At 32.3% G+C, this 208,147-nt stretch overlaps 10 protein-coding genes across 16 annotated transcripts; 5 read left to right on the forward strand and 5 right to left on the reverse strand.

Annotated features, from left to right (window-relative positions):
* The first annotated feature begins 16,068 nt into the window (after positions 1-16,068).
* Positions 16,069-28,852, forward strand: LOC132721159 (uncharacterized). Its single transcript, XM_060705412.1, has 4 exons — positions 16,069-16,169; positions 21,315-21,453; positions 22,448-22,494; positions 26,734-28,852. Exons 3-4 carry the CDS (start codon positions 22,455-22,457, stop codon positions 27,489-27,491), a joined length of 798 nt encoding a protein of 265 aa, XP_060561395.1. The 5' UTR covers positions 16,069-16,169; positions 21,315-21,453; positions 22,448-22,454; the 3' UTR covers positions 27,492-28,852.
* An 18,806-nt stretch (positions 28,853-47,658) lies between these two features.
* LOC132721162 (uncharacterized protein F13E9.13, mitochondrial-like) lies at positions 47,659-57,568 on the reverse strand. 2 transcript variants are annotated; one of them, XM_060705417.1, is made up of 6 exons: positions 57,496-57,568; positions 52,992-53,074; positions 52,188-52,374; positions 51,229-51,379; positions 49,019-49,146; positions 47,659-48,077 (listed from the first exon to the last, which is right to left on the reverse strand). In XM_060705417.1, exons 1-6 carry the CDS (start codon positions 57,551-57,553, stop codon positions 47,863-47,865), a joined length of 822 nt encoding a protein of 273 aa, XP_060561400.1. In that variant the 5' UTR covers positions 57,554-57,568; the 3' UTR covers positions 47,659-47,862. The 2 variants fall into 2 exon arrangements, with proteins under 2 accessions (XP_060561400.1, XP_060561401.1); XM_060705418.1 differs by lacking the exon at positions 57,496-57,568 and adding an exon at positions 55,839-55,995 and having other exon boundaries at positions 47,662-48,077.
* LOC132721161 (G1/S-specific cyclin-E-like) lies at positions 53,964-71,054 on the forward strand. 3 transcript variants are annotated; one of them, XM_060705414.1, is made up of 11 exons: positions 53,964-54,117; positions 57,139-57,183; positions 57,301-57,382; positions 57,512-57,565; positions 60,841-61,158; positions 61,790-61,936; positions 62,503-62,598; positions 63,053-63,199; positions 63,578-63,689; positions 64,367-64,524; positions 65,060-71,054. In XM_060705414.1, exons 1-11 carry the CDS (start codon positions 54,077-54,079, stop codon positions 65,225-65,227), a joined length of 1,368 nt encoding a protein of 455 aa, XP_060561397.1. In that variant the 5' UTR covers positions 53,964-54,076; the 3' UTR covers positions 65,228-71,054. The 3 variants fall into 3 exon arrangements, with proteins under 3 accessions (XP_060561397.1, XP_060561398.1, XP_060561399.1); XM_060705415.1 differs by lacking the exon at positions 53,964-54,117 and adding an exon at positions 56,113-56,156; XM_060705416.1 differs by lacking the exon at positions 53,964-54,117 and adding an exon at positions 56,632-56,786.
* A 1,662-nt stretch (positions 71,055-72,716) lies between these two features.
* On the reverse strand, positions 72,717-83,341 carry LOC132721164 (unconventional prefoldin RPB5 interactor-like). Its single transcript, XM_060705419.1, has 9 exons — positions 83,184-83,341; positions 80,444-80,522; positions 79,635-79,770; positions 79,015-79,106; positions 78,228-78,291; positions 77,645-77,825; positions 75,627-75,864; positions 74,786-75,004; positions 72,717-73,019 (listed from the first exon to the last, which is right to left on the reverse strand). Exons 1-9 carry the CDS (start codon positions 83,273-83,275, stop codon positions 72,753-72,755), a joined length of 1,368 nt encoding a protein of 455 aa, XP_060561402.1. The 5' UTR covers positions 83,276-83,341; the 3' UTR covers positions 72,717-72,752.
* Positions 83,342-83,445: 104 nt separating this feature from the next.
* LOC132721165 (large ribosomal subunit protein uL3m-like) lies at positions 83,446-101,991 on the forward strand. Its single transcript, XM_060705420.1, has 9 exons — positions 83,446-83,600; positions 85,764-85,985; positions 87,641-87,731; positions 94,909-95,037; positions 95,929-96,028; positions 96,840-96,900; positions 98,888-98,996; positions 99,463-99,540; positions 100,858-101,991. Exons 1-9 carry the CDS (start codon positions 83,512-83,514, stop codon positions 101,113-101,115), a joined length of 1,137 nt encoding a protein of 378 aa, XP_060561403.1. The 5' UTR covers positions 83,446-83,511; the 3' UTR covers positions 101,116-101,991.
* A 7,998-nt stretch (positions 101,992-109,989) lies between these two features.
* On the reverse strand, positions 109,990-149,592 carry LOC132721166 (calcium-transporting ATPase type 2C member 1-like). 3 transcript variants are annotated; one of them, XM_060705423.1, is made up of 24 exons: positions 149,427-149,592; positions 146,139-146,327; positions 143,557-143,646; positions 142,435-142,470; positions 138,571-138,632; positions 135,698-135,806; positions 134,903-135,064; positions 134,369-134,437; positions 131,727-131,869; positions 130,113-130,237; positions 128,478-128,575; positions 126,332-126,517; positions 125,690-125,794; positions 124,005-124,019; positions 120,270-120,426; positions 119,694-119,864; positions 118,902-119,050; positions 116,283-116,449; positions 115,060-115,128; positions 114,452-114,568; positions 113,557-113,704; positions 112,858-112,953; positions 111,751-111,892; positions 109,990-110,201 (listed from the first exon to the last, which is right to left on the reverse strand). In XM_060705423.1, exons 1-24 carry the CDS (start codon positions 149,484-149,486, stop codon positions 110,074-110,076), a joined length of 2,793 nt encoding a protein of 930 aa, XP_060561406.1. In that variant the 5' UTR covers positions 149,487-149,592; the 3' UTR covers positions 109,990-110,073. The 3 variants fall into 3 exon arrangements, with proteins under 3 accessions (XP_060561406.1, XP_060561404.1, XP_060561407.1); XM_060705421.1 differs by having other exon boundaries at positions 146,139-146,330; XM_060705424.1 differs by lacking the exon at positions 124,005-124,019 and having other exon boundaries at positions 146,139-146,330.
* Positions 149,593-150,527: 935 nt separating this feature from the next.
* On the forward strand, positions 150,528-153,568 carry LOC132721167 (uncharacterized). Of its 2 annotated transcripts, none has more exons than XM_060705425.1 (3): positions 150,528-150,663; positions 151,480-151,646; positions 152,976-153,568. In XM_060705425.1, exons 2-3 carry the CDS (start codon positions 151,505-151,507, stop codon positions 153,551-153,553), a joined length of 720 nt encoding a protein of 239 aa, XP_060561408.1. In that variant the 5' UTR covers positions 150,528-150,663; positions 151,480-151,504; the 3' UTR covers positions 153,554-153,568. The 2 variants fall into 2 exon arrangements, with proteins under 2 accessions (XP_060561408.1, XP_060561409.1); XM_060705426.1 differs by having other exon boundaries at positions 150,651-150,786.
* Positions 153,569-154,076: 508 nt separating this feature from the next.
* LOC132721158 (uncharacterized) lies at positions 154,077-159,200 on the forward strand. The gene is made up of 4 exons (XM_060705411.1): positions 154,077-154,102; positions 156,701-156,825; positions 157,970-158,060; positions 158,826-159,200. Exons 1-4 carry the CDS (start codon positions 154,077-154,079, stop codon positions 158,923-158,925), a joined length of 342 nt encoding a protein of 113 aa, XP_060561394.1. The 3' UTR covers positions 158,926-159,200.
* A 10,373-nt stretch (positions 159,201-169,573) lies between these two features.
* Positions 169,574-175,621, reverse strand: LOC132721160 (uncharacterized). Its single transcript, XM_060705413.1, has 2 exons — positions 175,551-175,621; positions 169,574-171,218 (listed from the first exon to the last, which is right to left on the reverse strand). Exon 2 carries the CDS (start codon positions 171,215-171,217, stop codon positions 169,574-169,576), a length of 1,644 nt encoding a protein of 547 aa, XP_060561396.1. The 5' UTR covers position 171,218; positions 175,551-175,621.
* A 19,128-nt stretch (positions 175,622-194,749) lies between these two features.
* LOC132721168 (uncharacterized) lies at positions 194,750-201,882 on the reverse strand. The gene is made up of 2 exons (XM_060705427.1): positions 201,822-201,882; positions 194,750-197,808 (listed from the first exon to the last, which is right to left on the reverse strand). Exon 2 carries the CDS (start codon positions 197,805-197,807, stop codon positions 195,672-195,674), a length of 2,136 nt encoding a protein of 711 aa, XP_060561410.1. The 5' UTR covers position 197,808; positions 201,822-201,882; the 3' UTR covers positions 194,750-195,671.
* Positions 201,883-208,147: the final 6,265 nt, after the last annotated feature.

Here is a 208,147-nt window from a genome sequence, read left to right on the forward strand (position 1 = left end):
TTAAAACGTTATGAAATTCGGGTTGAAAACTTGTTTCCCAACGGTGTTAGACAGAGCTTAACCCGTGGTCATATAATTAAGCAAAAATTTAAAAAACTTTTCTTGTAATAGTAAACTTTTACTTTTTTATTATTCAAAGGGGCGGAAAGAAGGGCGGGGTCTAATACTCCAAGTGTCTTGTGCCAAAAGAAACTGAGCGCGCAAAAATTGTTGTAGAAAATTATGTTTTAAACCATTTTCAAGAGATTTTTTTCTAAACGTTGGGTTTGATAACATAATTTTTTTGGAAGATGTTTGCCTGGTACAGGGAATGATTTTTGTATTGAATAAATGAAAATTAAACCATTCTGCTCTTCTTCCTAGAAGGCTGGTCTAGCGGCCCTCCGTATGATTTAGAGGTTTTTGAAACAGTCAAAATCATTGAAACAAGATTTTGATAAGGGCCATGAAAAGCCCGCGAGGGAAACTGTATTCATTAAACCCAACCAGAAACAGCAGCGTCCTTCTTTAAATTAAAATGAAATAAAATTGGGGAAGAATGCAAATAGGGTTTTCAAACCAAATCAACGGAACATGAGTTGTGGAGATTTTTGATATTGTTTTTTACCCTCCTGAAATGCTTAGGGACAATACTGAAATAAATAGTTTTCCTTTCGGCTTTTTTTTTTTAACTGGCGCCCGTGGCGTTTTTCCTTTGGGAAAATTTGTTTTGGACTGGGAGAAATGAGAATTTAAGATATATTTGTTATCCGTCCATTTTCAAAAAAATCACTTGTTTGCAAAAGTGGTTAAATTACTGTTTCCAAAAAAATGGATGTTACAAAAAACATCAATGTTTAATCATTGTCTGTACAGTTTGCTATTGTAAGATATAATTGGGGCTGGTGCAACTGGTGAAAATTGCTTGATAATTTTTCTCACTTTTGAAGAAAGTATGAACATGGGTTAGTCACTAAAATGAAAAGAAAATACTCACGGGGTTTGGGTTACTTCAAAATTTTGAAGATTTTCCCATTTGGGTTGTTTTAAATTTTTTTCATTTTCGGGTTTCCAATCTTTTTGATTAAAAATTCCAGAGTTTAGAAATGGAGCAATAAGGTAATGCAACTTTAAATTTTGGTAAAGGGACATGGGAATTAATTTTTTTTTAGACTCCCTTTTAAAAACAGTTTCTTAAATTTCTGAAAAAAATTTCCCTTTGGGTTTTAATTCTTAAAATTTTTGGGCCAAAATTTAGAATCAAGTCATCAAAGGAAAAAATGGTTTAAATGTAAATTTCCTTAATTTTAAACTTCCCATTGTAAAATTAAAAATTGTACAAACGCTTGCCATTAAACCCTTATTGTCTTAGAAAATCTGGGAAATTTCGGGCCCGACATTGGGGGGAAATTTTCTCAAGAACAATTTGTGAACTGAAAATGAATATAAATTTGTAAAATCGACTACTAGTAGTCCAGGAGTCAATGTATTGGGCACTAAGTAAATGCACATAATCATGACACATCTATTTATTTGTTGCGTTTGGCCCTTTTTTTTCCCCCCCAAAAAATGAAAATTTTTATCTGAAAATTCAGCAAAATGTGGGTTTTTCCCATTTGGCTAATCGCCCAGAATAAACAGAGTTCCTACCTACTAGCTATAGCTTCAATATAATCTAGACATACCGTAGGTCAAGTCCTGAAGTCCTGAATAGTTTATGCATAAATTGAAGTGAAAATCAACTCAGTGTCTTGAGTAATTCTTAAAAATTTCTTGTTGTTTTTATTTTGATGTTTTTGGCTAAAGGATATTTCAAACCATTTTAATTAAAATTATGTGACAAAAAAGTTATCAGTGCAATGTTGGGAGTTTTGTCCCCTTGAAATAACTCCCCTTGACAATGCTTGGGGTTGTGTTTTCCCCCGATTTTTTTATTATTTGGGAGAAAATTGGAAATTTTTTTTTGACCTTGGGTTTTTAATTTTGGGACTTTTTAAAAATAACGTGTTTTTTGGGGATTTGTTAAATTTTAATCTTTCATTTTTACATTAGGTTTTGGGAAATTTTGTTCCTTGATTAACTATTTTTGAAAAATTTCCCTTTTTTTACGGTTCCCTTTTAAATTTTATTCCCCGATTTCTACTATTTAAATTTCCCCGTGGTCTTAAAAATTGTGTCCCCCCTTTAATTTTTCTAAAATTGCCCCGTGTTTTTTAAAAGTTTTTGTCCCCTTTAAATTTCTGCATTATTGAAAAACTATTCTTGGGCATGAAATTTAAAACAGTGTAAGATTTTTGAAATTTATTGGGTTTTTAAACTTTTAAAATTTTGAAACCTTTTTACCCCGATAAATTAACCCAAAATAAAACAGTTGTCAACAAATGTACAGCTTGAATGGGAAACTTCGAACCCCGGGGCCCTCAGAAATACTGTACCACAGCTCTACCACCAAATTTTGGCTGCTTTAACATATCCCTCTGCCCAAATAAGGTGAACAGTTTTTGAACTTGTGAACACATTGTCCCAAAAAGAAAATGAGAATCTTATAATAATTGCCAGCATGGAATTGTTTACTAAACTGTAATCAAGAAAAGAATTTTGACAAATTCAATAAACATGAAATCCCCACCATTGTGACTGGAAAAGATGTCAAAACATGCCCCCTTGATATTTAAAAACAGAAATTTGATTAAGATAATTTTTAAAATGTTTCTGATTTTCTTCCACTGTATTTTAATCTCTGGTTCTTGTAAAAAAAAATCAACAGAAATGTTAATGGGGAAACATCAAATTTGCATGGTATTTGCATTATTTTCCATAGTTATAAGGGTGTAATTAATTTAATTGAAAAAAAAATTTTTTGTTTTTTTTTTTCCCATTTCATACATTTCATGCATCAAGTCCCTTTTGTTGGGGAATTTTCCATAAATTTGAATAAGATTGGCCAGATTAAGAGAGTTGAATACATAAAATTTTACAAAATGTCCATTATTTTTTGTAATTAAATTACATTTCCGAAATGTTTTTATTACAAGTGTGTTGAAAGGACTATGAACTAGAAAAATGCACTTAAAGCAATTCCAAGTTCATAAAAGACGGCTTTAGAAATCAACACAAGCAATCTTTCCAATAACATTAGCTAAAGGTGATATTTACCCAGGGGAACAAAAAAAAAAAACCCACCACAAACTTGGATATTTTTCAAAACCGACAAATATTGCATAAATTATTTAGAATGGAATCTTTTCTTCATGCTCCTTGTTTTCAGTGCTCCCTTGTTTTGCCTTTCCCAAGATAACATCTCTGATAATATTAAATAAATTCTTTCCTTTATAGGGTTTTATAATCAATTATTGCACAGATTTAAAATGGGAAGAAAAATGCAAAAATGGTTTTCAAATGTTTCCTTTCAGGATTAAAGACGTATAATTGTTAAAAATAATGTGTGCTTTTTTTGTTGAGGTCTAAAAATGCATTACTCTGATTGATTAAAATTATATTATTGATTCATTTTAGTTTGATTTTAAAATTTTAACCCTTCAACGGTTTTCATCAGTATTGTAATGGTAATTGGAGTTGAAATATTTCAAATCAACAAAACCAGCCCCAATAGCTGAATATTGTATAAATTTTTATTTTTTGTTGTATAACGTGTATAATTGTAATAATTTGAATATTGTAAAAAAAACTGAAAGGGAAAGTTTAAATTTTTACTGTATTGAATGAAATTTTAATTTTGGGGAAAGGGTGGTTTTCTTACGTAAAGTCATTATGTAACAATTAAATATATAATTATATATTTAATCAAATTAACCTGCTTGAAATGAAAGTGATAATAACCTTTGCCATTCATGCAGTCTTATTTGAGGCTCTAAGTATACTGTTGGCAGGTAAACATTGCATTTGGTGGTGGTGTTGGTAGTTTTCACTCCAGGTCATGGTAGCAAGCCACATTGAATTTACCAGACCACAGTTCTGCCAACGCACTGTTCCTGGGCAGGTTGTCAAGCAGTTAACCAGCAATAGTTGCCTGACCACTTTCACAAGGAACTGCATCTGTACATGCCAGAATAGAGATACAGTGGGAATGACCGTGGTCAATCACAATAAATGTGACCAGCACCGTCCGGGAATCAAACCTTGGTCAACCTATTCACAGTCCAATGCTCTATCTGTTCAGCTTACCGGACGTCTTACTGTTGTGTTTTGATATTGAAATCACTTATATAAAACTCGACATGGACTGGCAAGGCAAATCCATTATAGAAATGCTGCAAGTTAAGCAACATGGTTTTTGAATTTTTATAATATAGCTGAAATTTATACTTAAAGACCTCTTCCAAAGTAGATATATATTTTTTTTTTGATAAGTCAAATTTTCCCAAAAATGTTTACTCACAGGTTTTCACTTTCCCAAATTAGCAATTTTAGAAATATTTTTTTGAATTTCCCAAAATCAAGAAGCTAAGGCATTTTCCCAATAAAGAGGGGGGGGGGGGGGACACCCTGAGTATTAAAGGCTATTTATTATACTCTTATCATGCCAGTGTTAAATTATTTGTTTCATTTTAATCTCTGCCTTTGCTGTATTTTCATTTATTATCGTTATTAACAATTATGAGTTTAAATTAATTGATGTAAAAGTGCCTTATTCCCATGTGATTCTGATGCAAACTTTCATGTGACAGTAACAGATCTGAAACTATTGAATTGCTGTTAAAATACATTATCAATCCCAATAGATTGAGTTTTGAATTCTATGTGCTGGAAGTGATTGTCTAATGGTAGTATAGAGTCTGGGAACCAAGTTAGTTAAATGAAAGCTAAGAGTGTTAATATCAAGTTAGTTAAATGGAAGTAGAGTGTGTGAACAAGGTAAAGTGAAATGAAAGTAGAGTGTTGGAACCAAGTTAGTTAAATAAAAGTAAGAGTGTGGGAACCAGGTTATTAAATTGAAAGTAGAGTGTGGGAACCAAGTGAAATGAAAGTAGAGTGTGGGAACCAAGTAAGTGCAATGAAAGTAGAGTGTGGGAACCAAGTAAAATAAAAGTAGAGTGTGGGAACAAAGTTAGTGAAATGAAAGTAGAGGGTGGGAACCAAGTAAAATAAGAGTGTGGAAACAAAGTTAAATTATTATGAACATAAAGCATTGGAAAAAAGTTGAGAGTAGAGTGTGGGAACCATATTAAATGAAAGTAGAGTGTGGGAACCAAGTAAAATAAAAGTAGAGTGTGGGAACAAAGTTAGTGAAATGAAAGTAGAGGGTGGGAACCAAGTAAAATAAGAGTGTGGAAACAAAGTTAAATTATTATGAACATAAAGCATTGGAACAAAGTTGAGAGTAGAGTGTGGGAACCATATTAAATGAAAGCAGAGAGTGGGAACCAAGTTAGATTGAAAGTAAATTGTCGGAACCAAATTAAATAAAAGTAGAGTGTAGGAACCAATGCTAAGAACATCCATTGCTCTGAGTTGACGTTACTTTTAATGTTTCCTGCATCCAATTTTACTAAAAAAAGAACCTATTTGATAAGCTTTTTTAATCTCTGTCATTTCTTACATTGAATGGCTGATTAGATTTCATATCTTTATGACAATTGTTTTGTTATTTTTTAATGTTGACAGTTAAGGTATTATTACATTACAATGTGCCTTTGTAACTTGATTTGACAGAGCATCAAGATGGCTGAAACATCTTTACAACAAGTTGATATAAATCATATTACATAAAACTTTAAAAAATTAAAAGGTAATTCTGTCTTGGTAATTTTAATACAATCAGATTTAAGAACAAACCTAATTTCCTTGGGAAGAAATTCAAGTATAAACCATGTTGATGGGTAGCATTTTCACTCGGAGAAGTTTTAATTTCCATGGTAGCGGGAATTTTAATCACATTGGGGAAAACAAACAGGGGAGATAAAGGATGAACAAAAAAACCTCTCTGAGGTTTTAACCCCCCAAGCCGCCTGGAGGGGTTAGTAAAATTTAAAACAAATTTTCTTTTTAAAATGCTCTTAAAAATTTACTCTGTTTATTTTTTTTTTTTTGAAAAATTAAAAGGAAAATTTTCCCGTTTTTTTTGTGGGGTTCCCGGGTTTTTGATTATTTTTGGGGAAAAAAAAATTTGAAGGGGGGCTTTGGGGTGTTAAAATTTCTGTGATTTTTTTTTTACAAAAAATTGAAAATTTAAAAAAAAAATTTAACCCAATTTTTTTTTCACAAATCAGACAAAAGTTAAAAAAAATTTTAATTTTTACCAAAAAATTTAAGCTTTTTACTGGGGTTTAGGATGGGTGGGATTATTTTAGTTATTTTAAACAGGTACCCAGTAGAACCACAGGGTGTCTGTTTGTTTTAAAGCAAAGGAAAAAATTATAGCCTTCCTTTATTTTTAAAAATAAATTTTAAATAACTAAGAAAATTCAAACAATTTTCTAAATATATTAACCCTTTTCAAAAACAAAAAATTTGGGAAATATTATTTTTTAAGATTAAGGGAATTTTCCAAACTTCAACCAAAAACGAAACGGTTAAAGGGTAAAAATTCAATGAATTGAAAAAATTTGGGAAGCCTAGGTCAAAAAAATCTTAGAAAAATCAATTTTTAGGTTTTGACCCCCCTAATTAAACCCTCCCAATATTAGCTTTACAAAATGAAAAAGATGTCTTTCCTCAAAATTAATCAAAAATAATAAAGAGCCGCGTCATGACAAAACCAACATAATGCGTTTGCGACCAGCATGGATCCAGACAGGCCTGCGCATCCGTGCAGTCTGATCAGGATCCATGCTGTTCGCTTACCAACCCTATTACAAGTAGAGAAACTGATAGCGAACAGCATGGATCCTGATCAGACTGCGCGGATGCGCAGACTGGTCTCGCAAAGGCATTACGTTGTGTTTTGTCCTGATGCCGCTCATATAATTTTAGAATACCAGTGACATTCACTTTATGATGCAAAACAATTTACAAAAATTATTCAAGTCTGCCAATTTATCAAATTATTTCTGTATTTTATTATTTTAATTCTAGAATTATTGTGATCATAATTATTATATACAGTAAATGCAGACTCCCTGAGGAAAGCAGCTTCAACATTATAGGGTTATAATATTAGAAAAGGATTTTGATTATTATAACTTAAGTGTACTGTTTTGTTCATGTGATATATTCGGAGGCACTGAGTTTGCTCTATTTTAGTAAAGTTCATGCAACTGATTTATTGAATACCTAAAGTGTCCTATTTTAACTATGATATATATTCACCTATAACATAAGGTCATCATACGTCAGCCACATCATGTATACAAATTGTACATTCGCTACAGATTATTTGCCCAAACTATGTAGGGGAGGGTTGGGGGACACATTTAGATTTTACCCTTTGCCTAGGACTGACAAAACAGTTAAATATGGGGATATTATATTCTTTTTTTTTTAAAGTGTTTGTTTTCAGTTTTAACAAAGTCAAATAATTCAGCAAGATTTTATAATATAAGTATAATAAAAGTATAATTAGATGCACTCAACCGCATTTCTCCTCAAAACAAAAAAAATGCACTAAAACAAAAAAAATGACAAATTAACGTCTTAATTATGCTGTATAACATGTATTTTCAGTCAGTAAAGATTGAAAAGGGATGAATTTTTGTTATTTTCAATGTCTGCCGAAATGCCACTTTGGCTTTTAAACTTTATTAACTTTAGATGAATGATGATTACAACTCTTTGTAAATTCTCTTATAATGGGTTTAAAATGAGCATTTTAAGATCGTTTTAAAGTCGTTCAAAAATGAGGGAAAAAAAGTTTTTCAAAAATTTTTCCCTCTTTTACCCCTTTTTATTTGGGAAAAAAGGTTTTTATTTTTTGGGCGGATAAAAAAAACCCGCGAGGAATCCCCTCCAAAAAACCCCAAAACATAGCAATAAAAAAATGCTTCCGTTTAACCGTAACTCAATGAGCAAGAACGCCACTTTAAATATAATTACATTATCCATGCACTTACTTTATTGGTTAAACGCATTACAGTATTTAACTTTTCACAATTTTCCAAACAGCTTAAATAATTATACCGAGAGTTTTAATAAGAAATATTGCATCGGGACCTAACATGTAAAATGTGCCATCTAGATTGACTGGTTCCGTATTTTACTAGATGGGTATACGAAGACTGTGTGACAGATAATTCATCAAGCTCGTGGTTTATTGTCTAGAAATTGGATTATTGTGAAACAAAGCCCACAAATGCTGGTAAATTATTTTATATGTCTCACCAAGTAATAGATGGTTTCCTTTCCTTATTGTTTCCAGCACCGAAAAGACTAATAAATACCTTACAAGTTTTCTTGTGCAAGATGTTGCTAAAATATATTTAAGGGAAATTTAAGTTTCAATTTTAATTATTATATATGTGTTGCTCATATAAGAGAAATGCTTTGTCAAAGTATTGTTGCGTTGCGATACACCTTGTCAGCAGAAGGAAATTTTAAATGGCAATACATTGCAATCATTAATGCAATACTGATCTCGCCTGGCAATACATCAATTCAGTTGACAAGAATTGTAATAATTTCTTATTAAAGAAAGATAAATAGAAAACGTGCAACAGTAAATATTGTGGCTTTGTCATAATATGGTAAAAGACTTGTTTGATAACTTCACAGGTTTTTGATATCACTGTATTTTTGTTTTGTTTTTGACTTTCACAATGATTTTATTTTATACTTGTGCTTTGAATCTGCAATAGATGATGCCATGTGTTTATATATAAATACCTATTGGTTGTACTATAATTTGTAAATCGAAAAGTAAGTAATAATAGTAATAAATGGCTCATTATGCATCGTTAATTCACAATTGTTTCTGCAATACATATCATCTGGATAAACAAAATGAATATTGTGATATGAAATGTGACAGATATAATGGCAATACACAGTTCTTATACTAATAAAGGTTACACAAACATGTAACAAGATTTTTCTGTCATATTTTGCCATGGAAGCAATTTGCTCTGAAGATTTTCACTCTTGTGATATGTCCCTGAGTCACACTTCCCAGATAATTGGTTTGTTCACAAATAAGTACAAATAATGCTCAAAGCAGTCTTACACTATGTAGCTATTACTATTTAGCAATTAACTTTACTAGTGATTATAGATTCCATCCTAATGGCTAATATGCATACTTATATGTCTTACACAAATGATAGCCAACTAATGACCATGAAATTTGTAGGAAGATCTGGTAATGAAGGAATTAGCAGCTGTAGATATGTTTACAGCCAATTCTTCATAAAATCTACATTGTTTCACCTATAATTGCCCAAACTCATTAACCTATGCTTCTTAGACACATAACTTTACATATATTAGGTTAGCAAATTAATGTGACTGAGAAGGTCATGTATTTAAGCAGAGCTCCAGATAGCGTGCGTATAAGCGTAAAATACGCATAGAAAATCTAAAATACGCATCACTTTCAAAATTCGTGCGTCACAGTTACGCACAACAAAATGAAAATACGCTCGTGTTTCAAAATTTATGCGTGGTAGAATAGAAGTGTAAACATTTGATATGTAGAAAGAAAATGTTTTGAGCATAAAAATACAATATATTTCCATTTTATTGCATTGAAAACTGTCAACAACGCATGTTAAAAACGAAAGTAGAAGGAAATACAGAAGGGAGGTAACTCCCGTAGATCAACCTGTGAAATTATTGATGAAATTTGTACCAGATAATCGTTGTAGGAGTTAACACAGTATTAAGTTTGTTTAGGCATCTATTGACATGCTAATGCCTCAATATAAACAAAAATATATTTTAATTTCTTTAACTTTTGTTGTTGGAACAAAATAACATGTTTTTCACTTGCAGTTTTGTACTCAATATTTTTGTACCCAGTCTACAGTTACGGACAATTTTCTCTCAGACCAATCCTTTTTTTAAGGAAAGATAAAAAAATCTTTTTTATGTTTCTTTAATTCTAATTTCAACTATAATTGTTCAAACTGGAGTACATGATAAGGTACATGCCAACAAAAATAAAAAATAAAAATATTGACTCCTAGAAAATAAAATAATTTCAGGGCTTCCACTAGTGGAAGTTTGGGAGTCATTTACTCCTTCATTTGGCCTGTGATTTCCGAAAATCAATACTTTTCCTTCTTTACCTATATAATGTGACTTCAAATATCAGAGATTTTGAAGTCTTTGACTTCCAAATTTTGAAAATGGAAGCCTTGATAATTTTGCTGTTTATCCTAAACTTGAGTTCCAGTATACTCTGGAAATCTGACTTTACATGGCATGTTTTGTATTGTTTCACATTAAATCAGTATTTAATTTGTAAAGGTTTTTCTAAAAAAAGAAAATAAACAAACAAACAAACAAACACAACAATAAGTTTAATTTGTTTATAAAAAATGCAAAATGCTTTTTTTTGACAGATTTTACCACTTAAGTTTTTCAGAATTTGCATTTTACCCCTCACTCTAAATTTTGAGGGGTAAAAACCCCTTGGCCCAAAAAATTATCTGGAGCTCTGTTTAAGAACAAATATATAGATGGCTGATTATCATGGATTTGAAGATTAAAGAAGGAATATATTGGGCTCATAGAAATGGCTGTCTTGCATTAAAGAAGGAATATATTAGGCTCATAGAAATGGCTGTCTTGCATTTAAGCAGGAATGAATTATGGGCTCATAGAAATGACTGTCATGCATTAAAGAAGAAATATATTGGGCTCATAGAAATGGCTGTCATGCATTAAAGAAGAAATATATTGGGCTCATAGAAATGGCTGTCATGCATTAAAGAAGAAATATATTGGGCTCATAGAAATGGCTGTCATGTATTAAAGAAGAAATATATTGGGCTCATAGAAATGGCTGTCATGCATTAAAGAAGGAATATATTCGGCTCATGGAAATGGCTGTCTTGCATTTAAGCAGGAATGAATTATGGGCTCATAGAAATGGCTGTCATGCATTAAAGAAGAAATATATTGGGCTCATAGAAATGGCTGTCATGCATTAAAGAAGAAATATATTGGGCTCACAGAATCGGCTGTCATGCATTTAAGGCTCATAGAAATGGCTGTCATGTAATTTTAAGAATAAATATATTGGATTCACTGTCCTGCATTTTAGAAGAAATGTACTGGCCCCAGAGGTGACTGTCATGCATTTAAACAGGAAGATATTGGGCTCACTGAGGTTATTGACCATGCCATACATTTAAGAAAGAATATATTGGGCTCGCAGAAATTGCTGACTGTCATGCATTTAAGAAGGAATATATAATTGGGCATTCATGCATTTTAGGAGGAATATGTTGGACTAAATGAGGTTGTTGCATGACTTATGCATTTAAGAAGGAAAATATTGGGCTGAATTTGGTGTTTGACTTCTATGCATGCATTTAAGAGGATTATTGGGCTGACAGAGGTGGCTCACTATCATGCATTTAAGAAGGAAAAGAGTGATAATTAATACCCAGTATTACTCAGTCAGTTACAGCCTAAAATATCAAATTTTACGGCAACACTTTAATGGAAATAGGGAGAATAAAGGAGTTGTATTTTGCTCTTGTCTGAGGTATCACACCAACAACATAATGTTATTAATAATTATCAGGGAAAATTTAATCAATACAATGCCATCTAACAAAATTAATGGAAATTCCTATCGCATGTCAGGCAGGCAGGCACATGAAAAATAATTACCAATAGGATTTCATGCCTAAATTCGTAGGAATTTATTTGTTTTAAGATATGATTTGTTTTCATTTGTTTTTTTGTATAGTTATCTGAGTTACTGGTTCCTTTGTTGTAATTAAAAGATTTCCAGTCTAGTTGGTGATGTTATTGAATTTTGTGGGAATAGTTATGATGTAAATAAAGAGGGCAGTGCCATTTAATGAAATATACATACTGGTTGGGGACCACCAAAACCGGACAACCACCTAACCCGGACGGCCCCGAAAATGCTTAATTTAGTATTTTCTTTGTTTAGTGGTTGTCAGTCACTTTTTTATCAACAATAAGTGCATGTTTCTTTTAAAATTAAGTAAATGAATTTATTTCAACCTCCGTAAATGGTAATATTTTAATGTCTATTTCAAGAATGTTAACGTTGCAATTCGGGGGTCAAGAAAGCAATTCCTGACCTCATATACCAGCTATAATCATTTACAGAGTGAATAATAGAATATCCAAAACTTCAGCATTTGTTGCTGACATATTGTATATCATGTTACAAATCAAAAATCAAAACACCCAGGCTTTTATCTGAATTAAATCACATCATGTACAGATCTGTCCGGACACATGGTACTGTAGTGTAGACAATTTAGGTCATTTTGATACCCTCCTTGTCGAGCCTCAGATATAAGTGTCAATACAATCAGAAATAAACAAACTAGTTTATTAGTTAGGAGAAGAACCTAGCTGAACTGTGTCAAATTTTTTGGTCTCTAGGTTTAAAATTATGAAATCTGTATGTAAAAATGTTCCAAAAGTGTCCGGTTGATGGTCTCCGACCAGTACAGAGTTTATTTAGAAATGTTGAGTTTTTGTGTTTCCTACATTAAATTTTGTCAGAGAAGAATTTTCAGTATGTGTAAATTTGACTGAATTGTAAATTTTAGGGCCAAGATTTTTATTTGGAAGAAATAAATAAGTATTGATAATAATAGCTGCATGTACATTTGTAAAATGCATGTTTATTATTTATGTGCAACACCTTGTTATCAGGGAATCTGTCAAGAGGATATGTGAGAATTTTGATTCTGCTTATAAAAAATTATGATTGTATCAATATCTGTTTCTCATCCCTGACATGCATTTGTCCAATAATTAACTGATCCAAGGTAGCATAAAGAGGGGACTGTGGCCTAAGTGGTTAATAAAGTGTCTGGAAGTCAACCAATAATTAGCTGCTGTTCAGCCAAGTATGAAATGTTTTCACAGCTGGTTAGTTCCAGGAAGTGAATTTAAGAGTTATTCAATTAAGCTTCATGCTGAAATAAACATGTTTAAAGTAATTTGGTATGTCTGTCCATGCAGTCCCACCTGAGACTTTGTGCTTTGAAAATAGTTTTTTTTTACTTGAATTATCTGCTGAAGGTAACTGTTAACAACATTACGAATCCATAGCACAAATGGAAATACAGTTAAACCTGTGGTAAAGACCACATCTGAATAAAGGTCATCCTGTAAATGCTTCAACAACCCTTCATACATTAGATATAACATATATGTAACCTCTAAATAAAGACCACTTGTCTATATTAAGATCATGTTTGTGTGACCTATGTTCACAGGTTTGTCTGTACATGTAGATATGATGTCATATAATATGATATCATATGTCAAATTTACTTTTTCATGGAAAGATTTACATTGTAATTATATCAACATTCTCTTTCTAATGTGAATTTTTGTAAGTACAGAAATATTTGATTTCAAATTTATGAATCAATCTGTAGAAATATCATTATTTAGATAAATTACGCATTAAATTGCACCACTCAAATTGACATCATTCTATAGATTTACTGATCATACTTTAGATGATGTATCTCCCTTAATTGGCTAATTACTGACCTGGTCACACGATTTTCTAGGAAAAAGTGATCAATGAGTGAATTCAATTGACCTGAACCTTGGACCCAAGTGATATTCAAGTAGATTTGATTAAGGTCAGTAAATTTCAAGCGTGCTGAACAAATGCTGTGGAGTTTTTGTTATATTTGGATAGTATCTGTTGCCACTTAATCATCGCACTCTAGTGTACTTTCATTTGTCTAACTTAATCGCAAATATTGTTTTAAATGTTTGAAAAGTTTCAACTTACAGGATGGTCTGTTGATTTAATGTTGAAAATGAGAGGAATATGCCATCGTTGATTTCAGGCTGATTTACTTTGTTGGCATAGATTTCCAGTGCCTGGCATGCCAGTGTTTACAAAATAAACATGGAATTTATAGGCAACAATCTTCCTGTCTAGCATTGTTTATTATAACATGAAAATATAACTCTGGATGGGAGGAAATCTCAGCTTAAGAGCTTCAGAAAAAATAACTTCTTTAATATGTAAACAATTCAAAAATGAATATATCAAGTAATTTTGGATATTGATAAATGAGAATAAATAATTCCTGAAATATTCGTATTTATTGAAAGTATGCATATGCGTGCTTTTGAGAATGGAATAAAAGCAAATATAATAGAGAAAATAGACCTAGAAATTTCATTCAGAGACTGTTTGTTTTGGCAAACATTTTGAGTTGGCATGCTCTTTGAAAAAAAATACAAATTTTAAAAATACATGTAATTTAACTCCATGTTATTGTTGTCTTCAAATGATCATAGCTTAGACAAGTGCATGTTAGCATAATGCAGCGGGAATCCAAATTAAACAAATTCACAAACTGGTGTTCAGAAATGCTCATATCTTTTTTACTTTCAAAATACTTTGAAAAATGTCAGACCTGGACGAATTTAACTAATTTTAGCATTTTACCTCTGTCTTGATTTTTACGACTTGTTTTTCATTTCTGTGGAAAAATAATCACAGCCTAGGTGCATCCAACATGAAAAGAATGCTTCCTGTAAACAGCTCAACATTTGCTTTCGATAGTTACAAAAGTTTGTAAGAATATTTTTTTTGTCTAGACAATGGAAATTTAATGTTTCTTTTTATACAGACACTGCAGTTGTGCATAAAGTTTTATCTTCTTATTTTCATCACGTTTTTTCAGTTTCGTGGTTCATTTTCAGAAAATTCATTTTATAAAGAGTATCACGCTTGTCAGAACTTGGCTCAAACTTTTCTTTACTTAAATTGCACCAAAAATCAGACATTCTAGTCTACAAGACTGGTTTATCAATCAAACAATGCTACTCTTTATTCTTGAATAACAAACTTGCCTTGTTTTGAATTTGAAAATTCAAGGTTTATCATTATGTTAAAATTAAAATATTGAGCATGTTGCCAACAGTTATATTTAATATTCATCGTAGACTTCCAGATTTGCTAAATCTCTCTTTCCCTCAGTATGTGTATGTAAGTATGTGCATATTTAGAGGCAAAGAGCATTTGAAGAAGAATTTTTAAAATTTATGATTTACAAAAATTAACCAAAACTTGTACATGAATTCTGCTGCTGTTGTACTGACGAAAGCTGAGAGGAGTTTTCCTGTAGAATATAAGCTAAGAGGAAGAGTACTAGGGTTTGTGAGCCCCTAGTACATAGTAGCATCTACAAAGGCAGTGTCTGCTTGGCAACAACGGCCCAACACATTTTATCATTATTGTCTCAGGTTACTGTACAATTAAGTGCTCATTGACTGTTGTACAAAGACATACCTGAGGATTATACAAAGACCTACCCTACATTAGGGTACCATCATAACCTTGACTGAAAACCCAGCCTACCTAATGCCCAGTACTGATGGCATCGTAGGTTTATCATGATTGATGCAAGCAGTTTAGTTTAAGATTCAAAGTTGCTGCCATTGAAATAACATTCAAGCAGACAACTGTATGAATGCAAATTAAACCAGTTCCAGCATGCATACCATAGGATTTTAAATAATTATAAAACTATGTAAAATAATGTTGTTATTTTATGTATTAATAAAAGAATGCAATGTTTGCTTGTTTCAAGTTGGTGTGTGTTTTTTATGGATTCTACTGTTATATACCTGCAGAAAGTTAATCATATTGGTTTTTTACCAGTATTTTGAATCTTCCTACTTCTCAAGTTACAGGCAACTTCCACACATCTATCAGTCAGGGGTTTCTGAGGTGTCTTCCTTCACCACTTAAGCTAGAATGTCATCATAATTATGACCTTTGCAGTGTCAATGTAACATAATACCTAACTAAACTGGAAAGTTGTCATAATAAAATTCACTGTGTCAATGTGTCCAAAAAATGAAAATTAAAAGAAGATATTGCAATAGATCTGAAATAGATTTATGTGCAGCCACTTCTGTAGAAGTTTTTCTGTGTTGTATATGCTGGACAGTGTTAATATTAAGACTAGAGTTACTACCAGTATTTTGATTATTGTCACATCAGGTCTCAATCTTGCTGTGTAATTATATTTTCAGACTGGACTATGTGGAGTTACCAAGTGCTGTACAGAAAGTGGATCAAAAGGACTGTGAAGAAGGTATAATTCTGGTCTTGTTGATTTCTACAATTTCTAAAATTTCTAATCACTTAGTAGGCTGTGGGTTTAAGTCCCGATGCAAGGGTTAATGAATTCTTTCTTGGATTGAAGCTTGCTTATAAAAGTTTAGTGGTACTACTGAGGTGTCAAGTTAGTCAACTTGTGCATGAAATAATACACAAAATTGGCACCAGAGTCAAATTGCTTTCAAAGACTTAGCCATATAAAAGTATGACTATCTAACATTCAATGTTATTTATTCTTCTGATACTGATGGGATCAAATTTTTTTTAGCGATTTAGTATTTTGTATGGTAGAGCAAGTACTACTTTGTTTACATTTTACTACTTTTTAGGACAAATTATTAACATTCAGCGCTACCTTCCTCAAATGATATACATGTAACATGCATTCTCTTTCTTATTAAAGCCAGGGTCCAAGGTTAATTAAACAAATTCTCTAAACTCAAACTTAAATCTCAAGGTGCAGAATGTTCTCTGACCAATGAAAACCCTGAGATTTGAGACAGAACTCAGAAAAAAAGTTTTATAACCTCAAGGCTAGATTTATTCCTTACTGATACATTCAGAGCTTTTTAAGCAATTCAAAATTTTGTCTTTGATTCTCTTACTGAAATACTTACTTTTATATTCATTATATATTGTCATATAATACTGTCATACAGGAGAGAAAGACCTTTATTGCAATGAAGTAAAATGAACATCATAAAAAACCTCTGATCCTTACTATGCTGACAGGTCTTTTAATACTTCTCACATTTTCTGAAGCTTAGAATTCCTTTAGTTGAAATAAAATATACTTACTTCGCTTGACTTGTCAGAACAGTCAGAACATAAGTTATCTGATGAATAAAGGTACATTTCAAAGAAGAAAATGTAAAGCAACTGGCATAACAATAAATAAAAGTGTCAGATTTATTACAGAGAAAATTTATGTGAAATTATACTCTTTACTTGTTATTAAAAACCACTGAATTTCCGATTACAGAGCTTTCAGTCCTCCCTTATTTATGTCTTTATTAGCTAAAAGGCTTTTAAATTGGAGAGGGTCTTTTTCAAATTAAGCAAAGTGTTTTCTTACCTTATATATATCTGATCAAGTTAATATTAACAGTTTGATATTCTCATTATTTTCTAAACGGCCAATCGAATTAAGAGTTTTATTTCAAAGTTTGAAAGTGTTTTTCTTTCCTGATTTATGTCTAATATCATCAGTTTAATATAATTATACACTTTATTTGCTTAATTGAAGAGTTGTATATCAAACAAGATGTTATATCTATATATCTTTATTTATTAATGGTTGAATAAACAGCAAGCTGACAGCTTCAGAAAAGAACATAATTGTCATCTAATTCTTAGTGCAATAACTGGTTAAGTCCTATGAAATTATGAAGGACTTAACCTGTTACTGCACATAAGGTATTAGCACCCTAATGCATTACCTCCGCTTTGAAGAGTATTCAAATAGGCTAGAACTACTGTTAACTACATTGAAAATGAGGGCCATGGGTTCAATCCCCAGAAGGGTCAACTTTTTTTTTCTTTCTTTTTTTCTTTTAACATTATTTATGTATCTCTCATGTCCCATTTGGAAAGAAAAAAGTGTTTAATTTTGATTTTTTTAATTTATATAGGTATTTATTGGCTAAATTATGCTAAATCTAGTAATAAATATGGAACCTGATATTTTCAAAGTGTAATATAATCAAAACTAGACGGTAAAAGTATTTCATATTTTACAAGATCAACCAATATACTTTTTTAAAAATTTAGGGAAACTTTGAAAACAGGCACTCATTTGAGTAAATTTTAAGAATTTTTTAAAATTAGGCTCCCTAAGTAGAAAAATGGTCAGACACGTGGTAAAAATGGGTGGGGTAGGGTAACATTTTTATACAGATTTCATAAATTTTAAGTAGAAACCATAATTTTGCTTATGTGGATTTAGCTGAATGGTACTATTTGTTTCTTACCAAAAATTAATGGGAAAACATTTTTCATGAGAATGTTATTGCAGATTATTTAAAGGTTCCTCATTTCTAAAAAAGGGCCCTCATAACATCCTAGCTTGAGTTCAGAAAAGTGGCCATAACTTGATTTCCGTACGGTAAACTTTGTTTAAATTTTGCATACAGGTGTACTTTAAGGTATACATCTGACCTATGATGTCAATTTTTTAGTTCCTGATAGTGCCCATTAGGGTCCTAATACCTTAAGGTGACGATATGTACCCCGGTAATAAATATCTGATGTAGACTCTCTAACAATATATGTTAGAAAATTGCCTTTGTATAATTGATTTAAACATTTAATTTATAATTTTACATTAAGAAACTGAAATTAACTTAGTCATACTAACTTAAGTCATTTACAATTCAGATGTTTGAGTTTGAATGATATGTTTTAAAAACATGCATATCAAACCTCGGATATTTATTAGTTTGAATGATATTACTCAAAAACATGAATCTTTAACACTTTCCTGCTGGCAGCAACTGATTCTACCCACCTGATCAGTGCACACCATGATAAGCTAGTTGAGTTTTTTTTTCTTTTCTTTTTTGACGAAATGAACTCCATGTGAAACATGTTTTGTCTGTATATTAAAACATTAATATCAATGAATGAATTTGAAACTGTTGTCATGTAGAAAGCTTACATATTAATGTTTTAGAACCTTAGTACTGTTATGGAACTTCTGAAATCTGAAAACTAATGAATGAAGTCTGTTTTCCGATTTTTTCCCTTCTCTTTTCGATGTAAAATATTCTTCTGAATTCTGGAACTTCAAAATTCAGAATACTGGACAATGTTTTTTTTAAAAATTTAGCTTCATATCAAGTTACCAACACAATTTCAAACTGCAACATCTGAAAATTAAAAAGATGTGACAGTTATGTTACTAAAATTGAGAAGGTAATTTTTTTCTCTCTCAAGAATCGGGATATTTTAAAAGCTACCATATTAATGTATTTTGCTCGATGTAAAATGTGCCAAAGATATCTTACCAAGCTGTGTTTATATTCTGTCATCTTATGATTTACCTTTTATCTCATAATTTGCTTGACAATACAGGAATATTATGTTCAAAATAGACATCATGACTTTATTAATATTTTCTGAAGATGTTTGGAAATCAATAACACAATTGGTCGACATGTAAAACTAAGCTCATATTATCTAATAATGGTCTCAATTTATTAATTTGTCTCATTTTAAAGATCATAGCATTCTAACAGATCAATCTGTATATTAATGAACACTGGATGTTACAGGCTTATGAAGTTATTGTATTTCCTTATTACTAAGATAACCCCAGGTTGCTATGTCTCCAAAAAAATTCTCATTAATATTAGAGTCTTATTAATACAGGAGCTTCTTAGAATTGCATTGAATTCTTGTTTTATAGCCATTTTAACGAATTTTGATAATTTAATACGATCATAAATTGAAGAACTGTAATATCTACTAATTGAAAACCCAATCCTCGGAAATGAAAATAAACCTATTAAAGTCTTTGCTGAAATTCTTTTCATTAGGCACATATTGTTTGGTTTATTTCTAATTTGGAAAAGTTCACTTTTCCCCATCTATAATAGATTGGAATGGATCTCAGGTGGCAAATGCAAATTGAAAACAATATCTTTTCATAAGAATTATGATTGTATATTATAAATATAAAGGTGTCCTAATCATAAAGCTTCCAGAAGACCGTGATTGATATGCCTGACAATATCGCAAGCTTTCAAAAGATGATGAATTGAAAAAATGAAAATGGCTTTCTGTCAGATAGGAATATTCAGTATGAATAGAGAATAATGAATGATGCATTGTTGCAAAAACAGTTTGGGTTATGATGAGATACCCATCAAAATTGATCTAGAAAAAAAAGACGGAAAAAGATACCGGCTTTAATGATTATAGTCGTCCCCGAGAGATTTCATCACAATTAAATTGATAACCCTAGTTGTTATTTTTCCATTCTGATATTTCTCTGAAATTTTCCTTTAATTTCAATTAAGCAGTAATAATCGTCTCCAAGCAGCCAGATTTTCACAAGTCTCCCATTAGACTAGGCAGTTTATTGCAGGCTTTATTTCGATTTTAATTTGTATGAAAATTAATATGTAAACTTATATTCTATGGAAAATTTATATATATTGCTTAGCGAATTTAATTGTTAAGGTTTGTAAATTATGATATATATTATAAATTCATCATGTTCCATGTTGAATCAGGAACACTTTGTTGGTAAATTGATTTATGAGAAGAATTTAACGTGGGTCGATCTGGTAAGAGCCAGTTTACATAAATCTTGGAATATTTCAAGATATATACAGGTCTATTTTTGTTTTAAATGACAATATTTTCTATCATAAACAATATCAGCAGGTGCTTTAATATCAATGGCTACATTGTTGATAATATTATAGGCTTTGACAATCTGGGAAATTAACAGAAGTTACCTACCTGCATATTAATTATAGCATGTCCCTATTTGTACCAGTTTTTGCCATCATGAGTGCATGTTCTTGGGGAAACACTGTCCATTTTATAAAAGAAAAATACCCAACTACTATCAATATGAAAAGATGTCATCCGGAACTCGTCAAACATGGGATTAGATGGAAAAAAACTCAAATTTGGTTTATACGGAATTTATTTTAGTTTGAATGTATAGGAAACTATAAGCTTAAAGACATTCCTGGAAGCAACCAGTACTGAGCAGTGAGTGTACAGTTACTTGCTCAAGGAATTTTTGGCTTGCCCTGAAAGGGGTTTGAACCCATGCGGCTAAGCTCAGCCATGCCGCCGCCTTCAAAAACCCACATTTGCCGAGTTTCGTAGTACATGTATCTCAGCTGTGTAATTCACAATGATTTATATGTGAATATAGAGAATAGTCTGGAGATATTGATAAAAATAGGTTGTTTTCTGTTTTATTTTCTCTTTAAAATTTCTTTAATTTCCTCCCTAATAATTATTTATCATCTCTTCATTCATTTTTGCATGGTAAGAAATTCAACTTTGCCCAGGATGAGTTAACTAATCTACTGCTATTGAAATGATTATAGATTTTTATTTAAAGTATATTATACATCATGTTATTGTCATTTTGTAGAGGTGTCAGCCAAGACGGAGACTGGACCTTTCAACAAGGCAGATGAGAGGGACCTTGCTATAGGGTTTGGTGTGGCTACAGTGGCTTTACTTATCCTTATAGTTATTATTGTGATCAATGTGTTCCGACGTGGAAATGGGTAATTTTTATTTTTATCCTATATCCTGTTTAATATTCCTTTTATTTCATCATAGAAACAATAAGGACAAGACTGTGCCACCAGTATAGGGGAAGCGAAAACAATTACCCATATTGCACAGGTTGTCCCACGGCCAGGTTGTCCCACGGCCAGTGTATGGACAAGTGAAAATTTTCCAGAATCTGAATTTACTTTATAAATATCATATAGGCTAGTAAAGATATGCTTCAGATAAAATGAACATAAGTAAGTCAAAATGCCAGCCCAGCAGTGCAGATCTCAGGCAGGCCAGCCTCTATACTGTTAACAATCCCTGAAACTCGCGATGGAACGTTCCAAACTCAAAATAGGATGAGTCCATTCAACAAATTCAGGGTTAATGTAAACATCTGTTCATCACCACAGCTAGGGTAGACTTTCTCTGACATGTTTATATTTACAGAGCATATTATACAGGTAGATAACAATAAAAATCAATATGTTAAACAATAACCAGCACATATGAATTAATATCTGAGAAATATGGAAACACATTAGTGGATGGTTTATACTCTTATTATTGAACAAATATTGCTTAAATTAAAACAGATCATCTTTCTGCTTTATATATGTAATGTTTTGTTACTTTATTATCTTCCTTAGAACCAAATTTCAGTAGTTTGAGACAGAAAGATTATCACAAACATGTGAAAAAAAATTGCCTCAATGAATTTAAAAATCATAACTTTTTATTACTAATATTTTAATGAGGGGTCTCTATGGCTGAGTTAAGTTATGGTCACTGATGAAGGGGGCATCTGAGGTCTTCTGTCACAAGTAAAGCTACTAAAGTCAGCTTATAATCTTCACAGTGTTGGCATGACTTAAAATGTCCAACAAAATAAACTAATATTATAGGAGCATATTTTCAGAAGATTTTTCATATTTATTATGTCTTGTAAATTTTAACAACATCAATATCTAACATTGAATGTTTCTGTTTTATATCATACAGGTGTAGGATGTGTTCATCAAGTCAACCAGGATACACTTTTGCTAATGGTAAGTCAAGTGTGATTGTTTATATAAACATGAAAACATATTCTTCATATTTCATTTTTAGATTGACTTTATAAAAAAAACTATTGGGGCTTTCATGCAAACCTGGTGTCAACATCAGCGTAAAGTTTTTACGTGTCACTTCTTGTACAACATCATATCTTGTATCTAAAATTTCAAAATGAGTACTGACGTGCCCAGTAACGTTGGTCTGCACTTGGTCATCATACAGTTAAGATATTTCATGATACATTTATAGAGATACTATAACTAGCCCGCTTGCTGCATAAAGACTTAGCCTGATTGCAAAGTACAAATTGGCTTGACTCTTAGCAACATATACCTTTTGTTATCATATCTATGATAGCCACTTTAATGCAGCATGCCTCCAGATTCATGCTAATTTTCATGAAAATTTTTGACAATGTATTTAGAAGTAAAATATTGTGAAAAGAACTATTACAAAGAAAGTAATTTTCACAAAGTAAAGGGCACTTACAATGCCAATTGCTAAAGGAGGTCAAAATATGAAAAAATCAGCCCTTACTGCATTATTCACACAGTAGAGATATGGTGATGAATACTGCAAAATTAATCATTAATTATATTTAACATGTAAATTATTACTCGGATCTTTATTCTTTTAAATCTTGGTGGAATCTTAGCACATTCTCTACTAGTTTGATTTTCTTGAAATATTTGGCTCATCTGGAGGCATGCAGCTTTAAGGACTAATAATTTATAATTTTAGACTTCAACATTAATAATACTAGATATTTGTTTTGCTGTAATTTGTTTATTCTGTGAATTGATTTTAATGAAATTATGCAGCTGTAATTGCTTAACGTTTATCTCTTCAAAGTTTTATTACTGTCTGCAAAGGAATCATTATTATGTGTGCATATTTATAAAAGATAGACTGAAAAGGCTTTTTATAGCACAATGCTAAAGTGCAGGTCTTAATTTCTCTACTTCAAAATGCAGATTAGTACTGATATTAATTTTGCTTTTGTATATCAAGACATATTGAATGTTAAATTAAACCTATTCAAACAATATTCCTGTATTGAATGTTGAACAAAAAGTTCTAAAGAAATAATATAAACACTAAACACAAGATATCGTCAGACATGTCCCAAGTACTTTTAAGACAATTCGACATTGTGTTTTGTGAATGTAAATGAAACAGAAAAAAGTCAAGACTGCCAAGAATTTAATTAGTTTTCTTTCCTACACAATTGGTTCTAATTTCAATTAGAGTTAACAGTAGTTACTTATTACCCATGTTAATACACTTAGGTTGACAATAATGTAGGAGTTAAAACATGGATTTAGGCGTAAATCACTTTACTAGAACGTTTCCCCGGTTCTCTCTAGATAATGGGAACAAAGCAGACCTTTCAGGAAACATTTTACTTTATAGAGCACTCACATTAAATCGCCTAGTGGTGATTATCGCAAACTTAAGTAATTATAATTATCTGGGTAAATTGGAAAATATCTAAATTTAGAAGGATGTGAGCTGATTTAGAGTATGGTTTGGAAAGGGTTTTTTTTTTGGTGCACTTTTCTTGGAATCACTTATTATGCCTTTTGTTGTGATCCTGGCTAAAAATTCTTAGGGAGAAGGAATTTTAAAGAGATGGCAATGATTTTAGATCTTCAAGAGTACCAGTTCTTTGATGACAGACTTGTTAATTTTGTATGTTATATAAGAGGTACTTTTTTGTACAAACCATCATAAAATAAAGATAATTTGTTCAAGGTCACAGTGTAGTCACATTTTAAATCATCAGTTACCCCAAACATGGTTGTGTATATCTTCAAGGTCATCTTTCTTCAATAGGGAGTCAGACCAATCTGCATATTGTTGTGTATCAGACTGGTGTTTCTTTTAAGTTTTACCCATGTTGGAAATTTCATCTAGCATGGTTGGGTGGGGGTCTTACCAGATGGGTCACATGCTCCATAATGACATCTTTTCAGGGCATTTTATGAATGAGTTGGGTTTATAGGATGACATCATTTCAGTTTACCATTATGAATGAAATGGTAAATTCATGAACTACTACAAGACAATACTAAAGGAGCCAATATGACATTAATTTCCTTGACAAATTAAATTATTGAGGTAAACCTTGGTAGAAATTGCAAGAAATAATATCGGACATGTGTTTGTGGTCCGGATTGGAATAATGGTCCCACAGGTACCTGCAGATCGGAATACCTGTCCGTGCGGTCCACCCTCCGGTACCTGATGTGGTGTGATGTTCTGATCTGAACGGCAACATATGACAGATATTAATAATACCGCAGTCTGACAAGGCTCTTTACTGTTGGCTGACCTTTTTGAAACTTTCATCTTATTATTTCCAAAATTCAAAGAAATTTATCGAGGGGAAATGTCAAAAAAAAGGAAAACGGACAAGTATATTCAATTAAATTTCTATGTCAGGGACTTATATACTTTTGAAAGGACAGGGACTTATATACATTTAAAAGTACATAGAACTTCCTACACAAAAGCACAGTCATTTATACAAGAAACCCATTTTAAACTGGTAGAATCTACATGGATTTTCACCGACTTTATTAGCAAACTCTTCTATCTGTACTAATACATAAAATTACCATGGGAGACACATCAAACCAGATTAAAGTTCAATGAGAGCAGTACACGCATCAACATTTAATGGAGATATCTCTGCAGTTGGTAATAAAAGCGAAATCAAGTAAATGCATTGAACGAGGAGAAATGTTGACTCACAAAGGATTTAAGACATTGTAGTTACATTATTATGGCATTAGTGCAGAGTATTTTGTAGTGTGTACAATGATTAACATGTACTTGTATTACTCAGTATTGGAATTCATGGGTAGGTCAAAAAGATTAAAATGATTGTCTGCATTGCTCAGGACTTGTTCCATAGTCTGAACTGAAAAGTGAATTTTTTCCATACTTTACCTTGTTAAAATTATGATACAGAGATATACTTCTGATAACATAGGCAAGTATGTCAAAATCTGATTTTGCTGGCCCTGTGGATAATATGGTTTGTCACTTAAGTACATGCAGCAATTAGTTAGCACCTCTTAAATTTTTTATTTTTCTCATTACTGCATAGCCAGCCCGCAGCTCAGTTGGTAAGAGTGCGAGACTTGTAATGTCGACATAATAAAAATAAATGTAGGTTTGATTCCTGGGCTGGCCAACTAAAATTACTAATCAGTCTTTCAGATGAGATGTTTATATAACACTGCACTGCTTGATTTCCATTAAAAGTGTAGGTTATTATCCAAATCCCAGATTTTATGCAAAGTCTAAATCAAACTGACCAAGTTCCTCAAAATAAGAAAGAAATGAAGAAATATAACGCTTCAACACTGGTGACCAAATTCCTGTTTAAGCCATGACCACTGAAATCCTGCTGTAGATCCTTGCATGAAATATCAAGAGAATGACAAAATGTCATCATTACAAAGGTTAATCACAACTTGAACCCTTTATTACCATGCCAAATATCTTAACTGAACCATTATTGATTTTAAGTACGTAATGATTAGTGAACAGTGCAGACCATGATCCGACAGTACACAGATGTGCTGACTGATCTTGGTGAATTTAGGGGTGTAACAATACAGCAAAAACCGTATTGCAATATATTGCCATTTTGCTGAAGCGTATTGCAATATATTGCAATACGTATTGTCGTGTATATGTTTTGATGTAAAGATGGAGTAACATTTATATATTATTATTATATGTATATATTTTTAGTAGAAACTTAATAAAAATGTAAGGAATAAATAGAAAGTAGTGTCACACAATTTGATAAACAAAACTAGTCGCGTGTAACCTTTCACATCTGGGCCGCTTATGTAAATTATGCGGCCGCTTATTGACTTTTAAGTGTACTGGTTGTCGAATACTTTTATCTTACGTTGGCGCCAACAAAATTTGCCAATTAAAGATTTTATGTGAAATTTGTACAAAATTAGAAGGCAATTAATTGAAAATTATGATTTTTATAAAATACCGGTTTTCCAAAAATCGTACCGCGGTTCGAAATTCATTTTTTCATATTGCAATATATCGGTATACCGGTAAACCGTTACACCCTTAGTATTCACTGGTCACATGGGCAGAATAAGTAAAAATGCCACCAGAAGGCAAAAGGTTATGGTAAGAAATCACTTTTGAGTTTCATGCACTGAATGATAGAGTTATTGTTTATATTTCAGCATCGGAAAGAGAACACTTGGATGCCAGTAACACAGCACGCAACGATTATGTGGATGATGAACTCAAACATATAGAACCAATGTACGAAGAGATTCACGATCGTACAAACGCGAAGAAAAATCTTGATTTTAATGAAGATATTCAACCGCCCAGCTATCAAAATTCACACGGAGAAGATTGTAGTGAAATGAATGGTACTAAAACCTTCCCAACAGATGGTGTCCATAGGCGACCAGTCACACCAAGTGCCCCATACGAGGAGGAACTACAAAAAACATCTTGTAAATCTGTGCCAAATGAATACAGCGTGTTCGGAGATAGTGCACAACAATGTCCACAACTAAGATCAGGAAATTGTGATACCATTGAGAAAAACTGTGACAATTCCATCTCAAGTGAACATGCAAATATCGAGGAATTAGATAAAGACATTACAAAAGACGAAGATCTAAAATCAGAGTTAGAGGATAAAAATGAACTTACAAAAGACAACAATGTGTTAAATGACACTGAACTGCCTTCTAACTCAAGTAAAACAATAGATAATTCAATGGCTAATGTAACAGCGGAGTCAGACGATATAGTGTCCAATAAATCTGTACATTCCTATGAAAATCTCAACAAAACTGGAGGATCCTCGGTTGAGGATTATGAACCTCTGACATATGATGATCGTGAGGTGTGTTTTAATACTTCTACTGATGTGTCAGATGATGTTAAAACATCTGTTAAAAGTTTACGCGAGGAAAATGCATGATCACTTAATTGCCAGTCAAACTGGTGTAGCCATGCCATATATATATGTAGTGAATATAGTATTGTAAATACTAAACTTGTTGACAGAGGCAGTGTAAGTGAATTTAGTGTGTGAATATAGTATGAAGACTTCGCAGATAGTGTCAAGGTTGATGGTCGTGGAAGTGTAAGTCCGACAAGGGGACTCAATTGGCCCTGTTTAAAATTTGGATTATTTACAGGTCAATTTACATTGAAAATTGATATACTTTGGACAATTATAGTTCATACAAGAAATATATATGTTATATATAGAGTTACTTTTTGAAAAATAATCAATATTATTTGTTTTTGTTCTTTTTTTTATATTTTTGTTCAAAACTGAAAAACATTTAGTTAGAGAATTTTTATATTTAATTGTTCCTTTCCTTAAAAACTATTGAAGTTGCATATGATTTAATGAAAAGTAAACTAAATATTATAATTCTGTATTAAGATGACAATTTATCTAAAGTGGCTTGATTTTCATAATATCAATCAAATTTATATATAAAAATATATACAGTTTTAGAAACTCAAATTCAAAGTGTGGTGGTGTGGCCGAGTGGTCAACATGTTGAACTAGTAATCTAGGGATTGCTGACCAGATATGGGTTCAAACCAAGTAAGGGGCAAGCCATTGTTTCCTTGAGCAAGAAACTTTACATTCATTGCTTAATACTGGTTGGTTCCAGGAACGGATTCGAGGGGTGTTTTAATAAGCTTAAAACTTCCAGCACAATCTTACTAAAATAAATTTGTATAAAATAAACTAAAGGGTACCCATCACAGCCATGTTTCTCTGATGTATTAGTACTAAAACTGGTTTACTTCTTACTGCCTGAAACATACTTGCTATTAATTCAAATTATGCTCAGAGCTTTCATCTCAAATTATTTATAAAAAAAACCCATAATAGTAACTTTATTCTACTATCTATTTTATAATGCCTTTATATACAGAGCAAAACAATATTGCCTTGTCCAATATTATACCATTTGCTATAAACCATGTATAGGCAGGCCTGTTAAAATATTTAAAGTATTGATCCCATAGTTTCGTGACAATAAAGTTTTATGTTGTATTGGCTATACATAATTCAAATGCATTTGCAAAAAACACACAAAAAGATGATATTGATTAACTGTAACATGAGGCCTTTGTCTGTTTTATCCCACATTATTTCTCTGTTCTGTTAGTCAGTAGGAAATAATAACTTTGAAAAAGGCGCTTTTCTCTATAATACATTGGAATTTCAAATCAAGGCATAGATCTGTATAAAGGGGATTTTATCATTTGTACCTTTAATCTGATGTAATATTGTATGTCCCGACCCCTCCCCAAACTCCCCCCCCCCCCCCAAAAAAAAAACAAAACAAAAAACAACAACAAAAAAGCCCTATTTAATCCCATAATGGGTATCGTACTTCAAGTACTAGAAGTATAATTTCAGTATTTCAAGTTTTTCTTTTTACAGTTTTGTTAAAAATATATATTTTATATTTCTTATTGAAGAGATTTAAGTGCAACTTCCATATTTTTATTCACAATTGAAATACTAATACAACAAATCCAAGATATTTCATTTTAAAGACCTTGGAAAATACTCAGTTTTGTTGTCTCAAAAAATTCAACTGAAAAATGAGGTTCTGTTGTTACTTAATTAGTTTAAGCATACATGTTAAAGATTTTTTGCTTCAAGTCTTGTTTTCTCCAAAATGTTTCAGCCATTGCAGTGTTTATTTATTTATTCATTTTTTAAAATTATTACTTTCTTATTAGATGGGTACAAAAATGCCAAGGACCATGCAACTTTTTTATGAGTCATAAAACACTGTTTATATGTATAAGTTTTTTACTTTTTTCAAAATTTTTATTTCATTTTCATTTTTTTGTTCTTCGGTTTTTGTTGCAGTGAAATAACTCGGAAACTGACAAACTGTACACTTACTGTCTTCTTAGTAGTTTTGTACAACTTACTGAAAACCAAGGGCTATAACTTTTGTTATATATTTTTGTCATGATGCTATAGGTAGGCCACAGGATTTTTTACTTACCGTATTGTTTCCAATTAATGTCCCCTTTCCAATTAGTGCCCTCTACCACATTTTGCAGAAGACATTTTGTTACCTTGTAGGTTGCTCACAGAAACTTTATTCCATAATTAGTGTTCAATTAAAAATAAAAATAAAAAACCCCCAAAAAACAACATTTTATTGAAATTTACAACTGATTAACATATATTTATTTACCATTTTTATCTACTAACATATTTAACAGCATAAATTTATAGCTCTTCAGAACGTCCCATTTTTAAACAAACGTATACCCATGGCATTAATTAGAAACAATATGGCACTTATTTTTGAGCACATGCTGAGGGTGGAAGATGGAAGAGCCTACAGGCTGTTCTTTCATTTGTGTTTTTTTTTCTTCTTAGTCTTCAAAGACACCAAAATGCTCATCCTGTATATATGATGGTAAATTGATTTTTCTTACTGTTAATATTTTCTTCTTTCTGAAAAAGGGTTCTCTCATTATAAACACGGTGGTTCTCAGTGGTTCTCGTTTTACATGTAAATGGTTTTCTCGAGCAGGAGATTGAAGAAATTTTTTTTATATACTTATGATGTCTGTATTTTCTTTTGTGATATCTCTCTTTGATGTATGTCATATATGTGTGATTGTAGTGATTAAATCTTTCTATAAGCTTATTTGGTGGTAAATGTTCATATTGAATGTTGATATTATTGCTTTAATGCTTTATGACCTAAGTGTAATCCGAGACTTTTGTTTCATGATACCCGTACGAAAACTTCCGCCCTGAAAAAAGCAGAAATTCCGCCTAGCTACTAGGCGTAATCCGTCTAAGGCATTTCAGGTTTACATATCACAGATTCCTCCTATAAGCAGGAATACGCTGCGAAATATGCAAATTTTCTTAGGAGGAAAACAGTTAGGGTAGCAGGAAAAAAATCCTCCTTAGAAAATTTAACCAGGAAAAAATTCAGCTTAAGGAAAGCACTAGCAGGAGAAAATTCCGCCTTAGGAAAATTCTTAGCCGGAAAAAATTCCGCCTAAAATATTTTTACCAGGAAAAAAATACCTACTTAGAAAATCACTAGCAGGAGAAAATTCTTCCTAAGGAATACTAGCAAAAAATCCGCCTAAGGAAATGAAGTTCTTCAATTTTGTGATAGTACACTAATAAAGCTGAATTATGGATGGATACAACATTATTATTTAGCTGCATAAGAATAATTGGAATCCAAAATTGCAGACAGACAATAGGTGATCACAATTACAAAGCTTTTAAGTTATTTTTGTGAGCTTTACCATAATGTATTCTACATTAGGGTGCATGTACAGTACGTAAAAGAGTCACACAAAAAACGTACAGAAACACGAGTTATATTTTTTATTGCACTGCTATTGTATTGTTTTAATCCATGGCAAATTATTTCATTTTATTTCACTGTAAATGTTTTTTGTTCAGCCAGTTGTTTTCATTTTTATTCCAAGCATAACTGATCTGCCTTTTAAGTTATGGCATCGTTAATATCCTTGTCCTTGAACTCCTCCTATCCCATTCTTTTTACACCAGCTTGAGACATATCCTGAAACACCAAACAGTCATCAGTAAAACACTGCCACCACTAATATCTTATATATTATTGTTTCTTGTCATTGTTTGCAGTTATAATTATACATGCATTTAAACTATAATTCATTACAACCAAACTTAGTGTTACAAATTTACTCTCAAACTTAATGCAAAATTATTTAATTTATTTGAAATATATTTTTATTGTTTAAAATGTATCCAAAAAGTTACTTACCTGAATTTTTATGATATTGGTATTTTATCTTCTTATCCAAGTCATAATGTAGCATTCAAAATTCATTTACAACTGAGCATATCCAGATTATTGTCATTTTCATTCACAAGGTTAAGTCTTATTTTTTTTTTTTTGAAAAATTCAAAAATACTCAATTCCTTACACTTTAAACAAAATATTATCTCAAAAATTGCTTATATATTATCACCACAATTTTTTAACTATCAATAAAATCCTTTGTTATTTGCTTTCTTTCCACTGTCTCAGCTTCTGCTGACCCATATTTCCTAGATTTCAAATTATGGACAAGTCCATGATATGATGGTATATAGGGATAATCCAACCCATCGTTTTATTTTCACAATTATATAAAAATACCAGAAAATAAATGGGAAAAGAATCCAAAATTCATAATAAATATCTTTAAAAAAAAACTTTGCAAAGTCCTTCTTTACAGACTCATCATATAAAATGTACAAAGTAACTGTTGCTTCCCCCCAAATAAATCACATGGAAAAGTCTGGACTGTAGCAGAATTTACGATCTGACCTGTGTGTTATCAGGTCTATGGTGTTTAAATCATAGTAGAGTGGTTACTAGAGGCAGTATTTATTTATTTATCCTGGTGATAAGAAATTTTCAGGGATATTACTCATTTAATTATATTACATTAAAGAGCTTAATATATGAGTTTAGTTCATACCCAAATTTAACACAGTGAAAATATATTCTATGCAAAAGTCATCACAACATCATTATATATGTTCTAAGTTTTAGTTTTGTTGTGGAGTTTTTTTTATCAATTAATGATTATGTATGTTTATGTTTGTACAAACAATATTTTTAGTTTTGAAAATTAACAATGAATAAAAGCAGCAAAATAATTGTTGATCACCTTTAATATTCGATTTATCATTTACCTGTCATCTGCAGAAATTTCTCCCAAATTCAGAAATCTGTCTAGTAAAATTTTCTAAGTTCAATTTCTGGTTAACAAAAAACTCTAAGTACATAATTCCTGTTAACAAATAACTGACAAAATTCTAAGTCCTAAAACCCGTCTAAATTATTGCTCATCCCATATTTTCCGCCTAAGCCTTAGGCAGAATATGAAATTGCTTAGCAGGATTTTTTACAAAATTCCGTGTCCGTCTTAAATTAGCAGGAAAATCTTATATACACGGAAATTTTAAGCGTTTTCCTGCTAATATTAGGCGGAATCCTGCTATCTTTTTCGTACGGGTAAGATTCACAAGGCTTATTATTTTGTTAACTGTGTTGCTAGATTTATTATTCCAATTAGATTTTTTTCTAATTTTAAAGTGTTTTCTGTATGAACGATATGTTTTAATGATACTCAGATTTCTGAATGAAGAAATTATAAAAATAAAGAATTGTAATATTAAGTGTTCCCATATGATAGATTTGTTAGGTAATATATACTGATTTCTGGATTTAGAAAATTAGTTAAACAGGATTTCTTTTTTTGTCAATTCATGATAGGAGAGTAATAGTTTCAAAGCATAACATGTTCTTTCCAAATACTCAGCCAAGAAAGGGACAAAAATCAAGTTGTGAAAGAGTAAGATCACATACCCCTGCTGCTTTTGTGACTCTATAAAAAATGGTATTGCATGGCAGTGCATATACAGTGAAAGTTGAGAAAACCGGACGGCTTTCGGACTGAGGATTTTGTCCGGTTTTCTCAGCGGTCCGGTATTCTCAATGTCCCCTTCAGCTGTTCAGGATTTTATATTATAACCGAGCAATGACCTACTAAGGATGCTGTATATTTGCATTTCAAGATCATGTGAACGTATATTGCTAAATAAAGAGATGATAAGAATACAAAAAAAATATGTTTTAATTGTTTTTGTCCCATTATTGCATATAAAGACATAAAAGTTTAACATATATATGAATAGCAGTAACTCTCATAACGATCAAGTCCGAGTACAGTACATCCGCATATGTTTACATTTGGGTAATGGGTAATGATTTAACGAATATAGTTTACTTTGTTTGTTTATAATAATGAAATATTGGTCAGATTTTTTAAAGTAGGTTTTCGGCAAAGCTTCACTGTCTTTAATTAATTTAACTTTGTCACTTGTAGACAGCTCTCGTCGAATTATTGTCGGCCCATGGAATAAAACTAAGCGCCGATAAATTTCGTTTCCGTTGCGAAACACAATAGAAAAATACTTTATTTTTTATTCATACTGATTTTAATTGATCAATATCTCGTGCATTTTGGCATTTATATAAAACGGTAACATCTATACCTTACAATAAATCAAACTGTGAAAAGAGACATTATAAACAAATCAGACAATTATTGTTCCGTTAGCCGCTTCAGTTAGCGTATTAGGACACAACCAATTGATAAGTACAAACAAGGTTTTTTCACACATTCGGCGTCCGGTATTGTCAGAGTAATTATCTATATAATTGACTTTGTAGTCCCCAATCAACTGTCCGGTATTCGGTTTTTACAGATTCCGGTATTGTCAATGTTTAATACAATAGTTTAAAGAAGGGAAAATTTGGGACTGAATTATTCGTCCGGTATTTAGAGAGTTCCGATTTTCTCAGCGTCCGGTTTTCTCAAATTTCACTGTATTATCATGTGATGTTATTTGCGTTATACAAACATAGCGTAAAGACACCCTATTTCATCTCATTTAAGTTTATTGTGTCGTCTTGAAAAGGTGACATATAGGGGTTACTTTTGTCGGCGGTGACGGCGGCGTCTGTGTCGGCGTCTACCACGTTGTCCCCTAAAGCTTGTCCGGAGCATAACTCAGGCACTATAAGTCTGATTGACTTCAAACTTGGTATGCATGCTTCTTTCAATAACCCGAAGTGCAGTGCACAAAGACCGGTACTCTGCAGTTCTTATTTTTTGAGTTATATGCCCTTTGTTAATTTTCATACTTTAATTTTGTCCGGACCATTTCTCTTCAACTAAAAAAGCTATGGACTTTGAAACTTCATAGGATGATAGATCTCATTATTAAGAAGTGCAGTGCACAAGAACCCAGTTACTCTGCAATTCCTAATTTTTGAGTTATTGCCTTTGTTAATTTTCTTACTTTATTTTTGTCCGGGCCATTTCTCCTAATGTATAAAAGCCATGGACTTGAAACTTCATAGGATGATAGGTCTCATTAAGAAGAAGTGCAGTGCACAAGAACCAGTACTCTGCATTTCTTATTTTTTGAGTTATTGCCCTTTGTTTATTTTCATACTTTAATTTTGTCCGGGCCATTTCTCCTTAAGTATAAAAGCTATGGACTTGAAACTTCTTAGGATGATAGATCTCATTATTAAGAAGTGCAGTGCACAAGAATCGGTACTCTGCATTTCTTAATTTTTGAGTTATGGCCCTTTGTTAATTTTCATACTTAATTTTTGTCCAGGCCATTTCTCCGAAAGTATAGAAGTTATGGACTTGAAACTTCATAGGATGATAGATCTCATTAAAAAGAAGTGCAGTGCATAAGAACTGATACTCTGCATTTCTTATTTTTGAGTTATTGCCCTTTGTTGATTTTCTTACTTTATTTTTGTCCTCATGGTCATTTCTCCTCAAGTATGAAAGCTATGGACTTGAAACATCATAGAATGATAGATCTTATTGATAAGAAGTGCAGTGTACAGAAACTGCTGCTCTGCACTTATTATTTTTTTAGTTATTGCCCTTTGTTATTTTTCATATTTCATTTTTGTCCTGGCCATTTCCCCTAAACTACATTGTTCACAAGGCGACACATCCGACTCGCGGAGTTCTAGTTGTATTACCAGTAGATTTGTTTTTAGGATTGCTGAATGTTTGATACAAGACTATTAGTATAGCTCCAGGAAAACCAGGTTTAGGTTCATTACCAGCCCCACTAAATATCTAAAATAGATTTGTCAATCTTTCAATCCGTGAGAGAAAAACCAATTACATTTTTACTTGAAGAATCACCTTGGCCGACAAACCTGAACAGCCAATGATAGCAGATCATGCCTCCAATTCCGTACGGGCAGCTCTGGATCTGGCCTGATCCTTGGTCTAGCACGTTGTAGCTTACAAAATCTTTGCTAGGCTAGCAAGGCCCTAAAAGTTTATTATGGACATTTATATTTGCAAGTTCTTAATTTTCACTAGGATCGAGCAAATGTTTGATGAAATTGTAACATTCCAAAAATTTAAAAATATGAAGGCTCATGTCCAGAAATCTATACTATGCCTATAGCGGTATAACAGTCAATTCGCGCCAAATAGAATCCCCAATGGTAACTCCCTTCCACATTTTCTAAGACGCAAATACGCGATATAAAAGATGTCACATGATAGTATTGCATGCGCAAACAGTCCTATAATAAAAGTTGCTCCAAAATACAAGTCATAAATCGTCAATGCTTGTGTTAAACATTAATAATATTAGTAACTTAATGTTTCACTATACACTTTCAGCCGTACTCTATTGACCGAGAGTACAATAAGAAGCAAAACACAAAAGTAAACTCAATCAGATGACAACGACTTTCAGGCGATATATAACAAGCCATTTAATTAACATGTCCCATAGCAACAGTATCCATATATCAGATATACAATATCCGAAGAGCAGTTAGTCTGCGAATAAAAACATGCAACATAATGTAATTAACTAAATGGCAAATGCTTGCTTTAATAAAAAACAATTAACAAATTTCAGGGTTCGAATTTAAGCTGGCATACTGGCAAAATGCCAGTTAAAATCTAATAATGCAAGTAAAAAATACTCTAGCTGGCATTAATTTGCAAGTGACTGTTCATTTTGGACCTTTACATAATTGATTATCTTCTGAGCTAATGACGATGCTTGGCAACTGCCCGCTGCAGAAACTGATAATGTTTACTGTGCCAGATGCAGCAACTGATAATATTTACCTTAATTCAATTTTTTGTTGCTTTATTTTTTTCTCTGGCCATATTTTGATGGACTTTTTATAACAGCCAAACACTATTGGTTAGAGCATTCATATTGTTTTATCAGGGTCCAATGTAAATGCATAGCACTCCTTTGTAAATTGTTTACTTTTAAGCTGAAATATCTATTTAAGTAGATCAGTACCTCTTGAGTTTCCAGGATGTTGGTGTCATAAAGTACAAAATATTGCTAAAATTAATGAATGTCCTACAGGAAAATGTACATTACTCGTGACATCAAGTTGCTATAACTGTACCACGCAGCAGTTCCACTTGGTACCGGTCAGGGTATCTCTCGGGGTGTATCTAATCGTGATCCTATTAAACCAATTGGATTTATCATTTAATAATAAGTGTGTCGAATTAATGTGGTTTGTTTCGTTACAAGAAGAGCATCTGTCGGCTTTATAGTGAAAAGGTGTTCTGACCATTCAATCGACCCACTTCAAGGCTTTACTTATCATTGTCAAAACCATCTGTTCAAATCAATACATCTGGTCATTGTTGATCATTATAATAATCAATAATGATAATAAAAGATAAAGTATCCAGGAAATGCCACGTTGACTACCTCATATTGCGCAGTTAAACATTGGTTATCACTTGCAAAAATCTGCAAGTAGAAAATATTTGCTGCTAAAATTCTAACCCTGAATTTGCATAATTTCTTGCAGCCATTCTTAAATAAGGCAATTATGTAATTGTTACATAATGTTACTCAACTTTTGTTTTCCTGGGCTGTTAACACATGTGTTTAGAACAGTTTACTTTCTAATTATGCCAACTTTATCACTGTATTTAACACACCATTTCCATTAACGAAAATACTTTACATTATTCTTTCCCACCTCATCCTATAGTTAAAAAATCACCTTCTGTTTCAAGAGATGATCCATCAAAACAGTTTATGATGAATAAAGAAACATGTGACGACGTGCTATGGATTTGGTATGTACGTGAACATTGTGTAAGGTCCATGATATATCTCTATTCATTCATATAAGTTTATGTAGACCATGCTATGGAAGAGTCATTGTTTCAAAACTTGCTGCCTTACTTTCTACTTATTACAAAACTGTCATATTTTAAAGCATGTTCATGTACAGTAAATAAGCACTAACAAGAATTATTTGGTACTTAGACATATAATACTAATGCGCCTTAGAGTCTACTTTGTATATACGATAATATTTGCGCCTTTTACTTAGGTCGACTCATTAGTTACATAATTGATTAAAATGCACATGTATCTCATTTGCTTTCATAGCGCACGTAAATTTTAATTTTCTAGAGATTCATGTAACTCATGGATACAAATTTAGCCCATAAAAATCGAATGTCTATGAATTAAAGTTTATTGCTATCTGTTCCTTTTGACTATTGCTCATTATTGTTAAGTATTACCAATGCACAATTAGCAAGAGACATCCACATTGAGCGTCCAAATAGCCCCTAACACATACATTAAACTTGAAATGTCTAAAAACTGGGAAACTTTCTTAAATCATGTCTTGGTGATGATATTCTACATATGAAAATTTTCAAGTTTATTCTGTACCGATTTCTAGCCTGAACTTGAAACATAATATACACTCTAGCCGCGAAAATCACATATTTCTGATTTATGGTACATTCTCTGCACCAAGCTAAAATTAGCATTATTCTCGGACGAGTGCAGCCGCAAGCACAATGCGTCAGAAACCTTTGCATGCCAAGTATATTTGTCCAATACTCACCGCGTACATTCAAATCTTAAAAAAATATTTGCTTTCCCTGCATGTCAAAAAAAACAAACAAAAAAAACAACAGTTGAGTCCCTTTGCTTGACAGTTTCATAGAACATTGTACTTTTTAGAACTTAAGTGCTTTAAACATATTCTAAGAGAACAACATTCAAAGGTTACACCAAGATCGAAGACACATCTGCATTAATTTTAACATTTTATCATTGTTAACATTAATAATTTTTGCAGACTGTGACTGTATGTTCATGAAAATTAGTCTGCAAATGCAAGTTAACTGTTAACGAAGGATATAACAGTGTCTATTATAATAATAATTATATCAATGTTACAATTTAATGGACACACTTGTCTGAATTTATGTTATAAAAGATACAAAGTTTTGTTTGCTAGTCTTTTTCTGTTCAAAATTGTGAAATTTATTCTGAAGATATTTGTATTTAACTCTTCTTAATTTAACAATTTAATACATGACTGTATTTGAATATATGTGCTTTTGAGAAAGCTAGTACACATCAGGGTCTTTCTATTTGAAAGACCCTGTACACATGGAATGCTAGAATGTTAAAAAGTATGAGAATACATGTACAAGCTGATATGAATGTGCAGAAGTCACTTACAAATATTCAATTTATTTTTGATATGTAAATTGTTTTTCTGTTGTTTCTTTAGGGTTTTTGACTATTGAAAGTTCGTTTTTTTACAATTCACTCCAAGTTTAGACATTTTTGTGCACATCTTCATTCAGAAAAGTTCATAGTTATTTCAGTATTTGTTTTATAGGTTTTTGTTTGTTTTTTGCTTTGTATTTTATTCTTTCCAGTTAGATGTAGATGTACCTGTCTTATGACTAAGTAATGTCTATGTAAATTAGCTTGTGGCAGAAAATTGTTCAAATAGCATAATTTTTGATTTTATTAAGTATGTCCTATTTTCAGTCCGATTCAGACACAAATGGCAGAGTTATTGCCCCTTTTATAATGTCTAGATAAGTTTGAGGGCATATATCAATATTAGTGATACATGATCTTTTTAAACTTGTAGTTTCTCTTGTCTAGTTTTTGAACTAGTTTTCTTTCATGATTGATAAGTTCAAATACACGCACATCTATATGAATGCTATGTTTTATTGTGTTACAGACTAGGCTCCATGTTCACTGAGAGAAAAAAATTAGATCAAGATCAAATGATCATGATTTTATTTTTATTGCTTTATGAAACTTGAATTGATCATATTATGCTAAATTTAAATGATACACTAACAAAATGTAAATGATTAGTGGTTTACAAAGAAACAATATCCTAGTCTTGGGAAAGATTATTATTTCAAGTGTTATTTTATTACTGGTCCATTGCAAAAATTAATTTTGATCTTGGATGAAAATTGTAAGAATCTCAAATTGTCAAGCAAACAATGTTGTAACTTGTTCATTACTGATCATTAAGTAAGGCATTGAAATCATTTCCACATTTATTTACAGTTACAGTCTGAAGATTCCTTATACATTTATTTATTGTAACAATACTCTAAAATCCTTTTACATTTATTTATAGTAACAGCGAGAACTAAAATGTTAACTCTCTGAAGTAATAAAGGGAAGTAATATGTTTGTTGAGCATAATTATGTTTATGCTTAAATGCAGGGCATTAGTGAAATGTTTATGTAATTATTATTTATGAAGCATAAGGCAATATGTATTTACTATTAGAGTTTAATTTAAGAAACAAGTATATACTTGTTCTTTTACTAACTTTTTATCATACTGACATAAATTTTAGTGTCTTAAACCTACTAACAAGTCACATTATTTCAGCGCAACAGCACTTGAGGAATACTTGAATAGCCCCTTGAGGAGGAATACTAGAATAGCCTTGTTAAATTTATGTCACAGATATAGAATCAGGCTAGCCTATATGTCTGGTCACATGATCTTTACAGGCACTCCATTTTAGTATTCTTAAGTTAATATAATACTCACAAAAACAGATGAAAATAATTTGAAGCAAGACAGGTACAAAGCACAATCAATGGTTTAAAAGGGGATTAAAATGTACATTTTCGAAACGTTACTCTTTTTTGCAATGGCAGATTCCAGTTTCTGGGAGAAGCTGCCTAATAATTATTCTTCGGTTCTACGTCATTTAGGATCTTTAAAGATATCACCGCGTTATCTGTTTTGATTCTTAATATTGTATACTTTGGTATGTTTTCTTGTTACTTATGATTGTGATTTAATTCCCAACAATTAATCTCTTTGTGCAATCCAATATAACAAATGTATGATTGCTATATCATGCTATGAGTATATAAATCTCTACAATAAAATTGTGAGTTTTCTCTTTTATTTGAATCTCCCAGATGCAAAACATCTTATACAACATTGTTACTAATCTGCAAAAATTACCGAATCGTTCATTTAGGTCTATTTTTTCACCTTGGAATAATTAAAACGGTGACATAGAGTTCCAATATTTATCTACATCCCAACCACATACGATGCGGGAGGGGGGCTACAGTGGTATCATTTTGTCTCGTTCGTCAGGCAATTTACCTGTCTTTCTCCACAGTTTACTCTTTTATGATTAATCTTATACCCCATAAAGGACTTTCTTCGAATTTGGTTCAAATGTTTATCTCAACAAGGCAATGTGCAGAACCAATAATGTTGCTGTGTCACAGAACCAATAATGTTCCTGTGCCAACTCGAGGTCAAGGTCACACTTGAAGGTCAAATGTTAAGGCAATTTAGGTCAGCTCTAAATCCTATACCACCTGAAAATTTTTCTTTCACTTGCGTAAACATGGCAATGTGCAGAACCTATGCTGGGGTTGTGGTGACTCTAGGTCAAGGCCATCCATAAAAGTCGAATGTCAGACAATTTTATGTCTCCAAATCCTCTACCCATCAAAGGATTTTCTTCAAACTTGGCTTTGATGTTCACTAGAAAAAGATGATATGCTGAACAGTAGTAGTGCATTATTTGGGATATGATAATGAAAAATTTGGTCAGCCAGCAGTATAGAGCCATGTTAGATTTGTTCTTGTGGTATAGGATTTGCAGTTTCACTTTTTATGCCCCCACTTATTAAGGTGGGGATAAACATAAATTTGCCCTTGTCCGTTCATCCCGCTGTCAATTGCCTTCTGCCCATGGACTGACAAAACAGTTGTATGGACACATTTCTTGTTAAAAGAATCAAGATATAAGCCTCTTAATTTATGTTCTGTGTGTATTTCTATTTTTGAATCACAATTAATGATGTACAAACAAAATCAGCAGTTATATATTCCACTTCACAATCTCTCTTTTCTGCCTCTTTTAAATAATAATCTGTTCTTGAAAAAGAATTGACTAACTTTTCCACATGAACAAAAGGCAAGTGATTAATGATTGCTGACAAAAATCTCCAGTTAATTTATAACTGAGAGAAATACTGCCCCTAATCCAATTAAATGGCCATTAAAAGTGTAGGAGTATTTGCTTTTCACACCACTCATTTTCTGTGTTTGCTGCCATAATGCAAGTGCACACATTCTGTTCTACATAAAGTGTTCATATTTTAGAGAATGTGAAAAAAGGCAAATATGTAATATTTCAATTACTTAATTGAAGTACAGCAAAAAATCTTGTAAAAAAACCCAAAAAACTGACGAAAATTAAGTTTAAAAAATGTAATAAGGCAAAACAACTTGTCCCTTCCAGCCAGGAACTTTGGATCCAGCTAGCTAATACAGAATGTCATTGGTTCTAATCATCAGCCTGTTTGTGCCTGAAAAAAAATGTACAGAGGGGCATCCAAGGTCTTTCTCCACCAGTAAAGCTGGAAAATAACTATATGACCCTTATAAAGTGTTTGATGTGACATAAAACTCAACCAAAACAGTTGTTGGTGGTTCTACTTAAGTGCCCTTTAGTGCCTGCAATAATGCACACCAGTAAATCTGGAAAGTCACCATATGACTTACAGTGTTTGGTGTGATATAAAACAAATAAAGTTATAACAATGGATCCTTGAAGTTGGAATTTTATAGGAAAATGATTTATAAAATAAAAGAAAATGTATAAACAAAACAATGAGGGCACATGTCACTATAACGAGGAGTCTGTGTTCATTTTCAAACTCAAGACATATAGCTTGAATGTAAAAGTCATCACTCCACCTAAAAAAATGTCAAATATATGCTGGTTGTGACCATTTAATCAAGAAAGAATTGGATTAACTGTTCATCATGATGAGACAAAGTAACTTACTGAATAATATATGCTTAACTGAACTATACAAAACTTGTCCATTGTAAAATCATGCTTTATTGCCATGATAATGTTATGTTATACAAAACAATTTGACCATTGTATCTAAGGGTTGCTTTTAAGGGTTAAAGCGTCAGAATTGCAGTCACCATTTAGTTTATTCATGCATGATCGTAAGAGGTGACTTAATGGGTTCAAATTACCGGAGTCTATGTATCTATGTTTTGACTCCTGATGTTGCTTTAAGTTTGTAACACCCTAGGTAAGCCAAAATCAGCTTTCCTGCTTTGGTGCCATATTTGGTGCTATTAAAAAACCAAACAAAACAAAATACAAAACAATCTGAGGACATTCTTCACTAAAACCTTTCAACTTGATATGAGCAGTTGGCTTTTTGCTCAGCAGCTTTGAAATTGTTGTTAGGTAACATTAGCAGAATATACAGTAATTTTACTATTATATTCATTCCACTCATTTAAATTTGCAGCTTTTAGTAACTCACACTATGTACATGTACTAGGTAAAAGAACTAAGTATAGTACAAAGGACCTAAATATTGTATAAATTAAGGAACTGTATATTGTATAAAAGACCTAAGTATAGAACAAACAACATAAGTATTGTACAAAGGACGTAAGTGTTGTTGTACAAAGGACCTGTGAATTGAAACAATGGAACTGTGTGGTATAAAGGACCTGAGGTTTGTACAAAGGACCTGAATAGTGCATATTGTACAAAGGACCTAAGTATAGTACAAAGGGCCGAAGTATAATGCAAAGGACATAAGTATAGTACAAAGAACCTAAGTATAGTACAAAGGACCCAAGTATAGTACAAAGGACCCAAGTATAGTACAAAGGACCTAAGTATAGTACAAAGGACCCAAGTATAGTACAAAGGACCTAAGTATAGTACAAAGGACCCCAAGTATAGTACAAAGGACCCAAGTATAGTACAAAGGACCCAAGTATAGTACAAAGGACCTAAGTATAGTACAAAGGACCCAAGTATAGTACATAGGACCCAAGTATAGTACAAAGGACCTAAGTATAGTACAAAGGACCCAAGTATAGTACAAAGGACCTAAGTATAATGCAAAGGACATACGTATAGTACAAAGGACCTAAGTATAGTACAAAGGACCCAAGTATAGTACAAAGGACCTAAGTATAGTACAAAGGACCCAAGTATAGTACAAAGGACCTAAGTATAATGCAAAGGACTTATTTAAAGTATAGTACAAAGGACCCAAGTATAGTACAAAGGACCTAAGTATAGTACAAAGGACCTGTGTATTGTTAGAAGGGCCCAAGTATTGTACAAAGGACCCAAGTATAATGCAAAGGACCTAAGTATAGCACAAAGGCGAAAGTATAGTACAAAGGACCCAAGTATTGTTAAAAGGACCCAAGTATTGTACAAAGCACCTAAGTATAGTACAAAGGACCCAAGTATAGTACAAAGGACCAAAGTATAGTACAAAGGACCCAAGTATAGTACAAAGGGCCTAAGTATAGTATAAAGGAACTGTGTACTGTACAAATGAGCTTAAAGAGTGTAGTACAAAGGACCTGTATATTGTACAAAGGACCTAAGTATTTTACAAATAACCTGTGTATTGTTAAAAGGACCCGAGTACTGTACAAGAGACCTGAGTAATGTACAAAGGACCAGAGTATTGTACAAGAAGTATGAGTATTGTGCAAAGGATCTGTATATTGAAACAATGGAACTGTCTTGTATAAGGGACCAGAGTAATGTACAGGGACCCGAGTTTTGTGCAGGGGACCAGTATATAGTATATAGGACCGGAGTATTGTCATAGGCCTGTGTATTGAACAAAGGACCTAAGTATTGTACAAAGGACATGGGTATTGCACAAAAACCTGTTTATTGTACAAAGGACCTGTTTATGATATAAAGGACCTCAGTATTGTAAAAAGGAACTAAGTATTCTATAACAGACCTGTGTGTTGTACAAAGGACCCGAGGATTGTGTAAAGGACCAGAGTATTTTATGGAACACCTTTGTATTGAACAAAAAACCTGTTTATTGTGCAAAGGACCCAAGAATTGTTCAACAGAATTGTGTATTATATTATATACAGGACTTGGATGTTATAATAATTAAAGGACATAGAAATTAAACAATAATTACACAACATCAAAGAGCTTAAGCTTTGTTGGTACTGTTTAATGTAAAACATCGTAGTTAAATCGTGCAATGTCTTGTTTAATGAAAATCTCTCTCCTGTACTTCCCATTCTGCATCAGTAAGCATTCCTAGACAAGAATATGACACCCTATAGGGAGGCAAAAGATGTTAAACTCTTTTTCGGAAGAAGAAATCTAATCTTGCCTAGTAACGATCGAGTGGGCTTTTGGTAATTGCAATTTGAGAAATTCAATTTCTCTTTCTAACATGATGATATTCCCTTGACAAAATTTGAAATAATTGTTATGACAGTTTTATCAGAAAGCTAAAGTTACAATGAAATGGTTTATGCCACATTTTACTCTAAGGAATATTTCCGTCTAATTAGGTTTTTGCCTTTTATGGAAGAAAACAGCTAGCTAGAATGTAAAACAACAACTTCATGAGACAAGTTTTATAAACGTAATAAAACATTTTCAATTCCCAAAACAAACAAAACAATTTGTAATCTTACGCGTACAGTACTTTATTCTCCCAAACACGTATAAATCCTTCGACTACCTTCTATAGCTTGCTTTAGGAATAGAACAGAATTGTACATGAGTGTTTTACAATGATTCACCTAAATGATATAGCCAATTTCCATGCTTAATTTCCCTATGGCCATTTCTTTATTGAAAGATGAAGATTTTTTAAGATTTTTTTACTTTAAGAGGAAACTTTTGATTGAAGTCAATTTTATATGCAGGATCTTGTTACCCTTTTAAAGCAGCATTTACTTAAAAATTAGTAAATAAATCTGGAAGAAAGCTGCTGTAAACAAATGAAAGTGGTAAAGAGCTTGATATTTAATTAACTACAATGTGTTTTAGTTGAATTTTAACCACTTTAATGTTAAATTTTAACTTTTCTAGACAAAATTTAACTATTTTTTAAGACAAATTTTAGCTGTTTTTAAGCTGGATTTAATATCTATATCATAATTTGCAAGATAAGCATGCTTAAATCATGTGGGGCCTACAGTAAGGACAGGGGCCATTACCTTGATAGTTCGTCGATTGAAAATTATCAAATTATCTGCATAACTCCCTTTCATGAATCATAAAAAAAAATTAAACAATCATGTACATTATTATAATAATTATTTTTTAATGTTTTCATAAATATGGATAATACTGGTACCACAATGAAAGTAGGAATATGTAGGAGTAAATTGATAAACTAACAAATGATTCTTTGCCTATTTTTTAATATTTTTATTTTTCCTTATTTCTATGTAATCAAAAACAATAGTCATAAGAAAATAGATAGAAAAAATTATATCATATTGCCGATCGCTACAAATAAAATCAGCAATAAACTACCTTTTATTATTCAATATTAAGAAAATTATTTTAACACAGAGACAATCACAAATCAGAATTGGAAAATTCTACCAATTTTGAATAAAAAAATCATTAATAATATGTCATTCATATAGTAACAATGGCCCGGTTTGAGCCGGGTGATGCTCCCCGAATAGGTTTTGGACACAGGAAAGTACACCTCTTGTAGTTTCAGAGTTATGTCCCAGGAAAAAGTTCAAAGTGCAATAATTCCAAAATTTGGCAAGGCAGAGTTACTGTTCTTTGCACTGCACTTTAAATCAATGTCATTTATCAACCTACAAAGTTTCTTGATGATATCTCTTATGATTTCAGAGTTATGTCCCGGACAACTTCAAAAAGTAAAAATAAACAAAGGGCAATAACTCCAGAATTAGGCTAGGCAGAGTTATGATTCTTGTGCACTGCACATCTACCCATTGAGATATATCTACCTACAAAGTTTCATGCTGATATCTCTTATAGTTTTACAGCTATGTCCTGGACAAGATTTTTCTAAAAGGGGAGATAATTCAAAAATGAGGCTTAACAGAGTTATGGTTCTTTTGCACTGCACCTCTACTCAATGAGATCTATCGACCTACAATGATTCATCTTGATATCTCTTATAGTTTTAGAGTTATGTTCCGGACAAAGTTCAAAGTGTTAAAATTAACAAAGGGCAATAACTCCAAAATTAGGACGAAAAGAGTTATTGTTCTTATGCACTGCACATCTACCCATTGAGATCTATTCACCTACAATTATTCATCTTGATATCTCTTATAGTTTTGGAGTTATGTTCTGGACAAAGTTTAAAGTGTTAAAATTAACAAAGGGCAATAACTCCAAAATTAGGACAAAAAGAGTTATTGTTCTTATGCACTGCACATCTACCCATTGAGATCTATTCACCTACAAAGTTTCATGTTGATATCTCTTATAGTTTTAGAGTTATGCCCCGGACAAGATTTTTCTATAAGGGGAGATAATTAAAAAACCGGGCAAAATAGAGTTATGGTTTTTGACACTGCACTCCCCCTCAATGCCCTCTACCACTGTATGAAGTTTCAACAAATTATCTCCATGGGTTTTCAAGTTATGCTCCGGACAAGACAACGGACGGACAGACGGACGTTAACTCAGGAGAGTTATTATGTGGCTACTCTATTGTTCTCTCTATTGTTCTTTTTAGCCACACAAAAGAAAATAGCCACATAAAAGCATTACGGAATGAATGACATCAAAGAGAAAGAACAGTTACCTATTGTCGCTCTAGCCACATAATTACTCTCCTGTGAGTGCAGACGGACGGACTGACGGACAAGGCGCCGACTATATGCTCCCCCGAAATTTTTCGGGGAGCATAAAAATTATAAGTATATCATGGCAATCACAAACATTTTGCATCATTTATATGCCTATTAGTATATAGAATTGCCGGAATGAATCCTTCTTAGGATTGTTGAATTCCTTTCTGTGGTGGACTCTTAACCCTTAACATGCTGGAACCGAAAGTGATTAATCTATGCCACTAGTATACAGCCAGGCCAGCTTGCACCTTGATACAGTGCGACCAAGTTCCATACTGTTGGTTTATACAGAATTTATTTTAGTTGTTTGTGTAGGAAACTATAAGCTTAAAGACACACTTTCAAATCTGTCCCTGGAATCAACCATTACTGAGCAGTGAGCAATGCGTGTAAAATTTCTTGCTTAATGTAACAACGACTTGCCTCTGACAGGGTTTGAACCCATGCAGCTTTCTGAAGAAGGAACTCCAAGCCCATACAGGATTCAAACTCACAATATTAGCGCAATTTCCTATTAACATTTCATGTAACAATGAATCAGCAAAACAAACAATTGAGCTACAACACCATTAACATAGTAATAAAAGCTAGAAAATATTATCTAAAAATCAATGAATTAAACAATTGGAATGTATATATATAATTACAGATAATATTCTGACTAGCTAAACACCTTTAATCACCGGGATTTTTGAAGTAAAAATACATATTAATATCATCCAATCATTTTTCTTCTTGGATATTTTCTGACGACCTGTCTTTTCTAACAATATCCATGAAGTCAGATAGAATCTTTTCATCAATATCACCATGCCAGCGATGTGCCATCTTGAAGTAAGAACCTATTATGAGGGCATGAGCCGACTTGAAGACAGGATAGTTGTCAGCCGTCACCCCGGAACCTATCAGCACCGGTATATCCACCGACTTCTGCACGACTGCAAATGAAAAAATAAAAATTTATGTTCATTAACAATACATGTTTATGATTAACAAGAACATTGTCAACACCATGCATTCTCCCATATAATTCTCTATGACAAAGCAAGCTTAAAGCATGAAAAGTAAGAAAAACTATTTTTAGCCCCAGTGACCTTGACCTGATTGATGTGAAGCTACACCATAATAATGATGCACTTCAAAAAGAGGATACTTAATAAAGATACTAAAACAACTTTTAGCTAAGATACAGTGTGATGGGCGGAAGGACAGATAGAAGACATAACCGAGTTGAATAAAATTATATAATGGGTTTTTATTTTAGTTCAATAAATTTAGTAATGAACTACATGAATATAATATTCTATATATCACATACCCAAAATAAAGACTGTTTAAACTTAAAAAGAATAATTTTTTATTGAAATGCCTACAGTATATTGTAATGCTAACATTTAGTGCGTCTTCACACTATGTTTGTATAACGTCAATGACATAAATACAAAAGTTTTCAATCTTTACCCACTATTGTTACTTAACCTGAGCTTTAGCAATTTCTCGTACTGACTGTGAAACAAGTCCTAACAACTTAATTTAATTACATTTGATTCCACTTTTTTAAAAGCACCTGTACTACGTACTAGTATTGAATGAATGTCATTACCGAGTCATGGCTCTATTCCATGATCCCTGACTTGAGAAGCAAACACCATAGCCACTAGGCCACCACTTACTGTACTCCTTTCTCTATAGCATATAACTATCTAATGACCTTGCTTTGCCTTGAAATTTCAACTTGTCCGTTGTTTTTTTAAAGCGATTTTAGAATTTAAGAGCAGAGCCTGTTCAGACTGCATCATGTGAAAGGTGAGCTGACTCTATACTGTTGATGTATGCAATTATTTGACTATAATTATATAAGTTAAGAACAGTTTTGTACCTTCAAGTTCCTGATGATTTACTGGTAGACCAGTGGAACTTCCTGTGAGAATAACACCATCAGTAAGAAAATACTGGGCAGCCTGTGCTGTATCTTCTATACTTACATCAGATGTTATACTGTGGGCACTGAAACACAGGGATAATAATATAATAGTACAAGGGTTGTTCAAAAAATAGTAGGACTTACGACTTGTGCTGTTTCATATTCCTATACATTTGAAATATTTTGAAATGTACAGCAATCTAATAGTCATTGAAGAAAGTTTTACTTCTAGTTTATTCATTATTTGATACTTGTTTTTCATTATGTTCGACCAAAATGTTTTGTTATATTCAATGACGTCATGTCCAAATTTGACATCATTTGGACATTAAATGGCAAAACAAACAAACAAACAGCAGCGGCCAAAGCATTAAATGTAGAGATGCCGCCATGTTGAAAAGCTATAAATGTGCTCTTGTTAAATTTTACCACCTGATGGGCGATACTCTTTTGAAGACGAGATCACAGACAAGAAAGGGCAAGGAAGAAAACAAGAAACTGATAGGATGTTTGTGATGTCAATTTTTAGACTAATCTATGCACTTATTTAATTTATGCTATAGGTCCATGCCTCATTGGGTGGCATCAATCAATACACATCTGAAGGGGCTAAATTTCAGCTCTACAGGAAAACTTAAAGCTACAACGGTGAACATCACCCAACAGTTAAGTTCAGAGAGGTCTAAGGATGAATAAAGACAATGGGTTCTTCAGCACCATAGAGGAGAGTACTTTCAGAAAGAATGAAGCTGGTGACACTTTGTACATCAATTTATTTTGCAACATTATTAAAATCTTTTTTTCATTTTTCTAATGCGCCATGTGTCGCATACCCCTTTTTATTTGTAATTAAAGCAGAATTGTTATTTGTACACATATTGTATTGATTTGTTTATTGAATGTAGAAGATATGTACCAATTAATATTTGTTGTTTGTAAAATTGTGTATGTAAACTAAATGATGCGAACACTGGGGCTGCAGTCCTAATAATTTTTTAACAACCCACTTATAAAAATGATAATAATGTGTATTTATCTGTTTATAGAATGTATGCATAGAGCATTTAGTTTACGAAAAGTAAAACATATTTCAAAAATGTAGTAGCAGTTTCTGACATTCAGCTAAAAAAAGCAAGGGAAATAACTTATACTATTTCTATTTCATTTTTTTGCATGTGTTTTCCAGTATGCTCCCCCACTCGAACCTTGTGAAGAAAGGGGGATAACTAATGCTAGCTTTATATATAGACAATCTGACATTTTATAGTAACCTCCCCTGTTTTATTGGAAATTTCTTACAGCAAATGTTTGAAAAGGGGCAATAAGTTGAACTAGTGCATTACTTTGGTACTAAAAGGACTTAAGGTCTTAATACATAGAATAATTATCAATCTATTGTACTTTATGTCAGTTTTGCTTACATTTGAATTTGGTGGCAATGTTAGTAGTAGCCCGGGGTTCTATGATATCATGGTACTTAACGTTTATCGGAAAATATCTATATATAAATATCATAAATGAATGAGATTTTTCTTCCATCTTTTAAATGAACCTTTTCCAGAACTGTTTGTCAAAAAATTATTTCAAAAGAACCAATAAAAATGACATTTTTTAGAATATTTTCAATGTCTGCCATTTTGGGTAATTTCAGAGGAGGTTACAACGGTATCAAGGTAATCCCCAAATAAGCAAGTATGGAAGGATAGATGGGTCAAAGCTTTCAAGTTAAGTTGTGAAAAACTTCCAACAGTTAACTTGCTATAAAATTAAAACTATATGTCAGTATATGTGTTTATAACATATTTTAACTGACTGTGTAAAAACCATTAAGGAAAATGGTAGTCAAATATGAAGGTTTTATAAAATAGTTTTCTTGTCACAAATACGGTCATTATTCACCAAATTAAATTTATTGGCAGATGAAAATGAATCTAGTGTGTAAGTTTTACAAATATTAGCATCATCATAAGTTGCTTTTACTAGCAGTCACAGAAAATTTAAATACCTTGATATCATAGAACCCTTGATATCATAGGAACCGAGTATTCTTCAGTTACAAATGTATATAAAAATGGCCGTTTAACCTCAATTAAAATATTCTAGGATAATTCTTTTATATACTTGTACAAAGATATTCACAGATATTATGAATGAATATATTTTACCTGTGCTTCTTTTTGATATCTGTAAATACTTGTATATGTTCTGCACCGATCATTTTGCGATATCTCAACAAGGGACCTGCACATGCGTTCATTAAACCCTCGTCAGCCACGTGACTAAACACAAATCCTTCAGCCCGAATATAATCCAGCTCTACATGATGTTAAAACAAAATACATTTAGTTTTATCTTAGCTGTATGAAAAGATATAATATTTTTATTATGTCCACTTAAACAACAAAATAGTTGAGTGGGTAATATATTATTTTCGTGTGCAATCAATTTTTCTTATTTCTTTTCAATTTTACATCACCATCCATCTTAATGTGAAAAAAACGCCTTATTCCGTGTCACAAATTGCCAAAAACTGCTTTGTTCATCTTTTTTAATCAGTTTCTGTTAAAATTACTGGTTGTGAAAATATTCAAATGTTTGCCATTTTACAACATACCAAAAAAAAATTGTCTCAATTGAATACAGGACTCTCCTACACTTTCTGATATTTGACTTGTAAAATTACAGTGACATTTCACATGTAAAATCACAATGAAATTTATCTTTTAAAATCACAATGAAATTTGATGTGTAAAATCAGAATGATATTTGATGTGTAAAATCACAATTATATTTGACATTTAAAATCACAATGAAATTTGATGTGTAGAAATTTGACGTGTAAAATCAAAATGATATTTGATGAGTAAAATCACAAAGATATTTGACATTTAAAATCACAATGAAATTTGATGTGTAAAATCACAATAATATTTGACATGTGAAATCACAATGAACTTTGAAATGTAAAATCACAATAATATTTTAACATGTAATACCACAATGATAATTGATGTGTAAAATCACAATGATATTTGATGCGTAAAATCACAATGATATTTAATGTTTAAAATCACAATGATATTTGACATGTGAATTATTGAAAATGTAAACCAATATAATCTACCTGCTGCCACAGCCACGGCTAAACCTTGTTTATTTGCACCTGCCAGTATCTGGACACCCACTGGTCCTGTATCAAACACTTGTCTAACCCTGGAACACGCCCTAGTCATAGTAGATACAACTTCCGGTCCAACTTCCTGTGTGTGGAGGTACGGGATATCGTGCATATTCTCCACCAATACACTGTCCTGTATGTTACAAGAAATTGTATTTAGTTTATAGAATTTAACATTGTTCAGAAAGTGTACAACGACAGTAGTTCTAAAAGTGGTATGTTATGCTGCTTTTTGTAGTTTACCCTCCAGATAACAACAGTAATTGAGCCACTTTGAATTCACCAGAGCACAGTCTAGCCACCGCTTTGTACCTCGGCAGTTTACCATCACTTTCTGCCTTCATTTTCCCAAGGATTTGATATTACCTCTGAACATGCCAGAGCAAAGGTAAAATGCGAATGACCATAGATCAATCACAACAAAAGTGACCCGATATTATTTCGGATTAATAATATTGGCTTCTTTATTTACAAATAATTCTTTAAGTGTGTAAAGTCATTTCTTCTGCCTGCAGTTTACAATTTTTGTTTGAATTTGAAAAACAAAGGATAATTCCAAAATGCATGTTTGAAAGAAATATGTTGGTATATTTCCTTTTTAATTCTCTAACCAGATTTCCAAATACATGTATTATGCAAATGATGCCAGGTTACTACTATACTGTTAAAGTGTTTAATATGTTCAGGTTTTTCAAGTTAACTGGGGCTAAGAAATTAGTCATTATTGCCCCCAAACGTTACTAGACTTACCACACCAGCCTCCTTATATATTTTGGCTTCATACTCAGCCTTCTCTATAATTTTCCTCACAGACCCTTGATATCTGGGTGTTCCTGAAAATACAATGACAGATACTGTTATTGAATTATGGCAATGCCACATCTTCCATCTAAATGTTACATATTTGATTTACAATATGATAAATTAAAAATCTATACAAATAATACATGTATCTGTAAACAGGAGCACTGCATATGTATCTGCACAATGACGACAAAAATTCAGCCATCATAATAGCTTGACTATTTCTGTAAAACAGACAAGCTTATAAATGACACAAAAGATGATACATGGTGCTATAAATTATGTTTAAAATGTTAAATCATGATCATAATTTGGTGGAAGAAAGTACAAAACTCCAATTTAAGTCAGTAAAATTATTGATACTATTTTTGGGCATCCTAAAATAAGCCACAAAGAGAATAACCCTTCAAATATTGTTAAAGAATTGTTTTGCATTTGAGATTAAGACAAACACAATAAAAATTGAGTTTTGGGCATTAAACTGGAAATAAGGCCTTGTCATGATAAATTTAGTAACATATACATTTTGTAACTGTATGTTTTCTCTTAACACATTGTGATCTATTTTTAACATGTTTCCGAGTCTTCAAATAAAAAAGCCATCAGCTTTGGTAAGGAATGTTTTTAGAAGGTGAGACTCTTAGGACGGTGTACACAACCAAAACATAAAGGGATGTTTGAGACAGTAATTACTACTTTCAAACAAACCAATCAATAAGTTATTATCTAGAAAAGCTACAAGTATCATGACAAATATTTCACAGCTTTTGTAATTGGACAATGCAGGCATTGTATACATATACTGTATCAGTAATTACTCTCACATGACCAAGGTGAGAAAATAGGGACTGATCTAACTGACCACTATGAAATAATCCAGTTATTTGTTCACAACACATTCTGTCACACAGAAGGCATTTGCTCAAGCAATAGGGCATAAAAACACAGATTAGATGGTTTCTTATTTGTATATTTAACAAAGAAACTCTGCAGTGAAAGTCAGTGTTAATACTTAATAGAAACCTAACAGAATGGTTACTCAAGAAAAACCTGGGAATGTATGCTTTCAAAGGTAACTTTTTAAATTATTTGTTTTTTAATACATTACTGGTATCAAGTAATTTACCCATTCAAGAAATGTCTTCATAATAAAATATTTACAAATTCAAAATGTATTTGTGCAGTAAATATCGTTAAAAGCAATTGTTTCTGAAAATGTTTTGAAAAAAAAGAATAAATTTTCTGCATGTATATTCATAGGATTTACTTGCCTTTCATTGGACATACTAATGTTTCCAAGTTCAAATTTCTGTAAACCCTAAATCTAGCATCAATTTAATTGGTTCAATGTAATAAAAAGTATAAAAAGCCTGAACTTCAGGCAAATGCCTGAAAACTTGTACCCATGCATACCTTAGATTATCTCATAAACCTGTTATACCTAAGGTCACCCCTTATCTGATCAAGATTACAGTATATCCATATCTCTCACAGAGGTGTGAAATGTTAGCTTTCTGATACATATCTTTCTTTTGTACTAGTGCAACATGTGTTATCTTATGCCATGCATATGTCAATCATTCTGCCACTGTTTGTTGTTAAGTACATGTATATAAATATGTGCATAAATTATATGCATCCTTGACTTGTTAACTTTCAAACAGGTGATAGTTCTTGTACAAGCCTTAATGTTTTTTTTTCCAATCTTTTGTAAACAGGCTGGAATGTGTTAATTAGCACATAATTGCCATTATTGATGTATATAGTTCTTTTTGTCCTGTTAAAATTCAGCAATAGATGTTACTTGGAACTAGGCAAATGTGGGTACAAACTAACTTTTACTGTTATATCTTTACAGTGCACTACCTGTCACAATAGATTAATCAACTGGCTTAGCTTATTTTCAAAGCTGTGACTGTAAACGTTTGTTTATACCTATGTTATTAGCTGGGAAAACCCCAAATATTCTTAATTCCAGAGTTAGTCTTTTTAACATCAAACAGGAAAAAAGTTCAAATCAGGTGTCAGAAAATGTCTTGACAATTACCATGAGCTCAAATGTAATTCGATATTGTGTAGAAGAAAATGTAATGATGAAATATTCAAAGGTTAAATTTCAGTAAGGTGTTATATAGTCAACACTTTATCAAAAAAGATTAAAAGTGAACAAATACTGTAAACAATTTGTCTATTGAAAGATACATAAATCAATCACAGTGTCCCAAAAAAAATGTGTTATTGCAAAATACAGAAATCTCTAAAATTTTGGCAATGCAATCTATCTTTGCAATGCTTGTAATATTTCGATCCTACTTTTGGCAACAGTACCTAATCATACACGTTAACTATCCCACTTTTAGCAGGAGACTCTCACTTTCTGCAGCCATCTTTTCAAAGATTTTTCTTATAATATGGGATATTTTCACAAATTAAAGATATCTCCCTATTTTTGATGTCAGAACTGAACTTCCTTCTTTATTTATTGCAAATCTCCCTCTTTTTGAAGGAAAATCTCCCACTTCGTCATCAAAAAAAGTTCACATTTATGCCTAATATGGCTTTTCTTAAAAAGGTAGGGTCATACAAGATTTATTGCGATCAAAAAGGCAACGATAACGCGACAAATAAGATGAAATTGCCAAACTGGTAAAATATCCGAATAACATTACACTTATAGTAATATTTGCAGGTGTGTATCGACTTTAAATACGTTTTGTACTGATTCTTTATAATGTCACAATTTATCATATTTGTTCTAGTGTAAACAAGAATCTAATAGACAAATCTGCCAACCAGGACACGCTGATAAGTGAATCATTCCGACAATATTTCCTCTAAATCTGCGAAATATTTTCAACCATGCCGTACAACTCGCGTCCATTTTCAGGCAATGTTTACATTTTGAAGTAGGCGTGTTTTCAATAGTACTATTGACCAATCATTGACGTTGAATTTGGGGGCATTTTGGGTTGCCGATTTGAAATTAGGTTGCGCATGCGTGACATACATACAATGTTTACAAAAACTGACAGATTAGAGAAAATAGGCACCTTTTGTTTTACCAAATATCTTTCTTAATATTATGCCGGACCAATGTGATGAAATTTTAAGGTTGTAAAGTAAATATTATATTTTGATTTGGTATACAAAATTCATTTGATCCATTAACAGTTGTTGGAGATTTTTTCAATCAACTTTTGACTTTTAATGGATTCATTAAATTATCTTCCGAGTTATAAATTTAAGATATTTAATGATACTAGTTTTCAATAAAATAATGAATACCCAGGAACATATCAATACACTTTTTAATGTATTTTTTCTAGTACTTGTTAAAAATTAATGTTTAATTTAATATGAAATCAAAATTCGGTCTTTGAAATGTGGCCGATTTCGCGGTTGTTTACGTCAAATGCCTTCAATACGGATTAGTTTGATCTTTGATAAATATGTAAGATATTTATTAAATTTCCGTGAATTTGACAATATAATGTATCAAAAATGCCTTTTAATCATAACTTTACTTAATCTTTATTATTATATATAAAAATGAAAAAATTAGTTCGCTTAAGTCCGTAGAATTTCGTGTTGGCGGGAGCTACGGTGAGTGGCCCTTGATTTTAGTGCTGATCCCACAAAGGAAACCTTAGTCAGTTGCAAAGAGAACGACAGTGTGTTCGCACTAACATTTGAGATAGAAACTAGAAAATGATTTGGATCAAGTGCTAGATTTTTAAAAAAGTATGGATAGAGCACCTATAAATTATTTTAAATGTGTTGGATAATGTTGCATTAATTTTGGTTTACATTTTTTTGTTAAAAAAAAATATTATTTTATTTAGCAGTTATCTCTTCATTTGCAAAAAGGTACACAAATAAAATTTGGAGGTGGATTTATTCAGTTTTAATTTCCTAACAAAAAAATCCGAGACTAGGTGTAACTGTTAATATTTGACCTACGGCAAGGTGTTAAAATCATTTGCCATACCACATCAGTAACGCGGACGGCCGGGGTAAGGAAGGGATCTGTTGCAAAGTTGCGCCAAAATGAACTGGACTTTATTTTGATTAAATTTCTATTTTTTCCTTACAGCACTCGTCGGATGTGTAAAGTGCGGAGCAAAATGTCCAGAAAAAGGTATTTATACTTGCATTTACGTTAATTTTAGTCGTTTATTAAGATTTACCGCCATTTTGGATTTAGCCGGTAGGCTACAATTTTCTTTAAAAATATAGGAATCTCGTTCTTTTACAGTTCCCGCATGAACACCAAAGCAAAAACCACAGAGCAACTTCCATTATGCACCAAAATCAGCCGTAAAAGGAAAGCAGAAGAGGTAAAAATTATGTTTTTAAAATGTCGGTCATGCAAAATGTCTGTTCCTTTGTTCGTTAAAACGAGTGGGTGGGGTACGAAAAAATGTCTGGTGTTGAAGAAAGAATTTATGACCTTTTTTGTTCTTCAGGATCCAGAAGAAGCGATGGCATGTGCTAAGAAACGTCAACATTATCGAATTGAGGTAAAGTCCTTTCATTTGCATTTAAAATTTTGCATATTTAGTTACGTTTCTTTATAAACAATTTGGCGCCATGACCTAGTTTTTTCTCTCTTTCATATGTGTCGTTTCTGACCACTATGCAAAGTACTAAATAGCATTATGTGAACAGATTGAAGTTGATTTTTATTGGAAATTTGTCTACTTTCTGTAAATCTTGTATAGCTTGAATATTTTTAGATAATAATTCTCTCTGGTAATTCATTTTGAGTGCATGTGGTTCAACAGGAAATATAATTCCTACAAACCAAAGATGCAATTACCTGTTTCCAACATTACTGCTTAATGCCTGAAAATAACTGGTACATGAAATATTCTCTGCTCGTCACATTCAGCATAAATAGGTTATACATTAACATGGCGGTTTCTTGGAGTGGGGGACATGCTATGATGATGAAATGGTTGTTTTTTTTTAAATCCTCATGCATATTACAGCAATGCCCATGGTCTAATAAATACTCTTGTTTTGTCGAACAATCCATCCTGCCCATTAAATGCAGGTGTTCTGTCTGGGGGGGGGGGTGTTAAAAATCATTACGTACAAAGTTAAAATTAAAAGTTCGCAGTGTGCATGGTTTAAGTAAGAACTGTAACATACAAAGGGGGACTAGAGAGAAGCTAGTCTATCCTCGCAGATATTTAGGCTGGTACTGGATTTGACCTGGTATGGGAGGTTATTCCAATGCCTTATAGTTCTAGAGAGGAATAATGGGTATGGGACTGAAGAATAGGAAGTTCATATTCTACTAGGTACAAGGTGGTTGTGCCCCACACAGTCAAGATCTTAAGTTTATAAAATATAAGAAAATATAAGAGAGGATTGGAAATATGCAGCTATCATGCATAGCAGCAGACTGGCGTTTCTATTAATTTTACCCATGCCAGAAATTTCATCTTGCATTGGGGGTGCCAGATGAGTTGCATGCCATACAGCAACATAATTTTAGCATATTTTATGAATGAACCGCGCTAAAATAATGTAATTTCGGATATCCTCATTTATTTTCTGCTTAACGTATTCACTTTAAACTTCAAACTTGTCATTTAGAGCGTTATTTTATTTATCACATGCCTGTGAAGCTTTTAGAACTGTCTGTAAGAAATGGTATGGCACAGCTGTGCTAATATTTTGATGTGACATCATTAATGATTTCCATTATACTAATATTAGGCACCCAAATGAAAAACTTTGTTGTTTCCTGTTTTACAACAAGGCTTTTGATTCTCAGTTGTTATTTCATTCTGGCAGGTTTCTTCCAATAATTTAAAGAAATATTCAAATAGTTCATACTTAGAACATTTCCCACTAAATTTGGAGTTTTGGAAAATTTTTGCTATTATTGCCTATTTGGGGAGTAAAAAGACTAGTGTAAGATTAGATTTATGCGAAAAAGTGCATGGTTTTATGAAAATTACGACTAGGATTTAAAAAAGTACAAAAAAATCACTGGTGAATGTTTCATAGACCAAGACTTGGGTTCTTAAAAATCGGTATTGACTTGTGTTGACAGTCATCCTAATTATCAGGTATATTGGTCTACTTCAAGGTCTGTTTCTAAAGGTTGTTTTGACCAAGACAATCCAATTTGATTTGAAATTTTAAAAAAAAATGACCATTAAATTTTACCTGTTATTATATAACATCAATTCTATCTATGCAACAAAATGTTTTAATTTTCAGAAAATTCAATATGAAAAAAAAACTAATAAAACCAAATGTTTTAAAATGAAATGCAGTCTGTATTTGGTTGTTGTGGAGATATTTCTAGCCTTAAGCTATTTAAAGAAAAAAGTGATAAAATAAAGTTGAGGTGTTATAGAGTCAAACTCCTACTTTAGCTATATATCTGACTCCATTTTGACAGTTCATTGCCTCAGGATAATTCTAAAAATGAAAAATTGTCATTGTGCAGTCTTTTGAACCATTGTAAATTTAAATTATTTTATTACCTTGTGTTTTTATCAGTCAATACTTCAAATTTTTACTGGTACTTTATTGGGTGATGTCGAAATGAAAAATGATATGTTCAGACTCTAAAAAAATGTTGTTTTTTACAATTTCAAGCTAAAATTAAGCCTTAGGCTATTTTATGCAATTGGAAATTTTATACATGAAAAAGAGTAGAACTCTAATACTAAATGAATTTGTTATGAATAACTTTCCAAACTTGTTTTTTTTTTTGCTCAGCAAAAGCAACAATCTGTGTCAATCTATATTATCTACAATGAAATGGTGTCAGACACCGTGGACCCCATGGCTTGGCTTACGTTTTTACACACCTTGTATCTAATTCTCACACCTTAATCTAAACATGGCATACACAGCAGTTGGATTGTTTGTTCAGACTAACTTACATAAAGTAATATGTTGTTCACAGTTTGGTGTACATTGATGATTGTTGGCTTTAGGTCTTTAATGTAACAAATCTACATAATACCCTTCTACTATCACAGCTTTTACTTTGGGTCATCGAATGTTTGTGCTGGCATCTTGTCTTAATCCGCAATAATTATCTTTAACAAAAGTTTTTCATGATTACCCTATCTACATCTAAAGTAGCAGCTTAGACAGGGATTTTTATGAAAAAGGAAAACATCTGGATTGTGATAAAATGGCTTTAAAACTACTTTCAGTAAGTAGGAAAACTTTCAGAGATGTTGTTTTAAGAGTTAAAGAAACAACTGTCTGATTTTTGATTTTTAGATTAGATAAAATGAAAAAGGTGTGTTTATGTTATATAAGTTTGCCAATAAAAGGGAAACTGCAGACATAATAATTTTTCTTTGATAAAAAAAATTCATTTTTTATATGTCCTGGGGGGGATGTCTTCAACTTTTTGAAAGAAGTTATAACTTGTAAATCAAATAAATACATACAAAGTGGTGTAAATGAAATTTCTTTAACAAAACAACAACAGTTTTTAATTTTGTCACATCTGTATATATACCGTATTTCAGTTTAATTTTGTAAAATTTGTTACTTTAAAGGTCCCTTTCCCCTATCTGTGAATTGAACTAATAATTACTCAAGACTTGAAGAAGGTGACTATCAATCAGGGAATGTAGTATGAAATAATGCTTTGAAGTGGCAAATGAATAACAGTATTAAGTTCATTTGAAATCCAATCTTTAATTTTAAAAAATCCAATCTGCAGTCTCAACCAAAATTTTTGAAATAATTTCAGGTTTTCTTTGGTGTCTTTTTTATGACTTATATGGTCTGAATTTCTGTTTTTCAGAATCAATGGGTCCCAATATCAGAAACAACGGCTATCACAACATGTTCCATAGTACCAAGCCCCGAGTCCTCTCCCGAGAGGTTACCCTTGACCTCCGAACTGATGTTAGGGTCAAAGTTCAGATTTCAGAATTATTACACCACCCCTGTAGAAGTGAGAAAATCGCCGTTACCACAGTTAGATTGGGCAGACTCCCAGGAAGTCTGGCACACAATGCTGAGGAAGGAACTGAACTATGTACGAGATCAGAATATGTTTGACAAACATCCTGCGTTACATGCAAGAATGAGAGCTATTTTACTAGATTGGTTAATAGAAGTAAGTTTAAAATTTTTATATTACAAAATTTTATTTACAAGCTCCAGAGGTTTTCATATTAAAACTTTTAATTCAATTTTAACTTAAATTTATTATCAGTGGTACTGGTTTGTTCAAGGAAGCGGACTCAAAAGTGATTACTTGCAAGAACTTGTTTAGGAAATGAGCTTAAACAAACATGTTGAACCAATCAGTGGTTCTACAAAGATCATGCTTTGGATGCATATAACACAATGGAGGGACATCTGACAACTTTACACAATTCAAAACTGGAATTGATCAATTTTTCCATAAAACAGTAGTATTTCCACCCAATTGGTAGAGTCTGCTCAAATGGGTCATTTCTGATATAATATAAATTTGGGGAAAACAATCAGATTTTCAAAAAGTACTGACACCATTTAGTAAAAAATAGATAACAGTGAGTTTACCAGATTCACATAAAGAATAGGCGGAAGAACACTTTGAAATTCCTGTATTTTTTAACTAATACAAAGAAAAATTATTTATAGATCTATTTAAGAATGTAGTGTACTATTTTATAATTTATATAGCTTTGTTGTACTTCTCCATTTTCCTCTGATTTATTTATATATAGTTGTAAAAAAACACTGTTATATTTTTGTTACAGGTATGTGAGGTTTACAGATTACACAGAGAGTCGTTCTATCTGGCTGTAGATTTTCTAGACAGATTTTTGTCGAAACAAAGCAATTTACAAAAACATCAATTACAACTTATAGGAATTACATGCTTATTTATTGCTGCTAAATTAGAGGTAAGAAATATTATACCACTAACTTTTAGTTAAGGATAGCACTTGCTTGTGTTACTAAAATATTTTAAGTTTCACATCTGTTAAATTTATCTCCTATATTTGTACCTTAATTTGATTCAATAGAAAATTACACAGGAAGTGCTGGCTCTTATTTATCAGTTCACCAATTTTGAGTTTGAAGCTATATCCATGCTAAATATATATAACTAAACTTGGAACAACTTGTATTCTTGAAAATATAATACACAGCACTAAGGGCTTCATAGCATTATAGTGACCTATCAGTCCAATGACATTAAACAGACTGAAGGCCGAGGTCGGTTCAATGATTTGGGCTGACAGGGAAGTATATAAATTTTTATTACTTTTTCCCTTTTTTAAGACTTTGGCGATTTTTTTTCACAATTCACTGTACAGAACCTATTCAAAATTTACAAAAATGCTGATAACATAGAATGAGAATAGTCATAGTCCACATTTTGATACAGGAAAATAATATTATTGACTTGTTAAGAAAAATACTTAAATTTGATTGAAATAATGTAAATGAAAATGTTTCATTTTAGGAAATATATCCACCAAAGTTAGCAGAGTTTGCATATGTTACTGATGGTGCTTGTACAGAAGATGAGATTCTAGATCAGGAACTTGTTATATTAAAGGTATGTATCCTTGTATATATAGCAGGCTTTTGATATTAAAGGTATAAAACCTTACTTGTACATGTATATGAATTTGTAGCATTTAATAAATCAAGTAAGAATGTCTATTAAAACTATAATAATCAGTAGCACAAACAAAGCAGTGAGATTTTAAGTTAAAACATGGTCAAGGTTGCAACAACAGGCAATACAAGAATAGGCCATTGATAATTTTTTCTAAACACAATTATGATAAAAAAATGGTACCTTTGAAATTGACTAAAGGCTTGTTTACAGGGCCTGTCTATTTAAAAAAAAAAAAGAGGGGAAAATTTAACGTTACTCTTTCTATGACAAGGAAATGGCTCATTGCAATTGGTTCTCTAGTCTACTATGAGATATAACCATGTGTTAAAGTGCTTTTGCCTGTCATCCTATTAGATTATTTTTGCAATTATTTTTCTCTTTTCTGTAGGCAATCAACTGGGATTTGTCACCAGTGACAGCAAATGGTTGGTTAAATATCTACCTCCAAGTGTCAAATGTTGAAAACATACACGGTGGTGAACATGGTTTTGTCTTTCCACAGTACTCTTCACATGTGTTTGTACAGATAGCACGGGTAAGTTTACAGGGAAAAAAAATTGAAAATTGTTTAAAAAAGTTGTAATTCAGCATGTATGTGATGGAACTTTAGATAAAAACTAAATCCTACTTAATTTCTTTAGCTGGACTTGGTCAGCTTCCATTTTTGGCAATATGAAAATTTGAATCATGTCAAGTTAAAAGTAGAGAATTGCAGGCTTGTCTGGTCATAAAGTGGTGTAACTGGTAGGTCATATATATATATATAGTTTCATTATTCTAGGGTTTAAAAGTGTAAAATAATTGCATGTTAAATGGTCAATTCATTGTTTGAATAATTGTTCAAAGTATTCAAAATATTTTGTTGGTAATATGTAAGATAAAGTTGCTAAATGTTTCTCTTTTTGTATTACAGTTGCTGGACCTGTGTATACTAGATATAGAAAGTTTACAGTTTCAGTACAGTGTGTTAGCGGCAGCGGCCTTGTTTCATCAATCATCACGGGATCTTGTACTCTCTGTCTCAGGTTTGTTAATAATAATGCTCATATTTATCTCCCTTTAATTGTTGGATGTAGTTGGGGGATGTAGTTAAAGTTACTTATGTTTCAACCATTTTTTCTTGAACCTTTCTGTGAATTTTGAGCTGAATTTGACCATTTTTCCTACCTCCAAAAAATATATCCCCCTGCCTTTGCCAATATTCCCACTTTAAAAGGAGAAGAAAAATTTATCTGAACTGAAAACTACAGTTCTTTCTGTAGTTCTTGATAATTTATGTTAAAGACGAAATTTTGTTGTTTTTCCGTCATTGTCATCAAAAGTAAATATAACTACCCATGTACTGCCTTCAGTTATGTTTACATTAATGATAGTTTCTATTAAAATTTCTCGCTTCAAAAGGGACAACCTGTCCTCCAATTCTGAGAAATATCACTGCTTTCTACCATACACCTCTTGCCTTTCATCATTGTCCTGAGTAAGAAATTTTCCCACCCTTTAATGTTATAAATTCTATATTGTATTGAAAATGACTTATCCCTGTAGCAAAGAGTCCTTTTTGTGTGCAATGCGAGTTTAATTATGTTTCTCTGAAACTAAACTTTATATGATTATCTTGTCATTTTATTCTGTCAAGTTGCTTGGGAAAACATTATTTATTGTGTTTTTGTATTGCAATATATATTTTGTTTTGATTTTACAGGTTATGAATGGAAAGATATTTTACCATGTGTTCAATGGATGGCACCTTATGCTGCGAGTGTAAAGGAGCTTGGACCGCTTGCAGTGAAATTTTTCCCCAATATACAGTCTGAAGATTCTCATACCATTCAAACCCATGTTGTTGATCTTAATTTATTGGTAGGTCTATTTATAAACAAGCTTTCTAATGAAAGATTGGTGGTTTTTCTCAGGTGCTAGTCACCAGTTGGTGACACAATTTGCAGAGGAGCACCTAAATTTCTCTTCCACCACTCTAGCTGGAAAGCTGTTGTATTGCCTTAAATGTTGTTAGAATGACTTATAACACTACCAAAAATATATATTTTAAATGTTTACATGATTATTAAAAAATATTTGAAAGTGACTTCTATTAGAATTTATATAAACAGTTCGATAAAAGAACAAAAGAAACAATACTTTTCTAGCTTTCAACATTTAGTCTAAATGACGTTGATATTAAAAAAAAAAGACTTCATGTCCGTGTAAATAAACAGAACATGACTAAAGCTATGACCGGTGTCAGCATTAAAAATGGAATTGCTATCAATCTTCTCAACTGAAGACTATGAAAATAATGATTTTCACTATTTAATAATTATATTTTTTTTTCTAAAAACTATTGTATATTTGTTTTTTCTTACTAAATCATACATTGATCTTTTGTGTTCTACAGGAGAAAGCTCAGTTACGTAGAGACGAGGCCATTTACGTGGATCATGGTAGTCCTCCAGATCAGCAGGCTCAGATTATTACACAGTTAACCCCGCCCCAGAGTGACAAGAAAAATCATATAGTGAACTCACCAGAAACTCCTTCTGTGACCCCTGTGACCTGCAGCTGATAGTGCTTTCCATTGTTCATATATCTATCTATATATATAAATTAACGAGCCATAGTTTATATGGAAGTATGTGAAGACGTATCGAGCCCTCACTTTGACCTTAAAATGAGTACTAGGGGAACCGACGGTGAATCGAAGGGGGAAGTGCGTCATAAATGATGAAATGACCTTATATGGAAGTTGTTGACGGTGTAATAAGATAATGCAAATACCTCACTATGCAATGTGGAATGCTCAGTTACAAAGGACGGGATATTATAAGAGAGAGGACCAAGTAAAATTATGGGGACCAGTTTTACATTCAAGTGCCTTTGTTTTTATTCCTAGTGCCTTTTTTGTTTATATTTTATGAACAGCATTTGAAAATGGGACCAAACGGTGATGTTGTTTTTTTTAAGTGCGGTGCTTTTACAATAGTGGTTTCAGTTTTATAATACACGAGAAATATCTTAACGAAGACATTGATAGAAAGATAAATTGGTAGCAACTTGAACTCTTATGTATACAGTGCCACTTTTGTGGAATTAGTTGTTCTTAAGTTTAGGGTTCATTAGAAGAAAGAATTGTGTTTTAAAAGCTGGTTTTTGTTTTAAGGTACAGACTTTAATATTTTAAAGACGAAAATCTGTGAAATATAGAATGCTTTTTACATTTAGGTGACTAAAGTAATGAAGTAATGTTATTTTATTAGTTTTGATATTTGATAATTTTTAAATTGTGATTACACAATAATTGAGAAGAAGTTCAGTGAACATAATGCTGAAGAAAGCCAAAGATAACAAGTGTGTTTTATTTATGAAACTTTTTATTTATTTATATGCATGTTAATGATATATGCAGGAGATGAAACATTATATGCATATGTCCTTATAATAAGGGCTTACATGCTTGTCTCAAAGGAAAAGTAAAGGCATATTATTGATTTTTTTATCGATATGCAAATTTAGGCATGTCCGACAAAATTTATGTTAAAATGCAGATGTACAATGTATTTTTACAGTCACATTTTAAGCATTTAATGCTTTTAATGCATCAATATTATTTTGTTCTTTTTATATATATAAATTTGTATGAATAAATTTTATTTAATACTTAATTTTAGCCCTCAAATGGTCGTAACCACCATAGGTGTTCAAATCAAGATTTTTGTTCATTATTTTTTTATGTTTGTAAATTTTGATCTTTCATTGCATTACTGCAGACATATTTATTGTGAATTTAAATGCATCAATTTATTTATTCGCACCCCTGATGTTAACTGTAATGAAGTTTTGTTTGTATGTAAGATGCCTGAATCCCGATTTATGTGATTTTCTTTGAAGAATATGATGATGCAAGTTTATGAGATATCGGTATGCAAAATATGTCATATATATACCGGTATTCAGAATCTGTCATATACCGGTATTCAGAATCTTGAATTAATCAGAATGCAAAGTCTGTAATACCTGCATGCAAGTTATGTCTAATATCGGTAAGCAAAAACCAGTATGCAAATTGTCTGATGTCTGTGCAAAATTTCTGATACTGGTATGCAAAATAAATTCTTGTTTAGTGACTTTGAATTTCTCAATATCTTCAAGTTAACCTATGTTTTTCAGGCTCTAGAAAATGTGTTACTGTGATGTCAGATTCATAATTAATACTTCATATGTATACCTATATTTTTTTGTTACACCTCTCCTTTTCCAAGGTACTGTAATTCTACATTGTTTCCTTTTTCAATTTATCATAACTAAAGACTTGTTTTCTTGATCAAATTTAAACTATCAAAACTCAAACCTTTGTGTTCTTCAATTATTTTTTCTTGTCAGTATTTGCTGTGTGGTGAAAGTATTTTAATATATGCTTGATAAATTTGCTGAGTGATAGATGTTCTTCAGAATTGTAGAAGTTTAGATTTACACTGTATGGGTAGTTACAGATTTAGATCTGTATGGGTAGTGTTTTAAACTGTATGAGAAGTGTTTTAGATTGAAATGGTATGGGAAGTGTTTAACAACATATAGCTAACAGTCATAGTCGACTTATTTAAAAACCTCACTTTGTGCAATAATCAACATGTATAAAAGTCTATTAATGTTAAAATGTTAAAAAAAAACTTTATTTCGGATTACTTGGTATTTGGTGTGCAAGTGTTGAGTTGGTTGTATGTAGAATTAGTTATAAATCAGTCAGGATTGTTTTGTTAGATATTTTTTTGTTGTCACTGTATATTGAATGGTTGAAAAGGAAAATAAATGTTTGACTGACATGATTGTGCATATAAAAGAGTTAAAACATTACCTCATTAAATTATATGTCCCATTTTGAAATAGATTTTTTTCATTTTAATTGGTGTGTTGTCTTGTATTTGAAACTTGGGGTATGAAATCTGTGGTTTTCAGACTCGACTAAGTAAATTTATATCTTGAAAAGTTTGTGAAAATATATTTAGAATATATAGAAACAAATTCTTGAACATCATAATTTATTTGAGTAAAAATACCAATTAAATACAACAAATACCAATTAAATATGAAATGACAATACCAATTAAATAGGAACTGAAAATACCAATTTAATTAAAAAAAATTATAGTTGCACATTGAAAATACATTGTAAACAAAAATGTTTTAAAATTCAATAAACATTAGTTTATTAGTTTAATATTAAACTTTCTGAAATTACCAAGAGGATAAATAAAAATTGCATTTACATATAGTATGTTAACATTTGAAGAAAAAAAAAGGTAAAAATGTTTTAAATGTTTAAAAAAATATTTAAGTGTATAAAAGGAATAAGTTCAATTTAAGTGTGTATTGGTTTATGTTATCTTCAGTGAAATTTTCTTATTTTCATTGACAAAAAAGTGGTTCTTTTTGTTATTATGTATTGCAATTATAATGTTAAATGACACTGGTGACTAAATTATTGTAGATAATATGTTTGTTATTTTATTTCTAATTAAGTAGTACAAATTTGACTGTGAATTAATTTAAATAATGTATAATAAGATTTGATCAAAATGTAAAAATGTTGATTAATCGGGTATATATGATACAGATATTGATTAAATTTTGTTTATTGTGTTAAATAATGAAAATGACTTGAACTATATGAATGTGACCAAATGGTTTACCTTAAAGTGTCCATCCTGAACCTTGGATCCTTCTAAGGTCATTAATTAAAAAAATTGAAATTTACTTCATACTGGTACTGGTTGGTGATACAAAAACCAAGTAATACTGTATTAGTGATATTCATATAAATTTTAATGTACATGTCATTAAATATGAACCAAGGCTATAAGAAAATTAAGATAAAAATGAGATCTTTTCATTATCAGATGGCCCAGTCATAAAGGTTATTAACTATGACTCACTTGTGGTTTTCGGTTCTTACGCTGACATGTGATGATGTTGTCATTAACTCTACTGCCCTTCTCATGCCAAAATTACTGCATAGAGGGGCACATAAGGTCTCCTTTACACAAAAAAGGAAGAAAAAAAGAAGAAAAATAAAAATGCTTGAAAATAACCCAATTGTAATATAATGGCTGGGTTGGTTTTTCTTTAAGATTGCATGGTGTTTGCATTTGCTCAACTTTATTAAAGGATGGTAGATAATTAATATGCAATCTTCAAGAATTTGTCTGTTAACTCACTGAAACCATCGGATATTTTATGTATATAATAGAAAGAATAGTAAAGTGAATTTTCAAAATGTATTTGAAGATCAGGATTTTTTTTTTTTTTTTTTTGATTTTTTTTTGGTCTCGCTCAACATAAGATATTGTTTCTAAACATTTTGATGTGATTTTCACAAGTTATTACATGTTCTGGTATGTTAAAGTAATGCTTATTGCATATTGTAATAAGAAATCAGGAAAATTTGTTGTATGCTTGCGTAATGTATCAAATAATTATACCACAAAGTGTTCATATTTGTGTTATGCAAATTTACATTGATAATCAGATAATGTAGAAAAATAGTTTAAGATAATTTTTAAACTGCCAATGTTCAAAAAAAAAAATGCATGAATTTGTTCAGAAATCATACCTGTGTGTTAAAATATATCATAACCAATGTGTTCAAATTTTTCATAGTCAATGTGTTCACATTCGATTAATGGTGTGTTCAAATATGATAAATGGTGTGTTCAAATATATGATATTCAATGTGTTCAAATCTTATGATTTCCGGTTGATGTGTTCAAATACAATGATAACCAATGTGTTCAAATACAATGATAACCAATGTGTTCAAATACGATGATAACCAATGTGTTCAAATACAATGATAACCAATGTGTTCAAATTTGATAAATGATGTGTTCAGATATTATTCAATATGTTTTCCAGTCATAATTTTTTGTATTTTTTTATTATCATTTTAATATTTTTTTTATATAAATACCATACTTAGATTTAACCAGAGGCTCTCTAATCATACTGTTTTAGTTGATTTAACTTAGTATCTACATATATAAAATATAAGTAGCACCGTTTTTTTCGTACACAAAATGGTGCCTCTTACATCAGTTCTTCATATCTTTTTGTTGTCACAAATTCATATATTTTTGTACATTTTTTTTTATATTCATTCACAAAGTTGTTGCAGAAAAATGGAATATATCAAAAAAACTATGTGCACAAATATGTTCTGTTCAGCTATTTTAAAACCAGTGATTGAGGTTATTCATTTTCATAGAATAATGTTAGATTTATTTTCATTATTTCATTTTCTAATCTCCAATCTTTCGGGTAAATAAAGGCATGAAATCATGAGAGAAAAAAACCCATCTGATTAGTTCCTAGGTTTCAATGCAAAAATTGTAGAACTATGCATTCTGAGGCATTATATGTATTTTATTTTATTTGCACATAAACTTATACGAGTCGTGTCACGACAAAACCAACATAATGGGTTTGCGACCAGCATGGATCCAGACCAGTCTGCGCATCCGCGCAGTCTGATCAGGATCCATGCTGTTCGCTATCAGATTCTCTACTTGTCATAAAGTTTGTAAGCGAACAGCATGGATCCTGATCAGACTTTGCGGATGCGCAGACTGGTCTGGATCCATGCTGGTCACAAACACACTATGTTGGTTTTGTCGTGACATGGCTCATATTAATTTGAATGAAAAACTGATCAATGCACTTAATTAATCTTGTTATAGTTATACCAAAAACCAATAAGTAAGAGACAACTTTAAATCTCTTGTGCTTTTTCATTCAAATGAAAAGTTTAACTAGTTACTCCTCATTTTCGAAGTATTTCAGTAATTGGTTAAAAATAGAAACAAGAATATATTTAAAATCTTTCAGTTAAAGTAGTATAGTATGAAATAACAGGCAACATTTGAATTTTCATTTATTTTCTTGTTAATCTCTGCAATATTCATAAGTTTTTTAAGGAAATGTTTCATTTCAATGAATTTTTGTAACCTACTTTAATGACTAATTTAATGTACAGATTCATTATGCTCTAGAATATACTATTGTATTTATTAGTCAGAAATTACTAACGTCTTTCTCTAGTGTCAACTAAACTTAGCCAACAATATTAGTAATTTTCACTTAAAACACAAATATTACCCAATTATTCTCTTTCAAGTTCTATAGTCAGTTTTAAACTTACATGGTAGTAAACTTTTTATTTTCCTTCTTATCACATAATTATAGTCTTTTTCAAAGTATGTTGTGTGGTTTGAAGTTTTAGATGAAATAATTTTAGGTTGTTTGCTGTTGACTGATTCTTAACAATAAATGATTTTGTTTTTAATTATTTTTAAATGTAATATATTGTCAGCAAAAATAAAACAAAACAACGAAATGCTCAATTGACTTTTATTTTTCTTCTAGACCTAACTTTTCACCTAAGAAAAGAAGCGTTTTGCCCCTTTCAGAGTATATCAATGCCCTTTAACTGGCCCCTTTCGACACATATCAACCTTGCCCTTAAGCTGCCCCCTTTCAGCACATATCAACCTTGCCCTTAAGCTGGCCCCTTTCTCTTAAGCCAGCCCCTTTCAGCGCATATCAACCTTTCCCTATAGCTGGTCACTTTTCATCACATATCCATCTTGTGCTAAAGCCAGCCCTTTCAGCATGCCCTAAAGTCAGCCCCTTTCAGCACATATATAACTTATGTCAAGGCTGTGGTGAGTGGTATGTAAATTTTCAATGCACACATGACATACAGTGCCTGTCTGTAAAATTTCAAAACTACTTTCATACCAAAATACCATGTTTTATGTCTTAAATGTTGTTAAAAGATCTGGGTAACTACATGTATTGTGAAAATGAGTGGATTTAATTTAGATGTGCAATATTACTACTAAGCATGGTTCCTTCCAGCTGTATGACGTGGAACCATCATGTGTTACCAGTATATACAGAATGATATTTAATAACTTGATTCAACTTCCAAATAATATGGCAGCAACATGGAAAGAAAAGAATATATTCTGTTATCAAAACATCAGCAAATTATTGTTTTTGCAAAAAGGATTTCAATGCTCTTTACAGACATTTGCATATTTTTGTCGTTAACATCATTTATCCTTGAAAGTACATGGGAATGATAATGTACACCCGATTGACTGGAATGGATAATATTAAATACAACTTAATATATACTACTCAGTTTGCTTAGCACCAAAGTTTTCTACATAGCATTATGCATTCTTGTACATCATATAATGTTATGATATTTACATTGTAAATTGTGTAGTAATGTATCGAGAGTGTACCATGTGTACACATAACCTATAATGACAGGCCATTTCCACATGCAAGTAGTGCAATATAAGGTGACCCTGTATTTTGATAGTCTTTATTAGACATAGCATACACATACCGACACATGTAGGGTGTTCATTCTTCATTTTCCATTGAAATATTGAACATATAAGATTGAATAATGGCAAATGCAAATGTTAGAAGTTATTTATCAGAAGCAGAGTTGTGGCGGGCAGTTGGTATGCTGGAGCAGGGGGCTCGACATCGTGAGGTTGGTGAGGTATTTGGTGTGGACCTTACAGTTTTCCACAGTAAATACTAGTAACATATTAACTATAAAATGTACCAAAACAGGGTAAAGAATAAAGTAGAGAATAAAAGTAACTAATTGCTTAATATTGTTCTTGTTATTCATAGCAAACTTACCACAACTTTGGAGGTAGTGACATGGGCCTTAGACGTGACACATCCTCTTGATGTGGTAGACATTTGTGCCAAGTTATATTAAAATATTTTCATGCATGACAAAATTGCAGTCTGGAAATGAATGTGTAAGTGGGGACACACGGACAGAAAGACAGACAGTGCATAAAAAGTCTGCTATTTCTAGTGATAAGCTCTTTTTCAAATGCCTTAACCATATGAAGAGAATTGTATAGTGATAAGCTCTTTTTCAAATGCCTTAACCATATGAAGAGAATTGTAAGAAAACAATTTACATTGTATTTTCTCAATGAACAAATAAAACAAGAACATATATATAGAATGTTTTATTTTAATGAAATGAAATCTCAATGTTATCTCCTAGTCATCTGTCTCTGAGCTTTAAATTTTGAAACAGGTTTTATGTTGGAAGAATCAGTCTGATTGGTTAACTGTGAAACACTCTCAATCTTATCTCTGTTTTGATTGGCTGACATTGCCTTAAACTTTGATACAGGTTTCTGTGGCGCCGCCTGGTTTGATTTTGGAGGTAACTCTTGTGTGTTTTTTCCTAAAACAGATTTTTCAACAACTGTTCCTGAGAAAGCTGGTTCAAGTGAACTTTGCTGTACAGCTGTGTTCTGAAATATACAAACAGTATTGAAAATATAAAACTAAACAAAAATTAGACTTCAAATATGGTTGATTACATAGCAATTTCTGCAATTTATTTGACACATTTTCAATCATATCATGAACTTAAGTTTTCTTCTCGTCATGCTAAGCAATAGGTAAAGCAGGGGCATCTCTGGCCGAGTGGTTAAGGTTGTTGACTACTTACCACCCTCCCTTTACCACTGTGGGTTCGAATCCCAACAGGGCCTTTGGATTCTTTGATGTGAGAAAGCTATCCAGCTAGCTTATGGAATGTTCTACTCGGAACCTAGGACGTTCCATATGCTAGCTGGATAGCTTCCCCACATGTAGAACCCGACAACGCTTGTGATGCAAGTGGTTTGAAGTTAACAATCTTAGTCGTCAACTACAAACCTACCTCCCCTAAAACATCCCTCCCCTAACCCATGTGGGTTCAAATCCCGACAGGGTCTTCAGATTCTTCTGCTTAGAGCCTACAACGTTCCATATGCTAGCTGGATAGTTTTCTCATATGAAGAATCTGAGGACTACGCTTGTGCGGCTCCAACCTACAGCAATGACAGGCAAGTGTTTTGAAGTCAATGGCCTTTACCACTCTGCCATGGATACAGAAATATCTTTTTGGAAAGAAGCTATACTATACTACTGTAAAATCATTATTATTCGTGGGGCACGAATTTTCGTGGTTTTCGTGGGTAGGTCAATCCACGAATTTAAGATCCAACGAAACTTTATCCCTAGAATTACTTCTAACCATGTCTCTATTCTTAACATGCATCGACGCTTTTTCCGACCGATTATTGTGTTATGATGGTAAACAGATAATCAAGTAAGTGAACGATTAAATCTATAAATAGTTTAGGTTTGCAATATTTAAGAAACTTGGAAAGAAAACACGATTATATGTCCTTAATTTGCTGTCACAAATGTCGGTCGTATATACACATCAAGAGACTGCTCGATTGTTGTAGGCTACTCGATTGTGTTACCCAGAATACTTTACATAATCGAGTAAATACGGAAAACCAGTGCAATAATAGCGCTAATGAAAATTGCCTGCTTGCTCTTATTAATTGCTTATAGAATTGAAGAAATCTTTGATATTAATGTCGTAAGTTAAGTACACTATACAATAAAAAAAAAAAATCGCTAAAACGGATGAATTGTCTTCTTTAAAAGATCAAGTTTAAATGAATTGTAATCTGTATTTGTTCGACTGCTATTCCGTAAACATTCAACACACTGCCGACGTCTAGATCCGCACAACCCGTGTTATTTACTCATATTAATTAATGTCGATGTGATGTTGAGTGTAGTAACTGTTAAATATGGTAGGACAAATTCATGGTGTAAACTTTTTAAACTCGCTTGTTAAAACGTGTCAGGTGTCATATAAATTATGCAATGTTTACATCGGCGAATCACAGGGACATGGTGTACAGTAGAGCTGCATATCATGTCACAAACATGTGTTAATTGCAGTCAATTATCGGCAGTAACTGCTATCTTTATGTTATGCCCAGAGGCAAGGATTAGATTATTGACAAGTGCTGTGTGAAACGTCAAGATATGTACATGCGGTTAGTAAAAATACGCGGCGATTTAGTGAGATTATTTTTTCTTTAGGTTATTTTTTTTTTTTTTACAAGAAAATGAAAATCCACGAATTAAGAACCCACGAAAATGCCCGTTTTGATAAAACCACGAAATTTCATGCCAACGAATTTAAGTGAATTCGCAGTATATTAACCTGTTTGACATCCCTCTCATCTTCAGAACCCGTATCAAATGATACCACGGTTTTCTTTGTTTTATGTTTCACCTTCTTCCTCTGTTCACTGGGAGATTTCTTTAATATACCAGAAGTTTGTGCTTTCACACAATCTACATATTTAGCATAGATGTCCCCTGGGCCACTCATAGTTGTAGTTTGATCAGTAGAACCTGCAGACTGCCCCATTTCTGTATTCTGAAAAGATTCATATCAAAATATACAATGTAGTGTAAAGAAAGTACAGAAATACATTTTAAGCAAACATAAAATCAATATCAATGGAGCCATTGTTTCAAGTAACAAATAAAAATTTGTGTACAAATTGAATTTACATAAATTAACATTAATTTAAATGCAATTGTACAATCAACAGTTGAACACTATGTCATCTATTGTTTTTAGTCTCAAATAGCAAGTACGTAGTATACTTTCCAATCACAGAATAACAATATCTGTCATATGTTACGGTTTGGATCGGATTATCCTTCCCAACGGGACCCACCCATATTCAACCATATTCTAAAATATATGTCAATAAATTAATATTTCATAAAAATAAATGTCATTTTATCTATTATTATTTTCTTACAATAATGTATTAATCATAACTGCAAAATGATGTCATCCTAAGCATGCAGTTTCATTCTTAAATATGCCAAAATGACATCATTTTAATGCATCTCATTCATAAAATTCAATAGCAAATAGTCCTGGAATGGGGGGGGGGGGTTCTAGATGGAATTTCAAGCATGGATAAAACTAACTGAAACACCAGTCTGATACGCAAGAAATGTAAAATCTCATTAAACACTCATACCTGACTATGAGAGAATGTAATGAGTGTTCCTTTGCTCTCTAGTTGTTCCTCTTCCTCCTGTTTTACATCATCATCATCATAATCATCGGAATCAAGTTCATCCGAAGCTGTGTACGACGATTCTTCCTCATCATGACTATTTGACTGGTCAGAGTCAGGATAATTATCTTCAACTGTTTGTCTATTGTGGTGAAAGTCTGGGAATTTGTAGCCTTCCAATCTCTTCTCAGCATGTGTACTAAAATGGTGAACAACATCAAACTTAAGTAATTTCCTGTCAGTAAGTATACGCTACATTCTTATGATTTATTCTTATTTCACTTTTCTAATCACTATAGCCTTAAAGTGGAAATAAGGTGTGTGTTTTTCACCAGCTGTTTTCTAGTTTACTAAAAAAATTAATTTTCTAATATGTATCATATAAGTTTTAATCCTGGGAAACATAATCCCTGTGGACATCTAACTCATAGGGGTTAAGGATAAGTGCTTCCTGGAGATCTTTGACACCCTGTTTACAATGTACATATGTAGTATTTTAAGTCAAATCTGTAACTATGTGTTCACATAAACAAGAGGGCCATGATGGCCCTGAAGTCGCTCACCTGTATAAAGGCCCCCAGAGCGGAGCCAGTTTAAACCCAAGGGCTTTTATTTGAACAAACTTCGTAGACACCCATTAGAAGATGTTTCATGCTAAACATCTAAGGTCTAGCTTGTTGAGTTTTTAAAAAAAGATTTTTTAAGTTTTAACTTTACACACATAGTTTAAAGCAATGACACCCGCGGGGCGGGGCCAGTTTTGACCTAAGGGCTTTTATTTGAACAACTTTGAAGACACTCACTAGAAGATGTTTCTTGCTTAATATCTAAACTCTAGCTATTTGGGTTTTTCAAAGAAGATTTTTTTTAAAGTTTTTGCTAATTTACAAATATAAGGAAAATCAATGACCCCCCGGGGCAGGGCCAATTTTGACCCCAGGGCTCTTATTTGAACAAATTTGGTAGACACCCATTAGAAGATGTTTCATGCTAAATATCTTAGCTCTAGCTCTTTGGGTTCTTTAAAAGAAGATTTTATAAGTTTTTACTATATGCATATAGGGAAAATCAATGACCCCCTGGGGCGGAGCCAATTTTGACCCCAGGGCTTTTATTTGAACAAACTTGATAGACACTCATTAGAACATGTTTCATGCTAAATATCTTAGCTCTAGCTCTTTGGGTACTTTAAAAGAAGATTTCATAAGTTTTTACTATATGCATATAGGGAAAGTCAATGACCCCCTGGGGCGGGGCCAATTTTGACCCCAGGGCTTTTATTTGAACAAACTTGGTAGACACCCATTAGAAGATGTTTCATGCTAAATATCTTAGCTCTAGCTTTTTGGGTTCTTTAAAAGAAGATTTTATAAGTTTTTACTATATGCATATAGGGAAAATCATTGACCCCCTGGGGCGGGGCCAATTTTGACCCCAGGGCTTTTATCTGAACAAACTTGATAGACACTCACTAGAATATTTTTCATGCCAAATATCTTAGCTCTACCTCTTTGGGTTTTTTAAAAGAAGATATTATAAGTTTTTTCTATTGGTTGCCATGGCAACCAGAGTTCTGCATGGAATTAACTTCTTTGAACAATTTTTAAAGGTGACCACCAAAGGAACATTCATGTGAAGTTTAGATGAAATTGGCTCAGCGGTTTATGAGGAGATGTCATTTAAAGTAAAAGTTTATGGACGCCGGCCGGACGCCGGACGAAAAGCATTCACAAAAGCTCACTCTGTCACTTTGTGACAGGTGAGCTAAAAAGTTAACCAGTTACAGATTATATGATTAAATTGTTCAATCTATCAAACTGTGGGTACTATACATTGATTGAATGGTTTGATGATGTCCTTTAAAATAAACCAGAATACATCTGCATAGATTATCAAATGCTAGTACCCCATGTGTGGAACTAACTTTCAAGTACAGTCAAACCAGTTTACCTAATATATCAACAATTTATTAAACATACCCAATTCTTTGTATTTCCTTCCTTTCACTCTCTATGCTCTCAAGTTGGTCCAGTCTGGCCCAGAGTTCTTCATCAGTGAGTCCAGAAGAACCAGTCTGCTCAGGTTGTTGTCTGATTTGCTGTCTTTCTTCTTCCTTTTTCAGTCTGCTTCTATATTCTTTAACATGTTTTTTATGAGTATCTGTTTATGAAAATTAATATCTAATGCAAAGTGTAAAGCTAACCATAATATAAAGTTAGTCAATATATCAGTAGGTAGTGATTTTTTATTTCTTAAGAGAAAATCAATAGCTTTTCTCTTAAATCAGCCGCACAACAGGAGAGAAATATTCCAATAGTCAAAACTAAAATAACAATGTATATGTATACATAAATATGTGCTAATTTTAATATCTGTAAGTCACAGAAAATGTTGACATCTATTGATGGTTTGTTGTGAAGTGGTTGTAACTTTTGTGACATGACATAAATGAGTTTCAACACTTCCACACAAAAGTCTAGATATATCCACACAAAAATCTAGATATATCCCCTTGAATACAGTTTGTTTATAAGTTGATAATAACCAGGTTAAATGACCTACCTTTCCATTGTTTTTCCTTCTCTTCATCATACTTCTCTCGTATGTCCACCATTTCTCCTCCTTCCTACAATATACATTTCATTATTTCCTTATTAAACAAATACTAACTTGCCAAAAGTGTAAATACATGTACATGATATACATGTATACATAGTTTTAAATGCCAGGAATATTGACAGGTCATATGACATAAGATATATTGATTAAGTAAGTCATTTATGTTATTCTTTTCAAGTAAACATATTTCACAGTTTTAAATATATTTGAAAAGTTTTATCAGAAGTTACAGGAATTTTTTTATATTATACAGTCAAGACTGCATTTCCGACCCCCTGATTTCAATGACTCCCTGTCTTATCCGACCTTGTTTCAGACCTCCCAACATATTTTCCTTTATAATACTGCAAGTTTGTAATGTCGCTTTTCACTTGATAATCTTGACGTTTATTTAGTTTTATATACACGGCTGCTGTCGATTCATAAAGAAATCTTACATTTTCTCTAAAAAATGATGCTTGCTGTATTATAAATTCGTTATAAAGATTGTTGACAGGTTATATGGCCATATATAAACGGCTGTTTGCAATATAACCCTCGGCTAGCGGCTCAGGTTATATTTACAAATAGCCATTTATATAGGGCCATATAACCTGTCAACAATCTTTATAACTAATAATATAAATGGCCTGAATTATATGGCTCCCTGTCATATGTGACAAGCGACCATACAGTCTCAACAGTATTCTTTACAATAGTTTGTTTTATCCTCAAGCTTGAGAGGTTTTACCTTTGACAATTCCTGAAGTTCCAATGTAAACTGTTTTCTCGGCTCTAACAGCTGCATCTGCTTGTTTAACTCCTTTAATTGTTTATCCACAGCTGAAGTGGAAGAAATAACATCATACAAAATTTATTACATTGATAGTTTAGCAGTTTGTTTGGGCCTCTGTCGCATTTGTGGTAAAGTACTATGAATCTGCTATGTTTATTATTTCTGTATAGGTATATTACAGTACAACATTGTCAGAGCAAAATCATACGGGATTAAAATATTTTGGCTGCTGCTGAGAGGTGTTGTCCTATAAATGTTATGTTTATTGTCATGTCTTACTTTGGTTTGCTGTTAAGAGGTAATAACTCTGAAGAGGGCCACTCTCACAAGATTGTACTGTACGTTAATATTTTTGTTAATGTATGCAAATACTTGTAAGCTAAGTTCAGATAAAGCAGGGATTATTCTAGGCATTGTTATAGACTTAAATAATGTTTAATGTTTAAGCAAAAATAATGTTTAAGAGTATTTTATGTTCAAAAATTACAATAAAAAACATGACTAATAACTTTAAGAAGCTATTTAAAACATGTCGAATAAATAATCATCATTATTAATTCAATGTTGAAACTAACCTTCAATTCTCCGATCAACAATCTCTGACGCTTGTTTGGCAGATCTTTCAACAAACCAATTATCACCTAGCAATACTAAAATCTCATTTGTATGGACCAGCTGTCCTGGCATAAATGCCATTTTACCAAATGGAACCTGAAATATCAATACCTAGTTTTTAAAAAAATTTCATTTTTAACAAATCTCCAACATATTACTAGGATTTTTTTGGCATCCGGAAAATGGTGGAAAGTCATTGTTGTTGTTGTTGTTGGGGGGGGGGACTCTGTCATAAGTATAACTTTGCTCTTTTTATAATAATAAGAACTAAAGAAAGTACTAAGTTTTTGATTTAGTAATACATGTATATCTTAATCTATTGCAGATTGACCATATATAAGGACCAAATCTGAGCCTTCTCCAAAAAGTATGTTTTACACTCCCTATGGAAAAAAATCCCATTCAAATAAATAATAAATAGAGGATATTCAAAATAAAAATTCAGAATATTCATAACAAAACATATCTTGAATATTTTCCTTACAACTCTCTTTGGAAAAAAAGTATCTTGAATATTTTCCTCCTGACAATGAGAGCTGTCAGTGGTAAGAAAAATTGGTAGAATGCTTAAATAAATTTATACAATTATATTATAATAAACATAAATTAAGCCATATCAAACAACTGCCCTTAGGTATAACCTCTTCTAGATAGCTGAATAGCTTCCTCACATAATAGTCTGTTGTGGGATTTATATCCAGGTTCGCAGCATTAACATGATATCCCTGACATAATAATAAAGATGCATTTTAATATTTTTCTTACATACCATGACATCATGTGTTACTTGATCAGGCAAGGTTTCAAGTCTTGTCTTCAGAGCTTCATAATCTGATTTAAACTTTAACCTGAAAAATATGTGAAATGTTTTTATCATAATTTTTGCTTTTTTCAGTGTCAGTTCTAGTTATAATGTAACTCAATGACTGAACAATCACAACTTTTCTGATTGATAATCATCGAGTGTTCCAAGTGAAAACGGGACCGGTGCATGAAATACCAATGCACCTTTAAAACGGAATTTTTTTTTTTGAACCGGCTTCCCCATTCATAGGCTTTGCCTAATTCCACATTTCTCCTTTCAAGCCAGTATAATATATTGGGCTGACAATAAAACAATTTTAGCTTCTTTATCAGCCTGAAGTCTTGAATGAAATCAGCTGCAAATAGGGATGAAGTCTGAGGCAAATGTCAACTGTTCATGTCTGGCCAGCCTCAAACCAAGATTGACCCATTGTCAATAGCTCAGACTGGTCTGACTTTTTTCTTATTTTTTCAACTGCTAATATACCCAACATCTGGCTACTACAGAAACCAATGATGAATATTATGAGCCAACATCAAAATTAAATTGTCCCATTCTGGTATACCATCTGCTGAGGACATGATTAAAAATAAATGAATGATGGGGACGTACACATGGGCAACATGTCACGCCAGAAGACTGCTTCAAGGTTTTCAAGGATTTCATTACCATAAATCACACCATATGGATTGTAGAAGTTGAGAGTGAATTTCACAACTATTGGGATTTGAACCCAGAAACACAATTTTAGGAGTCTGATGCTCTACTTTTACAACAATCATCCTCCTATGATTATATTTTGCCAAAAAGACATGAAAAAGATCATCAAGCGTAATTTAACACAGAATTTGGAGGTACCATGGACAAAAGGTACCACTACATAAATTTCCATTTTTGGAGGTTATGTACCACATATACAGAAATAGTTAATAAAGGGATAGTAAGGGATAATGGCAAAAATTTTATTCTTCGAATTTGTGCATTAATAAATTGATCTATTGTATATATATAATGAGATTACAATTATGATATGATAACAATAATAGTGTTTCATAGTTTGTAATTTGATTGCTATTTGTTTAATTACTCAATCTGACTGTGTGATAATCATATACAGGTTAAACTATTGCCATTTGATATTGCTTTGATATGACTGCTTTTTAAGTAATAAGTAATAATAAAGTAATAATTCCTTAATTTACTTTTTTATTAAAATTATTAAGCTAAATATATCAATGGTACGTATACTTCAAAATATATAAGTGGTATGTGAACTCCAAAAATGGTATGTAACCTCCAGGTACGTTTCCTCCATGGTACGTAACCTCCAGTAATCATTTAATACTATTCAACAATCATTTAAAGAAAGGACCAGTCTGAGCTATTGATACAAAAGTTCTAGCTGTATGTGAGTCACGTACGGCTAGACAGGACACACTGTATTGGCTACCCATACAGCACTTTTCGAAATTACATGAAAGTCAAAAATGCACATGTTATTTTATTACTTTAAGCAATGATTTTAACCAAGAAAAGCAAATGTCTTCTTACATTTACTTTTTAGAGATTAATCGCCGTGTTGGCTACAGTAAAGAAAGTATGAATATCCAGATGGCGAGAAAAAAGAACATTAGGTTGCAGTTGAATACCGTCAAGTGAAATAGTTTCCAAAATTGTGATAATAATCCTTTTTTGTTTCAAAAAGTTTAATTTTCAACACCTTTAAAATGAAAAAAGCACCGAAAATAATTGTTGTTTGGCTCTGATAATTGCGTCAATTACCGACAGTAGAAGTTTGTCCATCATTAAGGAAAGTTTGCATGTTCCGTGAAACGCATTCTAAAATTCTATTGTCATTCCCTGAATAGGCTTTAATTAAGTTTTATTGATTGTGCTTTTATGTTCGATATTTATCCACTGCATTCTAAAATTATACAATTATTTTTGCTTTTCGCCTTTTTTTTTCAATGTTCTTTTTATAAATCAATTTATTTATTTATTCCACACTGATCATGCCGTTATGAAAAAGCTTATTTTGCCGTTATGATTATTTATTCGATCCATTGTGCTTAATTAACAAACATTATTTAATAATTCATCTTTCATACAAATAAAACAACAAATCATAAGCATGAAAAACAACGATGTTATAATTTATAACATGCAACTTTGACATTTTTATTCAGATTATAATGCTTGCATTACCTTCATATTCATTGTTTTTACAAAATGGCGGAGCATCTTTATTAAAGTGAACACACAAGGACAAATGCGGGGGCTTGGTTAAAATGCTTGTTTAAAGACACAAAATAACATATCCATTTTCAACTTTCATATAATTTCGAAATGTGCCGTACGGCTAGACGAAACAGTATGTCCTGGCTAGTAGTACGTGACTTACGTACGGCTAGAACTTTTGGCTAGCCGTACGGGCCCGTATGGCTGGCCACTTCCTTAAAGAAAAGACAATTAAAAATATCGCAACTTTAAAACATTCATGGAATAGGACAAAACTATATTACAACACCAAGCTGCATGTTGAATAAACTACAACTTGCTATAATATATCAGTAAAAAATGATATTGTCATACTAATAAAACGAAAATGACTAAGTAATTTATCCGAATTAAATGTATCCGAATAGTAGCAGGGTTAGAAAATAAAATCATATAATTTGTTACAAGAACGATGACAGCTAATTACCACTGCTCTATTTGGTCGCTAGTGTCTTTAATTGCCCTTTTATGTTCTTCTTGAAGCCGTAGCAATTGTTCAGGATATATTTTTTGAGCCATTCTTCGATCAGTTCGTTTTGCAATTTGTTGTTGTTGTAGTATTTTACAATACCTCTTACGTCGTTGAACAGATTAAAAATGAAACTTGCTTTAAAAACACATTTGAATACTGATGACTTTACAATTTATGTAATAGGGCCTAGTAATTTTTTATTATTACACACAATTTGTTAATTTTACCTTAGAATAGTTAATCTTATAATTTTATATTTTTGCATGTTGTAAGTAAGTCAAGCATGGCTACTAGAGGTCTTCTGCATTTAGGAAATACTCAACTTTTGTCGAATTTTAGCTTTTGTCTGGAACAGACATCAGTTGCAGTTAGGTTTGCCAAAATTTTATTTTGTAAACATTTATATGATTGGCTTTAAAATGCAACAGATGTCGCGAAAAGTGGCTGAATGTCAAGTTTGTTTTTCTTATTTTTTTTGTACACAAATATATTCGACCTCAGCAATGTTTATTTTATAGTGTCTGGTATACAACATATGATAACTTGACTGATGAAACTCAATGACTGCTGATGATTGACTACACCGTTAACACAACTTATAGGCTTTAATATGAAGTTAGGCTAAGCCTTTCTACGGGGAAGTCGGTTTAAAAAATAGTTTATTTTTCCGTTTTAAAGGTGTCATTTGGTAATTATACACTGCTTCTGTTTTCACTCAGAACGCTCGATGTTTATTACTCATCTAAAAAGTTGCGATTGTCCGTTATCGGAATACCTCGCCTATTACCAGAGCTACAGATAAGCTTTTGAGTTAATTGGGTATTTACCCCTGGACTTGACAAGCAATTGGGTAACACAGAAACAAAATTGGGTATCATTGAAAAATTTATTGGTTTGCATAGATTTGCATCGGTCAAAATATTGTCCAGGATCTCGGAAACAATATACACAAAGACTGTAAACAAACATTGTCTAAAAAGTTCATTTAACAATTTTTTTACAACATCTGGCTCGGTGAAATAACCAAATATTTTGTTAGACTGCATTGAAATAATTAATTTTTATCAGCCCCGTTTCGCCATTTTGTTGAAGCAGAAAGTAAATAAACCTCAGTCTGGACTGCTATTTAGTTATCTCTCATAAGTATATAAAGCTTTTCCGCGAAAAAATATCTTTAATATAACCAGTCTACTCAATTGTTCCCAGTTAACAAATGGAAAACGAAAGTACAGAAAGGGAAACAGGCTATTTTCGGATTTGTTTGGCAGTTTTTGCTAGGTGAATTATGGTCCAAGATATTGAAAATACGCTAGAGTATCAAAACAAATTGGGTACTGATATTTTGATTTGCGTTTTTATTACGCAAAGATTTTATTTTATTTGGGTAAATTGGTCAAAATTATTGGGTAATTACGCAGATACGCTGCTTATCTGTAGCACTGTATTACCATTGAGTTACTTTGACTTCCCGTATTATAAAGGCCTATTCAGGCTATTGGCCCCTGTAATTTGCAGATGTTAACATTCCAATTAACTGTGCAAGGAGTTAAAAGGGTATACACCCTGATTGGCTCTAACCATATAAATGAATTTGTTAGTATGTAGTACAAGCAATGTCACATTGACCAGTAAATTAAAATGCATGCATTAATGCCAACATTATGTGCATCTTGTTAAAGTCTGCGGCTTCTTTGATGTTCTTTTAGTAGCTGTCACACAGTTACAAATTAACAGAGATGGCAAATTCATATATATATACTGGTTCATTTAAATAACTGTTTAAATTAGGGTCCTCACTTGGATTTTCAAACACCCAAGTCAGAAAAAGTCTTCATCCGATACAATATTGTAAACACTTTCAAATATTGATACAAGCTAAGATTTATTTATTTCTGTTATAGAATATACCTTTCTTTTTTGCCTGATAAGAGAAGTCACTTTTTCCCAGTATTCTTGGCAAACTTTAATTTAAAACTCCGTTTTCAATTGTTAGTGGCAAAAAAAACCCCAGAAAAAACAAACTTTATGTTGGTTTGTAGTATTTGTAATGTCTAATACAAGCATGCATTACACCAATTTGATCCCAATTTATAACACATATTTAAATGTTTTTCATTGTATCTACTGCCAAAGTAGATATATTGTCTCTATTTGTCTCTCGATATATCTGATTGATACAAAATTTTCCATCAATGACAGCCCTACTCCACACACCCTCCTCCCATTAGAAAATATTTAATACTGTGTCAGCATTTGAATTATCTCAACCTGCACTAGGCACAAACTAATTTAGGTTCAGTGCTAAATGCCACAGGACACCAGACTTTGTGTACTGTCAAAAAGTGCTGATTTGATTATCGTAGGCTTTAATCCATTACCACAATCCTTTTACCTGTTTAACCATAAGCCTGCTATCAATGCGCCTAATACAAACCAAGAAACTGGATAAACATTACTCTCTTATCACGGTCGGCACCTTTCGCTTTCCGGTCAATACATGAAGTTATTTTCAAAGAGATTTTTTTTTATTTCCAGGCCATTGTTATGTTATCAGCAGACTAGAGGTAAACGCAGTCACAAACCAAGAGTGAAAAATGAAACTTGCCCGTGGCTTGTAAAGAAAAGAACATCAGACCATTTTCAGTATGTGTCCACGGAGAATAAAGAATTTCTAGATGAGGCAGTACATGATTACTACAAAGATCTTTCAAGTCCCCTCAAGGATGGACCATGGCCAAGGAATGAATGGGACATAAGGTAAGAGAAATACTTGTTGCCCTAAATGTGTGAGATTAAAAAAAAAGGATTGGAGCACCAGTCACCACACTAAGTACCAAATTCCGGTACATAACAGACAAGACACTTGAATGATTAAATGATAAAATCTAACCTTTTCACCTCATGGAATGAACTTTATAACTTCTAATTCATCTTTTCACATCGATTTATATACGTTAATGAAAAATGTAAGAATCTGCAAAATAAAAAAATATTTGTGTATTTTGTGATCATGATTTCTGCAAGCGTCTAGAGGTACTGCTCCAATCCTGTATTGAGTTGAATCCACCCTAGAAGTGAAAGAATTTTTTTTATTTACCCCCTCCTCCATTTACTTAAATGAAAAATTTGATTAATTGATCACAGTAAATTTAGATACTTGTTAATTTCATGTAAAAAAGCTGGTTCTCTTGGGTACTGGGGTACTAAATATTTGTGTAACTTTGTATAATAAAGACAAAGAATTACTTAAGTGCCTCTGTTATTAACTATTGTATCTAAAAAAGTAAATACACAAGTGCTCAAATGTGTAAGTCAATGATAAAAAAGTAAGATTTAGGTCAATCTGCAAATGTGAATAGGTGGCAACATAATTATCAAAATTTTTAATAGCATGTTCTGATTACCATGATGCCAGCAGAGATGCAGTACCCATGCAGAGTATTGTATGTAGAAATTTGTTTAAGTATACTACTCAGAGCAACAGATAAGGTGCGTATTTATGCAATTAATTTTATAAAATACGCAATTGATTTTTTAAGAATGCATATCAAAACCCATTAAAAAAAATAATATACACAAATTGTCTTAAAAACCCTTGCATATTGTCATTTTTCATCACCGCAAAATTAATTTGTCGTACGCTTGTAGTTTTGGACAAATTATATTGATATGCATGCTATCAGAATATTCCCGAATCAATGCTAACTAATCAACGGTCTCCGGTCTTCGACGGTCCCTGGTCTCAAAAGACGACTAAGCCATATCAATAAAGCATGAGACCGTGGATTTGTCTACTCAGGTTGCAAATTTTTATTAGCATGTTCCGATTACCATGATGTCAGCAGGGATGCAGTACCCATAGGCAGAGACCGTTGATTTTGCAGAGACTGTCAATAAGTAGGTCCCAGCTGTATCAATAGACACTTTGAAAGCAATATGGCGTCGTACAAAAGGAAAAATGATTTGAAACAAAATAGTCGTAAATAATCAAAAATCAGTCAGAAAACGAACTTGTTAAAAATATTATGAAATATAACATGAGCATTTTATATAAAAAATAAAACAATTGTGAAAAGTTCTAGTAAATTGTTAATCCTATTTTCTTTTTGAAATTGTTTAAATTTTATTGATAGAAACCATAAAATTCATATCTTCATAATTGAATACCCAATTGATCTTGAAATCATAGGGTATCGAGTTTTGGAATACCCAATTAAATGGAGCCGATACCCAATTCCAGAGGAAATGATGGAGTAATACCCAATTCACTTTTACAGCTTATCTGTTGCTCTGACTACTGTTTGTTTAATTGAGATGAAAGCTTTATTTAGGCCACTTTAAAGTATACTTTCTTGAACCATCACTGGTTCATTTGGACATATGTGTTTATAAATATTTATATTTGATTACAGAACAAAGAGGACAGGGCTACTTGGTGTCAAGATTGGAGTACATGCACAATGGAAAAAAGACGGAACAAAATTCTTATGTGAACTTATACAAGTAAGTAAATGTTACCTAATTAAGCCATACTGGCATGCGAGCAGTTCCTGTACAAAAATCGTAGTTACTTAAACATTATTTTTTATTACGCTCACTCACCAAAATTTGAATGTTACACATCAATATTCGGCTCGTCACACAAATCATGGAAATTCCATCATGTTCTAAACATAGAATAACCCTTCGTTATGAGGCTTCATATGGGGTACAGAAATTATCCATTATTTTGTATGAAGAGAAGTAGTTCCCGTACATAAAATTTAACCCATTATAATTATACAATTTTATTATATCGGTCCTTTTTTAGCTCACCTGACCACGAAGTGGTCATGGTGAGGTATAGTGATGGGGCTATGTCCGGCGTCCGTCGTCGTGCGTTGTGCGTCGTGCGTCGTGCGTCGTGCGTTGTGCGTCGTTCGTCGTCAACAATTGGGTTGTTAACAGTCTAGCAGTCACAGTTTTGATTGGATCATCATCAAACTTTGTCAGAATGTTTGTCTCAATGAAATACAGATCGAGTTCGAAGATGGGTTATCTCGGGTCAAAAACTAGGTCACAGGAGCTAAAAATAGAAAAAGCTTGTTAACACTCTAGAGGCTGCAGTTTTCATCCAAATATTCTGGAAATTTGTCAGGAAGGTTGTTTTGATGATATCTAGGTCAAGTTCGAAGATGGGTCATCTCTGGTCAAAAACTAGGTCACGAGCTAAAAATAGAAAAAGCTTGTTAACACTCTAACAATTGGGTTGTTAACAGTCTAGCAGTCACAGTTTTGATTGGATCATCATCAAACTTTGTCAGAATGTTTGTCTCAATGAAATACAGATCGAGTTCGAAGATGGGTTATCTCGGGTCAAAAACTAGGTCACAGGAGCTAAAAATAGAAAAAGCTTGTTAACACTCTAGAGGCTGCAGTTTTCATCCAAATATTCTGGAAATTTGTCAGGAAGGTTGTTTTGATGATATCTAGGTCAAGTTCGAAGATGGGTCATCTCTGGTCAAAAACTAGGTCACGAGCTAAAAATAGAAAAAGCTTGTTAACACTCTAATAATTGGGTTGTTAACAGTCTAGCAGTCACAGTTTTGATTGGATCATCATCAAACTTTGTCAGAATGTTTGTCTCAATGAAATACAGATCGAGTTCGAAGATGGGTTATCTCGGGTCAAAAACTAGGTCACAGGAGCTAAAAATAGAAAAAGCTTGTTAACACTCTAGAGGCTGCAGTTTTCATACAAATATTCTGGAAATTTGTCAGGAAGGTTGTTTTAATGATATCTAGGTCAAGTTCGAAGATGGGTCATCTCCGGTCAAAAACTAGGTCACAGGAGCTAAAAATAGAAAAAGCTTGTTAACACTCTAGTGGCTGCAGTTTTCATCCAAATATTTTGGAAATTTGTCAGGAAGGTTGTTTTGATGATATCTAGGTCAAGTTCGAAGATGGGTCATCTCCGGTCAAAAACTAGGTCACAGGAGCTAAAAATAGAAAAAGCTTGTTAACACTCTAGTGGCCGCAGTTTTCATCCAAATATTCTGGAAATTTGTCAGGAAAGTTGTTTTGATGGTTTCTAGGTCAAGTTCAAAGATGGGTCATCTCCGGTCAAAAACTAGGTCACAGGAGCTAAAAATAGAAAAAGCTTGTTAACACTCTATAGGCTGCAGTTTTCATCCAAATATTCTGGAAATTTGTCAGGAAGGTTGTTTAGATGATATCTAGGTCAAGTTTGAAGATGGATCATGTCTGGTCAAAAACTAGGTCACAGGAGCTAAAAATGGAAAAAGCTTGTTAACACTCTAGTGGCTGCAATTTTCATCCAAATATTTTGGAAATTTGTCAGGAAGGTTGTTTTGATTTTATCTAGGTCAAGTTCGAAGATGGGTCATGTCTGGTCAAAAACTAGGTCACAGGAGCTAAAAATAGAAAAAGCTTGTTAACACTCTATAGGCTGCAGTTTTCATCCAAATATTCTGGAAATTTGTCAGGAAGGTTGTTTAGATGATATCTAGGTCAAGTTTGAAGATGGATCATGTCTGGTCAAAAACTAGGTCACAGGAGCTAAAAATAGAAAAAGCTTGTTAACACTCTAGTGGCTGCAGTTTTCATCCAAATATTCTGGAAATTTGTCAGGAAGGTTGCTTAGATAATATCTAGGTCAAGTTCGAAGATGGGTCATCTCCGGTCAAAAACTAGGTCACAGGAGCTAAAAATAGAAAAAGTTTGTTAACACTCTAGTGGCTGCAGTTTTCATCCAAATATTCTGGAAATTTGTCAGGAAGGTTGTTTTGATGATATCTAGGTCAAGTTGGAAGATGGGTAATGTCCGGTCAAAAACTAGGTCAAAGGAGCTAAAAATAGAAAAAGCTTGTTAACACTCTAGTGGCTGCAGTTCTCATCCAAATATTCTGGAAATTTGTCAGGAAGGTTGTTTTGATGATATCTAGGTCAAGTTGGAAGATGGGTCATGTCCGGTCAAAAACTAGGTCACAGGTGCTAAAAATAGAAAAAGCTTGTTAACACTCTAGTGGCTGCAGTTTTCATCCAAATATTTTGGAAATTTGTCAGGAAGGTTGTTTTGATGATTTTCAGGTCAAGTTCGAAGATGGGTTATCACCGGTCAAAAACTAGGTCACAGGAGCTAAAAATAGAAAAAGCTTGTTAACACTCTAGTGGCTGCAGTTTTCATCCAAATATTTTGGAAATTTGTCAGGAAGGTTGTTTTGATGATTTTCAGGTCAAGTTCGAAGATGGGTTATCACCGGTCAAAAACTAGGTCACAGGAGCTAAAAATAGAAAAAGCTTGTTAACACTCTAGTGGCTGCAGTTTTGATTAAAATATTCTGGAAATTTGTCAGGAAGGTTGTTTTAATGATTTCTAGGTCAAGTTCGAAGATGGGTCATGTCTGGTCAAAAACTAGGTCACAGGAGCTAAAAATAGAAAAAGCTTGTTAACACTCTAATGGTTGCAGTTATCATCCAAATATTCTAGAAATTTGTCAGAAAGGTTGTTTTGATGATTTTCTAGGTCAAGTTCGAAGATGGGTCATCTCAGGTCAAAAACTAGGTCACAGGAGCTAAAAATAGAAAAAGCTTGTTAACACTCTAATGGCTGCAGTTTTCATCTAAATGTTCTGGAAATTTGTCAAGAAGGTTGTTTTGATGATATCTAAGTCAAGTTCGAAGATGGGTCATCTCCGGTCAAAAACTAGGTCACAGGAGCTAAAAATAGAAAAGCTTGTTAACACTTCTAGTGGCTGCAGTTTAGATAATAAATATTCTGGAAATTCGTCAAGAAGGTTGTTTTGATGATTTCTGGGTCAAGTTCGATTATGGGTTATCTCCGGTCAAAAACTAGGTCACAGGAGCTAAAAATAGAAAAATCTTCTTAACACTTTAGTGGCTGCAGTTTTGATCAAAATATCCTTGAAATTGGTCAGGAAGGTTGTTTTGATGATTTCAAGTCAAGTTTGAATATGGGCCATCTCTGGTCAAAAACTAGGTCCCAGGAGCATAAAATATAAAAAATCTTGTCAACACTCTAGTGGCTGCAGTTTTTATCCAAATATCCTGGAAATTTGTCAGGAAGGTTGTTTTGATGATATCTAGGTCAAGTTGGAAGATGGGTAATGTCCGGTCAAAAACTAGGTCACAGGAGCTAAAAATAGAAAAAGCTTGTTAACACTCTAGTGGCTGCAGTTTTCATCCAAATATTCTGGAAATTTGTCAGGAAGGTTGTTTTGATGATATCTAGGTCAAGTTCGAAGATGGGTCATGTCCGGTCAAAAACTAGGTCACAGGAGCTAAAAATAGAAAAAGCTTGTTAACACTCTAGTGGCTGCAGTTTTCATCCAAATATTCTGGAAATTTGTCAGGAAGGTTGTTTTGATGATTTCTAGGTCAAGTTCGAAGATGGGTTATCTCCGGTCAAAAACTAGGTCACAGGAGCTAAAAATAGAAAAAGCTTGTTAACACTCTAGTGGCTGCAGTTTTCATCCAAATATTCTGGAAATTTGTCAGGAAGGTTGTTTTGATGATTTCTAGGTCAAGTTCGAAGATGGGTTATCTCCGGTCAAAAACTAGGTCACAGGAGCTAAAAATAGAAAAAGCTTGTTAACACTCTAGTGGCTGCAGTTTTGATTAAAATATTCTGGAAATTTGTCAGGAAGGTTGTTTTAATGATTTCTAGGTCAAGTTCGAAGATGGGTCATGTCTGGTCAAAAACTAGGTCACAGGAGCTAAAAATAGAAAAAGCTTGTTAACACTCTAATGGTTGCAGTTTTCATCCAAACATTCTGGAAATTTGTCAGAAAGGTTGTTTTGATGATTTCTAGGTCAAGTTCGAAGATGGGTCATCTCAGGTCAAAAACTAGGTCACAGGAGCTAAAAATAGAAAAAGCTTGTTAACACTCTAGTGGCTGCAGTTTTCATCCAAATATTCTGGAAATTTGTCAGGAAGGTTGTTTTGATGATATCTAGGTCAAGTTCGAAGATGGGTCATCTCCGGTCAAAAACTAGGTCACAGGAGCTAAAAATAGAAAAAGCTTGTTAACACTCTAGGGGCTGCAGTTTTCATCCAAATATTCTGGAAATTTGTCAGGAAGGTTGTTTTGATGATATCTAGGTCAAGTTCGAAGATGGGTCATCTCCGGTCAAAAACTAGGTCACAGGAGCTAAAAATAGAAAAAGCTTGTTAACACTCTAGTGGCTGCAGTTTTCATCCAAATATTCTGGAAATTTGTCAGGAAGGTTGTTTTGATGATTTCTAGGTCAAGTTCGAAGATGGGTTATCTCCGGTCAAAAACTAGGTCACAGGAGCTAAAAATAGAAAAAGCTTGTTTACACTCTAGTGGCTGCAGTTTTTATCCAAATATTCTGGAAATTTGTCAAGAATGTTGTTTTGATGTTTTCTGGGTCAAGTGCTAAGATTGGTCATGTCTGGTCAAAAACTAGGTCACAGGAGCTAAAAATAGAAAAATCTTTTTAACACTCTAGTGGCTGCAGTTTTGATCCAAATTTCCTGGAAATTGGTCAGGAAGGTTGTTTTGATGATTTCTAGGTCAAGTTTGAATATGGGTCGTGTCCAGTCAAAAATTAGGTCACATTGCCCAAATATGGAAAAATCTTTATAACACACTAGAGGTCACATGTTTGACTCAGTCGCATCAAACTTGGTCATGATGCTTGTTTAAGACATTGCTTGGATGCGGTTGTGTCAGGTGAGCGATCCAGGGCCATCATGGCCCTCTTGTTTCATTTATAATTGTTGAACAGACCATTTTCTAAGAGATAAATAGATGTAATTCAGGAAATAGAAAGTAGACTAAACGCGTGTATCAATTACCCGGTACCGTTACCCCCAACGCATTCACATGCGATGGCATGCTTGTATGCATGATATTTTACGCATCAAAGCCATAAAATTGTTTTATATAGTAATATTGGTCAAAATTCTGATAATTAAACAAGTTTTTATCACATTGCCTTCTTATCTGTAAACAGGTGGTATTAGTGGAAAACCCTTTAACATGCCTCACGTGTAAGTATGCTTGCGCGTGCGCGCAAGGACGGAATCCCCCAGATAAAACAAGGTCACGTTTTGACAACGCACAGGTGAAAGTGATTTAAAATGAGACTTTTTATACGTACTGCCGAACTGACACTTAGACTTTGTCTCGTTTATGTATCTGCTTGATTTGAAATGAATTTTTGAAGAATGCATGTAAAAATCAAGCGTTAAAATGAAAAATACGGGTACTGCTTCTGTACGGGAACTGCTCGCATGCCAGTATACACATAATATTGATTGATGAACCATGCATAATAACATACTTACACTTTTAGATATGTCCCTGAACTTACTTTATATTGATTTGGTAAAGGTCATAGAGACCAACAATTATCTTTTCCCTGTTATCATTATTGTATAACCATTATCCTTATTGCAAGACCATTATTGTCATATAAGACCATTATCCTTTTTGTGATACTATAATCCTTATTGTAAGACCATAATCCTTATTGTAAGATCATTATTCTCATATAAGACCACAATCCTCATTGTAAGACCATTATCCTTATTGTAAGATCATTATCCTCATAGAAGACCACACTCCTTATTGTAAGACCATTATCCTTATAGTAAGATCATTTTCCTCATATAAGACCATTATGATTATTATTGTTAGACCATTATCCTTATTGTAAGATCATTATCCTTATTGTAAGATCATTATTCTCATATAATACCACAATCCTCATTGTAAGACCATTATCCTTATTGTAAGATCATTATCCTCATATAAGACCACAATCCTCATTGTAAGACCATTATCCTTATTGTAAAATCATTATCCTTATTGTAAGATCATTATTCTCATATAAGACCATACTCTTCATTGTAAGACCATTATCCTTATTATAAGATCATTATCCTCATTGTAAGATCATTATCCTCATATATGACCATTATTATTATTGTTAGACCATTGTTCTTATTGTAAGATCATTATCCTCATATAAGACCATAATCCTCATTTTAAGATCATTATCATTATTGTAAGACTATTATCTTATTTCTAAGACCACATTTTTAGCTTTGACGGAGAATCCATCAGTGCAATTGATATTCCAAATTCCATCTGAACAATTATGTAATTGTACAAATTCCAAGAAAGGGCCTATTCCCCAATTTTGAAATATTGCTTTAGTTTTTTCAAGCAAATTTGACTTAGGTCATGTACGGCGGTGCTTGTGTTGATTTCATCTTAGAATTAAACTTTGCCTTAAAAGTCTGGGTGCTTAAACAATTTTATTTCCTTATGCAGCCATTTGATCTGTTTTATTTTACCCCAAGTTTTATTTTAACACATAAAGATTATTCAGCGATAAGTCATAAGTGAAGTTATATTACTGCACGTTTGTAGCGTCACTTTTGATTGGATTATTGTAATGTTTATATAGCTTTATATATATGGCTGCAGTCTATTTATGAAGAAATTTTACTTTTTTCTCTAAAAAAGAGAGTTTGCTCTATAATAAATTTATAATAAATATTACTGACATGTTATATGACAGTATATAAATAGTTGTTTGCAATATATTCCAAACAACCATTTTAAGTAGGGCCTTATAACCTGTCAAAAATCTGTATAACTTATAATATACATGTATTTTTGTTTAAGATTGTAGATAATCATGTGATACGATACACACCTCCTGAAGAATACCAGAAATCTGCGGGATATTTACCTGGTTACAGTAAAAATGTAGGATCAGTTGTGGTTGGAGCTATGAGTGATTTGCCGTGGCATGTAAGCTTATGTTGTAGTCTAAAGTAAATTTGTTGACTTCAAACCACTTGCCCCTTACCGCTGTGGGTCGGAATCCCGGGAGGGACTTTGGATTGTTTCATGTGAGGAAGCTATCCAGCTAGCTTACAGAACGTCTGTGGTTCTACTCGGGTGCTTGTTTGTCCCTGAAATAATGCGCAGAACAGAACTTGAGGTCTTCCTCACAGTAAAGCTGGACAGTCGCCATATGACCTATACTGTGTTGGTGAGATGTAAAACCCAACTAAAAAAAAGCTCCACCTTTCATAGAAAATAGCAGATATATTGATATGACCCACTTGTTGGCATTGGTTTGCATTCTTATATAAGTTTTCATTAATGGTCATTTACTTCAATACTTACAAAGCTATTATATATTGGGGATACACAAGTTCTACATGACAATCATTTTCAAATCAAAGATCAAGGTTCAAAGTTCATTGACCTAAGAACTTCAAATATTGTATGTAGATGAACATTGGTGACTTCTACCTGCCACACCCATTTTAAAGTCAGAAGGAGATTCATGTATAATGTGAATATTTTCAAAGAACATTCAAACTTTGTACAAAATGAATTAAGAGTCACCTTGATGAATCCTACATGCCATACTTGGGTCGAAAGGTCAATGTCACAATGACCTTGTTAATTTTCTTTATTAGATTTTTATTTTTGGTCATAAATTTCAATTATAACTTTGAAACTTGATACATGGATACATCTTTATTAGTTCTGGCTGCCATGCCAATGTTCATATTCAGAGGTCAAGGTTACTCTGACCTTTTATTCTAATTATCTCATTATTAAGAAAATGTGTTTTATCCAGTATCGAGAAGAGTGGAACATTGTTTATGTATAAATGTTATTTTCCAGTATACAAAGGAATATCATAATCTGTTTATGGAAGCTGGCGTGCCACCAAAAAGAAAATTAACACGATTTTTTGTAACCCCAGATGCTGCAATCCAACCAGGTAAACCTATAAGTTTTAAAATATTACACATACAATTTAAATGATATTAAATAAGGTTCAATTTGAAAGTGTAAAGAAGGTATGGCTAATATCATTTCATAATAATGCAGAGAATGTGAAAATGCTCATACCCAGTTAAAACTATAGTAATTTATTGCTTTCGTTACTTATAACTGATTTATATGATACTGATATTAGATATAAAATGATTTTCTGTAAAACAAAAAATTGTAATCTGGAAACGGCTCAATTTTATATAAGATTTTAAGATTTTTGTTTGGGAACTCCAGTAAAGATAATCAATCCATAGGCCACTTTTTGATACATCTTTTGAACAAACTGACAAAATAGGATGTTATGTCCCGGGTGCAAAAAAAATTGTATCTTTTGACAATGCAAGTCAAAATGATATTTGACTTTAACAAGTAAAATGTCAGTGGTTCTTTACAATGCCTGCATATGCCTGATTTAAAAAGCCACTCTCTGTATTAGTCAATGAAGTTTTAAACCAAACCAGCAAAAAAAAATGTGTTTTTTTTCTTAGAGCAACTCTCTGAGTTATTTCATGCACAAACAGGCACCTGCGTAGACACAACAACATTCCATTGGCAAGTTTAATAGCTTTCTCACATGAAAGATTCCAATGGCACTTGAATGGCTAAAACTTTGGCAGTGAGAGGCAAAAGTCAACAACCTTAACCACTCAGCCACGGATGCCCAAAAAATGTATTTAATTAGATTCAAGTTCCTGTGAATGTTTGATATCCTGAAGTTTGACATTTCTGACTTTGGTGTCTTTTATAATCTTCAGGCACACCACTAAGTGCGATGCATTTCAAAGTTGGAGATATGGTAGACGTATCAGCTAAAACGTAAGTGATTAAAATTATTGTACCCCGCTGATGTAATTGGAATGAGGATTTTCAAATAGTCATTTTGTCCATCCGAAGCTATATCATAGAAATGGGTTGTCCAATTTTCCTAAATTTTGGCAGGAAGGATCAAATGGTTAGGAGAATAAGGGTAACAATGTTTCATTAAAATCCAATCAAAGATTTTTGAGTTGTGGCTTTTGTTATTGAAAATTGCGATATTGATCCATACAGTCGGCATCGTACTTGCGTCCACCTTTATTGAGCGACTTTTTTATAAAGCGACCGCATAAAATCCCTCCCGATGATTTTTACTATATAAGTTAATTCCATTAAACGACGATTTTATATCGCGGCCAGCGGCCACTAAATGTCGGCCCAAATGTACAAAATTCAGTGTTAAAGTATATATTAAACGGCCGTGACAAACAATCGTCCCTACGGACATTCGCACCTGTGTAATTAGCGAATACAAACAAATATTTTTCATGGTCATTGGTCTTAAAGTATCTATTAAACGGCCGTCAATCAGACCATCACAAATAATTGTCGTTTAAAAACGAATTGAATAACAATTGCAATCGTTTCGAAATCGGAAAGAAAGAAACAGTTTTCCGATAGTAATATTTATTGTGACATATTTTGTCAGAGCAATAACGTATTACAACACCGCATTGGCACAGTTTTATCATGTGCTCAGATTGACCTCCCTTCCAGAAAATCAAATCGAAAATGACGTTGGAACGAACGAAAATGACAGACAACTAATAATACCGGATAAATTGAATGAGGAAATCGTGCATGAAATTGAGTCTGAGTAAATAGCAAATGCCATCGTTTGTAGTCGAAATAAAATCGTGAAACGTAGTGGACTAAACATTACAGAACCGAACCTTTCATTGCTGATGGTGTAGGTGCTCATCTGATGCTTTATAAATACATGTAGTACCCCCATTAAATAGACCCTTTGAAAAAAAATAAAAATAAAATAAAAAAAAATAATGATAATCTAAGATCTCTAAAACTTTAATGTTTTGAAATTTTGGGGTAGTGTGAAAAGTATTTGCTGAAAAAAATCAAGAAGTTTAAAACTCATTGCATGAAATATTATCTAGACGTCTGGCTGATGATTTTAAAGTATGATTAGTAGATGTGTATGAACATATTAATAATATATGACAATATGCTTTGTTTCAAGGTCAAAATGACCTGTTAATAGTCTTATGAGCGTAGATTACATTTGTACAAAAAAACAAACACATATTGATGACTTTTTTAAACGAAAGGCATAAATGTAATTATGAAACGGCAATACATATATAATATTGTACAGTTTTTGTTTTTATAAAAAAAGATGTTATTATATCTATGACTTGTAATATAAAAAAGTCTCGAATTTTCCAGAATTCTATTGAGAGGCCACTTTATTAAGAGACCACTTTTTGGCAGTCCCTTGAGTGGTCTCTTAATACAATGTCGACTGCAAAAAAGCTGCTGATTAAATTGTAATGAAATTTGGCAAGAATGTATAAAAGAAGTAAGGAAATCATCTTCATTAAATATCATCAAAATCTGAACATGCACTTTTGAGTTATGACCATTTGTTACTTCAAAAAAGGAAAATTAACATATTGAGCGATATTGTACAAGTGGTGTATTAGAATTTTATGAAACTGAGCGTAAACATATGAAATAGAATGGAAATATTTATTTTGTATTTGTTATTGTTTAAATCTTAACATATGTTCCCGAGTTTGAACTCTTTGCTTCTAAATGAAGGGCATTTCATTAGGGAAAATTACTATTTATATCATTACTGCAGTATGATTTAGCCATATCATTACTGCAGTATAATTTAGCCATATCATTACTGCAGTATAATTTAGCCATATCATTACTGCAGTATAATTTAGCCATATCATTACTGCAGTATAATTTAGCCTTTGTTGTTGATCTGAATTCCGTTTGTTCTTCTTTTTTAATACAGGATAAATTATGGGTTTCAAGGTGTGATGAAAAGATTTGGTTTTAAAGGTGGACCTGCCAGTCATGGTGCTACAAAATTTCATAGGAGACCTGGATCATTATCTACAGGCGTAAGTTTTTTTTTAATCAATCACTCACATTTTTGAAACTTTCACTCATTTTTATTTTTAAACCTTCACTCGCATAGCACCTGAAACATTATATACATACTTATGTCACAGGGCATCCAAAACATTTTATTGTACAGGTGTGAATATTCCACTCTGGTGTCCGCTTAAGCGTGAAATAATGCACTTAGGAGCACCCATGGTCTACTTTCACCAGTAAAGTTGATCAGTTACAATATAAGCTTTAAAGTAATGCTGTGATATAACCCCAAAGAACACTAGCCACTGAAGTACCTAAATTCTTTTGGATTTTTTGACACAAGGTAAGCATTCTGAGGGCAGTTTAGCAAACCCTAGGACAGGTAAGCAATCTGAGTACATCATAGCCCTTCTGTCTTTGTTAACTGCTTAAAGGGATGTCATTTTCTATCTTCAAATATGTATTGTATCAGATAAATTTGTATTACAGAAACAACGAGGTATGTTCAAGGGTACGAAGATGCCAGGTATAATGGGTGGTGATTGGAGAATTACCAAAAATCTCAAGGTATGACTGTAATTGTATCTGTGTTATTTAATATAATTATATATACTGTAATAGATTTGAAACTGTATTTGATTATAAGTATATAGAAAAGATAAATCAAACTGACATCAAGTTTTTATGGAATCGAGGCAGCGACAAAACTTATGGATCACCCCTTTAACTAAGCATGAATTTTAAGGCACATTAAGACAACTTGTCATTGGAAGACATCTAGCAGACTGCGAACTTGAATGTCAAAATAGTGCATTGATGGTTTTGTTCGGTCATTATATATTATGATCTTTATCATTCTTTCATGGATGCTTTATTAAATAATTGGGCATACTAAGCATATAAGAAAGTGTTTGTTTATGTTTGTTTCCTCTACTTCATTGTCAATCACATGCCATGGTGCCTTTACTGGGCACAGCTTTTCCAACAACAAGTTTTTTGTTTGACTTAAGAGTATTTGCTTGTCTCGTAAACTGTTGAAGATATTCACTATAAACTTTATTACCTGACCTTTATAACAGGGATAATGTTACTAGAGCTATGCAAAGCACAATTGCAGAATTTTGCCTCCTTCTCTACTAAGCTTTTACTTTCATTTATAGTCATGTAAGGTTTAAAAAATCAATACAATTCAGAGTTGTATACTTAATGTAATTGATTTTTTCTTAGTTTCAAATTCCTTCACTATCCTATTTAAGTTTAGTAGAGCTGGCTGCCTTTTGTGACACCCTTTGTAATAAGAATTGTTAAAAAATATTAGACTGATTTTAGAAAATTACATGTACTTCAGATGGTTTAACCCTTACTACACTAATTATCTTAACTGGACTAGTACATCTTTCAATCTTGACTTAACCATCATCCTTTTTAGGGAAAATTTCAAATAAGTTTTAACTGAAAAATACAGAAGGAAAGTTTGGACCATAATAATAATAAACTCTTTATTTAACAATAGTAGCTTATTAAGACAATACATCAAAGCATTAGATATAACACTTATAATGCAAAATCTTATTATCAACAAGGCCTTCAATAAACATAAAAATAGACATATTCAGATAAGATGGCACATGGTCTGCACTGGTGACATGGCTAAACTAAGGGGTTAAAGAACAAACTACAAAAATGATGTTGAAAACTAGATATTTCAACAATTTACAATAAAGTTGGTGGGTTTTTGTTATACTTTAACGATTAAGATACTTTTTCACACTCGACCTTCAATGTTTGCTTATGTTGTTTTTTTGTCTTCAGTATTTCATGATTAAGTTATTATCTCACACTCAAAATTCTATTTATATGTATTGTTATTTAATCAATTTGCAGATTTGGAGAATTAACACCAAGTATAACATTCTGTACGTAAGCACTGGCACACCAGGCCCTATCCACAGCTTTGTACGTATATACGACAGCACCAAACCTCATATCAGAAAGAAAATGATTGAAGCTGGTCGACAGGTGTCTATGCCAACATTTTATCCGGATGACGTTACCGAACCATTACCAGAAGATATATACCATGAAGACTTATTTCAAATGAGTGACAAAACAATCATGTATCAGGAGGAAAGTGATAGTTGATGTGAGAAAAAATGATGAAAATTATTCTGAACTTTAGGAAGATATTAAAGTGTGAAATTATCTAGGGCTCTCAATATGTGGCCATGACATTGCAATGCTTAATCTTGAATTGACAAGTGTTTTATATGAACTAGTTAATGGTATTTCAATTTTTAGAAGAAAATAAAAAGAGCTAGTTAATGGTATTTCCTTTCTGAAAAGGAAAAAAATCAAAAAAAATCTAAAAAATGACGATTGAGGCATAAAAGCATTACGGAAACTTTCATTTTGTGTTGTTATTTTACTCTTTTTAAATGTTTATTAAGTTACACTTACTGGTTAAAAAGATGACCTTACCTGTTAGTGAATAATCTGTTGTGAAGTTTACACTTTTCTCACTTTGGTAGTTTAGCATGGAGGAAGGTAGTCTAGTACTGGTGTAACTCTCCAGGAACGATGGTTAGGAAACTACCCGCCTATATGACTGAAATACTATTGGAAAAGGCGTAAAATGAAACAAACAAATATTAAAACAAACAAACACTTTTCTCACATAAATACACAATCAAAGTTTCCTTTATGAATTTTATCTAGCTTCAAATTGTTTTCCTATTACGATATGTGTAAGTTAAGGCCACATAATAAATTGTTGTGTTCACCAAGTCCCGTGTACAAACAGAATAATAATTATATATATTTTGATCACATTTTGTATGTTCTACACCAAAGTTACTTCAACAAATGATTATAAGATTTTCAACAAATATGAACAAAATCACCCAACATTTTATTTTATTTTTTCCCTTCTCTGAAAAAGCAAAATTAAGCTGCATGTTATCACAGTAGAAGTGACAGTGTATTTGTCAGGGTTTTGAAATTTGACTTCATACAACAGAATTTTCTTATCTTGATGAAATTCCTTGTATTGAGTTTTCTGTCCAAAATGTGTGTCTTAAATAGGCTTAGCAGTTAGTTGTAAAAAGACACAGGCTTTGCAATGCTTTTTTAATAAATAAAGGTCTAGCTTAAGATACGTCAGTGATTCTACTCAGTTGCCTGTTTGTGCCTGAAACGGACCTTTACAGTGTTTACAATTTTATGTAAATTGGCTAACTTGTTATCCAGTTTGCTACACTGAGATAATACATAGTCACTGGTTGACCTGGTCTGCACAAAAGAACATGTGCTTATATTTGTGATACTGTTTGTGAGCAGTTGACCTAGCAATGAATAGAAAAGGTGTGGCTAAATGTTCTGCTACGAAAAACCAGAAAGGTCCGTAATCCAGAGGGGCACACAAGGTCTTCCTCCACCGGTAAAGTTCTTAGTGGTCATGTGAGTTATGACCTGTACTGTGTTGGTGCGACGTAAAACCCAATCAAAAGCAAACAAAAATATGCATAGGTAAAAGTTTTGTCCGGTATTTTCCTGAACTAAAGGATTTTAGTACTCCTAAAATTGAATGAGAGCCCATGGTAGGATACAGTAAAAAAAAGAAAACCAAGCTATATATCAAAATGTATTGATTTTTACATGCCGTTTTGTCACAATCTTAAAACAATTCATACATAAAAATGTGCGCACATGATTGAATATCCATAACATATATAACTCTAAATTGTATATGTATATATCATACCTAAAATGAAAATAAAACAGTGGGTATTAATAAACAACATGCTTTCTTGATAATAAATTATTTTTTTTAAAAAAACATGACGCAAAAAAATTACAATTATATGTAGTATTTCTTCATAACCACTGTCATTACTGCATTATTGATTAACAGTAGCTTATATTATTAAAAAAATAATATATTTAGAACAGTGATTTTTTCGCAAAGTAACATCACTATTAACTGGATGCAAAGAATTGTATTATGAGGGCTGCTAGCCTTTGTTGCAGCCCTCGTGAAATAATGCTGCACATCCGAATAACAGTGATAAAATCACCTCTGGGGATATATTATTTCAGTTCTAACACAACCTCAAAAAATAAATGTTGCCATACCTGATAACAAGCTAAATTGTGCCTGATTTGTTTCTGACAGCACTTATTTTCAGCGCTTTTAAAATGAATATGTCACATGTCTAGAAATAGATGGTCAACAGTGATTTTATTGCATATTTTACTAACACTTTGGATCCTATGTTTATAGGGAAAAATGCATGCAAAATAGGTTACCAGCAACCTTAATTGCCTTAAAATTTTATTGGACTGTTACAAATTGGAGCAAAATCTTTTACACAATTTCAGAAGGCTTAAAGCTACCAAGTCCAGTAGTTCTGGGTTCAATAAAAATTTGTAATCCGAACTACATAATGTAATTCAGCCATTTTTTCCTCTTCCCCGACCCCCACAAAAACAAACAAGAGGGCCATGATGACCCTGAGGTCGCTCACCTGTATATAGGCCCCAAGAACAAACTTGGTAGACACTCACTAGAAGATGTTTCATGCCAAATATCTAAGCTCTAGCTCTTATGGTTTTTTAAAAGAAGATATTTAAAGTTTTTTCTTTCGGTTGCCATGGCAACCAGAGTTCTGCATGGAATTAAATTCTTTGAACAATTTTTAAAGGTGACCACCAAAGGAACATTCCTGTGAAGTTTGGATGAAATTGGCTTAGTGGTTTATGAGGAGATGTCATTTAAAGTAAAAGTTTACGGACGGACGGACGAAAAGCGATAACAAAAGCTCACCCTGTCACTTTGTGACAGGTGAGCTAAAAAATGACAACAAATATCTTATGCATTTATACAAGAAAAAAAGATCATACAACCATATACTTTTTTTTCAATTAAAATGGAATGTATATTAGTTTCAACATCTATGTCATTAAAATTCAAAATTTTACAATGGCATTAATTGATTAAGAGGGGGAAAAATCACACAAAGAAAAATAAACCTAGAAAAACTACAGGGCAACAGAACTTTCCATGCATAAAACTTCAAGACACAATTCAATAATCATATATCCAGTAAATCTTATCGTCAGACTTCAGCAAATTACAAGTGAAGAGTGCACCAGTACCCATGTTACCAAAGATGGTATATCTAAATTTGATGCGATTCCATATTTCAACATTAGTTTATTATTAATACAGGCATCAACAGTAGAAAAAAAAAATCTTACAAAACATTTAGTTTGTCTCTCATACAAATTAAGAGTTTTTCATTAACTGTGAAAAAAAATCGAGGCTTGTTCAAATGAGAGTCTAACAGAGGATACTTCAAAGGCCCTCTAAACATTGTTTAGTTTAAACATGCTTATTTTATTCACTATCTTTCCTGTGTCCTGGAACTATCTAGCACTGGTGTCAGTTGAAGAAATGTGTATGTAACATTAGTCAGACTCAAACCCAGGGTTGAGACCCAGACATTATAACCACTAGGCAACCGCTAACTTATGCCGAACATTTCATGGATATACTTCCACATTTCTGATAACACAAGAACTAAATATATACCAGTAATTACTAATTATTTGATTGTGTTCAACTAATACTTTTTATCATAAGAATCTAAATCTTCATGTATATACTGGCATGCGAGCAGTTCCCGTACAAAAATCATAGTTACTTAAACATTATTTTTTATTACGCTCACTCACCAAAATTTGAATGTTACACATCAATATTCGGCTCGTCACACAAATCGTGGAAATTCCATCATGTTCTAAATATAGAATAACCCTTACTTATGAGGCCTCATATGGGGTACCGAAATTATCAATTATTTTGTATGAAGAGAAGTAGTTCCCGTACATAAAATCTAACCCATTATAATTATACAATTTTATTATATCGGACCTATTTTTCATTTACAATTGTTGAACAGACCATTATCTAAGAGATAAATAGATGTAATTCAGGAAATAGAGCGTAGACTAAACGCGGGTATCTATTAACCGGTACCGTTACCCCCAACGCATTCACATGCAATAGCATGCTTGTATGCATGATATTTTACGCATCAAAGCCATAAAATTATTACATATAGTAATATTGGTCAACATTCTGATAATTAAACAAGTTTTCATCACATTGTCTACTTATTTGTAAACAGGTGGTATTAGTGGAAAACCCTTTAATAAGCCTCACGTGTAAGTATTTTTGCGCATGCGCGCAAGGACGGAATCCCCCAGGGAAAACAAGGTCACGTTTTGACGACGCACAGGTGAAAGTGATTTAAAATGTGACTTTATATACGTACTGCTGAACTGACACTTAGATTTTGTCTCGTTTATGTATCTGCTTGATTTGAAATGAATTTTTGAAGAATGCAAGTAAAAATCAAGCGTTTAAATGAACAAGAGGGCCATGATGGCCCTGAGGTCGCTCACCTGTATATAGCCCCCCCCCCCCCTCGGCCCAATTTTTACCCAAGGGCTTTTATTTGAACAGACTTGGTAGATACCCATAAGAAGATGTTTCATGCAAAACATCTAAGTTCTAGCTCATTGGGTTTTTTAAAAGAAGATTTTTAAGTTTTTACTATACACATATAGTTAAAAACAATGACACCCCTCGGGCAGGGCCAGTTTTGACCCCTGGGCTTTTATTTGAACAAACTTTGTAGATATTTACTTAAAGATGTTTCATGCTTAATATCTAAACTCTAGTTATTTGGGTTTTTTCAAAGAAGATTTTCAAGTTTTTGCTTATGTATATAAGGAAAATCAATGACCCCCGGGGCGGGGCCAGTTTTGACCCCAGGGCTTTTATTTGAACAAACTTGGTAGACACCCATTAGAACATGTCTCATGCTAAATATCTTAGCTCTAGCTCTTTGGGTTCTTTAAAAGAAGATTTTTTAAGTTTTTACTATATGCATATAAGGAAAATCAATGACCCCCTGGGGCGGGGCCAATTTGGACCCCAGGGCTTTTATTTGAACAAACTTGGTAGACATTCACTAGAAGATGTTTTATGCCAAATATCTAAGCTCTAGCTCTTACGGTTCTTTAAAAGAAGATTTTTTAAGTTTTTACTATATGCATATAGGGAAAATCAATGACCCCCCAGGGCGGGGCCAATTTTGACCCCAGGGCTTTGATTTGAACAAACTTGGTAGACATTCACTAGAAGATGTTTCATGCCAAATATCTTAGCTCTAGCTCTTTGGGTTCTTTAACAGAAGATTTTTTAAGTTTTTACTATATGCATATAGGGAAAATCAATGACCCCCTGGGGCGGGGCCAATTTGGACCCCAGGGCTTTTATTTGAACAAACTTGGTAGACATTCACTAGAAGATGTTTCATGCCAAATATCTAAGCTCTAGCTCTTACAGTTCTTTAAAAGAAGATTTTTTAAGTTTTTACTATATGCATATAGGGAAAATCAATGACCCCCCGGGGCGGGGCCAATTTTGACCCCAGGGCTTTTATTTGAACAAACTTGGTAGACACTCACTAGAAGATGTTCCATTGCCAAATATCTTAGCTCTAGCTCTTACAGTTCTTTAAAAGAAGATTTTTTAAGTTTTTACTATATGTATATAGGGTTAATCAATGACCACCCGGGGCGGGGCCAATTTTGACCCCAGGGCTTTTATTTGAACAAACTTGGTAGACACTCATTAGAAGATGTTTCATGCCAAATATCTAAGCTCTAGCTCTTAGGGTTGTTTAAAAGAAGATATTTAAAGATTTTTCTTTCGGTTGCCATGGCAACCAGAGTTCTGCATGGAATTAAATTCTTTGAACAATTTTTAAAGGTGACCACCAAAGGAACATTCCTGTGAAGTTTGGATGAAATTGGCTCAGTGGTTTATGAGGAGATGTCATTTAAAGCAAAAGTTTACGGACGGACGACGGACGGACGACGGACGGACGGACGGACGGACGCCGGACGAAAAGCGATCACAAAAGCTCACCCTGTCACTTTGTGACAGGTGAGCTAAAAATACGGGTACTGCTTCTGTACGGGAACTGCTCGCATGCCAGTAGTCATCAATACATATTGCTTATACATGTACATGCTTATATATGTATAGAAATGATAGTTTATCGTTAATAAAGTCACATACATGTACATGTAATTGTTAAATAAAACTAGCCATGTTTAATAAAACCAGCATATTTTTGCAAATATATATAAATAACTATAATTAAATTTTTGTATACAATTTCATATATATAATATCTACTATTATTTTTCTAAAGCATGGAAACTCTGATAATGATCTTTAAATATACATTTAGATATAGTTTGTTCACAGTATTATACAACATATTTTTGTACAGTGTATATTTTAGTACAAGAGTTGAATGGGACTAAGCTATCAAATTGCATTATAACGCATTAACACTTGTGCTTTTAATTATTATGCCAGTACACACGCACCCACAAAGCCAGTACACACGCACCCACAATCTAAATACTAAACATATAACTACAAATTTCTATTGCTATAAATTATTCTTTTTATTTTGATTCCTGTATGTATTATCTGAACTTTTTCAATGTCATATGATAAAATGGACCATTCTTTCAAGGGACGTTTTCATATATAATCAACTTATTAGCAATTGCATCAATTAGTGATACCCTGTTTAAAAATGCGTAATTTCTAAGTTAGTAATACACCACTGCAATATCTTTATTCATCATTGAAATGTAAGTGTAAGTTTAAACATGAGAGTTGATAATTTTGTAATGCAAATGTCAAGCCACAGCATTGTATCTAATTGTCAATTTTTTGCTGACAAAATTCTTTTTAGATCCGAACATGTCATAAAAACCTACGTAAATGCTCAGAAATAATAAAAACAATACAGGTTTTGGTAGTGAAACATGATTATTCATTTCTAGTGGCGAACTTACAAGTTTAGTTAGTTATTACAAGTGAAACATGTCTACATATAACTGCACAATTTCATGTTAAAAAATTGATAAATAGTAATAAATATTTCAACATTATGTCATCAACTGCATAGAAAATAATAACATTTCAGATAGCACTTTAATTCAGAAGGAAATAAATTGTTAAAGATATATAGTGTATAATAGAATAATTATGTATAGGTTAAAGTTTATTAGTATGTATTTACAAAATTTAATTGGTCAGGTGCGGCACAGCCGCGCGACCAATTTAATTTTGTAAATATGTACTAATAAATTTTAACTGGCATAGTGATTTAAATTGTCAGAAACAGTCAATTTACTAGACTGATTAACAGTTTGCCGATTTACCAAAGTAAATGTGTTACGATTCATTTGAAATACTGCAATCCTATTGGACAAAAAATAATTTGAATGGTTCAGGCCAATAAGTAACTTTTCAGACAGCAAAAATAATAAAGGTTTTGGGAAATAAAAATTAACGCATTTCCCAGGCATAATGGGCCTTTAATTAACTCACCAGGTAAGATGATACTATGGTATTGGCTGCCAAAATTTTAGCACTTAAATGATAATGGACAGATTTTTTTTTTAAACTTCTCACCAGGGTAATTCCATTACAGAAATTAGTTATGAAATAAGTGAGTAATTATGGCACTTCTACTAAATCAACATAAAATAGTTAAGAAAGACCATTCCTTCCTTAACCCAGTTTATATATATTTCAAATAAACACAAATTATTAGACAAAAGATTACGGAATACAGAAATTTAAAAACCATTTTAAACCAAAAAAACATGTATTTGATATATTTAAGAAAGAAAAATAAAAAAATTACATTTTGCCAGTTGATATGTTATATAGTTTAAAGCTAATGATATAAATGACCTGAATATTGAGAAAAAAAAAGAAAAAAAGAAAAAGTAGGGAAAAAAATCCTGTTCTTTGTAAAAGAAAAGATTTAAATATTATAGAAAGCAACTTATCAAAGTTGTATGAGAAACAGTTAAAATAGTATTTGTCATGATGACTATAAAAAATCAATCAATGTCTGAGCCCATGTTGATGAAGATTCACCTAAAAGTGCACAGGATGCCGAGCTTGCAATGTTAAATCAGACAAAATTAATCAGCTGACAGGATAGAAAGAATACTATTACATTTATCTTCAAATGAACATTTATACTTTATATATCATGAAATCCCTTTCCAAGGAGCATAGTGCTCCACTTTTCTCTGTACTGGATAATAAATTGTATATTTTCTAGATAGAGAGATAATTTGAATTAAAGATCACATTGACCTTGACCTTTTGACTAAAATGGGTGTGTCAGGTAGGACTATTCAAGGTATATCAAAGTTTGGAGTCTAATTAAACTTCAATTATCACAGGTCTGAGTGACTTTGACCTGAAAATGAATGTAACAGCTAAAACTCAAGATGCATGGTCATACAGAGTGTTAAGTTCCTAAGTAATAGAACTCTGATTTAAAAATCAGTTTTCTGTTTAATTATCACAAGACCTTGCACTTTTCACCAGAAAGTGGATATAAAATTGGGTCATTCTCAAATATTTCAGGACCATAATTCATCACGAATTCAGCAGGGAAATGGTTAATATCAAAACAATACCCCAAAATTTTTTCATCCCTCGTAACTTTTCTTCTTCATAAATATTGAAAAATCAAAATGTTATCAAGATAAAAAAAATACATTCAAACTTAAATACAGACAAAAATATATATTAATTAAAAGGTACTTCACTGAGGTTTTATGACATGATGCAACTGAAAATACTTTTTCGAGATTAATGTTCGATTTGATGTAAGTCTAGACCAGTTATTTGTGTGCAGAATTTCAGTTCATTCTCGCGCTTTTCACTTAAATCGCACCAAGAATAGCACAAAAATACGATTTTCACTCATTTCTGGATATTTTTCTTGTTTATCTTTTGCGTATAGTTCTGTTTCAAGTTCCCCAGCTGATTTATGTCAGAAATTCAAAATTCAATAATTCAATTTTTTTTATGCTTTTGGACCTCAGTTGATTTCTTTTAACAAACAAAACTTCCATTTACACCTGATAATCTCTCATTTAAACACAAGTAACAACGAGACAACATGTATATCACAATCATACGAAGAAGTACGAATCTTGTTCGTTACGACGTTTACGCCTCTTGTCTAACATGCGCTGTATAAACTTCCTAATTTCTGACACTACTAGTACAGACGATGTCAGCGATATTAAAAACACAAAATCTGAAAACAGAAACAATACAGAAATAAGTTTCACATATATAGAATCATTTTCACATACTATATAAGTGGTTAATTTTGCGACATGGAAATATTTGTGATTTTTGTGAATCAAAATAATTCGCAAATAATTGAGCCTGCAAAGGTTACATAAACTTTAGTAAATTCTTCGATGACCATTCATCATTTTACCATTACATCGGTGCACAAGGTTCATAATAAATTGTTGAACTGAACATTGACATAATATTTCTAAAGAAATACAATACTGGTCAGAGAGATAACTCCGACGCATAGATAACCCCGACACTTGATAAGTATAATTGTTATAGCTTTGTTTTTCAACAAACAAGCACATGATCACCTAATAGTATAGGAACAGGGCAGAATGTGATGCTTTATTATAATTTGGTAAACTTTTTAATGTTTTTCAAATAACCTAAACTTTTTGTAGGCAAAAACTGCTTCAAAACGTTCTTTTTACTAAATTACAATAAGGTAGTTAGAAATGTATTGACCACAGGCCACTGACTTGGGAAAGATTGTTAAAAAATTGTTTAAATATTTACAAAAAATAGATAAACCATATAAGATGTAAAGATAAATTATTGATGCTGATTTTCCAGTCTTTTTTTACTTAAAAATTTAAGTGTCGACTTTATCTACTGTTGTGGGGTAAAAAGACTATGTTTTGTATACCTCATTCAAGACCTTAAAGAAGTACCAGATTCCATTTCCATACATAATTTTTGTAGTGTAATGTAAAGTCTTTGAACTGAACTTTGTTTAGGTGGTTCAATATTTAAAATATACTGGAAGATAATTAAAATATTGCAAAAAATATGTGATTTAGTGTCGGAGTTATCTCTCCAACCAGTATGCTTTATTAAGCATATCTCTATTTTACACACTGCATTATATAAAAACTTCATTTCATAGAAACAAAAGGTATTAATATTTTGTGAGTTCAGAAAATCGTACTTTCGCAAATATTTTCACACACAAAAAGTCCGATTTAGAACATTCACAAATTTTTGACATAAAATATTCACTTATACAGTATGAAATTAAAAACACAAAATTTGAAATTTCTTTTAGAAAAATATTTCATAAATAATGATAATTTACCCTTAACATACATATAGAATTTAAATATGTTATAAATCGTTTTGTCTTTGATATAGGAAAAATCAACATTCAAAATTTTAAAGGAATGAAGTGATTTTCATATATGACAATTAGGACACTGAAACTCTTACACTATATTAGAAAGAACAGAATTTATGAAAATACTTCTCAAGAAAACAAAATACCATTAGAAACAGATAAGCAAAAAATATGAAAAGGAGTCATCATTCTTGCGCATGGCATGCCTCCATAATAAGCAAAATCCACCTGTGATAGTTTAAATTGTTATCTAAACTAAACACACATTACACTTTACCCGTGCACAGACCCCCCTCCCACCCCTTTCTTTTTGAAATGAATGGAAAGTTGTAGGTTAAGCAAAATATATAGAAAACTACATAAAATAAATGTAATTAGTTGTTACCTGATAAATATAATGCTTCTGTTTGAAAAACTCTCTGTAGTGGAGGAAAATATATCACAAGAAGTTGACCAATCAGTGAACCACCAACTGCTAGTATAAACATTTTGTTGCTAAATAAGCCAAACTGTAACACAGACTTGTCCTGAAATGTAAAAACATCATTAATTTATGCCATTGCCATCTTTTCCTTTCATTAAATGAGCCGCGCCATGACAAAACCAACATAGTGCGTTTGCGACCAGCATGAATCCAGACCAGCCTGCGCATATGTGCAGTCTGATCAGGATCCATGCTGTTCGTTTACAAACCCTATTACAAGTAGAGAATCTGATAGCAAACAGCATTAATCCTGATCAGACTGCACGGATGCGCAGGCTGGTCTGGATCCATGCTGGTCGCAAGCGCACTATGTTGGTTTTGTCATTGCGCAGCTCATTTATTTATTGATTTTATTTCTGTTTCTTTAAAGTCACATGAACACTGCTAAGGTCTTATGATGACCTTCAAGAACTACTAGTGGAAGAAGACCTCAACTGCCTTTCCAAGCGTTATTCAGAGACAAGTGAACACCAAGTAGAACCACAGAACTTCGGCAAGTTAGCTAAATAACTTCTTCACATGAAAATATACTGGCAGGATTTACACCAACAGCTGTAAGAAGCAAATGGTTCTGAGACAGCTACCTCTTAAATTTGGATACCACAGAGACCTCAACATAGTAATACTTAAACAAATATGTATGTATGAAACTACAGGCACATAAAAATCGAGTCATCTCAATGTACATTTGTTTGCTTGTTTTTGGTTTTCACACCAATTTTAGCACAAGCTTTTGGTCATATCTCGGCAGTCAATCCACCTATTAACTAAACAGTACAACAACATCTAAATCAGTGGTGAAAGACAAATGACCATTATACCCAACATCCAAAATCAATGGAGAAATTACGCCTCACTTGAGGATTGAACCAGTGACCCATTGGTTACTTATCAAATGCTCACTATATTGAGCTAAACAACAGACCACAAAGGCATGGATATGTGAAATGGACATTTGATATAAAGTCACTTGTCTCAACCACTTTGCCCACACAAAACAAGACTTACCTGTGACCTACAGCTGAGAGCATTAAACATATCAAATAATACAAAACATGTAAATGTCATCGTGGTGTCTCTAGGAGTTATCTTGTTATCACTCATCTGTAAATATATATATAAAACAAGAGCTGTCAGTAGGTCAACATGCTCTACTATTCTCATTCCTTGATAGTAAAACAAGAGTCTAAATAATGTAGAATTTACTGTTCTAAATTGGCCATTAATCTGTCAAATCAATGTTAGAGTCTTAGGCCTTGGATTGAGACTACCAATTATGCTGTCAAATAAGTGTTTGAAGTTTCAATCCATTCCCTTCATTAGTTTCAAGATACCAACATGCACGCAAAAACTTAACCAAAGTGTAACTCCAATGCCTTTGTAAGTATAAGAGCTCTCCCTATTCTTTGAGCTTAAAACATATTAACATATAGGTATTTTTTACTGATATATTTTAATACCTTCAATTGTGGCAGCAATGTCAACAATATTGTACCAGGTCAGTCTGGGGAATCATCCAATCAAACCTGGATATGTACTGTTGTCTGCTCACAGTATTTTGAAATACCTTATCCTACCCCAATGTTTTAAAGCAAGCAAGTCTATTTCAACAAACTGACGGGGACTTGTTTTTTCAAGGTAAATTTCGAAGAAAACAAAATCCAACTAGAGCTATATATAAAGAACGAATAAGACTACAAATATTACCTCTCTCCAAAAGACCCACAGAGTTCCTATTACAATGATGATAGCAGACACCATAATGTTTACAATAAAATATCTGGTTATTATAGGGTCCTTCACTCTACGTGGAGGCTGTCGTATCACATCATGGTCCACTGGTTCTACACCCAAACTACAATTACAACATTTATAGTAACTTTCATGATACTGCATATCTGAAATGTCGCTTTTCATTGGATAATCATGCTGTTTATATAATCTATATAGTAATAGCAAATATACACAGCTGCAGTTAATTTATGAATTAAATTCATTTTTATTTTTTCTAATAAAGTAAGTTTGCAGTATTATAAATTTGTTATAAAGATTGTTGACATGTTATATGGCCATTTATAAAATAACCCACATCTAGCAGTTAAGGTATACAAATCACCATTTATATAGGGCCATATAACCTGTGAAAAATCTTTATAACTAACAATATACCAGTAAAATTGTGATAGGGCCCATGACTTCCATTATATGAAATGATAAGTCCATAAGTCAAAAATCATAACAAATTAACTCTTAAAGTGAATAAAAAATACCAACTAAATCTGAACAAGAACAACAACTGATTGTACAGAAAAACATTTAATCTAGAAGTCTTAGAACACAATGACTAAAGTGGAGTGCTGGCCAAGAGGATCAGGCATCAGAATCTAAATTCGTGAATAGAGACCGAATATGGTCCCTACCATGTCTCCTCTTATAACACCAATACTGCTTGCTGTTTATGTATTTGCACACTCCTTTTCACAGAACAGATGAGAACAGATAAGCATGTTGTTGAGCATTACATTATTGCATTTACAATCAAGCTCAAAAAGGTGAGTTAAAAACTAACACATCAAAGCAAATGTCATATAGCATAACATACCTTTGTGCAGGTGGCCCATCCATTATTATATTAATCCACAGAATCTGCATAGCATTCAATGGATTTGGAAGTTTAAATAATGTAGACAATGCAATCAGAGACAAGGCTGCTATACTCCTGTACAAATATAAACAAAAATATTCTTAAACATCATTCTTCCTACATCAATATGTCAATATGTGTTAGATCTTACATAATTCTTTATGATTTCTTTATAACTTTCATCTGTGTGTTTTTAAATGGGTTATCATTATGTTTCTAGTCTCTTTTTGGTATAAATCTGATTCAAAACTATAGCCTTTAATGTAAGGATGTCAATAATATGTTTGATAATAACCAAGGTTTGATAATTTTATCTACGAGCATATTTAACTTAAAATATAGTATACAAAATAGCCATGAATCTTCTTTCTACCTAGTACTAGTAGCTGGAAAGCACTTGTGCCAAGTTGGTAAATTTACACTTTGAAAATCCAGATGAGAGTAAACATTTTGAATAAGCAAAGTTTACAAAAGAATTATAAATTCTTATAAATTATAAATTTGTCAAAAAAAACAAATATCATCTGAGGTACTAGTAAAGTAAAAGATATTAAAAATTTACTTACGTGCTCAACTGAAATCGAACAAAATTTCTTATGTTGTAAAATATGGCTTTTCCTTCTTCTATTGCACTTCTGTAATTGGACCAAAAAAACACAGATTAGTACAATGGTGTATGCAAACAATTTCTATAATTATAAGTCATTATCGGCATTAAAATCTACCGGTATTTGATGGTTTGACAGAGATGATTATAAAGTTACATTGTCAAATATCTGTTTCAAACCAAATTTGTGCAAATTATGTCCAACACACTTCATAAATTATGCTTTCAGTTTGAAAACTACATTAACAATCCCAAATATATATAATGTAAGGTATGAGGGGGGTGACCCCTACCCTCTCATACCTATTACGGGGTGTATAAACCCAGGAGTTACCCAGTTAGGGCCTCAAAAAAAATCCAAAATGATAAGCTAGATAAGTAAGTAATATTTACAGAGATATCAAGAAATCAATCTCTAAACCAGAAGAGCAGGAGTTTGTGCCCAACTGGGACCAGGAACATAACACAATGCTTATAGTTGAAATTCATGGATTAACAAAAAGTCCAAGTCTTCTTCATAAGACACATCACTGATTTTCCTCACTTAAGTGGAAAGAGGCCTTAGCTACTTGATTTTGAGAAAAATTATTGCAAATATTGCTAATTTAGGAAGTAGAAAAATTGATGTAAAGTCAGATTTTTGGGAAAACTGCATGATTTTAAATACAATTTCCATTTGCAAGAGGCCTTTTAGATGCAAGTATTATATACAGTGAAAAAATCACTGCACACCTAGTACTCTATAAAATGATTAAGTCCTACAGCTTTGTATCAACCAGTGTAAACCTGCATGTCATGGGGAAATTTACAGATCTTGTATGTTGTAATTAATGATGTAACAACATTTAAGTGAAATTTTATAAATGATATAATTATTCTTCTAAAACAATTTTCAAACATCCAAGAATATGTTAAATATGTACTGCAAATGTTTAAACGCATTATATGTAATCATTAAAATTTATGCATTCTTTTGTTATTGAAAAATTTGACTTTGACTTTATAAAAAAATAAACTTCTAAATACCACCCTTTATTTACATCAAATGAAAATTCGGTAATATCTTTGTAGAATAATGCTTTTTGGAACTTACAATATTGATAAATCTTCATTTGAGCATCATATTCATAAAACCATAAAAAAATTTGAGTTACAGGATCTTTAAGAGAAAGAACTACTTACAATGTAACAGAGAAATCATCATCCACTAATATCATATCAGCAGCTTCCTTTGACACATCGGTACCTGATTTACCCATAGATATACCTATATCAGCTGCCTTTAATGCCACTGCATCATTCACACCATCTCCTGTCATACCCACAACTAAACCATTCGCTTGTAATGCCTGAAAAAAAAATCAAAATGATTTCTTTCTTAGCCAATATAATAAAGGATCGATCAATATCATTTGTGCTCAAAATTTGTTTCGTTTTTATCAAATTTTCTTTTTAGATAACAAGAGGGCCATGATGGCCCTGAGGGTCGCTCACCTGTATATAGCCCCCCCCCCCCCACCCATAAGAAGATGTTTCATGCTAAACATCTTAGCTCTAGCTCATTGGGCTTTTTAAAAGAATTTTTTTTTTAAGTTTTTACTATACACATAAAGTTAAAAACAATGACACCCCTGGGGCGGGGCCAGTTTTGACCCAAGGCTTTTATTTGAACAAACTTTGTAGACACTTACTAGAAGATGTTCCATGCTTAAGATCTAAACTCTAGCTATTTGGGTTTTTTCAAAGAAGATTTTAAGTTTTTTGCTATACACATATAAGGAAAATCAATGACCCCCGGGACGGGGCCAATTTTGACCCCAGGGCTTTTATTTGAACAAACTTTGTAGACACTCACTAGAAGATGTTTCATGCTTAATATCTAAACTCTAGCTATTTGGGTTTTTTCAAAGAAGATCTTTTAAGTTTTTGCTATACACATATAAGGAAAATCAATGACCCCTGGGGCAGGGCCAATTTTGACCCCAGGGCTTTTATTTGAACAAACTTGGTAGACACCTATTAAAACATGATTGATGCTAAAAATCTTAGCTCTAGCTCTTTTAGTTCTTTAAAAGAAGATTTTTAAGTTTTTACTATATGCATATAGGGAAAATCAATGACCCCCTGGGGCGGGGCCAATTTTGACCCCAGGGCTTTTATTTGAACAAACTTGGTAGACACCCATAAGAAGATGTTCCATGCTAAACATCTAAGCTCTAGCTCATTGGGCTTTTTAACAGAAGATTTTTTTAAGTTTTTGCTATACACATATAGTTAAAAACAATGACACCCCTGGGGCGGGGCCAGTTTTGACCCCAAGGCTTTTATTTCAACAAACTTTGTAGACACTCACTAGAAGATGTTTCATGCTTAATTATCTAAACTCTAGCTATTTGGGCTTTTTCAAAGAAGATCTTTTAAGTTTTTGCTATACACATATAAGGAAAATCAATGACCCCCGGGGCAGGGCCAATTTTGACCCCAGGGCTTTTATTTCAACAAACTTGGTAGACACCTATTAGAACATGTTTGATGCTAAATATCTTAGCTCTAGCTCTTTGAGTTCTTTTAAAAGAAGATTTTTAAGTTTTTACTATATGCATATAGGGAAAAATCAATGACCCCTGGGGCGGGGCCAATTTTGACCCCAGGCTTTTATTTGAACAAACTTGGTAGACACCCATTAGAACATGTTTCATGCTGAATATCTTAGCTCTAGCTTTTTGAGTTCTTTCAAAAAAGATTTTTGTAAGTTTTTACTATATGCATATAGGGAAAATCAATGACCCCCTGGGGCGGGGCCAATTTTGACCCCAGGGCTTTTATTTGAACAAACTTGGTAACACACTCATTAGAAGATGTTTCATGCTGAATATCTTAGCTCTAGCTCTTTGGGTTCTTTAAAAGAAGAATTTTTAAGTTTTTACTATATGCATATAGGGAAAATCAATGACCCCCTGGGGCGGGGCCAATTTTGACCCCAGGGATTTTATTTGAACAAACTTGGTAGACACTCTTGAACAAACTTGGTAGACACTCACTAGAAGATGTTCCATACCAAATATCTAAGCTCTAGCTCTTAGGGTTTTTTAAAAGAAGATATTTAAAGTTTTTTCTTTCGGTTGTCATGGCAACCAGAGTTCTGCATGGAATTAAATTCTTTGAACAATTTTTAAAGGTGACCACCAAAGGAACATTCCTGTGAAGTTTGGATGAAATTGGCTTAGTGGTTTATGAGGAGATGTCATTTAAAGTAAAAGTTTACGGACGAGGGACGGACGACGGACGCCGGACGGACGCCGGACGAAAAGCGATCACAAAAGCTCACCCTGTCACTTTGTGACAGGTGAGCTAAAAAACTTAACAGAAATGTATAAATCTTAATCTTTTTACTAAAAAGTTTTACATTTGTATTTTATTCTTAATATTTACTATCTAAGTGTAAAACAATTGAGAAAAGGGAAACTTGCATGTAGCCAAACAATAAATCTCTTCATATAAGACTGGGATTACTGTATATTATCATTATAAAGATGCCTGACAGATTATATGGCTTGATATGAATGGCTATATAACACAAAAAACATTTATAATACAGGAGAATTACTGTGAGTAAAAAAAATCTGAAAACTTCATAAATTGACAGCAGCTGCGTATATTGTTAATATAAACATCACAATCATCCAATGAAAAGTGACCTTACAAATATGCAGCATTATAATATAATCTACCCTGTCAGCCACCAAGAAACATACTGTTACTTGACAAAAATTTCATGAATTAAATTTCAAATCCACTTACCTTAACAATTTTGACTTTATTACGAGGAGTTACCCTGTAGAAAATAGTGACGTTATTTATGATGTTTTTCAAGTAAGATAAATCAAGAGCTTCGATTTCTTCTCCTGATAGAGTTGTCTCCCCATTAGATGTGAGACCAAGTTTAGCTCCTGAAATACAGAAAATATCATCATTCCTTACTGGGTTGTCTACCTTTGTAATGTAATCAATTTTTGAAGCTGAAGTTATAGTATAGAAATGATTAAATGATTAAATATATGAGACAGTGGAATTTTTGTGTGGAATAACAGGTCAGTAAAGGAACACAATGTAGGAAAAGTTCAGAGGTGACTTCTTATTAGTGTAATCATACCAGAACAAGAGCTGTTAGCAGGACAGCATGCTTGACTTTTTTCACTGCTTGATATTAAAACAAGAGCTTGGATAATGTAGAATTTTCTAAGTTCAAAAAGGGCTGTAATTCTGTCAAAATCAATGTTAGAGTTATAGGTCTTGGTCAGTGACCTGCTATGCTCGTAAATAAGTGTGTGAGTTTCAACCCATTCTCTTCAGTAGTTTTGGAGATACCAACTTGCACTCAAAAACTTAACCATAGTGTGATGCTAATGCCAATGCCTGGGCCAGTACAATAATTCTCCCATTTCTTTAAATAGTCAAGCTAAAAACTATATCATTGACAAAGAAGGTGCCTGGAGCAGACTGGACTGCTGTGACACATAAAATTATAACAAATACAATAATGACACTGCAATTATTTTGCATACTAAGTAATGTCCAGCACCAAGTACTTACCTATAGCTTTAGCAGTTTCCGCAGAATCACCAGTCAGCATTTTAACTGACACAGAACCAGCTCTCAGCTGAGCTATTGCTTCCTTCACTCCCTGTCTTGGTGGATCAGTTATCCCTACCATACCCACAAACACTAGATTATTCATACTGGGTCCATATGCCATTCCTAACACTGAAACAAAATTGTTAGGGAATTATATAATCATGTAAATTTAACAATTAATATGATTGGGCAACAATTTGTACATAACAAGTGAACACATTTCATATGATAACCTTTTTCTTCAAAATTCATCACACCACCATTACATTTACTGGCAATAATTTTAGCAAAATAATTTGGTAACACCATTAAGAGTGATAATTGACAGTACTCTTAATAAACAAACTCTTCACAGGTTTTCCACTGGTTTACTATGGGGCTCTACATTCAACAGCATTTTAAAACATAAAATATGAAATGTGAAAAACTATTTACGATAATAATATCAATTTTTATAAAACATCACTTTAAAAAAAAACTGTGATATACTACAAATAAACAATATATGCATTCAATAAATAAGGGGAGACAAACCTCTTAGACCATTGCAGCCCATTCTATAGGCCTCTTTACCGTAGATTTGTTTTTGTTTATCTTGAAGTTCAATGGTGGTACCATTACTATAAAACCTTGTACACTTCTCTAACACCCTCTGTAATGCTCCTTTCACAAAATATATCTTCTCCTTACTCTGTAACAACAACAACAAAATATAACATTGAATTCAAGTACGGCCAAAATAAAGACTTGTTTCTGGTGTCAGACACCCATCCAAAAAAGAGATACATAAGGGGAAATTTTCTTTTTATATTTTCCTGATATAACTATACATATATACAAAGATCTATATTATATTTGAAAAAGCAGAAATGCAAATAAAATTTATAAGATCAGCAGTCACACTCTATTGTTGTTTTTTTGTTGTTTTTTGTTTTGTTTTTTTTTTCTTTCTTTTTTTTTAGGAAATTGGATAAAATTAAAATACTATGCAGACGACACCTTAGCAGACGACTTTTTTCCCAGCATGCAAAGGGGTCAATATAATAATATTGTCCTATCATAATTTTAAATCAATAAATCAATCATACAATTAATTCTTAGCCTGCTGGCAGCTACTGATTCTACCCATGCAACCAGTGCAGCCCAATATCGGCTAGCACATCCGTACCATCCAATCATGGTCTGCACTGTTTGCTACTCGGTCAGAGCTTACTTTGAAGTTTTCCTTACAAAAGGTTAATGATTTTGTCAAGACTGAAAGACTGACAGGTCCATTTAAGATATTTAATAAAGGTTAAACAATGTCTCTAATATGTTTGTCACAGAGTGAGTAAAATAAGCACCCGGACCGGGTCTCAAACCAAGGACCCTCAGAACACCATTTCGCTGCTCTACCAAGACAGCTTTCCGACTGCTTGCACATAATCTTAGTGACATGTAGAGGGCCAAAATACAGCACCCTTTTTAAAAATCTGGTCATGAATAGAATAAATGAATTGCAACACAATTATAATATGAAATAATGTACATAACAAGAACTGTCGGAGGACAGTAACGCTCGACTATTCGAAAATTTGTCACTAGGGTGTTTCATTGAGTATAATAATGCTTACCTATATGAATACATAAAATTGTCCAAAAAGGTACAAACCCTTCAAGTTTCAATACATTCCCTTCAGTAGTTATGGAGATACAAGCTTACACACAAAAACTTAACCAAGAATTTCTAAGTCGAAAAAGGGGCATTATTATGTAAAAAAGCAAATCAGAGTTATGGGACTTGTGCCAATCATCTAAGATAATCACAGAGAACAAGTGTGTGAAATTCAATACATTCCCTTCAGTAGTTATTGAGATACCAGCTTACACGCAAAAACTTAACCAAGAATTTCTAAGTCGAAAAAGGGGCATGTTTATGTAAAAAAGCAAATCAAAGTTATGGGACTTGTGCCAATCATCCTAGATAATCACAGAGAACAAGTGTGTGAAGTTTCAATCCATTCCCTTCAGTAGTTATGGAGATACCAGATTACACGCAAAAACTTAACCAAGAATTTCTAAGTCGAAAAAGGGGCATAATTATGTAAAAAAGCAAATCAGAGTTATGGGACTTGTACCAATCATCTTAGATAATCACAGAGAACAAGTGTGTGAAGTTTCAATCCATTCCCATCAGTAGTTATGGAGATACCAGCTTACACGCAAAAACTTAACCAAGAATTTCAAAGTCGAAAAGGGGCATAATTATGTAAAAAAGCAAATCAGAGTTATGGGACTTGTACCAATCATCTTAGATAATCACAGAGAACAAGTGTGTGAAGTTTCAATCCATTCGCTTCAGTAGTTATGGAGATACCAGCTTACATACAAAAACTTAACCAAGAATTTCTAAGTCGAAAAAGGGGCATAATTATGAAAAAAAGCAAATCAGAGTTATGGGACTTGTGCCAATCATCTTAGATAATCACAGAGAACAAGTGTGTGAAGTTTTAATCCATTCCCTTCAGTAGTTATGGAGATACCAGCTTACATACAAAAACTTAACCAAGAATTTCTAAGTCGAAAAAGGGGCATAATTATGAAAAAAAGCAAATCAGAGTTATGGGACTTGTGCCAATCATCTTAGATAATCACAGAGAACAAGTGTGTGAAGTTTCAATCCATTCCCTTCAGTAGTTATGGAGATACCAGCTTACATACAAAAACTTAACCACAGGGACGCCGACGCTGACGCCGACGCCGACAAATGGGTGACTGCATTAGCTCGATTATTCTGCGAATAGTCGAGCTAAAAATTGTATGAAACTTTCAACTCATAATATTGCTAATTTTTTTGTTATCAACAATTTCCACCAATGTAAAAGCACATCAAAATCATATTTAAAACCACCATTTATTAGTTTCTATCTATGTTAGTCATATCTGTTTTCAACCCTGTCATGAAATAATTTCATGAATCTTCATCATTTATCAGCCTCATGCAAATTGCATAAATAACATTTCAGACTGCATATGTAAAAAGATGGTCAAACTTAATGTTAAGGTTAACAGAAAGTTGATGTCGATTCTATACACTGTTTTCTTATGACAGTATATATAGAGTGTAAAATAAAGCCAGAATTAAATATTAGTTTGATTATCATTTTTGGGTGTTTATATAAGCAATATTTTTCTACAAGAATTAAAATCTAATAACAACACAATGTTTACAATATTTCACCAAACTACTATATTCAATAAGAAAACACTTTCAAATAAGCGACCACCCCTTTGATAAGGTCACCGATTTATAAAAAACAAAACAAAAAAAAACAAGTGAAATGAATAGTTAATACAGATCTAAAGCTTTTACTATATCTATTTCTTACTAAAAATATATCAAGGTCACGTTACACAAAGTTGATGGTCAGCAAACACAAATTAGAAACTTTAACTGTATAAAGATTTCAATTCTAATATGAAAATTCTATTTATTTAGTTATATTAATACAATAATGTTTAACAGAACACAAAATATATATCGGAAACATTCAATTCTGGCCGTTAATTAGTATGACATGGAAAGTGGTTACTTTGACAGTGTTATGTGCGAGTAATTTGAATTACATTATCCAGTACCCTTAACCTGCTGAATTTATGTAATGGATTTGCTCTGCTTTGAAACTGGAACAATCCATTCACAGTTTAAAGGGACTCCACTGAGGTATTTCGACATGATGGGTGTAGAAATATTTTTCCAAAACTTGTGTACCAGTTGATATAGGCCTGGCTCAAAAACTTGTGTGCAAAGTTTTCAGGACATTCTATCAACCAGTTTATCCCAAATTTTATTGTGCAAAATTGACCAAAAATGAAAAGCTCTGCAACTTTTCAATCAAATCTGGCTGGGAATCACATAAAAATTGATTTCTGATTTAGTTCTTTGTAAATTTCTTAATTATTGTTGCAAATTTTCAAATTTCCATTATTGTTGCAAATTTTCAAATTTCAAGAGCTCTACACAATGTTTGCATGATTTTCAAATTTTACATTTTTAGGCCTTTGGACCTCAGTGGAGTTCCTTTAAGGGAAATCAGATATTAAAATATCCAAAAATTGAGCTTCCAACAGTATAGAGCCTTGTCAGACTTCATGTATGTGCACATATAGATATACAGGCTGGCCTGGCTCTATACTGGTGGCAAAGGCTGATCACTTTTGGTTCCAGCAGGTTAAAGGTCAACACTCTGGTATTATAAATCTTGTATATATATAATAAAGAAAACTTACACCATCATCAGCCATCTGTTATTAGATAAATCAGTTCACAGTGTTAGTTAATAACTTCACAGAAATTTTAGCTAGTGCTAACAAAACATGTCAATTATAAAGCATGACAACAAAAATAAAAGTAAATTTTACAATTTTTTTTTCTTCTTCAAAACATGCAGTGTGACATGCAATTATCAGTAAATCTTAAAGGCCAATCTCTCAGCCCTATTTCAAAGTCCCGCTTTCAGGTATGACTAAAAATCTCCCAGGAGTCCAGTGGTGGCTAAAGCTAATCACTTACAGTCCCAGCAAATTAATTGTTTAAAATTACTCAAAATTGTTATTTGCAAAGAGGTTTTACTAACATCTTATACATCAAAAAGAGATTTCTGGTTATTAATTAAGATTTACTGAGTCAGGCATTGTAAATTTCTAGAAAATAAGAATTTCTAAAATGGGATGGAACATGTTATGATAAAAATTAAGCATAATGAGCCCTGCATATCACAGTATCCAGGTCAGGATAACAATTTGTGGATTCAACTAAAATCTCTCTAAACATGTTCTACATGCAATGTACATTATAAGTTGACAGGTTATATGGCTGTATATAAACAGTTGTTTGTACATATAACACAAGCAGCTAGGTATAACCTGTCAAGAATATTTATGATAAATTTATAATACTGCAAACTTCCTTTTTATAGAGGAAAAAGTTAGATTTCTTCATGAATTGACAGTAGCTGTATATATAAAACTATATAAACATCACGATTATCCAATGAAAAGGGACGTTACAAATGTGCAGTATTATAAGTATATATATATACATGTATAAGGTTTGTTGAGATTCTTCAGTGTTATATTGAAACTAAAAAGGACCCTTCATTAAAGGACTAATACAAATATACTGAGAAGAACATGATAATGTTACTGTTACATGAAAATAAAATGGTGGGATACACATTTGGGATTCCATTACCAACTGAAAGAGACCTTTTTTCATGTTTTGAATCGTACTGTAAAATCAAGTATTTTCACCAAATTTCATGAAATCAAAAATTCAGACTTAATGACACAGTTACCAACAAATCTTACTTTCAGTACTTTTAAATCCATACAGTCACAAATCTTTACTTTCAGTACTTTTATATATATATATATATATACAGTACTTAGCAAAGATATTCAATTCACAAAATAAACAAAATTTAATCCTTTGTCAAAAATTCATGAATATACAGTAGTAGACTGAAATATTAGCATATTTACAGTAATCTTCATAATATAAGTATAAAGTGAAAAAAAGATATTAGTGCTTAAGGATACATAAAATGTGAAAAACATAACAGCCAAAATAATCAATTTATAGCAAATTATTCAATAAAAGCAGGACAATGTCAACAAAAATAAGAAATATACATATTATGAAAACATGCAGCTCCAGTTAATGATTAATTACTGTATAAGTGGATACTCCTGTGTGCCGAAAAAGTTAGTGAACTTTAAATTCTAGACATGAGGAAATATTATCGAATCATGCAACAATAGAATTTAATGACAGGTTGGTTGTTATTTACGCTAGAGGATATTTTAGCGATTTTAGGCAATTTGGGTAATTCGCCAATATTTCTATGTCGCTGACTTAACCACTTATACAGTAGTCAATGATATAGGAACGGAATGGTATATAAAACAATTACCTGGCCATATCTTGGAGTACACTGAACATACATGTACTTGTTATCAGAGTTAAACGGCATCTCGTCTGTACGTATATACAGGTAACGCAAATTATGCAAGTTCATCTGAAATAGTGAAATTATATTTCAACATTATTTATTTGCGACTCTGCATTTAAATAACCATATCCCTCTAGAACTTTTTGCTTTTCTGATTTGCCCCCTGACTTTTAAATTGACATCATTATGTATATATCTCTAAAATTGATATTAAATAGATAGATTCAAAATACAAACTGGACAAGCCTATTGCAAAAAATTTAGTATGGTTTGTTTGTTTCATTTTACGCCTTTTCCCAACAGTATTTCAGTCATATAGGCGGGTAGTTTCCTAACCATCGTTTCTGGAGAATTACACCAGTACTAGACTATCTTCCTCCGTGCTAAACTACCAAAGCATATCCCGGGGATCGAACCCACGCCAGAGAGGTAACTGGATTAGAAGTCATCGACTCTAACCCCTCGACCACGAAGGCGGTATTTAGTATGGTAAGGGTTAAAATATAACTATACATTATCTATGAAACTATACAATAAATAGAAATATAGCTTTTTCAGCATGATACTGTAAGATTAATACAACAAGTTAATATTAAAACACACCTTCAGAGCGCAAGCAAGTAGAGCTCCCTCTGTTGGCTGACCATGAAGCTGGTCATCACAGATCTCCGCATCGTTACATATACAGCCGACCTCTATCACCTTACACAAATCAGGATGTGATTTACTGTCCACACTCGTTCCCTCATACAACACATTTCCTATACCATTGTACCCTACACCTGTAACCTGTCATATAACAAAGGTTTATATATACTCACAATTTATCAACCGTAACCATTTACATGCTGGAATAGAAAGTGATCAGCATTGGCCACTATCATTATTCAGGCCAGCCTGCATATATCGGCAATCTAACAAGGCTGTAAACTGTTGGTAGCTCTAATTTTGTACTTTGATATTGAAACAAGAGCTGTCAGTAGGACAGCACGCTCGACTATTCTAAGTGCTTGATAGTAAAAGAGCCTTGATAATGTTAAATTTTTTTAAGTTCACAAAAGGGCTAATTTTTTTTATAAATCATGTTATAGGCCTTAGAGAGAGTCTAATTATACAGTATTGGCTTGACTATTCGGAAGGAAATGACACAAGGGTGTTTTATTGAGTATAATAATACTAATTACCTATGAATACATAAATTTGACAGAAAAGGTACAAAGGCTTGTTATTAAGATGTTTTATCAAGTAAATCACTGCTTTATTATCATGAATGCATAAAATTGTCCCAAAAAAGGCACAAACCCTTCAGTAGTTATTGAGATAACAGCTTACAAGCAAAACTTTACCATGAATTTCTGAGTTGAAAAAAGGGGGAAAAATACGCCTAAATGCAAGATAGAATTATGGATCTTTGTCAGTGACCAACAATTATGACCATAAATGCATATGTGAAGTTTTAAATAAATATCTTTAATAGTTATTGAGATATGTAAAACTTGCATGTAAACATTAACCAAGAGACTAAGTAGAAAAGGGGATATGAATCAGCCTTAATGCAAGATAGAGTTATGGAACTTGGTCAGTGACATACAATTATGACCCTCCAATTATGACCCTAAGTGCATGTGTAAAGTTTCAAGTAAATATCTTTGAAGACCTTTAACCTTTATCAAAATTTCTATTTTTCAAAGGGGCAAACAATTCTGCAAATATTGCAGGCAGAGTTATCCAACCAGTCAATCTGATGTACCTTGTTACTATAAATAAGTATTGTAAGTTTCAATTGAATATCTCAAGCAATAATTGAGATATTTGACTATACAAAAAACTTTAACCAAAATTTCTAAGTTAAAAAGGGGCATAATTCTGTCAATATTGTAGGCAGAGTTATCCAACTTGTCAATCTGATGTACCTTGTTACTATAAATAAGTATTGTAAGTTTCAATTGAATATCTCAAGCAATAATTGAGATATTTGACTTTACAAAAAACTTTAACCAAAATTTCTAAGTTAAAAAGGGGCATAATTCTGTCAATATTGTAGGCAGAGTTATCCAACTTGTCAATCTGATGTACCTTGTTACTATAAATAAGTATTGTAAGTTTCAATTGAATATCTCAAGTAATAATTGAGATATTTGACTTTACAAAAAACTTTAACCAAAATTTCTAAGTTAAAAAGGGGCATAATTCTGTCAATATTGTAGGCAGAGTTATCCAACTTGTCAATCTGATGTACCTTGTTACTATAAATAAGTATTGTAAGTTTCAATTGAATATCTCAAGTAATAATTGAGATATTTGACTTTACAAAAAACTTTAACCAACGCAGACGCCGACGCGGAGGCTGACGCCGACGCCGGGGCGACTACAATAGCTCTCATATTCTTCGAATAGTCGAGCTAAAAATTTTGAATTCAATATTTATAAGCATAGAAAGTAATTCAGCAGATTGATGGTTTAAACATTATTTACAAATTATATCTGTTTTTTTGTTGTTTTTTTTTTGTTTTTTTTTGTTGTTGTTTTCTTTGTTAAAACACAAATGCTCTTATATTAACATCTTTTCATAAATAGAAAAACAATGGTGAAATATCCTGAATTTTGAAAATATGATAATTAAGGTCAAGGCTGTTGGGAATTGTATACCATTTAATGTTTAAATCATTATTTCTGTCTATTCTGTCTAAAATGTCACTTTGCAAAATTTTTTCAAAACATATCAATTTCCAAAGGATAAATGAACTACCTCAGCATGTGTACCCTCAGCAGAATATATGTGCGTAACTGTCATCTCATTCTTTGTCAGGGTACCAGTCTTATCTGAACATATTACATTGGCACAACCTGAAATACAAATACAGGGTACCAGTCTTATCTGAACATATTACATTGGCACAACCTGAAATACAATACAGGGTACCAGTCTTATCTGAACATATTACATTGGCACAACCTGAAATACAATACAGGGTACCAGTCAGACCTGAACATATTACATTGGTACAACCTCAAATATAATAAAGGGTACCAGTCAGACCTGAACATATTACATTGGCACAACCTGAAATACAATACAGGGTACCAGTCAGACCTGAACATATTACATTGGCACAACCTGAAAATACAATACAGGGTACCAGTCAGATCTGAACATATTACATTGGTACAACCTCAAATATAATAAAGGGTACCAGTCAGACCTGAACATATTACATTGGTACAACCTCATATATAATAAAGGGTACCAGTCAGACCTGAACATATTACATTGGAACAACCTCAAATATAATAAAGGGTACCAGTCAGACCTGAACATATTACATTGGTACAACCTCAAATACAATAAAGGGTACCAGTCAGACCTGAACATATTACATTGGTAGAGCCTGAAATACAATAAAGGGCACCAGTCTTATCTGAACATATTACATTGGCACAACCTGAAATATAATACAGGGTACCAGTCTTATTTGAACATATTACATTGGCACAACTTGAAATATAATACAGGGTACCAGTCATATCTGAACTTATTACATTGGCACAACTTGAAATATAATACAGGGTACCAGTCTTATCTGAACATATTACATTGGCACAACCTGAAATATAATACAGGGTACCAGTCTTATATGAACATATTACATTGGCACAACCCGAAAAACAATACAGGGTACCAGTCATATCTGAACATATTACATTGGCACAACCTGAAATATAATACAGGGTACCAGTCTTATCTGAACATATTACATTAGCACAACCTGAAATACAATACAGGGTACCAGTCATATCTGAACATATTACATTGGCACAACTTGAAATACAATACAGGGTACCAGTCATATCTGAACTTATTACATTGGCACAACTTGAAATACAATACAGGGTACCAGTCATATCTGAACTTATTACATTGGCACAACTTGAAATACAATACAGGGTACCAGTCATATCTGAACTTATTACATTGGCACAACTTGAAATATAATACAGGGTACCAGTCTTATTTGAACATATTACATTGGCACAACCTGAAATACAATATTTTATATAATTTCTTCACACAGTTCAGTAGAAAAACCTTTCCTTACATTTAAAATTCTGTTTTTAATCCATTTTGTTATTGTTTACAATTGAATAATATTCACGGTCATGGTAATACTGTGACATTCCAGATTAAATGGTATTTTAAGACTTTAAGTATCAAGCTATGTCTCATTTCTGACACAAGTTGTAAACCTAAATAAAAACACACAGACTGCCCTTCAACTATGAGGGTAGCTCCCTTACATGATAAAAAGTTGCATCCCTTGTGGGATTCAAACAGTGATTTAAAACTGCTACACTAAATGCTTGTTATAAAAAAACTTGTATATACCTAATGTCTCTACAATTGGAAGCTTTTTAACAATGGCTTTCCTCTTGGCCATTCTCATGACACCCAAAGCCAAGGTCACTGTCACAACTATTGGTAAACCTTCTGGTATGGCAGCCACAGCTAAACTGTAAAATAATAATAATTATAATATTAAATGTATTTAAGAATAAAGACAAGAAACATGGCAATGCCATGAAACCAGATTTTCAATTATCACCATTGTAGATAAATATGTAGTAGCTGAAATACAAATACAAGCAACAAACAATGTAACTATGTGCAATGTAAATCATGAATGATGAATTTTCTATTTTTAGTAACTGTAACCTTGACCCTAAGAGGCCAAAAAGCCATCCCAAGTGAGGTCTTCATAGAAACTTGCTTTATACCAAATTTCATAAAAATATCTTATTCCAAACTAGTTACTGACCGGAAACCTATTTTCTATTTTTAGTAACAGTGACCTGACTGGAAACAGATTTTCTATTTTTAGCAACAATGACCTTGACCTTGACTCTACAGGACCCAAAAACAGGCAGATGAGCTAGCAGGCATGCAACAACCTAGATAGTTTATGTTTTTTAACTAAATAAAGTTTGGTTAAATGTTGTAGTTGTGATTAAAAGGATAATTATTACACTAATAATTAAATTTTATGGCAAAACAAAGGGCCATAATAAGGTAAAAACTTATCTAATCATAAAACCCTGACAATACACATCAGGGCACCTGAAGATAAAGCTAATGTGTGAAAATTTGAACAAAATCCTTTCAGAAATGTAGAAGCAGTTGGGCAACAGAAGAAATTGTTCACTATATACTCTATATAAGGGGAAAAAAACAAAGGGCCATAATTAGGTAAAAAATTATCAAATCACAAAAGCCCAGCAATATGCATCAGGACACTTTATGACAAAGCTTCTGTGAAAGTTTTAACAAAATCCCTTGAGAAATGTAGGAGGAGTTGCGCACAGAAGAAATTGTTCACTATATATTCTGTATAAGGAAAAAAAAACAAAGGGCCATAATAAGGTAAAAAATTATCCAATCACAAAACCCCAACAGTATGCATCAGGACACTTTATGACAAAGCTTCTGTGAAAGTTTGAACAAAATCCTTTGAGAAATTTAGAAGAAGTTGCGCACAGAAGAAATTGTTCACTATATATTCTATATAAGGGAAAAAACAAAGGGCCATAATTAGGTCAAATATTATCCAATCACAAAACCCTGACAATATGCACCAGAGCACTTGATGACAAAGCTTCTGTGAAAGTTTGGTCAAAATCCGTCGAGAAATGTAGGAGGAGTTGCGCACAGAAGAAATTGTTTACGCCCGCCCGCCCATCCGCCCGCCCGCCGACATACTTCAATCTAATAACCAGATTTTTCCTTCGGAAAACCTGGTTAATAAAATTTGATAATATTGGCCCATTATGCCCTAGAAATGCCTTTATTGTTATTCCTGAAAAGCTTTCAGTTTTGGTGTGACAAATAATTCAAAGTCAGATACCTGGCACAATTAACCATCGTTGCCAAACTTGTGATCTTTTGTTCGAGTATATTAAATAAATTTCATTTTCAAACATATAGACTATAGAAGCTGCACCATACCTTACTCCTATTGTAAACATGTCAAGAATGTGACGTCCCTGGAACCAACCAAGGAACATAATCATGCCGATTATACAAAAGGAATAAAATGATAGCTGTTTTCCTAAAATATCCATACTCTTCTGCATTGGAGTCTTTGGTGCCTGAAAGTAATAAAATATCATGTGTTTAAATTGGTTCAGTGAAAATAGTACAAAAACAACTCTAATTTAAAATTCTATATACAGTAAAAACTTTGAAAACCGGACCCTGTCCGGACTTGACCAAAAGTAAGGTTTTCAGATAGTCCGGTTTTCAGAGTTTTTACTGTATCACATATACTACAAGATCTGCAAGAAAGAAAATTACAACAAGAGCACCGCATACGGTGTTAACGTTTGACTGTAAAAAAAAACAAGTTAAAAAGTGGAATAACTTCAAAAATATTGCTTTCAGAATAATGCCACTTGTCTAACAACTGTACCTCGCCAGCCCCTTTGTCTAACAACTGCACTTTGTCATGACTAGCAAGTATTCTATGTTTCATGTTTTAAAATCTTTGAATGATAGGCTACATAATGTTTTTGCTAGACCACAATACCATTTGTTTTGCAGGACCACACTTGACTATTTTATATCACCTTCAAACCTGGCGTTGTAAAAATCCTTTTGTGCAGAATTCAAAGTCCAAACCAAGATATTCATTCTTATGATAACAGTACATCTTTTTAATGTCAGAATGTGATATCATACTTTCAAGCCATTAAACATAATTGACAACTAGAAATGTGTCATCATGCCACGGATGCCCCCGCATGCAGCCAAAATTTTAGATGTTATAATATTTAGTTCCAAATTTGTTTGCACAAATTATTTTTTTCATTTTAAGTTCAAAGCCCTTAAAACTTTTCAATGTTAACACAAACCATTTTCATACAATGTTCAAGGCACTGAAATTATTCAGTCTAAACCTTTTGAAAATAGCATATTTCATATTTGTAGCCAAAATAATGGCTAAAAGTATGAGTGCTGAAACTGAAAGTTCAAAATTTTTCCAACATTCAAGAAAGATAAGTTTGTCCAAAATCATTGAATCACGACCAAAATCAAACTTAAACTACTTATTCCTAAGATGTATCTATATTATTTTCAAAGTGAAAGGGACATAACTCTGCCAAAAATCATCAAACCATGACCAAATACCAACTTGACCTGCCCATTCCTTTGACATATCCATATGTCAAATTTGAGTAGTTGGGTAGATAATGAACAGAAACTGTAAATTTCATATTATTTTCAAAGTAAAAGGGGCATAACTCTGCCAAAAATCATTGAACCATGACCAAATTCCAACATGGCCTGGGCATTCCAAAAACATATCCATATGTCAAATTTGAGTTGAATGTGTTGTACCGTTGGGGAGATTATAAACAGAAACTGAAAATTTCATATTATTTTCAAAGTGAAAGGGGCATAACTCTGCCAAAAATCATTGAACCATGACCAAATTCGAACTTGACCTGTATTTTCTCACGATATATCCATATGTCAAATTTGAGTTGAATGTGTTGCACTGTTGGGGAGATAATGAACGGAAACTGAAAATTTCATATTATTTTCAAAGTAAAAGGGGCATAACTCTGCCAAAAATCATCGAACCATGACCAAATTCGAACTTGACCTGTATTTTGTCATGACATATCCATATGTCAAGTTTGAGTTGAATGTGTTGTACCATTGGCGAGATAATGAACGGAAACTGAAAATTTCATATTATTTTAAAGTAAAAGGGGCATAACTCTTCCAAAAATCATCGAACCATGACCAAATTCGAACTAGACCTGTATTTTCTCACGACATATCCATATGTCAAATTTGAGTTGAATGTGTGCAACCGTTACTACGATAATGAACGGAAACTGATGATGACGGAATGACAGAATGACGGAATGACGGAAGGACGGAATGACGGAAGGACGGAACAGGGTAACACTATATGCCCCGGCCATTACATGGCGGGGGCATAAAAAATCATTTTTCACTTATATTGACATAGTTTCAAAGTTTCATGAAAAAGTACTGGTACAAATAAAGAAAACTGATGATTTGTATGGCAGGACCAAACCTGACCATTTTATATCACCTTCAAACCTGGCATAGTAAATCCTTTTGAGCAGAATTCAATGTCCAAACCAAGATAATCTTATAATAACAGCAATGTTTTCAATGTTAGAATGTGATATCATATTTTCAAGCCGTTAAGCATAATTAACAAAAATTCATTTTTCACTTATTTTATATTGACACAGTTTCATGAAAAAGTATTGTTTCTTTCTTTAATTGGGTTTTACGTCTCACCTACACAAGTCATATGGCTAGGTTCCAGTTTTACTGATGGAGGAAGACCTCAGGTGCCCTTCGGAGCATTATTTCAGGCACAAACGGGAACATGAGTAAAACCACAGACATAACGTAAGCTAGCTGGAAAGCTTCCTCACATGAAAGAATCCAAAGTCCCTGTCAGGATTCGAACCCACAGTGGTGAGGGGCAAATGGCTTGAAATAAACCACCTTAACCACTCGGCCATGGACGCCCAAAAAAAGTACTGGTACAAGCGAAGAAAACTGTTTTATGTTACAACAAACTAACAGATAACTCTTACCTCTTCATCCTGCATCATTTTGAAAATCTCACCAAACTCTGAATTGTGCCCAGTACCAATTACTATACCCTATAAATATAATAAAGATATAGATCAACTCCGTGGGTAAAAACAGGAAAAACCCATTCAGTAACATAGATTGAAATGATAGAAATTATCTTCACACGAACCTGATTTCTCTATTAAAAAATGTGTGCTAACAGATAAGTATTTCAAAAGAAATGTTACTTCTAAATAAACTCATCCAATGAGCTTGATCAAAGGTGTACTCTGCCATTACTTTAATAACTCATTTTAGCCATTTGCTATACATGTACTTCTATTAACTTGGCTCAATTAAAATTTGGCCAAGCACTTCTTGTCCATATCACACTATGTTGATAAATATCATATCAAATCAGACAATCATACAAATTTGGCTTCAAAAAATTATCCACTCTATTTAACTCTGCCTTACAATATTTGCCTAGATTGCCTAGATTTCATTGCAACTCTACATTAAAATAACAACAATTTTGTACAGTAGACACATACCTGTCCCCTACCACACCTGACCAATGTTCCCATAAAAGCTATATTAGTTCTCTGAGTTATATTATTATTCATCATGGCATCTTTAGGAATGGTGGAACTACTTTTTGTGCTAGGATGATTCTCCCCTGTAAAACTGGACTCATCAATGGCCAAATCTTTTGCCTGAAATGTATTTTTTTTTCATTTACTTACCATTTTACTTCAACATATATAAACAAATAAAATATGTTATTATTCAAAATATTATTCAACATAAATTCTCCATGTTTTTTAAATTGGATATATAGTACTATTGTGTTCAATAATGCTACTATACGAAAACTAAAAATCTTATATGGCTATAGGGCTGGGTGTTTTTGTTCTCAAAATCTTGCAAAAAAGGTATGAAAATCTTGCTAATGTTGCTCAAAAGCAAGGCCCTCTAAAAGGACAGCTAAATCTCTTGTCGCTGTCTTTTGTAAGTCAAAACATCTGACTATTAAATGTGACTGCATTGTGCACATTGTCTGAATGTTATGAAAATTTGTTCCAATTTTAATACCAATCCTTCACAGAGTGTATGTGAAATGATGCAGACACAAAAATGAAAACTCACACACCTGACCTTCAAGTTACATGTAGAATGCCCTTGACCTAGAAATACTATGACCTGTGTAATGCATTCTGCACACTGTTTCAATGTTGTAAGCATTTTGTCACCTTGGTACAATAACAGGGTAACTCCTATTAAATCATATAAAGAGTTAACTCATTACTGCACTACCGTAACTATTTGACAAAGGTATGGTAACTTACTTGTATAAGTCTAAGATCGGCTGGTACCCTGTCTCCGACCATGAGATCAACAACATCGCCGGGAACCAATTCACGAGCCAAGAAATCTTCAAGTTTTCCATTACGATGACTGAATTCAAGAAAACAAAATTAAATCAAATTGATCTAGACAAGTCAAATAAATAAATGTTATGCTCAAGAATACAAGACACAGAGATATCGTACTTAGTTTATTTAACCTAAAAATATGGTAAGCACATGTCTTTTGTAAAAAAAAAAGTTTCTGACTTGTTCAAATCCTAATACATTTATCACAACATTTCGTTATAGATATTTTTTGACGGTCACAATGACTTCGAGGTAACAAGATATGACTGTATAAGAATTACATATTTAAGATTCAAATGTAGTGAAAACAGGCAAATTAATTAAATTAGACCTAAAATGAACAAGATTATATATTAAGTTAACTCAATGCAAATGGTGAGATATTCAATTCAATTTCTCACAAAAAGAAATTTGCATGATGAGATTCTAAAATCTTATACATTACAATAATATAAAGTTACACATGTACTTTGTTACTGTTTAGAATAAATGGTGAATCTTATTAAAGAGAAGTAACTCTCCTGCATTCCAATATACTAATATATTATAGCTCTTGACAGAATTATTGGCTTTACAAACTGTCTATCCTAATGTAACAAAAGGCTGTTACTGGTAAACTTGTCTGTATATTAAAGAATCACCATACATTCATTACATTAATCTTAATTAAAACACAACTTTCAGGTCAATATTTAGCTCTTCGTAGACTTTTTAAAGGCCATCTTTAAATTATTATGGCCTATACTTTTATAAAACATAAATGAACTTACTGAAATTGATGTAATTTATTTCCTTACTAAAATATAGAAATCAAAATCCTGGATGCATTTTATAAAACTTGGTGATTATTATCGCCTTATCACAAATAAGTTAAACATATACTTATGTTAAAAACCTAAAATTTGACAAACCATTTTGAAGATACTGATCTGATTGGACATTCTTACACTTTGGTTTAAAGCTACATGCCTCTAGATGAGTAAAAATATTTCAATAAAATCAAACTTGAGAAAAATGTTCTACGATGTAAGGAAAAGTAAACAGTTTCAAGATTCAAGTAATATTTTACATATAACGTGCGAATAATGACTGATTTTTCAGTATTTACGACTATATTTCTACTGCGTTACAAACGCGGTAAAGGCTATTTATGCATATTTCGACCACTTTTTGGTAATTTGGTGGTTTTTAAGTGCCATTGATAATGTGCAAATTGCTTCCTTATGGTTACTTCACAATATCACACATTCAAAAACATTTTCAAAATTTTCATGAAAATTAGAATCTGGAGGTGTGCTGTTTGAAAGCATCTATCCCATCAGCCACATAACCAATAAACTCTTAATCAAATTAAATTCTGATATTTTTTTGCGGCAGGGGGATAAAAACCAAAGCAATTTAAGCTGGCCTTAAAACACTTTCTTTCAGTGATAATCCCCTAATGGCTTAAAAACATACAAAAACAGCCCTTACTCTTTTAGTACTATCATAAAATAAATGTATATGGGGAGGTCAGAATCTGTGCTATTTTGCACTTTACTAATAACATTGAGAAAATTGACACATTTCAATGTTAACATAAAATACCCAGCATTTATAAAAAAAAAATTAATTTTAGTTTTTAGTTTTATTTATTATTACTATTATTATTTACTTAAATGAAAATGTACAGCTTTAATAAAATAAGGTAGAGGGAAAGTTAAATATTGAAAATGCATTTCTTTTTACATTCCATTAATTATAGTTTTCCTTAAATATTTTTTTCTAATACACTTTCAGCATAATTTTCCTTTTGCATTATCATATACATCCTAGTATCACAAACAAATATCTTAATTCTAAAAAAATCAATACAGAAAAAAAAACAAAAAAACCTTGAAGCTGTAGTAATTGGCAAGCACTGGAAGTAATAGCTATTTGAAATATACTCAGAAAATTACACAGATGTTGTATGAACAAAACATCAAAGTAAAATTTTATCAATATTTATTTCATTGATGATATTTTGATGGGGATTTCTGACGTTTTCATTGTGTATGCTGTCACACTTTCAATAACTGTTGTTGTTTATCTTGTTGCTGTTGTTTGTTGTTGTTGTTTTGTTTTATCATCATTGTTATTATCGTTTGCCTTTATCATATTGATATAAAAATAGTTATTTGCAGGATATTGATGCACTGACACTGTATAAATATTTCAAGGTCAAAACAAAGTGTCTTTAAGTACATTCATATGGTTTAGTTTTTAGCATAAGTGTTTGTTCACTTCAACTCCATTGTAGCTTTAACTATAATAATCATGCAAAGTTTCTTGAATAGACATGCCAACTTTTCAATTTTGGATTAGTCCATTATTAATTTTAGGGATATCAAGATGGAAATTTAAAGCAGGTCAACCAACAGTGTAGAGTGGGTTTGACCGTACCATCATGCAGGCTGCCCTATCTCTATACTGGTGGCAAAGGGTAACATGTAATAACTTTCTGTCCCAGCATTGTTTATTTGGTTAAAAATATTTAGCTATGCTAATACTCCAGAAGAGGAAATCATTTTTAATATAGCCCCTTTATCATAAGGTTTGACCACAGATTAGAGTACATTTTTTAAATTTGTCAAACCAGAAATCAGATTATTAAAATCTCTATTATTCACCATCTCCCAGTGCCATAAATCATATCCTTATATCATAATGAACTTTTCTCTACAGAGGTAAGTGTGCAAGCATATCAAGACCTGTTCACTATAGCAATTTCTGGCAAAATATCTAAGATAATATATTGTACTTACCAGTGACATTTAGGTGGCACAAGTTTTGTCAAAGCTTCTAGGGACTTCTCAGATCTGTATTCCTAAAATAATAAGAACAGAAAATACCAATAGGAATCGTTATTATTGTTGCCTTACAAGATTTTTGTTAACCTTCTTATCCATGGGAGAAAAACAAACCAAGCTGTATAATTATAAATGAAGTCCCTAATCAGTGTTTATTTAACAGCGCATATACATGTAGTCCCTAACCAGTTTTTATTGGTCATTTAACACGGGTATTTTACTTCTTTGTGTATAGTGACGAAATCATGAGGCATGTTAGAATCCTAAAATTTACAACAGTCTTGTGCTTATTTGTTCATTATAGTAATTTATAGTAACAGTTTACTACAGCTTTATTGTTTATTGTATTAACCCCCTTGAATTCTGAATGGATTTGTCCAGTTTTATATTTTGAAACAATCTATTAATAAATTTAGGGATATCACAATGAAAATTTTGTTATTAAGTCAACTAACAGTATACAGGCTCACTGGACTTCCCAAACCAACAGGTTGGCCAGGTTTGTTACAGGTGTCAAAGACTGAATAAAGCAACCAATATGATTATATCATTACTGACTCACGGTGTAAAGCTTAAAACAAGTCATGTGTCACTAAAAGGTTTGAACAGGTACAGCTTTCAATAAGGTAATATCTCTTGTAACATGTCATGAACCACCTGGCCACTTTTAGCAATGTTTTCCTTACATTTATTTCCAGCCAATACTTGTATATCTACCAATTTTATTCAAATATAAGGAGACACCTAAAATTACCTTTAAGGAAAGATTTTGACTGTAATTTTGAATCAGTTATTAAAACAATTTTTCAACAAAAACTTCTGGCCTTGAAAAACATCCATTTAAGGTATTAGGACCCTAATGGGCACTATCAGAAACTAAAAAATTGACAGCATAGGTCAGATGTATACCTTAAAGTACACCTGTATGCAAAATTTAAACAAAGTTTACCGTACGAAAATCAAGTTATGGCCACTTTTTTGAACTCATGCTAGGATGTTATGAGGGCCCTTTTTAGAAATGCGGAACCTTTAAATAATCTGCAATAACATTCTAATGAAAAATGTTTTCCCATTAATTTTTGGTAAGAAACAAATAGTACCATTCAGCTAACAATCCACATAAGCAATATTATGGTTTCTACTTAAAATTTATGAAATCTGTATAAAAATGTTACCCTACCCCACCCATTTTTACCACATGTCTGACCATTTTTCTACTAAGGAAGCCTAATTAAAAAAAATTCTTAAAATTTACCCAAATGAGTGCCTGTTTTCAAAGTTTCCCTAAATTTTTAAAAAAGTATATTGGTTGATCTTGTAAAATATGAAATACTTTTACCGTCTAGTTTTGATTTTATTACACTTTGAAAATATCAGGTACCATATTTATTACTAGATTTAGCATAATTTAGCCAATAAATACCTATTTAAATTAAAAAATCTAAATTAAACAATTTTTTCTTTCCAAATGGGACATGAGAGATACATAAAAAATGTTAAAAGAAAAAAAAGAAAGAAAAAAAAAAGTTGACCCTTCTGGGGATTGAACTCACGGCCCCTCATTTTCAATGTAGTTAACAGTAGTTCTAGCCTATTTGAATACTCTTCAAAGCGGAGGTAATGCATTAGGGTGCTAATACCTTAAATCCAAGTTCTAAGCATATTAATCAAAGCTCATGTGAAGTATTGTAATGTTATTATATTTCTTAGCTTGACTGTGATTATTTACCACTTTACCATGTTAAATATCTGAAATGAACATGTCTATCTTTCCATCTGCATTCATCACTTTAAGGGTTTCAAATGTAAATCAATCAATTAAATAAATCATAGGATGTGTTTCTTGTATAAAACCACCCTAACATTAAGTTCATTTTCACAAAGAAAGTCAATGCTGGTCTTAATTATTGGATTTCTTGTGTTTATAATTCACATTATATAGAATGGTTTAAATTTTTCAAATAAGCTGGAAAATCTGTTGCTATTCATTACACTAATACTAGCATATTTTTGTCTGCTGGCTGTTACTCAATACATATATTACATGGTTTATTAAAGCATGAAATACAATTGTACATTAATGTAACAGGCTGTTATATATATCAGATATTAAACTACTATGAACAATGAAAATTTCAATTTCTTTCTGAGCCACTCTTTCCCTACATTATAATTATGTTGTTTTTTTTTTCTTGTTTTTATTGAACTTTCAGTCAAACTGACACTATAAAGGCATACATGCCATAGCATCCTGGACTTCCGGGAATGTCCCGGAAATCAGGGTATGGGTAAGGTCATATGGCAACTTGCCAGCTTTACTGGTGAGAGGAAAAAATAAGAGGTCTCTTTGTACACTAGTATTTCAGGCATGACTGACTACCAACCTTCCATAAGCTTACTAGATAGCATCCTCATATGGAATATACGAAGACCTTGACAGGATTCAAACCTACAAAGTGAGGAGTAATCGATTTGAAGTCAAAGACCTCAACCACTTAGCCATGAAGGCCCTATGCTTTAAAATTTAGTAATTTGTTAAAAAAAAATCTGAATTAAATTGTCTACTTTAAATGATTAAGTATCACACTACCTTTTCACTATGAATATATTACATAACAATCAGAGTTCCAACTTGCGTTTTGCGATGGACGATTAAAATTGTGCTGTCTTATTTCATTTAATACATGTACCCTCTTAGTTTAGTTTACTAATATTTCATGGACTGAATGAGGCATTTGCAAATCATTTTAAATATTAAAGCTTTCATGTCAGACTTATAATGGTAAGAAAGGAGGAGTTGTATTAGGTAAGGTGTTTGCCTCTCAACCCAGGGTTTGTGGGCTCAAACCCTAAAGAAGTTTCGATGATGCTCCCCCTTTAATGGCACCAGTACAGGTCTGTCCTATAAAGCAGATTTAATTGTGATCAAATATGATCAAAACTCTTAATTCTGATTAAACTAATATGACAATTTATTCTACCTCAATTAAATAATTATGTACTATGTTATATTTGGGTAAAGTACATAAGTACTTGAATGAATTGAAATCTTGAAAATTCTTACTGAATTAGTCTAATTTGAATGAGAGGATGCATAAACTATCATTTGGGGCTTCCTTCCCTATTATTTTTTTTTTGTATTAGGTTGGGTTTTACATCACACCAACACAGTATAGGTCATATGGTAACATTCCAGCAGAAAGACCTCAGGTGCACTTCCATGCATTATTTAGGCATGAACATGTACCTGAGTAGAACCACCAAGTTCAAAATTCTTTTAGCTAGCTGGGTAACTTTTTCACATGAAAAAATCCAAAGTCCCTGTTGGGATTTGAACCCACAGTAGTGAGGGGCCTATTACTGGTTAAGTTAATTTGGTCATTTCTTATAAAATCAGTTTTTTAATGACACTATGTATTTTTACTGTGTTTACCTTTAGCGTGTAGTGTTTAAAATGTAACATTTCTTCTCTGTGTTTACTCAAAATATGTTTATTTTACATTTAGAAGGACTGTATAACAATTATCAGAATTTGAAAATAACAAAGCAAAATTCAAGCATAATTTATCTTTAATTCTGGCCATATTCTTTACTGTTGGCAACTCAATTTTAGTGACATTTTATTAACTGAAATTCAAATCCTTACAATGGTCAATATCAATTCAAATGCAGACCAAATAAACATACACAAAGCCAGCTGTTTAATGTCTGTAAACACTTTCACTATGCAAATATACCAATAATAAACATTTCTAACAGGATATCTCACATTGTTTGCATTGATTTTTTATTTTCCATTATGAATAACTTTTCTCTTACCTGTACAAAAGCTACAGTTGAAACAATGATGATTGCCTGAAATACAAACAATACAGTCATGTTAATATTAACTTTATAACCGTCTTTATTTGCTTTAAAGCTGCGTGCCTCCAGATGAGCAAAAAAAAAATTCAAGAAAATCAGTTTTGAGAAAAATGTTCTAAGATTTCAAGTAAAGTAAAAAATATATTTACAATTTAACTTATGGTTTACCACTTTTATGCAATGAATGACTAATTTTGAAGTATTTATCACCATATTTCTACTGAGTGACTAAAACAGTAAGGGTTATTTTTTTGTTGATATTTTGACCTTTATTAGGTAATTTATATGGACTAAAAGTACCGTTTGCAATATGTTAATTACTTTCCTTGTTACCTTTACAAAATATTTTATATTTTAATATATTTTAAAAATTAGCATGAATCTGGAGGCATGTTGCTTTTAAATAATACACAAATGAAGTTCCAAATGGCTTTAAAATAAGTTTTTTAGTGCATTAAGTTTTTGACATCAATGTTAAATTAAGACAATATTTGACCAATCTGACTAAAGTTCAGATCTACTAGTACTTGGGTTATTTCTTGCATGTCGATCTGATTGCCACCATATTTGTTTTACCTTCATTATGATTTGAATTTTCTGATAAAGCTATTTTTAACAATCAAACTATCCTTTACAGATAGGCATTAGACAAGTTATTAAAATACTGTTGTCCATGGAAGTAAAACAAATTGTTGACTTTTGTTAGAAAAAAAAATGTTTGATGTAATTTGAAACAAATAAACTGGAAATGGTAGACACAATTTTTAATGGCCAGTTGACATGCTCACCATATTGACAATGCCATGTTTGTTCTCGAAATCGTGAAAAATCATCTACTCAGTATTGGTTTTCCAGCGGTTAAACCGCATCACTTTCATAATTGTGAAAGCTCGCCAATGATTGACTGTTTGAAAGGTCATGAGAAAGTGACAACCTATTGGTAGTTGTCAGATCCTAATGCGGAGCTGATTATAATCAGACTGATACTATGAGATATTCTTATGTCTATACAATGTATATTTTCATTTACCTTAAGTAAACATTTCTAGTAAAAAGAGATACTAAATTTATACATACCACAGTAATACTAATAGCATCGTCAAACTGCCGCATAAACACACTGACCACAGCAGAGCCCAACAACAACAGTATAAGTGGGTTGTTAAACTGAAATAAACAGCCAATTCTAAATATAGACAGTTCATTACTGGGGACCAATTCAACAAAATTTGTGGGGAAAGTTTGAAATAAAATTGCCCAAAAGTATCAACTATAATACAAATAGTCATAGACCAACAATGATGTAACTTTAAATTATTGTAAGACATGTGTATGTTAACAGTTAGGATCAAGTTATATTGCAGCAGACATTTCCACAAAAAATCTTACAACAATTTTTTATCGTAAGAGAAATCTTACGTTCAATCTCCTTTTCACAAAAAATCTTAAGAAAATCTTAAGTGCAAAATCTGGCGTAACTTTACGATAGATCTTCCCTGTTTGTGTATTTTTTTCTCTCTTAAGGGTAAAATATCATGTATCTCTTACCTAAACTGAATAAAAACAAACAAAAAGTTGGGAGGACAAATATATATTAAGCAAACAGTATGCAATAAATAACACAAATTGAGGTATAATTATTTTTCAACATAAACATTTGTGACGTCATGACTTGATGACGTCACGATGGAGAGGGTTATGAATAGTTTAAATGTGAACTATACTGTAGTATTATTGAAATCTAATAATTTGTACATTTGGTGAGTTTGATTTCATTTCCAGCATGTACTAGTGGTACCTTTTTTTTTATAAATAACATAGTAGACCTTCTTTCTGAATCTTTTAGATATATATAATTATCTTCAATCAAGATATAAATTATATCAGTTTGAATCATTTTTTTGTTCTTATTGAAATTTGATTGTGTTCAATAGATATTTCAAGCTCTTTATTACTTGATTTTAAAACCGGAATCAAATATAGAGCATGCACATCAATATCAAATGAACGTTGCTAGGGATGTTTTTATCGTAAGATTTATCGTAAGTGAATTTTTTATCTTAAGATAAAATTTTAACTTACGAGTGGCTTTGTGAAAATGACTTAAGATTTAACTTACGATTATCGTAAGTCAAAAACTTAAGATAAATCGTAAGATTTTTTGTGAAAATGTCTGCTGTAATCTAGATGAAGGTCCTGAAACAAGCATATGAACAAGAGCTGTCGGTAGGACAGCAACGCTCGACTATTCTTAGTGCTTGATAGTAAAAAAAAATGCTTGATACAATTACCTCCTCCTGTTTACAGGTTGGGGTAATGATGGTGAACAAGTGTGCAAAGTTTCAAAGCCATATGTCAATGGACTTTGAAAATATTTGAACTATTACAAAAACTTTAACGTAAATTCTAAGTCGAAAAAGGGGCATAATTCTGTCAAAATGCTTGATACAGTTACCTCCTCCTGTTTACAGGTTGGGGTCATGATGGTGAACAAGTGTGCAAAGTTTCAAAGCCATATGTCAATGGACTTTGAAAATATTTGAACTATTACAAAACTTTAACGTAAATTCTAAGTCGAAAAAGGGGCATAATTCTGTCAAAATTCTTGATACAGTTACCTCCTCCTGTCTACAGGTTGGGGTCATGATGGTGAACAAGTGTGCAAAGTTTCAAAGCCATATGTCAATGGACTTTGAAAATATTTGAACTATTACAAAAACTTTAACGTAAATTCTAAGTCGAAAAAGGGGCATAATTCTGTCAAAATGCTTGATACAGTTACCTCCTCCTGTCTACAGGTTGGGGTCATGATGGTGAACAAGTGTGCAAAGTTTCAAAGCCATATGTCAATGGACTTTGAAAATATTTGAACTATTACAAAAACTTTAACGTAAATTCTAAGTCGAAAAAGGGGCATAATTCTGTCAAAATGCTTGATACAGTTACCTCCTCCTGTCTACAGGTTGGGGTCATGATGGTGAACAAGTGTGCCAAGTTTCAAAGCCATATGTCAATGGACTTTGAAAATATTTGAACTATTACAAAAACTTTAACATAAGTGGTTACGCCGACGCAGACACCAACGCCGACGCCGACGCTCGGGTGACTACAATAGCTCTACTTATTCTTATCGAATAGTCGAGCTAAAAACAAAAGCCTTCCAGTCAAAATATGAAAATGTGCAGAAAAGCCCTTCCTCCAAAATTTACAGGATCAAAGCCTGCAAACCAGACAGACTTCCTATCAAACTTTTCTGGTAATTATTTAACATAAATCATTTTTCTACAAGTTGTCAGAATTTTTGTCAACCATGTTGTTTTGATGGAAGGGTTTACAATAAATACATTAAACTGTTGCTAATTGTTACATATGCATGCAGAAGAAAGGTTTGTCAATTCATCTTTTTTAGACAGGAGAAATGCACAGCAATTGTCCCATATAAAATTATCACAAATGATTTTATAACGCAAATTTACTTTGTACATCATTACATGGTTTTGGATCTTGATATATAATTTCTCCAAAAAGTCTTAATCAGTAATTAAATAAAATTAGCAATAGTGTGTATCAAATGATGGCGTCAAATAGAACACAACTTGCAACAGTAAAATTTGATCATCTATCTACTACTTTTAAAATAAATCCACACTTTGACATACCTGCTCTAGGTATTTTTTCCACAGGGGAGTCTCTTGGTTGATTTCAAAATCATTCTGGCCATGGATAGCCCGACGCCTCACTACTTCACTTGAATCAAGCCCTTTAGCAGGGTTTACCTCCAGAATCTGGCAAGTCTCCTCAACTGACAAGCGACAAGCCTGACTGGATGGCAATGTTTTCATCATCTCCTGCTAATAAGGTACAAAGTTTCTATATTTACAGATTTCCTCACCTTCATTAATGAAAGATTATCAAGGGAGTTCCTTGAAATGAACAGACATAAAATAAGGTCAAATCTGCAGAACATTGAAACACAACTAAGTTGAAATATGCTAAACAGATATGGATAAGGTCAAATCTGCAAAACTGACACAATCTGACAAATTGTGTAAGGTCAAACTTGCTGACTGGACACAAATATTCAGGTAAAAACTGCTGACTGGAACAAATGGTAAATTATGTTGAAGGGTCAGACATAAGGTTGAATAGACAAGGTAAAATCTGCTAGATGGACAAAAATAAGATAAAATTTGGCAGATGGATACAAATAATGTAAATTCTGAAGAAGAGACAAAATTAAGGTTAAATCTGTTGAATGGACAAATTATATAAATCCAAATCTGCGGAAGCAGCCTGATTGGACAAAAATAAATTACATAATTTGCTGTATGAATATAATCATCTTTTTTAAATGAGATAATGGACAGACATAAATAAGGTTAAATTTGCTGAATAGACATAAATAAGGTCAAATCTGCATATCAGACATAGATATGATCAAATCTGATGAATAGATGTAAATAAAGTCACATTTTCTCTTTGTAACAATGTATAAACTTCTTGATAACCCAATTAAATGGATCAGTTGCACTGATAAATAAAGATTAATAATGTATTTTCTAGGAATGGCAATGAGTAACCACTTAACCAAGTACTTGGTAGAATGTCTGAATATTGGTTAGCAAAACTGATATTTGATTACTCAGAAAAATAAATAATTTCTATTTTTTTTGCAATTTAGAAAGATTAGAGAATCCAATTAGTTCAGAAATCCGGAGATGTACATGTATATTCCTGAATACCTGTTAAATACAATCAAAACATCCTTGCAGAAGTATGAAAAAGATATCGTAAAGTTAACGAGGTGATCTACAGTTTGACACGCGCATGGGATTGAACACCTGTGCCGCTTATGTCATTCGGCCTCTTAAGATATTACCTTAAATTGCTCATTAAATAAAATGTTGTAAAATATAATGTTGTTGGTTTAATTTAGATTAATTTGTTTATTGGTTATTCTAAGTTACCTCCCTTTCAGTCCTATTTTATGTTACAAATTCTATTAATTTAAATAGAAAACGAAAGTAGCAAGCATATTGATGATATTGAATTTTGAATATCACTGGAAATCATCCGAGTAACTGGGTACTCAATCGGAAAAATGACCGAGTAGTACTCAAGTATTAGTTTTGGTATTCTTTTCAATTCCTAGATAAGTATTTTCATATATCACTGAAAAGGAAACTACTGCTAGGATATGTTGGCAATCTCCTGGATTAGACCCCTATGTATTTTTCAGGTCTAAAACTTGTATATAATACAGTAAAGAAAACAGAATGAACCCTATATACATGATATATACTCCTGGTTTAGACCCCGGGGTCTAATCCAGGATATAGCCGATATGTGAGTGACTTGTCATTCAGGAAACATAGGATTATTAAAACTTGTAAATTCATCAAAAAGTGCCATACTTTGATGTGAAAATTATATGAAAAACACTTTTCATACAACAGAAATTACTTATGCAAGCATGATTTGTAACATTTGGATATTCCTGAAACAAAGTATACAGTCATGTCCGGTGATCTTGCGCGGCCGGTGATCTTGCGCACTCGGAATTTCCTTTCGTTTGGTTGTTTGTTTATGCTGTCGCTAGAAATTTTCAGCCAAAATTTGTGACTTAGACTTACTTTGAGTTATAACAAGGTAAGAAAGTTAAAAAAATATCTGTCAAACATGTTTGTTTACATTATTTCGTCATCCTAATTATTTATTCATAAACACGCCCACTGACCTATTTTCCCATTATATTCCTGTCTATTCAATCAGTTCCAAAATGTTACGTCCAGCAATAATGAAAATCGATATCACACATTTTAAAACAGTATTGCACCGATAAAACGTTGTAAATTTCCTTTTTTCCCTTTGCAAATAAAGGTGTGCAGTTGTTATCTCCTGCCGATTCCCGCCATCTTGTCACAATGGAAAGCCCCTCCCGCGCTTTTCATTTTTTTCTACGGAAGCGTAAAAGGATCTAGACAAAAGCATTTAATTTGTTAAATGGGGGTGTTGTACTGTGTGTAGTCAGTGTATCTGAAATTATGTACAGAAATTGAGACATTGACTGGTAGTGATGATTTCAGGTGTCCCAGGTGTAGATCTAGTAGTGAACAGTAAAATAACAAACCTTTAATGTAAATAAGTTTGTGTTACAGTTTTGTTTGAACAGTTTAAATTAACTTTTCATTAATTGGACTCACAAAATTTATATTGATAGTACTACTGGGACACCATACTTTAAAAACAAGCTACCGTTACGTCATTCATAATACATGCGCAAGATCACCGGACAATTGAATGTTGGGATTAAACATGGTGGTAAGTGTTTACATTGTTGCAATTCTGCAGTTAATTGAGTTATTTCCAAAAAATATTTGCGTCATTATATGTCTTTAAGATTTTTGCAAATAGGAAAATAATTTTGATTTTTTTGTATTTATTTGAATTGTAGTAAGTAAGCCGATAAGTGTTTAGGTGCGCAAGATTACCGGACAGCATCGTACCATAAGGATATAATAATCAGATAATATTATAATAATTTAGAATCAAATTTTTCAGACTGAAAGTGGTTCAAGAAATATTCTGCTATGTAACAATAAATTCTAAATTTAATCTGTTTATAAGAATAAAATGGGAAGGAACAGTTTGCACAAATTTAGATTTTTCTCCTCTTAAACAAGGGAAATACAGTCAGGCAGGAAAAGTCAAGGGAGGAACAGAATAGTCCGATACCTATGCCATTAATCCTTAGTGGAAGTGACCAATCACTATTTTTCCTCCAAATGTTAATTTCAGACTATTGACTTCTTTAATACTGACTGATGTTAATATTCTGATGTGCTGAATTAGGCTAAGTAGATGATAATTTCTTGGTTGATTGAATTCTTGTTTCACCTGGCTCGAAACAAATTGAGTACGAATACCACCGTGTTTGAGTTACTCACTTTTTCCGTTTCCTCTTGCTTTATTAACTCATCTACATTATTCTTTTCACTATGTATCATTGGTTTTCGTAAATAATTTAAAGATAAATGTAACAAGGGCTTGTATATTTCGTTTCACTCTTGTCGGTTTGACACAGGAAATGAACACGTACACGTCCAAACAAATTTTCCCAGATGAAGAGCGAGTAAATGAGGCCCAGCAATCAACCTGGTTTATCCATGCTTGGTTCTACCAGAGCGAACATGGAAAGACTTTGATTGTTCATAATAACAAATATGAAAAATATTTTTTGTTTGGAAAGTAGATCTTGAAGAAATGTTTTCCGTTTTGTTTGGCTTCATTACATAAAACACCCACATGACATAGATAATGTCACGGATTTATATTAATAATAGTAATATAAATCCGTGATAATGTCTTGGACCAATTAATATCTTTTTTCCATTTAAAGACGAATGTCGAAAATGAGACAGTAAATTTACATACTTGAAAAGTTCACTGTTATTCCACGACATTAAGAAACATTTTTAAAATGAGAGTTTATATATAAGATTACTGTATGCATATGTATTTTAAAAATGAGAGTTTTAATAAAAAATGCCTATTTTTTAAAAGGGTTACTGTATATAAATTATGATTTACTAAGACTTTCAATAAATACCACGGCTTTATATAAATTTATTTTATTGAATTAAATCTAGGATTTTATACATTAATCAAAATGATAAAATATCTAAAAGATTTATAATCTAAAGTATATGTATATAAATCTTAGTTTTAACTAATAGAACATTTAAAATTAAGATCAAATTTTAACTGAAGAATATAAATCAATGCATAAAGTTTCAATTATTAAAAATCTTCCTAATGTCTCTATGACAACTCCAATTAATTGCGCTATATCTTCTCAATTATGATCTGAAAGTCTATCATTACGTTTTTAAAACATAATTAACATTCTGGAAAATTCCCATTTTATACTTTTCAGAATATATGCAATACCTTAATTAGAATATTTTATACATGCAATTTGCAAAACCATTTGGAAAATATAGCATAAATTTTAGAATTTCATAGTACTTGTAAGGGCCTCAACACCTTGCCATGGCTAAAGATACGTCACTGTTAAACTTTTGTTTACATCACGTGATAGTCATGTGATCAATAGTAAAACCTTTCAGCTGATTGCACCATACAACAATTTACGTAGATTCAGCAGTTTAAAAGAATATTCTAGTAAATTTATTTTTGACGATGAGATAACACTGTTGAGTATAAATAAAAAGAACCCCGAACTGTACTGATCGCGTATTCTTCTTTGGTGTGCGAACAAAATCCGACGTGATTTAACTTATAAATGTAAATTGGATTTTTTGGACAATAGATCTCGAAATATTTGTTTTTTGTAAATTCATTCATATTTTCAGGGACAGTTATTTTATGTCCCAGATATTTTTAAATAGATATTTTAGATGCAATAGAATATTACTTAAAATAATGTTAGACATGCTTTCATCAATAATGTCAATATATTTTTTACATAATATTATTTGCTAATATTGCTGATCATATTTGAATAATATAATTGGTCTTTATAATAACTGTAATGAAACCCTCTGATGATTAAATATGTTACATTACAAATTTTGGGATGTTCACTTGCTATTACAAAATGAAAATAAATAGGCAAAATTTGAAGGACAAATTAAAATACATGAAATGAACATATGCCAGCACTTTGATAGATACATATGTATATTAATAGAATAGAATAACTTTTATTTCCAATCAAGGGTCATGTTAAATGACATATAAATCACAATAATAATATGAGCAGTGTGATATGTCTTTTCAATTGTTTTAGATTATTTTAGTCTTTTGTTTAATTAATATTCATATTAATTTAATAATTTTCTAACCATTTTTCACTCTCCCAACCATCTCTGTGACTGATAGGCATTTGCTTTAAGCAAATAATTGGTTTGTTTGACTTGGACAGTATAATTGTAAAGTAACAAGTTTTACATGCTATAATCACTTTTTTCATTACAGTAATACATCCTTGATTACAACAAATATGGATCCTGAATCGTGTTTATACCATAAAGATAAAGATGCCTTTAACAGTTTACAGAAGCAGCTTCAGAAATGTGGTTGGTTACCACGGAAATGTGTTCATCGACTTGCCATGGCTGTGTGTGCTTGCAGGAAACACAAAGGTTTATTACATGATTACTTTTAACCTTTACCCCGCAAAATTTATGTAGTTGACTCATTCTTATTCATTAAGCCTGCTGGCAGAAACAGATTTTACCCATGTCACCAGTGCAGACCAAGGTCAGACCCCAAATCTGTGCCATTATAGTCTGGATTATTGGTGTGTGTGTGTGTATTTGAGGTTATTTATTCTCGCAACCTGTTGCCCATATGGGCGAGTCCCCCAGAAAAGTGTTGGTCATTGTAGATTTTGGAGAATAGTGCAAGATACAGAAAGATGCCCCAATTCCAGACGCTTCTCCTGGTTCTTTTGCTTGCCAGGTGTTTAAGCACTTATACATGGGACCTCTATTTAAAGTCTCATCCGAAAGACTGATTAGTAATTTTAGTTGGCCAGCCCGGGAATCGAACTCAGACTGATTAGTAATTTTAGTTGGCCAGCCCAGGAATCGCACCCACAATGTCGAGATTACAAGTCTAACGCTCTTACCAATTGAGCTATGCGGGCTGGTTAAATTCAGTCAGTACTTATGAATGGTTTAGTCCATATTGAAAAAAAATTAATAACTCCATTTAAGGTTTTAGTGAATAGGAGTTGATATTGAGCACCAAACAGTGAAGAGTCTTAGTTAATGTCAGCTTAAGTGTTAATCCATAGACTGCTGAATTTATGTATTGGATTTACACAACTTTTGAATTTGGAAAAGTTTTTCAAAGTTTAAGGATTTTAGTAGGATGTCTCACTAATCAGAATATAAAAAATTTGAGAGAGCCAGGTATGTGCAGGCTGGCTTGACCCTATTCTGGTTGTGCAGTTATAGCCTGTTAAGGCTCCAGGTTATTTACCGCATGTATTGGTAAATGTAGTATATACGGAATGTGTACCATGGGTTCCGACAATGTTTAAGGCTTAAAGTGCAGGCTGGATTTGTTTCATACTGGTTGCGTAGGCATGGCATTATCTCTCATAGCTATTAGCTAATCAGTGATTTTATACCATTGTATTAAAATATATGTATGAACAAAATATAAAATGTTAAATTATAAAAAAACAACATGTTTAATACTTTTTACAAGGAGTTGTGTTAACTACTTTTTTGACTTAATAGCTTTTTATTTTAAGTGATCTCTTTATAGGGTTTTTAGGTCACTTATTTTTGTAGTTAGTTTTTTTGTACGGGACCTTTTTCCCCTGTATGAAAATATTATTCTTCTTTCTTAGCAAATTTCTGTGTACAGAATAAAGTTTTTTATTAATTAGATAAGAGAAACATGCGTAAGGTATAAAAATGTCTTATCAATGGAATAGTATTTTTTTCATAATTTTACAGGTTCTTTGCCAAGTAGAGATGAATTTCTAGAAAATCGGGACAAGCTGCAAAAGCACCTGGAGGATGAGAGGGATTCTCTACCAACACAGTTACTTTCTTGCATAGAACACTGTCTAAATACAGCTTCAGAAACAGACTATAGTTACTCTCAGTTCATAGCTGTGCTGACAAAAGCAAAACTCGGAGACAATAGCATGCTTTCAAGAGCCGTTTTATCAACAAATTCAAAGATTTCCGAGCGTGATTTACAGAGAGAAATTAATCGCAAGAAAAAGTTGACAGCACATCAAATAGAGATTATTAAGAACAAAAAGAAGAAGAAGATGAACTCGGGTTTGGTGAAATTACAATTGTTTCCAGGCAATTTCTTGAAACTTAAATTAGACTTTGTCAAAGAGATGAAGGGGTTTATTGAACCCCAGAGTAAAATGAATAACGCAAACTTTGAAAATAAAACACTAGAAACATGGGTGAAAGTATGGGGAGACCCATCAAATATAAAATCACTAGCAGATAGGCTAAAGGAAGAAGCAAAAGTTGTTCAGGAGAGAATGGACAATGAATGGAAGGTAATGTAATTTACTTAGTTTATGATACTGACTTACAGACTGCTTTGATTAATTCAATATTTTCTTTGATGAAATTATAGAACTGTAAACTGTTTAAAGCAAAAAACATAAATATTAAAGGGACTCCACTGAGGGGACGGGACTGGAAATAATTTTTCAAGATTAACGTTTCGTTTGATTTACATTGTAGGTCTTGACCAACAACTTGTGTCCAAAATTTCAGATCATTAGTTCACTCCATTTTTCAAGAATAACTATTCTTACCGTGATGCAAAATTGAAAAGCATTGCAACGCTTTTCACTCAAATTGAAAAACTTACAGCACAAAAATACCCTTTTCAATTTATTTCTGCCTATATTTCTTAATTATCTATCACATAGTTTTCTGTTTAATGTGCCCCAGCTGATCTATGTAAAAAATTTAAAAGTTGTTAGGCTTTTTGTCCTCAGTGGAGTTCCTTTAAATACTGTGCTTAAACTGGACAGTCTACAGTATGGAGTACATAATGTATCAGAAAACTTTGCTAAAATGATGGCTGGCCAAGCTATAATAGACCTGTTTGTTAAATTTGGCTAGCTCTGAATTTATCATTCTATTGCTTTGAACAGTATTTTATTCATGAAATATTTTCCTGACCATTTTTCGACTGCATGACTAATGCAGAAAAATATGGTAAACAAGATCAACAAGGAAAGGCGGCGTTCAATGAACGCAACCCCCCACATGAAACCGCAACAAGGATATTCTGTTTTTGCTTATTTTGACCTTTTTTATGGTAATTTACTAGGATTCTAAGGTATAAATTATTTTCTTTGTTCACTTCACAATATTTTACTTTTAAATACATTTTCAAAATCTTCATGAAAATATTATCATGAGTCATGTTCCTTTAAAGTTAATTATTATATTTGATTACAGTTTGAGGGTTTTAATTATTAAATTTTGTTTTTACCCTGGGGGTTTAAATTATTATTTTTTAATTATACTAAGAAAGGAAAGGGAAACAGAGAGAAGGGGGAAAAATTCCACGGGTAAAGGCAAATGTTTGATCAGGGATGTTTGGGGGTTCATTTGGGGACACGGGTTTATTTTTACGGGATACTTTTTTTTTTCGGGTTTTATACCCTAAATATTTTGAGGGGGTTTGCCATTTTTCCCAAAACTGGACAATACCATTAAATCTTTTTTGGGGAAAATTTTTCAAAATATTATTTGAGTGAAATTTATATTCGAAGTGCAAAACCATGATCGGATGGCACCAATGTGATGGCTGATATTGGTCTGCACTGGTAACATGGGTAGAATCTATTGGTGTCAGTTACTGGCAATTAAAGAAGTGTGTTCTAGGATTCATTTTAATTCATGTTTTAGAGAAAAAGAATTGACCTCTTCAAGATTGTCTAAAACTTCTTGTCGTATTTTTGCTAGGTAGACTTTGACAAACAAGTTCACGCAATAACTTTCACAGAAAAACAACAACATTTCAGTAGAAAATCTTATGCACTGATACTTTTTTATTTAATAAAGTCTGTTAATTCAATTATTTGCTCTTTTTTTGGGGGGGGGGGGAGGGTAATATTTTTTTTTTTTTTTTTTTTTTTTTGGGGGGGGGGGGGGGTAATAATTATTTATGATTGTGCTTTATTAAAAGGTAAAATTTCAAAACTATCTAGAATCCTTCACTATAGTTTGCCTTTTACTGTGAAAGTTATTTCAATAATTTAACATAGGTAAAGGTAAATGCCAGAAAACGTCTGTTAATATCTTTTATTAAGTGGCAGAGTATTAACTTTTATTATTAAAGGCCCATTATGCCCCAGAAATGATTTTATTTTTATTTATCAAAAGCTTTTTTATTTTTGAAGCAAAAAGTTATTTACTTGCCAATTACCTGAAACATCCTTTTTCCTTCTGTTGCTTTTTGGCAATTAGTACAATTATAGTGATTTATTATTTTTTGTGGAAGTCAAAATACAATTTTGTTTACATTTTGCTATTTTTATGACAATTTTATAACAATTATCTTAAGTGCTCTAGAACCATTATTTAAACATTATGAGATACAAGTTTGCCCTTTTCTAGAGAAGTAAAAATTTATTCATTTCTGTGGCATAATGTGTCTTTAAATTATGAAGTAATTTTTAGTGTTTTTTTTTTCCCAAAATTTTATGTCGGGCCCTTAAAAAAAAGGGAAAACAATCGACAAAATGCCCCTTCAGTTTGGAGGAGTCCAAAAAAAATTTCCCAAAAAAATTAATATTGAAATCAAGGGTTTTAAAAGGGTTAAATAAAAAAAAAATAATTAAATTTTTTAAAAATTTATGGTTAAAATTTTCAAGTTTTTTAAATAAGAAAGTGGGAAAAAAAGGTATTGTTTTTAACCTAGATTTTAAACCCCCCTAAAAAAATTTTTTTCCCTAAAAAAATTTTTAATCCAATTAAAAACATTTTTCAAAAATAGGGAAAATTTAAAGTTTCTAAAAAATTTTTAGGAAAAATTGAAACTCAAAGAACCCCCAAAAAAAAAATTCTTCTCCCTAACAAGCCTTTTAAAAAGCTTCCCGGGCCCCCAAAAAGATGAGCAAAAAAAAATTTCGAAAAAATAAAACCGGGGGAGGAAAAAATTGTACTAAGATTTTAGGAAAAGTATAAAGATTCAAAATTCTAGTAATAATTTACATGTTATGTACGATTAATGGCCAATCTTTCAGTATTTATAACTATATTTCTACTGTGTTACTAATGCAGTATGGGCTATTTTTTGCATATTTGAACCTCTGTATGGTAATTAACATGGGTAAATGTTAATGCCATTGATAATGTGTAAATTGCATTCTTTTGGTAACTTCACAATATTATACTGTTAAATACATTTTCAAATTTTCATGAAAAAATTAGCATGAATCTGGAGGCTAGCTGCTTTAAATGGTATATATCATTTTAGACATTTTATCAGTTTGAAGTACACACCATTCTTATCATTTCTTGTAGAAAAAAAACTGTTTATTTTCATATTTTGTTCTTGAAATGTGTTGCTGTAAAGACTTTTATGAACCTTTCAGTGGTAAAATCTATTAAACTACTTCAACACTACTATGATGCATTTCTATTGCTTTATCATCATGAAATTTTTTTAAATTTTTTTTTTTATGTAGAACTAAAGCAAAGGTTGTGAAGGCACAGATCTCAGTGTTAGATAGCGGTCACTGTTTACAGTGTTTCAAGCCGTTTACAGATCTCCATGACAACACGCTATGTACCTATCACAAAGGTTATGCTGGTAAGTTATTTTTCTATGTTAACATATGTAATGTAATGATAACAAATTTTAAATATCTCCTCTACAATGATGAAGAGGGGTTTAACCCCTCAATTGTTGGAGGAAGATAAAAGTTGTGAAATAGGTAGTTATTTGGTTTATACAGAATTTATTTCAGTTCGATTGTGAAGGATGCTTTAAGCTAATAGACACACTTTCGAATCTGTTCCTGGAACAAACAAGTACTGAGCAATGAGTGTAAAATTCCTTGCTCAAGGAAACAACGACTTGCCTCTGACGGGGTTTGACCCCATGCGGCTAGCAATCATTAGATTACTAACCGACGCGTTAACCACTCGGCCATAGATAGTTATTTATTAATTGTTTCCAGAATGATTTCATCTACAATGCCAAGAGATTATACATGTGTATGAAAATATATTGCAGAGTTAAAAATTTACTGTAAAACCTGTGCTTGAAGACCACTCGAGAGTAGAAACCACTTGTTCATTAAGATTACTTTTGCAAAAGATGATCTCTTCAAAGGTGTTTTATTTAATACATTAGATAAGTGGAAATATTAGCTAAGTATTCAGGACTAGGTTGCTCCAAACTTTAGTTTAAGGTTACACACTAGTTTATTGTAACACTCCCCGAAAGTGCGGCACAAAAATGGCTTGGATTGTGTGTGTCTATAATTTTGGAAAAATGATTCCATGAAGTTTGCATTTCAACTTTTATATTCATCTATAATCTATCTCTCACATAGTGTTATTAAATAAAAACTGTCACAACCTCAACGTCGGATTCCCACAGCCAAACCATTAACATTTATGATTGATTACATATTACGTTACATATTAATCGAATGTTGGTATCGGACAATGTAAATATGTATACTGTACGCTTCTGTTTGTCTCTTTGTTTATTATGGAGGTCAGTGGATACAACAAATTTGGTGATCAGCAAAAGTTGCATTTTTTGCTACATTAAAAACTTATATTAGATTTTTCATTTTAAGTAATGTTCTTTTCAAGGAACGCTGCAACATTAATAAACAAAGTCATGATAATATTTTTATGTCAAATATCTCAAACCAACGTCATTTACTGTAGCTATTTCTTTTTTGTTATTTTCAGTATAGATGAATATTTTGTCATTTCAGTTTCACAGAGTTTATCTAATAAACGTGTATGGTCGTGTTGCGATCAGGAAGTAGAAGAAATAGATGCACATCTTGTTCACGGCAAAACAGGGTACCCAATTTTACTTTAAATGGGGTTTTTCCCAGGGATGGAAAAATCAAACTTGTGGTTTTTAGTTTTTTTTTTGTGTTTTTTTCTTTTTCATTTTTCCTTAAAACCCCGCCCAAATTTGGGAACTTAAAAACTAAAAAAAAATTTTTAAATTTTTTGAAAAATAAAATTTTGAAATTTTGTCTTTTAAATTTTTTTTAAAAACCAAAAACAACAAAATTTTTTTAATTATAACCAATAACTGAATCATACATGTGAACTCTCCTACTTTCTGCAGCCATATTCTTAAAAAAAGGGGTGTATTAACAAATTAAAGAAATCTCCCTCTTTTTGATATCAAAACTTTCTTCTTTCATTATTTCTCCCTCTTTTTGAAGAAAAATCTCCCACTTGAACATCCAAAAAAGTTCACATGTATGATTACTGATGAGCATTTTGTGAAAAATACCTGTTTTCATTGAAAAGCCTCCTGCTATAAGTTCATATTATTGTGAAACTGTAAAAGTTGCTTCAATATTTATCAAACTAGACACAAATGTTGACTGGACCATAGCCTTTGTAATGACATTTCTCAAACGAAAACAAGTGTTTAGGGTCTAAATAGGGCATTTTTTCACCATTTGGGGCCTAAAAAAGGGGGGGGGGTGGAATGAAAAGGTGTGAAAAGACGTCTATATGAAGTAATGGGTTGAGAGAATTTAGGAAAGTTTTTTGTGAGTTCTCAAATTGTGAAATTAATAAGTTTGTTTTTTTGTATATTTCTAGATGCACTACAAGCAGGGTACATAACTGGCGCACACATAAAAAGGCTAAAGGCAAAGATTGGGAAAAGATGCATTTGAATAAAAATGGAGTTCATACATAGATAGACATGATGCCATATTATTGTGTAGATTGACAGAATGGCATATAGCTGTATTAATTAGGAAATAGATGTCAATTTTGAGTGTATTGTTGTGGAGTAATGCACGGTTTGAGTTCAAATGCTCAGGAATATAATCATGAAGGCAAATAGGCCTGAGTGATAAATTACAAAGTATTTAAATGATAAAACATGCATTATTGTACTACAATGCAAAAAATAAGAAAAAATATAAAAGAAAATTGATAAAAATATGTTGAACTACATTTTGATTGTAATTTTCCCACGCATTTGGTTAATTATGTTTTATATCTGACGCATATGACGGGAAAATAACTTTTTTTATTTTCTTTCGCGCATAATTATATCCGGTAATTTTGGCCCCTTTTTTTCCCCCTTTTTTTTCGGGAAAAGGGGGAAAGAGTGTGAAGCGTGTTTGAAATTATAATAGAGCATTCATTTGTGTAGAGTGACAGAATTGCATATTCTTGCCTAGAATATCACACGACATAACAGGAAAGCCATAAAACATATAATTGTGTAGAATGACAGTTTGGCATAATACTTGTGTGTGGAATAACTTACATTTGTGTGAAATTGTCATTTTCCATGGTACATAATTGTTTTGAACAACTAAATGATAACATAACATTATGCCATACAAATTGTGTGATTATTAACTAAATTTTATGAAACGTCTGATGTAAATTATCATTTTACTATATATTCATGTATTAGAGTGGTCTTTTTATACACATTATTGTTGTTTAAGTAATTTTATTACTGTATTTAAATCATGTCTGTGAACGTATGAAATCCTTTGAATATGATTTACTTTAAAAAGTGTCATCTATTTTTGCACATTTTTTACAAATTTTCATGTTTTTTTCTTTTTCACATTATATGTCCTATTTATGAATATGAATGGCTGAATCTCCACTTTATCAAAGCCAAATTTTGTTTTAAATTATTAGATGAATTCAATTTGCATTAAGATTGATGGTATGCAATTTGAATTTTATTGTCTCAATTTCACATATAAGATGATTCACAATTTATAAAGTAGTCTACTATTTTAATTTGGACATCCACGGTCGATTGGTTAAGGTCGTTGACTTCAAACCACTTGCTACTCACTGCTGTGATTACGAATCCCCACAGGGACATTGGATTCTCTCATGTGAGGAAGCTTTCCAGCTACCTTACAGAACGTCAGTGGTTCCACACAGGTGCCCGTTCATGCCTGAAATAATATATGGAAGGGCACCTGAGGTCTTCCTGCACCAGTAAAGTTGGAACTCGCCATATGACTTGCTGTGTCAGTGTGACGTAAAACCCAATTGAAAACAAAAACAGTACAATTATGATTTCTTATGATCCATAAATTGCATTTAATATTTTACACAAATTGCATTTAATATGCTACATTTTTTTTGCTTCGTTTATAGTACTTGTTTAGTCCCAATTACCACATTATCAATTATACAGTGGTTATCTGAACATATGCTAATGTGCATTTTAAAAGCCCCATCTTCTGACATGACAGATTTACTTAGATGCTATTGTCTTAAACTTTGATGACAATTTTTGATGTTTATTTGTAGTTAAAATGCAGCTGCTACTACCAGGTAAATAAATTAATTCAGGGCCAGACCAAAATTTTAGGGAGAAGTGACTTCTTCCTCAGCTTCTATCAGGGAGAAGTTTGAAGCCATAGGGAGAAATGAAAAAGTTCTTGGTGCATTGATTTGATCTATAACACAGTATGACAGTTTGGTGGAGAAATAAAGTATAGTGGTGCAATTACAAAGACTGTCTAAATATAATTTTTACTAGTGATGGTTCAATTTTTAGCTCACCTGTCACAAAGTGACAGGGTGAGCTTTTGTGATCGCTTTTCGTCCGTCCGTCGTCCATCCGTCGTCCGTCTGTCGTCCGTTCATAAACTTTTACTTTAAATGACATCTCCTCATAAACCACTAAGCCAATTTCATCCAAACTTCACAGGAATGTTCCTTTGGCGGTCACCTTTAAAAATTGTTCAAAGAATTTAATTCCATGCAGAACTCTGGGTGCCATGGCAACTGAAAGAAAAAACTTTAAATATCTTCTTTTAAAAAACCATAAGAGCTAGAGCTTAGATATTTGGCATGAAACATCTTCTAGTGAGTGTCTACCAAGTTTGTTCAAATAAAAGCCCTGGGGTCAAAATTGGCCCCGCCCTGGGGGGTCATTGATTTTCCCTATATGCATATAGTAAAAACTTAAAAAATCTTCTTTTAAAGAACCCAAAGAGCTAGAGCTAAGATATTTAGCATGAAATATGTTCTAATGGGTGTCTACCAAGTTTGTTCAAATAAAAGCCCTGGGGTCAAAATTGGCCCCGCCCCGGGGGGTCATTGATTTTCCCTATATGCATATAGTAAAAACTTAAAAAATCTTCTTTTAAAGAACTCAAAGAGCTATGGCTAAGATATTGAGCATCAAACATGTTCTTATAGGTGTCTACCAAGTTTGTCCAAATAAAAGCCCTGGGGTTAAAATTGGCCCCGCCCCAGGGGGTCATTGATTTTCCCTATATACATATAGTAAAAACTTAAAAAATCTTCTTTTAAAGAACTCAAAGAGCTATGGCTAAGATATTTAGCATCAAACATGTTCTAATAGGTGTCTACCAAGTTTGTTCAAATAAAAGCCCTGGGGTCAAAATTGGCACCATCCCGGGGGTCATTGATTTTCCTTATATGTGTATTGCAAGAACTTAAAAAATCTTCTTTGAAAAAACCCAAATAGCAAGAGTTAAGATATTAAGCATGAAACATCTTTTAGTGAGTGTCTACAAAGTTTGTTCAAATAAAAGACCTGGGGTCAAAATTGGCCCCGCCCTGGGGGTCATTGATTTTCTTTATATGTGTATAGCAAAAACTTAAACTTCTTTGAAAAAACCCAAATAGCTAGAGTTTAGATATTAAGCATGAAACATCTTCTAGTAAGTGTCTACAAAGTTTGTTCAAATAAAAGCCCTGGCCCGGCCCCAGGGGTGTCATTGTTTTTAACTATATGTGTATAAAAATCTTCTTTTAAAAAGCCCAATGAGCTAGAGCTTAGATGTTTAGCATGAAACATCTTCTTATGGGTGTCTACCAAGGTTGTGCAAATAAAAGCTCTTGGGTTAAATTGGCCCTGCAACGTTGGGGGGGGGGGGGCTATATACAGGTGAGCGACCTCAGGGCCATTATGGCCCTCTTGTTTATTTTATGTGATATTATTCTATAGGAATATGGAATTGTTCAGTTTCTTTAGGCTATTAATTTTTTTGATGTTTTAAATATTTTATATTATTTTCATATTAAAGAGGACTTGTTCAGTTATTTTTTTTCTTACTCCCTCTCTAAAACTATTGGAATATCTTGTTACAATATTAAACTATTCTCTCAATTTTTACAATTGTTATTTTATTTTATCACATGAAATGTTGATGATTTTTTATAAAATGCTTAAATTAAATGTATATGATTCTATAATATTGTATTAAAATTGTTGTGATGAGTCACGATGGATTTTTTGTCTATGAATACAGTACTGTATTGCTGTTGAGAGGTGTTGCTGTAGAGAAGATAAGTTGAGAGGTGTTGCTGTAGAGAAGATAAGTTGAGAGGTGTTGCTGTAGAGAAGATAAGTTGAGAGGTGTTGCTGTAGAGAAGATAAGTTGAGAGGTGTTGCTGTAGAGAATATAAGTTGAGAGGTGTTGCTGTAGAGAAGATAAGTTGAGAGGTGTTGCTGTAGAGAAGATAAGTTGAGAGGTGTTGCTGTAGAGAAGATAAGTTGAGTGGTGTTGCTGTAAAGAAGATAAGTTGAGAGGTCTTGCTGTAGAGGAGATAAATTGAGTGGTGTTGCTGTAGAGGAGATAAGTTGAGAGGTGTGGCTGTAGATAAGATAAGTGGAGAGGTGTGGCTGTAGAGAATATAAGATGAGCGGTTCTGTCATAGAGACTAAAAGTTGAAAGGTGTTCATGTAGAGAAGATAATTTGAGAGGTGTTGCTGTAGAGGAGTTAAATTGAGAGGTGTTGCTGTAAAGAAGATAAGTTGAGATGTGTTGCTGTAAAGAAGATAGGTTGAGAGGTGTGGCTGTAGAGAATATAAGATGAGAGTTTCTGTCATAGAGACTATAAGTTGAGAGGTGTTGCTGTAGAGAAGATAAGTGGAGAGGTGTTGCTGTAGAGAATATGAGTTGAGAGGTGTTGCTGCAGAGAATTTAAGTTGAGTGGTGTTGCTGTAGAGAGGATAATTTGACTGGTTTTCTTGTAGAGAGAAGAGGATAAGTTGAGAGGTGTTCCTGTAGATAACATAAGTTGAGAAGTGTTGCTGTAGAGAGGATAAGTTGTGAGATGTTGCTGTAGAGAAGATAAGTTGAGACGTGTTCCTGTTGAGAAGATAAGTTGATAGGTGTTCCTGTAGAGAAGATAAGTTGAGAGGTGTTGCTGTAGAGAAAATAAGTTGAGAGGTGTTGCTGTAGAGAAGATAAGTTGAGAGGTGTTGCTGTAGAGAATAAAAGTTGAGAGGTGTTGCTGTAGAGAAAATAAGTTGAGAGGTGTTGCTGTAGAGAAGATAAGTCAAGAGGTGTTGCTGTAGAGATAATAAGTTGAGAGGTGTTGTGAGAATATAAATTGAGAGGTGTTGCTGCAAAGAATAAAAGTTGAGAGGTGTTGCTGTAGAGAAAATAAGTTGAGAGGTGTTGCTGTAGAGAAGATAAGTTGAGAGGTGTTGCTGTAGAGATAATAAGTTGAGAGGTGTTGCTGTAGAGAAGATAAGTTGAGAGGTGTTGCTGTAGAGAAGATAAGTTGAGAGGTGTTGCTGTAGAGAAGATAAGTTGAGAGGTGTTGCTGTAGAGAATATAAGTTGAGAGGTGTTGCTGTAGAGAAGATAAGTTGAGAGGTGTTGCTGTAGAGAAGATAAATTGAGAGGTGGTTGCTGTAGAGAACATAAGTTGAGAGGTGCTGCTGTGGAATAGATAAATAAAGAGGTGTTGCTATAGAGATGATAAGTTGAGAGGTGTTGCTGTAGAGAAGATAAGTTGAGAGGTGCTGCTGTAGAGAAGATAAGTTGGGAGGTGTTGCTGTAGAGATGATAAGTTGAGAGGTGTTGCTGTAGAGATGATAAGTTGAGAGGTGTTGCTGTAGAGAAGATAAGTTGAGAGGTGCTGCTGTAGAGAAGATAAGTTGAGAGGTGCTGCTGTAGAGAAGATAAGTTGGGAGGTGTTGCTGTAGAGAAGATAAGTTGAGAGGTGCTGCTGTGGAATAGATAAATAAAGAGGTGTTGCTATAGAGATGATAAGTTGAGAGGTGTTGGTGTAGAGAAGATAAGTTGAGAGGTGCTTCTGTAGAGAAGATAAGTTGAGAGGTGCTGCTGTAGAGAAGATAAGTTGAGAGGTGTTGCTGTAGAGAAGATAAGTTGAGAGGTGTTGCTGTAGAGAAGATAAGTTGAGAGGTGTTGCTGCAGAAAAGATAAGTTGAGAGGTGTTGCTGTAAAGAAGATAAGTTGAGAGGTCTTGCTGCAGAAAAGATAAGTTGAGAGGTGTTGCTGTAAAGAAGATAAGTTGAGAGGTGTTGCAGAGAAGATAAGTTGAGAAGTGCTGCTGTAGAGAAGATAAGTTGGGAGGTGTTGCTGTAGAGAAGATAAGTTGAGAGGTGCTGCTGTAGAGAAGATAAGTTGAGAGGTGCTGCTGTAAGGAAGATAAGTTGGGAGGTGTTGCTGTAGAGAAGATAAATTGGGAGGTGTTGCTGTAGAGAAGATAAATTGGGAGGTGTTGCTGTAGAGAAGATAAGTTGAGAGGTGCTGCTGTAAGGAAGATAAGTTGGGAGGTGTTGCTGTAGAGAATATAAATTGAGAGACGTTCCTGTAGAGAATATAAATTGACAGATGTTGCTCTAAAGAAAGAAAAGTTGAGAGGTGTTGCTGTACAGAAGATAAGTTGAGAGGTGCTGCAGCAAAGAAGATAAGTTGGGAGGTGTTGCTCTAGAGAAGATAAGTTGAGAGGTGTTGCTCTAGAGAAAATAAGTTGAGAGGTGTTGCTGTAGAGAAGATAAGTTGAGAGGTGCTGCTGTAAGGAAGATAAGTTGGGAGGTGTTGCTGTAGAGAAGATAAGTTGGGAGGTGCTGCTGTAGAGAAGATAAGTTGAGAGGTGTTGCTGTAGAGAAGATAAGTTGAGAGGTGCTGCTGTAAGGAAGATAAGTTGGGAAACATGAATGGTTTTGACTTTGTCGAGACAAAATGGTGAACAGGTCCATTTAAGATATTTAGCAGTGTAATAGTTAAAGTGATACAATATAAGATGCACATATTCGATTTGAGAACAGATCCTATCATTTCCTCTGCATATGAAAATTCATCGTACAAGTCGTACACATTCTGTATATATTTCATTTAATACAGGTATACGGTAAAAAGCCTGGGTTACCGAGGAAAATGAAATTATCAATTTACAAATAAAGTTGAAATCTTAACATATAAAGTGCTAGGGTATAAGCATGATGGTTTCTCATCAAGCCTAACAACCCAGGAGTCATTAGTTTAAATCTTAGCCTGTTGGCAGCAACAGATGCAACCAGTGCTATTCAAGATAAGCTAGGACATATGTTAGTGCATTTTTAAAATAAAATCCCTTAAAATGATGAATGTTTTTGTCAAATATGAAAGATGGACAAGTCCTTTAAGATAATTTAGCATGATAAGGAAATTCGTAAGCAGGAGAGAAAAATAAGAAGCTTTATTACAACTTTTACAGTACAGTTTTACATTGGGAAGGATTAAAGGGTGTGTTTTTCAATGCAATCTTTAACTCGACTTTTATTTTTGAATTAGAGATATTGTAACAGTCATGTCGTTTTTGTTTTTTGTTATTTGTTATTCTTTTAGAAAAATTAAAATAGTGGCTTTTGTTACCGTCATGTCTGTGTTTCTGTTGCCGTCTGCAAACTTTAACCTTGATCATAACCTTTTAAGTGACATTCAAGGTCAAATGTCTAAATAGTCCTGAGTTTTGCTATAAGTGGCTAAAACTTTGTTTTTAGTCCCCTACCGGTTTAACCGGAGGGGACTTTAGGTTTACCCTCCGTCCGTCAGTTCGTCTGTCTGTATGTCAGTCCGTCCGTCCACAAAACTGGATCCCGCGATAACGCAAAAAGTACTGAAACTATTTTTGTGAAACTTGATATATGGATAAATGGCAGTATGGAAATTATGCACGTTTTTTTCTTTTCCTCATATGTTGAAAAAACATGAAAACAAATAGACTGAAAATATGGCAAATTTTACACATAAACTGGATCCAGTGATAACTCAAAAAGTACTGAAAATATTTTTATGAAACTTGAAATATGGGTAGATGACAGTCTGGAAATTATGCACATCTTTTTTTTTTTCTTCCTTTGTTGAAAATTCTGGTTGCTGTGGCAACAAATAGACTGAATTTCAAGATTTCTTATTTGAAATTTATGCTTTTTCACTATAAGTTCTTTATTTCTTAAGGTGTTTACTTTAAACTTTAAATATAAGTTTCTGGTCATCAACCACATCATATGTGACAAAGTTTACAACTTAAGCACAAAAAACATCAGAATTACCTCCCTTAAACTTAAAATTTTTATGAAAAAAAAAGTTGTCTTTTTTAAATAACTTCTTTATTTCTTTATGTATCTACTTCAAACTTCATATATATGTTTCTTATTATCACTCATCATTTTTGAGAAGGTTAAATACTCTAGCAAGACTATTTCCAGAATTATGTCCCCCTTGAACTTAGATTTTTTTCGAGAAATTGGTATTTTTTACTCCAACTTCTTCATTCCTTATAGGATTTACTTTAAAATCCCACATCATAATAATATGACAAGGTTTATAAATCTAGATCCATATTTCCAGAATTATCTCCTCCTTAAACTTTGAATTTTTCTTATTCATTCTTTAACTTTCTTATTTCTTCATGGACTTTCTTCAAATTCAAAATAAACATTCATTATCAACACCTACATTATATTTTTGTTTTTAATTTTCATCTTTGTTACTTACTATACATTATAGTTAATGTTATATTTGAAAATTATTCTTTTTTTTACGTATCTTCTTTGTGACTATAAATGGTATCTTTAAACTTAAAGTAAAACTCACATCAATGTTAATAAATCTAGCATTGTTATTTTAAGAGTTATGTCCTCTTTAAGAATTTTGTATTAAAATATGTTATATTTTGGTAACAGGGATGTTTAAAAAATAACATTAGAGTCTCCTTCAGTCTGCCTGTCTGTCTGTTCAAAAAAACTGTTTCCTGAGATCACTTTTAAAGATTTTTATCCAAATCCAACAAAGGGCTAGAAATAGAGAAAAGTTGAAACATTTGTTAGACTTATTCATTCTGAGAAAATTGGACCATTTGATTATCTGTTGTATAAACATAATTTCCTTACTAGGCAGGAAAACTTAACACATTACTATGATATAGACAAACGTAGAACTCAAAAGATTTAAGTTCATTTATGTCATTCATTCACTGGTAAAATTGAATGGTCAATGGCCCATCAGAATGTTGCTGGGGTTCTTACCGGTAGGGGACTTATGGATTGCTTACAATACTATGATAATTTCTTGTTTTGAATGGACTGTCTTCAAACTGGAAAATAATAATCATTTAGGATAGACCTTTAAGTTAAACAGACAGATGATGACCTTCATTCATAAATGACCTTGAGCTTAAAGGTCAAATTATTGATTCTTTTTTTTTTGCTGTCACTTGCTATAGCTTAGTTATTATTGAATGGATTAATTTCATATGTTAACAAAACATTCTTTAGGACAAGACCTTTATGTAAATCAAACTCAAATTGACCTTGGGTCTTTGATGACCTTGTTTGTTAAAGGTTAAATTATTGATTTTTCACTGATTTTTGTGTTGCCTGTTGCCTATACAGCATATAAGAATCACTATTCTGTTGTCTATCCGCACTACCTAATAGGGATAGGGGGCCATCTAGCTGTAAACAGAACAAAAGAGAACAATAGAATTCATTGCAAAACAATAGAATAAGGGGCCATGGTCTTCTATTAAACAAAAATAACAATAGAAATGGCCCTTTATCCCTATTTGGTTGGATGTCCGTCTGTCCGGATGTCCGTCCGTCTTTCAGCTTTTTTGTCCGGGACATAACTCTGAAACAACAGGTACCAATATGAAACTTTGTAGGTGGAAATAACTCATTAGGTATATGTGCAGTGCACAAGAACCATAACTCTGCCTTCCCTAATTTTGGAGTTATTGCCCTTTGTTCCTTTTTACATTTTTAAGTTTGTCCGGGATATAACTCTGAAACTAGAAGAGATATCAACATGAAACTTTGTAGGTTAAGATAGATCTCATTGGATAGAAGTGCAGTGCAGAAGAACCATAACTCTGCCTTGCCTGATTTAGGAGTTATTGCCCTTTGTTCATTTTTACATTTTGAACTTTGTCGCCTGGTGAAAATGTATGAAAACTAAATAAATCTTGCCCTTTGATCCAAATTGATCAAACCTAATTTAAGAACTTGTGACCTTTTCTAGAAATTAGCTGAGCAATATAACGCCATTATTGCCCTCTTGTTTTGTTTTTGACCATTACATTTTTCTTATTGACCTGAGACATTGGTAGCTGCTGAATTTCCATAGTAACCAGTGCATTAAACAGGGTCATGTTATATACAGGGTAAATAAATTAAATAAAAATAAGACTATTTTATACAGGTTACATATATAAAACAAGACTTTAATAATTATTGCCAACAATAGAAGACTAAATATATATGTATATAGGTGACAGCTAAAACTGTTTTGCCTACTGTATACAAAGGCTTGGAAAAAACTTCATATCATAAAATAAGGTTTCAAATATATTTGCATAAGCAATATGGTCTTCATCACTTGAGTCTCTTAAATCTTAAATGCAAAGTCAGATATTCAAAGTCATTGAAGTTAAAATCATTCTTTCAATTTAACATGTTTAATGGTATTTCAAAATAATATGTGATAATAAGCGTAATAGCAGGCCTATATTTTGTCATTTTACTCTGTTTGATATCATTTAAAACTAAAGTCTTCCTACTTTCTTTTCTTGATCACATTTTATTGGCTGATCATAAAGCCAGACAGGAGCTTACATATATGGAAGTTTGCTGCATTGTTTCTTGCCCTTTGTTGAAGAGAAAGCATGTAGCATTTTAATGCTTGTTGAGGCCTGTTTTCTTGTTCCATACATTGTCCTAAAATGTTGAGAGCTGATTCTCTATGTGTGAGGTTTATATCTGTTACTATGGTTCTTATAAGTTTACAAATGCTTGTTGTTGTCCTTAAATGTCTTTTGGATACGATATATCTTGTTTTTGTGGGAAAGTACAGGGGGAAGGAGAGAACAATTTCCCCACCCCAAGCCCAAACCCCAACAGCCCTCTATACCCAAAGGGCCCGGGTTTACCAATTTTTTCCCAATTCTTGTGGTGTTTTCGGGAAAAATTTCATTTTGTTTTCAGGGGGAAAAAACAGGATCTCTATTTGTATAAAACCCTGACACAAAATGTTTGTAAAAAATGTTTGATATAGTCCCATTTTTGTTCATTTACTACCCTTTTTAAATTTTCGATGTTCCCCGTTCCAAAGGGACTGATTTGGGGGGCCTACAGTAGGTAAAACGGGGAAAAGGGAATAATATTTTTGGGTTTCTGTGTGTTTTCAGAATAAGTTGGCTTTCTCCTTTATCTCCGGTACTGTAAAACACTGAAGCCGATTTAAGTCTACTAGATGAGATATCTGAGTTTAAACCAGCTGATAGCCAGAGCACTGCTTGGGGTGACACTTGATTATTTTCAGCAATGCTGGATGATGCTAGGATAGATCCGTATGTGGTAAAAAGAAAAGGTGCTAGAAGCTTGAATGCAGTATGTTCTAATCTATTACCATTATCGCTGAAGGTCATTAGTTTACCTATATATTGCTTCATTGTTCTAATGTTTTTATTGTGTAAATGGTTTAAAACAACCTTGTGATTTTTACGTATGATTATTGCAATGTTTACATTTCCCAACGTCAAAACATGTTCATACATTTCAAAGGAAGAAGGAAAATAGTAAACTGCAGGTGGTACTCTGTTCAGTTTAACTTGAAGTCTAGGGCCAAGATAATCGATATCAATACTAAGTAACCATTGTCTATCATTTTGTATAAGTTCACAAATATTTTTTGAAAGTTCATGTTTTGTCTCAGCTGTAAATTGCCCTGCCATTAAATTATTTTCTGGTATAATGAAATGTGAACAACAGTCATTCTGTACACAACTGTGTAATTCCAATAAGCAGTATGTTAAACATGTAAATAAATTATTATCTTTCCATATTCCTGACTCTGTGTTTTCTATACATTGTAATATAACTGTTTTACACATGAAACTTGATATGTTGATTTCATCTCCAGGATTAAGGAAGGACTTAAGAATCATTTTCAATAGTACATAGCACCTTATTTGTGTTATATTTAGATTGAACATTAGATATCTTTCTGTCAATGATGTAGATAACCTCCATTCCAATTCAGGATATTCACTGACCTTACTTCCAGTTGGAACAACAAAACACCCAGTTCTGGCTGCATATCTTCTCATCTCTTGTGTTGGCCATCTGCCAATACCCTGTCTATGTAACCAACCTATCGCTGATTGAGACCATGATTTACATGGATAAGCTATCACCATGTCTCTATCACAAAATTCAGGTTGTCCTTGTTCAGCAATAGATGGTCCATGCTGCTGCTGAGCACCCTGAAGAAATTGATTTATCATTGTATTTTTATACAATATTCTTCCTCTTCTATCAGTAATATGGTGTTCATCAGGAATGACAGTTACAGGAAGAGGTTCATCATGTCTTAGTAGTTGTAAGAAACAATACCCGGGGGTAGTGTTCTCATCCTGTATCATGAGGCAGTTTAACTTGCCATGTTCCCACTCTGACCAGTCTTGTATTAAATTGACATCATGATTACAGAATAGAATATCAATGTCTGAATCAAGTCCTATAGTAGTTGTACCTTCACTCTGACTCCCTAGATAATAGATAGTTCCATTTAGATCAGTTAACCTGCACGTGATATTTCTCATAGTCTCCATCAGCATGTATCCTCTTCTCCTTCTCATCACTATTCTTTCATTGACACCAATGTCATGTAAAACCTCCGATAACATCAATGATAAGTTTTCTCTGTAGTCAGGTTCTTGAAACATTCTGTAATATATATGTTAAAGACAAAATTGTTTCAGTCAGCAGTGAAATTAATTTGATCACATACTTTTACTTAATTGTTCTTATTTGTCCTAAATGTCCTAGAACAGGAGAGCCAATCACGACATTATAAAACAAAAGATAAATAATAAGATAAATAAGTTGGTGTAAATATCAATTGATCAAAATAATGCATTTTTTCCTCTATTTGGTTGTGGTATTTTTCTTGTCTATTACGTAAATAAAAATATTTGTTTTCAGAATTTTGATATAAGAGAGACACTCAAATTAAACACTCATTCAATCTTTCCTTAACCTTTTCCCTACATAATTTGTCCCAATTTTTATGAGAAAATTTTGTATATAATTAATTTTAAATTTTTTTGAATTTTGATTTAAAATTTTATATAAAAAAACAAGGAAAAAAAATTTTATTTTTAAAAGTGGGGAAATTTTGATTTATAAAAATTTTTTTAAAAAAACATTGAATAAAAATTAATTTTGAAATTTCCATTTTAAAAAAAGGAATGGGGGCCTGGTGCCCAAATTCACATTTTTTTAAAAAAAAAAACTCCCCACAAGGAATTTTTTAACCCCGTAGGATTTTTAAATCGTAGGATTTTTAGTATTTTTTGTAGGGGATAAAAAGCCCAAAATTTGGAGTTTTTTAAATCCTAAGTAGGATTTGTAACTTTCCCAATTGGCCTTTTTTTAAACTCTTTTAGGGAGATATAAAAAACCTATTAGGGGTTTTAAAATCCTACAAATTGAGTTCAAAATAAAGGGAACCCCCAAAGGACGGAGGGGAAGAGTGCAAAGGGGACTTTTAAAGTGCACACAGTGCTTTTAAGTGCATTTTAGTGCCCAGAAAACCCATACTAAAATTTTATTAAGCAGTTTTCCTTTTTTTTTTCAATGAATAGGGAAAATTTTACTTTTAAAAGGAAAAATTTGATAATTTTAGAAAATCTGTATAATTTTTTTTACATGAAAAATTTGAATTTTTTGTAAAATATGGCGTAAAATATTAAAACAATAGTTTTAAAATCTTTAAAATTTTGCAATTTTGTTTTTAAAATTTTAATTTTTAGATTAAGAAAATAAAAATAATAATTAAACTTTAATTTTATAAGGGAAAAAAAAAATAAATTGATATTAAATTATTCTATTTTTTTTAAAAATCTTGTAATGAAATATGAAACTTGAAATGCTAATTAAACAAAATTCAGTCATTTTTTTTATTATTTTTTTTGGGGGGGGGGGGCAAATTAAAATTATACCAATTACTTATTTTTTATCTTAACTTATGGTTGTTTTAATTGAAGGTAATGATTTTTAAGCATTAGTAGCCTTTAATGCATTAAAGAATTAATATGTTTATAATTGCCTAAATTTTTGTCAATTTTAACACATTTATAATCTCTCTTACCTTTTTAAACTGAGATTTACCTAAGATTAATATTAAAGATATATATTATTCTGAAAATAATTTTTTTTATATAATGGTGGTATGTTAAGTATGGATATGTGTGGATTAAGTATTGATATGTACCTGTGGGACACTAGTATACTTTAACTGACATGGATATTGACAAACAGATTAGAAAATCTTTCAATTCCCTTTTTTGAGACAACATCTATCTTTTTTCTTTTTTCCATGCATTGTAACATAATTATGCAATATGATTACTTTTATGAGTTTATCATAAAATGCAAAAATATTTCAGTTTTCTTTTTGTAGTACTTGTAATTAAATTTATTTGCATCAACATCCAGAGAATACAGAATTTACATTGCCTACTTATATTTATCATCTGCCTTTTGTTCTTTACACTGAAGGGCTCTCTTATCAGCAGGGTACTATATTAAAACACCAATACACAGCATGACTTTTGACATTTTTATCTTCTGTTTTCTGCTCATGTATGATATTTTATTTAAAAAAACAAAACAAAAACAAAAACAGATTTGCATTGAAGTGAAAAGGAAGTTGCAAAAGTTTTATAATCATGCATTTAAATATTTTCTTAAAAATATAGATCTCTTATCTTCTAAATGTGTTAAAACTGATAAGTAAAATTTGTCAAATCTATAATAGAAAAAAATAACATTTCCCAGTTCAGAAACTAAAAAGCTGCAAATTTTGATGCAGAATTGCAAGGAATGTGGATACATATTGATATGAGGTCTTTCTAGAATAGTTAACACTGATTTACCCTAAGGCCCTCTTATCAGCAGGAGACCAGTGTAATGAAAACAGTCGCTGTCAGAAAAATACCAATGCACAGCATGACTTGAGACTTTCCTCTCCCTTTCCTCTCCCTTCATACATAAAATTTTTAATATAGAAATCTTGAATAAAGTAATCAATTTCATTTATTTCATGGAAAATTTTTAATTATTTATATCTTTAAAAGTATCCAAGCATTTCATGGTTGAAAAACATAAAATCACAGTGTATGGATTGTTTTAAAATCAAAGAATTGATATTCTCTTTCAATCTTGAACATGAATAATTGCCGCATTAGTTATAAATATATTATTATGCAGAATGGCAAGAAAAGTGGTTAAATGGATAAATATAGAAAATTCCGCTTTAGAGACAATAATATCTAATATGCATTTATGCCATTATGATTTTTTTTGTATATTTGATTATACAAAAATTATGGTCATTTACCCAGGCTTCTGTCTAAACATGCATTTTGAGAAAACCAGGGAATTTCAATGCATACTTAAAATCTGCAAAATTGACTGTTCTTTGTTATTTTCCCCCGAGGCTCCCTTTCAGCAGGAGAGTAGTATAATGAAAAAAGTCCCTCTCAGAAAATACCAATACACAGCATGACTTGGGATTTTTCCTCTTTATTAAAGTATTCCCTTTATACATTAAATTTTTATATTGAAATCATGAATAAAGTTATCAAAATTTATTTATTTTATGGATAATTTTTTAATTATTTTACATATGCAAGCATTACACAGTTGAATACTGAATTATCACAGTATATTGGTTGTTTTTAAAATCAATGTATTAATATTCTCTTTCATATTGAACATGACGAATTGTCTCTAAGTTAAATATTATAGAAAAAATATTTGAGCTTAAATATAAACCTTTCCTTGATTTTTTTGAGCTTATGAAAAAAAGTTTATGTTGTTACAAACTAAATTTATTCGGACAGAATTATCACATTGATTTTCCCATTTGTACACTAGAAAAATTGAAATACACGGCCATTAAAAAAAAGCTTCAAAAACACTTATTTAATTATCCATTACAGAGCATATTTAAATTTAACCTATTTAATTCTATAAATTTGATTTTAAGGGGTATTATTTTACACTTACAGTTAAATACTGGTTAGTAAAAATATGATTACAATATTTTTTTTTTAATTTTAAGCTTTAACATAATATCACCTAAAATGTTAAAACTGCTGATTTTAAAATTTACTTATTTACATTCATGAATAGGCCATATATTCCCAAAGTTTTTTTTCTTATAGCAGCTTAACAATGGATGCCCCCTGTCACTTGATATGCAATTATCCAATAAACCATTTAGGTGTCACCTTCCCTGGCCAGCTTGATCATATGGTCTTGTGCACTAGAAGTGCACACGGTGTGCACTTCTAGTTCAGCTCTAGTGCACTAGAAGTGCACAAGAGTGGGAAGTTTAGTGTGAACTCAACTGTACGTAGGACTTACAAAATCCTACGTAGCACTTTATAACTCCTACGTAGGAGTTAAAAAAGCCGAATTAGGAGTTTATAACTCCTACGTAGGACTTTATAAGTCCTACGTAGGAGATAAAAAAGCCTAATTAGGACTTTATAACTTCTACGCAGGAGATATAAAAACCTACTTAGGAGCTTTAAACTCCTACGTAGGACTTTTTTAGTGTTCCTCTATGTAGGAGTTATAAAGTTCATGTGGGAGTTATGAACTCCTAATTAGGCTTTTTTATCTCCTACGTAGGAGTTATAAAGTCCTACGTAGGAGTATAGGACTTATAAACTCCTACGTAGGAGTTATAAAAACCTACGTAGGACTTTATAAGTCCTACGTAGGAGTTACAAACTCCTAATTAGGCTTTTTAATCTCCTACGTAGGAGTTTATTTTTTTTATAGAACATAATAAATTGGCACGCTTCCGTATAAAATACATATTTCATTTAAACCAATATTTTCTTTTTTTGAGATTGATAAAAGGGAGACAAAATTTAAAAATACTGTCTGAAGTATTGCCTGAACTACTTTCTTACTCAATTCATATTATATTCAAGTATATAGATGTGAAATTGTGTACATAAAATAAAGTTTTAAACTTACTTCAAATGTTGGATTTATTAATATTCCGTAGAAATAATGAAGAAAATTTGGGGTTTTTTCTCTATTTTTACTTCCTCTTTTAGTTTTGAATGAAATGAAAGGGAAATAACTCACTTCCTCTTCCTATCAGCTGTTAATTGAATAATGTCCCTTTTTGATCTCACTGTATTAAAAAACATCAAAACATAATAATCTAAGGCTAGATTATATGTTTAATTCTATCTATTTAAATGATATAGAATTTATCTAAACATCATATTTTTAAAGAAAAAAAAATAATTTTATTATTTTCAGAATGAAGTATCACTCACCGTTAACGCCATTCATTCGAAGATTCACAAATATGACCCAAAAAATCATCATCACTTTTTGCGTAATTTGTACAAAGTACCCAAAAAGTAATCCTTCGTATTATCGGACAAAATATGATGTTTTTTTCGCTGTAGCTTTAAACTAAAACCATACAAAAGAATAAAACCTCACCCAATTGATTTTGGGCTCTTAATACAGGTATTAAAACGACTTACTTTATCAAACACCAAATTTAATATTTTGGTCTTGAAAGATGTCATTGTTAGTTTATGTTGTTAAGTTTTAAAGCAGTATGCCACCAGATTCATGCTAATTTTTATGAAAATTTTAAGTGTTTTTAAAAGTAAAATATTGTGAAGTAAACAAAGAAAATAACTGACACATTGCAAACAGCACTTGCAATCCACATAAATTACCAAAATGAGGTCAAAATAAACAAAATTACCCCTAGCTATGTTAGCAATGTATTAAAGATATCGTGATAAAGTCTGCAAAATCAGTCCTTAAACACATATAATAAGTAAATTATAACTTGAATCTTATTTGTTCACTTTTCTTAAAATCTAAGTTCATTTTTCTCATGTATAATTTTCTTGAAATATTTTGGCTCATCTGGAGCAGGAAAGTACGGAAGCGTCCTAGTGCCAATTCATAATGTTCTATAAAAAATGAACTCCTACGTAGGAGATAAAAAAGCCTAATAAGGAGTTTGTAACTCCTACGTAGGACTTTTAAACTCCTACGTAGGACTTTATAACTCCTATGTAGGACTTACAAAGTCCTACGTAGGACGTTATAACTCCTACGTAGGACTTTATAACTCCTACGTAGGAGATAATAAAGCCTAATTAGGAGTTTATAACTCCTACGTAGGACTTTTAAACTCCTACGTAGGACTTTTTTACTCCTACGTAGGACTTTTAAACTCTTACGTAGGACTTATAACTCCTATGTAGGAGATAAAAAAGCCTGATTAGGAGTTTATAACTCCTACGTAGGACTTTTAAACTCCTACGTAGGACTTTTTAACTCCTACGTAGGATTTTATAACTCCTACGTAGGAGATAAAAAATCCTAATTAGGAGTTAATAACTCCTACGTAGGACATTTAAAAAAGACTAATTAGGAGTTTATAACTCATTGGTAGGACTTTTAAACTCCTACGTAGGACTTTTTAACTCCTACGTAGGACTTTATAACTCCTACGTAGGAGATAAAAAAAGCCTTATTAGGAGTTTGTATCTCCTACGTAGGACTTTATGACTTTATAATAAATGCATACAGAATGCTTTGCAAATCTCAACATTCCGGACCGGTATATCGGCGAAGGAACAAACTCTTAACCCCCCGGCCGAAATTTCAAATCTTAAATTTAGAGGACATTTCACCTTTGGTTCATACAGAATTTATTTAAGTTTGATTGTGTAGGAAGCTATAAGCTTATAGACACACTTTCGAATCCGTTCCTGGAACCAACCAGTACGTACTTAGCAATGAGTGTAAAGTTTCTTGCTCAAGGAAACAACGGCTTGCGCCTAACGGGGTTTGAACCCATGCGGCTAGCGACCATTAGGCTACTAGTCACACGGCCATGCCGCAACACTTTACCTTTTAATAAAGTTTCTCAGTTTTCTAGAGTGTACAGTGTCTTAGGATGAGGTGTCTGTAAGCATTGGCGATGTATCCAGAAAAATTGCTTTACATCTATTCGAAAAAATCTTACCCGACAACAAGGATATATATCAAAATTTTAAAAGGCTTTAACGATTACATTTTCCATACGAAGTAGCTGAACAAAACGAGCAATTTATCAATTTTCAAATGATTAAATCCTTATAGGGGGCAGGGGGAGTAGTGAAGTGTCTTGTTCCTGCTCCGTAAAATTTAAGAAGATAACGGTTTGCGGAGCATTATGCATGCATATGTTTAATAATGAATTACATTGTATATCCTACTTTGAACAAAGTTTAATCCATACATTTTGTGTACATGCGTATAATAAATATAACTAAACGTACACAATACAGAATCATCGTTTAATATATGCAGAGAATGACAAAATCATCTCTGGCTACAGACTAAAGGTTTTTACTAAAGCTGCTTGCCACAATTACAACTTGACACACATAAGCCGCGCCATGACAAAACCAACATAGTTGGTTTGCGACCAGCATGGATTCAGAACAGCCTGCGAAACCTTGCGCAGTCTGATCAGGATCGATGCTTTTCGCTATCAGTTTCTTTACTTGTAATAGGGTTTGTAAGCGAACAGCATGGATTCTGATCAGACTGCGCGGATCCATGCTGGTTGCAAATGCACTATGTTAGTTTTGTCATGGCGCGGCTCATATAATTTATTTTCCTACATAATATGCTATCTTAAGTTATTCTCTAACATACATGTCCGTCGAACTCTGTGCTTTCAGTACTTTGATATGTATCCTACGTAGGAGTTATAAAATCCTACGTAGGAGTTTAAAAGTCCTACGTAGGAGTTTAAAAGTCCTACGTAGGAGTTATATAGTCCTAATTCGGCTTTTTTATCTCCTACGTAAGAGTTATAAAGTCCTACGTAGGAGTTTAAAAGTCCTACGTAGAAGTTATGAAGTCCTAATTAGGCTTTTTTATCTCCTACGTAGGAGTTATAAAGTCCTACGTTGGAGTTATAAAGTCCTACGTAGGACTTACAAAGTCCTACGTAGGACTTATAAAGTCCTACTCCTTATTAGGCTTTTTTATCTCCTTCGTAGGAGTTTATATTTTTTTTATTGGCGTCCGCGCCGAAGCGCGGCGCCCCTTTATGGAACGAAATCAGATTTTGTGAAAGGGCGACAGCAACTTCTCGAGCCTTTAAGTCGGTCATGATAAAAGCCGATCATTCCGATCGGTATGAGGGTGCTTGATTATTAATTAAATGTCGCGATATGTTACAATGAATAGCGAACTGGAGGATTTCGCAATGCAAACATTTTCAAATGCAATAACCTTTTCATTTTCAAATGCAATAACCTTTTCCGTCTCTTCGGTTTTTTATTTATCATTTTGTAGTACACAGTGGGTTATCATGGTATGTTAAAATAGAATGATGAGTTGATGACCTTAAATATTCCGAAAATCTATTTATAGAGGGATGTACTCCTATCGGTAATTCCGGTCTCTCCCGGTCTATTTTGACCGTGATACTAGTGACCGGCGAAAAGTATCACACGTTTAATGTCCGATCTCTCCCGGTTTTTGGAGTAGATGTTTGATATCGTTACAGAACAGAACAAATATTTTACAGATAAATAAGCTTTTTTCCAAAATGAATGTTTGTCACTTAGTTTGGTTACAATAATTAATAAACATAGATCAACTCTCAAATATATTGATTATTGTTATACATAAACATACAATTCGAAAAAAACAACAACAACAACAATAGCATGTTTCATTTTATCTATACGAGATATAAACTATAAATATGTACAATAATTGTGAAAAAGGTACATTTTTATGGTTTTAATATGACTCTATTAACTTTGAAACATTTTATTTTATTTGTTATTCGTGTTTAGTAAAGACAGTGTGGCCATACCACGTGACATTGACGTCATTTTCGGCATCATTTCCAAGACAAATATTGCTCGATTCGGACAAGAAAATAGTCATAAATATTTTATTTCTGTACTAATTTCTTTGGGATATACACCAGTCTACGGGGAAAAATATAAGCTTTCCACAGAATATTGGATATTTGTCAGTATATAAGCCATTTTATCAAACACTTTGCATAACCTTGAAAGTTGCTTGTATTAGAACGGGCTTCAGTTGCAAGCTATTTCGTTTTCTGGCGTTATCTGGTCTACGCCATGAATAAAAAGTCAGGTTTACATCAACCGGGAGTACGGAAGGCAAAACTCTACATAAATATGTTCATATTTTTATTATGAATGACATAAATCTTACATTTTTCTTCAATTGTCAATTCTGGCACCAGTTCCAAGTCGAAAAAAGGACTACAGTTTACAGCAGATTCTATAATTCGTTGCAAATGCGAAGCAACATGCCTACCGTTCTCTTTCTACAATTTAGTTTATCATTGTTGATCTTTCACAGAGAGATTGTGAAAAAACTGATTGTTCCTTAAAGCAATAACACTTATACTTGTATTGCAATAGTGCACGTCAAATCACTTAGATTTAGTCCTGTCGGAAAATAATTTTTTGGTTTCGTTTTGAAGATGTTTTAAGTATTGCTCATCTTATCCTATGTAGTAAAATGTGTTTTATTCTATTTCACAATGGCGAAATGGATAAGAAATATATGTGTTCTCAGTAAGAGAAAGAGTTAAAATAAAAAAACACGTTTGTATGCTATGGAAAGGGTTAACTTTAACGCGAGTGTTGTAAAGCTAAAGGTATTTTTTCACTTTATTTTTGTCAAGAGTTACTGACAAACACTGACACTTGTGAATGTAACAATTAGGTTTTTCTGTCCTCAAAAGAGAGACTTTTAAAAGGTTTATATTTTTTCTGGAATTGTTGTATAATAAATTTCTATAGAGTTTGATAAACAAAATCACAATTTGAACTTGGAATTTTGCCGTGTAAACCTGATAGTATTGTTATTTAGTTGCATTACTTATGATTCTCTATTTATCAAAAGACCCAAAATAGCCATGAATAAGAACGAGAATGGACGCCATGTGGAGTAAACAAAGTAGAAAATAGTAAACAGATAAATGATTTTACAAACCACTAGCCATCGATCACAGTCAAATGTCATGAAAACAAAACATTCAAAAGACGGAAATAACAATGATTATCAATAATTATATAAATATTTACATTAACATCTGTAATAGCAACATTGGCAAGATCTAAGACTAGGGTCCATATGACACTGATGCGTCCATTGAATAATTGATAGCTAACATAAGCTTACTAAAATTGCGATTACATTTGAAGAGTATATTCAATTTTTATCCTTCAACTGTCAAATGACTTATTGGTTTATTTACATATCAGATAATTCACTTATTTAGTATATGCGTCATGTTTATCTTGTTTTAGATTTTAATGTGTGGTCCGTTTTTAAATCTTAAAATGCTACAAAAAGCCAGTTGAGGACATCTGCAGGTCATGCCGCGTGTAATAATCCATGCATTTACAGCCAATGACCACATCGTTAAGAAATAGTCCCAAATATTGGACAGGCTAGCTAAGTCAATCAACATTTTCAATTTTGCCGTTTTGGGCGATATTTTGGGTTTCTGTTTTCTATTCCACGTTTAGTATTGCTACATGACACAAATAGATTTTTCATAATCATTACCGTGAAAGAACAATGATAAAAGAGCAAATCAATTTCTTTACAAATACAGTCACATTTTACCACTTTTAAAATCACTTATAGCGCAGCGAGTAAAAATCATTTAAATATTCATTTGTGTTTATGTAAATCGTATAGTAAATAAAATGTGTTTCATGGTTAACATAATTATAGAAAGAGAACTGTAGGCATGTTGCTTTGCATTTGCGACGGATTTTAAAATCTGCTTTAAACTGTAGTCCTTTTTATCGACTTGGAACTTGTGCCAGAATTGACAATTGAAGAAAAGTATAAGATTTATGTCATTCATAATAAAAATATGAACATATTAAGGTAGAGTTTTGCCTTCCGTACTCCCGGTTGATGTAAACCTGACCTTTTATTCATGGCGTAGACCAGATAACGCCAGAAAACGAAATAGCTTGCAACTGAAGCCCGCTCTGATACAAGCAACTTCCAAGGTTATGCAAAGTGTTTGATAAAACGTCTTATAAACGGACAAATATCCAATATTCTGTGGAAAGCTAATATTTTCCCCCGTAGACTGGTGCATATCCCAAACAAATTGGTACAGAAATAAAATATTTATAGCTATTTTCTTGTCCGAATCGAGCAATATTTGTCTTGGAAATGATGCCGAAAATGACGTCAATGTCACGTGGTATGGCCACACTGAAAGATGCTGGTGAATTATTCAAAGTAACAAATTAGATTTTATTAATTATTTGATTTTGAATGATAATTTAAAAAATGATAAAGAAAAATACAAATGTACATGTACATGGTTTAAGAATAAATAATAGGTGGCGCGATAGCTCAGTTGGTTAAACAACTGACTATCACTCCTGAGGTCCCGGGTTCGATCCTGGGTTAAACCCTTGGGATTTTTCAGAGACACTTTCAGTGTTTCCCACCTACCTAGAGGTGTACTGGTAAGAAATCCAGGTAATCCTCGCATGTATCAGTGCTATACACTGGGCATGTAAAAGAACCAAGGGGTCTATTCAATAAGAGCTAGGGACTGGTTCCCGGATTCCCTTGTATCTTAAAGCTGTTTCTTAAATGTATACAATGTATACCTGCTTAGAGTGATCGAAAAACGATTTTAAAAGCAGTATGATGTAGAATTATATATTGAAAGATTAACCATAATTTACTGACTTTTTCCAGTAAAGTTTTGACTTATAATCGTCGGTCAATATGACATTTGAATTCTTAAAATTTATTTTACAATTTTAATAAAAAAAGAATAGTAAACGTAAAACACTCAGTATTAAAATAGCACATAAAAACACAAAAAGAGAGAGGAAAACAATATTTATAAAATCTGTATTAATTTTTTTTTGTTATTTATTTAAAATAGATATTACAATTATTGTATAATAAACAATAATGCTCAACATGACATGGTAATATAACCAGTGTCATATTTTTACTAAGTGTGAACAGATACCTTAAGCGGGGGTCTTCGCTAATAGCGAATACATAATAAGGGACAATTCCACAAGTGTGGTGTTGATCATGCGTTACACATGGGTATGGATGATAAATGATTGTATACATGTATATCCGTTGCCAATCAAAGTTCATAATGAACAATGTCTTCCGTCCGTTCATTTTGGTAAAAACCAATTAACCATTGAAAAGTTTATAAGAATATCTTGACATCATATGTCTACTAGTTCATCTTCACTTTCTTATTTCTTGCTTGGACGCCCTTTGATGCTTTGCATCAATGCTTTTCTTGTAGAACATTTTGAATTGGCACCAGGACCCTTCTGTAGGAAAGACCCTGTCTGGAGGCATGCAACTTCAACAAATTAACTTAATCATTTGCCAGTTTTTTTCCAGGACTAACCAGTACTCGGGTGTTATATATTGAAATACATGTTCCAGTTTTGGATTAAAATTTCAAGAGAAAATATTTATTTTCATTTGACTAGATATGTGGAAATTTAGATTTATATAATACCACAATATATTGTGAAAAAAACAACATTAAAAATGTAAAACCTTATGTATATTTCTTTTTAATTGAAAAACATAATTCATAAAACAAATATTTTCTTTTTTGAGATTGATAAAAGGGAGACACAAAAATAAAAAGCACTGTCTGAAGTATTGCCTGAACTACTTTCTTAGGCTCCACCTTTCATATATCAAGTTCAAATGACTGCTAGACCACCGATTTCTCCTAAAAAATTTCACTGGAGTTTTAGTACAATGTAATACCAACACAAACCACCGATTTCTGCTAAAAATAGACTGGATTTTTAGTACAATGTTATACAATGTTTGTTTGTTCAAACAATGACTTTCCAGGTAAACTGGCGAAGGAAGCTCTGAGATGCCCTTTTAGTTCATTATATCGGGAATTTATAGTGGGCAGGTGAATAGACCTACTGACCTTACGTAAGCTATATTGATATATTACTCATATAGAATTCATATTCCCAGACTGGATTCCAACACACAGTAATGAGGAACTGCCACCACAATTAAGGTCATTTGGCAACATTCCAGCTCAACCGCAAAACTGCAGTCATCTATATGAAATAAAACATTTACCACAGTTTGGTTTTCAAGCCTCAAATTTTTGGAGGAAAACCTCAATGCAATACTTCTTTCATTTGTTTTGTTTGGTTTTACAACACACCAACACAATTTAGGTCATATGGCACCGAAACAGGAGAGATGATTTTGGCTAACCTTGTGTGTTACAAAGCACCACCGGGGGTCAAAAACACACATCTGCTGGAGCCGAGATGCATAGACTCCAGTTATTTAAACCCATTTAGTTGCCTCTTTGATCACATAGGGATAAACAATGGCTGCAATTCTGATGCCTCAACCATTAAAGGCAACCCTTCAGTCACAAGGGGAAAGCATTACTTCTAGTACTAATGTAGAACCACTGGCCACTGACCACTGGTTGAAAACGAAATCCATGTCCAACTTACTCTGTTGATAGGAATTTACTTTTAGAAAAGGCAGTTATATTAAATACAAATTTTGAATTACTTAATGATATTGATATTTTTCTATTTTTGTTTACCCACCCAGAAATGATACGTACATTAGCAAAAACCTGCTGCAATATATTAAAACTTCGAAATAACACTCTGTATAATAGCAATGTTAACACAATATAGACTTACAATTATAAAATTTAAACTTAAAATTATTGGTTTGCCTCCAGTCAAATTTTAAATGATATTTTAACAAACTCATATATTTATTTTTATTTTTTTAATTCTTCTTACCATTTAGTGAAAGTCGGATGTTTGTATATAAAACTATTGTAAAAATTGTCTTCACAACTGACTTGCTATGACATATTTTATTTCTTAACAAAATTGGACTGTATTTTATCATGTTTATATCAGTTTAAATATGAACTATCATGTTTTAATGTATACTGAGTTGCATTCTGTATTAACAAGGTAAATTCTGCCAATAAGACCACTCCATAATCAAAGATAACCTCTAGACAAATAATATTATAAAGATGCACACTTTTTTTTTTAATTTTTTATAGTGAGTTTGCATTTAAGCCGTTACCTTTTAATAGTGAGCTTTTATTAGAGCTGTCACTATTGGCAGATTTTACAGTGGATATCATGTGATGTTTTAAAATGCATTTAATTTCAATGTGTAATATATTTGCATATATATGTGCATATATTTCATATATACACATACATATGCCCATAACATAACAGAATATGGTTTTAATTGTAAAATATGTAAAATGTCTTGGGTCTCTTGTAATTCTACTTAAAGAATGGCTATGTACAATGTAATGTTTATCTTTTATTTTGAAATATATGTAATTGTACACAGATGAGACTAAAATAAATAAATAAATACTATAACTAAACTTGAAACCTGTGATGCGGGGAAAATTGATTAAGGTGTTAATCATCTGGCCATAAATGTCAAACACTTTAAGTGTTGGGAAAAACAAATAAATAGAATATAACACAAACATGTTTACAAATTTTCTGTTTTATTAAGAAAATCAGAACAATCAAATTTCAATAGACAACATAATTACGTGACTGTATTGTTTAAATTTTGGTCGGGTACATGAAGAGAGGGAGATTACCGTGAAGAAGTGAAAATCGTGACTTATAAATGAAAAAAATCGTGACTAAGAAATGAGATAATAATTTGATGCACTTGAAGTTTCTACCTATAGCAGGAAAAATAATACACTAAACTAAAATGGCTTTGAATGACTGACGTGCCTTGAATTTGAAACTGTCATTTAGTTGTTCAAGAGACATAACATTCAATACAACAGTTTTATATTGGAGTATGGCAAAGTACATGTTGTATGGCCTTATGATAATAAATTATGGCAATACAGAAACCGGCTAAGCACTAGACTGGTAGCACGGGCAAATAGTTATTGTCATTCGGGAGAACCGTTATTGTGATTTGTGCCCAAAGAGTTTCAATTTCTAATATATCACTATAAAATTTATGTAGTATGTCAGACCAGAACATCCATCAATGATGCGATACCAAGCTTGGCTTCATAAAATAAAGAAATTAGAATGGCTAGATAGCAACATTCAACATGACTTAACTCATAATAAATTAATATAATTTTACAATTGTCCTGTATTCTATGAACTACAGGAGTCTACGTCTAGACAAAACATATTCTTTTCTTTTAAATTTGTTATATTCTTTACACTAACAGCTCTGGAAATAGTAAAATTTCAATTCAAAACAACTCCTTAACTACATTTAACAAATCATTTAACTCTCGAGGATAAATTTCTACAGAACTTCAAGTAAAAATTCTCGAAAAAAAACCTTTTTTTCAAACAAGAAAAACAGTGAAGAAATTGCACGGAGGACTAGAAAGCACAGAAAACAAAAGTGACTGGAAATACAGGTTTCTAGATATAGAGTACACTTACTAAACTATACCCACAGTCTGATCACTATAAATAGTAACAAACACAGTTTTCATGAAAGATTCATGCTGACAATTTGAAAGATTTGAATAAAAAAAATGAAACATTGTAACTATAAAATGACCGCTGGCACGAGAATACGACCCTTAACCCAATTTTTAAAACGATGTCAAAAGACATTTACATTGTCTTAGACGTTAAAAATAATAAAAATAGTAATTTACATCAAAGTGTTGAACATACATGTAAATGTGAGTAAATTAAGACAATATGATTTCTGTATTTTTTATCTAAAATAGGATTTCCATAGTTTTTATCTAAAGTAGGATTTCAGTAGTTTTTATCTTAAATAGGATCCTTAGTTTTTATCTAAAATAGGATTGCCATAGTTTTTATAGGATTTCCGTAGTTTTTATCTAAAAAAGAATTTCCGTAGCTTTTTATCTAAAACAGTATTTCTGTAGTTTTTATCTAAAAAAAGGATTTCCGTAGTTTTTATCTAAAATTGGATTTCCATAGTTTTTATCTAAAATGGGATTTCCGTAGTTTTTATCTAAAATAGGATTTCCATAGTTTTTATCTAAAATAGGATTTCCGTAGTTTTTATTTAAAATATTTCAATAACTAGTATACTGAATATCTTTTTAAAAGTAAACCCGTTGTTTGACGTTAAGTGTAGATTTCTCATGACAACGGTCAATTCTGGTATTAGGTGTCCGGTTTGAATACTAACAATTGCCAAGAATGTTTCAAATATTTTTGATTGGTCAGATTTAAAAAAAAAATGATTCACTTTATAAATTAATTTCGATTTGTTCTTAAAGATTTTAGAGATTTTTTTAAATGATCACATTTAAAAATACGAACACTAGCACATACTTGTAGCACACTTCAAAACAATAAACAACATGTGTCGAAACAGTTATAAACTTGTAGTGACAAAACACAAATGAATATATTTGTAAAAAAAAAGTTTCGAAATAAGACTGAATGATTTTTAATTCTATAAATTTTTTTAATTATTCAACGAGGAAATAATGTGACAAGAATGTTTGTAAAAATTGTCATACAAAACTTTCCATCAACATATGTATCTGAATTAACTCAATTAAAAAAATCACAAAAAAAAACCTGCAAGATATAATTATTGTACAAATTTTATAAACAAAATGATAAAAAACTGATTAAAAAAGATTTAGCTCTTAATTTTTTATTTTCTATATTTCCTTTTTATGTATAGAGAAAAAAATCCTAAACTTTACTATCACACTTTATGAACAATTGCTATGGCACATGTAAAAGATGTCTCTTATCAACTTAACTGATTAAATAATCAAGAGTTATCTCAGCTTGACGGTTCTTAAATTAGAAGCTAGGTGTGAACACAAGGATTTACCATGACACATCAATAATGTAAAATTGTAAGCGGAAAAGAAAACAATATTGAAATAACATATACATGACCCAATTCCTTATTTTCTAAAAAAATAATATAAAATCAAGCTATGTTTTACATTTAATAGAGATAATATGAAATTCAATATGTTAAAACATAAATACCCAATTTTAATTGTTTCATTTAATAAATGAAAGCTGAGGTTGTTGAAAATGAGGAACAGCGCAAAATATACGGCTATTAAAAATCTTGACAATCTTTATTATCTCCCTTCCCTGACATTTTTCACACTGTTTTGAAATTAATGAAATATATAAATATATAAATAATATAAATTTAAGACAACAATGGCAGGGCTACAGTACAAATAATTGGACTTGATTTGTCTTGATTCGAGTAAACACAATTACTGATATCATCTAGATAAATGAATGTATTACAAACTATACTTAATTATTTTTCCTATTATGAAATCTGAATTATTTAAAATATATATTTTTTATACGTTTTATTGACTAATATTCATCAGCTTCAACTCAGTTTTTTAAATATAGAAATATTTATAAGTTATATAAATTAGTTTCAAAAAAATCATGAATATAACACCCTTGACACAAGAATGCCCTGGTAAAATAACTTGTAGAAGAAAAAAAATAATTTCCCATAGATGATGAGGAAAAAAAATGAACAATTGATACAATATTTAGAAAATAAATTGTCGATTAACAAAAAAGTAATAAAAAAACATGTGTAATTATAAAGTGTAAAACAATAATGGAATCTATGACAACAATATAACGAAGAAAAAAAACAATGGCAACGCTAAGCTGTTGCGGTCGGACCTTCAGAGTCCTCGGCCGCAGTTTGAGCACTACAATAATATTTTTTATCATATAAACCGCGGCGCAGGAGTGTAATAAAGCCATTTAATAAAAACGATATTACACTAGTGTAATAACACTTTGACGTGACGTCATTTGCGCTATATAGAAACATAGCGATAAAGCGCGCTAATGTTAGCGTTATACTATGGGCGCGTCATTGAAAAATTACTCAATTTAACAGTTTACTGTTCTTATTCTATATATGTGATAAATAGAATATTATATTCGTGTAGATTCAATACTAAATTTATTGAACTCGTTGAATAAAACAATATTATGCTCGCCAGAGGCTCGCATAATATGATTTATTCAACTCGTTCAATAAATTTAGTATTAAACTACACTCATTCAGTATCCTCTATTTATGTGTAAGGAATGATGACAGGTATGTAAAGTTGATATCACAATGTTTGCAATATTTTCGCCCGATCTTCTCACTAGCACTAGACTGTATAGGGGGACTCGTCTGAATACATTGCGTTGGAATAAATGAAATGGGCAGGCCTTGAGAAAAATGGTACGGTGAAAATAGTGTCTGTGGATACAGTACCGGACTATTTATAAGCTTTGGCGTATGATCTTGAGGGACAACTAGTTTTTGGGAAAAGACTGGGGTACGAGGGCTTAGAGACGGAGGTGACTTTTTGGGTGTTTCTGATCTCGGGGTGTAGTTTGCTCCCTTTTTATATTGAATTTATGAAAGTTTTTGTATGAGTTCTTAAAATGTGAAATTAATAATTTTATTTTTATATATTTTTAAATGCACTACAAGCATGGTACATAACTGGCGCATACATAAAAAAGGCAAAAGGCAAATATTGGGAAAAGTTTCAAGTGAATAAAAACTGAGTTCATACATAAATAGACATGATGCCATATTATTGTGTAGAATGTCAGAATGGCATATAGCTGTATTAATAAGAAAATATATATAAATATGAGTGTATTGTTGTAGAATAATACAAAGTTCGAGTTCATTTGCGCTTGAATGTAATCATGAAGGCAAATAGACCTGAGTGATTAATTACAAAGTATTTGAATGATAAAGCATGCATTATTATACTACAATGCAAGAAATAAATAAAAAACGAAAAGAAAATTGATGAAAATATGTTGAACTACATGTTGAGTGTAATTTTCATGACGTCATTTGGTTAATTGATGTCATATCTGACGCTTTATGACGGGAAGGTATCGTTTTTTTTCATGCTGTGCATATATATCGTGTAATCATGCACTTTATTTCCCCTTCCTGTCTGAAAGGGGGAAGTGCGAAAGGTGTAAGAAATTGTAATAGAGAATTAAAAATCTGGAAACAAAGTGATCCCTCGGAAGCATTAATCACAACAAAATTACAAGAGAATTGCAGACTCGGTTTGATTGAGTCTGTACATGAGGGATAATGAATGAGTGCAACATCCCTCACGCCCCCTAGCACCGGCTTAAGCGGTACTCAAAAGCGGTACTCAATTCTCAACACTTAATAGTGCTGGCATCAATGATCCCGAAGGACCAGAAAAATATAACAACACTGAAGTGAAGTACGGGGCAAACTTTTTACAGCTGCCACACAGCACTTGACACCTGCTGTTGTGAAGTATAAAAATCTGGAAACAAAAGTGATCCCTCGGAAGCATTAATCACAACAAAATTACAAGAGAATTGCAGACTCGGTTTGATTGAGTCTGTACATGAGGGATAATGAATGTGTGCAACATCCCTCCAGCCCCCTAGCACCGGCTTAAGCGGTACTCAAAAGCGGTACTCAATTCTCAACACTTAATAGTGCTGGCATCAATGATCCCGAAGGACCAGAAAAATATAACAACACTGAAGTGAAGTACGGGGCAACTTTTTACAGCTGCCACACAGCACGTGACATCTGCTGTTGTGAAGTATAAAAATCTGGAAACAAAGTGATCCCTCGGAAGCATTAATCACAACAAAACTACAAGAGAATTGCAGACTCGGTTTGATTGAGTCTATTGTGTGAGTGACAGGATTGATATTCTTGCCTAAAAATCACACGACTAGCAGGAAAGCCATTATAACATAATAATTGTGTATAATGACAGTTTGACATTAATACTTGTGTGTAGAATTAACTTACACACTTGTGTGAAATTTGTCATTTTTCCATGGTACATAATTGTTTTGAACACTAAATGATAACATAACATTATGACATACAAATTGTGTAATTATTAAATAAATTTTATGAAACGTCTGATGTAAATTATCATTTTACTATATAGTCATGTATTAGAGTGGTCTTATTATACACATTATTGTTGTTGTTACAGTAACTGTATTTAAATCATGCCTGTAACCGTATGAGATCCATTGAATATGATTTTCTTTGAAATGTGTCATCTATTGTTGCAAATTTTCGACAATTTTCATGTTGTTTTTTCACATTGTATGTCCTATTTATGAAAGTGGATGGTTGAATCTCCAAAAGCTTTTATTTTAAATTATTAGATGAATTCAATTTGCATTAAGATTGATGGTATGCAATTTGAACATAATTATCTCAATTTCACATATAAGATGATCCACAATTTATAAAGTAGTCTACTATTTTAATTTGGACATATACGGTCGAGTGGTTAAGGTTGTTAACTTCAAACCACTTGTTACTCACTGCTGTGGGTTCGAATCCCCACAGGGAAATTGGATGATTTCATGTGAGGAAGCTATCCAGCTACCTTACAGAACGTCGGTGGTTCCACACAGGTGCCCGTTCGTGCCTGAGGTCTTCCTTTACCAGTAAAGCTGGAACGTCACCATATGACCTACTGTGTCGGTGGGACATAAAGCCCAATCAAAACAAAAACAAAATAATTTTGATTTCTTATTATCCATAAATTGCATTAAGTATGATCCACAAAATGCATTTAATAGGGTTCACAAGTTGCTTTAAATATTATCCACAATCTTTTTGCTTCATTTATAGTACAATAGTTTATTCCCAATTACCACATTATCAATTATACAGTGGTTATCTGAACATAATTATGCTAATTTGCATTTTAAGCCCCAACTTTTAACATCACAGATTGACTTGGATGCTATTGTTTTAAACTTTTATGAGAATTTTTGATGGGGATTTGTACTTTGACATAAAAATGCAGCATTAATTACTATGAGTAAAATAAAATTATGAAAGTAAGTTATTTTAATGTAACAGTTTGGTGGAAAAATTAAGTACTGTGGTACAAACAAGAACTGTCCGAATACAGTTTTCACTGATGATGGTCCAATTTTTATTTCATGTGACATTATTGCTTAGTTACTAATTATTCAATAGGAACGTTGAATTTTTCAGTTAGCTATTAATTTTTTACAATGTTTTTACTTTTTTTTATATTAAAGAGGACTTGTGCAGCTGTAATATTTTTTATTTCCTCTCTAAATCTATTCAAAAATCTTGTTACAATGTTAAACTATTTCTGTTTCTACAATTGTTGTTGTTTTTAAATGCTAATTAAATGTATATGATTCTATTATATTGTATTAAATTGTTGTGATGAGTCATGATGTTTTTTGTCGATGAATTTTACTGTATTACTGATAAAGGTGTTTCTGACGAGAAGATAAATTGAAAGGTGCTGCTGTAGAGAAGATAAGTTGAGAGGTGTAGCTGTAGAGAAGATAAGTTGAGAGGTGTTGCTGTAGAGAAAATAATTTGAGAGGTGTTTCTGTAGAGAAGATAAGTTGAAAGGTGTTGCTGTAGAGAATATAAGTTGAGAGGTGTAGCTGTAGAGAAGATAAGTTGAGAGGTGTTGCTGTAGAGAAGATATGTTGAGAGGTGTAGCTGTATAGAATATAAGTTGAGAGGTGTAGCTGTAGAGAAGATAAGTTGAGAGGTGTTGCTGTAGAGAATATAAGTTGAGAGGTGTAGCTGTGGAAGAGATAAGTTGAGAGGTGTTGCTGTAGAGAAGATAAGTTTAGAGGTGTCGCTGTTAGAGAAGATAAGTTGAGAGGTGTTGCTGTAGAGAAGATATGTTGAGAGGTGTAGGCTGTATAGAATATAAGTTGAAGGTGTAGCTGTAGAGAAGATAAGTTGAGAGGTGTTTGCTGTTAGAAGAGATAAGTTGAGAGGTGTTTCTGTAGAGAAGATAAGTTGAAAGGTGTTGCTGTAGAGATATATAAGTTGAGAGGAGGTGTTGCTGTAGCTGTGGTAGCTTGTAAGAAGATAAGTTGAGAGGTGTTGCTGTAGAGAAGATAGTTGAGAGGTGTTGCTGTAGAGAATATAAGTTGAGAGGTGTAGCTGTAGAAGAGATAAGTTGAGAGGTGTTGCTGTAGAGAAGATAAGTTGAGAGGTGTTGCTGTAGAGAAGATAAATTGAGAGGTGTTGCTGTAGAGAAGATAAGTTGAGACGTGTTGCTGTAGAGAAGATATATTGAAAGGTGTTGTTGTAGAGAAAATAAGTTGAGAGGTCCTGCTGTAGAGAAGATCAGTTGAGAGGTTTTCCTGTATAAAATATCAATTGAGAGGTGTTGCTGTAGAGAAGATAATTTGAGCGGTGTTGCTGTTAAGAATATAAATTGAGAGGTGTTGTTGTAGAAAATATAAATTGAGAGGTGTTGTTGTAGAGAATATCAAATGAGAGGTTTTGTTGTAGAGAATATAAGTTGAGCGGTGTTGCTGTAAAGAAGATAAATTGAGAGGTGCTGCTGTAGAGAAGATAGATTGAGAGGTGTTGCTATAGAGAAGTTATATTAAAAGTGAAAATAATATTACTTCGCGACCAGTGCAGACCAAAATTAGCCACTACATTAATGCCATCATGGCAATTGTCTGCACTGTTCACTGTTTAGCCAGTAAGCTATTATTTCAATATTTTCCCCAAAAGACAATGAATGGTTTTTATCACGAAGATACAAGGAATGTGAAAACTTAAGTTGCAAACAGTGCAGACCAACATCAGCTGTCACATCATTGCCATGTTTAACCTGTTAAAAATAATGTTTTTATACCAAACTTTGAAAAAGTAATTACTGTAAAACCATATTATTTAAAAAAATGCAAACAAGTAAAATATAAATACAAAATGTACAAAAAAAATGCCTTATGATGTTTAACTTATATTTGGCGTTCTTTATATATGCTTTATTTACCAAGAGTCACGGGCATTTCAAAAAATAGACCAGTGACGTTGTGAAATTGTGTGCTTTACTTTATTGAGACTTGAGATATTGAGATACGGTTTTTTTTCCAAATAATTATGTTAAAAATTGATTGAAAACTGTAACAGATGTCCCATTAGTGATTTAATATTTCAATATTTTTGATAAAGTGTTTACAGGGGCGTATCACGTTGGACGGGGACAAAATCAGACCCCAAAAGGTCTATGTGTATTTTGTGTATAGCATCATTTCTTATATGTAGAAATAATTAAAAAAACTTTAAAAATCACCTTCTGTTTTGACAAAGGCTTTAGGTTAGATATTTGGCATGAAACATTGTGTAGTAGACCTCTACCAACAATGTTAAAATAAAAGTTGGTTCAAAATTGGCCCTGCCCTAGGGGCCATTGATTTTCATTAAGTACATTCAGTAGAAAACTTAATAAATCTTCTCAACTTTAAGTGCAAGGCCTATAACTTAGATACTTTGTGTGTATCATCATCTAATGAAATTCTACCGTAATTTTTTTTCAAATTATAGCCCTGGGATCAAAAATAGTCATACCCCAGGAAATCATTGATTTTCCTTTAAGTTTTATGTACATGTATTTAGTAAATAACAAAAACTCAAAGTTATTAGATATTTGGCATGAAATATTGTGTTATAGACCTCTAATATTTTTTTTTAATTATAGTTTTTGGGTCATTGATATTCAATATGTTCTTATATAAGGCTTAGAGTTTTGATGTTTGGTAAATAATATCATGTATATGTCCTCTAATAAATTTGTTTAAAGTTTTCTCTTGTGTCAAAAAGGCGTAGGGGCATAGTTTCCAAACATAGAAAAACAGTCTCTACAGACTTCTGTTTCAGTCCAAATATCATTGAAATTGGTGAGAAAGATTGTTCTTATGGTTTCTAGCTAATGTTCGAATGTGGGCCATCTTGGATCAAAAGTAGATCATACAGCTCAAATATTAAAAATCTCAGGCTATTGTTTTGGTCCAAATATCCGGTAATTGGTCAGAAAAGATGATTTCTAGTTCAAATTCAATTATATATTCATCTGTGGTCAAAAACTAGGTAACACAATCCAAATATGGAAGAACATTGCTTACATTGTATAGGATACTTTTTATTATAAATATCCTGGAAATTAGACAGACAGGTTATTTAGATGGTTTCTAGGTCATGTTTGAATCTGGGGTCATAAAATATGTCACACAATCAAAATAAAGAAGAACCTTGTCTGTCGAGAGTATTGTTTAATCAAAAAAATCCTTGAAATTAGTCATAAAGGTTGTTTAGATGGTTTCTAGGTCATGTTTGAATATGGGTCATCTGGGGTCAGAACCTAGGTCACACAACCTAAATCATGAAAAAATTGTTTACATTTCATCACAAATATCCTGAAAATTTGTCAGAAAGTTTATTTTGATGATTTCTAGCTCAGTTTTGAACATGGGTCATCCATGGTCAAAATCCTTTGAATCTAAATTGCAGAGCGCTTACATATTTTTCTAACATAGCTTTGTAAAGCAATGGTTGTCTGAAACCATATAATTTAGAGATAAGATATCTAAACATGTAACAGTGCCTTATGAAAATATATGAAAATTAAATTAATCATGCCCTTTGATCCAAATTGATCCAACATAATGACCTACTTAGCATTTAAGAATGTGTGACCTTTTCTAGAAATCACCTTATCATTACAATTTTCTTATTGACCTGAGACTTTAGTGGCTGCTGATTTTCCATAGCAAGCAGTGCATTAAACAGCGTCATGTTATATACAGGGTACATATATTAAATAAGAACAAGACTATATATACAGGATACATATTTAAAACAAGGCTTTAATAATTATTGCCAACAATAAAAGACTAAATACATATTTAGCTGACAGTTTTGCCTACTGTATATAAAGGCCTGGAAAAATTCATATCATAAACAAAGGTTTATATATATAAGCAATATCGTCTTCTTCACTTGAGGCTCTTAACTCTCAAATGTAAAGTCAGTCATCAAAGTCATTGAAGTTAAAATCATTCTTTCAATTTAACATATTTTATGGTATTTCAAAATATATGTAGGCAAGCCTATATTTTGTCATTTTAATTTGTTTGATATCATTGGAAAATATGGTCTTCATACTTTTTTTTGATCATTTTTATTGGCTTCTCCAGTTATCATAAAGCCAGAAAAGAGCTTACATATATGAAAGTTTGCTGCATTGTTTCTTGCCCTTTGTTGAAGAGAAAGCATGTAGCATTTAAATGCTTGTTGAGGTCTGTTTTCTTGTTCCATACATTGTCCTAAAATGTTGAAGGCTGTTTCTCTATGTCTGAGGTTTTTATCTGTTGCTATTGTTCTAAAAAGTTTACAAAGTGCTAGTTGTTTATTCTGATGTCTTTCTAGATGACGGTATATCTTGTATTGTAGAAAGTATAAGAAAGGTAGAGAATCAACTACCGCCCAGTTCATCCAAAAGTCTTTATACTCATGTCTGTGTATCATGTCATGTTGTGTAGATCTGAACATTTCATATTGTAGTTCATGAGGAACACAGTTGATCTCTCCCTGTATAAATCTGACACAAAATGCTGTAATATGTTTGATATAGTCCTCACTTTGTTCATTACATACCCTTTTGAATTCTGATGTTACTGCTCCTGGTGGCTGATTATGGCAGCTACAGAAAGGTAAAACAGGATAAGAATAATATTGTTGTTCTGTGTGTCTCAGAATTAGTTCAGCTTTCTCCATATCTCCTGTACTGTAAAACACTGAAGCCAATTTAAGTCTGCTAGATGAGATATCTGAGTTTAAACCAGCTGATAGCCAGACCAATGCTTGAGGTGACACTTGATTATTTTCAGCAATGCTGGATGATGCTAGGATAGATCCGTATGTGGTAAAAAGAAGAGGCCCTAGAAACATGAATGCAGCATGTTCTAATCTATTACCATTATCGCTGAAGGTCATTAATTTACCTACATATTGCTTCATTGTTCTAATGTTTTTATTGTGTAAATGGTTTATAACATACTCATGCTGTGCACTTATGCCATTTGCAATGTTTATATTTCCACTCATCAAAACATTTTCATATATTTCAAGTGAAGAAGGTACAAGGTAGTAAACTCCATGTGGTATCCTGTTCAGTTTAACTTGAAGTCTATGACCAAGATGATCAATATCAATACTAAGTAACTGTTGTCTATCATTTTGTATAAGTTTACAAATACTCTTTGAAAGATCATGTTTTGTCTCAGCTGTAAATTGCCCTGCCATCACATTATTTTCCGGTATAATGAAATGTGAACAACACTCATTCTGTACACTACTGTGTAATTCCAATAAGCAGTATGTTAAACATGTAAATAAATTATTATCTTTCCATATTCCTGACTCTGTGTTTTCTATACATTGTAATAGAACTGTTTTACACATGAAACTTGATATGTTGATTTCATGAGGATTGAGGAAGGACTTGAGAATCATTTTTAATAGTACATAGCACCTTATTTGTGGTATATTTAGATTTAACATAAGAAATCTTTCTGTAAACGATGTAGATATTCTCCATTCCAATTCAGGATATATACTGACCTTACTTCCAGTTGGAACAACAAAACACCCAGTACTGGCTCCATATCTTCTCATCTCTTGTGTTGGCCATCTGCCAATACCTTGTCTATCTAACCAACCTGATGCTGATTGAGGCCATGATTTACATGGATAAGCTATCACTTTGTCTCTATCACAAAGTCCAGATTTTCCTTGTTCAACAATAGATGGTCCATGCTGCTGATCAGCACCCTCAAGAAACTCATTTTTCACTGTGTTTTTATACAATATTCTTCCTCTTCTATCAGTAATATGGTGTTCATCAGGAAAGACAGTTGCAGAAAGAGGTGCATCATCTCTTAGTAGTTGTAAGAAACAATACCCGGGGGTAGTGTTCTCATCCTGTATCATGAGGTAGTTTAACTTGCCATGTTCCCACTCTGACCAGTCTTGTATTATATTGTAATCACGTATAAAGGCTAGTATATCAATGTCTGAATGAAGTCCTATAGTAGTTGTACCTTCACTTTGACTCCCTAGATAAAAGTTAGTTCCATTTTGATCAGTTAACCTGCACCTGATATTACTCATAGTCTCCCTCAGCATGACTCCTCTTCTCCTTCTCATCACAATTCTTTCATTGACACCAATGTCATGTAAAACCTCTGATAACATCAATGATAAGTTTTCTCTGTAGTCAGGTTCTTGAAACATTCTGTAAGAGGAAGTTATTTCATTCAGCAGTCAAATCAATTTTATCACATAATGTACTTCTATTTGATACTTATTTATCCTTAATGTCCTAGAACAGACCAGAACAGGAGAACTAATCTGGACATTATGAAACATAAGATAAATAATATCGGGTATATATCAATTGATCAAGAATATTGCATTTTTTTCTCTATTTGGTTGTGGTAATTTTTCTTCTCTATTATATAGATTGGAATATTTGTTCTCAGAATTTCGATAAAAGACACACTAAAATTTAACACTCATTCAAATATTCAGGTTACACTTTCTTACATTATTCATCCAATATTGATGAGAAATGTTGTATGTAAAATAAAGTTTTAAACATACTTTGAATTTTGGATTTAAATTTCATAAAAATAATCATGAGAAAATATTTATTTTTATTTGACCATATATCGAGGGTTCAAAGGTAAAAGGTAATAACTGCCATTTTCAAGATTTCGAGAAAAACGCAAAAAACATATTTTTTTAATACAACTTTATTTTCCGTAAGATTGTTATAACAATTTTGATTCTCCCATATTTGTTGACTACATTAGATCATATTTTGTTTAGTTTACATTGCTTGGCTTGCTGATCAAACACTGTAATTATAGTTTTGTTTAAAGTTCTAAGATCAAAATAATATCATTTTACAGAAGTAAAAGGTAATAAATGTACTTAGATCCTGTCAAGACTACAAGTTTGAGCAGGTAAAAGGTAATAACTGCACTTACGACCTTTTACTCTGAAGATTTAGCAATAAAAGTTAGAGATAAACTGTGGTAAAAGGTTCTAAGTGCAGTATAAGCCTTGTTCCTCTGGAAAAATTTTAGATGTTGCCAGTAATTGTTACTGGTTGCAAATTTATTCAATTATGTCCGTTACTTTGAAGAACCTTACGTAATGTAATTAACACAATGCACATTAATACTCGTACACAAAATTAACAACTTTTCATTTCATAGAAATATGAAATATGTACCTGCTCAATATTTAGATTCTACAGAAATAAATTAATAACTAAAAAGTTTACGAAAATACACACTAAAATCTAAGTTTACAAATTTCATTTATTTTGAATTTCTCTGGTATATAATCCGAACTGAAGTCAAACAGACCCCAGACCATCAGCAATTAAGGATATTAGTGACCCAGTTATCATAGTTAAGTAAATAAAGACTACTGTTTCATAGTCACAAAATGTGAATGTTTGTCAATTAATTATTCTATGACCTCCACTCATCTTCTTCACTCTCACTAACAAGAAGGCCCACTGAAAAGTTGTCTTTTATAGATTTGCCTGCATGGCAATGACTCATAGTAATGATTCGCACTCCTTCGGAATTGTTCCAGAGGCAAACAAGTGACATCAAATCAGCTTTTGCCCAGCAGAATATTGGAAGCTTCTCCTGTATTAAGCCTTTCGTGGAGCCTTAAGAGACTTTTCTTTGCTTCTGTTCTTTTCTGCATTAAAACCTAACTGCCTTGAACTCACTAACCAAACAAAACCATAGCTTCACAACCCAATACTGTAATTTTTGTCTTTATCTATCTATCCAGTCATTAAGTCATTTGATAAAACGTCACAATGGTGCTTTAGCAGCCAAAACAAAAAAATATATAGATGTTATTTTATCGGGGAAAAAAAAGAAGAAATGAAACCATTTAATTTATTCTAAAAACATTAGATTAAAAGCAGGATAAAACAAAACATGGGGGTTGATGTTCCGGGCTGGAGAAAGTTTATCCGGTTCACTGCGGAAGTGAATCTTGGGTTGCCAAAAGGGCTCGCCAAAAGATACACTTTCTAGCTCACCCGGATAAGCCTTATCCATCCCTAAATCAAACCATGCTTTTTATTATATATTCAGCCAATCAACAGGTTTTCACCATCAACATCAATTTTCATTGAGCCAAAGGGTTTTTGTTCCCTTTGTACAACTTGTAATCTAAGTATGTCATCTGTATTTTTATTAGGAACGACAAATATTATGGTTTACTTCCGGCGTGTTTACATATTAACTGTTTCCCACTGCGACTGTAAACCATGAAACTATTGTAAGGCTTTTTGCCAATGCTTGATAGATGCGATGTAAATGGAATTTTTGCATTTCCATTAATGAATGGCCAATTTCAAGAAATGTGTGGTTTACCATTGATGTGAGGTATATCTTGGACACAGTGAACTAAGCAACTTGCAACAAACTGATTGCAATTACTGCTCCTCCACATTGTGCATTACTATATAATGTCACTTCTTCAATACCAGATGTCTTACTTGCAACAGAGGTTTACATACAAGTACACAAAAGTTCCTACTTTGCACGAGCCTGGGGTTTCCCCATGTGTCTCATCCAACAGATAACAAGTCCCGTTTACCATTCCCAGTTCATAGAATGAACAAATTGCAACAACACAGTTTTCTTTTTGTAACGAAGATCACCAATTAAACTGAGTGCGTGTTTTCAAAATAGCCTGGATATCAAATGCCAACACAGAAAAACTTTGGGTCTTTCTTTTGTGCGTTTTTATCGACTGATTTTTGCATTCTTGCCACTGTTTTTTTTTTCTTTTGGTCACTTGGTGTACTTGATATTTTGCTTTTGTGCCCTCATCTAGTCTATCTTCTATTCTCAAAGTGTCATACAGATTGCAGAGTGGGACATTGATCTTTCTTAGGACGGAAGAAAAGTTATATTCTGTTACTAAAAATGATTCTGTAAAACAACCTCTGAAACACGCTTTCTATTTTGTCCTTTGCATTTTTCTACATACAGTGAGTATATTCATTTTATATATAAATCTTGCGTTAGATACTTCCTGTTGGGGTCTTCGTGTGTAGTGTGATTCAACAGTCGGAAAGCTTTCGTTGTGTTTCTTTTACAAAATGATCTGTGATATTCCGTGGTTTTTATTTCCAGGCACAGCTTTCCCTCTCTTGTCATTTCCAACAAATAACCCTCTGCCACTTTGCTGCTTAACTGTGTTTGCAACTGTTTTGGAACCGACATCGATAGTTTTTAGTAAAAAAATTCTGGAAACAAAGCGATCCCTCGGAAGCGTTAATCACAACAAAAATACTTGAAAATTGCAGATTCGGTTCATTTGAGTCTGTACATGAAGAATAATGCAATAAATGCAACATCCCTCACGCCTCTTTTCTACCTGTTGTGAAAAACGAATTCGAAATAGGTCTTTGTTTTGTTCTCTGTTTAGATACATTCTCTGGTTCTTTATTGGCAACATGGAAACAAATGAATTGCCTCTGACTTATGTAATCACCCATTGACCAGTATGAACTGAATATTTTCTGTCTTTCATATTCGAGTTATATTCTCGCCCTGCATTTAATTCTAAAAGATAAATTTCGTGGGAAAAGAGATAACAGATAGTGCCTATGAACTGTAATGAATGCATCATTCAGTCAGGGGAAAAAGGTGATAAAATCAGTTATAACCTTTTTCCACTACAGATTCTTCACAACATGTGGAACAACAAGTAAAACAACAGGTAATAAGTACACTTAGAACCTTTTACCCACTAAATAATTTGTAGAAAAGAAAGTTATTACAAAATACTTTTTAATTTTTTGCCCTTATAAGGATTGAATATTTATATAATATTTTCGTCAGACATAAAGGACAATAAGTACATTATAAAAAACATAAAAAGTCAATTTCGGCAAAAGTGGCAGTTTAACCTTTTACCTTTGAACCCTCGATATGTGGAAATTTGAAATTAATCACCTGTATATGTTTGTTAAAAATACATTAAAAATGTAAAAACATAATTATGTACATTTCTATGCTTAATTTATTAAAATACATAATTTATTAAACAAATATTTTTCTTTTTGAGATTGATAAAAAGGAGACAAAAAAATTAAAAACACTGTCTAAAATATTTGCCTGATCTTCCTTCTCGCGTAAATCATTTTTATATACAAGTGGATGTGAAATTGTGTACATGAAATAAAGTTTTTAAACTTACTTTAAATGTTGGATTTATTAATGTTTCGTAGACATAATCAAGAAAAAACTGGTTTATTTTTTTGGTTTGACACGATAGTTGGAAATTTGCTATTTCTACTTCCCTTTTTGCGGAAAGGGCGAAAGTCTATACTAATTACAAGTACTCGTCTATACAGATTTGAAAGTCGTTAAAATCTGCATGATGTCGTGAAAGGTAAATATAGTTCTACTGTAAGGAATAAAAGATACGTTTTTCTGAACTTTTTCATTTTCATGAAAAAATAAATCTAGGTTTTTATAAGGAATAGTTTGAACAAAAACATAAAAAAATGCAATTACCTCATGTACTGAAAAAGGTTCATGACCACCAAATTTTACTCTTGATATTTTGTCTATACAGATTTGACTGAACTATCCTAATATGTGCCTGATTTGAAAAGATCTTACCAAGTTATGTGTACTAAAAAAACTTAACTTCACTAATTTTACTATATTTCACCCTAAATAATGTGTCTATACAGATTTCAACAGAGTTCATTCCGTATGATCAATAGACCACTGTCTATATTTATTTGAAAATATTTTTATCATGTATATAATGTGTCTATTACAGATTTCACCAGATTTCATTCGGTATGATCTGTCTATACAGATTTCACCAGACTTCATTCGGTATGATCTGTCTATACAGATTTCACCAGACTTCATTCATATATGATCTGTCTATACAGATTTCACCAGATTTCATTCGGTATGATCTGTCTATACAGATTTCACCAGACTTCATTCGGTATGATCTGTCTATACAGATTTTCACCAACTTCATTCATTATGATCTGTCTATACAGATTTCACCAGATTTCATTCGGTATGATCTGTCTATACAGATTTCACCAGATTTCATTCGGTATGATCTGTCTATATACAGATTTCACTAGACTCACTAGACTTCATTCATTATGAACTGTCTATACAGATTTCACCAGACTTCATTCATTATGATCTGTCTATACAGATTTCACCAGATTTCATTCGGTATGATCTGTCTATACAGATTTCACCAGATTTCATTCGCGTATGATCTGTCTATACAGATTTTCACTAGACTTCATTCATTATGAACTGTCTATACAGATTTCACTAGACTTCATTCATTATGATCTATCTATACAGATTTCACCATACTTTTATTTATTATAATCTGTCTGTAACAGATTTCACTAGATTGCATTTCATTATGAACTGTCTATACAGATTTCACTAGACTTTATTTATTATCAACTGTCTATACAGAATTTCACTAGATTTCATTTCGGTATGATCTGTCTATACAGATTCACCATACTTCATCGGTATGAACTGTCTATACAGATTTCACTAGACTTCATTCATTATAATCTGTCTATACAGATTTCACTAGACTTCATTCATTATAATCTGTCTATACAGATTTCACTACACTTTATTTATTATGAACTGTCTATACAGATTTCACTAGATTTCATTCGTATGATCTGTCTATACAGATTTCACCAGACTTCATTCATTATGATCTGTCTATACAGATTTCACTAGATTGCATTCATTATGAACTGTCTATACAGATTTTACTAGACTTCATTCGGTATGATCTGTCTATACAGATTTCACTACACTTTATTTATTATGAACTGTCTATACAGATTTCACTAGATTTCATTCGGTATGATCTGTCTATACAGATTTCACCATACTTCATTCGGTATGATCTGTCTATACAGATTTCACCATACTTCATTCGGTATGATCTGTCTATACAGATTTCACTACACTTTATTTATTATGAACTGTCTTATACAGATTTCATTAGATTTCATTCGGTATGATCTGTCTATACAGATTTCACTAGATTGCATTCATTATGAACCTGTCTATACAGATTTCACTAGACTTCATTCATTATAATCTGTCTATACAGATTTCACTACACTTTATTTATTATGAACTGTCTATACAGATTTCACTAGATTTCATTCGGTATGATCTGTCTATACAGATTTCACTAGATTGCATTCATTATGAACTGTCTATACAGATTTTCACTATACTAATTCATTATAATCTGTCTATACAGATTTCACTACACTTTATTTACTATGAAACTGTCTATACAGATTTCACTAGATTTCACTTCGGTTATGATCTGTCTATACAGATTTCACCATTACTTCATTCGGTATGATCTGTCTATACAGATTTCACTACACTTTATTATTATGAACTGTCTATACAGATTTCACTAGACTTCATTCGGTATGATCTGTCTATACAGATTTCACTACATTGCATTCATTATGAAAACTGTCTATACAGATTTCACTAGATTTCATCGTATGATCTGCTCTATACAGATTTCACCATACTTCATTCACCGCGTATGATCAGTCTATACAGATTTCACTACATTGCATTCATTATGAACTGTCTATACAGATTTCACTAGACTTTCATTCATTATGATCTGTCTATACAGATTTCACCAGATTTCATTCGGTATGATCTGTCTATACAGATTTCACCAGACTTCTTTTTTTTATGATCTGTCTATACAGATTTCACCAGATTTCATTTGGTATGATCTGTTTATACAGATTTCACTAGACTTCATTCATTATGAACTGTCTATACAGATTTCACTCGACTTCATTCATTATGATCTGTCTATACAGATTTCACCCCATACTTTATTTATTATTAAATCTGTCTATACAGATTTCACTAGATTGCATTCATTATGAATTGTCTACACAGATTTCACTAGACTTTATTTATTATGAACTGTCTATACAGATTTCACTAGATTTCATTCGGTATGATCCGTCTATACAGATTTCACCATACTTCATTCGGTATGCTCTGTCTATACAGATTTTCACTAGATTGCATTCATTATGAACTGTCTATACAGATTTCACTACATTGCATTCATTATGAACTGTCTATACAGATTTCACTAGACTTCATTCATTTATGATCTGTCTATACAGATTTCACCAGATTCATTCGGTATGATCTGTCTATACAGATTTCACCAGACTTCATTTTTTTATGATCTGTCTATACAGAGTTTTACCAGACTTCATTCATTATGATCTGTCTTAACAGATTTCACTAGACTTCATTTGTTTATGATCTGTCTATACAGATTTCACCAGACTTTATTATGATCTGTCTATACAAATTTAACCAGACTTCATTCATTATGATCTGTCTATACAGATTTCAATCAGTATGATCTTGTTTTTACAGGTTTCAGATTTCACTGGACATGATGTGTCTTTACCAATTTGACTTTATTCTATCTGTATGATGTTCTCATACACATTTTGCTTGACTTTGTTTTGTATGAATCTAAAAATTTACCATTTTCATAAGTAACATTTTTTTTAAATATTTAATTGTGTAACAAAGATATATAAGGTCATCTCCATAAAAGTACTGGTAGGAGCAAATCATGTTCATCTAAAATTGCAAGAACTTTTTCAAAAACTACATTGCTACTACAGACCAAGACAATTTTAATTTCTTAGTGTCAACATAAAAATGGACATTCCCTCTACACCAGTAAATAAACAGTTGTATATCTAAGTTCACTCCCTGAAAGAGTAAGTCATAGCAGTACCAAACCTTGACAACAGGAAAGAAAAGACAAACAATTAACAGCTGTAATATAGTTTTATTTTGTACTTTATGTCTTAAAAAGTAACTCATGACACTCATTGATACATGTATTGCTAATAGATGCTCACACAGGACATCAATATATCAAGCGAAAAGCCAAAAAAGGAAATTACATTTAATGATGTTAATGAGGAAAAAAAAAACAATTGTGAAGCAACACCTGGTCTTTCCACAGAAAAGAACATCATCCAAAAAAGTAATTTAACCTTGTACATTGTAACTAACTCATTGGAAAACGATAAGCAAAAAACATTTTGTACTTTCATTAAGCCAAACATCTGTTTCTTCTCCCAGTATGTTTGTGTACATACTACATGACAAGTTAACATATTGATGGCTGAAGCAACACTGGTCTAACTTAAAAAAAATTTCTTCAAAAATTACTTTTTTTTTACATTTTTTTAGCCTCATTGCATGAAATACACAAGTAAATAAAATATATTATAAATAATTGTGAAAATTTTATTGTTTTTATTACCACTTGGAAAAATATTAAATACAAAAAACTAAGAATGATAGAGGAAAGAGAAAATGTAACAAATTTACTGTACTAGGAATATGGGGAAAAAATATATTAAACAAGAGGGGCCATGATAGCCCTGAGGTCGCTCACCTGTATATAGCCCCAAAAACCCCCCCCCCCCCCGCAACGTTGCAGGGCCAATTTAACCCAAGGGCTTTTATTTGCACAAAACTTAGTAGACACCCATAAGAAGATGCTTCATGCTAAAAAATCTAAGCTCTAGCTCATTGGGCTTTTTAAAAGAAGATTTTTTTAAAGTTTTTACTATACACATATAGTTAAAAACAATGACCACCCCTGGAGCTGGGCCAGTTTTGACCCCAGGGCTTTTTATTTGAACAAACTTTGTAGACACTTACTAGAAAAAATGTTTCATGCTTATGATCTAAACTCTAGCTATTTGGGTTTTTTCAAAGAAGATTTTAAGTTTTTGCTATACACCATATAAAGAAAATCAATGACCCCCGGGGCGGGCCAATTTTGACCCCAGGTCTTTTATTTGAACAAACTTTGTAGACACTCACTAAAAGATGTTTCATGCTTAATATCTTAACTCTAGCTATTTGGGTTTTTTCAAAGAAGATTTTTTAAGTTTTTGCTATACACATATAAGGAAAATCAATGACCCCCGGGCCCGGTGCCAATTTTGACCCCAGGGCTTTTATTTGAACAAACTTGGTAGACACCCATTAGAACATGTTTGATGCTAAATATCTTAGCCATAGCTCTTTGAGTTCTTTAAAAGAAGATTTTTTAAGTTTTACTATATGCATATTAGGGAAAATCAATGACCCCCCGGGGCGGGCCAATTTTGACCCCAGGGCTTTTATTTGAACAAAACTTGGTAGACACTTATTAGAACATGTTTTCATGCTAAATATCTTAGCTCTAACTCTTTTGCGGTTCTTTAAAAGAAGATTTTTTTAAGTTTTTACTATATGCATATAGGGAAAATCAATGACCCCCTGGGGCGGGGCCAATTTTGACCCCAGGGCTTTTATTTGAACAAACTTGGTAAACAACCATTAGAACATGTTTTATGCTAAATATCTTAGCTCTAGCTCTTTGGGTTTCTTTAAAAGAAGATTTTTAAGTTTTTTACTATATGCATATAGGGAAAATCAATGACCCCCGGGGCGGGGCCAATTTTGACCCCAGGATTTTATTTGAACAAACTTAGTAGACACTCACTAGAAGATGTTTCATGCCAAATATCTAAGCTCTAGCTCTTATTGTTTTTAAAAGAAGATATTTAAAGTTTTTCTTTCAGGTTGCCATGGCAACCAGAGTTCTGCATGGAATTAAATTCTTTGAACAATTTTTAAAGGTGACCACCAAAGGAACATTTCCTGTGAAGTTTGCGGATGAAATTGGCTTAGATGGTTTATGAGGAGATGTCATTTAAAGTAAAAGTTTACGGACGGACGGACGCCTGACGAAAAGCGGATCACAAAAGCTCACCCTGTCACTTTGTGACAGGTGAGCTAAAAACGTCACAAAAAATTGAATACATGTATAACTTGGATGGTGAACAAAGCTATAGATTACAAGTGCCATGCCATGTTTTAATTATAAAGAGCTGCAAAAAAGCTTTTCTTTGACAACTTAGAGATATCACCTTACTTTATGCAAAATGTTTCTAAGTCAATTCAGGATTTTACTTGAAAACCTACTTGCAATATGTTTTTCAGATTATCAATTTATTGATGCTATAAACATTAAATAAAAACATATAATTCTATGAAAGATATTGGATTTAATTTTGCAACCAGCACAGACTGATATCAACTGACACACAACTGTGCCAGCTAGTTTATAAGGGTATACACTCTTTTCAGCTTGACCAATAAGACCCTTCCAACCCTGTTGGCAATTAAGTTGTGTTTTGATCAACTGGCAACTTATATGATAAATTCAATATGAAAATACAATTATTGTCATATCCTCCGTGTAAATGCATAACTACTTGAATGTTATTTATGTGTCATTGATAATTTTGTGCCGTGGCACAAAACGACTAGATTCTTTTATCTTAATTAGGAAACGCTTCAGGGTAAAAATGTCACTCCATTCAATCGACCCCCTGTTTTGTTTTAGTTGGT

This window comes from Ruditapes philippinarum, unplaced genomic scaffold (assembly GCF_026571515.1).
Source record: "Ruditapes philippinarum isolate M1 unplaced genomic scaffold, ASM2657151v2 ctg1174_1_1_1_1, whole genome shotgun sequence".
Lineage (NCBI taxonomy): Eukaryota > Metazoa > Mollusca > Bivalvia > Venerida > Veneridae > Ruditapes > Ruditapes philippinarum.

What these genes read in the sequence shown, in the direction of transcription:
- LOC132721159 (XM_060705412.1), top strand. Translation starts at nt 22,455, where the DNA reads ATGTGTTCATCAAGTCAACCAGGATACACTTTTGCTAATG. An exon ending in AGGATACACTTTTGCTAATG is followed by an intron (nt 22,495 to 26,733) that starts GTAAGTCAAGTG and finishes TTTATATTTCAG; the next exon opens with CATCGGAAAGAGAACACTTG.
- LOC132721161 (XM_060705414.1), top strand. Translation starts at nt 54,077, where the DNA reads ATGGTTACTCAAGAAAAACCTGGGAATGTATGCTTTCAAAG. An exon ending in TACTAGATTGGTTAATAGAA is followed by an intron (nt 61,159 to 61,789) that starts GTAAGTTTAAAA and finishes TTTTTGTTACAG; the next exon opens with GTATGTGAGGTTTACAGATT. An exon ending in TGTTTGTACAGATAGCACGG is followed by an intron (nt 63,200 to 63,577) that starts GTAAGTTTACAG and finishes TTTGTATTACAG; the next exon opens with TTGCTGGACCTGTGTATACT.
- LOC132721162 (XM_060705418.1), bottom strand. Translation starts at nt 55,926, where the DNA reads ATGGACGCGAGTTGTACGGCATGGTTGAAAATATTTCGCAGATTTAGA. An exon ending in TATATAAGGAGGCTGGTGTG is followed by an intron (nt 52,375 to 52,991) that starts GTAAGTCTAGTA and finishes TGTAACATACAG; the next exon opens with GACAGTGTATTGGTGGAGAA. An exon ending in AGCCGTGGCTGTGGCAGCAG is followed by an intron (nt 51,380 to 52,187) that starts GTAGATTATATT and finishes AACATCATGTAG; the next exon opens with AGCTGGATTATATTCGGGCT.
- LOC132721164 (XM_060705419.1), bottom strand. Translation starts at nt 83,275, where the DNA reads ATGGCTCAAAAAATATATCCTGAACAATTGCTACGGCTTCAAGAAGAA. An exon ending in AACTTCAGGAATTGTCAAAG is followed by an intron (nt 78,292 to 79,014) that starts GTAAAACCTCTC and finishes TGTATATTGTAG; the next exon opens with GAAGGAGGAGAAATGGTGGA. An exon ending in ATGAGAGGGATGTCAAACAG is followed by an intron (nt 73,020 to 74,785) that starts GTTAATATACTG and finishes TGTATATTTCAG; the next exon opens with AACACAGCTGTACAGCAAAG.
- LOC132721165 (XM_060705420.1), top strand. Translation starts at nt 83,512, where the DNA reads ATGGCTACTAGAGGTCTTCTGCATTTAGGAAATACTCAACTTTTGTCG. An exon ending in CAGACATCAGTTGCAGTTAG is followed by an intron (nt 83,601 to 85,763) that starts GTTTGCCAAAAT and finishes TTTTATTTCCAG; the next exon opens with GCCATTGTTATGTTATCAGC. An exon ending in GTAGACGTATCAGCTAAAAC is followed by an intron (nt 96,901 to 98,887) that starts GTAAGTGATTAA and finishes TTTTTAATACAG; the next exon opens with GATAAATTATGGGTTTCAAG.
- LOC132721166 (XM_060705421.1), bottom strand. Translation starts at nt 149,486, where the DNA reads ATGATACATAGTGAAAAGAATAATGTAGATGAGTTAATAAAGCAAGAG. An exon ending in TCAGGTGTGGTAGGGGACAG is followed by an intron (nt 134,438 to 134,902) that starts GTATGTGTCTAC and finishes TTATATTTATAG; the next exon opens with GGTATAGTAATTGGTACTGG. An exon ending in TCCAATTGTAGAGACATTAG is followed by an intron (nt 128,576 to 130,112) that starts GTATATACAAGT and finishes TTTGTATTTCAG; the next exon opens with GTTGTGCCAATGTAATATGT.
- LOC132721167 (XM_060705425.1), top strand. Translation starts at nt 151,505, where the DNA reads ATGGATCCTGAATCGTGTTTATACCATAAAGATAAAGATGCCTTTAAC. An exon ending in TGCTTGCAGGAAACACAAAG is followed by an intron (nt 151,647 to 152,975) that starts GTTTATTACATG and finishes ATAATTTTACAG; the next exon opens with GTTCTTTGCCAAGTAGAGAT.
- LOC132721158 (XM_060705411.1), top strand. Translation starts at nt 154,077, where the DNA reads ATGGCTGGCCAAGCTATAATAGACCT. An exon ending in CTATCACAAAGGTTATGCTG is followed by an intron (nt 156,826 to 157,969) that starts GTAAGTTATTTT and finishes TTGTCATTTCAG; the next exon opens with TTTCACAGAGTTTATCTAAT. An exon ending in CTTGTTCACGGCAAAACAGG is followed by an intron (nt 158,061 to 158,825) that starts GTACCCAATTTT and finishes GTATATTTCTAG; the next exon opens with ATGCACTACAAGCAGGGTAC.
- LOC132721160 (XM_060705413.1), bottom strand. Translation starts at nt 171,217, where the DNA reads ATGTTTCAAGAACCTGACTACAGAGAAAACTTATCATTGATGTTATCG.
- LOC132721168 (XM_060705427.1), bottom strand. Translation starts at nt 197,807, where the DNA reads ATGTTTCAAGAACCTGACTACAGAGAAAACTTATCATTGATGTTATCA.